The sequence below is a fragment of the Canis aureus genome, chromosome 6 (genome assembly GCF_053574225.1).
Source record: "Canis aureus isolate CA01 chromosome 6, VMU_Caureus_v.1.0, whole genome shotgun sequence".
In the NCBI taxonomy this organism is placed as follows: Eukaryota; Metazoa; Chordata; class Mammalia; order Carnivora; family Canidae; genus Canis; species Canis aureus.
The window spans coordinates 3386859-3641991 of record NC_135616.1 but is presented as its reverse complement, the minus strand read 5'-3'; the positions used below and the strand labels follow the sequence as shown (position 1 = coordinate 3641991).

At 44.0% G+C, this 255133-nt stretch overlaps 5 protein-coding genes, 2 long non-coding RNA genes and 1 pseudogene across 34 annotated transcripts; 6 read left to right on the top strand and 2 right to left on the bottom strand.

Annotated features, from left to right (window-relative positions):
• Nucleotides 1-20471: 20471 nt before the first annotated feature.
• Nucleotides 20472-42397, top strand: LOC144315423 (large ribosomal subunit protein eL8-like; annotated as a pseudogene). Its single transcript, XR_013381098.1, has 2 exons — nt 20472-28676; nt 41195-42397. The product of XR_013381098.1 is annotated as a large ribosomal subunit protein eL8-like (transcript).
• A 781-nt stretch (nt 42398-43178) lies between these two features.
• On the top strand, nt 43179-188693 carry GNAL (G protein subunit alpha L). 12 transcript variants are annotated; one of them, XM_077899927.1, is made up of 15 exons: nt 43643-43759; nt 61586-61778; nt 78685-78908; nt 86642-86888; nt 87126-87198; nt 87904-87958; nt 88107-88226; nt 143339-143436; nt 173877-173931; nt 175074-175147; nt 175684-175742; nt 176073-176193; nt 178653-178783; nt 180799-180866; nt 184669-188693. In XM_077899927.1, the coding sequence occupies exons 4-15, from the start codon at nt 86747-86749 to the stop codon at nt 184813-184815; spliced, it is 1143 nt and encodes a 380-aa protein (XP_077756053.1). In that variant the 5' UTR covers nt 43643-43759; nt 61586-61778; nt 78685-78908; nt 86642-86746; the 3' UTR covers nt 184816-188693. The 12 variants fall into 12 exon arrangements, with proteins under 12 accessions (XP_077756050.1, XP_077756052.1, XP_077756060.1 ...); XM_077899926.1 differs by lacking the exon at nt 61586-61778 and having other exon boundaries at nt 43621-43759; XM_077899934.1 differs by lacking the exons at nt 61586-61778; nt 86642-86888 and having other exon boundaries at nt 43621-43759.
• Nucleotides 43814-44539, top strand: LOC144315422 (uncharacterized). The gene is made up of 2 exons (XR_013381096.1): nt 43814-44152; nt 44226-44539. It is a non-coding gene; the product is annotated as an uncharacterized LOC144315422 (long non-coding RNA).
• On the bottom strand, nt 103608-116747 carry LOC144315089 (uncharacterized). The gene is made up of 3 exons (XR_013380878.1): nt 116533-116747; nt 116211-116258; nt 103608-104412 (listed from the first exon to the last, which is right to left on the bottom strand). It is a non-coding gene; the product is annotated as an uncharacterized LOC144315089 (long non-coding RNA).
• CHMP1B (charged multivesicular body protein 1B) lies at nt 165147-167857 on the top strand. The gene has a single exon (XM_077899909.1). The coding sequence runs from the start codon at nt 165274-165276 to the stop codon at nt 165871-165873; it is 600 nt and encodes a 199-aa protein (XP_077756035.1). The 5' UTR covers nt 165147-165273; the 3' UTR covers nt 165874-167857.
• Nucleotides 186132-209050, bottom strand: MPPE1 (metallophosphoesterase 1). 14 transcript variants are annotated; one of them, XM_077899923.1, is made up of 12 exons: nt 208739-208954; nt 205131-205240; nt 200958-201337; nt 197772-197880; nt 193142-193245; nt 192041-192115; nt 190130-190238; nt 189907-189972; nt 189579-189701; nt 188684-188824; nt 187572-187678; nt 186132-186345 (listed from the first exon to the last, which is right to left on the bottom strand). In XM_077899923.1, exons 3-12 carry the CDS (start codon nt 201221-201223, stop codon nt 186330-186332), a joined length of 1116 nt encoding a protein of 371 aa, XP_077756049.1. In that variant the 5' UTR covers nt 201224-201337; nt 205131-205240; nt 208739-208954; the 3' UTR covers nt 186132-186329. The 14 variants fall into 14 exon arrangements, with proteins under 14 accessions (XP_077756049.1, XP_077756048.1, XP_077756044.1 ...); XM_077899922.1 differs by having other exon boundaries at nt 186132-187678; nt 208739-208953; XM_077899910.1 differs by lacking the exons at nt 186132-186345; nt 187572-187678; nt 188684-188824; ... (3 more) ...; nt 192041-192115; nt 193142-193245 and adding an exon at nt 194635-195855 and having other exon boundaries at nt 208739-208995.
• On the top strand, nt 208691-231391 carry LOC144315421 (uncharacterized). 3 transcript variants are annotated; one of them, XR_013381095.1, is made up of 5 exons: nt 208691-209509; nt 228617-228670; nt 228842-228962; nt 229038-229163; nt 231276-231391. XR_013381095.1 is itself a non-coding variant. In XM_077899938.1 (4 exons), exons 1-4 carry the CDS (start codon nt 209398-209400, stop codon nt 229106-229108), a joined length of 378 nt encoding a protein of 125 aa, XP_077756064.1. In that variant the 5' UTR covers nt 208691-209397; the 3' UTR covers nt 229109-229520. The 3 variants fall into 3 exon arrangements, 1 of the variants encoding a protein (XP_077756064.1); XR_013381094.1 differs by having other exon boundaries at nt 228822-228962; XM_077899938.1 differs by lacking the exon at nt 231276-231391 and having other exon boundaries at nt 228822-228962; nt 229038-229520.
• Nucleotides 209899-210569, top strand: LOC144315420 (large ribosomal subunit protein uL13). The gene has a single exon (XM_077899937.1). It carries the CDS (start codon nt 209932-209934, stop codon nt 210541-210543), a length of 612 nt encoding a protein of 203 aa, XP_077756063.1. The 5' UTR covers nt 209899-209931; the 3' UTR covers nt 210544-210569.
• Nucleotides 231392-255133: the final 23742 nt, after the last annotated feature.

Here is a 255133-nt window from a genome sequence, read left to right as displayed (position 1 = left end):
CTAGACTTTTAAAGCCTTGGATCTCTGTGGCATTCCTAGGAAGGATAGTGTCCCTTAAACAGCTTCTCATAAAAATTGTGAGTGGCAAGGTTTCTTTCATTTTTATGGCTGAGTAATATTCCAATGTGTGTGTGTGTGTGTGTGTGTTTGCCACATCATCGTTGCATTTAAGAAACCAAACAAATGTGGGGGTGGGGGGGTGGAAAAGAGAGAGAGAAACCAAGAAACAGACTCTTAACTATAGAAGACAAACTAATGGTGACTGGAGGGGCTGTGGGTAGGGAGATGGGTGAAACAGGTAATAGGGATTAAGGATTGTGCTCGTTATGATGAGCACCGGGTGAAGTACGGAAATGTGGAATCACTGAATTTGATACCTGAAACTAATATTACACTCTACATTAACGGATTTAAATAAAAATTGGGAGGAAAAAAGGCATCTGTGATTTTTCTATGTATAGAGCACATTTAGCAACCTCAAGCCTTCTCACGCGACCCTCAGAACATGACCATCATTTCTACGACAAAGCAGCACAGACTAGAGATAGGGACATTGCCACCTCTGATCCGCACACATTTGCGGCCGTCCCGCGCCAATGAAACAGACTGTACCCACCCTGCCCCACCCCCATCCCAATGAACAACTGCAGAAGAACAAAATGTACTTTGTTCCAAAGTGTATTTAGGCTTTTTGTCACTTTAGCTGTGAGATCAAAGGCATACCCATAAACCGATTTTTTAGGCCAAATTTCAGATCTCTAGACAAGGAGCGGAGAAAAGTAGTTTGTGAAAATGTTTTGGATGGAAAGCTACAAAGGTGTGGGAAGGGCATCTTAGATGCTCTTGAATAGACTGGGTCCAGAATGACTGGTGCCTCAAACACCACCAGAAGCTCTCAGGAGAGTGAGCGCCCCCGACCGTGCTGCGGGGTGGTCTGGCCAACTTCTCCGCCAGCCGATCCTGAGGAGCCGGCCCCCTCTGCTTATTCATCTTCGCATCCTGGAAGTCAATACCTCCAAATGTTCCCTCAGACCCCCGGCTTTTCTTGCAGCCCTGTAGCAGGGGAACTTAAGCTCGAAGGTTTCAAAGAGAATACAAAGTCACGGGTCAGGAAATCTGCGCCACCGGCCACCGGCCCCCGCCTCACGGACTGTGTGCCGCTCTCTTGCTCTCTTGCACTCACTCCACCTCCTCTCCATCCGACAAAGGGCAAGACGGCTGCGGGTGCGGCCTGGTCCCCTGCCCGCCCGCCCTCTCAGGCATTTCACGTCCTCACCTTCCCGTGTAACCTCACCCTCTCCTTGCGAGCCTCCTTGCCAGCAGCCTCTGGACTTTCTCTCCTGTCGCCCACAGTGAGCCCTCCCCGTGACCCCTGCCAACTGCACCACACCTCATTGTCTCAGCCGCGCTCACATTCGTCCACACTCCTCTTGGCTTTTCCTCAGTTCCCACTACTTCTCAAGCCCCTCGGATCCGCCTGTCCTGCTACAACTCTCCTTCGGGTCAACAATGGCTTGGCACGTCCATAAATCTGCCGCCTGTCGGTCTGGATCTTTTGGACCTTTCTGTGCCTTGGGCACAGTTAACCATTTTGTTCCTTCTTGAAACACACTTCCGCCGGCCTCCCAAGTGACCACTCTGTTTACCTTCTGATTCTCTGACCACTTTTTCTGAATTTCCTTTGAGAGCTCTTCCTTCTCCAAATCTTTAAACAGTGGAGTTAAACCAAGACTCTGTCCTGGACTCCCTTCTCTTGAGTTCTCCCTCAAAGATCTAACGGCTCCAGTGGCTTCACAGAGATTAATAAAGGCCCGATCCCTATCTCCAGGCCAAATCTCTGCTCTAGTTGCAGTCCTCCACATGAGTCACCTACTTCGTATCTCCACGGGAAGGTTTCACATGGCCCCAGCCTCTACAAATCCAAAATGAATGCATGCTAGGTCTCTTCCTCTCACACAAACAGCTCCTCCCTCCCTCTCTACCCTTCATGAAATGACGCCTCCATGATGAATGAAGCCCTTCGTGCTAAAACCTAGAGCTCATCCTTGACCCTTCCCTGTACCTCCCCACTTGCATCTGATGGTGTTGAGCTCTGCCAATCCTGTCTCCTAAATATGTCCCCACCCCACCTACTCTTGTCCATCTCCACTCCCTCCATCCTACCCAAAGCACTTGTAACTTTCACTGTGTGACACTCCCCAAAACATCTTAAGGATGTTCCCCCTCTGTCCTTGCCACCATGCAGCAGATGATAGTGGGAACCCAGCTTCAACTTAAATCCCTGAAGTTGGGATCCTTAGCATGGTGTGGCAGGTTGCAGCAACCGGGCCCCAGCCTCCACGGGGTCTCGCCTCCACCCAGTCCTCCCCTTGGCTGCTGGGCTCCAGATCTGTGCGTGGCTGCATTTCCTATCATCTTGGGCACCAAATTCCTCCCAGTCAGGAGTCTTCTGCCATGAGATCTGCCTGGCCCGAGACACTCCCCTCTCCTCCCCTGCCTCTTCCGTTCTTCCTCCCCTCACGCTTTCCTCTGCCGCCCAGCCCAGCCTGGCCAATTCTGCTCACACTTCAGAATCTCACCTTTAACATCACTCCCACTGGGATGTATTCCCGATTGCCCCCAGCCCCAGAGGGGGTTATATATTTCTAGGTATTTACAGCATTTCTTCATAGCACCACACTGGTAATTAGTTATTTAATTATTGCTAAGTGGATATCTGCTCTCCTAAACTACAGACTCCAGGAAAGCAGAAACCTGTGCCTTCCTAGAACCCACTGCAGTGCTGGTATTAGCAGACACTCAATAAATATTTGTTGAATGAATGAATGAATGAACCCTCAACTCAGATGATCATGTGGATGAGAGTTGAGGAGAGCCTCTCAGGCACCTCTTCAAAGCTCGAGGCCTCATGAGTCCTGGATCCTGCTCTTCTTCATAGATTCTGAGGATGGCAGCCACACATCCCAGTTTGCCCAGAACAGCCCCAGTTTACACCTGTTTTTCAGACATAATTAGTGTGTCTCCTCTTTCACTCTCAAAGGGGTCCTGGTTTGAACTTTAAAACCACAGTCACCAGTACTCCAACCACCTTGATACAGGCACAGCATGACAATGCTGCCAAAATGCCTCTTGTCCTCAACCCCAGGGAGGTCATTAGTTAACATCACCAGGTGTCCACACTGACACATGAGTGGATGGAGCCTGGAGTGTAGGGAGCTGGACCCCAGCGTGAGACCAGAGCCAATATGTGGATTCTTCCCCTTTCTCATTGCTAAGGGGACATCACAGGGCTTGGCTGTCATGGCCTGTCAGAGGCACAGTCCCATGGATTGGGGACGTCAATCGTGATTAATAACAGCAAGAAGCCCACTGCTATGGACTCCTCTGCCTCACTCCTCTTTATCCCTGCCCCCTCCTTCCTTCTGCCTCCAGCTTTGATTTCTAGAGAACGCAGGCTAAAACCAGGACTTACTTCCATGGGACCCCAAAGGGAAGAACTGACTATAAAGAGTGGAAGAGAGCAAGTATGAGAAGGCGCACTTGGGTCAGTAAAAGACCTGCCTAGCACCAAGTACGAGCTCATCCCTCTTCAGAGGTAATGAGTTCTCTGTCACCAGAAGTGCTGAGGCTGAGGCTATATATACTCTCAGCAGAGCACCGTGAAGAGGGTTCTAACACCAGACAGGCCTGGGCAGACTTCTACTTGTCTTCGGACCTGAGGTTCCCACAGCTCTACATGGGGGAAAAGTAATCTCACATGCTACTGTGGTTAGAGAAAATAACTGGCATGTGGACAAACAGCTATTGGGTTTACCAACCTTGTCCAGAGAGCCGTTTTTCCACAAAAATTTTGGCTTACCGTGTGCCCAAATGAAGGTCTAGTGGCGAAAAGATCAAGGCTTCATAAAGACAAAACACACACACACACAAAAATAATAATGACAAAACACAGATAGCTCCCCCAAACATCCCTAGTTGTCATAAACACACACCATCCATCTAAAAAATACTTTCTCGAAGACCCCACTGGCTGTGGGGTTGTTTTTTTTTTTTTTTTTTTCAAATTAACAATTCTACAGTGGTCCATTTTATTTTTAATTTTAATTTTCTGAAAGCTCTGGACGTTCAAAGATAAAGGTCACATCAGCCTCCCGTACTAATGAGACGGAGTTTGGGGGTTGTTTTTGAACATGGGGAACTGCCCTCTCTCAGGGAAGCCTTGCAAAGCCCCATGGGCCCAGAGCATCAAAGCCTTGTGGCCTCAGTGCAGTGACCGTGACTGTGACTGGGGAGCGGCCCCTGGCCCGCGAGCGCCCGCCCAGGCAACACACACAACCACCTGGTAAGTCTACAAAGAGAGACGCCACGGTTGGGGGACCCCGGGGCCACCCAGTGTAGAAGCTGCATGCTGCAAGGGTGGGGCAGTGGCCCCATGGTTGCAGCCGTGGTTCAGGTGAGGCCCTACTCCCACCACGACTGGAGGCAGGGCCCGCACATTTCTGCCAAGGGGACCAAGAAGTGAGGCCAGGGCCCAGGATCCTCGGCTTGCCAGCACCAGTGTCCCTGGGGGCCTGGGGGGCTGGACTGAGAAGGCCAGGTGGAGCCCCGCTCAAGCAAGCTACAGTGACTTGACAGGGAAAAAGAAGGGGTGGGGGGCAGATGCATGCCCTGATGCCCTTGGTGGGCACATGGGCACCCAGACCCTGGATAGAAGGCTCACAATGACCCTTTCTGAGCCCCCTGAAGTGGCCTGAGACCATCTGACTCACTGGGCCCCAGTTATGATTAGCTCCCAAAGGAGGGAAGAGAAGTGTGTGGGTGGGAACCAGCAGAGGTGCCAGTGGGAGCAGCTGAGGAAGATGCATTGGCACTACCCTCCCACCCCACGTCCGCCCCAGGGGCTTGGGGCATGTGCTTCCCTCTTATTTTTATTCATGTATACATTTGCCATTCACAGGGAATGTGTCCTACATCCATCCAGAAAGCCCCCGCTTCGACACCCCTGTGAAGCATATAATTCTTGCTTGGGGGGGACACAGGAGGGTGGGTATCAGCCCAAGCACTCACTGAAACAATTTTGTGAATCAGCTCTTCCATTTCTTCTGTGGACTGCATGTTGAAATTGTACCCAATATGGCCTAAAATTAAACTTTTTTGCAGAATTAAACTTCTGCTCGCTCATTGCCCTCCTCACCTCTGTCACTAGATTGCTTTTCCAGGCCAGTTCTCACAGATGAATGATGCCCTGCATTTGGAGCATTCACATGAGCAACAAGCAGGGAACAGCAGGTGGAACCCAGCCTTATGCCTCTGCTCTCCAGCTACGGGGCCCCTCTTCGCCCACGCCTCCTGACCCAATTCTCAGTGACATCTCTATACCTCTCACCTTTGCACCTTTTCTCTATCCTGGAAAGAATGACACCTCTTATGGCAAAGGATGGAGCTACCAATGTCAGTAAATGTTCAGAAAGCCAAGTGGAAGCCACCTGATGTTGGGGACAGTGCTGGCCTCAAAGGACGGCAGTCCAAATTTGGAGCTGAGAGGGAGCCTTACGTAGCCCCTACCTCATTCCGTATTCACAGGTACGAGAGCAGAGGGTGTCTAGGGGACTTGCTCCCTTAGAGGATACATAAAAATACTTGCCCAAGGATGCACGGCTGCTTAGTGGCAGCAATGGAACTAGAATCCAAATCAAAGCTGGCCTCATGTCACATGCTCCCAATTTTTACATAGCATGTAAGAGCCAATTCACAGTGCCCCGCGGAAGCTTGTTACTCCAGACGCCGTCCTCTCCAGTCGGTGTCTCCCAAACGATAGTCGACCACATTCAATCACCTATGAGTGAATGCTCGCCTGGCACTTCCCGTGTACCCGGCACTTTGGAGAAGGGGGTCAAAGGAAGGGCAGGCTGTTCCGGTGCTCAGCAGCTTACAATCTAGTTGGAGAAACAAGACATTTGTCCGATAGGCTTTACTGAGTGACCACGTGCCAGGCACCGCCGCAGGCACCACTAGACCGAGCGAAAACTAAGCCTCACTGCGCTTCCCACCCAATGGGGGAGACATGGCAAAAGCAGACAAATAAGATGAGTCAAAGTGGAAATGATGAAGGGTGATGTGGCTGGCGGTGTCTGTACCACTCTCAAAGACGGAGGAGAGCGGGCGGGCCACCATCTCTCCTCTGAGGTGTGATATGTGAGCTGATGAGTCTCGTAACCACAAGGGGCACGGCCCTAGAGAATGGGCTTCCCAGGCAGAGGGACAAGGAGGCTCAGGTTGGCTGTGCCCCATGCACAGGCCAAAGGCCAAGGGCCAAAGGAGCAGGTAACCCAGGAGAAGAAGAGTCTGAGTTGAGCTCAAAGAGTCAGGCACAAACCAGACCATGCAGAGCTCTTAAGCCCAGGTGAGGGATTTGGATTTTGTGTAGGGGAAGGGCATCATCTGACCCTATTCTCACAGAGCTGACCTAATAGACATCAGCATACGTGCTGTGACAAATGCTCATGCCGCGTCCAGGGAAGGGACTGCATGGAGGTGACAGAGATTGGGGGTGAGGGAGCTGACATTCCTGCCAAAGGGAGCAGAGCCAGGAGTGTCAGAAGTAAAGCGCGTGCCTGTGTGACTTCTGAGATGTACCACGCACGTTTATGACTGGTCTCGGTGGGGACGGGCAGCCTTTGAAGATCCCGAGTCGATTTTGTGGACAGGACCTAAATACCCAGGCGGAATATTTACTTTCACTTTTTGTTAGAAAGGTGGTAGCCCCCGGGAGAGGCCGCTCCTTTGGGAAGAGGAGGAACCGCCTTCCAACATGTGAGGAGAGCAAGTGCAAAGGCACTCACGGGCAGGGGGGCCGGAGGGCCCAGGTGAGTCTGGGGAGGGAGGCCGTGCCCGGAGCTCACAGCCAGGCTTCCACGGAGGCATCCGCCTGGGAGGAAGCGGTGGGCGAGCGTGGAGGGGCCCGAGGCCGCCGCCCAGGAGGGATGCAGGATGCAGGCGGCGGGCTCGGGAGGCTGCGCACCAGTCAAGGACGGCTGAGCCGGCGGCTGGCAGGGAAGGGGCCGGGGCGCCCTAAACCACCTCAATATCACACTACTCTGGGCAGGTGGGTCCCGCACACACCTAGTACTCTCTGCATAGCCACTTGGGACTCTTTTTAAAGCGACACGTTGCTTGCACGGTCTCCTTTGCTGTTCACAACAACCCTGTGGGGTAGACAGACCCTGTTCTCACTGCCACTGCGGGTTCGCAGCCACAGGAGGCCCCCCAGGCCGCAGGGCCCCCGACACCGAACCACCGGCCGCTGGGCAGCGGTCGGTGAGACGAACTGAAGGACACTCTGAAGCTGGGAGGGAAAGATGCCTCTAAAAAACTGCTGGTGTTGCCACAGGGTTTCATACACCAAAACATGGATGGCGGCAGGGACCCTGGACTGCCTCCAGCCCCCTTCCCCGGCCTCCTCCCTGACAACAGCCCTGACTTCCTTGTTCTTCCAAACCCTGGAAATCTAGAGCAACTGAGAGGCGTGAACAAAAGGTAGTTTCTTAGATCTGCAGAGCCCCCTCTAAGGCCTGGACTCCCCCACCACCACCCCTGGAAGGACCTGGAACCTCACCCCAGCTCCTGCCACCTCCTCAAATGGGCCATGGGAAACCTGAGCCTCCTAACACCTGTGGAGACTCTCAGACAAGTCTCTACTTTGTAGGTGCTCATGCTCTCTGTCCTCGGTAGTCGCCACTCCCCAGGGTCACTGCCACACGCCCCCCACATCCCACCAACCTAAGTCATGAAACTTAACATTTTCTCCAAGTTTCCCCCAAAGAACCAACTTGCACAAAAGCATTGGTGAGCAATATGGATTCTACAAATTATTCAGCCACAAACATGAAATATGAGTATCTGTCCCAATCCTGACACTCCACCTGACAGCCCAGTAAGCCCGGCCTTTGTTCTAGGTCCCTTCCCATCCCCTCAGCACCCAACCTGGTAGGCTCCAGAGTCTGCCCTCTGCATTCCTAATGCAGAACCTTCTTGCCTTCCTATTCCCTCAGCCCAGGGCCATGCACACAAAACTCCACCGCGGTCCATGCAAGATACACCAGGGTTGCTTCCACACAAGGCAATTGTGGTCTTACATTACAAATAAGGCCTTTTTTTTTTTTTTTTACTTTTTTTATTGTTATTGTCTTATTTTTACTTCTGGATATACACAGAAATACAGGGTTTATTTTTGCTCAAAAAGCAAGGACCCCATTGGGTCCGTGCCTAAAGGAGGACACTCGAAAGCTAGCGGTCAGGTCATCACTTAGCAAGTAATAATTAACTGTTGCTTCTCCTAACCAGGAGGAACTAAGCCCTTCCAACTCCAAACCCACGGCATCTGCTGAAGAGACCAGGTAGTCGGGGTTTCGTAAATTTTTCTATTGTTTCTCCTGACAAGAAGGCAAGCTAAGGAGGTTTCAAAAAGTCAGGAAAGACAGTAGTCTTGAAGGGACTTCAGAGAAAACATTCAGAGAGAAGAAGACCTAGAAGAGGCGTAAACAGGAAATTAAGAAAGAGCAAGATAAAGGGATGTCAAAACTGCTGGAGTTGCTTCGTATCTCCTCAGAGCCTTGAAGAGTCAAGATTGTTCATCATTGCAGAGCTCAATAGAGGTTTGTTCTTCAGAAACAAGAACATGCCAGGTCTGACCTGAGGGGGGCAGCAGGTGCAAAGTGGAGGGGACGGAGGGTGAGGCCTTGCCTGGACTTCCCTCACAGGAAACGTCCCTGAGTGAGAGGATGGAACCAGCACACGGGTGGCGTTTGCCTGGGATGGGCACTAACACCCATTAACTGGCACAAGCACTGAGCTAGAATACAATATATATCCACCAAATGCCCTTCTGGGCCTAAGCCAAATCATGACCTATAAAATTATTTCAAGCTTCTTCCTAGGGAGAAGTGAATCCCCAAGTCATATTGTGAATCTTTTCTCTTCTATAAAGTTTTGAATAACCTTTTAGTGCTCCCACCCTAGCACCTCCCCGCCAAAACCCCTCAAAATCTCGCTAAGGATAAGAAAAAAGGAACTTCTTGTTTCCATTCATATGAGCTTTCCTTTCCTCCATAGGGGTTTCTTCCTTTTATACCCCTCTCTGCCCTTGTCTCCACCAACCGGCTTTTCTCTCTGACAAATGTGAATAAAGCAAAACTGATCCAAGAAAATAAATGAAGAGGATCTTAATGTCTCCAGGTGCCAGGGAGCAAGGAGGTCGTGTGTGGCACCACCACCTGGCTGGTTCATGGATCCTTTCTGAACCAAGCATGCCAGGTCTGGATGTCCACAGTAAAGGACAGCTTTCCTCCCCTCAATCTCAGCACAGTCTATCTTTTTTTTTTTCACCCTCAGCCCATATGAAAAAGCTGAGATCTTCTAAAGGACTTTAATAACATGAGTGAATGTGGAAAATCAACAAAGAAAAGTCAAAGCTTGCAAAGCTTAGGTTTCCTACCCTGTAGGGGTAATAGCTAGTTATTGCTTTTTGCTTGGACTCTCCACCAAAAAGTTCAGTTTTTAACATCTTTAATGACTTGCCCTGGGTTTACCCTCCCTTCTTCCTGCAAACACTCTAGCAGCAAAAGTCACAAGTTCAGATAAACGCAGAGCCAGGCAAGGGGCATTAAAGGAGTCCAACCTGGCCTCATCAGCAGCTACCATGGCAGTCATCACCCAGCAAAGCCCTCTTTTTGCCCTGGGTGCATACGTGCCCAAGACTGCCTGGTCTTCTAGATTTTTCAAGGGAAGACAGAAACACAAATTTTTATGTAGATTGCCCCAATGTTTAAATGTCTTTAACCAATTCAAACTTTCATAAAATATTATGTGAACCAACCAAATCATCTCTGCTGGTCAGAGTGGACGGATGAGGCACCAGCTTATAATCTGTGGCTAAAAACCTGAAGCTCCTCACATTGCCTGTGGTTTAGGTTGTTCAAGTACCCACACACTTCCGCACCACACCCTTCGGGGGATAGTGACCTTCCTACAGTAAGAATTGTGGGAGTCCATTTGCACAGAAATATGCAGTTGAAATATGGAAATATTCTGTCTCTCTTTTAAGAAACATTGCAGGATTTTCCTGAAATTGGCTATGGATCTGATTATTATTCAGACTAATGTTTTAAGTAACGTCTTCCTTAGAAAGTTGAGAATTTCCCCCTTTGTTTTTTAGAATGGGGAGCACAATAGGGAAAGGGGTAAATTTGCTTTATTTCTAACTTAGAGCTCCCAAAATATAGGTACTTTATGACAACAAAATTCATCTAATATGATGACTGTAAGATGAAGGATGAAAGTTAAGATTTTTTTAAACTGTCCTTTTCAGTTCAGTTCAAGGAATATTGACTCTGCTCTTACTAGCACAGGCCCCAGGAGTCTGTGTCCCAGGACTGCCTCCATCCCAGGGAAGCTCACAGAGTCACAACCTCTGACTTATCCAACCATCACCCGACCTCATGTCAGACTGGTGCTGTGGGATCCTTTAGAGTTCCTTACCAAGATGAACTGTCAATTTTTTGCTTCTAGAAAATAACTTTTTAAAATAGTCACTCAAAATGGGGAAGTTGACTGAGGTTTCTGGATTGCGCATCTCTCTTTGGAAGTGGTGTGTGGTGTATTCACCTCAGCGAGACCCCAGCAATGAGTGAGGAGATCAAAAACCAGAGAGATGTGTGACTTCTTGGCCTGTCACATTCTAGATCTTGTTGGGTGCCTAGACCCAAGCATGTCTTTACACTCCAGTTCCCCCAGATGAGAAGCTTCGGAGGGCCCCCAATCATCCCCAGGGCTCCCTCCCCTACGTGGGCTACTCTGTGCCTTGCGCAGAATCATGATGTGGTAACTTTATGAAGGCAGCGAAAATAGGGAGTGATATCTTGACTGAACATAAATGCGAGCCTTATAAAGTGGACAAAACATTAAAAACACTTAGACAAGTTCATTCATTCACACAAACATTTTAGAGCATACCCTTTATATATCAGTTTAAATTGTTAAATATATGATCTTTATCCATGTAACCAATAACGTTTGCTTTTATGAAAGCACTTTCCCGTGCGTAATCTCATTTGATCCCCACAAAACCCTCTAAGGTAGAAGAGACTGATGCAATCACCCTCATCCTACCAGTCGGGAAATAGGTGAAATGCCTAAGCCTCAGTTACCCAACTGTGAAAATAGAGAACTGAATTAGAGCCCTGAGTCTCTGACTTGAGAGCTCAGGCCTTCCCCACCTCACTGGTTAGTCTTTGGACACAAAAATGACACCAAACCTGTTCTTAAACATTTACAAGAAAATACATTGACCCCAGTTGCAAAGGACGTTCTGTCGCATGGTTTGTTGCATCTCAACAAACACTTTGGGATCTGAGAGAACAAAATCAGCACCTGAAGGAACTCATGGGAAGATACACAAGGGCCCACAAGCACTGATGCCTAAAACCTTGAGCACCTCTGCCTCCCTCGGCAAACATCAAAGCATCTATAATCTATAGTAATGGTAACATAGCATCCTCATTCCTGAGGGGGCGGGGGAGCTTGTGAAGAGGTGTCAGCTTCATTCATTCCATAGCTAGGAATGTACCACTTTGCCCAACTCCCATTTGGGGACCTGCTCCTTTCCCATTTATAGTCCTTGTGCCTTTGGAGTGGCTGAGCCTTCCCCCCACTCCCTTTTTTGTGGAGGATGTGTGCCCTCACTCCCCACCACACCCCCATGTTATGGTGATTATTAACGGCCTTAATCACCACTACTAAATTGCTAATAGAAATGTTGTATTGGTAAATTATGTAAATCATGCCTCAGTCTTGGTTGTGCAAAGAAAAAAAGCTCACGCTGTTGTGACATTCTTTAATCTCACCAGAGGAAGGAAGGAACAGAGGCAGAATCTGGAGTTGGTCCCTCAGGGGAAAGGACCGATACTGTATGAGGATACTTTCAGTGTGCATGAGAGGGGTATTCGTGGGCAAAGCAAGCTTTGGTGGGAACATTTTGGGCATCAGATCTGCCAGTGTGTTCTATCAGTAACGAGACAAGCACTGTGGGAGCACAAGGCTATCTCTCTGAACTGTTCCTGATAGAGGAAGCCCCGGGCTGAGAGAGCAGAGAGCCCCTCCATCCAACAGCGTTCATGCAACCAGGAGCTCTGTAGTGGTTGTGGCCTCACGCTCCACAGACCCTTCCACCAACAAAAAGTATCAGGTCACCACACCAAAGAGAGAAGGATGAAGTCAAAATGGATCTGCTACCTATGATTTCAGGGAGGCAAAATTAGATCACAGGTTGGTAGAATTGAAAGGGAGCCCAAGGACCATCTATTTCAACTTTACAGAAGTTTTATTATACAGAAAACGAGGTCCAGAGTTTCAGGCGTGTTGGAGTGAATTGGGCAAGTAACTACTCCAATACCATAAACTTAATGTTGAAATTGGGGTGTAGCCTGTCACAGTGTAAAGAATTTAAAATACCATATTCCTCATATTTCTCATTGCCGCCCTTTTGTAGATTGTGCTTTTTAAAGAGATTTATTCATGAGAGACGGAGAGAGAGAGAGAGAGAGAGAGAGGCAGAGACATAGGCAGAAGGCTCCATGCAAGAAACCTGATGTGGGACTTGATCCTGGGACTCCGGGATCACGCCCTGAGCCAAAGGCAGATGCTCAGCTGAGCCATACAGGCGTCCCTTGTAGATTGTTTTAATTAACTGTATGCCATTCTGTGCATGGATCATGTCCCTACAATCTTGGGAGGCCCTGGCCTGACCTCAAGGTCTAAGCTTCCTGCTTATCAACCTTGTAGGCCTAGGAACTCAATTTTAAGGTTAGCCAGGGCTAACTTCCTGTCTTATCTGTGTGTTTGTTATATACCTCTAAGTACCTGAAGTTAAACTTCAGGTCCTGGTATGTCTTATTATTACCCCCAGGTCTCAAGGGTCCTGCAGCCCTGTCCAGAACCCTTTCCACTACATCAGAGTGACCTTCAGAAGCAGCTTATATGATCTAGAAATAAACCTCCCAATGTTAAAAAAACAAAACAAAACAAAAAAAAAACTAGATAGAACCTATATAACCCCCTCATCTCTATGAGGCAAGCGAGTGCCAGAGAAGTTAAGTTCTTGGTCCAAAGTCATCCAGCTTGTTAATCATGAAACTCAGTCTGGGTCATGTGTCCTGAATCACAGACTAGAGCACTTCCTCATGGATCCCACTTTTCCCCTCTTCCAAATTCTGTTACTGTGCATTGTGTCTCTAAAATGCTATAAAGCAAATTTCTGTAACCAAAATGCTACTTTTCCATTCACCTCTTTGATGGACGTGGCAAATCAACCCTGTTAGCAGATTATTTTGTTGGATTCAGTATGATAGAAATTAGCTGATGCATTGAAGTAATACTCAAAAGAACTCAAAATTATGTTGATTTTTTATTATCATAAAATGTGAATGTTTTATGGAATAAGGATATTCTCCCCACCACACTTTAAAAGATTAACTCATTCAACTAATATTAGTGCACCAGACACAACTCAAAGCCCCAAAGATATGAGTGGTCCAAACGCTGTTAAAAATCACTGCCTTACTGAGGGGGGCACTAGACAGAATGAGCACTGGGTGCTATTCTATCTGTTGGCAAATTGAACACCAATAAAAAATAAATTTATAAAAAAAATCACTGCCTTCATGCAACCACATGCTCTTAAGTTCTAATAAGAATCATATATTATTTATGTGCTTTCAAGGCACTGTGAGAAGCATAAAATTCATAGTCTTTGCATTTTAAAAGAGGGGGAGGGTAGATGAGGCACACAATCACAGAAACAGTTATCAATACATGATACATGATGGAGTGACAAAATAAGTCTCAAAATAAATCCTGAAAAAAATTCAGAGGAGAAGATATCAGAGAGCAAATTTTGGAATCAACAGGCTTGTCAAGGGAAGAGAGAAAGAGGGGTTCTATATGGAAAAGACACAGCCAGAAGACATGATCCTGAATAGCTAGCTTGTTCAGAAGATGGGGAAGATGCCACCCACCTGGGCCAGAGTGGGAAGAAACACCTGAACTCCTTGAAAGCCTGACTGAAATGCTGCAGATTCAGACTGTAAAAATCAAAGCTACCAAAAATTATAAGCACACACAGTGGAGCCCTCCTCTAGGCAGAGCGCATATGTTGTAAGTAGGAGAAATCAGAGTCCACACGTTCATTCATCAGACATGTATCATGCACACTGTGTGCTGAGTGTTGGGTGCTGGATGAGAAACCCGATATGATGGCCACCACCTCTGGAGAGACAGGCCCTGAGCACATTCTGCAGTGTTCGAGAAGGCCAGTGAATGAATTAACAGGATGCGGAGACAGAGTCTCACAGGTAGGCACTGCCAGCCAGGGAGGAAAGAGGAAAACCTATAAGGAAGCGGAAGTTTTGTTGGACCCAGATGGTGAGGAGCCCCAGATGGAGGTAGGAAAGTTTCCAGGATGAGGTGGCAGCAGACTGTGAGGTCCGAGGCAGGAGCAATGGAGTGGCTCAGTCAGTGGATGACAACCCCAGACCACAGGGCAACATACCAACATACCACGGCTGGGGACAGGGCCCCATAAACCTAAGAGCATTACAGAGATTTGTTAAGGAAAGCCAGGACTGCTTTTTGTTTTTTTGTTTTGTTTTTTTAAGTTTAAATGTTGTTGTTGTTGTTGTTTTTTAAGTTTTAAAATTGCTTTGTGTGGAGTAGATTGGAGTCAGAAAACAACCAAGGAAGGCAGTAGCTATACCCCTGTTGAGAAATGCTGAGGGCCTGGTGATGTCTGTGGGAATTGGGGAATAGTGGGTTTGAATTCCACCTTCCCACCCTTTGCTCCTTTGTCCTTTCGGCCAGCCTCCTAGGAAATAGAGGCCAATGCTATGGTCCAACACACTCAACAGATGCTGCAGTCCAAGCCAAGAATCTCTCTAGGACCAGCTTATCTGCCCATCTGCACCACTGGCAAGTGGTGCTCTAGTCACAGAGGGCCAGCCTGACCATGAGAAGTGAGAGAAGAGGGGCAACTTGTCCTCCAAGGCCTTCACCCCACCCTTGCCCTGCTCACTGCCCTACTAGGACAAACTTCCTCCCAAGACTGGGACTGCGGCGGGAGCACTCTGGCTCCCCAGAGTCCTGCTCTTTCTCAGGGCCTTGCGACACCAAACTGTAGCCCAAAGACTGTAAAGCACACGGAGGGAAGTCAACACTCCACCGTGTGGGTGACAGTCCCTCTGCCTACGCCGAGCTGGTGGCCCACAGCCTCTGCAAGGCACAGCCTGCTGTGGAACCTGCTTGTTCCAACTGCCATGGGGTTCCAACTGCTGCCCCACCCATCAACCGCTTCCAAGCAACTGCCACTCACTCAGAACCACTTCTGGGTCCTTGCCCCCCACCCTGGACTAGCCCCTCATCTCCTCCACTGTCTTTGCTTTGCTTCTTCGCCTGCCCCATGCTACCCCCAGAACGAGCTCAGTTCCTGAGAGTCCCAGTGGTGCCAATCACTGGTGATCGTCTCCTTCAGAGCTTCAAGCCTTTTGAAGACACACTGAAATACTTTGTCAAAGACTCAGGATCACACAAAAACTATTTGTTAAAAAAGAATCTAGGGCTTGGGGATCCCTGGGTGGCTTAGCGGTTTAGTGCCTGCCTTCGGCCCAGGGTGTGATCCTGGAGTCCCGGGATCGAGTCCCATATCGGGCTCCCTGCATGGAGCCTGCTTCTCCCTCTGCCTGTATCTCTGCCTGTCTGTCTGTCTGTCTGTCTCTCTCTCTCTCTCTATCTCTCTCTGTGTGTCTCTCATGAATAAAATCTAAAAAATAAAAAAATAATAATCTAGTGCTGTAGAGCATTGTTCTGGCTGGGTCGACTACCCATGTGTCTGAAATCTAGTCCTGGGTCAGCCATTCCCTTCTGTCTCAATGCCAAGGTTGTGACATCCAGACTTAGTTTCCAGAAACCTATCATTTCAAATTTTGCAGTCAGAACTGGGGCTGCTATGCAGCCAGCCTCTGCCCTGGAGGCCCACCTTTTCCTCCAGCCAGGCTCACCTCAGGCCTATCTCTGTGTCATTCATCCTGCATCCTCACCCAGTACTATGTTCTCTTCCCAACACAACCAAATATCTTGAAAATTTTCCTCAGTTTGTTCTCCCTTTCCTTGCACTCCTCCTGACCACTCTTTGATCCACTGCATTCTGGCTTCCCTTACCCTGCGGCCAAGAGCGTCTTCTGTCAAGGCACCAGTGAGCTACTCATTTTCAAAAACTATGGATACATTTTGTCCTCATCCTGAGACATCCCTAGGGCCACTTCTGTCAAGTACTCTGTTTTAAAACTCTGAGCTCTTGGTATTACCAAGCTCAAGAATACATACTTGGGCTAAAAAGATGAATTGAGGCCCCTTTAAGGAGTTCTGAGTCTGGTGGAAAATGCAGACTATTTTGGGGAATACAGAATGGGAGCACCAGGCCCAACCTAGAAAGGTCTGGGAGGCTTTTCCAAAGACTAAGGAGGAAGTCCCCAAATAGAGAAAATGGGAGAGGCAGGAATGAGGGCTTTCATTGCCAGTGGTCTGTCTCCTAGGCTCCCAAGTCAAAAATCACAGCTGGGCCTCCAACCGGTCCTGAAAACAACCTGAGAAGCCCTCATCATTCTCTGGTTTTACCCGTGGTCCTCTCTGAACATCCATTATGTTCTTTTCTCTCAGCAGACTGGTCTCCTCCGCATATGGGTGCCTTGGCTGCCCTGAGGCAGCATGTTACATATCAAAACAGAGAATGACCAACTCTCTTGATGCTAATTCTTGACTTTGTCATTGGTTCATCCAAAGTTAAGGCTCCATCCCACCCAATTAGGCATGCAGAGGGAAGGAGTCGCATTGTAAAGATGTGCCAGTCAGAGCCCCCCGGGGGGATGGGGCACCCTGGCCCATAAGCAAGGGCAGACAGGGAGCCAAGCCCACCCATCAGAGGTGGATGATAGACTGGGGCTACCACTGAGCAGGTTTTGAATGAGTCTTCTTGCTAACCTGATAAACTATCTCTTAAGGAATAGAATTAAGCTCCCATATGTGGCACCCCCTCTCGCTCTTGAGTCTTCTTTGCCACCAGTCATCCTGGGAACCACTATTCTAGGAGTGAGCAGAATATCTGTTTGATTCCTGGGGCCCAGTTCTTCCCAAACTCCTCCTGGGAGTCTGACTTGATTCCTGGGACTGTGTAGTCACTCAGGCAGTAGGGCTGTGGTGCTCAGGACTGGGAACTTTTCCAGTGTCTTTCCAACCCTACTTCTCTACATAGCCGCCACTATGAACAGTGATTCTAGTATGGATCAGAGCTATCCTGGCGTCCGCAGAGAGCACTGCCATGAATCTTCCTCTACCATGCCCACATTGGCTGGGGACTCTGCTCTCAACAGCTGCCAAAATTCTGCCAAAGCATGCCATACCCTGTGGATCCACCATGATGCAGACTGCCCAGGCTCACCCTGGAGTCACCTGAGCCAACCTTTGCAGGAGGATGTGTTTCCTATATCCCTAGGGAGCGAGTCTCTGCCTTTCTCCTTCTCCCCTCTGGGCCAACGTGGTCCCTTCCTTAAACCAAAGCCTACCTGAACTACTGTAACTCCCCTGCCCCCAGCAAACACACACACACGCACACACACACACACACACACACACACAGGTGCTTTGGGTAAACCTGTAATCTCCAAACATGCCTACATGTCCACATGTTGTAATTGGTATCAATCTTCACCCAACACATTAATGTCATTACCTATAGGGGTACATGGAAGTGGGGACTAGGGATAAAGCAGGAAAAATAAAATAAGATAGAAACCTTACACAGACCAGTAATGATAATGGGCCAAGAACCAAAGAGTATGAATAAATCAGTCACATCCTCTGGGTGCTACCTTGGATGAAGTGCTCTGTTGCTCTGACTACATCCTCAGCACACAAACCCATCCCAAGCTTCTACTTTTGCAGCCTTCTTCAGATGATGACCTTTGGGCTACTGGAATGGCTTCAACTAGATGTGCTGATTGCTGGAAGTAACTGGGAGTTTGTGGTCCTTTGAGCAGCCTGTGGCCAGTGGTTGATCACAGAGGTGCAGGGAAAGCCCTCCCAACCATGCCTTGAGGCAGGATCAAAACTGCAGTGTAACGTAGGCTTCAGGGCCTCCCTTGAGATTGGTCACTTAAAATCCCAGCTGGCTTGGGTCCTTCCTATGTTACTTCCCCTACTCTCTAACTAGCTTCTCCTGGGAGAGCTGCCTTAACAAATCACTTATATCCAAATCTCTGTCTTCCCCTGGGGAACATCACCTAAGACAATTCTCAGCATGAAAAAAAATGAAAAATTAATTGCTATCACATGAATGCCAAGATTAACAGGTATTTTCCTATAACCCAGCCAAATTTCCACTTGGAGACCTCATTTCATCCAGATTGAGTGAATTCCTTAGTCAATTACTGGTTTGTTCCAGTGGTGTACTGGTAAACCAGGATGTTCAAGGAAAAGAAAAAGAAAAAGTACTGATTTCTAGCATTTGCTATTTTCCATGCTACAAATACTCCCACCAAGGCCAATCTCAAACTCCCAATATGATGTCACTGAATGGAGGCTGACACAAAGTGCTCTCATAAGCCAGGAGACCCAGCCTCATGCCACCTTCCAATCCCTGATCCCACTCCTAGGATTTTGTCCATGTTACAGTGAACAAATGTGACACTGTGACTTCTGGTGCAGTGACTACCTACTCCCAAGTCCCATCAGAGACTTTTCTCATGGATGGCTGCCTCTTCCCTCAGACCTGCTGATTCTGCAACTTCCCTGACATACAAGGCTGTCTGTGGCCCTGTTTTTAACCTGCAGCATGACCTCATAATTCTCTCCCTCTGAGTTTTACTGGAGTCCCAGAGTTGTAGCCAGGAAGGAGGATGCTTCTCCTTACTCTTCTGTCTCTCCTTCTCTAGGTGTGAATAATCTAGCCTGAAGATGGGAAGTGAGACAGGGTGGGAACAAGGGGACCCCACTTTCTTTCCAAATACTTCTCAAAGCTTTGCCCCATCTCTTCTTTCTTTAGGACACTGTGAATAAAACAACTTTAGTTCATTCACTAAGCTAGACAGGGGATACAAGGAATTAGGAAAACTGGCCTCCTCCTCCCATGGAGCGTACATTCAGTTCCTCTTCCTTCCACCTAGCCATTCAGTCATGTTAGATTCTGGGAATGCTGCCTTGGCAGAGGAAAAGGCAGTTGCAAAAAGGCCCTGGAGCAGGAATGAATTTGGTGTTTGAGGAACAGAGAGAAAGCCAGAGACAGTGGTGCATGTTATGGGGAAGTAGTAGAAGACTCGGAGAAGTAGGCAGAAACCAGATCATGCAGAGCACATAAGTCAGGGCAAGGAGGTAGGAGTCTTATTCCCAATGCAAAGGGAAACCACTGAAGGCTTATAAGAAATAAAATGACATAATTGGATTTACTTTTTTAAAAGATTTACTGCAGCCACTTTGTAGTGGAAGCCAGGAAATCATTTAGATTAGGCTCCAGCAGAAAACCAACTAAAAGAAGGCAATCATTTGACTCAGGGTACAACCAGTAAGGACATAAATATTTGAGTATTCGAGGTACAGATGAAGGTAGAAGTGACAGGACTTGATCACAGACTGATGTGGAGCCTGAAGTAGCAGAACAGAGGAGGCCTCCTAAGTTTCTGTCTTAAGCAATGGATGATCTGTGGTCCCCTTATCTGAGCTGGGGAAGATGGAAAAAGGAATCCATGTGGTGGAAGGAGGATGAGTTCCATTTTGCACATGTTAAAATAAGATGACTATTAGACATGCAAATGGAACTTTCAATTAGCTTCCTAACTATTGGAACCTGGAACTCAGGAAGAGGTGTGAGCTAGAGGCAGAAATCTGGGGTCACCAACATGGAGGAAGGATTCAAACCATAGGATAGATTTTAACCATGACCTGGAGAGAAAGGACTGAGCTTGAGCATTCACACCCTTAGAAACTAAGTAAAAGTGGGAAAAGCAAAGCACAGTGAGATGGAGCAACTAGAGAACACTCAGGAGAGAGTAATCACAAAAGATGAAAAAGACCAGTTCTAAGAGCTGTATCAAATGTAGCTGAGCTCAGTGTTGACACAGAAGTGCCCGATGGCTGTGGCCGCAGGCAAGTCCCTGCTGACTTTGACCAGAGCTGGTTTCAGTGGACTGTGGGCACAGGTGTCAGAAAGAGTGCAAAGAATGAATTGGACCTGAATTCCTACTGGGAATGCTTGACTAGAAAACAAGAAGTGTGTAGTGCAGTGAGAAGGGATGACTCCCAGGAGAGAGATGCAGAGGGACCATCTTCAATAGAAGCAGAGACCTCTCCCAAGAAGAAGATAGAAAACAGAGGTATTGATGAAAATGGGTTTCTATCTTTGGCCATGAGAAGATGAGACTTCTGTTCATTTTCTGCTATCTTATTGGTGAGATGAAGCAAGATCCCACACTTAGCCATTCTTACACAAAGGACTATTAAGGACTATCTTAACAGTAGAAGAGAACTTCTCCACTCTGTACTTGCCCACCACCATTAGTGCCTAATTCAAGACCTCATGCAGAGCAGTCAACAGTAAATATTTATTGAAGACACTGCCTCTGTGTTAATCCAGAGAATATATGTATTTGTAGGAGGGCCTAAGATCACTGTTTCATAAATCTGAATATCATTTACACATGATTATCCTACTATTTCTAGATGAACCAAGCTGGCCCTGTAGCCATGATTTTGGCATCAAGATAAAAGCTATCATCAATTGAGTTTTCCACATCACAAATTTCGGTATCCAAAAAGAGTAGGCCAGGTCTGACTGATTTTGCCAGATGAGAAAGCTGTTTTTAGAAATGGAGCCACAGGAAGACTTCCTTTAAAAAAAAAAAAAGATTTTATTCATTTATTCATGAGACACAGAGAGAGAGAGAGAGAGTTAGAGACACAGGCAGAGGGAGAAGCAGGCTCCATGAAAGAAGCCCGACATGGGACTCGATCCTGGGACTCCAGGATCAGGCCCTGGGCCAAAGGCAGGAGCCAAACCGCTGAGCCACCCAGGGATCCCCAAAGACTTCCTTTAATATCAAAGCATTATATATGTGTATTTTGTGATCCCAAGGTGCACAGAGAATTTGACACTTGTTCATTTTTATCTACATTTTGAATTTGACCAAGAGTGCTCAACTTCTGCTGCGTCCCTAAATCCCACTAGACTGAAATAAAACTAAAAAAGATAATAGGAGTGAAGGGAAAATTTTGGAAGCCAGAACAGATGGATCAATTGTAGTTGATGTAGCAGCTCGAAGAAAGCTATATCATAAGGAAACAGTAGGCAAATCATAAAAAGCACTCTATTTGTGCCAGTAGACTCCCAAAGGCTCAGGAACATAATAGACCTGAACATAATCTAGAAAAGAGGGTAACCTTAGTGCTAAAAAGTTTTTAAAAGGTAGTTAACCCTCTACATCCCCTTCTGCACTCTCCAGAGCTGAACAACTGCCCCTCACCCATCCTGACAGAGGCCCCGAGCCTTGCTCTTTGCAGAGGATAAATCAGGATGTCTGAACTGGGCCCAGCTGAAGAAGGGATTGTGGAACTGAAAATAGGGAGATTAACCAAAAGTTGACAAACCAAATGATGAGATTCCCCACTCAGCTATCACAATACTAGGAGCCATGCTCAAGCTTAGACGCTCTAGGACAAAACATGAAAGAAACTACTGAAGAATCTTAATTATCCAGAAGAAAAGACCTAGAGATACTTAATTAGGAATCTCCCTCCCCCACCAAGAAACATTCCAGCCACATGCCCCTACAGGGAAGACTGTACAGTTGAACAGTAATGCACAGAGGTCCCAGTACACTTTTAAGTTCAAAGGATGACTGGACAACCTGAAGGAAAAATGTATAGAGTGAAAGACACTAAAACATATGAAAAGAAACTTGGAAAAAATAAATTCAAGAATAAGAAAATTCAAAATATTCTCATTAGTATGCTCATAGAGGCAAGAAAAGATATGTCTTCAATAAGCAAGGGTGGATGGCTTCATGTTTTATATACATATCTAAAGGACAACCAAAGAAAAAACTGTTAGAAAGTAAGAGTTTGACAGTAGACTTTAAAAATCAATCAACATCAAGGATGCTTAGATGGTTTAGTAGATTAAGCATCTGCCTTTGGCTCAGGTCATGATCTCAAGGTCCTATAATGAAGCCCTCAGGCTCCCTGCTCAGCAGGGAATCTGTTTCTCTCCCTTTCCCTCTAGCCTTCCCCGCCAAATCATGCTTTCTCTCTCTCTCTCTCAAAAAAAAAAATCTTATTTAAAAAATCAATAAACTTTATTAGTTTGACTTGACATCATTAGTCATTAGGGAAATGCAAACCAAAACCACAATGAAATACCACTTTGCACACACTAGGATGGTTATAATCAAAAAGACAAAATAACAAGTGTAGGTGAGAATGTGGAGAAATTGGGACTTTTATATATTACTGGTAAGAATGCAAAATGGTACAGCCACTGCAGTTCCTCAAAACTTTAAACATGGAGTCACCATATGACCCAGCAATTTCCAAGAGAAATAAAAACATATGTCTGCACAAAATGTGTACAGAAATATTCATAGCAGTTTTCACAAAGTAATCCATGTGTCCATAACTGATGAATGGATAAATAAAATGATATGCGACAAAAGAAATGAGGTGCTGATAGATGGATGAACCTTGAAAACATTATGTTAAGTAAAAGAAACTGACATAAAAGGCCATGTATTATATAATTCTGTTCATATGAAATGTCCAGAATAGGCAAATCCATGAAGACAAAAAGATTATTAGTGATTGCCAGAAGCTGGGAGGAGAGAGAAGCAGGGAGTGCTTTCTAATGGACACAGGGTTTCTTTTGGGGATGATGAAAATGTTTAGGAATTAGAAAGAGGTGATGGTTTTACAATTTTGTGAATATACTAGGAAAAGAACACTGAACTGTACAAATTAAAAGGGTAAATCTTATGACATGTGAGTTATATCTCAATATATGTATTGTGGGGTTTTTTTTTAAATGAATGGATTATAAAGTTAAGAAAAATCACAGAAAAAATCAAACAAAAGGACAAAGAATTGGAAAATAAAAGAGGAAAAATAAAATCATAAAGTCCAACATCTGAATGATCAGATTTCATAGAAAGACCAAAGAAAAGAAAGGAATAAAAAAATCAAGTAAATAAATTTTCTCGGGATCCCTGGGTGGCGCAGCGGTTTAGCGCCTGCCTTTGGCCCAGGGCGCGATCCTGGAGACCCGGGATCGTATCCCACCCACGTCAGGCTCCCGGTGCATGGAGCCTGCTTCTCCCTCTGCCTATGTCTCTGCCTCTCTCTCTCTCTCTGTGTGACTGTCATAAATAAATAAATAAATAAATAAATAAATAAATAAATAAATGCCCATAAATTCCAGAACAGCAATGAAATTTTTTAAAGTGACTCTGAAAACTAAAAATCAATTGCATGCCTTAAACATTCTGAGACAAATATTTTGAATGCAAAATTCTATATTCAGCCAAACTAGCAATGAAGCATGGTGAGGGAGGCATTTTTCAGATAGGCAAGTTCTCAGCAAGTTTACTTCCAATATACCTTTCTAAAAAAAAAAAAAAAAAGTACATAGCAGCTGTTTTCTACAAAATAGAGGGAATAAAAGCAAGAAAGAGAAATTCATAGCAGCCAGAAAGTAGGGAATCCCACGTAAAGGAGAGGTGATAACATACAATTCAGCAATCATTCTCCTTGGTATTTTTACCCAAAGGAGTTGAAAATGTATTAACCTGCACACAAATGTTTATAGCAGCTATATTTATAATGGCCAAAATTTGGAAGCAAATAGGTGAATGGATAAATAAACTGTGACACCTCCAGACAAGGGAATATTATTCAGTACTAAAAAGAATGAGCTAACAGGTCATGAAAAGACATGGAGGAAACTTAAATGTGTTCACTACTAAGTGAAGAAGCCAATCTGAAAAGACTACACATTGTTATGATTCCATCTATATGGCATTTTGACAAAGACAAAACTACAGTCAGTAAAAGGACCATGGTTGCCAGCAATTAAGGGAAAGAAGAAATCAATAGGCAAGCACAGAGAATGTTTAGGACAGTGAAACTATTCTATATGATATTTAATGATGGGTACATGTGTTATATATCTGTCAAAGTCCACAGAAAGTACACCACCAAAAATGAGCCATAATGTAAACTATGAAATTTAGGTGATGATAATGTGTCAAAGTAGGTGCACCAGTTGAAACAAATGCATCACTCTAGCTAAGATGTCAGTAACGGGAGGCTATGCATGCATGCAGCAGGGGACACATGAGAAATCTGTGTACTATCTGCTCAATTTTGCTTTGAACTCAAAACTGCTCTAAAAAATAGTCTTAAGAAGTTAAAAGTTAATTCATTTCAACCAGTAATACTGCTTCTAACAACATTTCTTATGAAAAAAATCAGAATGATTAAGAAAAATAATGTATTTATAAATGGTGAAATGTTAACAATTTGATTTTTGTTTGTAAACATAATAAAATAGGGGAAGAGGGAGTCCAAAAGAAAATAAGTGAAAACAATCTCTAGGTTGAGGAATTTCCTAGTGAAGGGAGAGCCCCAGCAATACCTATGTACCAGGCCAAGAGAGAGAGCAACCAGCGCAGGTGGAAGCAGACAACAGAATTGATGATACTAATGTTTGAATGTGTTGAGAGATGATTCCTACAATGGTGGGAGGAGGGGGATGGAGTGTAGAGTTGAATTAGTGATGAGAATATAGAAAACCAGAGTAGAGAGAGGATTACTCACTCTAGAGGAAGTATAACACCATCCAGAAATGGAAGTGATTCTAATACAGTTAAGTTGCCCAACTGTAAAGAGAATTTACTTAGTCATAATGATGTAAACGCTAAATACTGACCCTAAACTTTAATAAAACACAATGGGATTTTTGAGAGCACATGAAGAGTGGTGAAAATATATTTGCACCCCCATGTTTATTGCAACATTATTAACAGTAACCAAGACATGGAAACAGCCTAAGTGTCCATAGGTGGATGTATGGATCAAGAAAATATATACACAATGGAATAGTATTCCACCATTAAAAAAAGCAAATCCTACCATTTGCAACAATATGGGTGGATTTTGAGGGCATTGTGCTAAATGAAATAGGTTAGACAGAGAAAGACAAACACGGTATGACCTCACTTATATGTGGAATCTGAAAAAAAAAAAAAAGAAATGCAACTCATACATTCAGGAGACAGATTGGTGGTTGTCAGAGGTGGGGGTTGGAGGGTGGGCAAAATGGGTGAAGGGTCAAAATGTACAAAAGTCCTCAAGATGTAATGAACAGCATGGTGACTATAGTTAATGATACTGTATTGCATATTTGAAAGTTGATAAGAGAGTAAATCTCAAAAGTTCTCATTACAAGGAAATAATTTTTAACTGTGTGTGATGATAGATATTAACCAGATTTATTGCCACGATCATTTCATAGTACACATACAAATTTCAAATCATTATTTTATACACATAATGAATGTTACATGTCAATTACACCTCAATTTTTTTTTTAAAAAGAGTCAATGCAAAGGATGAAGGGAGCAAGCAAGGGGTATTGATGAGACCTGAAGTCCCAGCTTAATGGGAACCCATCAGTTGGGCCTGAAACGGAACAGTCAAGCAGTAACAGCGAAAACATGTAAATTACAGCAATAAGATAAATATTAAAAAAAAGAGCTAAGAAAGTTGAAATTGGCTGAGATGGGTGGGAAGATTGGCAAAGGAAAGCTGTTTTCCATAAATGAGAGAACAATTTGCCTCTAAAGTATGTGCATGGACTTTGATAAAAATAAAACTAAACAGAGAAGTTTCTGAAAGATGATGTGTCACACACAGATGGCACTGTAGCTGATGAGCAACAAATGCTTCCTGAGTGCTCACTATGTGCCAGGTGTTGCTCTAGATGCAGGAAGCAATCAGACACACACTCCTCCAAAACACATATACATACACGTATTATCCAATATGTTCACACTGTGGATGAGGAGCCAGTTGTTAATTTGGCCTGGTGTTTTATTGGTTGACAACAGAAACATAGTCTGAGATGCAGGATGACTGGCCTGGTTTACGAAAGCTGAGAGATTTGAAAGTTGTGTAGCATTCCAGGTTTCATTAGTTGTAAAAATGCTTTCTGTTTCATTGTTAAATGATTATTTTCATCATACCCAGGATATTCATAGCTTAATGTCATTCATAGCTTAATGTCACATGTGGTTACAGATGAAGACTGGTAATCATCTAACATCATTTTTGAGTACTGTGCTGAAGTCGTGTGTTCATGCACAATTCAACATGATATCCTTGAAAGAGGCAAATGAAACTGCAGGAAAACATCTGATTTTAGATTGTATTGTTATAATGTTTTATCAATCATTAAATATGGTAATTATGGTAATTTATTTTCCTGATTTCCTTCTTAGAGCTCTAGATTTTGGTCATTTTCAGTTTGCTAATTGTTGCTTTCTCAGGAGAGTCTAAATATAAAGAATATAAGCCCATTTCCATGAGTGTCCTTTGATATTAGTGATTTCACTTCTTTATGCCTCACTTTGTGCCTCACTTTATCCATTCATTCCCCAACTGCAGAAGATTGTTGAACCATTTGGAGTACTATTTTAGGAAAAAAAGTTATTTTGTATAGGAAATATTGCTGGCTTTAAAATTAGAAATTAAATTGGCTACATGCAGGTTTTTTTAAGAAGGCTCAAAATTGCTTGTAAGATACAAGTTATTCTGCTCTGCATAATACTCTAATTCCATCCATTGCAAATGGCAAGATTTCATTCCTATGGCTGAGTAATAGTCCATTATATAGTTATACCACATTTTCTTTATCCATTCATCAATCAACGGACATTTGGACTCTTTCCATATTTTTTTAAGATTTATTTAATTTAGAGAGACAGAGTATGAGCAGGAGGCACAGAAGAGAGAGCTAGAGAGAATCTCTAAGCAGACTCCACACTGAACACCAAGCATAATGTGGGGCTGGATCTCACGACCCCAAGATCACAACCTGAGTGGAAACCAAGAGTCAGACACTTAACCAACGGTGCCACCCACGCACCCCTGGGCTCTTTCCATATTTAACTATTGTTGATAATGCTGCTATAAACACTGAGGAGCTTATATGTAGAATTTAAGAAAAAAAAAAACAGATGAATGTAGGGGAAGAGGAAGACAGAGAGAGAGGCAGAGTACCTTAAGAGACTCTTCACTGTAGAGAACAAACTGAGGGTTCCTGCAAGGGAGGTGGGGGATGGGGTGGGCCAAATGGGTAATGGATGTTACTGTGATAAACACTGGGTGTTACATGTAAGTGATGAATCACAAAATTTTACTCCTAAGACCAATATTACACTATATGTTAACTAACTAGAATTTAAATAAAACCTTGAAAACAACTAGAAAGATACATGCCATTGAACATGTGGATTTAAGAGAACATAGAGTAAAAGCTGCCCCGATTTCTCTTCTACCTTCATCAGGTTGGGGACAGTCCTCATGACATCAGTTTGACTGTGGCTGTGAGCAGCAGGCTAGTCTCTGCTCAGAGACCAACAACCAGAACGATATGCCATTCCAGCTCCCCACCAGAAACCCACTCCAACAGCCCAAGAAGGTCCCACACCAGCCCTCCCAGCATGCCTTGCAAGGAGATCCCCCAAATAGTGTAGCTGGTCAAATATCCTCTAAATCAGTGCCTTCCAATTGTCTTGTTCACGCAATGAGAAAATATTTTAATTCAAAACTTCAACATGCACGTGTTATCAGTCATACTAATAATATCATGATTATTATGAGACATAAAACAGATATTAAAAGAATCTAGATATAAAAGTTTTTCTACTGGAATTCTAGTGAAACACTGTGCACACCCCATGAGTGTATTACCCCACTGTAGTCATACCTCATGTTATTGTCCTTCATTTTATTGTGCTTTACGAATATTGGGTTTTTTTACATATTGAAGATTTGCAGCAACCCTGTATCAAGTAAGTCTATCTGCACTGGTTTTCCAACAGCATTGGCTGACTTCATGTCTCTGTGTCATATTTTGGTAATTCTGTCAATATTTCAAACTTTTTCATTATTATTATATTTGTTATGGTGATGTGTGATCAGTGATTATCACTCACTAAAAGTTCAGGTAATTAACATTTTTTCAAAATAAAGTATTTTTAAATTAAGGTATGTACAGTATTCTTTTAAACATAATGCCAATGCACACTTAATAAACTACGATATAGTGTAAATGTAACTTTTATATGCACCGGCAAACCAAAACATTTCTTTAACTCAAATTTTTGCTGTATTTACTTTGTTGTGGTGGTCTGAAAAAGAATCTGCAGTATCTCTGAGGTCGACCTGTGCCTGAATCTCCCAGCTACCTGGAATCTGCTTAGGAGAAGCAAATACATCCCTCCTAGGCCTGAGGGCTCTTTTCTGCACCGATGGAGGTACCAAATAAGCAAATAAATGCCCAGACCAAGTTTGGATCAAACTAGATATCAACAACCCGCATAAATCGCAAGAAAGATATCAAATAGAATGATGAAGCTATATGTATTCATGGAGGGGGTGGGGGGGGCGAGGGATGGAAAAGAGCATAAAGAAGAAAAAAATCAGCCAGCCATATCTCAACTAAGAGACAACATTGCTTACACTTCAGAATGCCGTTTTTCAGTGACTTTCTACACATTGAGATGTTTCTTTTCAAAATATGCTATTGTAGAAGTTCCTTTTTTCATTTATGAGGAATATTTTGTATGTCCTTGTCACCATTTTTCATTATCATAATGTTGCATAATTAATTTCTGTTCATGATTTTTACACATTCTATTATGGAAATTCCAAACATATACAAAGCAAACAAAAGGGTATAATGAACCCAAATGTATTCATCACCCAGCTTCAATGATTTCTAAACATTCTGCTACTCTTGTATCATCTGGAACTCCACCCACTTCCCACACTCCACCAGATTTTAGTTTTTTTATGTAAAATTTACATGCAATGTGCTCCCACATCTTAGTTGTGTGATTTTGATAAATGGATAGCCCACACCCTGATCATATTGAGGCTTCTTTAAGCTTCCCTGAAAATTCACTCAATGCTATCTACCAGAGAACCAGTCGCAATTTTTTTCAACCTCAATTAGTTCTGTTCCAGAACTTCAAGTAAGCAGAGTATGTAGTCTTTTGTGTTGGTTTTTTTCACTTAGCAAAATGTCAATGAGATTAATCTATGTTGTAAAATTCATTAGTAGTTTCTTTCTATTCAGGAGTAATATCATCCCATGGCATAAAAATGCCCCTCAAGTCATTGTTCTGACAATGGGTATTTGTGTTGTTTCCAGTTTGGGGCAGTTGTCAATAGGGCAGCTATGTTTTTTTCTACAAGTCTTTCTGTGGTCACATATTTAAATTTCTTTTGGATAAATATCTAGGAATGGAATTCCTGGCTTAAAGGATAAGTAAATGTATAAGTTTATAAAATAAAGCTGCAAAATTGTTTTTCTAAAATAATGGGACCATTGTATTTTCCCACTAGAAAAGCAGTAGTGTTCTGGTTTCCCTACATCTTCACCAACACTTGGGTTGAGTATGTTTTCAATTTTAGTTGATGTAATAGGTCACATTTGCATTTTGCTGATGACTAAAGATGTTGATCACTTTTTCATTTGCTTATTGGCGAATCATATCTTCCTTCATAGAATGTTCTAGTATTTCACACATTTTTGAGTTGTCTTATTTTTGTTGATTTGTGGAAGCTCATTGTTAATATATGCATTAAAAATACCTTCAGTCTACTCATGTTAATATCATCTCTTGGTAAACAGTTTTTAATTTTATGAAGTCCAATTTTTTTAAGATTTTATTTATTAAATCATGAAAGAGACACAGAGACAGAGACACAGGCAGAGGGAGGAGCAGGCTCCCTGTAGGGAGCCTGATGTGGGACTCCATGCCAGGACCCAGGGATCATGACCTGAGCCAAAGGCAGACACTCCACTGAGCCACCCAGGTGCCCTCAGTTTTTCTTTTATGATTAATTTCTCTGTGTCCTAACAAGAAATCTGTCTATCCCCATGTCAGAAAGATACCACTTATGTTTTCTTTTAAAACCTTTATAATTTCAGATTTTATAGTTAAGTCTATGTTCAATATTCATTACTTTTGCGTGTATGATGTGAGGTCGGGGACAAGGCCCATTTTATTCTAATGTGAACATCCAGTTCTGCTACAATTTGTTGAAAAACCTTCCTCTCATTAAATTACTTTGGCATCTTTGTTGAAGCCCAATAGACCATGTTGGTGTGGGTCTATTTCTTCTCTGAGCATCCTATTTCACTGATATATTTGTCTGTCCTTCTGTCCCACACTATCTTGATTACTGTCCTTTTACAATGAGTTTTGAAGAAAAGTAGTGTTAAGTCCTCCATGGTCCTCTCTACCAAGATTCCTTTTTTTTTTAAAATTTTTTAAACTTGTATTTATTTATGATAGTCACAGAGAGAGAGAGAGAGACAGAGACATAAGCAGAGGGAGAAGCAGGCTCCATGCACCGGGAGCCCAATGTGGGATTCGATCCCGGGTCTCCAGGATCGCGCCCTGGGCCAAAGGCAGGCGCCAAACTGCTGCGCCACCCAGGGATCCCTCTACCAAGATTCCTATGGATATTCTAGGTCATTAGCACCTCCACATCAATTTTATAATCAGCTTATCAACATCTATGAAAATGGCTCCTGGATTATAATTGATATTACATTGAACCTATAGATTAATTTGAGGGAAAGAACAATACTGAGTCATGTTATACTTCTCCTTCATTCTCAGGCCTTTAATTTCTCTCAGCAATGTTGTGTAGCTCTCAGTGTAGCAGCTTTTCACATCATTTATCAAATTTATTCCTATTTTGTAATTTGGGGTTCAACTATAGATGGAATTTTAAAATTTCATGTTTCAATTGTGGTGGTAGCAGTGTTTCTGTTAGTATATAGTAACATAATTTATTTTTGTATGCTGACCTGTTATCCTGAGACCTGGCTAAACCCAAATATTAGCTCTAGAATGCTTTTAAGATTATTCCTTAGTATTTTCTATATTAACAGCTATGTCCTTTTAAAAATCCAGAGAATATGTTAAATCAATCTTGTACCATGGGGATAAATCCCACTTGATGGTGACATATAATTATTTTTATACATTGCTGGATAATATTTTTAAAACTTTTTTGAATCTATATTCATGAGCAATATTGGCCTAAGATGTCCTGGTTTTATATTGTATTGGTCAAGTCTTTGTATTGAGGTTGTGCTGGCTTTAAACAAGTCAGAGTTTTAAAACTTTTTCTTCCTCTTTATTCTGAGTTTATTTAATACTGTAATTTATCTTCTTTAAAAGTTTTCTAGAATTTACCAGTAAAGTAATCAATACCTGGAGTTTTCTTTGTGGGGACACGTTCAGTAACAATTTCCATTTATTTGCTACATACACTACTATTTCTTCTTGTATTAGTTTTTGTTAAATTGTATTTTCCAAAGAATTTGTCCATTCCACCTAAACTGTCTAATGTGTTGATATAAATTTGTCCATAATACTCCTATTTATCATTTCGACATATATAGTTGCTGTAACAGTTGCTGTCTTGTATACCTAGTATTGATAATTTGCATTTTCTTTACTTCTTACTAGGAATTTATTAATTTTATTAAACTTTTCTAAGAACCATGGATCATTAAGAAGTTGGTTGCTTAATGACACATCAGATTAAGGGCTACTTACCAAGATCTATAAAGAACTTATTAAACTCAACACCAAAGAAACAAACAATCCAATCATGAAATGGGCAAAAGACATGAACAGAAATCTCACAGAGGAAGACATAGACATGGCCAACAAGCACATGAGAAAATGCTCTGCATCACTTGCCATCAGGGAAATACAAATCCAAACCACAATGAGATACCACCTCACACCAGTGAGAATGGGGAAAATTAACAAGGCAGGAAACCACAAATGTCGGAGAGGATGAGGAGAAAAGGGAACCCTCTTGCACTGTTGGTGGGAATGTGAACTGGTGCAGCCACTCTGGAAAACTGTGTGGAGGTTCCTCAAAGAGTTAAAAATAGACCTGCCCTACGACCCAGCAATTGCACTGCTGGGGATTTACCCCAAAGATACAGATGCAAAGAAATGCCGGGACACCTGCACCCCGATGTTTCTAGCAGCAATGTCCACAATAGCCAAACTGTGGAAGGAGCCTCGGTGTCCATCGAAAGATGAATGGATAAAGAAGATGTGGTTTATGTATACAATGGAATATTCCTCAGCCATTAGAAATGACAAATACCCACCATGTGCTTCGACGTGGATGGAACTGGAGGGTATTATGCTGAGTGAAATAAGTCAATTGGAGAAGGACAAACATTATATGGTCTCATTCATTTGGGGAATATAAATAATAGTGAAAGGGAATAGAAGGGAAGGGAGAAGAAATGGGTAGGAAATATCAGAAAGGGAGACAGAACATGAAGACTCCTAACTCTGAGAAACGAACTAGGGGTGGTGGAAGAGGAGGAGGGTGGGGGGTGGGGATGAATGGGTGACAGGCACTGAGGGGGGCACTTGACGGGATGAGCACTGGGTGTTATTCTGTATGTTGGCAAGTTGAACACCAATAAAAAATAAATTTATTATTTAAAAAAAAGAAGTTGGTTGCTTAATTTCCAAATATGCGGGAATTTTCTCTATATTGTCCTGCTGACTTAATTCCATCATGGTCAGAAAGCATGCTTTATAAGACTTCTTAGTGTTTTATGATTCGCCGATGTTTTTCTGGCCCAGTTTTGATGTATGTCAGTGAATATTTCACTTGAACTTGGGAGGAGCATTTTGCAAATGTTGGATATAATGTTTATATTTGTTATGTCTTCCTGATGTATCGATCCTTTCATCATAATGAAGTAGTGCTCTTTACTTTCAGTAAATCTCCTTATCATGTTGCCTGATATTAATGTAGCCATTCCAGGTTTCTTGTGATTAGTATTTCGATACATAGTAAGTTAAACAGTACTTTTTCAGAAATTCATGCCCTCCTAAGGCCCCAGAATGTGGCCTTATTTGGAAAGAAAGTCTTTGCCGAACATAATTAAGGTAAGGAGAGATAGGAGATCATAACTAGATTAGAATGGGGCCTAAATCCAATGAGATTGTGTTTATAAGAGCCAGAAAAGGACACGCAGAGACACAGGAAAGAAGGCATGGAGGCAGAGAATGCAGTGATGCTGCCATAGTCAATAGGCACCAGAGCCACCAGCACTGGAGGAGACCACGAAGAACTTTCCTCTACAACCTGCAGAGAGAACGTGGCCCTGCCAACATCTTCATCTTGACTTCTGACCTTCAGGACTGTAAAAGAATGAGTATCTGTTTTAGACTTCTTAGCTTGGGGTAATCTATTATGGCAGCACTAGGAAACAAACACACCGACACATATCTTTTTCCTTCTTTTTTCTATCAGCCTATTTGTGTCTGTATTTAAAGTGTGTTCCTTATATACAGCAGAAAGTTGGGTCTTTTCTTTTTTAGACATTCTCTGTCTTTTAATAAAAGACATTTTTTAGACATTCTCTGTCTTTTATTAAAAGGTTTAGTCCACTTACATTTAATTATTAAAATAGTTGGATTTAAGTTAGCCATTTTGCTATATGGTTTATTTGTTTGCTTCCCTCTGTTCTTTCTTTGGGCTTAATTGAATACTTTCTGGTATTTCAGTTTTTTCCCCCAATTAGTTTTTTAGGTATTCTACTTTTCACTATTTTTTAGTGGTTTCTCTAGGGCTACATTGTACAAAATGGTAGCCACTAGCCACATGTGATCATTTACATTTATTTTTATAAACTATTGAAGTATCATTGACATAAAATATTACATTAGTTTCAAGTATACAACATAGTGATTCAATAATTTTATACATTACTCAGTGCTCACTATGGTAAGTGCAGTCATCATCTGTCACCATACAATGTTATTACAATATTATTGACTATATTCCCCATGCTCTATCTTTTATCCCCATGACTTAATTCATTTTATGACTGAAGGTTTGTACCTCTTAATCTCCTTCACCTAATTTGCACATTTCCTCATCCACCTTCCCTCTGGCAACCACCTGTTCTCTGTATTTAAGAGTCTGGGATTTTCAATTAAAATTAAAATTTAGTTCTCAATTGACAATACCCACATTTCAAGTGTTCAGTGTGACTACATGTAAGCCACTACATGTAAGTAGTGGCTATTTTTTTATAGCTTTTCTCTGTGGTGCTGTGATGCACATTTTTATTTTTATTTATTTTTTTAATAATAAATTTATTTTTTATTGGTGTTCAACTTGCCAACATACAGAATGACACCCCCCAGTGCTCATCCCGTCAAGTGCCCCCCTCAGTGCCTGCCACCCAGTCACCCCAACCCCCCGCCCTCCTCCCCTTCCACCACCCCTAGTTTGTTTCCCAGAGTTAGGAGTCTTCATGTTCTGTCTCCCTTTCTGATATTTCCTACCCATTTCTTCTCCCTTCCCTTCTATTCCCTTTCACTATTATTTATACTCCCCGAATGAATGAGACCATATAATGTTTGTCCTTCTCCAATTGACTTATTTCACTCAGCATAATACCCTCCAGTTCCATCCACGTCGAAGCACATGGTGGGTATTTGTCATTTCTAATGGCTGAGGAATATTCCATTGTATACATAAACCACATCTTCTTTATCCATTCATCTTTCGATGGACACCGAGGCTCCTTCCACAGTTTGGCTATTGTGGACATTGCTGCTAGAAACATCGGGGTGCAGGTGTCCCAGCATTTCATTGCATCTGAATCTTTGGGGTAAATCCCCAGCAGTGCAATTGCTGGGTCGTAGGGCAGGTCTATTTTTAACTCTCTGAGGAACCTCCACACAGTTTTCCAGAGTGGCTGCACCAGTTCACATTCCCACCAACAGTGTAAGAGGGTCCCTTTTCTCCGCATCCTCTCCAACATTTGTGGTTTCCTGCCTTGTTAATTTTCCCCATTCTCACTGGTGTGAGGTGGTATCTCATTGTGGTTTTGATTTGTATTTCCCTGATGGCAAGTGATGCAGAGCATTTTCTCATGTGCATGTTGGCCATGTCTATGTCTTCCTCTGTGAGATTTCTCTCATGTCTTTTGCCCATTTCATGATTGGATTGTTTCTTTGGTGTTGAGTTTAATAAGTTCTTTATAGATCTTGGAAACTAGCCCTTTATCTGATACGTCATTTGCAAATATCTTCTCCCATTCTGTAGGTGTCTTTTAGTTTTGTTGACTGTATCCTTTGCTGTGCAGAAGCTTCTTATCTTGATGAAGTCCCAATAGTTCATTTTTGCTTTTGTTTCTTTTGCCTTCGTGGATGTATCTTGCAAGAAGTTACTGTGGCCGAGTTCAAAAAGGGTGTTGCCTGTGTTCTCCTCTAGGATTTTGATGGAATCTTGTCTCACATTTAGATCTTTCATCCATTTTGAGTTTATCTTTGTGTCTGGTCTAAGGGAATGGTCTAGTTTCATTCTTCTGCATGTGGATGTCCAATTTTCCCAGCACCATTTATTGAAGAGACTGTCTTTCTTCCAGTGGATAGTCTTTCCTCCTTTGTCGAATATTAGTTGACCATAAAGTTGAGGGTTAGTGGCTACTTTAGAGAACAATACAGATATATAACATGTTCATCAGGGCAGAAAATTCTATTAGTAATTTATCACAATCTACTTATGGTTAATATTGTACTATTTTCCACAAAACACTGGAACTTTGTGAGAGTATAGTCCCTTTGCCCACCACACCCTTTGTAACATTTCCATAGATGATATCTGCACACTCTATAAACCCACAATACACTGTTCATATTTTTCCTTAAATAGGCATATATTTTTAAAAGAAATCTTAAAAAGAAAAATACATGTAGTCTTCATACTCACCGGCATATTTGCTATTTATGCTGATCTTTGTATTTCCTCTGGATCTAAGTTACCATCTGGTGTCATATCCCTTTAGCCTGAAGACTTCCATTTAGCATTTTTCATAGTACAGGTCAGCTGATGCCCATCTTCTTATATTTTAATTTTACTTTTTTTCACTTTTATTCTTGAAGTATAGCTTTGCAAGATATATAATTCTGGATTGGTGATGTTTTTCTGTATTTCAGCACCTCCACTATGCTGTTCTGCTGCCTTTCAGCATCCAATGTTCCTGATGAAAAGTCAGCATTTTTCACATCCTGCTTCCCTATACATAATGTCTCTCTTTCTTTGTCTACTTCTACAATTCTCTCTTTGTATTTGAAGTTCAGCACTTTCATCATATGTGCTTATGTGTGTTCATCTTTATATTAATCTTGCTTGTGGTTCACTGGGTTCTTTGGATTTGTAAGTTAACATTGTCTCATCAAATATCAGAAGTTTGGAGCCATTACTTCTTTGATTATTGTTTCTATGCCAATTTTTTTCTCATCTATTTCTAGGACTCTAATTGCACTTTGTTTAGACCACATAATATTGATCAACAGGCCTCAGAGAATCTGTTAATTTTTCTTCAGTTTTTTCCTTTCTGTTCTTCACATTGGATCATTTCTATTGATCTATTTTTAATTTCACCAACTTGTTCTTTTTCTATCTTCAACCCGCTGGTAAGCACATACAGTGATTTTTTTTAATTTCAGTTATACTTCTGAGTTTTAATATTTCCATTTGCTTCTCTTTTACTGTTTCAAATTCTCTGTTTAGATTATCCATGGGTTTGGGCAGCCCTAGTGGCGCAGAGGTTTAGCGCTGCCTGCAGCCCAGGGTGTGATCCTGGAGACCCGGGATCGAGTCCCACGTCCGGCTTCCTGCATGGAGCCTGTTTCTCCCTCTGCCTGTGTCTCTGCCTCTCTCTCGCTCTTTCTGAATGAATAAATAAATAATGAATGAATAAATGAATAAATCTTAAAAATAAAAGATTATCCATGGGTTCATTCCTTATGTATCTACCTTCTTTTAACTCTAAACATATTTGTGATCACTACTTTAAAGCCCTTGTCTGCTAATTGCTACATCTGGTTTATCTAGGCATCAATTAATATTACTTTATTTTCTGTTATATCACTCTAATGAATGCTTTTGTTGTTGTTGTTGTTGTTGTTGTTGTTCTATAAACCACTTAAGGTAGCTGAACTCAAAATCTGTCTTAAAGAAAGAAACCATGAAATCTTTGTTCTGTCCCTTTATATTTTTTAGGTGTTTTGGTCAGGCCCCCAATCTCCTGCATTGTTGTTAGTTGGTTTTTGTTGTTGTTGTTGTTGTTGTTGTTGTTAGTTGTTAGCCAAAGATTTGAGTGGATTTTACAGACAGATTTGTGTGGCTCACATTTCTAAAGTTCTCTCCCTTCTAGGATTCCACTAGTAATTTTTTGGCTGTTTCCCCAGCTCCAAATTCTATTCTCTGATATCTCAGGCCAATAAGTAGGCCCAGCTTCATGGACATATTACCTGCAAAGTTATACATGACTTCATGCCTGTTTTAATATTCTGTTATCATTGTCTTGAAATTCCTAAATTTTCAACAATGGACACTGGACTTTTATTTTGCACTGGTCCTCACAAATTGTGTAGCTGGTCTTGCCGGTAATATTGTGGCTTTCTGCTGCCCACTGATTGCAAATTGGAGAGTGTCCTCAAGCAAAAAGCCTTAAAGTCACAAATCTTACCCACAGCTTGTATTTTTCCAGGGTAGACTTGCTCTTGTTACTCTCCAGTACATTAAAACAGGAGATACAAATATATTGTTTAATTGATTAGTCCAACTGAGCTACCCTACTCAACCATGATTTTGAACTAGGGGCAATTTTGCATAGGGGCATATTTAGCATATCTGGAGACATTTTGTTGTTGTTGTCATTATTGAGGAAGACTGCCACTGGGTAGAGGCCAAGGATGCTGCTAAACATCCTATAATACACAGGACACCTCCCCACCACAACAAATTATCTAGCCACAAAAGTCAATAGTGCCAAGGTTGAGAAATCCTGCATTATATAAAATTAGCCCTCTTTCATTTTTAATGGATACATTAAAATTCTTGAGAATGTATCATTGTTTAATCAATTCTCTTTAACTACACATCATACTATTCAAATATAGTTTCAACTGGAGAGAAAGAAGCTAAATTGGTCTTAACTCATTTCTACAAGTTTTACTTAAGTTTCCAATTAAACAATATGAAAATTTGTAAAAATGTGCAATAATAAAATGCCACTTTCATCAACTGACCAGGATTTCCATGCAAAACCTTTCACTATATCCAATTCTGATTGCTCTTAGGAAGTTCAAAGGAAAATGGATTTAGACTGAAATAATACTATTGACATCAGTTAAGATTAAATACAAAATTATACCTTAAATTAACATGCTATAAGTTTACATTTACTTTAGAGTCCCCTCATGATTTCTGTTTTCCAGTTCATAATCATTCTTTGACTTTATAAATTGCTTGCTTACATGACCCAATTTTCATGAATTAAAAATCATACTGGTTAAAGAGAAAACACTAAATTTAACTAAAGTGATATATAAATATTAAATATTTTATTCTAATTTATCCTATGCAAAGAAGACATAATTTTGTATAATTTGTAATTGAAAGTGTTGAAAGAAATTGAAATATGGGCAATATGAGCACAACAAACCTTCCTTGGATTCTTTTAATAGGATTTTAAGAATTATTTTCACTTTATAATATTGGGTACTAATAAAAACATTGTCTTCTATCTCTTTTAAGTAAACTCTTTTAAGTAACTTTTAAGTAAAGGTGAGTGAATTCTCATCTAGATACATAGTAATTTACATACTTTAAAAAATCTATAATAGGGGCACCTGGGTGGCTTAGTCAGTTAAGCATCCAACTTTTGATTTAAGCTCAGGTCATGCTCTCAGGGTTGTGAGACTGCACCCCAGTCAGTCTCCATGTTCTGCCTGGAGTGTTCTTGAGAGATTCTCTCTCTCTCTTTCTCTCTCTCTCCCTTTCCCTTTCCATCTTCCTCTCCCTCCCCCTCTACCCCTCACCCCAGTTGTTCTAGCAGTCTCACTCTCAATTAATTAAAAATAAAATTAATACTATATTAATACTATTAGTTAATTAAAAAATAAAATCTATACTATATTTGTTTCTATATTCACCAGGCTTTAATATATAAAATGTCATCCATTTCTTGAAGTTTAATAAGTTATAACAGGAAAGGAATTGGTATATATTCTTCCCAGTTCAAATATCCCTAACTCTGAAAGGTCTTCCCTGTATCACACACAAACTTCTTCCCCTACCAATTTTTTTTTTATTGAAGTGTAATTAACATACAGTGTCATACTAGTTTCAGGTGTACAATATAATGACTTAACAATTCTATATTTTACTCAGTGCTTATCATGATAAGTGTACTCTTTAATTTTCTTTTTTTTTCTTTTTTTTTTCCTTTTTTTTTTCTCCCCTCCCCTCCCCTCCCCGCCCCCCCCCCCCGCTCCACTCTTTATTTTTCATCACCTATTTCACCTATCCCTTCATACCCATCTCTCTTCTAGCAAACACCAGTTCTCTGTATTTAAGAGTCTGGTTTTTTGCCTGTGTCTCTTCTTTGTTCATTTGTTTTGTTTCTTAAATTCCACATGAGTGAAATTGCATGGTATTTGTCTTTCTCTGATTTATTTCACTTAGCATAATACCCTCTAGGTCCATCCTTGTTGTTGTAATATTTCATTGTGTATATGTGTGTGTGTGTGTATATATAATACTATATATTAACAATATAATTGTATTACATAGTATTAATACTATTGTAATATATATACATATTGTGTGTATAAATTATAATATACATATATGTATTTTATATATATATATATATGTATATATATATATATATATATATATTACAGCTTCCTTATCCATCTATCAATGAACACTTGGGTTGCTTCCATATCTCAGCCATTGTAACTAATGCTAACTATAAACTTAGAGGTGTGTGTATCCCTTTGAATCAGTGTTTCCCTTTTCTTTGCCTCCCTCCCCAAATTAAGTTGGGCCTTCTTAGAGAACCCTGTTCCTTCTCTTCACAGCATTTGCATAATTTGAAATACATAATAAATTTATTAATTTGTGTACATATGACTTTTTAAAAGATATTATTTATTCATTTGTGAGAGATATAGAGAAAGAGAGAGAGAGAGGCAGAGACACAGGCAGAGGGAAAAGCAGGCTCCGTGCAGGGAGTCCACTGTAGGACCTGATTCCAGAACCCCAGGATCACGCCCTGAGCCAAAGGCAGACGCTCAACCACTGAGCCACCCAGGCATCTTTGTATTTGATTGAACATATTTCTACTTCACTAGTATATGAATACCACAAAGACTCCTGTCTTTTGCTTCAATGGATACCAACCAGAATGCTTAGCATTTTGTTGGTGCTTGATAAATACTAAATAAGTGAATGGATAAATGGAGGATGGGCAGGCGAATGAATACTGAAAATCACAGTGATGCTTAATAGCTTTTTCTGTTTTCTCAAGTTAGATTTCCTATAGTCCTCCTTCATTCTACTCCTCAAAAACCTACAAGTGCAGCTAATTTTGGCAAACTTGGGGGATAATGTTAGGTTCAAAACATTACATGGTATTTGTTATTAACAGGGCCCTAAAATAAATGTAATCTAGATCTCCAATTTCCTTCTTAAAATGTAATCAGAAGCCTGGGTGTCTCAGTTAAGTGTCTACCTTCGGCTCATGTCCTGATCCCAGAGTCCTGGGATTGAGCCCCCTCAGGCTCCCTGCTCAGTGTCTGCTTCTCCCCCTGCCTGTCCCCTCCTGATCTTTCTCTCTCTCTCTCTCTCAAATATGTTTTTAAAAATATAATCAAAATGTATCTTTCTCCTCCAGACATCCCAGATGCCAAAAGGAAAGAAGGGGAAGGGGAAGAAGGTGGCCCCAGCTCCTGCTGTTGTGAAGCAGCAAGGGGCCAAGAAGGTGATCAGTCCCGTTTGAGAAAAGGCCCAAGAATTTTGGCATCAGACAGGACATCCAGCCCAAAAGGGACCTCATCTGCTTTGTGAAATGGCCCTGCGGTGGCAAAGGGCTATTCTCTATAAATGTCTAAAAATGCCTCCCACGGTTAACTAGTTCACCAGGGCTACCAAAAAGCTAGTCACCTGCTTAAGCAGGCTCACAAGTACAGACCAGAGAGGAAGCGAGAGAAGAAGCAGAGATTGATTTGGGCTGAGAAGAAAGCTGCTGGCAAAGGGAATGTCCCCACTAAGAGGCCGCCTGTCCTTCAAGCTGGGGTTAATACTGCCACCATCTCTGTGGAAAACAGGAAGGCTCAGATGGTAGTGGGTCCACATGATGTGGATCCCACTGTCTTCCGGCCTGCCCTGGGGGTTCTCTACTGCATTAACAGGGGGAAGGCCAGGCTCTCCGGGCCTGCTCCACAGGAAGACCTGCACCACTGCTGCCTCCACACAAGAAGACAAAGAAGCTCTGACTGAGCTGATGGCAGCCATCAGGACCAATTACAATGACAGATATGATGAGATCCACCATCACTGGGGAGGCAATGTCCCGGGTCTGGCTCACATTGCCAAGTTGGAAAAGGTAAAGGCTAAACAACTGGCCGGGAAACTGGGCTGAGTGGATGCTGTTGAATTTTCTGTACATAAAAGAAATGTTATCTTTCAAAATAGATTTTAAAAATAATAAAATAAAAATGTAATCAAATGTAATATAAAAACCAAGTGCCAACTGGTACAGTGTACCCTTATTACGTGCGGTGTCGCGTTAAACAGACCAATGTGATGCTATTAGTCAGATTTATATTAGATATATTAAACAGTTGTAATATTTCATGTCATTGTGCTAGAAATTAAGGAACGTGTTTATAACACAGTTCCTAAAAGCTATCAAAGATGATGCATGTTAAGTGGGAAATCATGGAGATGGTGGAGATCTCTGGTGGGTCTGTATCCATAGGAGGCCTGGAGAAATATGCCTCTGCTCCTCTCTGCCCTATACTGTGGATTAAAAAACAGGATACAGAGTGCAATTTCATATATTTGTTTTAGCAAATAAAAAAGTGTATGACAATTACATGTTCTTCTTTGCAATGTTTAATAATTGTAATTGTTAAAAATGATGTCATGGACCCCCCGGAGATTTTGTCAAGATCAAAGCCATAATAGAATTAAGGATCGAAAGCGTGCAGACATGTCCAGTGTGTAAGTGAAAAGGGAGAGGCAAGGTGCGGTGCTCTCTGCAGGTAATAGATCCGGCAATTCAAGATCTGAAAGCTACCCTCCCTACCCCTTTATTAGGTTTCCCGTTCATATTTACCACTATCCCAGATCGAAGCCACGGTGGTTTTTATAAGTGCTGCAATGGCAGCTCTGGGTGGTGACGGCAGCAGAACTTCCACTGCGGCACTGCCCGCAGCTGCGAGTGGGCTCGGGCAGCCGTATTTACGGTATGGAAGACCCGGTCGCGAGGCGGTGCCCACCGCCTTGGAGGCTGGGCCACGCGGCGATCTTTACCATAACTGGCGTGGACCCTGCGGTGCTATCACAGGGGAACCACCGAGGGGCGGTATTTACGGTAACAGGGGATGGACCTCGCGGCGGTATTTACGGTAACGGGGCCGGGCTCGCGGAGACGGTATTTACGGTACCGGGACCGGCCCCAGCGGCGGTATTTACGGTAACGGGGCCGGGCTCGCGGAGACGGTATTTACGGTAACGGGGCCGGGCTCGCGGAGACTGTATTTACGGTAACGGGGGCCGGGCTCGCAGAGACGGTATTTACGGTACCGGGGACCGGCCCCAGCGGCGGTATTTACGGTAACAGGGTCGGGCTCGCGGAGACGGTATTTACGGTAACGGTGGGCCGGGCTCGCGGAGGCCGTCGGCGCGGCCGGCTCGCCGCGTTATCAGGTGATCTGCAGCCCAGGCGGCCACCGCCCCCTGCACCCGGCGGAAAATGCAAAATGGCCCTCCGGGGCAGTGAGGGGCCGTGGACCCCCGCCCAGGCCCGCCGCGCCCCCAGCCCGCAACGTGCGAGCGGCAGCGCCGCGCGGGGTCCGGGTGTAGCCGCCTCCCGCCCCTCGGCCTGGGCCCCGGCCTGAGCCCCGCGTCCCCATGGGTCTGTGCTACAGCCTGCGGCCGCTGCTCTTCGGCGACCCGGAGGACGGGGCCCGCGCCGCCGCGGAAGCGCCCGCGGAGGACGCGCGGCCCCGCCAGACCCCGGCCCCGGCCCCGGCCCCCGCCCCCGCCCCCGCCCGGAGCCCGGCGGCGCAGACCCGGGCCGCCCCGAAGAAGGAGCGGCGACGGCGTCCGGAGCAGCAGCGGGCGGAGGAGCGCGAGGCGGAGCGCGAGGCCAGGAAGGTCAGCAGGAGCATCGACCGCATGCTTCGCGAGCACAGGCGCGACCTGCAGCAGACGCACCGGCTCCTGCTGCTGGGTAGGTGCGGGGCGCCCGGGCGCGGGCCCTGGGGGGCGGGGGGGGGGCGGGCAGGCCGGGGCCGGGGCTGCGGCGGTTGCTCCACCGACGGCACGGACTTGCGCGACGTGGCCGAGAACGCATTCCCGGGTCATCTTGCCGCTTTGCGCGCCTGGCGACGTTGGCCAGTTGCCCACTTATTGGTAATGAATGAGCTGCTCTGGGAACGTCGGCCCCCAACTGATTTGCGTCCCCAGGCCGCGATCCGCAGGGACGGCCAACGCGAACACCTCGTCTCCCGCAGCTGTAGTCGTTCCGCGCTTTGTTTTAGGCACCGAGGGCAGGAGACGGTTCGACCTTTCCGCGCGACCTCAGAGCTCGGGTTCCCATCACCGAATTAGGGCCGAGCTGGCGGTGGGTGTGGCTTGTTCCCTTTAGAGCAGTAACTTCAGGGCTGAAGGGGCGGCGGTTCCACTCCATTCAGTAGCTCCAACCCTGCTGTTCCCAGAGCGTTTGCTTCTCGTGCAGAAGCAGAAGCAGAAGCAGAAGCAGAAGCAGAAGCAGGAGAGCGCGGCGGCTCCCGAGAGCTGTGCGTGGTGCTGGCTGCCTGCGGGAAGGTGGGCACCGAATCACCAGCGACCGCTCGGTTTGCGAGGATTTCCTCTGGGCTTTCGCGGTAGCAAGCAGAGCAGTGCGTCTCCGAGTTAACACCCCACCCAGAAAGCATTTTCTATGCACTCTACTGTAGAATTAAAAAAAGCAAAAAAAAATAAAAAAGTAAAAAGAAATAAAAATTAAAAAGATCATGAGTTCCTGACGCTGCTTGTTGCCTTTTAAATTTTAAGGCAAACAACAACAAACATTTAATAAGTGGGCTTTGACCCAAATTTTGTGAGATATAAGGAAAATTAACAGTTTACCTCCGTGCTCTGTTATGCATAGGAAAAGAACCCATTCCATGACCTGAGTAAGATACCTGGTTATAAATGAAGGGAGCTTGTATATAACATTTAGAGAACCAATTAAGTCTTCAGTTGGAAAGGGAAAGGGGAGTTGGGGGGGGGGGGAAGCAAAGAAGAAAAAGATTAATAAGCAAGCAGGTCGCCCAAAAAGGGAAGAGGACGAGACGAGAAGCAGAGTTGTCATCTACAGTGCCAATTTCTACAGTACGACAGAGCAGTGTTTTCGGAGGTGTGAAAATACAGAAGTACAATCTTACGATTTCATACCTCAAACTATTACTTATATATAGGGTAAAACAGTTCTTCAAAAATGCAGGTGCTCGGAGTATGCTCCTACCCACTTATTTTTCTGGAAAGAAATTAATTTGAAATTACTCAAGCCAAAATTTTTAAGTACATCAGACAAAAATAACTTGAAGAGGGAAGGATTGTGGTCTCAAGAAATGAAAGACGAATAAAATGAATAAGGGTCTAGAGTTGTGGCAACATGGTGCTGTTTTAATGTGATAGTGTTGAACAGAATTAAAAAAAAAAAAAAAAAAAAGAGGGATCTCTGGGTAGCTCAGCGGTTTAGCACCTGCCTTTGGCCCAGGGCGTGATCCTGGAGTCCCGGGATTGAGTCCCACATTGGGCTCCTGGCATGGAGCCTGCTTCTCCCTCCTCTGTGTCTCTGCCTCTCTCTCTCTCTCTCTCTCTCTCTCTCTATCATGAATAAGTAAATAAATCTTTAAAAAATGAATATGTGAAGGGGCACCTGGGTGGCTCAGTTGGTTGAGCATCTGCCTTCAGTTCAGGCCATGGTCTCAGGGTCCTGGGATGGAGTCTCAAATGGGCTCCCTGCTGGGTAGGGAGCCTGCTTGTCCCTCTCCCTCTGCCCTTCCTGCCTGCTCATGCTTGCTCTCTCACAAATAAATAAACTCTTAAAAAAAAAAAGAATATGTGAAGCAGAACATGTTTGACATATATAAAAATTAATAAGCTTGTGGTTTTTAAAAAGGAACTGGGAGATAATATCTAAAGAAGGGAATGGTGTGCTCCAAAGAGCAGACTCCTGGTGACACGTTAAATGACTGCCCTCTTTAAAGACATGATCTCATAGCCTAATATAGCTTGTATATCAACATCATATTGGAAATGACATTGACTCACTCTTTAGGGGAAAAGTATATGGTATCTTTCGCCCGATGACATCAACATTAAAACACATACTGTTGTGTCAGGTTGACATTGTTTATCGGATTTTGTATAGATTTGAATTAAACTGAGAAAGGTTCTTGGTTTTGTTAGGATTTAGAATGGATTTAGCTGGAAATCTTTGAATTTACTGACCATTCATGTCTTCAAATGTTTGCTTCGGCTGCCATTATGTTGAGTAGGCATTTGTCTTGCTCACTGACCCCATTCACTTATTTATTCTGGAATGTACATTGGAGAACTCACAGGCTCAAGAAGGATGCATGCACTTTACGGCCGTTCCGTACTCCGTGTCCACTTGTCCAAGGCTGTCCCATCTTCCATGACAGTATCTTCTCTAGGAGACACACCCAGAGTCCTCCTGTGGGAATAAGTGTGTAATTCCCTTATCTCCATATTGAATTCTATTTGCATCTCTTGTTTGGCACTTTGTTACAGTCCACACGGCTTCATGGGTGCTTTGATGCATGCCAGCACCCCCATGGGTCCATCCCGATGACCTGAACTTTGTTTCCTGTGCTGGACTTAGTGCTATTGGTGCTAGAAGCAAAAGAGTCTGGTGGGAGCCACTGTGGCCGTGGCTTAATGGCCAGAATGATGTGGTTCTGTTTTAACTTTCAGATGGAGCATTCTTTCTAGCTCAGGGTGGCTGGATTTTAAAGGGGTGCAGAGGTGGGGTGGAGATAAGACTGAAGCCCCAGTTAAAAGGCTGCAGATCCTGGAGGCATCCAGAAGTCCGAGCTAGAGCAGTGTAGTAGGAATGGGGAGGGAATGGTGTCAGAGAAGTGGTCAGATGACAGGTCTGTAGGGTGGGTCATGGGGAGGAACTCCCAGAGAACTCTCTCCTCCAGAGCATGAGCTGTATAATAGTAGGCTTGACCTGCCCTCGCAGAGTGCCACAGACTGAGCGGATGAAACAACAGCCATTGATTTGCTCACGGTTCTGGAGGCTGGAAGTACAAGCGTGAGGCCCAGCAGGATTGGTTTCCCTGAGACCTCTTCTCCTGGCTTGCAGACAGCCACCTTCTTCCAGGTCCTCACATGGCCTTTCCTCTGTACACCTGTGCCCAGGGGAGGAGGGACACATCAGGTTAGGATCCCCCATTATAACCCCACTTAACCTGAAGAGCCCCCCTGAGGGCCCTGTCTCCAAATACAGCCACTTTGGGAGTTAGGGCTTCAGCTTATGAATGGGGGACAGGGGAGCACAATTTAGGTTGAGGTTTCAGAGAGAGAGCTATTATCTAAAGGAACAGTTGTGTCCTAGCTTCAGCTCATTGCTGCCTTGCAAGTATGCAAGCCCAGTGTTGCCCTTCTGAATTTCCAGAACAAGATGGAAATGCCCATTTTTGGGGTCAAGAGCCAGCCTTCAGCGCAGGTCATGATCCTGCTCATCCTAGGATAGAGTCCCAGCCGGCTTCCTGCTCAGCGGGACTCTCACACTCACTCTCAAATAAATAAAGGAAATCTTTACTAAAAAAAAAAGGAAATGCCGATTTTCATCTGACACCAACTTATTTTTAAAGCATTGGCTCAAATTACTAAAACACACTCTCTGTGCCCAATGCAGTCCACAGGCCACCGGTGTTATTTCTAATCTCTATCCCCAGTGACACAGACCTCTCTGGGCTCCAGGGGCAGCCTGTAGAAGCACAGTTGACAAAACTGGGTGTAGGATCAAAATATTTCATCTCACAGCAGGCAAAGCTACATTCACCATTCTTTGAGTGAATTTGTCTACCACTGAGCTCACGGGGTTATAATATAGCAGATGTCCTTGACTTCCACGACTTCTATGGACTGTGATCTGAATTCCCTGAATGTGAATTCACCACATTCCTACTGGGGAAGCACCGTCATCTACCACCTATTCATTTGATACTATTATTTTCCCAGATTATTATTCAATTTTAAAATTTTCAATTGTGGGTTGGAATAAAGTAAAAAATGTTTTTTATTTTATTCAACTATTTGTAAATAATTTTACACTTGGGTTAGTGGATGTGAACAGGGCTAAGGGAAGTCCTTCCCACCCTGCACTTGCCTCCCTGCCTCATCTCTCTTCTCATTCCACTATGCCTCAAGCCCTGGTGGTCTGGCCCTTTCTATTTTCCTCCTATCCTCAAGGACCTGTGCTGCTCTGTCCTCGTGTCCCACTGGTGGTTTAGTTTGGGTACTTTATCCTTTTCCTCTCCTGTCCCATGTCCCTCTCTGCTTTATTTCCTAGCTGTGTCCTGTCCTTTGCAGCTCACTCTGCGCTCTTTGCCAGCTCCTCCTTCCTAGCAGGTCATGGCTAAGCTTCAAGGAGGCTCTTGCCTGGGTGGTGCAGACTAAACCTGGGGTGGTAGGTCGGGCCAGTGGTTATGCGCTTAGGTCACTGTAGCTCACAAAAACTCCACTGCATCGTTGCCCTACTTCATCCCAACCTTCCCTGAGAAGGGAGGAGAGCGGGAATCCCACAGCACGTGCACCAGCACTGCATTAGTGAGCAGCAGCTCCATCCTGTTGGGGTGAAGGGCTTTCTTACTATCCTAGGAAGGTTTAAGGAGACTAATCTCTAGGGGCCATGGGTGATCCTAGTGTGGTGGGATTCCCCCCCCTACTAGGGTCAGGACGTGGACAGTAACATCAGTGCAAGTGTTGACTGGAAAAATAAAGTGTTGGTTGACTAGAAAAACAAAAAACAAAAACTCTTTCCTGTTGTATTTTTGTGTGATTGATACTTCCCTGCCAGGAATACATCTTTCAAGACGGAAGCAATCTCTTTGGGACATTTGCTGTTTTTCTTTTGCATTTGGCTGTTAGTATAAACCAGAATGACCTCAGTCTGTGTCTGTAGATGCTGCAAGAGGAAGTGCTTGGTGCACTGACAAAACATGGAATGTTCTTCCCTGTGGGGTTTTCATCGCTTGTTATTTTTTCAAATAAATGTCTTTTTTCTTCTTCTTCTTAATTCGTGGTAATGTATACAGTGGCCAAGACAGCAGTTTTTGAGTTGTGCGGTTCGCTCCATCTGTGTGGACAAGTGGGTCACATCCTCATCAACTCGCTACCTTCATTTTGCCCCCGCCTCCTATAGCACCGTGGCTCTTAAAGTCAGTGGGAGTCCCAGATACTCTGGCCGTGGCTTCACATTCCTGAAGTCACAAAAGTGTCATGCTTCCTTACAGCCTTGGAAGGGGAGGCTGTCCCACTGTGGCATTTTAGTCACAAGTTCTGTGTCATTTTATTGTATTATCTATTACCTACAGTCTTACAGGCCTGATGCTGCCATTGTTTATGCGAAGCTGCATTTCATCCCCAGAATTCAAGCTGCTCTTTGACCCATCAAAACACTGGAAGGTCAGAACACTCGGTCAAAGCTGTTTCCTTTGACTTGGGTCTTAGTTAGTTCTGGCCGTGATAATACCACAGACGGAGTGGCTCAAGCCACAGAAATTGATTTTCTCACACTTTACAGAGACTGGAAAGGCCAGGATGGAGGTCCAGCAGGATTCATTGTCTGTTGAAGGCTGTTGCTGGCTTGCAGATGGCCAGCTTCTCATGTGTCCTCTCATAGCAGGAGGTCTGCCTTCCTCTTCTTATCAGGACACCAACCCTATTGGATTAGGGCTCCACCCTTATGGACTCATTTAACCTTAATTACCTCCTACAGACCCTATCTCCAAATAGTCACACTGGGGATCATGGCTTCAACATCCAACTTTTGATGGGACACGGTTTGGTCCATAACAACTTGCAAACCCACTCGTGTTCATATGGATGATTAGTACTGGCCCTGAAAATGACTCAAACTGAATGTCATCTACCGTGGCTAAGTGTGTCGGTAGAACATATAACTGTTTTTATGAGTCCTCTCACAACGTGAGGATATACTTATGATCCACTAGAAGATGCGTACTGGTGAAGAACAAAGCATTGGAATCAGACAGACTTTGTTTGAAATTCCAGGATACCCATTTACCAACTCTGCAACCTTAGATTGGGGCTTCAGTCTCCTTATCAATAGTAATCCTGAGGCCACATGCTTACTAAGAAGATTAAGTGAAATTAATTGAAAAAGTTATATGTAAACTTACTTGATGTAGAGCATAGCACATGGTGAACACTCCATAAATTGGCACAGTCTGAACTCTATATGCAGCTGAACCATTTCTCTCTGTGACACCCATACTCTAAATTGTAAACTAAATGGTAACGTGATATCACCCAACCTAAAAAAGTTAATCCCATTCCAGGCTCACGCAGTTACCCTCGGATGGAGCCAGGATTCAAACCCAGGCAGTCTGGCTTTGCTGCACCAACCTGGCAAATGGCCAGCTGGAAACAGTTGCAGTGGTCCAGTCAAGAGACGTGAAGAGGTGAATGCAGGCCGATGTAGTAATGACAAAGAAGAAAGGCAGAATGGAGTCCACTGGATCTGGTGACTGAGAAAATGGTGCAAAGTAGGGGGAAAAGGAGTCTCAATGAACTCTTAGTTTTCTCTCTTGGGCAAGAAGGCAATAACATCCCCACAATGAGGGATTTAGAAGAAGAAGGGCAGGTGGAGTAAAAGAACAAGGAGTTCCATTTTGGCTGTGTTGAAGGTGAGCCACCCATGAGAAGCCTGTGGGCATCGTCAGGGAAACAGATGGGCACTTACTGAGGGTCTGGAAACCACAGCGCATACTGAGCTGGAGATAGACACGCAGGACTAACCCGCTGGCAACAGGCCCTGGAGGAGGGGACAGGCCACCCCAGGAGAATGTGCTCAGTAAGAAGAGGGCCCAGGACAGAAGAACACAGAGCCCCCATCTCTCAGAAGAGTGCTGCAGAAGGAAAGGTGTAAAGAACAACAAAGACCGCTGGGAGAAGCCAAGAAAGAAGGAGTTTTGCAAAGAGGGAAAGAGCCAGGAGTTTCAGCTGGGAGTTCCAGGATAAGGACGGTGTTTGCCAGTTTGTGCAAAGGTGGCACCAGAGGCTGAAGAGCACCGGACATGGGAATCGTGAAGCTGTCACAGAACCCATTCTGGGGAGGCCAGAAGAGAGGAGACCACACCTTTCAGAGTGGCTCTTAAAGAAACAGTTGGGAAGGATCCAAATGAAACAGCAGAAAGTATACAGGTGGTTGATTCCTGCAGGTGAAGAGAAAGAGGACAAGAGAGGAATTACCAGATCTTTCCACTCACAAGGGTTCCTGAGAGTGCACTGGCTGGCTTGGCACTGGCCATGAGTCTGCCGTCCAGCGTCCAGGTGTGTGGGCCAGCCTCCCTACCCTCTACCTCCATAACTGTCCTCTGACACAGTGTCCTCTGACACACTGTCAGACATGGGTGCAATTTATAGTGAATCTTCACTAGCAAGCAGATGGTTCAATTGAGTTGATACTAAGAGATCAAGCAAATTCTCTAGCGAGTTCAGTCTATGAAAAGTTTCCAAGCAGGGACGCACGGGTAGCTCAGTGGTTGAGCGTCTGCCTTTGGCTCAGGTCGTGATCCTGGGTCCCGGGATCGAGTTCTGAATCCAGCTTCCCACAGGGAGCCTGCTTCTCCCTCTGCCTGTGTCTCTGCCTCTCTCTCTCTCTCTCTCTCTCTCTGTCTATCATGAAAAAATAAATAAAATCCTTTTTAAAAAGAAAAGTTTCCAAGCATAAGCATCTTCAAAAGTAAGACCAAACTATTAGGACCTAAAATCCACTCTTGACCTTGAAAGATAACAGGAAGATTGTCAAAACCCCACGACATAAAGCAATTAGAATAAACAAAGAACCCTGAATGATTGTTCTTTACCCCACAGCAGCCAGAATACTTTACTGCATGTCTCAATTTATTAATACTTAGTTACTTTGTTTAATTGGTTTCAAACCGAGACAAACTCTTTAACTGAAAAAGAATCAGATTGTCAGTTAAAGCAGTGACTCTAATTGTGTTTGGGATCTGGTGAAAACTGCCCCCTAGTGTTTTAAAATCCCCTTACTGAGGATGAGCAGGTAAAGCGCAGAGGAATTTTAAGGCAGTTAAATGACTCTGTATGATAGTGTAATGGTGGCTGCACATCCTTATCCATTTGTCCAAGCCCATGGACTGTACAACACCAGGGGTAAGCCCTAATACGAACTATGGACTTTGGGGAGTAAAGACGCATCATTGTTGGCTCATCAGCTGTAACATGTGTGGCTGCGTTGGTAACAGAGTGCGGAATGCTGGTAGTGGGGGTGCTGCGGGGTAGGTAGTGGGTACATGGGAAATCTCTGTGCTCTCCAGTCAACTTTGCTGTCAATCTAAAACTGTTCTAAAAAATTAAATCTTTTTTTTAATTCCCATAATAGAAAAAGAGAGAGATTCTTACCCCTGAATTAGGATCCCAAGAGGAGGAGCTCAGGTCCAAATCAGGAAAGATAGTGTCCTGTTATTGAAAACTGTGGTTTATGAATTAGAAAGGACCACTTGAAGATATTTCCCTCTGCAGTACTAGGGGGTAACTTTTTCCCTACTAAGAAGGATGTTGGACTCACATTGCAGTCCAGCCCCTCCCAGGGCCAGGGAGCGGCTTGTATGCCCTCTACCTCCAGGCCGCTCTGCATCTGCTCTGTAGGGCTGCCTGGTCTCTGTGTCTTGCTCAGAAGCAGCCGTAGCATCATGACACTGCTGCTGTCAAAGGTGCCACACCTGATACCACCAAAGCGAGACAGGATGTTGCCCTCCTCCCCCCATCAACCCTGCCCCCAGAAGGGCAAGTGACAGTGCAAGCATCCCACCAGCTCCTCTTTTTTTTTTTTTTCTAAGATTTATTTATTTATTTATTTATTTATTCAGAGAGAGAGAGGCAGAGACACAGGCAGAGGGAGAAGTAGGCTCCATGCAGGGAGCCCGACACGGGACTCAATCCTGGGTCTCCGGGGTCACACCCCGGGCTGCAGGCCGCGCTAAACCGCTGCGCCACCGGGGCTGCCCCTCTATAATTCTAGCAGAAGAGACCTAGAGAAGACCTGCGTCCCTATAACTTGGATTGGCATTCACTCAGTGTATTTTTTTTCTACAGCTTAAAAGCGAGTTTTCTCTCCCAGGAAATGAAATATGACCTAAAAGTCTCCCAGGAAAAACTCAGGAAGAGGATATTTGGCATAAGAGGAAAACAAAAGCAATTCTACCCCTACCCTGAGCTACAAGGGAAAAGGCTGCTTTATTCATTGAATCACATCTACTTCTCACCAACCATAAATGTTTCTTTGAGAGCCTACTATGTGGCAGGTGTTTCTCTGGGTAATACGGAGACTCCAAGGGGTAGAAGGAGACCGTCTCAGCCTAGGAGAAATTCACAGTGTGGTCAAAGAAAAGGACATAAGTCTACAAAAGAAACAGCAGTGTGAGTGTGCGTGTGCGTGTGCTATGTGGTGAATGGCCACAGCAAGGGTTCATAATACCATAATTAGGGTTCACACAGAAGTCTAGCAAGATGATGGGCATCCCCCTTCCTTAGGATGTGTTATTAGTGAGAGCACAAGGAAGGTAGGAACTTAATTGCTTAGAGGGTGTCATGTGTTTGCACATAAATGCGTAATGCTACTCTAGATCCTGGATGCAGACCACCTGCAGAAGCATCCTGCAACCTGCTTGGAGTTCACACTTGGCAACTCGGTTTCCCTGTTCGTCATAGAGCCACAGAAAGAGCCCAGAAGTACTCACAGTACAGCCCCCAGGATGTAGCAGAGACCTGGGGTGCTTACCAGACAGGACTGATGGTTTGAGAACATAAAGAAAGTTTACGTGGCAGGATATAGCAGTGTGGGATGGGAAGAAGATTGTTCCTTTTATGTCCAACCATCAAGTGCTTCATAAGTCAATACTAGAAGCTGCATTTTATGAATTATGCCATCATGGGAGACTGTAAAGAGGCATGAAGAAAACAAAAGTTTATCTTTTTTTAAAAGAAGTATATTCATCATGAAACTTAGGAGCTGTCAGTTGACCGCCAAAAACTGTCCACATTAAAACAATGGACACTGTTTATTTCTCACAGTTATAAGGGCAGCATCAGATTTTTTTTTTTAAGTTTTGATTAAAGTGGTTTTAAAACATGGAGGTGAGGGGAATAGCTTACCCAGGATCCAGGCATCAGCAATTCTTACCTCACAGCAGTGGGTGAGGAATTTTTGATGGTATAATTCTAATGAATTGTTGTTTTATAGTTTGAAAGAACATCATTGTAAAAATAAATGGCAAGCCACAGTATGGAACCTTTAACTTAATTTCAGAGAAGCGACTGTGTTTTGCAGAAGCTTCTAGGAGCATCAGGAGAGTACAGTTTTGCATCTCCACACATGCTCCAGCTGGAAGGCCAGGCCCTGAATTTCTGATTCTTCTTTCCCCACAAGTGCCTTCTCAGTAAGAAGCATCAGGTCAAGTCAGGATCATCAGATGAACTTAGACCCAGATTGCATTTCTTCTTTAGAGGAAAGACCATTAAGCAGAGGTAGGCCAGCTACCAGGATCTGTAGACACAAAAGTCACCACTTGGAATGAGCAGAGCAAGACCCAGAAAGTGAATGAGGGCCCACGAGATGGAGCAGGACAGAATGGGAAGGTGGGTGCTGATGCCCAGGAGTGCTGGGTCCTCACCTTACCTGAGCCCCCAGGGGCTGGTCAGCCTCAGAGGCCAATGTAGACAGACCAGAAGCCCACAGCTCCCCAAGAAGGAAACCTAGAACAAGACCAAAGCCAGCTTCTCAAAAAAGGGGTATGAGTTGCAAATCAATCAGCTGTTTGAGGGCAGAGCAAATGGTCTGCTCAAAAGACTGTCAGCTCTGTGTCCTGGGCTATTCGTTGCTAATTCAGTCACGGTTCGTGGCACCTCCTACATGCCCAGTTCTGTTACATACAAGGTCATCCTCGGCGTCTCGTAGCCTCGTGGGGAGACCAGGGTCTTAAGCACCCATGTGACACAGCACAACCCAGCACCCACAGATCACGGAGGACAGAGGGACAAGGCAGCACAAGGAGCTTCCAGGGGGACATCACCCAAGTCCGACTTCCAGACAGCTTTCTCCCTAAAGAGCAAAAACCCACTTGTGAAATATAGTTCTGTTTATAATGTTAAGAGTCGTTTGTTTTTTTACCCCCATTTAGAGCAGTTTGTTGGAATACGGAATATTAAGGTTCCTCCTAGAACAAATGAAAAACAAAAAACAGCACTTTTTCCCTAGTGGCCTTAAAGTCTGCATCCGCTGCAAATTCCAAAGTCCAGTTCAGATAGGCTATAATTGACTTATGTGACCTTCCTGTAACATGAGGGAATGTCCTTCTTTTTACGGTTATTAGGAGTTTCTGTTGTACGAAGAAATTCAAAGTGTTAAATAGAGCCAATCAGTCGCGGTGAGGGGAAGAGAGCCATCTACTGATAATTACTTTCCTTCCTGGGCCATAAGGGACAGTTACATAATTCTTTATCTATGAAATTCTTTTAAGTGGCACTTTATTTTAGAATGATTTTTTAATGTAGCAGCATGCTGAACATCAACTCTTTCTAAGTGCTGCATAGAACAAAAAAGCAGGCAGAGGCAGTTGGTCTGATACCCTCTGCTGTGCCTAATGGAGGGAGAGTGCTTATTTAATATTCAGATCCACTTCCCACTTCTGACCTAATGGCATTTTCTCAGAAGAAACCTCTCCCGTGTGGGCTTAGGTACGATAATCAGCTCGTAACAGGATGCAGTGGGACAGATCAGTGACCGAGCACGGATACAGACGCGGGATCTCTGTGGTCACCTGTGGATGGGGGGGGGGGGGGGGTGATCTGGTGTCAGCGAGCCACCAAGGTGGACACGGAGAGGCGTGCTTCCCCGAACACTGCCGCCCCCTAAGCTTTTTGTTTGTTTTTTTTTCTTCAAAGATTTTATTTATTTATTCATGAGAGACACACAGAATGAGAGAGAGACAGAGACACAGGCAGAGGGAGAAGCAGGCTCTGTGCAGGGAGCCCGATGATGTGGGACTCGATCCCGGGTCTCCAGGATCAGGCCCTGGGCTGAAGGCGGCGCTAAACCGCTGAGCCACCCTGGCTGCCCCCCCCCCCTCAAGTTTTGTTTCTGCCTCACCCTCTCCCTTGACTTAAACTTCCAAAGTGCAGGTGTCCTGATTTAAATCAAGTATAGCTGAACGTTCACTTAGGAAAATAGAAGGTGGATTTCAAAAATCCTGTTATGCAAGCCAACAAAAAAAAAAAAAAAAAGAAAAAAAACAGCATAGCTGTTCTTCAAGAGAACCTGAACACTGGGGACTGCAGTGGGTCACAGGCTGGGTCACACAGTGTATCTGTAGTTACTTTTTTTTTTTTTTTTTTTTGGACTATTACAGGTTTTCACCATACAAAGCAATTTAATGTGCCAAAGAGAACCAATGGGACACCAAGGGGGACGACACACCGGAGTTCCAGCAGAACTCCCAGTAGGGGCCCAGGAATACTGTGGGTCGGGGTATCAGGGCAAAGGGAGGGGGTGGCCGGTGACCGAGTGGTGACGCCAGTTTCCCCCGCATGAATCCACCCCTGTCCTGCTGACCCACAGATGCCGAGGGCTGGCTCCATGCCTGGCCACCCACCAGCGCCCTCCTCAGTCCCTGGAACCAGCCTGGTGGCCTGTGGTGGGGTCTTCAGGCTCCCCTCTTGCGTTTCTGTCTCTTCTTTCTGGAGATCAGTCTTTTTTTTTTTTTTTTTTAAGATTTTATTTATTTATTCATGAGACACAGGCAGAGGGAGAAGCAGGCTCCATGCAGGGAGCCCGATGTGGGACTGGATCCCGGGTCTCCAGGATCATGCCCTGGGCTGAAGGCAGGAGCCCAACTGCTGAGCCAGCCAGGGATCCCCAGAGATCAGTCTTTCCTCTGAGTTTCTCCCTACAGCATCTGGCTCTTACGTGGGGCCTTTCGGTCATTCCAACCAAGTTATTAAATGAGGTAAAGATTTAAGCCCATTACCAAAAACAAGATTTTATTAGTAGAGACTTGTAGTTCAGTTGGGGGCCAAAAGATGGTGCAAGGACGTTTGTCACTTGTGCTGTAGAGTTTCCAACCCAAAAGTTGGAAATGCCCGGCTTCCCGCCCCGGGCCCTATCCTGGCCCCAGCTCCCCTGGAGGCAAGGCCCCCTCGGGATCCCAGCTGGGGGCGGACAAACTTGCCCACGACACCTCTTAGAGACCCCATTCCCTGCAATGTTCACGGAGTGACGTGTCCCCCACACCTCCCTGCGGCCCCCTCCCCGGCGGGGGTGACAGAGAGAGGGAAAGGCCTCCCCGCCAGGTTGCTAGGGGGACCCTCTCTGAGGGTCCCGGCCTCCTGCGACACACTGTGAGACACCCGTCTGTGGCAGCCCTTCCCGCCAACCCCAAGCCTCCACAGGCCACCTGTAGCTGGCACGCTGGGGAGAGAAAGACCACCCAGATGGGAGCAAGCAGGGCCTATTCGTTCAGAGCTGGTGGTAGTGGGAGCCTTAGGCACCATCCCTTCATCTGGCTCGAGGGCAGGCGGAGGACCCAGAAAGCTCCTTGGTGGGAAAAAAGGAAAGGCCTCAGGTATAACCCCAGCGGAGGCTGCTGGTGAAGGCAAGCTACAGGTGGGCTGACTAGAAATTGGGCATCCTGTCTGAGAGAGCACATATTACTATTCTCCAGGTGGTCCAGAGTTGGAGGTGTTGCAGGTGGGGGGCAAAAATTAAGGAAGCTCTCAGTTATTCATCGAGTCCTGGCCATTTGGGGCCAGCTGCTACAGGGTTATTGTTTGCCTTCTTGGACAGGGTGCTTGAGATCATCCTGGCTTCACCTCCCCGGCTGGTTACTGCCGAGAGTGGGTTGGTCTCCTGGGCTGGGTGCTGCAGGCTGTGGGTCAGAGTTTGATCTTTGCATACGGCAGCGCTGTTGTCCTTTTGTATTTTCTGTCTTCTGGACGTTTCCATAGAGAGAGCAGCTGTGTGAGCTAGCGGAGAGCCCCTGCTGTGTAGACCTGTCTGGAAATCTGGCCCTCCTTCCCCTGGAAGGTTACTTAGCACCTCTGAGTTTCCTTTCCTTAAGTGTAAGATGAAGACAGGAGTACTTTCCAGAAGGATCATTTTGAAAATTGAGGTGAAGCACCAGGACACAGAGCAGAGTGTGGTGACTATACCTTCCTGCCCCCATTCCCATCATCCTTCCATTCACGCTGTGGTATAAGTGCAAGGTCTGATATGTTGCCCTTCCTAGGAACATCTACACCTTACCAGGGGCAAAGCCCAAGTTTGATCTAAAGGAACAGCCCAGAATCATGGGATTTTCTGAGGGCACTTCAAGTGCCAGCAGCTAAACAGAATCACAAGTAGTGATGCTAGGATTTTAGCTTCTCCCGCCCTCCCACTTCTCTTTCCAGAGATCTGCGCATGAGGCTTCTCTACTGTACTCCATCATTGCTGCCAGTTAAAGGACAACTAAGGAGTACAGGGGTTGCTGAACGAGCGCGGGGTTGTGCTTTTAAATAACTTGGTCAGAAAGCTTTCATTGAGTGTTTCATTGGTATTTGTTTGGTACAAACAAATCCCAGGCCAATTTGGTTGGCCTGAAGGAGATAAAAGACAGGACCAGGTAACTACTATATGGAGAACAGCATCTCAGGAAAGGGAGAGGCAAGTGCAAAGGTCCTGAGGGTTGGTGAGCCTAGTGTGTTCAAGGAATAAGCCTGGCCAGTGAGCATATAAGGCACTAAAAAGCCAGTGGAGGCTTGGGGTAGGATGGTAGCAATGGAGTGATGAGCAGCGGTGAGTTTCTAGCTAGATTTTGAAGGCAGATTAACAGTTTGCCAATGAATTGGATGTGGGTGGGAGAGAAGGGGTGGGTGGACTCCAGGAGGAGCGTTATGGCTGGGGGAGGGGTGGGGCTACAAGTCATTGAGTGTCTCCCACAGGTACTTTAAATTCTCAAAACGGGTGCCTGGGTGGCCCAGTCAGTTAGTTAACCATCTGCCTTCAGGTCCAGTCATGATCTGAGAGTCCTGGGACCCAGCCCCACATCCAGCCCCATATGGAGCTCCCAGCTCAGCAGGAAGTCTGCCTCTCCCTCTGCCCCTCCCACTCCTCGTGCTCTCTCTCTCTCACCCTCTCTCTCTCTCTCTCTCTCAAACAAATAAATAATTTTTTTTAAATTTTCAAAACAGAACACTGTGACCAAATATGCCAGGAGAGGAGCCATAGACCCCACAGAAACACATGAGTGTGGTTGTGTTCCAATAAAAGTTTATTTATAAACACTTAAATTTGAATTTCATAGAATTTTTAAGTGTCATGAAATATTATTTTTCTTTTGATTTTTCTGCAACCATTTAAACTCTTTTTAGTTCATGAATCATGTACAAACAAGTGGCAAATTGAAGTTTGCTGAGCCCTGATCTAGAGCCTAAAATCTCACCCTTGGTTGGTGGTACAATTTGTAAAATTGTACAATTACTTCAAAGAATTCGTGGGTAATTTTTTGTGAAGTAAAAAATATACCTATCCTAAGGTTCAATAATACCACTCCTAGGAATTTACCCAAGAAAAATGAAAGCATGTGTTTACTTAAAGTTTTGTACAGAATGTTTATATCAACTTTATTCAAGATGTCAAAAATGGAGGTGTCTCAGGGACTCAGTTGGTTCAGCGTCTGACTCTCCATCTCAGCTCAGGTCTTGATCTCAGGGTTGTGAATTCGAGCCCTACATTGGGGTCCACACTGGGCATTGAACCTACTTAAAAAAGGAAAAGAAAAAAAAAAGCCAAAAACAGAAAACAACCCAAATCTTCACCAAAAGAATGAATAAACAAATCATGTACATTCCTGCAATGAAATATTCAACAAAAGACAGGCTATTAATAGAAAGCATAACAATACAGATGATTTTTTAAATATCATGTATGTATACAGAAGAGTGTGTACTGAAGTAGAATATCTACCTATGGCTATTTGTATGTAATCCAATAACAGGTAAAACCAACCTATGATGCTAGAAATCAGAATAGTGGTTTGGAGGGGGGCATGAGGCACCCTTCTGGGGTCATGGAAATATTCTGTATTTTGTTTACAGTGGTAATTATAGAGGCACAAACATGTGTCGAAACTTATCAAACTAGACACTTAAGATCTATGTGTTTCACTGTAAAATGTACTTCTTTAAAACATGAAGAAGCCCTGGGCAGCCCCAGCGATTTGGCGCCACCTTCAGCCCCGGGGTATGATCCTGGAGACCTGGGATCTAGTCCCATGTCAGGCTCCCTGCATGGAGCCTACTTCTCCCTCTGCCTGTGTCTCTCTGTGTGTGTGTGTGTGTGTCTGTCATGAATAAAGAAATAAAATCTTTAAAAAACAAAACAAAACATGAAGCCCTTAAAAGTAGTACCTGGTATGTACATAGTAAAAGGTCAATAAATGTCTGCTATTTTAAAAAGGGTTTTGTTTTTTTTAAGGACAGATATGTTAAAATTCAATAAGGATGAATCTAATTATATAATGAGACCATAAGATATGGCTTACTGCATCCTAAACGTAATATGTTTACCACAGAAAGATCCTCACCATGTGTTGGAATGTGTTCTAATGATCCAAGATTAAACCCCAAACTCTGAAGTGGGAGGGGGCAAGGGTGGTATAGCTACTCTGTCGGTCACATAGTCAGGATTGGAAGAGGAGTTTGGGGTTCAGGCCAGCTGCCTACATGGACACTCCCCAAGCTCCTACACAATGCCAGACATCACGGGGCTGCAGACCACTAATTATTGGCCACCCTATTCCCTTTGTAGCTCTGTTGTCTTCTCTCTATGCCAGGACCCCAAACTGAAGTCATAGACCCCAAACTGAAAGGCGGAAAGCCTGATGAGAAGCCATTCATTGGGCCAACTGTGTAGAGAGATTGCACAAGTCCTGTTTTAATCCAGACTCTTTCTGTCGCCAGTGACAGAATGCCAGCTCCTGGGAGTCAGGGGCAGAGGGGAGCACGTCAACGGGAAGTCCCTGTGTCCCCAGCCAGCGTCATGCATGCCCCCTATCTTCCAGGCCTCCTTCTGTCATGTTCTGGCTGCTGTTTCACCACCAGGGACCCCACCATCACAGAGCCTCAAGAACCCCACAGAGGGGATCCCTGGGTGGCTCAGTGGTTTAGCGCCGCCTTCAGTCCAGGGTGTGATTCTGGAGACCCGGAATCAAGTCCCACGTCGGGCTCCCTGCATAGGGCCTGCTTCTCCCTCTGCCTGTGTCTCTGCCTCTCTCTCTCTGTGTGTGTCTCTCATGAGTAAATAAATAAAATCATAAAAAAAAAACGCAGAAAGAGATCTGACAGTTTTGGGCAGAACAGCACAAATGAGAGTTTAAAACTGTTTCTTAAAAAAAAATAATAAAAAAATTAAAAAATTAAATAAAAAAATAAAGCTATTTCTAACTGGCATTTGGTTTTGTCCCAAACCTCAGGGTTGCTTTCTTTTAACAAACCAAAGTACCATTAGCGTACAATATACCGATTGCAGGTGTACAACAGAGTGATTCCACGTTTACACATGCGCATCATGAAATGACCACCACGCTGAGTCTAGTTACCACCTGTCACTGGACCAAGTTGCTTTTTAAGATTGATTCCCTTAATATTTTCTAGAATCACTTCTGACCTTAATTTCACCATTAATCTTTGATCAGACACTTACCGAATTCTCCACATTTTTATTTCCTTACAGTGGTGAAATGAACAGAAACACAGATATTTGCTGCATCACTATAAGGAGAGAAAAGTGTTCCCGGATTCCTGTTTTAGTGAGTTTTATGTTACCAATCAGTATTGCAAGCTAAAAACACGCACTTTGAAGGCAAATTGTTTCCTTGGGAGCCTACTGATGAAGGACCGCTTCCTCTCTGGGGAGAAATCGTAAGGTATCACTTAAAGTTCTGAGGGTTTAAACACACTGGTGTTGTGGACCACTTAGCAGATAAAGTCTCATCGAGAAACATCAGAGCTATTGGGAGGGAAAGATCTCTGGTATCACATTTTTGTTTTGTTTTTTTTTTAAGATTTTATTTATTTATTCATAGAGACACAGAGAGAGAGAGAGAGAGAGAGAGAGGGAGGGAGAGAGAAAGAGGCAGAGACGCAGGCAGAGAGAGAAGCAGGCTCCATGCAGGGAGCCCGATGTGGGACTCGATCCCGGGTCTCCAGGATCACACCCCGGGATGCAGGCGGCACTAAAACGCTGCACCACCGGGGCTGCCCTGGTATCACATTTTTGATTTGTGATTTGGTCTTTGTATTTCTATGATTTGGTGTTTGGCGGCAGACCAGATATTTAAGCCATTTCTCTAAAATACTGGGAATGACATTCAGAATGTGATGTTTGTGGGATAGAAGCTTGATACATCTATTGGCATCATCTCACACACAGAAATGGAACATCTTTTCCTGAGAGGTTAAAAAGAAAACAATCTTCCCTGCCTAAAGTCAAGTTGTTTTAAGGCTCTTCATAACCCAACGGCATTGTTTACTGCTCCCCACCCCTGCTTTTTATTTTTGTTTTTGTTTTTGTTTTTGAAATACCGCCAGTAACTGACACTTCAGGTGTACTTTACAACTGACTTGCTCTGTCCCTCTGTCCCTCTCTTTTGTACTTCTCCACACTGGCAGTTCCCACTCCTAGAAAACTAGTCCTTTGTTTTTCCCAATCATGAACTCCATCTTATTCTTCACATCTGAGCTCAATTATCACTTCCTTTTCAGAGAGGCCTTCCTTGCTCCCCATTTTAGTCTTTCCCAGGATAACTGTCTCTTTTTTTCACAGAACTTACTGCATTTCACAATTATATTTTCAATTATATATTTGCTTAGTGTTTGACACCAGTGAGCTCCTAGGACCAGGGACACCGTCCTTCACATCTCCTACTGAGTCTCTAGTGTCCTTCATGATGACTGCAGGAATGTTTTTCAATAAATAAATGAATGTCAGAATAAGATCAGAATGGTAGGGATCCCTGGGTGGCTCAGCGGTTTAGCACCTGCCTTTGGCCCAGGGCGCAATCCTGGAGTGCTGGGATCGAGTCCCGCGTCGGGCTCCCTGCATGGAGCCTGCTTCTCCTTCCTCCTGTGTCTCTGCCTCTCTCTCTCTCTCTCTCTCTCTCTCTCTCTCTCTATGTCTATCATAAATAAATGAATAAATCTTTAAAAAAAAAAAAAAAGAGCAGAATGGTAGTAAGCAAGGAGGATCCTCAGCACTAAGTGTAAATGCTGGTGGGTGACCATCCCTTCCCCTGGGTCAGGTGGTTGTGATGGGCATGATGCTGTAAGATCACAAGTGCAAAGTTAAGATGGCAAACTTTTTTTTAAGTTACTTTGCTTTAGTATCTTCTTTTAAAAAAAGATTTTATTTATTTATTCATGAGAGACAGAGAGAGAGAGGCAGAGACACAGGCAGAGGGAGAAGCAGGCTCCCCGTGAGGAGCCAGATGCAGTACTCGATTCTGCATCCTGGGATCACACCCTCAGCCAAAGGCAGATGCTCAACTGCTGAGCCACCCAGGCGTCCCTGTTTTAGTCATTTCTTGAGGCATAACGGACCTATAATATATTCGTTTCAGGTGTACGACATAGTGATTCAACATTTGTATATATTGCAGACTGATCAGCACAATGAATTTAGTTAACATCTGTCATCACACATAGTTACAAAATAATTTTGTTATTGGAATGAGGACTTTTAAGATCTACTCTCTTAGCAACTTTCAAATACACTATGCAATATTGTTAACTATAGTCACCATGCTATATAGTATCCCCAGGACTGGCCGACTTTATAACTGCAGGTTTGTGTCTTTGGGCGCCCCTCCCCTGTTTCTCATGAACCACTCCCCCTTTCATCCACAGTGTGAACTCACCCCACTAGACCTCTCTGTGCCCTCTGGTTGCTGTCTCCTCAGCTTTACTCTGCCTTTGCCCCTAGAATCCCTTCCCTACACCCGTCAATGGCTAGATCCTCCCCATATTTCAAAGGCCATCTCATGCGTTACCTCCTCTTTGAAACCTGTCCTGATCCCTTCTGTTGGAGATCTCTGTTCATTTTATATGTACTTCCCTTATAATATCTTTTACCTTATATTGCAGATATTTACAAGTTTAGCTTAAATCTGTAATCAGAGTGTACATCCTATGGGAGCCATGTCCATTCTGTTTCATTTCTGCGGCCTCCATACAATCTGGAAAAATCTAACACCAAATCAATCAGAAAATAACCATCGACAAAACAGAAATAAGAACATGGACATCCCACTCTGTGTTTTCATTTCCATCCAGAAAGAGTATCATCTGTTCTTCTTCTTATTTTTTTTTATTTATGATAGTCACAGAGAGAGAGAGAGAGAGAGGCAGAGACATAGGCAGAGGGAGAAGCAGGCTCCATGCACCGGGAGCCCGATGTTGGATTCGATCCCGGGTCTCCAGGATCGTGCCCTGGGCCAAAGGCAGGCACCAAACCACTGCGCCACCCAGGGATCCCTGTTCTTCTTTTTTTAGTTGAAATATAATTCCCATACCATGAAATCCATTGCTTTTAAAATTGTACAAGTCGGTGGTTTCTCGTGTATTCACGAGGTTATGGAATCATCACCACTATCTAGTTCCAAAACATGTTCACCCTCCCCACAAAAGAAATCCCCTACCCATTTTCCACCCCCTGCAGTCCTTGCCAACCACTAGTCTATTTTTCTCTCTTTTTGGAGTGGTCTATTCTGGGCATGTCACATCAATAATTGTACAATATGTGGTCCTTGGTGTTTAGCTTCTTTCGCTTAGCGTGATCTCATCCATGTGTAATGTGTATCTGTATTTCATTTCTTTTCATGACCTAATAATAGTCCACTGCATGGATATGCCACATTATTGGTCCATCCATTCAGTGATGGACATATACATTATTTCTACTTTTTAGCTGTTATGAAGAATGCTGGTGTGAACATTCAAATACAAGTTATTGTCTGTATGTATGTTTTCACTTCTCTTAGGTATATATCTAGGAGTGGATTGCTGGGTCATATGGTAACTCCATCTGACTTCTTGACAAACTGTAAAACAGTTTTCCAAAGCAGCTGAATCATTTTACATTTCCACCAGCAATAATAGTAGGTTCCAGATTTTCCACATCCTCACTACCACTTGTTATTGTCTGTCTTTCTGATTTTGCCATCCTAGTGGGTGTGAAATTGCTTGCACTGTGCTTTTGATTATTATTTTCCTAATAACCAATACTGTTTAGCATCTTTTCATGATGCTGATTGACAATTTGTGTCCTTTTTTTTAAAGATTTTATTTATTTATTTATTTATTTATTTATTTATTTATTTATTTATTTATTTATGGAGAGAAAGAGAGCATGCACAAGCAGTGGGAGAACAGAGGGAGAAGGACAAGTAGATTCCAGGCTGAGTGTGGAGCCTGCTGCTGGCTCAATCCCATGACCCTGTGACCAGGACCTAAGCCAAAATCAAGAGTCAGGCATTCAACCAACTCAGCCACCCAGGTGCCTCCAAAATTTGTGTCTTCTGTAGAGAAATGTCTGAATTCAAATCCTTTGTTCATTTTTAATTAGGTTATTTGTCTTCTTACTGTTGTAGTAGTTTCTTAAATATTCTAGACTCGAGAATCTTTTATTCTTAACCACATGCAACTCTCCACTTTATTATTTTTTTAAGATTTATTTATTTATCTTAGGTGGGGAGGGACAGAGGGAGAGAATCTTAAGCAGACTTGCGGTGAGCATGGAGTCTGCTGCGGGGCTCAATCCCACAGCCCTGAGATCATGATCTGAGTTGAAACCAAGAGTCCAACACTCAACCGACTGAGCCACCCAAACACCTCATGACTGCACTTAATGTGCTAGCCCATGGGATATCTGCTCAGTAGTAGCCAATTTTAGCCTCTATTGTTATAATTTTAATTGCGTCGTACGTCTTCAAGTTTCTAAATATGGACCTTTACCAACATTTACAAATTTAGGGGTTATATATTGAATTTTCAAAACAAATTAAGATGTCAGTATACTTTGGATCACTGTTTTATCAATGTCAGTGTTAAGTCAGCAGAACCCAATAACTGATGATGAACACAATAATTTATTTTTTTGAGGTAGATTTTAATTAACACTTGTTTCCCAGATATTATGTATGAATGATGTTATTTGGTATTAATTTATAAAAGGAAGAAAAAGCTTTAAAATTGTAACCATTTATGTATCATGGTAGAGCTACATTAAAAATAAGGAATGTTGAAAGCAAATTAGTACTTAAATATTTTCAGTAAGATTTCCCATTGTTACTGAATAATGAAGTTGTTACATTATGGAGAACAAAATTCTAAGACACAGTACAGTTTCTTTTTTTTTTAATTTATTTTTTATTGGTGTTCAATTTACTAACATACAGAATAACCCCCAGTGCCCGTCACCCATTCACTCCCACCCCCCGCCCTCCTCCCCTTCTACCACCCCTAGTTCGTTTCCCAGAGTTAGGAGTCTTTACGTTCTGTCTCCCTTTCTGATATTTCCCACACATTTCTTCTCCCTTCCCTTATATTCCCTTTCACTATTATTTATATTCCCCAAATGAATGAGAACAACACAGTACAGTTTCTATTTTAAAAAAATGTATATTGGAACTTCTCATTCTATTCTGTATCTTTTTTTAATTTATTTTTTATTGGTGTTCAATTTGCCATCATATAGAATAACACCCAGTGCTCATCCGTCAGGTGCCCACCTCAGTGCCCATCACCCAGTCATCCCCACCCCTCCCCGCCCACCTCTCCTTCCAGAGTTAGGAGTTCATTTCCCAGAGTTAGGAGTCTCTCATGTTCTGTCTCCCTTTCTGATATTTCCCACTCATTTTTTCTCCCTTCCCCTTTATTCCCTTTCACTATTTTTTATATTCCCCACATGAATGTATAACAGCTAACAGCAAGAACATAAGCAGAAATTCAGGGACATTCAAGAAGACAGGAAGATGGCAATATTAGGAAGAGATGGGGAAGAAGGGATGCATAAAGGAGATGCTATGTATTTTTTAAATAGGCGTTTTCTGAGCTTTGATTAACAGAAATAGCAAGCAGAGGGGAAAGGAGAAATGAAACTGTGCACCGTCCTGCGGGGAAGGAACAGCAGGTGGTGCCTGGCGTCCCGCTGGCGCTTGAAGCTGTGACAGGCGCTGGGGCTGTGCGCTCGCGGTGGGGTTATTCCCAGACGCGGCCGCCAGGTGACGCTGTGGAACAGGAAAGCGCCGAGGGCCTTCGAGCCGGCGCTTCTCGCAGTCGGCCACCTGGGCACCCGTGACCCTCTGAGCTGGCGCTCGGTGCCCGAGGTGGCTGCCGCCAACCTCGCATTCTGTTAGTGTACTAAGCACTTACAATGGCACTGAGAGATTCTCTCCATTACCTTGTGTCAAAGGGAGGTTAAAGCGATCTGTCTGGTGCATGCATAGGAGATGGGCTCTTACGGGGCCCCCATGGGTGAGGCCTCCGTGCCTCTTACCCGACACCCAGCAGCGTGCTGGATGGGAGCTGCAGTTAAGCCAGTAGCAGGTCCCACCCCTCATTTGTATGTTCTCTTTTTTCATCCTCCGGGAATATTTTTTCTGTGCTAAAGAAATTCAAGCCCAAGACTTGTGTTCACAAGTGGTTCTTACATTCCTGGTCAGATCATGCACCCATCCATTCTGTAAAAGAGCTCCCATCATCTCTATCCCAGAGAAAGCACACCGCGGGCTAACTGCCACCTGACTTCAGTTTTGTCCTACCTCTAATAAGTGCTCCACATATTAAAATTATTTTGAGGGATCCCTGGGTGGCGCAGCGGTTTAGCACCTGCCTTTGGCCCAGAGCGCGATCCTGGAGACCCGGGATCGAATCCCACATTGGGCTCCTGGTGCATGGAGCCTGCTTCTCCCTCTGCCTATGTCTCTGCCTCTCTCTCTCTCTCTCTCTCTCTCTCTGTGTGTGTGTGTGTGACTATCATAAATAAATAAAAATTTAAAAAAAATAATCTAAAAAATTTAAAAATAAATAAATAAATAAAATAAAATTATTTTGAGACCAAACTTTCCCTGTTGCGGCCCTGCTTCCAACAGCTCTGTGACTTCTGCTGTCCTCAGGGTAAAGAATAGAATCCTTAACAGAACCCAGAGCTAGTCAGTGTGTGAGTCCCTTCCTCCTTGTGACACCTGGCATGTCATTGGCACTCAATAAATACTTGGGGAGATCAGTGATAAAATCCACACAAGCAGAATCCAAATATCAGGCAGGTGAGAAGGTAAAGAGCTGACGGAGAATTAGCAGTGAAGAAGTGCTGACTGGTGTATTGAAGTCGTACTGTGCAACGTTGTGGGCAAGTCTGCACGAGTGCTGACTTGCAGAACATCAAGACTGCAAGACTTTTCAAGACTTTCATGTTCCCAACTCACCAGGAAAGATTAAGGGGTGGGAGTGAAGGTGGGGTGTCTCCTGTTCTGGGACAGGTGCAGCTGTCTTCCCCGAGGCTCAGTGGTTCCTTGGTGGAGGTGAGGGGGAAGCAAGAGCAGTAACCTTTTCTTTATGCAAAAGGACCAAATCACACAGACTGGATTGGGTTGAAACCATCATCACTGGAGCTCTGAGGGCTGAAAGCAAGGTGACGTGGCCCAAAGGAATTGCTCTCAGGCTCCAACCAGCTCGGGGGACCTGATGGTGCCTTGATTATTTACATACGTAGTAAACATATGATCAACTAGATTCAAAGGAATCAAACTTTGGTTCATATACTTTTTATAGTATATACTATATACTTTATGTACTTTTCTATACTCAGCTTTTAAAGGAAAACGAGAGGTGGTGACAAAACAATGACGACACTCCTCATGTGCAGTGAATCGGGGATCAGTAAGGATTCACTTTCCTCCTCTATTGTAGGAATTGTGCCTGGAGTTGAGTGTGGGTTTTTGTAAGTATAGGGCTGTATTTTATATTTCTGTTCCAATATACCAAATCAAAAACCAGCAGCAGCCAGGAAGGTCACATTCCTCGTCTCACTATACTTCACCACTCATCCTGTAGCACTAATTCTCAGTTTGGGATTGGTGGAAGGATGGATAACCAGAGGTCCCTGGAAGATCTGGATCTGGGAACTAGAGCGTGGGGACTCTGGCTGAAACCTGAGGCCCTGAGTGTCAAGAGCTTTCTCCCACACTGACCGTGACTGCGTATTTTATTACTTTAAACAATATTGTCAATTATTTTACATAGGACTCGCTAGCCTCCTCTGTCTACTTCTGCATATGTTTGAAAATTTCCACAATAAAACCTTTTTTAAAAAAAAGTCTCCTGCATGCAAGCATTTCATTATCATACAAAAGAAAACAACAGTGGAGAATGTAGACTTTTGATCATTTCTTCTGGTTTCTACAAGATCCTATAAAATCAAGGAAAGGTAAGTTACTTTAGAAATACTTTATTTGGTTAAGCAGGAATGCCAAGTAATGTTTCAGAAATATATCCAATGGAGGTTGAAATATTTCCTATTATTCTTAATTAGAGGGAGGAATTCATATGCAGTAAATAAAAATTCATATGCAGTAATAAACTCCTTTTCCTTTATGGGTTATAGACTTTAAAAAGATGATAATAATGTTCATGGAAAATCTATGTCCATAAATATATTGCTTCAGATTTCTAATATCATAGGACCACCATTTAGGATATAGTGAACAGAAATGACTGTGAAACATGAATAAAACTGAAAGAGCTGAGTGTCAGGAGTTTAATGTCCACATTGGTGCGGACAAGTACAACACCCAACAAAACTAGACACAGTGGGGTAGAGATCGCCACAGGCATCCTGGGGACTGTGGGGAAGTCATGGGCTAGCCTAGGATCCTAACCACCTCGTGGCACTGACTTTGGGTTCCCAGAGGAACACCACCTGTCCCTGGGGGAGGCTGCCCTGGAGTCCTTCTTTCATTCACTCAGTAAACAGCATGGATCTGACAAGCCTTGTAGGAAACAGCATTTGGAGGGGCTTATTCTGGAGAGACCAGGCATTCATAGAATCACAGCAATGAGGGGGGGCATTAAAAACCCTGTGGGATTTCCCTGAGATGAGTCACCATGGGACCAGGGTCACCTTGGGGCAGGAGACACTGGCAGGGGCCCAGGCTTGGGAGAGGATTTGCATAGATGCAGAGATGCTGTTGGCAACCTTTTGACACAAAGAGAGAGGTGAACTAGCGGGGAGGGGAGAGGCTGGCCAATGTGAGGGTTGGCAGCCAGGAAGAGTATTAGCCAGAGATGCCGCTAAGGGAGGAGGGCTAAGTGAAGAGGGGGCTACCGGGGACAGATAATTTCATAATTTCAGGTGTCCATTGGTCTCCTTAATTTGAAAGAATACAAAATAGGGCCACCAGGGAGGCTCAGCGGTTGGGCATTTGCCTTGGGCTCAGGGCATGATCCCAGGGTCCAGGGATCAAGTCCCACTTCGGGCTCCCTGCAGGGAGCCTGCTTCTCCCTCTGTCTGTGTTTCTGCCTCTCTGTGTGTGTGTGTCTCTCATGAATAAATAAATAACATCTTTTAAAAAAAGAAAAGACAAAATAATTGTAAAAAGGGCAGGGAATGCAGAAGGACAGAAGCAAAAGCAAAGGCCTCCCCTTCCCCTGTGCCACCAGTCCCTGGGGGCCCTCAAGCCCTCTGCGCGGTGGAGAGTCTGTGACAGAAATAACTTTAGACAACAGGCTAGCGCATCAGCGTTGTTCTGCAGCCACTGGGGACCTGACATAGCATGTCCCTGCGCCTCAAGATCTATTACGTTTTCTTTCCACGGGTGGGGTTAGATTGCTTTATTAAAGATACTTGTCTGCGGTTTTCTTTCTTTTTACTGTGGAGGCCTTGATTTTATTTTTAACTAATTTGAAAGTTAAATAATAAAGGCAATCTCCTGAATGAGGATTTGAAGAAACACCATGCACCCTTGACGATGCCCTTGTAGAGCATCTGTCCTAAAAGATTTGCACCAGGATTCTACAACCTGTATTTGCAAAAGGCCCTTAGGGACGGGCATGTTTCTGTAAGGAGATTTTGCTGTGTTGTTTGGAAGCTGCTGGTGATCACATCCTCCTTCAGCACATGAAGAGCATCCTTCGTAGTTTTCCCACATCAGCCGCAGGGTGGACATTCCCCAGATGTACTAAAGAGACAGACATGACAACTAAGTGCTGTGTAACAGAGGGTCAGCTCCTGAAAGAGGGATAGCGGGGATGGCTCTAAGGGACATCACTCCTTCTACTGGTAGACTCTGAATATAGACTGTAGATTAGCTGATAGGACTGCAGCAAAGTGGGGCGCCTGGGGGGCTCGGGCTGGAGCATCTGCCTTCAATTCACAGCATGACCCTGGGGTCCTAGGATCGAGTCGGGTTCCCTGCAGGGAGCCTGCTTCTCCCTCTGCCTATGTCTCTGCCTCTCTCTGTCTCTCATGAATAAATAAATAAAATCTTAAAAAAAAAAAAAAGACTGCAGTGATGTTTATAGTTCTATGAGAGAATCATGTTCTTAGGAAATATGCATTGACAACAACATGTTGGCATCTTACTCTCAGATAGTTCTGGAAAAAGTGTGTGCCTATGAAGTATGAAAACACAGAGCGTAAGATAAAACAAATGCAGCAACATGCTAACAATGAAGGCCCTGGGTGAAGGGTGTGCAGAAAAATTTGATACCACTCTTAGAGTTTTTTTAAGAATTAAATGTTGAAAAACATACACATAGCCAAATATTTATGTGGTGACATCGGAATTAGTTTGTACGTATCTTAATCATCCTTGTGGAAGAACAGCTTGCTTCTTTGCGATAATGACCTGCAAATGCCTCATGTATGTATAGTCTTCTAGTCAATTCGAAGGACCTCGAGCAAGTTTTCATTCCCCCTCTCCTTGACTGCCCAAGTTCTTGCAAGTTTTTCTGAATCTTTCTCCCTTCCACTCTTCCTTGTAATGTGTCTTGCTTTCACCACCCTGGCTGGGCCTCCAGTTCTGTGCAGACTGAACCCCTCCCTAATCTTTCCAGCATAAGGTCATGCTTCCTTCTGAAAGCACGGCCACGTCAGGTCACAGCCCACTCAGAACCTGACGGTGTGCCAAGGCGGCTAAAAACAGTTGTACAGATTTTCAACCCTACGGTGGCACCTGACAAACATAGCAGTGGTCTCTGAAATCTGGGTGGCTCTGCTCCTAAACCATACCTGGCATGGGGACACACCAGCCCAGAGGAGGGACCCTGTTTGGGTCAGGATCCTGGCAGAAAACAAATATCCCATTCAAACCAGGTTACTTAAGGGGGCTTGCTGAAGGTATTATTCATAAAAGTTTGCAGAGGGCTCAGGCAACCAAAAAGGGATGGTGCCGCAGCCCAGAGCTGGCAACAGCAGGGAACCATCGCCAGCCCAGGCCTAAGGGGCAGGAGCCCACAGCAGTTGTTGGAGCCAAGCAAAGGGCCTCTGGCCAGGAACTGCGGCTCCCAGTGAGTTAGGAAGCCACAGCCAGACCATAGCCTGGCAGGGAGAGGGCTGCGGGAAGCACTCTGACCCCCACCCCCCACCCATCTGTCCCCTCTGCACCCCCCGGGAGCTGGGAGCCCAGACCAGACAGTCTGCAGAGGCCAGCCTCCTGGTCTGCAGAACCAGGAGAAGGCCCAGCATGGGATACCTTTGTGCGGCACATAGGGTAGTGGACTTAGGGGCTAATGGGCCTGCTGGTGCCTCAGCACTGCAAGGAGACAGGCCTGACTTATGTTTCTTACTTGAATACTTGAAACTTCCCACAGACGGAGCCTTCCACAGTTGTCTCTCCCAGCTCCCTGGCTGCAAACTTCCAGGTCACTGCTCCCCAACCTGAACACAGCCTATACCCCCACAAACCTTGGCTGGTGGTCTCTCTTTTCCCCCCAGGGGCTTCCTTCTGACAGGCTTTGGGCCCTTCCTGAGCACAGCACAGACCAAGGTACCCTCCAGCTCGTGGCCTCCGTGGCTTCACCGCCTGTAACCCGGATTGTCACCTCTGTTATGGGCAGTTATGAATCCCTGGGGGGGGGGGGGGCAGATTCCAGTCTTCCAGAGGGGAGGATGGTGTCTGGAAGGTCTCTCCTCCCATGGGCAGAGCCCAGGTGGACAATGCCCCCAGCCTGTCTGCCTCCTAGCCTCAGGGCCCTTTCCCTTGGACCAGTAACCCAGTAGGGAATCAGAGACAGCCCCTTCCAGGCCACGTGGCAAAATTGTGTTGTGAGCCCCACATGGAACAGCTGAGGACCAGTTTGATGGCAGCAGGACAGCAAGGGATTTTGGGGGACTCAAGATCTGCAAGGCTAAAGGAACTCTAATAGTCACAGACGCTGATGGGGTCAGATGCTCTTATCTGTCCAACATTCACACCACGTTATTATTGTACCCCATGCACTAGATGCACCAGCAAAGGACATGAACAGAAACATTACAGATGTGTAGGTTGTTGACTGAACAAGGGCACATAGCCTGAAGAGAAGTCTGTGCAAACCTAGATGCCCTAGGGACACTTGATTCTTTTTCTTTTTTTGAAGATTTTATTTATTTATTCATAACAGAGAGAGAGAGACAGAGACACAGGCACAGGCAGAAGGAGAAGCAGGCTCTACACAGGGAGCCCAATGCGGGACTTGATCCCAGGTCTCCAGGATCACGCCCTGGGCAAAAGGCAGGCGCTAAACTGCTGAGCCACCCAGAGATCCCCAGGACACTTGATTCTTAATGCATTTTTGAGCCTTTCATGGAGCATAGAATCCCTGTGCTGTTGCTTTAACTTTTTATTTGGAAGTAATTTCAAACTTAGGAAAATTTCAGGTGTAAGAAGAGTACAAAGAACTCTCAGAGGGGTGCCTGGGTGACTCAGTTGGCCACATGGTCAACTCTTGGTTTTGGCTCAGGTCATGGGTCATGGAATCCAGCCCCACATCAGCTCTGTGCTCAGTGCAGAGTCTGCTTGAAAATTCTCTCCCTCTGCCCCTCCCCCCAACTCATGCACATGTGTGTGCTCTCTCTCTCTTTCTCTCAAATAAATCTCCAAAAAAAGACCTCTCAGCTACCTGTCGCCCAGATTCCCCTGTTGCCAGCATTGGCCACATATGCTTTATCATTTGCATTCTTTCTATGAATCTTTGCTATAGATACAGAGATAGGAATTTTTCTGACTCCTCGGAGCCTCAGTTGTCAACATCGCGGGCCCCCACTCCTTGGAGACTTCTGTGCCCGCACCCCAAGAACGGTGTGCACTTGTCTTGCACCATCGCGGTGCAGACAGCAACTTCAGTGGGTTTCACACTGACACCATGTCAACGTGAAACTCACTGAACAGTATCTCTCATTGGCCATCTGAGTTCCCGGTTCATCGGTTGAGCCGATTGTCCCGTGTAGCCTTCCCCTCCGCCCGGCAGCCGGCTTCCAGCTCTCTTTCGTTGCCCTTGACCTGGAACATCTCCACTCTCCTTCTTTGCCTTTTATGATGTTGCCATTTTTGAAGAATTAATCCCTCCTCCCTTTTGCTAAATTTCAGGGTTGCCTGATGTCTCCTCCTGACGTAGGTTCCAGGCTATGCCTCCCGGGCCCGAATGCTACCTAGACGATGGGTGGCCTTTGCAGGGTCCACATCTGGAAGCACAGGACGTCCTCGCCTCCTCCTTTGATGGTGTTACTTTTAATTACCCCGATTGTCGTCTTGTTTCTCCACTGAGGAGTTACTGTGTTTTACTCTGCACCTGGTTAGCAGTCTGTGGGGGGCCACGCAGAAATTCTGTTCCTAGTGAAAATGTTCCTTGCGGCTGACTCAGTTGGTGGAGAACGCAATTCTCTATCTTGGGGGTCATGAGTTCAAGCCCCGTATTGGGTGTAGAGATGACTTTAAAAATAAAATCTCTGTTAAAAAAAATTGTTCCCCCAGATTGACCCTCCATTGCTGGGTCTTGCCTGACCCAGACTTCGCTATGCTGGTGGCAAATGCTGATTCACCCTCTCCAGGACTCTGTTCACATTCCCTAGGGAATTAGAGACATTGCTGGCTAGCAAGAACCCTCCCTTCTCCCCCATTTATTTATCTATTTGTTACTGGCACAGACACTTAATATTCCTACATTTCGCAGGGGTCTAGAATTCATTTCTGTACCTCGACATCTGGGTGCTCACACCATCCGAGATTTGACTAAATGAGAGCCCCTTCAATCTGGCTCTTGTGTTCCAATGACACACCCCCCAGCAGTCTGTAAGCACTTTCTTACTTTTCGGCATAACAGTGTTCCAGGTTTACCTTGCAGATACCCTGTCCCCCCAGACTGATATCACTCATTTCCCTGAGGAGCCCTGGTTCCTTGCGGTGATAAGCAAGACAAGTCAGACGTAGGCAGGAGATGTGCTCATGGCTACTGGAGCGTCTTAACTCCTTGGCATTTTCAGCAGACGAAACAAAGAAATATATGTATGTACATCTGACCCTTGAACAACACAAATTCATACTGCATGAATCCACCTTTATGTGGATTTTTTTCAATACAGTACTGTAAATATATTTTCCTTGTGATTTTCTTTTTTTTGTTATTTTCTTCATAACATTCTTTTCTCTGGCTTACTTTATTATTAGAAGACAATATATGATACATGTATATGATACATATAACATACAAAATATGTATTTAATCAATTGTTTATGTTAACTGTAAGTCTTCTAGTCAACAGTAGGCTAATAGCAGTTCAGTTTTTTGGATTTGGGTTTTTCAACATTTTATTTATTTATTTGAAAGAGAGTTTGAGAGCAGGAGCGGCAGAGAGAGGGGCAGAGGGAGAAAAAGGGAGAAGCAGACTCCCTGTTGAGCTGGGAACTTGACGCAGGGCTCCATCCCAGGACCCTGAGATGAGGGCCTAAGCCAAAGGCAGACGCTTAACCACCTCAGCCACCCAAGCACCCCTATAGTTAAGTTTTTGAGGAGTTAAAAGTTGTACATGGATTTTTAGCTGAGTAGGGGGCAACACCCCAACCTTGCAGTGTTCAAGGCTAACTATATATACATATATATGTATACAGCATACAAATGTACGCACATATGTACCCATGACTATGAACATATACTATGTTTTGGAAATCATGATTTCACAGAGGCCACTACAATCCTAGTTTATCCTCACAGGCTTTCCCTTGCCTTCCTTCATTCTGTATTTGTACGTCATTCTTCCTTTCTGAAAATCCTGGCTGTCAATAACAACATCAACATATTTTTGCATTTGCTCAATCCTTCAATATATCTAACATGGTTTAGGATTTATCTGTAAAAGGGGTTTATCCCTTTTGAATGTCAGTCTTTCATTTATTTACAGTTTAAATCTGTCAAATTGTTCCTACTTAATGACAAATGTAAACAAAACACGTAAGGGCAAATACAGACCGATATCAGGCTCTGTCTCCCTTTTTCTTTGTCAGCAGCCCTGCAAGCTTTAGGAAGAGCCATCCCAACTTTTCTGTGAAAGCTACATAGTTCCCACCCGTGGTAAAATGTGTTTATGTTCCCTTCCATTTCATATACAATCTGACTGTTGTCACAGGAATACTGTTGCTTTAAACTCTGTAACTAAGCCAAATTCTAAAAGAAACCAGTTGCTAAGGCAACTGGGCAAAGAGTTAATTAATTCATCACTCATTATATGCAGATTAATCTGCCTAACCGAGTTAGAAGGTGGGCTTGTTTGATTTTTCCTTTCGTAATTAGTGGAAGAAGAATGATGTGATTTTTTTCAATTTGTAAGGACCGGAGAGTTCCTTCTGGAAAAGGCACAGGCTCTGTGATCAGACGGCTGCTTCACCGCTCTCGGGACCCTGTGGGGCCTTCAGACGAACAGCCTTATTGGCACAATGTGGACGATAATGTGCACCTTGTAGGCTGCAATGATGATCAGATGAGATGCTAGAAATAAAGCACTTTTCAGTATCTTTTTAAAATTAAGATGAAAAGGGACTATCAAAGGTTAGCATGCAGTTCCCCAGGAAAGGAAATGATATTCTTTCTTCACTTTTATAATTGACCACACACACCCCCTAGGTGTCCCACCCACTGTAGTAATGCCTGTAGAATTCAGAGAACTTTACCGCATTTACTTGATTGCATGTCTACCCCTCTCTACTAGACTGGTAAATTGATTGAGGTGGGGGATAATGTCTGATTAATCCTTATGATCTCAAGGCTATGTGTGTATAGGCATTCAAAAAAAAATAAAAATAAAATAAAATAAACCTAATGGTGAATGAATAAATGCACTGGTCCCCATAGAAAGCATCCTTCCAGCCTCCATCAGTCCTTCCCACTCTACATTGCCACCTGCCGGTAAGAAACTATAGTTGCAGCAAATGTTTCTAAACAACGACTTGAAGTTTCTTGAACTATAATCAGAAAAGTGGAAACAAATATCCTGAAACCACAATAAAGATTTGCACCATTGTCATGATGAAGATTCTACATGTGGATTTTTTCCTGTTTTTCTTGTGTAAAATACGCAGAACATAAAATTTACCAGATTAACTATTTTTTTAGATTAACTATTTTTAAGGGTATAGTTGGGTGGCATTAACTGCATTCCCATTGTTGTGCAGCCACTGCCTCCGTCCACCCGCAAAACTTTTTCATCCTGCCAAACAGAAAGCCTGTGCCCATTAAACACCTAATCCCCATTCCCCCGCCCCCAGCCCCAGGCAACACCATTCTACTTTCCGTCTCTCTGAATCTGACCACTCTAGATCCCTCACAAAGTGGGATCCTACGTGTCCTTTTGTGCCTGGCTTTTTTCACCTAGCATGTCTTTAAGGTTTATCCATGTTGCAGCATCTTTTAGAATGTCCTTCTATTTTATTTTTTTAGAGAGGGAGTGCATGTGAGCAGAGGGAGGGTGGGAGGTGTGGAGGGAGAGGGAGAGAGTCCTCAAGCAGGTTCCTCACTCAGAATGGAGCACCCCCCCCCCACCGGGCTCTATCTCCCGACCTGGAGATCATGACCCTAGCCAAAATCAAGGGTCCGACGCTTAACCAACTGAGCCACCCAGATGCTCCAAAATGTCCCTCCTTTTTAAAGCAGAATACTATCTTATCATACACATAGACCACATTGTGTTTATCCATTCATCCATTACCTGTGGGGTTTTTTTTCCCTATTTGCAATATGTCTCATTGCCTTTATGTTCCCACCTAGCAGCTAGTACTTTGCTCAGCTGAGTGTAGGTAGACCCCTCAGCAAATCAGTGCCGACTGCTCTATGCCTCATTGTTCATGTGTCCGACTAGTAGAAAAAAATCAAGAGTTCCTCGAGGACAACATGCTGCTTCATGTAGAGAAGTTACATGGATATGTATTTGTTAATTGATGTTGAATGATAACATTACTGCGTTTATTGAGAGCTTGCTATTTGCCAGGCACTGTGGTAAGATGAATTGACTCATATCATTTTCATCATAACTCTATGCCACTGTCCTCACTCATTTATAGAGAAAGGAACAGAACCACACAGCAGAAGAGGGATGTGAGCCCAGCCATTCTTGCTCCGCAGCCCCTGCTCTTAACCATTAAGCTATACACAGGCACCAGAGAGCTTTTACCTTAAGAAAAGTTGCCATACCAAGAATCTGTATTTTCCTGTGGTTTATTGAGATCCCCCCACCTCAGAGATGTAACGTGTGCTGTGTCCCTCTGCCTTCTGTACAGTACCTCTTCCCTCTCCTTTGCTTTCATTACACAGATTTTCCTCACCTGAAGGGTGTTCTTTCTCCCTACCTGGCCCGACCCCCCTTTCAAGACACGCCTGGGGTCCCTCCTGTTTGGTGAAGCTTTTGTGGATCCTGTGGACCCTCCCATCCCCCCAGGGGCTCTACGACACCTTCCAGCCCTGAGTTCCTGCGTATCGTCACTTGTCCTCTGAAGGATGAGAGTGTGCTAGTCTTATGTCCCCACCTGCTCCAGAAGGTAAAAAATTGGCCTCAGCGTCTTCTTATCCTGTTTATGGTACATCTCTGCGGATGAGGTAGGAAGAGATAAACATGAGCTCAATGCCACGAATCTACGTTGTATAGATACAAAACTGGATTCTCTTAGCTGTCTTGCCTTACAGCACGGTTTACTGGATTTGCTTAAATTATGAGAACAGTTGTGAGGTAGGTAGGCATTGCTCAAGTCCAACCCTACATCAGTGTGTTAAAACAAGGATTCATGGCACCCTGGCTCCTGAAGCTCTCACATCGCACAGGGGCGCTTCACTGACCCGGAGAGAACATGGGTAAGCATTTAAACAGCACATGGCATTGTTTGTCTCTTTTTGCTCCAAATCAGGGCAAGAGGGTGATACACTTTGTTTTAAAAAATAGGTTTGAAGAGAACTCTTTCTTAATCATTAGACAGTGATTCTTATAACCCCAGAGATTGCATGAGATTGAATCTTAAAAAAGAAAAAAAACTTGGTGAATATAGTTATTGAGGAATAGAAAACTCTTGGTACCTAGAACTAAGTGCTAAAACTAATTTAATCATTTTTAAAAATGCCTTAAGATTTAAGCTTTATTCAGGAAACCGATTCCTAACTACAGAGAACAAACTGATGGTTGAGGGGGGGACGGGAGGAGAGGGGGGTGGGTGACACAGGTGCGAGTACTAAGGGGGGCACTTGTCATGAATACCGCAGTGTATGGAAGAGTTGAATCCCTGGATTGTGCACCTGAAACTAATGTAACACTGTATGATAGCTAACTGGAATTAAAAATAAAAACGCTTAAAAAATTCAAGTTTTATTCGCATATGGTAGATTTGTTTGCAAGTTCTACATTTCATATCTGATGTTTGTGAATTAGTAAAGAAAGAAATATCTTTGAAACTGCTTAAACTATCCTTGCAACTTTACAACAGTATCAAAATCTCTGAATTAGACAACAGGGGCCTGAAAATCTGCTGTAGTCCCAGATTTTGTCAGGCTAGTTAAGCTTGAGGATAGGGATTACACAGCTAGGGACGCTGATCTTCACTGTTTGAAGGCTACTTTTTTTTTTCAAGATTTATTTATGTATTTATTCATGAGAGGCAGAGGGGGGGGGGCGAGGCAGAGACACAGGCAGAGGGAGAAGCAGGCTCCATGCAGGGAACCCGATGTGGGACTCGATCCCTGGTCTCCAGGATCAGGCCCTCCCTGGGCTGAAGGCTGCGCTAAACCGCTGAGCCACCCGGGCTGCCCAAGGCTACTTTTCTCTCCTCTTCTGATCCTTGAGCTCGTTATTTGATTTCTGTTTAGGAAACGTATATTAAGTGCAACTTTGATACATCTGTTTCCTCTTGCAGTATGCTGACAGTCCACAGACTGCCCTTCTGAGGTCGGCTCATCACCTGACCCCGTTTGGTGGCTTTCACAGACATTTTGAGCTGCAAAACTGTACTAGTTTCATCCTGTGTGCAGATTTCACATTGTGCTTTGTGGGATTTTTGTTGTTGTTTCATTTTAGCTTATTTAGTAGCCTCTCAACTCATGGTTTTATATTGTACTTAAACTCCTGTCTGTGACACTGAGCTGTGTATTCCAATGAGGATATTTCAGTCCTGGGTTTTTGGCTGCAGGGTAGTCAAAGACGATTAACATACCTTTCCTAGTGATTCACTGCTATTTTGGTTAAAGTTGTGGATGGCCCTTCCAAAACCTACTTAATATTACTTTGGCAGTAGGAATAAGGAAAGGAAAAAAATCATTTCAATGAATTCTAGAGTATTTGATTACAGACTATTATGGACAGAAAGGGTAAATGGAATATGTTTCCCTGATTTTCTATTTAAAAAATGTAGAACTTTTTATCACAGTTTTTTTTTTTTTTTTTTTTTTTTTTTTTTTTATGATAGTCACAGAGAGAAAGAGGGGCAGAGACACAGGCAGAGGGAGAAGCAGGCTCCATGCACCGGGAGCCCTACGTGGGATTCGATCCCGGGTCTCCAGGATCGCGCCCTGGGCCAAAGGCAGGCGCCAAACCGCTGCGCCACCCAGGGATCCCTATCACAGTATTTTTAAAGTATATGATAATCAGGTCATGGGGTGAGCTGTGCTCTGCTGCTAAAGGGAAATAATCTACACAGTTTATTTCCACCAAGACGCTTAAGAAATAAAAGCAAGAAAACACCAGCAAGTTGTCTAAAGTGACACAGAGCGCCATGAGGGCTCCGTGCACACCGTCCATTCAGCCTGTGGCCACGCTGCCACCCTCGGGTTGGCAAAATCGGCTGCAGCTTGTAGTTTCTTGGAGAACTGCCCCTGCATTGAATAAGTAACTGTTCACCTTTCCTAAACTATTTTGTTCTTTTCTTCTAAAACTTTTGATCTATCGGTCCTAAAAATCTTAGTGCTGTTTTAAGCTTTTGTAACCTTGAAAGTATAAAATGCCACAAGACCAGTTAATACATTTTTTAAAAGAATTTACTTATTTGAGAGAGCTAGAGAGAGCACAAACAGGGGGAAGGGCAGAGGCAGAGGACGAAGCAGGCTCCCCACTGAGCAGGAAGCCCCAATGTGAGGTTCAATCCCAGGACCCTGAGCCAAAGGCAGACGCTTAACCAACTGAGCCACCCAGTCGCCCCCCAATTAATACATTTTAAAATAATGATCTAGACCTGTCATAAACTGAAAGTTTCCTTGAATTTTTCACCCAGCTGTTAATTCAGCTTCTGTGGAGAGTCCCCTGGTAGTGAGAAACAAACGCTGTTCTCACTGCTGTCATGGACTTGAGTCCAACTAACCAGGGAACAGGTGGAGTTTTTTTCCCCAACATGTGCCAACTTCAATCAGAGGGTCTGAAAGAAAACCAAATTTTAAAATCATTATTCAAAATTTACAAAACTAAGTGTAAAAGAAATTTAAATGAATTTCCAAACGCACTAACACTTGAGACACCCCATCTATCTTAAATATCAACAAGAGTGAGGAAGACGCCACTGTGTTTGACCTTCGTCCTTCTGCCCCCAACTCTAGGCCTTCCCAATTTCCCCCGTGGGCCCAGGGCCTTCCTCTGCTGCTAGGCAGTCACAGGCCGTGTGTGGACCTGCGCCCTCCGCATGCGGGCAGCAGCGGGGCGCCCCTGCATGCGCTTCCCACATCCCATATCCCGCTTCCCGCATCCCGCTACCCGCTTCCGCATCCCATATCCCGCAACCCGCCTCCAGCATCCCGCCTCCCGCCTCCCACTTCCCGCATCCCGCCTCCAGGATCCCGCCTCTCGCTTTCCACCTCCCGCATCCCACCTCCCGCAGCATCCCGCCTCCCACTTCCCACCTCCCGCATCTCGCTTCCCGCTTGCTGCATCCCGCCTCCTGCATCCTGCTTCCCGCATCCCCCTTCCCGCATCCCCCTTCCCGCATCGCGCCTCCCACCTCCTGCTTCCCGCTTCCCGCATCCTGCTTTCCGCTTTGCCTCCCGCCTCCCGGCCTCCCGGGGAGGGCGATGCTGCCGCACAGCCGTTGCCTGGCAACAGAGGCTGGCAGTGCCAGCAGCTCCAGGATGCTCCCCGCGCCCCCCCAAACCCCCTACCCCCACCCCCCACTGCAGGTGAGCCGGCTGGGATTCTGGATTCGGATTCCATGGTTTAAAACACCAATGAGGCTTAGTTTCCCAGACCACAGTAGGACAAGGCCAGATGATTGGATTAAGGGGGGGAAAAACGAGTGTCTTGATCTCCTACCTGGTAACAGACTAGGTAAAACTGGCTTTGCGTTTCTTGTATATAAAAAAAAAAAAAAAGTTGCATCACTGTATACAAGACATTACTTTTCTATTTTAGAATGTTTAGCAGTGTGTTGTGGAATTAGTGTGGCTATGACAGCCAGGATACAAGGGTTTGTATCCCAGGTTCACCTTACTCGCCCCTCTAAGCTTCTGTGAAGTAATGGTGGCAATGGTTCCTTTTAGGGCTATTGCAAACACTACACAAATTATTCCGTGTGACAGACTAGCACAGAGCCAACAGTCAGTGAACAGCTAGTAGAAGCTACTTCACACTGAACATATTATTATTATTATCCTGATACATTAACCTCTTGAGTGTATTATTCATCATATATGATCATCCAACTTTCATTTGAATTCCAAACATAAAAATTTATCTTTAACCCTGTTTAATGATAAACTCAGGTATATTAAAATTTTTAAGAGTTTATTTGAGCAAAACTTGATTCGAATCAGACAGCATCCCATCTAACTGAGAGAAAGGAGCTGCAAGGACCTGCAGAAAATGAAAGACTTTGAGGACCGGTAGGGAGCAGAAACAAAGAAACTATACTAGGATAAAAAGCAGGCTGGTTATTTCAAGGTTACTTTCCATAGGGGAGGACAGGGGTGTGCGAGGCCGATTCCCTAACTAGTGATGATCAGACGATTCCAGATTGACAGATTAAAGATTTCATTTCTAGGGATGTCAAAAGTGTAATTGATTCTCAGCTTGGTGACAAGCAACATTAAGGGCCCTCCTAATGCCTGGATCTGAATAAGTGGAAACTTTTTGCTGTATTTTTAAGGTAACGGAATTGTTAGGCTGCCTTAAAAGTGTGGGCTAACTTAATCCCCCCTTTATAAATTTTCATGGGATTTGTTTTGAAACTTTTTCTTCCAAAAGTCTCTGGCATCATAAAAAAATCTTGGCATTAAGAAAATTAACAAATCTTTATGAACATCCCACTATACTATGCAATTTTAAATATCTTTTTTGCCTCCTGCCTGCCCCATCAGCCACAGTACATGCCAGATTGATATTACCACGTGTGAACATTTGTGTTAACTCAAAAATGTGAGGCCTGGCAACGGTGATAGATAGTCCCCTTCCACAAAACTAGAACTTTTAACCTAGCTCAGAGTATAGCATGGCACTGTATGTTTGCTTCTACCTGAGTCAAGAAGAATGATTTATTGCTCTTGGTTTTTTTAAATGTATGAATATTTTCAGTATAGTACTAAATTGGTCAAAGTACTTCTTGAACTTAAAACCCAATGACAAATTCCCTTCATGAGACCACCTACTTCAAGCAGGAGTTATCTTTGGCTTTCAGGAATTCATTCATCCATTCGACAAAGATTCCCAGGGCAGCTTCTCCAGGCCACTGCTGGACAAGATACAGGTGCAGCAGGTGTAAAAGCCAGACTCAGGCCCTGCCCCCACGGAGGCCACAGTGTAGCTAACTTTGGAAAAAGCTGTAAATACAATCCAAGGAGCTGGTGAGACAATAGAGCATGGGGATGGGGGCCTAACACTGAATGTGGAGCAGGTAGTGAAGCTAGAAGGATATTTAGGAGGTGGCCAAGTGAAGAAGATATTCCAAGGATTACAGAGAGAAGCAGCCTGTGAACCCAGGGGGATGAGCTAGGGTGTTCCGGAAGTAGAGCTGGCAGGAGAATCAGGGCAGTGCTGGCAAGGGGAGAGACTTGAGAGCTGAGGTCACAGAATTTACACCAACACAATCTTGAAGTACCACGTAAGTGGTGGGAATGGACATGGCAGATCCATATTGTCACTGTGGCAACACCAAACACTAGAATAAGTGAGCAGGAGGCCATTGCTGAAATCCACGTTAGATTAGTGGCCTAAGACCACGGTAATGGAAGACAGGGTGGAAGGGACAGGACAGATATTTGATATTTAGGAAAGAGACTCCATGGGACACAGAACAGTTGGGTTTGCAAGAAAGGAAAGGAATCAGGAATGAGTCCCACGTTCTAGTTTAGATAATCAGGGGCCATATCACTGAAAAAAGAGAGGAACAAACTGGAGGTGTGAGGGTGGGTGTTGGGGGTGAGCTCAGCCCTTGGCAGATAGAACTGAGGATCCCCAGGAAACATGGAAGTGGAGGTATCCTTGGGGATGGCCGTGGGCAGGAGGGTGAACTGGGCTGGAGATGTGATGTGGCATAGTCAGATCTGCACCCGCAGACTATGGAGGATAGGGTCAGCCCCACCAGGGGAGAAAGGGTGGGTGGGCCCCAGGCACCTCCACCAGCCTGAGGGGGAGTAGGACATCACAACCACCAGGTGATGGAAGCCAAAGAACAAGATTGTCTCAAAAGAGAGTCAGTGCCAGCTCCATGGAGAGGTCCAAAAAAGTAAAGACCAAAGTTCATGGATGAAATTTAGTACCTGGAAGGCCCCTGATCATCCTCATGAGAATGTTTTCAGTGTAGCGAGGTGGGCCAAAGCCAGGCTCCGGGGAGCTGAGGTGTGAACAGGAGGGAAGGAAGGACAGGCCAGCGTCAAGTTCCCTTTTAAGCCCTTGGCTGCCTGAGGCAGGAGGGAATGTAATGGCGCTAACAAGGAACCTGAAGTGCAAGGAGGTGCTGTTGGATTTGAATGAGACCTGCCGACGGAGAGGCCCGCCGCGCCCCGGGCGCCCCGCTGACTGCCTGCAGAGGCAACCGGGCAGAGGAGCCTGGGGAGCCCGCCAGGTGGTGTCTGCTCTGTCAAGATCAGGCCTTGCTCACGGAGAGAGGACGGTGGGCTTGGAGGACTCTGGGCCGCTGGAAGACAGCCGCACAGGGGCACGCGAAGGATTCGGTGTGAGGGCCCCGCGCCCCGGAGCGCGGACACCGCCCCGGACTCGTGCCTGCCGCGTGGCCTCCTTTGCCGTCCTTCCCGCAAGTCCAGGGATGCGCGTGCAAGGCTGCGGGCCGACGGACGTCTCCGCGGACTGGCTGCAGCAGTAACGGAGGGAACTAACTGGCAGCCCGCACGGGGAAGGAGAACCAGACCCATCTCCGCCCTCTTGGGTTCGAGGCCACAGTGTCTCCTAGGAAAGTAGTAGGGCTGTTCAGAGAACTGCGAGGGAGGAACGGGGGCTGGAGATAAAGACAAGAGGCTAAGGGAGGCGGCGGCGTGGGTGCGCTGGAAGAGTCTAGAAGATGAACGGAACAAAGGCGGTGTGACTGGTGAGCCTCTTGCAGATCCTCCTCCCTGATAGAATATGCATGATCCTGCGCGAGTCCTCGCCTGCCTGGGAGCAGGAGGCGTCGGAGCCATCCCTCGGCGGGGAGCGCACGCCCAGACCCAGTCTCCCAGGCGCGGGGCGCGAGCGAGCACGCGGCGGCGGTGCGGACCCCGCGCGGGTGAGCCTCCCGCGGGCCGGGCTCGCAGAGGTCAGCTCCCGACCCCTCCAGCACCCCCGGCGCTAGCGCCCCAGAGAGACCCTGCGAGCAGGCCAGCCCCTCTTTCCTGCCGAGCCGAGGCCCGGGGGCGCCCGGAACCGGGAGGGGGCGCGCGTCCGACGGCGGAGGCCTTGCGGGGCGCGAGCGGGCCGGCAGGTGCCCACAGGAGCCCTGAGGGGACCCGCGGCGCGGTCGGTCCGGCCCGGGGCGGCCGCTCAGCACGCGGAGGGGCTGGGGCTGCGGCTCGGGCTCCGCGGGGCTCCGGCAGGGCGCTCCCCCGCAGGCGGGGGCGGGCGGAGCGGGGCTGCGCGCGGGGACGCGGGGCGAGCGCGGGCGCAGCGCAGCGCAGTGGAGCGCGGTACGCTCGGCCCCGTCTCCCTCCGCGCGGTGCTGCGCGCGGGCAGAACACTCTAAGCTGTGTCTTTAAGAAGCATTTATTTGGCTCCGCGCGTTTCCTCGCAGCCTGTTTAGTTGGGAGTTTGCGGTGGGCAGAGGGAGGGTGAGGGAACGCCGGTTCCGATCGATCAAGCCCCGAGAGACCAGAGCATCTCTTTCAGCAGCGGGGAGGAGAAGCCGTCGCTCGACCCACGCGTACCCACGCCTCCCTATTGCTTTTTGGGCGAATACCTAACTCTGCCTGACGTCCCTCCAAGCGGCCAGGCATGGGGTGTTTGGGCAACAGCAAGACTGCAGAAGACCAGGGCGTCGATGAAAAAGAACGGCGCGAGGCCAACAAGAAGATCGAGAAGCAGTTGCAGAAGGAGCGGCTGGCGTACAAGGCGACCCACCGGCTGCTGCTACTGGGTAAGGCCGGAGGGCGCGCGGCGACTCCCGGCCCGGCGGAGCGCACGGCCCCCAGCGCACGGCCCCGCGTGGAGCAGCAGCGAGCGCGGGGAGCGCGGGGAGCGCGGGGGCCGGGCCGGGCCGGCAGGGCCCGCTGCTCCACGCGCGATGGGGTGGCGTAGTTGCTGCCCGGGTTGGCACGAGATGTGGCGATGGCGTTGGGCCACAGCCCACAGCATCGTTTTCATTTGTTTGCAGGGGCTGGTGAGTCTGGGAAGAGCACTATCGTCAAACAGATGAGGATCCTGCACGTCAATGGATTTAATCCCGAGTAAGGAATGATCGGTCTCGCTTTTGCTTCCAAACTGCATGCAAACTTTTCCACTTTCCTCAGCATTCCCCAAAGTGCTTTCTCTAAACAGTTAATTTGATCATGGATGGGGGTGGGGTTGGGGGTGGGGGTGGGTGGGTGGATAGAAGCCTGTTGTCGAATTTGGTACACTGAGGCAAATCCTTCTTTTGGTAGAGTCTAGGTGAAAAAGTAAAATAATTTGCTTGACAAAATATGATTCATTAGATATTCTTGAGGTATTGATCTCTTTATTATTGGTACTGCGCTTAGCACACTTAACCAACGTGTCATTTTATACTCTTCTCTATATCCTTGGTCTGCCTCTCTTTCTATTCGTAACTATCAACATATGAATAATTCAAATAGATTATATTTACAAATGTAGCTGTATAGTTCTTGTATGCAATACTCATAACACCTTTACCATGCCTTGTGTAACCTGTGTAGCTGTCTAAACTATAGATTGTAATGTGTGCAAGTTTGCTTAGTGTACAAATTAGAAAAAAAAAGGCATCTTTTCTTTTCCGAGTTAAAAACTTTGCAGCTGTTGTCATGGGGGTTGGTGTGGACCTCTAGTAAAACCAATCTAGCCCCATGCTGCAGCTGGAAGCTTAAATCTCACTCAGCTGATTCAAGTCAGTTCTAAAGGCAAATTAAACTAATAACAATTCTGTTTTCATATAGGGAAAAGAAACAGAAAATTCTGGACATCCGGAAAAATGTTAAAGATGCTATTGTGGTAAGGATTTTTTTTAATGTCTGTTTAGTAGAAAGGTTAAATACTCTGCTCCCTAAAAATATATAAGACAGAAACTATATATTTCAGTTGTCATACATGAAGCCTAAATATTATATTTATTCATATATTTTTTTTCATTCCATTTTAGACAATTGTTTCAGCGATGAGTACTATCATACCTCCAGTTCCGCTGGCCAACCCAGAAAACCAATTTCGATCAGACTATATCAAGAGTATAGCTCCTATCACCGACTTTGAATATTCCCAGGTAAGTAAATCCTTCTTGAAATATTTTAAATGGTGGAAGAGAGAACCATTCTTAATGAGATTGCTTGAGAATCAATGTTAATATTACTTTATTCTTGATTTTCTTCAAAATCTAGCTCTCTGAAGAAATGCTTTCTTTCATACCAAAATACTAACGATGGTTAAAAATGTTAAAGACAATAGGATTGTAAGAAATACTTTTATGAATGCATTGGTGAGGATGGTAATCAGGAAAATAGCCTACGTTTAACAAATATTGATAGTACTTTTTCCTATATGTATTTCTAAATTAACAATTACGTAGTTTCCCAGATAACAAAAGAATAGAAATTACATGAGCAGAGAGAAATATTTATGGTGATTGCTTCCGTGGGAATAGTAGAACAGAATTCAGTTCACTCTTAAGATGCATAGCATATCCTGTAGCTCAACAAGAAGAAAATGCATGCTGTAAATCACATGGATCACTTCTGAGTGTTTATCTATGGTGGGGAAAAAATGTAGTTTGCTTCACATCTGCAGGATTTTCAGTCACTTTCCTATTCCCTTGGATGGCAGTATTGCTTATGTGAAAGGGCGAAATGAATAGTAATTTTCTCTTGTCTGATGTATACGCGCGCACACACACACACACACACACATATCTTTAAAATATTGTTATCTGGTCATTTGATTAAGCATGACTCAAAGGAAATTATATTTGTTAGATTGCTCAGGAAATCATTTTTTCTTATGGTTGCGCCGAAAGAGCATAGTGTGTGTGTGTACACAGCAGTAACAGAATTTCAGAGGTTTCATTGCCTGGCACAGTGCTCTTGAGACATTTTTCTTTCTCACAGTCCTCTCTTCCAAAGGAAGGTGATGCAGAAAGCAGGTGGTGCCCTGCTCTAATGGAAGTCTGAGCGAGGGTGTATCTGCTCGCCCCTACCTTGTCTCTTCAGCAGAGCAACCTTGTCCTATAGGCTTTGTAGCAGGATGGCAAATAAGCATTATCCCTTTTTAAAGTTCCTCTCAGGTTTTTGTTTCTGATAAGCATTCCAGTGTAGCCAGTGAGAGCTCTAGAATTTCTAAAAGGAAGGAGTTAGAGGTGGCACACTGGCTAGAAAAGGGGACTAGGGTATTTGGCACAGCAGGCACACTTTTTTGCTATACTGTGTATTTAACTGGATGGCTTGGGGTGGGTAATGGAGATGACGGGGCAAGGATTTAGGGGGTAGGGCTAAAGCAGTGATTCAGCCAGCTAGAGCTATGGGGTGTCCCGCAGTACTCTGTGACATCGTATGTACCAAAGAAGTCATCCCAAACTACAGGATCCTAGCTCAAATCGGATGATTCCCATTCAACTCCAGATGGACCCATTTATAGACACATACTTGGATTCTCAAATTGTCCTGTCATATTTGCTTGAAAGTAATCATAAAACATCTCATATATGGTTCTGACTTCAGGAAAAAAAGTTATTCTTACCATGTAATGAGAAATTAGAATTGGGGATCCCTGGGTGGCGCAGCGGTTTAGCGCCTGCCTTTGGCCCAGGGCGCGATCCTGGAGACCCGGGATCGAATCCCACGTCGGGCTCCTGGTGCATGGAGCCTGCTTCTCCCTCTGCCTGTGTCTCTGCGCCTCTCTCTCTCTCTCTCTGTGTGTAACTATCATAAATAAATAAAAATTAAAAAAAAAAATTTAGAATTGAGATGTGTTAGTCACATATCTTCTTTCTTCACGTGATAGACTCACAGTTAGTGATGTAATGGGATGTCATACTCAACCCCAAGTACAGAAGCAGTTAGCAACTCCCAGGTAGATTACTAAGGGATCCAAAGCCCCTAACTTGCAGAAGTGTTTGTTGAGCTAAATCATGAATATTGTTAATAAAAAAAATAGAAAAAAAAAATAGAGAAACCGTCTCCTTTGAACACACACATTTTTACATGGATATGTTAAGATTACTCAAAAACGATGATCGGAAACCATAATTCATTATCAATAAAATAAAAGAGAATTGGAACCCAGCAGACACAAATTTCAGAGATAATACCTTTTTTTCTTTTTAATACATTTTAAGCCTAACATTCTGTTGTCTTATGTGCCTGTGCTGTGTCCAATGTGATTATGTTTATAATAGAGTCTACACTTCCATAAATAAGGAAATTAATACCTAAGTTATAACTTTCTGAAAAATGTTATTTTTATTTTTATGTGCACACAGTTTTTAGTAATATTTATTCTATCATGCCCTGAAATATTCATCACCTACATCACTAAATCGAATGGTTCTTGGATTTACATCTTTATGACCTCACTGAAAAAGATATTAAGACAAATCTCTCAGTTATTTATTAATAACACTTGGTACTTTGGGGACAAATTAACTTTTATTTAAAGAAAATGTATATTATTGTAGAAGTCATAGAAATAGAACTAAATCAAATATCTTAATAGTAAAGATAACAACATTTTTTAAGATTTTCTTTATTTATTAATGAGAGACACAGAGAGAGAGGCAGAGACACAGGCAGAGGAAGAAGCAGGCTCCCTGCAGGGAGCCCGATATGGGACTCAATTCCAGGGCCCTGGATCACACCTAGAGCCAAAGGCTGAGGCTCAACCACTGAGCCACCCTGGTGCCCCCTTTTCTTTATAAACTTAACACAAATTTACTAAATCTAGGACTTTACGAGATTGAATCCTTGAGAAAGTCTTTTAGTGTCACAATCCAATTCCTTAAGACTTAAGTTCATTTTCTTGTACCTATAAAATAATTTTATAATAAAACTAATTTCAGAGTTCTTTAAAAAGGAAAAATTAGAGGAATATATGTTTAAAAATTGCAGGAGACTGCCCATTATAATGAAAAGTCTAACCTTACCTTGAAGTATCTTAAGGATTAATTCTAAAAATATTACTGGTTTACCTTGTTTTGTTTTGTCTTGTGGGGTTTTTTTGTTTGTTTTTTTTTTTTTTGCTATTCATATTGCCTTTCATTTGAATTTCAATTGAATTATAGGAAACCTAAGTTTTAACAGAAAGGCAGAGGTGTATAATGAATACTGTCTATCCAGCTAACAGAAGCTATAGGGAGTTAGAGAAAGCGTTCAGGGGCCAGACCATGTTGGCCTCATAGGCCAGGTCTGCTCTAATCTGGGGGGCCTTGGAGAGCTCTGAGCAGTGCAATAACATGATATGCTTGTGTTTTATCAAGGTAACTCCGGGTGTAGGTGGAGAATGGGTGTTAGGAAGGCAAGGGTGCAGTGGGGCAAGGGTCTGGGAACTATTGTAGCAATCCAGATGCTAAATAATCGGACAGCTTGGTGGGGGGTGGTATGATTCATTGATAGATGCTCAGTTATTCTTTTCTCGTGTGTACATCTAAAACTTGTCTTTCTATGGACTGGGGTCATCCAGGAACTCCTTCACTAGTTGGCACCATGCCTTTGCATCCAGCTTATCTACACATGAGATGATAGGTAATGATCATGACAGATCCCCTTCTACCTCCCAAAAAAACTCATAGCACAATACCAAATGAAGATCAATTAATTAAATTGAATTATTCACTTGTTTATATGGTTTTTTTCTTCTTAAAATGTGGGTATTTTATTAACTCTTTTGAAATGGTGGTTTACTAGGTTTTTTTAAAGAGAAGATGATAAATGTGAAAGCATTATGATCTGTTGATTGGTGCTCTATCATTACCACCTACTATTTCCTGAGTTGACCTTTTATCAGAACTTCGGGTCAGCGTAAACCCAGAGAGCAAGAATTACACTGTCCTCTCCACCCGGGCAAAAGTACAGTAGGCTTTGGATAAGGAATAGGTTGGTTCCCCATAGTGCACAGGGGTAAGATTCTGGGAGCCTGACTGCCACTGTGGGTCTTAGATCTGCCACTCTCCAAAGACATGACCCTAAGCAAGTGGCCTGCCACCCAGTGAGAACGGCGGTGGGAGCAGGGCTTCCTGGAGTGGCTCTTGGGAGGATTTCTGTGCATGTCCACAGAAGGGCTGGGATCCGTCCAATGCTGAGGCACTCTCAGCTGCTCCTGCCTGTGTGCTTGTCCTGTGTCCTCTGGAGAATGCACGCAGAATTCTAGAACTCACATTATCCAGGTTGGTGGTCTGGTGTTTTTAACCATCTGAACTCTCTCATCCCCAACCCCCACCACTGCCACCATCCCAAATGTTTTTGAAACCCAATTATATATATCAAGTAGGAGCAAATTTTCCCACTAGAACCCAGGCTGCAGTCTTTGGGTCCCAGTATTTTCCCCCGAACCTCATCAGAGCCCTCTGGGCTCCCCAGGACTGTCGGAAAATGACAGGCCAGTTGTGTTAGCTCCCAGGGAACAGGCTTTTTCTCTCTGGGTGTCTCCATGTCCTTTCCCCTCACAACTCACACTCCATGACTGGGTACCCTGAAAACAATTCCTGAGTGGTGTTAGAATATAACAGAATCTTTTGTCCACTTCACTAGGGAACTGTGGTGTAACAAGTCAGGGGACTGGCCAACTGGGACATCACACTGCATTACACAAGGAGAAGGGTTCCCCTCTGTACAGTAAACCAGAGCTTTCACTCAAGATGGCATTTAAATCCACCTCCCAAGCATCCACTCGGTTCTTTGCCTTTCGAAGGAGTGAGGATTAGTGTGCGTTTTATTTTTTTTTTAAGATTTTATTTATTTATTCATGAGAGACACACAGAGAGAGGCAGAGACACAGGCAGAGGGAGAAGCAGACTCCATGTAGGGAGCCCGATGTGGGACTTGATCCCGGACCCCGGGATCACGCCCTGAGCCAAAGGCAGATACTCAACCCCTGAGCCACCCAGGTGCCCCTTAGTGTCCATTTTAAAAGACAGAAAGGAAATATTAGCAAGTGTAAAATGTGGGAACTGTTACTGTATTCCACAGTAATCTGAAACCCTTAGGGATTTGTATATGTGGCATCGAAGAGAAAAGTCATCTTGGATAATTTCAGATGTCATTAATATTTGGGGATTGGGCAGCCCTGTTGGTGCAGCGGTTTAGCACCGCCTGCAGCCCAGAGTGTGATCCTGGAGACCCGGGATCGAGTCCCATGTTGAGCTCCCTGCGTGGAGCCTGCTTCTCCCTCTACCTGTGTCTCTGCCTCTCTCTCTCTCTCTCTCTTTCTCTGAATGAAAAAAAAAAATCTTAAAAAAAATATATGGGGATTACTACGTAGGGGCACTTTGGGGCCATGCTCTGAGTAGATCGTCTCAGATCTCAGCAACCCCTGGCACCATTCTGAACCACCCAGAGTGGGAGCTGACTGCCTTGCACCAGAGCCCAAGGGGAGACCAGCCTCCTGGGGCTCAGGCAGCCTCTGCATGTTCAAGGGCCAAGGAAGGACCTGGAAGGAGTGTCCACCTGGGGCAGGAAGTGCTCCAGAGTTGCCTGCCTGGGACCTCTGAGTCTGTGGACTGGACAGGGTCCCTGTCTCCAGGGAATATACGGAAGCCAGGCCACCTGGGCTCAAATTTTGACATTCCTGCCACTGCGTGACCTTGAGCAAATCACTTCAGTGCTTTCTGCCTTTTCTCAACTGTTAAATGGAGGGAGTGACCGCAGTACCTACTGGGTGAGGTTGTTATGAGGATTGAAGCAGTGATGGCACCCGGGAGGTGCACCTTCAGAATTAGCACTGCTGCTGTGTGAAAGGGCAGGGGCTCTGCAGTTGACTTGGTGCCGGCATGCCTGGCCAGCATCCCAAGCCCTGGTGGTCAGATGAACACCCAGCCACCTGCACACTGTCCACTCTTCTCTGGGTCCAGGGGAGGCGACAGCCGAGCCCCCCGCTATTCCCCCACCAGCCAGCCCCACACTGCAGCCCTGCCTTGAGCTAGCACCTATACGCCATGGCTCTGTCCATGCCAAGAGCTGATGCCCAGCACCTCAACATACCTGGGAGGAGGTGTCCCTGATTAGCCCCAGACAACCATCAGGCCTCACACTGGCTCTGACAGCTCAGGAACGCTGGCCGGCAGCCTCCTTCCAGCACAGATGTCCGGGTGGGAGGTCTCCCGCGCAGTCTCCCACCTGGCCTCTGTCCCCTGAGCCCCCCGCCGGGGGGTCTCAGCGCTTTTCCTCCTCCTTCACCTCACTTCCAGTCCGATCTTCTTGAAGTAACATCCATCTTCCTCCTTTCCCACCAGCTCTGCCCGGCTCTGTCCTCCCCCTTACGTTTTGGGCCTTCCCCAGCAACAGTTCTCCAAGGCCGCCTGAAACTGCCCTAAATTTGCCAGGTCCCTGTCAGATTTTTTTCACCGTTCCCTCTGGGGCTACAGTTTCTCCCCAGTTTTGCCACAAGTTCCAGCAAGTTTCTGGCTCATTCTTGTAACCTGGTGCTCACCCCAACACAGGCTTTCTAATAATAGAAAGATGAGCTGTATCCTGAAACACCCCCTCCCTCTGCAAGGGGAGTTAACACTGAAATACATCACATTTCAAGGGCAGGTGTCTCCTCGGGAAAGTTAATCAGCATTTGACTTTTTCTAAATAAAATATTTCAAATGTCCTAGGGTGTTCTCTAGTTTAAAAAAAAAAATTCTAGGAAAATGATTATGTTTTTATTCTTTTATTTAAGATTATTTATTTATTTTTTCATGAGAGACACAGAGAGGCAGAGACGCAGACAGAGGGAGAAGCAGGCTCCCTGCAGGGAGCCCGATGTGGGACTCGATCCCAGGACCCTGGGGTCACGCCCTGAGCCCCGGCAGATGCTCAACTGCTGAGCCCCCCAGGTGTCCTGGAAAATCTTTTTTTTTTTTTTTTTTAATAAACAGTCACGGTTCCTTTTTTCATGTGCACAGCTGGGTTTTTTCCTTTTCTGAAGTTTCCTGGAAGTGGTCAGTGCCTGTGTCTTAGGGCAAGGCCGCCTTCTTGAATCTATAGGGCATTGTCAAAGTCATATTTTAAGAATAGCGGTGTTGAAAATAGACTGTTGGTGAGGCCATACAGACCACCCAGTCTGAGGTCTCCAACTGAGGAAACAGCAACAGAAGGGAAGAACTTGCCAGGGCGGCGGGCAGTTTGGTGATTTCCCGCTGGGCGTGGAGCGCCCTGTAGTTGGCAAAGTTGGAGCATGATTCCCTGGCTGTTGCCTCCCAGTGAGGGGCTTTTGTACCAAAGTAGTCTAAAGGGCAGTCTTCACTGGGGTAACACTGATGATCCCCAAGACTTCCTGCCAAAACGGAGTGTGAAGATGCTGCTGAGGGCGGGGGGGAGGGGGGTGCCAGAGGTTATCTTAGCTCCTCTGGCTTCTTCAATATTTAGTCAACAAACTTAAGTGTCTGTGGATCCCAAGAGGAATGAGGAGCACATTTCCTCAAAGAGTTTATCATCTAGAGGGAATACAGATCTGTAAACAAAGTTGATGGTATTGCATAATGCTACAATAGAGGTGTTTATGGGGAGCAATGGGGAGGAGGCCCACCCGACCAGCTTCAGGCTGAGCTGAGGCCAGAGGATTTGGGCCTCCTCCTCAAGGCTGTGGAGAATCATCCAGGGATTCTAGTCAGGGAATGAAAAAATGCAAGTTGTCTTTCTCCCAAATTCATTAAGAGGCCACTCCTGTACATCTGCTCTTGGCATGGCATTCTGAGGGTTCATCTGTCATTAGGCAAAGGACATTTCCTCCACCAGAAACCTGCTTCCAAGCCTCACATTTTTTATGCCAAAATATAAGGGGGGATGGAACCCTCATACTGTATTCTGCACATTTGGTATGCTAATGAAAGGAATTGCTGTTATTTTAATAAAATATTTCAGTTAGATCCATCAAATAGACCAGCGCTTCAATGAGGATGCTTTTTTAAAATTCCGTTTTTTGGAAACATTATCATAACGGTATTCCTAACAAATAATAACTTTGGATTTTTAAAAGATTTTATTTATTCACTCATGAGAGACACAGAGGGAGAGGCAGAGACACAGGCAGAGGGAGAAGCAGGCTCCCTGCGGGGAGCCCGATACAGGACTTGATCCCAGGACCCCGGGATCATGACCTGAGCCAATGGCAGATGCTCAACCGCGGAGCCACCCAGGTGTCCCAATAACTTTTGATTTTGAAACAATTTTAAACTCACTGCCAAAATGCAAAAGTAGTACAAAGAACTCCCAGACACTCATCACATAGATTCTTCATTAGCTAGTTGGCCATATTTGCTGCCTCGTCCTATCTATACTAACACACATTTTCATTAACCATTTCAGAGTTGATTGCAGACAGAGTGCTTCTTTACCTCTAAATACTCTACAGGGTATTTCCAATGAACAAGGATGTGCACTTTTATAACCATAGGACCGTTATCAAAATTAAGAGAATTGACATTGATATGATCCTGTTTTGTAACCTACAGATATTACTCAAATTTCACCAATTTTCTCAGTAATAATATAGTGAAATTATAGTAATAATAATAATAATAATAATAATAATAGTGATAACTCTGGTCAATAATTCAATCCAGGATCAAGCACTACCTTTAATTTCCATTTTTCCTTTACTGTATACCCATTCCTCGACCCTCCTTTCTATCATGACATTGACCAGACATTAATTTTGTGGAGTGCCCTCACTGTGGCTCACCTGATGTGTTGTAACCAGATGCCATTAGTGCTTTGGCAGCAAAAGCACAGGAGTGAGTTGTGTCCTTCCTAGTGCATCATGGGCGTTAACAGTGAGTCTCTTGGTGAAGGTGGAGGCTGCTGCCCTTTTCCCCTTTGCAATTCCTAAGTATGTTCTAGCAATGTTTTTGAGATTGTATAAATATCTTGTTCTTATCAAAACTTCCACACTCTAATTTTAGCAGACCAATAAAGTTTATCTGCAATAAATATTTAAGATGGTAAGCTGTTATGAACTTTTTTTACTATTTCTAAATACTACAATGAAAACCAAATAGGATGTAGATCATGATGCTGCCTTTCACATGATGAAAAGTGCATCATTCTTTGCTCTTAATCATAAAAGCGTGTAGAGGGACCTCTGGTCTACACCAACACACCAAGAAATCCAGGCTGGAGCCACAAGACAACTCTTCCCTCAAGTGCTTTTCCTTACAGAAGATGCATTTTAAGGGCTGCAAAGTAAGGCAACGTGTTGTTGTTTTTTTTAATTCCTGATACATTTTAAAGGTTACCAAGTGAGGCACCTTACCTTTTTAATTCCTTGAGTAAGATGTCATTGAAACTTCAGATCCTTTGAAAGTGTGAGATTTTTGTTGTCAAGGTTCACCTCAAATCTTGATATATTGGGAATTTGTCACCTGGCTTACCAAAGCAAAAGTTCACTTCAAAGGACACTTGTTCTTTTCAGGAGGATATGATGTTAAAAATACTTTAGCATTAAAGCGTGTTGTCCTTATCATTGCTAACTTTATGTAATTGTGAGAGAAAACATCTTGAACTTTACAGCTCTCTCTCAGAAAATGGTGGAAGGAGCGGACAAATAGGCTATTCTTTTGTGACATTAAGACTTGAATGAGTTGACAAATGTGGTTTGTGAGAAAGGTACACTGAGGTTTTAAGAAGCAGAATTATGAATTTACTCCTGAAAAGATTCCTTTAAAATACTGGCTTTTAAATTTTTTTAGTTTTGTATGAGGACATCATCCAGAATGTGTGGGGGTTTTTCCACATCTCCTAAAATAACCCTGTACCTTTTTTCTGCCTTTATTATAGCATTTAGATTAAATTAAATTGCCTTTATGCATAACATTTTCACTACACAAAGCAGTTTCATTTTTCAAGTTGTATTTGTGGACTTTTGGAATAGGAAATATTTGTATACGGCACAAAATCCAGAAGATATAAAAGAGTGAAAAGTCTCTCGCTCCTGCCCCCAGATACCCAGTCTCACACCCAGAGACAACCCGTATGGCATCAAATTGACTCAGGGCCCTCAGGAACCAATCCTTTTGACGTTTTTTTTATCTCCTAGTGAGTAGTCAGTTGTAAAACACAATTGCAGTTCATCTTATCAGTATGGAGAAAATATCTAGCCTGAATTGCCAAGGAAATGTTTTTGAAATAAAATTTAACAGTAAAGATTTAACATTAAATTGTAAGGAAACTGTCTTGGTGCTTAGACAAAATGCCAGAGTACTTGATTATGAAAATATAGGAAGATTTTATGAGGCATCCATCAAATATCTATGTTTTAAAGTGTAGAAGCTATGGCCTTCATGCCTCTACGGGGAACCTTACAGTGTACAGTTAACCCTAGCGGAACACCTGGAGGGCATTTGACCTTCAAGTTCTGCGTGACTTACAACCTGTCAGAGCATTTGGCAGGTCTTTGGGGCTCTTTCTCTGACCCTTTAGAGTCGCACCACATGCCCTTTCTCATGTGAGTTTCCCATTCATTCTCTACCCATCCTATAGTATTCCTTCTTAGCTTTAGGACACTCTGTCTCTCCTACACTTTCCAACCCTGGAAATTCTGCACAAGGAAAAACTCCTGGTTCCTTCCCATGTGACAAGTTGACCTCCATTTGCACATTATATGATGTCCCTTCTTCCCTCCAGTTCTTGGTTTACCACCTGCAAAACCTGCCTGCCATCTTTTTCTTCCTCTACTTGAACAACCAAGATTCCCCCAAACACAGTTGGGTGCTGTCTATTTGTCCTTCTCTAAATACTGATTTGCCAAAGGTCCGTCTTGAGCTCTTGGTAAGCACTCAGCTAACGCTGAGTGATTAAAATAAGTAAAGAAAGGAGTTATTTGATCCCTTTAAGTTCCTCCAATTAACAAGACTTAACCTCACTCAGAAAGCAAATCGTGTGTCATGATTTCAAATGTTTACCTATCCTTTTTACTTAAAGCTCTTGTGATCACGTTGTGTTTTGCCAATAAATATGCATTTACTAGGAAGAGGAAGCATCTCTTCCTTGCTCTCCATGGCATTTGCCCCAGAGGTGTGCTCAGAAATGTGTGCTAAAGTCATCCAAAGGTAATTGCCATGGGCTCAGCACTGTACTTAGGACCGTGCATTACAGATGGTTACACAAAGACTTCTAGGCTCAGGACATGATGGCTTAGCAAAGAAACAAGATGTATGTACAGCCATCTAGAAATATGTGCTATAGAATTAATGAACAACACAGGGTAGTGTACTGTAATGCTACCTCACATGGGATAGACTAGAGAATTGTGTAGTCACTCAGAGGAGAAGATTCCTAAGGACAACAGGGCTCAGACCCAGGGCTTCGTGGTCACACCGATGCAGTGGGGCTCCTGGGAAAGTAGTGCTTTCATCAGCAGAGCAGTGAGAGCAAAGGACCATAATAGGAAGAATCAGCTGAACGGAAGTTGAGGTGGGTGTTGAAGGAGATGGAGAGTTAGGGAGGCGGGATGTAGGGTGCCAATCCAATTAGAACACTTTTTATTCATTGTATTTAAAAAAATGACATACTACGGCTTTGGAACACGGCTACTGGGCGACTGAACAAGAGAACACAGGCTGGAGAAGATAATGGTGATCTGAGGACTCACGTGAACGTGCCTGGTCAGGAAGCACATCCCCATCATAAAATCAAGATCCATTTGCCAGAGTAGCTGCTCCACTGTCCTTGGGGACTCTAGGAGCCGTGAACTTGACTGAACCCCAGGTGTACCCATGGTCTACAGACTTGGGTCCATGGTGTTCAGAAAAAGAGACCATCATCCTCTAGCTTAAATAGTGAAGTCACAGTTGTGGTGGTCCACTTATTACACATGCACATAATTATTCAGTGTTTAAAAAGTGTTAGTAGTAAAAACCATGTTTGGGCTAGTTGTATTTTTTTCATTCTAGAAAGCACATAAATACAGGAAAAGAAAAGATAAATAAAAATAATTCCATTGGAACTTGCTCATCCCACATTGAGGTGAAACGAACCTTACCAAAATCTTGTTTATCCGATGTATTTATCCACATACACTTGTAAAACACTCACACGCATACACATACATGGAGGCTGAATACTGCACAAAGTATTATGTAAGTTATGAACATTGTTTTAAACATATTACACTTAGTTCAATGATTATGCCTCAGCAATATCTAAAAAGAATGAAAGATGTTATCATAGCAAAAACTACTTTTACGTTTATTTCTGGAAAAGGAAAACAGGCACTTTCTCTTTATTTTTCTTCCCCTACTACCATCTATCCATCAGATAAGAGAGCAATGTTTGGTTTCAAAAATGAGTTTTACCACCCATGATTCTTGATTGGATCCTAGAACCATCTGCAATTTTGGTCAAATGAGTATTTGTAGAAAAACAAAAATTGCTACTTGTGTTTTTGTTTTTATCAAAAATAATGTCAGCAATTTTATGGAGTCATTATCAGGTTTCATTTATTTTTATCTACAACAGTGTATTCATTACACTAAACCATACCTTTGGTGAGAATATGGTTGATTTCAGAAATTGTTCGGAGAGCCCTCAAGCTTTCTTTTCTTACCCAATCTCCTAAATTTTGACATTATCTAAATGTACTATTGCTTTGCGTTTTAAATGATGACATATCATTTCAAAGTACTAGGTTTTGCATTTCTTTAGGTTTTTTTAAATAGTTCTTAAACCATTATATTTTTGTTTGTTTTTGCTAAACTGTATAATCACCTACCCAAGAAACAAAAAGGCACCAACTGGCATCTGCTTGAAAGAATTAAATCAATAAAGATTATCATCAGTGTTTCCTATTTTTTTTAATGTTTCCTATTTTTACTGTTAAAAAGTTATTAATTAGTACATCCCATCATCACGTGAATTTCTCGAATTTACTAGAAGATATTATCTTACAAATGAACCATTGTCAGTTTTCTTACAGATGAACCATTGTCAGTTTTATCCGAATAGACATTCGGTTCAATTCTTCAAGAATGATTACCTGATATGTGGCAGGAACCGTGTTAAGCATTGGAAATACCAGGGTGAATTTTTGTGTACCCAGAAGGAGTAACAGGGTGCACAGGGCTTAAATAAATAAGCAGGACACATTGAGATGTGTTGTCCATGCAGAGCAAGGTGGGATTAGCCTGTGAGGGAGCATTTGGTGGCACTATCCCAGGGAAGGTGAGGCTCAGAACAGACTTTGAAGAATGAATGAGTTTGGCGGGTCGACCAGGGATGCAGGGCAGTGCAGCCAGAGCAGCACCATGTACAAATTATGATACATCCAAGGAGCCCTTCTCACAACTGGAATTCAGAAAGAGAGTCTGACTCTGCAGACATATCTAAGCCTGGTGAGACATGCTTAGAGTCATGGCTCTCTTGAAGCTAATTTTTAGGTAGACTTTTATACTTACTCCAATGTATGAATGCTATGGTAGAAACAAATTAAAAACAGCTATACAGGTAGTAGAAAAGAATTACAGAAAATTTAGAAAATGTATGAATTTCAATAAAAGGATGGCTTTAAATGGTCAAAGTTGATTTCATTGAGGATAAAATTGAAACTACTTTGTCTCTAAGCTAAATTATTATTCATCCTTTTCTTGTGGTTTTCATGACCTAGAAATTTGGGAGAGTAAATTCTGAAGAGTGTCTGCTTCAAGTAGTTGTCTGTTCTGCCCACTACTCTTGTCCCAGTTGATCACAGGTCATATGCAGTTGATGTCTTCACCACATTTTGACCACGCCTCCTTCCCTACTCTGTTGTGGTGGCTTCTCCTTGATTCGTAGCATTTCAGTTGCAAGTGAACTTAAGTGTGTCCAGTCTAGACTTAAGTGTAGACTTACTTTATAGATGAGCAAGATGTGACAGCAGAACCTTAGGAGACTTATCTAGGGTCATCCAGATGTCTTGACCCAGAAGTCAAGACAGGACTAGAACACAGTCTCCTAATTCCTCATTCAGTTCCCTTCTCATATTTTTCATTCTCATCTCATCATTTTCATTCTCATCCTCTCATTCAGCTCTCTTCTCATGATTTTCATTAAATGAAAGATGTGCATTTATACAGAAAACTTTTATTCTCTATTAGGTTGAATAATAAGAAATTACCAGTGGGACTACATCAAACTAAAAAGGTTTTACTTAGCAAAGGAAACCATCAACAAAATAAAACATTTCAACAAAATGAAAAGGCAACTGACTGCAGGGAAGAAGATATTTGCAACTGATACAACTGATAAGGGGTTAATATCCTGAATATATAAAGAATTCACACAACTCAACAAACAAAAAAAATTAATTAAAAAATGGACAGAGATTTTGAATAGACATTTCTCCAAAGACATACAGATAGCCAAAACCACAAGAAAAGATGCTAGATATGACTCATCATCAGGGAAATACAAATCAAAACCCCAAGGACGGGGATCCCTGGGTGGCGCAGCGGTTTGGCACCTGCCTTTGGCCCAGGGTGCGATCCTGGAGACCTGGGATCAAATCCCACATCGGACTCCCGGTGCATGGAACCTGCTTCTCCCTCTACCTATGTCTCTGCCTCTCTCTCTCTCTCTCTCTCTCTCTCTCTCTCTGTGACTATCATAAATAAAAAACAAAACAAAACAAAAAAAAACCCAAGGATGTATCACCTCACACCTGTCAGAATGGCTATTATCAAAAAGACAAGGAATAACAAATGTTGGCAAGGATATAGATTAAATGGAACTCTCATGTGCTATTGACGGGAATACAAATTGGTACAGCCCCTGTGGAAAACAGTGTAGAGGGTCCTCAAAAAGTTAAAAGTTGATATTTCTCTCTCTCTCTCTCTCTCTCTCTATATATATATATATATATAATATCTATATCTATGTATTATTATATCTATAATAATTATAATTATATATATATTATATAGAGATATATTATATCTATATAATATATCTAGATATATTATATCTATATCTATATATTATCTCTCTATATATTATATATATTATATATTTCTATATAATATATATATCTATATAATCTCTATATCTCTCTAAATATATATCTATATATATCTATATATCTATATATCTATATATATCTCTATATTATTTATTTATTTATTTATTTATTTATTTATTTAGCAGTTCCACTTCTGGGTATTTATCCAAAGAAAACAAAACACTAATTCAAAAAAATATATGCATTGCCATGTTTTTGCAGTATCATTTACAATAGCGAAGCTATGGGAGCAACTCAAGCATGCATCAGTAGGTAAATGGATATGCAGTGGAATATTACTCAGCCATGAAAAAGCGTGAGATCTTGCCACTTGTGACAACATGGAGGGACCCAGAGGGTACTATGTTAACTGAAATAAATCATACAGGGAAAAGATAAATACCACCTGATTTCACTTATATGTGGAATCTAAAAGACAAAACAAACAAAACAGCAATAGAGTCCTAGATACAGAGGACATTCTGGTGGTTGCCAGAGTATAGAGGAGGGAGCTAGGGGGATGGAGGAAATAGGGTAAGGGGATCAAAAGGTACAAATGTCCAGTTATAAAATAAATAAGACATAGATTAAATAAAAAGAGAAATTGCTCAGATGTGGCCATTTTTTACCTACAATACACAGTTTCGTGTGGCTTAACCTTATGGATTGGGTACCACCTGCCACCTTCGGTCCCTTATGCCCCTGTTCCTGGGAGACAGCCTTGCATTCACACAGCAGGTCCTGGATGGGGACCACCATCGCTGGCCAGGCTGCAGCAGGGCAGGGCTCTTTCCTTCTTGTTCCAGAAGTCTCCCTCTCCCCTGCCTTTCTGCTTCACTCTGGTCAGAACCGTCTACGTGCCCCTCCTTATCACCTGTTTCCTCTGAGGTGCTTCTCCTCACATCCTTGGCCTCTTCACACGTCTGGGCAGAAGCCTTCCAAGGAGCCATCTCCTGTGAGAGTTTCACCGCCTGCGAGGTGACAGGTGGCAAATCCTGTTCTCCGGCCCCTCACAGCCCCTTGCCTGCATGTCCCACTTCCACATCCTGAGCTGTTTAATCCGTGCTGCTTCAGTGCTTGTTGGGTCGAAGTTACACAGTCTGAGTGGCCAAGGACATGAGGTGTTTGCTTGTTTCCGGTCATAACGAGAACTTCAAGCAGTCCTTTTAAAGCACTGTGTGTGTGGTGACCTGGAAGAGGCTCCGTGTGTGTTGGAGGTGGGAGGTAAGAAGGTTGGTGCTCTGGGCAGCCAGTCTCTGAATTAGTTCCCTTAGTTGGCATCCTTTCTTCAGACTCTTTTTTGAAAAGAAAGGAAGCAAAATAGTGCCAGAAATTTAATAATAATAGCTTTACATATGTAGTCATATTAAAACAGTTGTATCTGAGTCATTTTAGTGACTAGAAGAGAGCTTGCTTAACATTATAGACATGCTTGCCTCATCTCTGCCATCTACTATATAACCTTGGGTAAGATATCTCTATGCTCAGTTTTCTCATCTGCAAAATGGGGATAAAATCATAATAATGCTTATCTCCTGATGGAAATTAAATACACTAATGCATCTCAGTGCTTGGCACTGTTCCTGGCACCCTGTAAATATCCAATAAATGTTAGCTACTATCTAAGTGCCTTTCTTTTTTAAAAGACCTTATTTATTTATTCACGAGTGACAGAAAGAGAGAGGCAGAGACACAGGCAGAGGGAGAAGCAGGCTCCTTGCTGGGAGCCCAATGTGAGACTTGATCCCAGGACCCCAGGATCACGACCTGAGCTACCCCGGCATCCCTCTAAATGTCTTTCTTGTGACACTATTAAATGTATATTTACTGCCTTTTTAGGTTTTGCCAAGTGCTGTAGCTCTAGAAACTTTACTTATGGACTTTGCTGTCAGATACATGTGTGCCAGAAACATGCAGAGGACTGTTGCTCACGGGAGAGCAACAGTGGGAGGACTCCCCCACTCCCCAGAGAGGCAGTGCAGTGCTTGGGATCCTCACAGAATTCCTGAGACCATCAGGGCCCTTGGGAGCTGGGAGCTGGGGAGCTGCCACTGACGTGGGATGGCACCTGTGCCTCCTGGCTGTCAGATGCCCGTGCTGTGCAGGCTGCCCAGTACTTGGGGGGCATGGCGCTGGGGCAAGCCTGGCTCTGAATAAAACTCTGGTGTTTGCAAGGGACCCTCTCTCTTCTGTAGCTTTTCAAGACTTGGGGTTGCTTGGGAAGAGTTAAAAATACTATCTTCTGCAGAAAATGTTTTCACCTGGCATAAATTATATAATTTAGATAAAATATAAAGAAAAATCAAATTGGAATTTTAAAATGCATAAGACTATCAAAAACATTTTTTTCATCTGGGTTTTGGGTTTGTTTTTTTGTTTGTTTTTTTGGTGATGTCGGTAAATGGAGTCGATAGCAATGAAAATAGTGGGTGACATTCACACAATTCTTCATGCCAAGTGCTGCCTGGGCAAGGGGGAGGTATTCCCAGCAGCGTTCTGGGGTGGGCACTGTTGCCCTCATTTCGCACATGAGGAAGCACGAGCACCGAGAAGCAGCTGACGCGCCCAGGGTCCTGGAGCTGGCAAGCATGTGGCTCAGGATGGGAGCCCAGGGGGTCGGACTCCAGAACCTGCTATGTCGCCTTCCTGGGCTCAGGGACCAGTGGTCCATACCACACTCTGAGCAAGCCTGATTTCAGCAGCAGGGTGTGACTTGGGCAGGTCACTCACCATCATCATTTTGATCTTTGTTTTTAGGGTTCAGGTCAGTGGAAATTGCTGATTCATTTGTATGTCTCAGATAAGAAATAGTCAGTCTATGAGTGCAGTTCTATATCTGGCTATATGATCGTCAACCTGAGGGTGAGTGGGGTTGGCCTGGCTGGGGCCAGCTTTCAGCTCCTCATCCGAGAGATGATAGCTCTTCCCACAGCAGAGGCCTGGCTGCCATCTCTCAAAAGAGCCCGGAGTGTAGGCAGAGAGTTCCTGCTGAACCTGCCCTCAACTGTGACTTCTTTCCGATTCCCAACCACTAAAGGCAAACCTAATACCTTGAAGGAATTGCCCTGGATCATTGCCCAACTCTGAGGGAGGGACGAATAACCAACTGCTGGCACTCACTGCACATGAGGGTGAAGAGGGGACCAGGCTGGTTTTGTTCCAAGTCCCTGTGCTTGTCTATACTCATACAAGCTCTCATTTATGAAAATATCTTTTAGCCATTGGTTTGGGTATTATCGAATTCTTAGCTCTGCAACACATACCATTCTAAGGTTTTACGTGGATTATCTCATTTCACAGACACACAAATGCATGTACACACACACACACACACACATACACACCCCTATGAAGTGGCTCCCATTACAAACCCCATGAAGTGGATGAAGAGGTGGATTAACTAGCCCACACTCTATGCCATAATACCAAAGGGTCTAGCTACAAGTGAAATAACTAAGCCTTTATCAGATTAAAAATTAAGAAGGGGCAGACAAAAGTACTATGAACAACAAGGAAAAAGACAGAAATGAGTGGAACACATGCACAAGAACTCAAAAAGCAATCCTCTGAGGCATTCTATGTGGGGACCACACATTCTGTGTGGGTGTCACTTGTCCACATCACAAATACAGTGATTGATGCTCATAATTTATATCCTATGTCTTTAAGAAGCAAGAAGTGACATACCAGATTTTCAAGAAGGCAAGGATGTATGGACTGTTTCAGAAAGATTCCTAATCAAAAGTCATTGATATGGGAAAATTTTTGCTGAAAAAGTTAAACCCAAGAAGTGTCTAGAAATCTTTGATTTAGATTGATAGACTCTCTAGATTCTTGCTAACTGTTGATTTACCTAGGACTTAACTGTGATAGTTAATGCCTAGAGAGAAGAGTCTGGAGGGAAGTGACTTATAGTCTGTCCATCCATTGTCATGGTCCAGTGATGCCTAAAAATAAGCAGCTTCAGTTTCTAGAATTGCTCTTTTTTCAGTAGGATATTGCACATTTTTCAATACAATTCTGCAGGATTCACATTTTTGCTGATACTTGACTCATTAGCCACTTTTCTTGTTCTTAATTTCAGCTACCCATGTTGCTCTTTTGGTTTCTCCAGCTACTCTTGTTTTGATTATACAAAATGTTATTTTTAGATGATAACAACCCTATTTCAATTAGCACATTAGAAAAAGAGAATTCCGTATTCTTGAGAAAAGAAGTTTTTATGTAAAAAGCATGTTAATGAAGACAGGGTTCAAATCTTGTAAGGGTTCACATACATCTTTCTGATTTGTGTAACAATGAGAGATAACTTCTAAATAAGATTTTAACACTTAAAAATACTACAATCTTCATTCTTTGGCTTTTTTGAAAACTTTAAAGTAATTTTTTTGAAAATTTACTTTCTGTTCATCATGAAGATTTGTTACTGGGTCAAGTGCTGTAGGTTTGCTTTGTCATTTGTCAAATTTCTTTCACTGTTATACTAATAGTCATTTGTGCATAAGAGGAGGGCACTCCAGGAATGAAACCTCAAAACTAAATAAATCATAAAAGCCTAAAGATTGTGTCAAAATAAAAAGCCATTCACTTTTCCTCAACATTAGGAATCAGAAGGCCAAATGCATTTTTTACACTCTCCTTTCCTTTGGTCCTCTTGTGAAAACTCAGTTTATGATGGGCATTAAGTTCAGAGAACGCTGGAGTAACGTCACAGATCAGGAGCAAGGATCCCAGGGCAAAGGTGCTCAAATTCACAGCCCGACTAGAAAGGACAGCTCCTCCTTCTGGGACCAGTATTCTTACTGTTCATCTGTCAGATGACACAGAATCAGTGAGAATTTCTCATTTTAAGGTACAGTGAACCATACAGCTTAAAATCACATTAAATTCCCTGCTACCCCAACCGACCTGCTTCAGGAGCTCTGTTCATACTGTGCCTTCTGTGCCTGTGAAGTCCTGATACTATTTCATTTCTCTGTACCATGTGTTCAGAATACAGCAAACTTTGTCACAAGAGGGAAGGAACGTAAATAAAGAGATATATTAATCCAAGCAATGTGTTCATTTAAACGCTACAGTTGGATTGCAAAAAATATGCTCATGAAAAGCGTCTTCAAATCTCTTTTTTTAAGATTTTATTTATTTATTCATGAAAGACACACACACAGAGAGAGAGAGGCAGAGACACAGGCAGAGGGAGAAGCAGGCTTCATGCCGGGAGCCTGATGTAAGATTCGATCCTGGGACTCCAGGATCAGCCCTGAGCTGAAGGCAGGCACTAAAACGCTGAGCCATCCAGGGATCCCCAGCATCTTCAAATCTTAATAAGGATGACGAGATAAGAGAAGAACCTATTGTTCTGGCTGTAATATAATTAGCACTTGGAATTTTTTTTACTGAATGCCTTTCTTCATGCTCTTCTTTGCAAGTTGTCTAATCAAAATCCAGTAGGCAAGCTAGATGGGCAGCTACCTATGTGGTGAAGGCTGCTAAGCATTTCAGCCTTCCCCAAAGGGCAGACACTCACCCAGTACTCACCACCCGCTTAGGGCTACAGACATGTGTGCTCACATAATCCTCACAACACCCAAGCTGCGGAGACTCATGGTGTCTCATCTTCTACATGAAGGGACTGCAATGCAGAGATGAAGGCCACACAACTAGTCAGTGGTGGGTTCAGGTCCAGAGTCTGGCTCTGAGGTCTACCCTTTACATGCCCTCACACCGCTGCCTCTGAGTGCCAGAGTCTACACCTGCCTACCAGCTTGTCTGGCACCTAAGATTCCCATTACTGCCTTGCTTCCCACAGGTAGCTGACTGTGTTGCCTCCAAACACATGCTATTCGGGGAGGGACCCTCACAATCACCCATGACGTAACACAGTGAGTAGTGACCAGTGAGGCAGGGGGAAGAGCAGCTGTCTGATTACCTGCCATCAGAGTTGAAAAGTATTATATGGTTTTTTGACCCATACTTGGAACAGATGAACATAGATCAATATCAAAGAAGAGTTAAATTCTCTAGAATATCTGAATCCTCTGTGGTTGTATAGACAAGGTTCCTTTTGTGTCCAAATTAAATCCCATTTAGTTTTCTTAGTTTCAGTTATTTCTTCAAAAATGCTGCTAACTGCAGACCAAGTGAACATCCCCTATATCATTATGCAAGTCTTTGGAGCCTGGAGTCACATCTGCAGAGGCAGGATGATGTGACAGGGACTGTAGGAAGAGACTTAGCTTCTCTTCCCCTCAGAACTAGAGATGAAACCTTGGGAAATATCACTCAATAGCTGGGGGTTTTGTTGCATCATCTATAAAAATGGATGCTGAGCAAGATGATCTCTGAAAGGACGATTCAGCTCAGAGAACCAGTGGAATTTTAACAAAGGTCCCGTTTAAGTAATGCAATGGGTACACAGGTGAAAATTCATATAGGAGGTCAAAATCCCTTTTCTCAAGAACCTATTTTTAGGTTCCCATCATGGATCAGGAGATACATTGACTGTGACTATTGAAAGAACTAGAAATAGGGTATAGATGTCATGGAGGGACCCACTCTTCCTAGCCCTGTAACCGTGGCATTGGTGAAGTGGAGACAGACATGCTGTGGGTTGGAGAATGGGTCTCACGGTGTTGCCAAGTGTAGCAAGAAATTACAAGCAATGGTTAGGATGGAAGCAAACTTCTTGTTTCCCAAATCCATCCCTTTCTAATAGTTTGCCATGACATCCAAAATTTCCATTATTAAAAAAAAAAAAAACAACAAAAAACAAAAAACAAAAAAAAAAAAACAAAATTTCCATTATTAGGTCTCTTCCCATAGGTTTACAAGTGTGTGGTATCCATATGATGACTCATTATTGCCCTTGACATATATACAGTGAGATTGATTGGTGGACGTTGGATGGAATAAGTCACTTGATGAAGTGCCTAGAGATCAGTGAGCAAACTGTCTTGCAGGGAATGACCTGCTGGCAGGAGCCTGTGTAGCAGGGGCTCAACTTCCTATAGCAGCCTGAAAAGGGGAAATTACCTGGAATAATAGGGCATTCTTTCAGGCTAGTCTGTCAATAATCAGATCTAATAGCCACTCAGTTTATTTTTGGAGCAAAAATCCAAGTAGATGAAAATGGAAGCATACGAATGACTGGATCATTCATTCCGTCAAGTAGAATTTCCTGAACACCCCTAAGTGAAGTCTAGGGACAGCCCCTGGCCCAAAGGACAGTTCATCAACCAAACTTTTGCTGAAAGTCAGCCATTTTCACTTGAATGCTTTTACAGTTTTATTCACTTCCTGCATCCCATTGGAAACATTTAATTGTACAGTCACCAACAGAAATCAAAGCGGAAAGTATCAACCAGAGATTCTTTTTCCACTCACTTGAAGAATCCTGCAGCTTACTGCACCAGTTGAGAGAAGTCTTTAATAATGTTGTTGTTGGAATACATGCACCACTAGAGCATGGATCGTTGGCTCATTTAGTGCCTTTTTATAGCATTTGGTTGCATAGTCTTATTCTTTCTTAGGGTCTCAGGTGGTTTGTGTTACATTTCTTGGTTGTAGCATAAAAAATATCTCTGAAAAGTTTCTATTTTTAGTTTTTTACACTTGTTTGCATGTGCTGTTACACACAGTTAATCTACAGGGACTTGAAACCATCTCTGAAGTTGAGGGATTTCTGCTTAGTCACATTCCTGCTCTCTGTCCAGGGGTTTAGCCTGGTGACCTGCTTTTATCTATTTGAGTCCTAACACATAAGGCCTTCCTTCAGAGCACATATCTAAAATGTTTTATTATGCCCCTTAAACCTAAAAAAGGATATGTTTTTGTCAAATTTTATATGTGCTAACTCTGGCTCTTCAAGTATTTTAAAGCCTTTAAAAAAATAAATAAATACAGAGTGCCTCGGTGGCTCAGTTGGTTAAGCATCTGACTTCAGCTCAGGTCATGATCCCAGGGTCCTGGGATCAAGTCCTGCATCAGGCTTCCTGCTCGGCAGAGAGCCTGTTTCTCCCTCTCCCTCTACCCTTTCCCCTGCTTGTGCTCTCTTGCTCGCTCTCTCTATCTCTCTATCAAATAAATAAATAAAATCTTTAAAAATAAAAAATAAAATAATAAAATAAATAGTTACAGTTACGTTGCAGTAAACTCTTTAGCTCCTTAAAGTAAAAATATTTTAGCTCTATAGAAGATAGGTCCTGTATCCAAACAGTTTTTCAAAATTATTCCAGTCAACCCCAGTGAGGTGTGATACAATAGAATGAGCTAAAAATTAAAAAGATGTAAGTCAGATTTTGGCCAGACACAGCCTCGTAGCCAACTTGCCTTTGAATTTTTCCATCTGTGCAATGGGGACAATAATACCTAATTCATGGAGTTAATCTAAATGAATTAGATAGATCCCGTGCATGAAAAAGCTTGGTGAATTAAATAAAGGGGGGGGGGGGCAGGCAGCCCGGGTGGCCCAGCGGTTTAGCACTGCCTTCAGCCCAGGGTGTGATCCTGGAGACCAGGGATCGAGTCCCACGTCGGGCTCCCTGCATGAAGCGTGCTTCTCCCTCTGCCTGTGTCTCTGCCTCTCTCTCTCCTCTCTGTGTATTCTCATGAATAAATAAATAAAATCTTAAAAAAATACCATAAGTATAAATTATTACTCTTATTACCATTGGCCAAGTTCAAATGCTAGAACCAGAAAGGAGCTTGAATTATAATAAAACTGAGCAGGAAACACAGGGACTTTGAGTACACATTCCTGACAGCTCCACACCCAACCAGAAGCCTAAGTTTTCTCCGAGGGGTGAATGACTGATAAGGGACTGCTAACCAGTCTCCCTACCTATGTTGTCTTTGCATCTGAACCGACTCAGAACGTGTGGCTATAGGATTGATATTCTAACAGTTATATTTTACATATCAACCAGTGAATGACTGAAACTTATGAGTGATTTTTAGGGCTATTTCAAAGTAAGACTTTGGGATAGGAGGGCCATTTGGCTATGACACGTGTCACACCATTAATGGCCACAGTTGATTTTGCTGATCAGCCTGGGCAGGTGGTGTCCCCTTCCTCCCTCACTGCTCCACATGCATCCCTCCTCATCAAAGAGGATGACCTTCCCCGATAGAGGAGGACTGTTCTTTGGTCAAGAATATACAAGTAGATGGGACGCCTGGGTGGCTCAAGCGGTTGAGCATCTGCCTTTAGCTCAGGGCGTGATCCTGGAGTCCTGTGATTGAGTCCTGAGTCGGGCTCCCTGCATGGAGCCTTCTTCTCTCTCTGCCTCTCTCTCTCTCTCTCTCTCTCTCTCTCTCTCTGCCTCTCATGAATAAATAAATAAAATCTTAAAAAAAAAGAATATACAAGTAGCTGTGCTCCTCTGCCAGAACCTCCAAACAAGCGCTCAAATTAAGGCTTTCAGAGTAAGGAAAATGCATTTTCTTTTTCCTTATCGACAGGTACTCTTACGTGCATCTCTTCAACATGCCGAATCTGTGGTCCCTATAAATAAAGCGTTCCCCAACTTATCCATAAAAAATTGGACTTAAAAACACCTAACCCTTGAACGACAGCAGTGAACACATCCAGATTCCTTTGTGTCACCCAAGCCAGAGAGCCCAGCCTGGGGCTGAGAGAGCCTAGTGTCCACCTCTTAAAGATGCAGAATTTCTGAAGTTGCCACGTATCTTATAATAGATAGGCACAGTTAATGTTATAGCATTCTCCTCCCATACACCCCCAGGCCCCCAAAAGTCTATTACTAAAACAGTAGAACACTAAGAATGAAGAAAATACTACTTTTTGTGAAAAATTAAACATCAGATTGCTTCGAAAAAAAAGAAGAGAGCAGTTGTAAACATTCCCATGGCTAATTGCATAATTCTTTTAAAAACATCATTTTACATAATGAACAGATTACTGAGTTCTTTGAAGATAAATCTTGTCTTTTGTGAGGATGCTAAATTACTTTGTGATTTATATATCGTTTATCATTTATACATATGCTTTACATGTGTTATACTTGTAATGAAAAGGGCTGAAAAAAATGAAAAAAAAGAAAAGAAAAGGGCTGAAAAGCTGTATTTGTTAAGCAACATGGATAGGAAATTATGAATTGCACAAAATAGAATCATTAAGCTACTTTGTCTTTGTTTATTCTGCCATTTTTAAGGAAATGCTACTGCTGGAGGGCAGGAATTTCAATGGATTTCAAAAATCATATTTGTTTTAATAAATAAGTGTTGTCATTAGGAATATGTAACAGGAAACGTGTTCAAGAATATTCATAGTGGTACTGTTTTTAAGAACAAAAGACTGGAAATAACCCAAATGCCCACTAGCAGGACAACGAATGCATAATATGTGGAATAGCCACGCAATGGAGTACATGGCAGTGAGATCAAATGAATGACACCTACACCATCACAGATGGATGGATCTCAGTATCTTAAAGTTGAATGAAAAACTGCAGTGTTGAAAGGTTCTATATAATACAATACCGTTCTGGAAAGTTCAGAAACAAGCAAAACTAAATATCGTATTGTTTCAGTATACATATATTTGGGCTAACATTTTTTAAAAGAGGAGAGAATGGTCATCACACTCTTAAGAGTAGTGGAGAGGAAGCAGAGAAAGGGCATATGGAAGAGCACCTGGGTAAATGTCAGTTATTGATCCTGTCTAGTGTGAGGGATGGGAAGGGGCTTGTGGTGTTCATTTTATTATTTAAAAAAAATAAATAATAAGATAAAACAAAAGGAGATCATGTGAGGATAAGTGATAATGTGTCATTAACCAGTAGCTATTCATCTGCAGTCCACATTAAAAAGAAATTCAAAGTTTGTTTTATTGACATTTTTTGCGTTTCGTATCCTCTCTTAAAAGAAAATTTTACATAGATGATATTGAAGGGGCTATGTGAGCATACTGCACAATAAAGAGAATCATAAATCTCAGGAATTTTGTTTGAGGTTTGTATTTACTGTGATAGATGACAGGGCTTTAAGATACGGAGGGTATTACATGCATGAGAACAGACTCTGATTATGCAGAAGATGTAGTAGAAAATCAATCAGTATTTGTAAAAGTACTTTTTAAAGATTTTTATTTATATATTCATGAGAGACACGGAGAGAGAGAGGCAGAGACATAGGTAGAGGGAGAAACAGGCTCCCCGCGGGTACCCTAATGCGGGCTCGATCCAAGGACCCTGGGATCACAACTGGAGCCAAAGGCAGACACTCAACTGCTGAGCCACCCAGGGGTCCCTGTAAAAGTAATTAACTATCGTTCTAGTAAATAACTATTGTAAATTTCATATCACCTTCTAGCAGTCATTCTTGGACTTTATCAGACTCTAAGTCCAGAGATGAATGCCTCTCCCATTTCTTTTTCACGCTGAATATAATCCAAATTATTTTAAAAGTAATTTAAACTTTCAACATTCAACAGAAATGGGTGTGGAGAGAAGGCTGTTCCCTGGAGCTAGGCTGCCTGAGTTCAGAGCCCAGCTCTGCTCTTCCAAGGGGCAGCATCTCACTCAGTATGCCTCAGTCTGTTCCTCTTGAAAATGGACATGATAGTGCCTACTTCACAGAGTTGCAGTGTGGATTAAATGAGTTAATACACGTGAAAGATTACGCTCAGTATTTGCACGTTCTAAGTACGCCATATTAGCTATACAGAAGATAAACTTTTAAGTCAAACTTTTGTTATGTGTTTGCAAAACCATAATATTCTACTGATCTCAGAGTAACTCCATCAATACACATAACTGGGGCCACCCCTTTTTTAATGAATGCATTCTCTAGACCAACACTGACCAAATACAGAACATAGAAATCTCACGTGAGCCATCAATGCAAACCACATAATTTTACATTTTCTAGTAGCCATGTTTTTAAAATGTAAAAAGAAACAAGTGAAATTTAATAATGTATTTTACTTAAAATATATACAAAATATTACTTTGATGTGCAATTTCTAGAAATTGTTAATGAAATGTGGGCAAAGAGAATAAGGACTTCTTAACTAGCCTCAGCCTTGGAGTTACTGACTGACATAGGGCCAGGTGAGAAGCACCATTTGATTTTTTTGTTTGTTTGTTTCGTTTTGTTTTTTTAAAGATTTTATTTATTTATTCATGAGAGACACACACACACAGAGAGAGAGGCAGAGACACAGGCAGAGGGAGAAGCAGGCTCCATGCAGGGAGCCCGATGTGGGACTTGATCCTGGGTCTCCAGGATCATGCCCTGGGCCGAAGGTGGCACTAAACCGCTAAGCCACCGGGGCTGCCCGAGAAGCACCAATTGTAGCTGTTTGTTGTGCTTCTCTGAGCCCCACTGTACCCGCAGAGCATGGAGGGTGTTGTGAAGGGTAGCCCATGTTGGGTGGTGTTCACTTAGGAGTAGGCACCTGGGCCTGGTAGCCATACTTCCTTCTCAAGGGGCCAGGCACACTCATTTTTGCCCTCCAAGTGCTGACAAGGACCTCTTACTCTTGTAGAACTTTCTCTGCAACACTTTTCTTTCTTCAGGTGAGTGGGTGAGGTGTCCAGCCAAATGGGCATGACAGCTGCTGCTGTCACCCAGCTGCTGCTTCTCAGTTCTTATGCCATTCCCATGGCCCAGCGTTGGGACTGAATCCAACCACATGGCCCTTTCCCACGTTCATGGGTGGTGTTGCCAACAGCCGTGTTCTCGTGAGACCCTACCTCACCACACAGTAGTTATTGAAAGCTGCAATAAGCCTAATGCTGTGTTTTTCAATATATTCTTCTCAATGCCTTTGCTCAAAAACAGCCACATGATTGTGTATTGCTAGAGCAGAGACAGACTGAGTAATTTTGTTCTTTTCATTTTCTTTGATGCATGCACTTTTTTAGAGCATTTAGTAATTCACTGAAAACATACAGATTAGCATTTTACATCTGAGCCAAGAAACTGGGTTCTGGTCTCTGTGTGTTTAAAAGGACTATATTATGAATCTGAAGGGGATATACGGGGGAGTGGGGAAGTCTTTTACAGCCTCAGTGGAATTGGGAGAGGAAGAAAAGCAAGTACCTGATTTCTGAACCTTAAAGGAACTTACTGTGCATGTTCTGTTGAATTCTGAGGAAGCTGCGCAGGCCTGGGTGTCCTGTACATGAAGGAGTCAGAAAAGTGGGAGGAAATAACATGATTCATGGTGTACAAAGAAGTCAAGTTTAGAAAAGGGGGATAAACAAGAGGCATTACTCAGTCACTACTATTTAAAACTGAGAACCAGAAGACAGCACAATAATGTTTGAGGAGAGAAAGTTCCAGATATTGTAGCATTTTTAGTTCCTCCAAAGTCAAGAATTACTGTGATTCATGCTCTTTGTCAAGCCCCACACTCAGGTCCCGTCTCTATCAGCCATTTGAAATCTTACCCCTGCTTCACGCCAGTGAAGTCTGCTGGACAGTTTTTCTAAGACGTGCCCCAGTGGAATTCGGACCTTAAGTCTAGAAAGCTGAAAGGTGAAAGAGTCCATGAAAACGGACACAAAGCTTGGGCAGGTAGGTGCACCTGCTTTCTGCCCACCGGTGGTGCCAGCCTTCTGGGAAACTCTGGAAACACAGGGTGGCTGCCCACACAGCAGGTGGAGTAGGGCTGCTCTGCGGTGAGCTGGAGGGCCTGGGCCCGACACACAAGTGGAACAAATGGCAAATATACATCACAAAGGTCTCCCGGTGTGAGGGAGCGGGATGCTGGAGCACTCTGGAATTGCCAGCACTGGTAGCCCAGAAGGGAGCACTTCTCCCCGGGCTCTGAGCGAGGACCCACCCACCCCCTGCAGGCCATGACCCTCCAAAACCCTTCGTCCAGGAAAGCACCCCATCTAGCCTGTCTAAGGGTTTTGTTTTTTTCTCCCTTTAGCATACAATTCATCAGCTTAAGTAAAATAGGCAGTGCGGGTGAATTTAAAAGTGAACTGCATTGTTTGGGTTTTGTTTTTTCGCAGTTTAGGAATTGGGTCCGAGTGGGTGTATGTGAGGCCCGAAGGGGTCCTTCTGAGCAGAGCCCTGGTTTTGTTCCCAGCCTCCAGCAAAGTCTCAAATGTGGCCTTGGCTCTCAATGGGTTACAGCGCCAGCTCAGCTCTGTGTCAAGCTGTTATTGAAGATCTTTAAAGATTTCCACCCACCTTCCTCCCACTCCCCTGGCAAGTGAAAGACGTTTGAATTCCTCTCTCAAGGGAGAAAATTATTAAAGTGAAAGAAAATGACTTGTTCCCTGTTCTAAAAAGGAGAGAGAAGCAAAGTGGGTCCTGCCCTCCCTTATTATTCCTTACCTGTGAAGGATGTTCTTAGAAACAGGGTGAAGAATTCTGGCCCTCAGCAATCAGAGAAGGGGAAGCTTAGTCCTTCTGGCTCGTGTGTGCTTTTCTAGCTTATAATTCAGGATCCTAAAGCCTAGGACCCATTCTGCTACAGAGTACGTGCTCCCCTGGAGGGGATACCTGTGATGGCAAGATTGTGTCCCCGCAGGGCAGCTCACACCCAGACCCCAGATGGCTGAAATATAGAGAAGGATTTGTAAAGGGAGTAGAAACTCAGCTTGCTCTTCCCATCCCTTTGAGCACTAGAACTTCCACCAAAAAGAAATCCATTTGGAGGAAAGGGGTTCTGAATGAGAAATCGTGTTTTCGTAATGATTCTTTCCATGTGACTAAGGAAGTGTAGTGGACAGATGTTCACAAATTTCCACTTAAATCGTTTTATATTTTAAGAACATCATTTCTTAATTCCTCTGTTAATTCAACCCGCTTTACTACATCCCCAAGCTAACAAAACGATACATCCTATGTTCATTGTGCACCAGCAGAGGTCAAGAAATTGAGTTAGAGGCTTGGAGGGTTATGAAAAAGATTTTTTTTAATAATCTCTGTTCTAGGGCTTATGGTCTAATAAGGAAGATAAGACCAGCATTCACAAGAAGCTAAAGACCAAGAGACCATAGCGTTTAACTAGGTCCTAGTTTAAATCAGCTCTACTTCCCATGACCAAATAAAAAGGACCATAGACGCTGACAGTGGCAAAAGTCTATTCTGTACAAACTTCAGAACAGTGCATTTCTATGTCTAAGATGTATACATGTTAGAACTAAAGTCTCTGCTAATTAACATCACTTTTTTGGCAACAGCTCTTGTGCCTGAAAGCAACGATATGATATTCAGGAAGATGGGCTGAAGCTGTTCTCAACATTTACCGCACCATCTAATTTTATCATTAGTGACTTTTTGCAACATTGACATAAGATATGGATATAGAACATTTCAGACTTTGGCACCATTTGACAGCCATCATTTAACTCATCAGTGTTCATCCTGGTTGGATGATTCCCTGTATTTGAGGTCTAGCCACCTGGGTGAATTTTACTTCCCTCATGAAGTTTCCACGTGTCTTTAGTGGATCGTGGGCAGCCTGCACTAGATTGGCTTGAGAACAAGGAAAGACACAGAGTGGATTTCAGTGCCTGGTCTCTGACACTGCCAGTTTCCCACTTCCTTCTGCAAATTTCCCTTCTTTATTTCTTTCTGTCCCCATTAAATTAATCCTCAATCAAAACCACGGCCATTCCCACAATCAGGCCTTTGAGACCTTAGGGAGCCCTACCAACCTCTCAGCCACGAGGCCAGGGCCTTAGTCCCAATCATACTGCACTCCAGAATCCTCTGGGGAGCTCTGAACACGCGATTCCTAAGCCTGCCCTCCGAGATTGTGGTTCAGGAATTCTTGGGGAAAGGTTTGAGGAATCTATTTTAAAAGCTCACCCCCCAAAAAAATTTAAAAAATAAATAAATAAATAAATAAAAGCTCACCCCCTTTTAAAAGGGGGGTTTTTGCTGCCCCCTCAGGCTGTAGTGATGGCAGAGCAGGATGTGGCTCTCCAGGGTTTAGTCAGGCCCGGCTGTGCTGGAGAATGTTCCAAAGAGGGGCGCCTGGGGGGCTCAGGGGTTGAGCAACTGCCTCTGGCTTAGGGCGTGACCCCGGGGTCCCAGGATCGAGTCCTACATCGGCCATGGAGCCTGCTTCTCCCTCTGCCTGTGTCTCTGCCTCTCTCTGTGTCTCTCATGAAGAAATAAATAAAATCTTAAAAACAACAACACCAAAAAGGCAGTCCTTGCTTTCTCTGTGGGGACTGTTCATGGCCATAGTAAGAACTGCACTTCCCTATTACCCCTTCTCTATTTACGATTCAGAATAAATCTTGGTTCGTTCAAAGTCATCAAGGGTATTTTTGCTCAGAAACAGAACATCGATGTTAAATGTAAAGGATGGTTTAAAGGAGGACTTGAAGCCACAAGCCCTCCACCATCCCCGGGTCTCCAGCTGGGCTCCAGTTCCATGTCAAGGCCCTGGGCCTTCTGGAACTCTCGGCTGCAGGCCTAGGGACTTGGCCGTGGCTTTGGAATGCCCAGGAGTCAGTCAGGACCAACCCCAGGCGAAGCTGGAGTCTGTGACCCAATGGCCAGAAATGTTCTTTCACCGGGTGTTCAAGCCTGGAAGCTGTGAGTTGACAGAGAAGCTTTAAATGATGGTCGAAATTCTGGCAGCAGCAAGTGTCTCTAGGCGTGGAGCCTCTGAGTGGTAGGTTCCCACCGTGTTGGTGGTGCTTCCAGATGGTTTGCTGACCCACGTTGGGCCCGCCTGGGGGACTCCGGGTAGCGCCAGGTGAGCGCTCCTGTGAAGCAGATTGGTGGGAAGATTCTAGACAGATTCCCCACAGATCACATAACACAGTTTTGCTCTTATGGATTGAAAACATAAACAAAGACATCCGTTTTTGAGTGCATTTTTATTTTTTTTACTAAAGTACGCCATGTATCTCCTTCATCCCACTTACATTTTATCTCCACTTTTATCTTGGCATTTACCATCATAATTTGGAAACAAGCTTACACTGACACAGAGTTTCACATGCTATTTGTGCAAATCATGCTCGTCTGACTTTGAGTAATGAAAAGCTTAGACCCAGGAGCGGTAAAAAGTCCTGTTTGTGAAATGCTAGTGTAACAAGATGCAGTCTTGCATCTTGGTGACCCAGTGACCTTGCTGTATTTCAGAAAGAAAGTCTCAAAGTAAATACTTTCTTTGAAGTACCTCACAAATCTGATTAGTTGTGATATTTAGCAGGAGTTGGAGAAGGAAAGGCTCATTTGCAATATATATATTTATAAAAAATCAGGGGATCCCTGGGTGGCACAGCGGTTTGGCGCCTGCCTTTGGCCCAGGGCGCGATCCTGGAGACCTGGGATCGAATCCCACGTCGGGCTCCCGGTGCATGGAGCCTGCTTCTCCCTCTGCCTATGTCTCTGCCTCTCTCTCTCTCTCTCTCTCTCTCTCTGTGTGACTATCATAAATAAATAAAGAAAAAAAATATTTTAAAAAAATCAGAACAGTATGTTATACACCTGAAACCAGTATAATATTATATGTCAATTAAATGTCAAATAAATACGTAAGAAGGAACGCCTCAGGTCATTGGTATTGAAAAGAAGAAGAAAATTCTAGAAACCCAAGTTTAAGGCTTCAGTTTTCCAAGCCTCTCCAGTGGCCCAGGAATGGTGCTTTTATGTTAAAAGTAGTGAGAGGCCAGATGTATTCAAAGTAAATAAAGTCGAGGACTGGTTTCTGATAGTCTGAATATAAGTTACACAAGCCACTCCTCTGACAAGGAGCTAAGTGCTGGGTCTTGGGTGGGTGGGGGTATGATTTGTCTCCCTGGGACCTTGAGGCACCATTGCTGGGACAGGAGAATTCTCCAGGGCGTCCGCTAGTGCATCACGATTCCCCAACTTCCAACACTCTGACATCACTGCGTCCCTTGGGAGATGTTGTTTGTGATAGTGTGGCATTCACACTCGAGAGAGACCTCATTGTTCATGCAGATGCACCAAGAGTTTATTACATTGATTTTAACTTGGCAAGTCTTACCATTATGGTGGTGCTCAGGGGACACGATAGGTGTAGAAATGAATGTTAACACGTTCGGGTTTTGTGTCTAAGACCCCTTTGGCATTTAACAAAATGTTAAATTTTGTAGTTTACAGCCTGTTGATTTTTCTATCAAAATTATTTCAATGCTTAGTAGAAGAAATAATACTATGACTCAGAATGTGCAGAGCAAAATATCCTGATTTGGGGAGGCTGATGATCCCTCACAGAGCTGTCCCTTTGGTGGCTCTCCGAAGGAAAGCTCTGTGTTGAGAAGCTGGCATGGATTCGTTAGCCATTGCCAGCATCCTAATGAAGGTGTCCAAGAAAGTGATGCTGACACTCTAAAGAGATCTCCTGGCCACAGTTATTTTTAAATTCCCTGTCCATTTGTATCTATGTTGCCAGCCACAGTAGCAGGAACAGCTTGGTGTTTTTCTGTAGCCACAGCTCCCTTGTTGCGAGATAGAGACACCCAGGCTTGAGAGGTGATCAGAGAAGCCATTGGGGACTCGTACTTGCCTTCTAAACAGAGGATTGATTACCAAGAGATCGTGCTTGTTTGTTTGAAGTAAATGAAGTGGTTTCTCTCCTGGGTGTTTTTCTTGGTAAAACATTTCAGAAGTTTTAAAAATGAAAAAAAAAAAAACCCAACACATATAACCAACTCCACACTATCTAAATAAGATGCTATGCCTGTATGGCAGCCACACACACACACACACACACACACACACACAATCACCGTACTGTGTGTGTGATACATTTGGGTAAAACATTATTAGCAGAGAAAACTTTAGCTTCTGGGTGCAGTCACCTGGACTCCTGAGCCCCACCAGCGGCACGTATGTAAAGAGCTTTCTGCTCTGTTGGGTTTAGTGATAAGGACCTGGAGGAGGATGTTACAAAGGACTTTGGGCTCGAGCAGCTTTCCTGTGTCCATCTCTGCAGTAATCCAGGTGTGCAGGGACCTCCCCACGGCCTCCACAGCAGCACCACCAGCCTCACCCTGGACTCCCAGCTATCGAGTTCTCCCACCCACCAAGTTCAGCCAGTCTGTTCACAGGCTCCTGACTATTACCACCTTCAATGTTCATGCCCTGCTGTTTCTTTGGAGGTTAAGCCTACCTTCTTCAGAGACCTTTCCGATCTGATCTCTCCCTTTTCCAAATTCCTGCCAATTTCACTTTCTGTGGCTTCCCCAGTTGGCACCATAACTTCAGTCATTATATTATTTTCAGTACTTTATTGCCCTTTATTATTTTCTAATTAGTTGGTATATCTGAGCATGGTCTCCCAACTAAAGAGTTAACCTCTTGAGACCAGGAGTGGTGGCTTATACTTGTGGTCCATCTCCCCAGCACTTCACCATGTGCCGAGCACATAACCTGCAAAATTTCAAACTCTCTCCATCACTCTGGTCTCCCCAATCCCTAACACAGTACCTAGCACACAGTTGGAACTCAGCGTTTGTTGAATGACTGATTGATTGTTGTCACTTAGGGAGTACCTGGGCAGTGAAGACAAGTTTTGAGGGAAAAGGTAATCCTAGTTTCAAAATGTTTGACAAGCTACCATCTCTGTGACATGATGATGAAAATTCTATGTGAGACTCTTTATATTCTATTTGTGGGAAAGAGGACATTATAAAATTCTTAAATAAAATTAGATATCTTTGTGTAGTATGGACTTGTTTTAGTATTAAAATATGTCATTTCCAACAGATATTCATGTGGGTTTGAGAAATAATATACCTTTAAACAATATAGGTAGCCTTACACCGTATACAAAAGTTAAATGGATCAGTGACTAAACATGAGAGCTAAAACTATAAAGGGACTTAGAAGAAAAGGGATAAATCTTCATGACTTCGGGTTAGGCAATGATTTCTTAGTTATGACATCAAATGCTGGAGCAACAAAATAAATAAATTGGATTTCATCAAAACTTAAAATTTTTGTGCATACAAGGGCATTATCAATAAAGTGAAAAAAATAACCCATGGAATAGGAAAAATATTTGCAAATCAATATATCTGATAAAGGTCTAATATCCAGAACATATAAAGAACTCTTACAACTCAATAACAAAAAAGATAAGGAAAAGACTTAAATAGACATTTCTCTAGACAAAATGCACATGACCAATAAGCATATTACAAGATGCTCAACATTGTTGGATGTTAGAGTAACACACATCAAAACCACAATGAGATACCACTTCCCACCTACTGGGAGTGCTATTATTTAAAAAAAAAAAAAAAAAGCAACACTGAGGAGGAGCGCCTGGGTGGCTCAGTCGGTTAAGTGTCTAACTTTTGATTTCATCTCAGGTCATGATCTTGGGGTAGTAAGCTTGAGCTCCACATCGGGTTCTGTGCTGGGTGCAGAGCCTGCTTAAGGTTCTCTCTCTCCTTCTCCTGACCCCCCAAAAATAAAATAAAAAGTTAAAAACAACACTGATAATAAGTATTGGTGAGGATGCAGAGAAATTGGAACGCTCATGTTCTACCAATGGGAAAGGAAGATGTTGCAACCACTGTGGAAAACAGTTTGGAGGTTTCTCAAAAGGTTAAACAGAGCTACCACATGACCCAGAGGTTCCAAATCATCGAGGGCAGGGAATCGAACAGGCATTGTAAACTAATGTTGATAGCGTTCTTCACAATAGCCAAAAGGTGGGACAAACGGAATGTCCATCAACAGATGCAGAGATAAACAAAACAGGGTCTGTATCCAGGGTAACATCAGCCACAAAGAAATGAGGTGCTGATTCATGCTACAGCACAGAGAAGCCTGGGAAACATTATACTGCATGAAAGAACCCAGACCTGATGGCCACCCGCTGTAGGATTCCAGTTAGGTGAAATCTCCAGAACACGCAAATCCCTAGAGACAGTAAGCAGCTCAGTGGTTGCCTGGTACTGGGGGGAGGGGAGAAAGAATGGAGATTGCGTAATGGGCACAGATTTTCATTTGAACTGATGAAAGTTCTAGAACTTATTTAAACAGAGATGGTGGGTATACAACATTGTGAATATACTAATACCACTGAATTGCACGCCTTAAAATGGTTCAGTTTATATTATGCAAATTTCAATTAAATTTTTTAAGAATCTTAAGATGTACATGAACAGGCACCTAACGGTGTTTGTGTCCATCATCAGGAAAAATTCACTTTCTTAAATTTCTGTTTAGTGAAAGACAGATTAAAATAATTTAAAATATTGCAGTTTTTCCAGGCATCGTTCATGCTAAACTAGAGATTTAAGGATAGTGACTAAAGGGAGGATGCCACAAAAGGCTTTATACTTTATATACATTCTATTATGGGAAAAGCTGAGCTGAGACCTTTTTTAGACAGATACTTCCTTGAACCTCAAGCGTGGTGTTATTTAGGTCTCTGTCTATACGTCTGGGCCATCTGGCTGTGTCAAGAGCTGGTGACAACAGGACTCTGCTGCTGCCAGCCAGGCCTCTGGTCTCCTATACACTTTGGTTGCTTGGCTGGGATGACCAGGCCTGTGCTGAAGGTCTGGATTTCACCTGGGTTCTCTGGATGTCCTCAGACTCCAATAAGGAGAACAGCCCTCTCTAAGGAGAAGGGGCTTCCCATGGGGGAGGGGTGAGCCCATTTCATCAGCTCCAGGTGACTGGACTCCATTTCGTTCATGAAGGAATGGAGGCCGGCAATGAGGTTTATAAAAGATGCAGTCTACTATGAGACACTAGAACATTCCCTCCCCTCGCCCCCCAGGAGACTGTTACTGCATTAGAGGAAAGTGATCATTCCCATTCTATCCTGCTACTTGCGGGCAGACGTGCCTTAGATTCAGAGACAAACATCATTAAGCAGAAAGCTGGTGAAAGGTAACCCTGACACCAACCATGTGCTGACTAATGTGGTGAGAGTACATATCTGTTGTAGGATTTTTTTATTTTTAATACAAGAAGGACTATGAAGGAAAATAAAATCCCTTCATAGCCCCATTCCCCAGAGATAAACATTATAAACCTTTGGTGACGTCCGTCCAGTATCTTATGGACAAGCATACCTATTTTTTTTATTAAATTCGGATGTTAGCATGTTACTGATTTAAAACCTGCTTTTTAAACTGACTAGAAATATTTTTCATTTAATAAATATGCCTTTACAACTTGATTTTTAATGACTACAGAGTATTCATCATATTAGTATCTCATTACTTATATAGCAAACTCCCTATTGTAGATAATTAATTTTTTGCTATTATAAATTATGTGCAATTTATCATATATGTAAAATACTGTGTGTAACTTTTTACCACTCTTGATTTTTTTTATTTAGGATAAATTCCTAATAAAACTGCTTAAAGATACAACATCTTTAATACTTTCTTTAAAGATTTCATTTATTTATTCATGAGAGACACAGAGAGAGAGAGACAGAGACACAAGCAGAGGGAAAAGCAGACTCCCTGCGGGGAGCCCAATGCAGGACTCAATCCCAGGACCCCGGGATCATGATCTGAGCCAAAGGCAGATGCTCAGCCACTGAGCCAGCCAAGTGCCCCAATCTTTAATGCTTTTGATTTATATTGTTAATATTTACTGCTTTGGGGGACTAATCTAATTTTAATTTCTTTGTAGTCAGAACAAAAAATGCTGTGTTTATGGTATACCAGGTTCCACCCCTTGAATTACTTGATTATTTAGTATTCCTTTTTTATAATTCTTTGGGGACAGTGTTGTCAAAGAAATAAGCTTCTGGTTGAGTTTAGAAATGAATCGAACAGAATCTGCTATGCATTTTTTGCAAACAGGCCCACCCACACAGAGAAAACAGAGGTTCCAATGGTTTGGACCAGCCATGAACTAATGCCATTACAGGGAGTTGGAGAGAGAAGAGTTAGCGCACTAATTACACAATGCTGGTGTAGACATTGTAACCTCAATGGGTAAATTAGATTTTCTACAAGAAACGTATTCTAGCAAATACTTTCCCACGGCAGATATATAACGAGCATGTCCAGTCTTTGGCAGCAGACATGTACAACACACTTGTGATACTCCTGCCCTTGGGTTAGCATTACGTGAGAGATACTGTGGAACCTTTGCGTTCTTAGGGGTTGATGACAGGAGACTTCTCATTTTGCAACTATAGGGAAGTTCAGCTTCGTGATGGCAAAACACAGAACCAGATGGATTGGACCTCAACGGGAGCTTCCCTTACATAGCTAATTCTCTTTATTCTTAGTGCCTTTAAAATAGTTAGTATTTAAGTCTTCCCCAGTCTTCTGCTGTCTTTACAAGAAAAGGCAAACACTGATCGAGTTCCCTCAGATGTATGAATCGTGTTTGTATTTACAACATGCATACAAATAATGATTTGCTGACATCTGTCACATTCAGAATTATATCTTTTGACTATAACGTTGATATATTTGTTGTTAGACATCTTCATGGAATTAACTAACAGTGTTTATATCATAAAATGGAACGTTTAGAATCACATATGGGTGCCAAATCATTAGTTCAAAGCACTTCAGCAGCTTCACAGATTTTAAATGAATATACCCTCTCTAACAACATCTTTAGAAATTACACCTCGAACTAATGAGCCCTGAGCTCCCAAGCCTGTTTCCCCAGGCACAGAGACAACCAGTACCTCTGAGACTGTGCTTTTGGGAGAGTTCTCTCTCTGGCACAGGAGTGCTCTGAGTGCTTTGCTGTCTTCTTAGGACAGGTGTTACAGCATCCTTTTCAAATGTCTTGTGACATCTTTTAATTGCCCTGTCTTAAACACAAATGTCCCAAAATTTCCACAGTGAGGCTGTTTCACTGGTCTCCTACAGTAACACAGTGACATAATCAGGTCACCCTCTAGCTCAGGCCAGCTGTGGCCTTCTGTTTGTCACAACTGACCCACCCTAAGCACAACTTTTGCTTGTGGCTTTTTTTTTTTTTTTAAGATTTTATTTATTTATGACAGAGAGAGAGAGAGAGAGGGAGAGGCAGAGGGAGAAGCAGGCTCCATAGAGGAAGCCTGACATGGGACTCGATCCCAGGACTCCAGGATTACGCCCCGGGCTGAAGGCCGGGCGCTAAACCGCTGGGCCACCCGGGGCTGCCCTGCTTGTGGCTTTTTTAAGAACTGGCTTGAAAGTTTTAGTAGCAACGTCTGAAAATGACATGATTTACAAAATGTCCTACTGTCTCCATGCTGCCAGGTGTGTGAACCCCTTTCTTCCAGTCCCCAAGTCTTTCTCGTTACCTCTCGTCCTCTCCCCATCCTCCCCTCCTCTTCACTTCGTGCTTTCTGTCCCCGATATGTGTCTGTTTCCTTGGTCCCCTTCCTTTCCTTTTCTGCCCTCTCTCTCTCCTGTTCACAGGCCATGAAACCAAAGTGCCATTACTGCATTATTATTATTATTGTTGGTTTTATTTTGTAAGTTGAATCTAATATCCCATGTTCTGATTTTCCCCCTGTGGACCAACAACCTTAAAAATGACAACTATAGGAGCACCCGGGTGGCTCAGTTGGTTAAGTGTGTGACTCTTTGATTTGGGCTCCGGTAATGAGATCAAGCCCCACGTCCGGCTGTGTGTTCAGCTGGGAGTCTGCTTGAGATTCTCTCTCTCCCTCTCCTTTGCCCTTCCCCCTGCTCACTCTCTCTAAGTAAATAAATAAAATCTTTTTAAAAAACGACAACTACATATTTATATATACCCTATCTCCATATATTTATTTCAAACTCAAACATACAATATAGACAGATAATAGGTAGATGGCTAGATAGATGGATGGTTGGACAGATGAATAAATGGATGGATGGAAGGATGGATGTATAAAATGGCAAACAGCAAGGGTCTTACCAACCCTTGTGGTGAGGCCCAGTATTTAGGAATTATGTGAGGGTTGTGTGACCAGCTGTATGGAGTTGTATAAATGGAGGGAATAACTATACACATTGGTTGTTTGTTATCCATGAACATTGCTGGTCATAATTAGGAATTTTACAAGTATGGAATAAAGGGCTCTTGCTGGACGTTCTAGGGAGGTGTGTAAGTGGCAGGGGGCAATTCACTGCCATGCAGAAACAACATTTAGTAAGAAGAGACGTAAATCCTGGCAGAAGCCAAAGGAAGGAGAAAGGCAACTGCCTCAATAGAGTGTCCCTCAAGCCACAGGCCTGGGTAGAACTTGACCTTGACAAATTACAAGGCCAGGGCCAGGGAGGGGGGGGGGGGGGGCTAGGGGAGGGGGCTGGGGGAGGGGCTAGAACCCTCAGGGCAAACAGTGGACTGTACTAACAACAACCTGACATCACAGCTGGGCCGGGAAAGGGCTGGGCAGCCTTGGACTTGCTGGGTGTGCTGCGGTGAGGCAGGGCTGCTGGGTGGGAGGCTCAGCTCTCTATCCTCATAGAAAAGGAAGCTCTTTGGCGTGCAGTGCGTCACTACGCTATCAGTTACATGAATTCTCTGTAATGTATTCAGGACATACAGGCCTGTAAACGTCAAATTACAAAACCCACTTGTAGACACAAACCAGGTTCCCATCAATTCAGAGTTACTCACAAGGAGTGATGCCAGGCTGGTCCTTAGAACAGGTGCAGCAGTGATCGGTGTGATGCTTAGCCATCTTATATAGTGTTTATTTTTTTTTATTTTTTCAAAGCTTTCTCAAATATGAACTTGGTTACCTATTTCCCTGAAAGTTGAGGGACATTTTTCTTGTGGTGGGAAGAAAGGTGGATTTAGGATAAAAATTATTTCAAAAATATTTCTTCTTCCTATAATCTGTCAGATGCCTTAATTTATTCCATTTGCCAAGAAAAATCTCATTTTCTTGATAGAGTCAAGGTAGGAAAAAAAACCTGATAAAATGAAAACCATCTTTCTTTTGTACTTCCTCCTAAAATCCTGTTGCTGCTCACTCATTTTATCTTTTGGCCCTAAAAGGTCCATTGAGGAGTAAGAACTAGAACCATTCTGTTTGTGGGATTCCTTGGAAATTGTTTTCAGTTCTTATTGGAATAACTCAGCCGATTGGAAGGAAGCCATCTTTCTACCTCCCTGTTATGCATAGTTTTTCACTTCTACCTTGATAATCCAGTTGAATTTCCCCTTTGCTAGCAGCCTTGCCCCCACGTGTACGTCTTGGTTTTCATTTTTTCTGTACATTTAGTTTCTTCTCCTGGCTCTCCTCTTCCTCCAGGCCTCTAATCCTCCAAATCTAGGGGATTTCTGAGGTCCTGTCCTTGTCATCCTTCCCTGCTTTCTCACTCCTCTCCCCCTTGGCAAGTCACCTTATCTTGCTGTAGATAGTGGCTTATCACTGTGATCAACATCCCTGTCATGCCTGGATTCACATTCGTCAAGCAGAGCTCTGGAGTTCTCTTGATCCAAACCCCCAGTGACTTCCCAGCCATTCACAGATTCCAAAAATAGCCATGGAGTTCTGCACAACTCCAGGTGCTGTGGAGACAGCAGAGACAGGAGAGGGGACCCTCATGGAGCTGACACTCTGGTGGGGCAGACAAAACCACAGCCACTGAGTAGGCGAGCACACAGGACGCTGCGGGGCAGAGCAGCTGTTTTATACCGTGTTGTTAGGACCCCATGGTGTTGGGGCAGAGGCCTGAGGAGGCAGCGTGCCGGGCCTCCCCCAGGGGCAGCCGGGCCTGCGTGTCTGGAGAAGAGGGTCAGGGACGTGAGGTCAGAAAGGGAGTCAGACAATGTGGGGACTTCGGATTTTTCTCTGAGGTGGGAAGCACTGAGTTGGTTTGATTTGGTTTGGTTTTCTTCATAAACGCTTCTTTTATTGTGGTAAAATCTACAAAACATAGAATTTACCATGTTAGCCATTTTTAAGGGTACGGTTTCTGTTGCATTAAGTACATTCACACTGTTGTCCGACCATCGCTGCCATCCATACCAGAGCTTTGTCATCTTCCCAAACTGAAGTTCTGTCCCCATTACACAGTGACTCCTCATTCCCCTCACCCCACCTGCTGGCAGCCATTATTCTACTTTCTTCTCCATGAATTTCACTACCCCAGGGGCTTTGCAGAAGTGGACTCGTACACCATTTGTCCTTCTGTGTCTGGCTTGTTTCACCGAGCATAATTCCCCCAGGGTTCAGCCATGTTGTGACATACTGCAGGATTTCCTTCTGTTTTAAGCCTGAATAATTCCATTGTATGCCTGTACCACATTTTGTTCATCCATCTGTGGACACTGAGTTGTTAGCATAGGATTGTTTTGAACCCAGTTGAAATGTGATCTGACTTATGTTCTCAAATAATCCATGGCTCCAGAGTTGAATAGATTGTGGTAAGAAAGGGTGAAAACAGGGGCGCCTGGGTGGCTCAGTCAGTTGAGCATCTGCCTTCAGCTCAGGTCATGATTCCAGGGTCCAGGGATGGAGTCCCACCTTGGGCTCCCTGCTCTGCAGGGGGCCTGCTTCTCCTTCTCCCTCTCCCTCTGCCGCTTGTGCTCTCTCTGTCAAATAAGTAAAATCTTTAAAAAAGAGAGAGAGAGAGAAAGAAAAAGAAAGGGTGAAAACAGACCAGTTGGGATTCTGTGGCAATATCTCCCAGTCCTGGATGACACCTTCCACTAAGAATGCAGCAGTGCAGGTCTAAGACGTGATAGGAATCTGGGTGTATTATGAGGGTACAGCCAAGGAGATGAGGTGGGGGGGTCAAGAATGACGCCAGGGGTTCTGGACTGAGCAAGTGGATTGTGGCATTGCCATTGATTGAGGAAGACTTCAAGTAGAGCACATTGTAGGGGGAAATTAGGCCTCCCCATCTGGGCTTCCTGAGTTGCAGTTGCCTGGCAGAATTCAAGTGTTGATATCAGGCAGGCGGTGGATGTGCGAGTGTAGAACTCAGAGGAGAGGTCCCAGCTGGAGACGTCAGTGTGAGACTCACTAGTACATTCATGGTATTGAAGCCACAAGATGGAAGAAATTGCCAAGTAAGTGAGCTTAGACAGAGAAGAAGACCCAAGAAGATCCATGAGCCTGTCCAGTGCTAGGAAGCTGGGAAGGGAGAAGGAACCGGGCAAAGAACACCAAGCAAGAGTGATCACGGGATAGGAGGGAAGTCAGGAGAAAGGGAGGCGTCTTGGAGGCCCGGAGTGCAGAGGCAGTGGTCAGCTGTGTTAGGTGCTGCTTCTGATAGGCCAGGGAAGACGAGACCAAGAACCCACCACTGAATCCAATAGCAGGGAGGTCATGAGCTTAATCATCACCAGCACAAGAAATCCCCCTTTCATGCCCACCGGGCGCTTTTTTTCTTTTCTTTTTTTTTTTAACTTTGTTTGTTCTTGCTCTCACAAATCTTACCCATCCCAGGCTCTCCAGGTATCTGCTGAGTTCATGAATGAACTCTATTATTTGAGTGAGTCCATGTGTGGAGGGTGTGGGAGGAATAATCCCTCCCCCTGCCCCAGACACCTCTTCTTCCAGACACTCACTTGGTCACTATAAGCTCCAAAGGAAAAGGACCGACCCTGCCTCTTCCATGCTGCCTCCCATTTCCACACAGCATGGCCCCATGTGAGCTCAGGAGATGACTGCATGACCCTGGAGCACAAGTGCAGATGGGTGGGTCTGGCCCGGCAGGAGGAGCTGGGCCCTTGGTCATCTTCGAGGCTTCCTACTGTTTTGCAGTTGTCAGGAATTCAAGAATGCCAGGTCTGTCTGTGTTCAAATTTAAACCTGAACTACATTCAAAAGCTGGACAAGGGATCCCTGGGTGGCGCAGTGGTTTGGCGCCTGCCTTTGGCCCACGATCCTGGAGACTCGGGATCGAATCCCACGTTGGGCTCCCGGTGCATGGAGCCTGCTTCTCCCTCTCCCTCTGCCTGTGTCTCTGCCTCTCTCTCTGTGTGTGTGACTGTCATAAATAAATAAAAAATTAAAAAAAAGCTGGACAAAAAAAATAAAAATAAAAAATAAAAATAAAAAAATAAAAGCTGGACAAGATCGACCATTTTGTAATATCTGCCACACTGTCTGCGTCCATGAGGACACATAAGTGAGTTTTTAGTCAGGTTATGAGATGCTGAGAAGAATTAAACAAACATGTGGAATCAGAAATCCAACTAGTAACTCTTGGTATACTAGTAAATGGTATCAGACGTTTCCCTCCAGAAAGAAAGGAGGCCCATTCCTAGGTATGTGCCCAGGAGAATTAACACAGCTCCACACAAAAACTCGTATACGGATATTTGTGGCAGCATTACTCACAAGAGCCAAAGAGTGCAAACAAACCAAATGTCTGCCAAATAATGAGTGGATACACAACACATGATCCAGCACACAGTGGAATATTATTTGGCAATGAAAAAGAAAGGAGCACCGAGTCACGTTATGACACGAATGCACCTGAAAACATCATGCCGAGTGAAAAAAGCCAGACACAAAAGGTTACATCTTATATGATTCCACTTATATGAAGTGTCCAGGATAGGCAAATCCAAGGAGACAGAAATAGATTGGTGGTTGCCAGAGGCTGAGAGGGAGGCGGCTAGGGGGTGACTGCTGAGAGTAGGGGACGTCTTTGGAGGGGTCACGTTCCAAAAGTGATTGTGGAGATGGCTGCACAACTCGGTGAATATACTTGGAAAACCATTGAAAATCATTGAATTGTACAACTTTAAAGGGATGAATTGTATGGTATAGGCTTCGTAATGCAATGAAACTGCTGCTTACAAAATAAAGAGGGAAAATACAAAACTTAAAATCAGAGAGTCCCCAAACTGGAAGAACTCGGAAAGATGGTCTTGCACATGTGCACGAGTATAGAATTGGAGGCTGTTGGGGGTTTGGGACCGTTTTCTTTCCCTTTTATATCAGTCGTTTGTTGTCCAATTTGCAGCCGCTGCAAAATCGCAAAGGGCCTAGTGAGCGGGTTGCCTTGGAAATCCTTTCTTTTGTGTCTACACAGAGATTTGAATCACCTCATGCCTCTGATGTAGTGCGAGGTGGCGAATGTTCTGGAGGCTGTTTGCTAAGAAGGCTCTTGGGCGTTTGGTGCCGCAGAGCTGTGGGGCCCCACGTTTCATGGAGCAAAACTGTGTGATTTTGTTCTTTCCCACCAAGGACGGCGTCAGCTAGTGCCAGGGTCCTGGCTCCTGGCTGCACCCTGTTGCCGCTGCAGAGGACAGCGGGTGGCCCCGGGAGGTCGTTGCACCCTCTCCCTGCACAGACGCCCAGTTCACGACACCCAGCCACGCAGGCCAGTTTTCCATGTCGGAGCACATGTTCTTCTAGAATTATTCTGCCCCCTTTCCTTCCCTCCCTTCTAGTAATCTGCCACAGATCTACTCAGCCAGCCTCACTCCCTCCCCAGCTGTTAGGTGCATGAATCTAGACAAGCCACGTTGCGGGGGGACTTTCCTGAAGGTTCTGAAGCCCTAGGGCAAGTCCAGGAATCAGACGCACTTGGTGGGAAGTTAAGGGCTGCCCACATTGTTGGTTCCCTGCACAGCCACACGATAGGTTACCTGCCTTTTGCTGATCATCGGAGCTCATCCCTCTCCTGACTCTCCGAAATCATGTGCCCTCTCTTTTCCACACCCAACATCAAGTGAGCTGTAGATGTCTCTAGAACTCAGTTTCAGAGCCTACCCGTGACTTCTGTTTCTTCACCATGTGTTTCTCTATTGGCTATTGAAATCCTGCAGGGTTTGCCACATTTTTACCAAAATTCCAGCACCACTTTCTGGGTACCTTCCTGTGCCCAAAGCCAAAGGACTCTCCTGGACGCTCAACGCTCGCAGCACTTCACCCTGTCGGTCATCACACCCTTGACTTCCTGACTGTCCTGAGTCAGGACTCGCCCCCCGCATGTCGCCCCATCCCACTTCTGGTTTGGCCAGCCACTCTTTCTTTGTCTCCTTCCTGCCCTCACCCCTCACACATGTACCTCCTCACCCCCCTGCCTCCACCTGTTCTCCAGATACTGATCTGTCCTGGCCAGCCCCTGCCCAGAAGACTGTCATGTCCCTGTGGTGCAGAGGAAGAAACTGAGTCTCGTCACTATGATTTGAACCCAGGCACTCAAATATAAAAATCTGTGCTCAAGCTATAAATATTTTCTGATCCCTCATCAGACACCTTTGGTATGTTTTACACTAAAATTTTCCCAAGGAAATGTGTATCTAATTCTATAATTGTTGCCAGTAGGAATATAGCAAGTGCACTTTTAAAGATATTTCCTTCAAATCTAAGTTCTTCTCAAAAAGGAGGGTTCCTCACTTCATTTTGCCTCTCAGCACATGAAACAGAAAGGATTCCGACTGACTAAGAAGACCAAGAATAATACCTTAAAGTGTTATGTAATTCATGCCTGATGTTCCAAGAAGAACTTTTGTCAGAAAACTTGATAGAGAATTGTCTGGAAGCAAGGACTAAAGTCGTGATTCTTTGAGTCTCTTATCCCTAATGAAAATACCTAATTATTTTATTTCTGCTCCCACACAAATAAGTTTCTCTGGTGAGTCTCCTAGGTATTCTCCAAATGCACAATTTTCTCAGAGAATTAAGATTTTACAGAGAGATTCTTAGGCATAAGAGTGGGAGTATTGTGAAGGGAAAAGCAAAAGCTAAAAAATTAAGAAAGAGATTATGGAAGAAAAATACTTGAGGAAAATCATGTTCTCATCACTATAAGGTCGATTTATTTAATTCTCTGTTATGGTTCATGGACCTGAGTAACTAAAACTATACTGACCACAGTTGTTTTATGACATTATAATTTGGAAAAAAAAAAAAAGATAGGAGCACTAGACAAATCTTAGTATAGCTTTTTATTTGGAAAAAAAAAAGTGTTGAGACACCTGGGTGCCTCAGCGGTTGAGCACCTGCCTTCAGCTCAGGGCGTGATCCTAGAGACCTGGGATCGAGTCCCACGTCGGGCTCCCTGCATGGAGTCTGCTTCTCCCTCTGCCTGTGTCTCTGCCTCTCTCTCTCTGTGCCTCTAATGAATAATTTTTTTAAAAAAATCTTTTTAAGTGTTTAAAAGCAGCAGAAGCCATGAAAGCTGGCCACAGAGGGCAGTGAGTCCCCTTGGCTCAGTGCTCTGTACTTGAAACCACAGAATTCTGATTCTGCCCCAGGCCTTGTGGGTCATGCTGTAGGAAGAGAGAGAGGGAGAGGCCAGAGCAATGTGGCAGTTTCTGTCCACAGCCACACTTTAAAGTTTCTAGAACTAACAGGTGAAAGTAACAAGGTTGCAGGATACAAGATTAAGTACAGACATCAACTGTATTCCTATGTACTAGCAATGACAAAAATCCAAAAACGAAATTTTAAAGACCTGTACGTTTACAATAATACCCAAGAAATCTACAGAGTAAAAAAATTAACAAATGATATGAAAGATATATACACAGTAAACTACAAAATGTTATTGAGAGCATTTAAATGAGACGTAGATAAACACACCATGTTCATGGATTAGAACACTCATTATTGTTAGAATGACACCTCTCCCTTCAGTGAGCTATAGATTCAATGCAGTCTCAATCAAAATACCAACAGGCTTTTTTTATAGGAATTGACAAGCTAATTCTAAAATGTATGTGGAAATGCAGAAAAACCCAAAACAGCCAAAATGACATCGAAAAAGAAAAGCCAAGTTGGAGGACTTAACCCTAATTTTAAGACTTACTAAATTTAAGACTTACTACAAGGCCACAGAAATCAAATTGTGTGTTGTTGACAGAAGAGTAGACCTAAAAAAAAAAAAAAGAAGAAGAAGAAGAAGAGTAGACCTATAGATCAGTGGAACACAACTCAACAAAGGTACCAAGGTAATTTGGTAATTTGGTGGGGTAGGGTAGTCTTTGCAGTAAATAGGCTGGAGAAGCTGGTTATCCATATGGAAAAAAGTGAAACATGACCCTTTCCTCACACCATACTCAAAAAGGAACTTAAATGAATCATAGACCTAAATGTAAAAGCCATAACTGTAAGACTTTCAGAAGAAAACTTGGGGGAATTTTTTTTTTACTTTGGGATAAGCCAAGATTTCTTAGAACACAAAAAAGGCATAAATGTCAAAAAGATGAAATGCTAAAAAGATAAAATTGATTAATTGGACATCAGCAAAATTTAAAACTTTGCATAATTATCACTCAGGGGGTACCTGTGTGGCTGAATGGGTTAAGCATCTGCCTTCAGCACAGGTCCCAATCTCAGGATCCTGGGACCCGAGTGGCCTGGGGCTGGCTCTCTGTTCAGCGGGGTGTCTGCTTCTCTCTCTTTTTCCCTGCCCCTCCCCCGACTCGTGCTTGCTCTCTCACTCTCTCTGTGTCTCTCTCAAATCAATAAATAAAATCTTTTTTTTAAAAAAAAAAAAAAAAAGGATGCTCACGAAAATTAAAATGCAAGCTGCAGTTTGAGAGAAAATATTTGCAAAACCTGTAACTGACAAAGGACTTAAATCCAGATAATTTTTTTAAATGTCTTATTCTCATAAAAGAAATAATAGTAACAAGACATACAACCCAATTTTTTAAAAATGGGCAAAATATTTGAGCAGACTTAAAAAGAAGATATGCAAGTAGCCAACAATCACATCGAAAGATGTTCAAAATCATTGGTCATTAGGTAAATGCAAACTGAAATGATAATTAGATGCCACTACACATCTACCAGAGTAATTCAAATTAAAATAACTGATAAACAAAGTATTGAAGAAGATGTGGTGCAACAAGAACCCCTAGACAGTGATCTCTTGACAATGTAAAAGGGAATAGCCACTTTGGAAAACAGTGCAGCAGGTTTTTTTAAAGTTAAACCATATAGGGCATCCCCAGTGGTCCAGTGGTTTAGCGCTGCCTTCCACCCGGAGTGTGATCCTGGGGTCCCTGCATGGATCCTGCTTCTCCCTCTGCCTATGTCTCTGCCTCTGTCTCTCTCTCTCTCTCTCTCTCTCTCTCTCTCTCTCTCTTTCTCTGTGTGTCTGTCATGAATAAATAAATAAAATCTTAAAAAAAAAAAGTCAAACCATATAATCCAGCAATTCCTCTCCTGGGTGGAATCAACCCAGTCTCGTACACAGATATTCCCAACAGCAGTTTTCATGACAGTTAAGAACTGGAAGTAACCCAAATGTCCATCAACTGGTGAATGAATAAACAAAACATGGTATATTCATAAACAGAGTAGAACTCAGCAATTTTTAAAGAACAGACTGCTAATATACATAACGAAATGGATGAATCTCAAAAATTCACGCTATTTCAAAAAAGACACGCAAAAGACAAGGTGATTTCATTTATATGAAATTTCTGGAAAAGGCAAAACTGTAAGGACAGAAGTTAGATAACTGTGTCTGAGACCAGGATGGGGGCCGGGCGTGGCTTCAAAGAAGGGTAAGGAGATGCTGGAGGTATTCTAAAACTCAGATGTGTTGGCGGTGGCACGACTGTATGAATAAATGGGTGAATTTTATGGTATATATAGTATACCTCAAAAGCTGTTAAAAATGATTCTTAGAGGGACGCCTGGGGGCTCAACAGTTGAATGTCTGCCTTTAGCTCAGAGCATGATCTTGGTCTGGGTATCGAGTCCCACAATGGGTTCTCTGCCTGTGTCTCTGCCTCTCTCTGTGTCTCTCATGAATAAATAAACTGTAAAAAAAAAAAAGATTCTAAGAATAGTCCAAGTGGGCTGTCCTAAAGGAGAAAAAATAGACGAGTGTGGGGTATATTGTAAATTTGCCTTTGTCTTCCCTGGCCTCCCAGGCTCAGGAAGCAGCCAGCCATTCAGCAGAGGAGGAGGCAGGTAGCGGCCTCAGAGCATGCTCTGGAAGCCAGGTTTGACCACGTCCTAGCCAGGAGAGCTTGAGCAACTATAAAGTATCTTTAATCATACTCGTCATCAGTCAAGTGGGAATTGAATCGCCTACAAGGCAGGGTTGTCTCAGATGAGACCTTGTACATAAGGCCCTTAAGACACTGCCTGGAACACACAAGGCACCCAGTAAATGCTAGGTGTGACCTCTTCTTATATGTGGTTACTTGAGATTGTAGACTGGGGTGGTCATAGGGAAGACATGGGCGAGGTTGGCAGCTAATGATTTTAATGTTTGGAGTTTTTTTTTTTTTGATTTTATTTATTTATGAGAGACACACACAGACACGAGTTTTGTTTTGTTTTGTTTTTGATATAGTTTCTGAAAGTTGTTTCTAAATAGAATTTTAGACATTCTGTATGAAATCAGATTCAAGGATGGACAGAGATTAGGAATCACAAGATGGCATGACAATTTCCACACAGACTCAATATCCACCAGATATTTGAAAAAACAAATGACAAAAACCTATTCGATTCATTCTGTTACCCGAGGGATAAAATTGAGTGTGTGTATTTTAAATGTTCAGACCTAGACTTGAGCTTTAGAAAATGCCATGTAAATAAATGCCTTCTGACCTGAAACTATCTGTTTCTAAGGTGCATTTGATTGTGGTGGTGGACGTTATCCACGACGTTCCCATAAAGAGTTCCGTCAGTGGGGCATCTGGATGGCTCAGTGGTTGAGCATCTGCCTTTGGCTCAGGGTGTGATCCCAGGGTCCTGGGATCGAGTCCCACCATTGGGCTCCCTGTGTAGAGCCTGCTTCTCCCTCTGCCTGTGTCTCTGCCTGTCTCTCTGTGTGTCTCTCATGAGTAAATAAATAAAATCTTTAACAAAAAAAAGTTCTATCAAACATTTATTTATGCTTCAGTTTATTCCAAAAAGGATTTATTGCTGCTCACAAAGTTATAATACAAAGTAATAAAATAACTGAAAATACAGGAGAACGAGATTAGGAACAGAAGGTAAGTTATATGGAACCAGAAGTAAAATTAGCATCCAGAGTGTAGGCCATGCCCTACACACACAGGAGAACTGACTCCAAAACGGGACCTGTCAGCTTGCCTGCAGTCAACTCAGTGATGTGAATAAAAACAGTAGAAGAGCCACAGGGCTCCAAAGATTAAAAAATAACAATAAAATATAAAAAGCAGTTGCTTAAGAAATGCAAAAAAAAAAAAAAGTATTCCTGATACTAAAATTTTAGGTATTTTCCATAAGCCACCTTAGGAGGAATATCGGGTAATGAGCATGAGGAAGAATGTTTTTACACTCAACCTAGTGAGAATTTCCACCTGCACCACGTGTGAAAGCAGTTCTTCCCAAGACCTGCGTGTATATCAAGAGCGTTGGCTCCAAACCACTGCCCAACATTCCCTTCAGGAGACAAGAAATACGCTTTTCGTTCTTATTTCAAAAGTGAAAAGGGGCACCTGGGTGGATCAGTGGGTTAAGCGTCTGCCTTCAGCTCAGGTCTTGACCTCAGGGTTCTGGATTGAGCCCCACATCAGGCTCCCTGCTCAGCGGGGAGCCTGCTTCTCCTTCTCCCTTGCTCTTCCCTCCTCCTCAAGCTCTCTCTTGCTCTCCCTTTCAAATTAATAAATAAAGCCTTTCAAAAAATGAAAAATATAACTGAAAAGTTGTATCAGCAGGGATATTGTATTCTTAACATTTCCTATTGTATGATTTCCATTGTAGAGCAGTTTTGAGGAATTTAAAAGAAAAAGAAAAAACTTATGCATCTGAGAATCCCAGGTTAGCTTTGTACTTCATGTGGAAAGGGAGATGTAGATGGCAGAGGAAATGTAACACGAAAGGAGGAGTTAGATAGTTGCATTCATTTATTATTTTAATTTAAATTTTGATTGAATCAGAATGATCCTACAAATATGTTAAAGCCTTGCCTTTTTAAAAGTAAGTTTAAATTTGATATTATAATTTTTACTTTCTACAACATAACTCAAACTCTCTTTTTATTATTATTTTTTAATTTGAGTTAATACACAATGTGTAATAACTGTACAGCTCAGTTACTTGGTAAATTTATAGGTTATGCTATGCCAAAACTCTTTATTTTTTTCTCTCTTTTTTAGATTTTATTTATTTATATGACAGAGAGAGAGAGAGAGGGAGTGTGTGCCCAGGTGCACAGGTAGGCAAAGTGCCAGGCAGGCTTGGGGAAGGGAGAAGCAGATTCCCCGTGGGGCAGGATGGGAGTCTGACTGGGGCAGGGAGCCCAAATCTGGCCAATCCCAGGACCCCAGGGTCATCATCTGTCTGAGCCAAAGGCACTGAGCCACCCCAGTGCTCCCTATGTCAAAGCCCTTTAAATAAGAGTAACAAATGAAATGTTTACGTATTTCATTTGCTAAATACATTAAGATCAGAGGGCAATTCTTGTTCAGTAATACAGAAAAAAACTAAGAAATGTCATTTTCTTTTCATACTGTCAATTTCTACATATCTCACTTTTCAAAAGCAAGTTACATTTCTCTGTAAATCACCCTTTTTTTTCAGGCACACACACACACACACACACTACACTGAAATTAGTTTTATTTAATATTATTCATCTTAGTTGCTAATGGAGGCATACCAAAATTACTCCTCATCTTTATCTCCCAGTTGGTTTACCAAATGCCTGAGAATTCTAGGCTGGTCTGGACAACTGGTTAAGTACAGCTGCAGAGGCTGCATTGACTAACTGAATAGTTGATGATTTTACAGAATCATTTCTTTATTTGTTGTTATTTTTCTTGTTGAGATGGTGGTATGGGGGCTGTGATTTTTAAGAGCCTTTATCTTTTAGAAATAACGATGAAATAAAATGATATAAGAGATTTGCCACAAAATAATAAATGTGGGGAAAGGCATGAGTTATTAAAAAAAAAGAGAGAGGCGGAGAGAGAGAATTGGCTGTGTGTTGATAAACGTGGAGCTGAGTAATGAGTGGCCTGGGGAATTCTCTCTACTTTTGTAAGTTTGAAATTTTCCCTAATAAAAGGCAGAAGCACCAGCAGTGGCAGCTCTGAAGTTTTCCATGAGGTGTTTAGAACCCCTTAAAAAGTAAACATGGGGAGTCCTGGGGACCTAACTAGGTCCCACCATCTTTGTTCACCAGCCACAAAGCCGAAGCAGAGATTGTTGCTGCTTGTGTGCTCCTTTGGTGTTGGCCAAAGCATCTGCTTTAAAAACACAGCGCCCACGATTCCTGTTTTACTATGGCTATCAACACAGACCCCGGAATCATGCATCTTGGCTCTTGATGCAAGCAAGCCCTCCTCTCTAATTCTGTCTCAGAGGCTTCAGCTCACACTGCTGAAGGAAAAAAATGACTCTGACACCTGATAAAGACAGGAAGGAACTTTATGCAAGAAACTACTACACTGAGGGTTTGCAGGAAGGGAGAGAGATGGGGCTCGACTCCAAATATCACCGTGACACAGAGGTTATCACTGTCTTTCAAGACCATCTTGACAGTAGAAAATAGTATTTCTTATTTGGGGTGTGTGTGTGTGTGTGTGTGTGTGTCTTCATATGGCTCTTAAGAGAAAAAAAATTTTAAGGAAGCCTATAAAAACTCTCATACTGGAGTGACAAGAGCAGCAATGGGAGATTCCAGAAGGAACCATAAATCTAAAGAAAAAAAAAGGAACCATAAATCTAGCAGGACAAAAACTGGGAGGTTCAGCTACTCTCCCTCATATCGAGAGTTTCCTTCACTGTCAGCTGTGGTAATTTGGATTTGTTGGTGACAATGGGTGACTTGGGCAGCCATACCGACATGGTGCAGGACATGGTGGGCCTTTAAGGATTATCCGTGATGCTAGGATGTTGGAACCTCATGAAGCTACACTCTGGGCGCCTTGCTCCCACTGTCCCTTCTAAGGCTTTGTGCCTAATTGTGTACTCATGATTTTATTTTTCTTTTTTCAAAGAGGGCCCCACAGTACTCAGATCCACCCTTGTATGGAATTGTGAAGCTTCAAGAAAAGAACCAGCCCTTTATTTTTTTTTCTCCAAAAAATTGATGCTGATTCTTAGGGAGCATGGCAGCCATGGTGAACATGAGGTGTTGGAAGCCCCAGACCCTTTGGTGCAGATCAGAGATGGGAATGGGTATTTCCTGAGGCTGCTGTCAGGCAGATGATTGATGTGGGAAGGGATAGAAATACTCTAATGAACAGGTTTCTGAAAATTTACATAACTTCTTTTATATTTAGCAACTGATGTGTTGTCATTTGCTTCCATAGCACTGTTAATTTAATTTGGGTAATTTTGGAAATACGAATTCATAAAGGCAGCTCTTACTTTGAGAGAAGGCAAGGGCTTGGTTTGGAGGGTGCTGCCTGCCATAATGGATGAAATTGAGCTCTGCACCGGCATGGGTTTGAGGGAACCAAAAATCACTGTTCACATGTCACTTGTAGTTTTAAAAAATGTCAAAAAAAAAAAAGTGAATTAGTATTCCCCAAAGAGGGAAATTTTAAAGGTTTCCTTTTTTTAAAAAAGATTTTATTTATTTATTCATGGACGACAGAGAGAGAGAGAGAGAGAGAGAGAGGCAGAGACACAAGCAGACTCCATGCAGGGAGCCCAGCATGGGACTTCATCCTGGGCCTCCAGGATCACACCCCGGGCCGAAGGTGGCACTAAACTGCTGAGCCACCGGGGCTGCCCTAAAAATTTCTTTCTGATGTACCTAATGCTTCTGGGCCAAATTGAACCCATCTGCTCAATCATGGCTATTCATAATCATGGCTCACAGAAACTTTAAAAGACAATAGCTAAAACAGAACTTACCATTGTAATATGCATGCTTTTCATTGCTGAAGGGGCAGTACCACTAGGCAGGTGATTGCATACTAAGAGCTTTAAAATTATTGTTAAGGGCGCCTGAGTGGCTCAGTGGTTTAGCGCCTGCCTTTAGCCCAGGGCGTGATCCTGGAGTCCCAGGATCAAGTCCCACATCAGGCTCCCTGCATGGAGCCTGTTTCTCCCTCTGTCTGTGTCTCTGTCTCTGTCTCTGTCTCTCTCTCTCTGTGTCTCTCATGAATAAATAAAATCTCAAAAAACAAAATTATTGTTAATATAGCAGTTGTATATATAGTTGATGAATGCCACAAAATTATCTTTGACTTGTAATTTTCATTTGGGAGAACTTTCTGGAATGACAAGAGTGTTTGACAAATTGAATTCAGCGATGATAACACAGGTGCATCCATTTTTCATTCTGCTGATCTCAAGTCCTGTGCGTTTTACTGTGAAGTCGACTCCTACAGGGAAAACAACTCATGTGCTACCTGCAAATTTTTTTTTGGCAATTTCTTTATACTTTTAACTTTTTAAAAGATTATATAACATGTGCTTTCTTATTTCTAACTCTTTTCAAATTTTAGGAGTTCTTCGACCATGTGAAGAAGCTCTGGGATGATGAAGGCGTGAAGGCGTGCTTTGAGAGGTCCAACGAGTACCAGCTGATTGACTGCGCACAATAGTAAGTCAGCTTCTGAGCGAGGCCTGACCTCTCTGAAGCTACCCTTGCACCCACAGTTATGCTGCCTTCCCAGGGTCACTGAAGTCACTTGAATGCAAGGAACAAAGCTTTGACATCTTACTACAGAAACCAACTTTTAAAATGTCACGTGTTTCATAGACAAAAAATTAAAAATCCAATAGGATTCAGTGTTTTGAAGAACCAGAAGCGGGTCTGTTCATTTTAGCATGATCATTGTTTCCTGTTCCATTTTTTTTTTTGCTTTCCATAAAATTATAGGCATATCCATAAATTAGAATGTTTTTAGATATTCATTATTATATTTTGACTTTGGAGCAAGGCCCCCATATTAAATTTTAAATATTATCAACATCAGCAATTGAACCCAATCTCTTACTTAAAGTAATAAGTTATCATCCTATAATGTTAGAAGTAGACCAGAACCTTAAAAGTAGATAGTAATTAATATAATAAGTAAAGCTTTGATGAAAAAAATGTAATGAAGAGAAATATGAAATAAGGAAAGGACTCTGGTGCCTTGGCTGGCTCATGATTTTTCCCTGAATTGCTCATTTTCCTATTTTCTTTTGCTGTTTTCAATTCATTCTATAACTCTCAGATAAAGTGGGCCCAAGAAAAACGTTAATCAAGAACTTCAAGATATGCTTGCTATTTTGATGATAAAAACTATATTTAAGGTTTTTTTATAGATCTCTTGAGGCAGCAAGAAGTGAGTACTTTTTCATTTTAAGTCTATAAACTGTAAAAATTCATACCTGCAGAAGAGATTCCATAAGCATTCCCATGTCTGGGAATTCCCAATATTTGGAACCCGCTGGTGGAGCTACACTGAGAATACTGATTTCAAGGAGAGGGTAGCATGGCCACCCAGTCCTTTCTCATCCAGAGGAGTTCAGGCACCTATGTCTTGTGACAGCCACTGAGAGAAACCAAGGGCAAGGGCCTGAGGAGGGGGTGCTGGATGTGTCCCCAGCAGTGACAGGAAGCCAGCTGGGTAATGGAAGAGTGGCCATAAACAGAAGAGAGAGGTCAATGGGGCCAGGCCCTCCTGAGCACCAAAGGTCCTGCCAGGACCCTTAGATTTTCTTCCAAATGCAGTGAATGACTGTCAGCTCAATGAGTAAAATTATCAGGGTCACCTGGCTGCCATGTGGAGAATTAAAAGAAGGGAACCAGGGCCCTAGCGGGATGGCCCAGGTCAGATGGCAGCCATGGAGGTGAGCCCTGGGACCCAAAGGGGCAGAATTAGGCAGTGAATTGGAATACCAGAGGTAGAAGAAAGTAGGGATCAAGTAGGACAACAGAGAAGGTCACAGTGCCATTCATTGAGAGGGAGGACCCTGGGAGATATTGTGTAGGGGAGGACAGGGGACAATATCAAACTCCGATTTGGAGAAGTTAAGTTTGAAACACCTACAGGGATACCCAAGGGAAGAGATGAAGCAGACGGCTGGTTGTAGGAGTTCAGAATTGAGACTGGCAGGATATACAGAGGAGAGGGTCCTGGAAAAAGAAGTTCAGAAGTTCAAGCCTCAGAGGTTGGTTTCAGGAGGAGGAGAAACCTAAAACTGCATCTGAGAAGTAGGTGGAGAGGGGGTCCGTCAGAACAGGGGAGAGGATCTCAGGGTTGAGATGAGGGAGGATTGATGATATTAAGAAGATTCACTTAACCTCCTTAGGATGATGAGCAAAACCTGGCTCATCCTCCCCCCGGTCCATGAGCATTTGGTCCGCAAGCGTCTGGTCTGCAGCAGGTATGTCTAGCAAGCGGTTTTGGTGTGACCAGGCTAGTGTAACAGAGACAGCACCCACCTGCTGCATACACCCTGAAATGAGCACCAAAAGCATTAATGGCCCTCCACCATATATGCGAAAGAAACTATTTACTACTTAAAAATTTTCATAAACTAGAAAAGTATTTAAAATTTCTCATTTCCTGCCATGCTTAACCATTCCTTCAAGGCTTACCTGAAATCAATATTCCCTTTTTAAATTAGCATGCCCTGTAATTTACATTTGTGAATCTATTACGGTCATTACTCTCGTGTCTCGTGTCGTTTGGTACGCATACTTGCTTCCACAAGAGCCAGGCAGGTTTAGATTTGGATGTGGAGTGGGGCGAGCTTCCCAGGGGAACTCAGATGCACCTTGGGAAGGTCTCAGGAGGCGCACCATTTCCCAAAGGGCCTTCATCTTTCTTTCTGGCTCTCACTAGCTCTTTCTCGAACATGTCATCTCAGTTATTTCAATGTCCCAGTGGTGCTGTAGAGATTGAAAGAATATCCTAAGTTAATGCTAGCAATGGAAATTTCAAGCACAGCTCATAATAATATTAAATTCACTTACATTGGGACGCCTGGGTGGCTCAGTGGTTAAGTGTCTGCCTTCGGCTCAGGACATGACCCCAGGGTCCTGGGATTGAGTCTCGCATCATGTTCCCCCGCAGAGAGCCTGCTTCTCCCTTTGCCTATGTCTCTGCCCCTCTCTCTGTGTCTTTCATGAATAAATAAATTTTTTAAAAATTTAAAAAATAAAGATGTCAATGTAAGTGAATTTATTATTTTTTATTTTAAAATATTTTATTTATTTATTCATGAGAGACACAGGCAGAGGGAGAAGCAGGCTCCCTGCAGGGAGCCCGATGCAGGACTCGATCCCCGGACTCCAGGATCAGGCCTGGGCTGAGGGCAGATGCTAAACCTCTGAGCCACCCAGGGATCCCCACATTGACATCTTTAAATGTTGATGTGAATACGTGCTTTATTGTCCTTTCCCAGTATTTCTTGAGCAGGGACGTCATGAGGGAGCGTCACAGTGCTACTCAGTGTCGAATTAGGAATTTCTCCTTCTTAAGAAGAATCTAGCACCACTCTTAATTTAACATGGAATATGCAAATATAAATGTTTGAAAAAGAAGTGGTATGAGCCTTGGCAACAGGCAGTTAGGATTCAGATCGCGGCTCTGCCACCAACAGTCATGTGAGAGTCTGGGCAAACTCATGAGGACAGTTATGGGTCCCATTCTCATACGGTTCTCAGAGGATTAAATAAGCATATCTCCAAAGTCCTCAGAATAGTGCCTGTGACCCCTAGATAAACTCATGCTGTTAAGTCACCAGTGTGGAAGCTGAGGTCCAGAGAGGTAAACTAAGGCATGTAAGATCATAGTTTCCCACAAAAATAGACGGCACAGAGCCAAGATCTGGCATTCCTTTGGTTCCATCCTCTCAGACAGCCATGGGCACAAGCTGCCTCATGTGTGAGGTCAAGACTCCCTCCCAGACTTGGAAGGAATGAGACACCAGAGCTTCAGTTATACTTTCTTAACTCTGGGCCCAGCAGAATCACAGAAAGCAGTTTCCCGCCTAGACCTCACTGTCTAGGTCAATCCTAGCTTCTACAGCATTGCTTTCTTTATCCATTTTAATACATGTGGGAATCGAGTTGGATCAATAATCTTAGTCTCTTAATAACTGTTGTTTTTCCTCTAAACTCAGATTTTGAGATGGAGTCGAGGGATCTAAAAAACAAAGACTATTTCAGTAACAGTTGTTAGACTAACACAGGGCTACCAAGGTGTATGTTGCCAAATTAGATGTTAAAGAAATAGAAGCTGCCTCCATCAGCCATCACCATCCCTCCAATAAAAGAAATGACATTTCAGCATCAAACCAATGAAGGGACATGATCTCAGAGGAAAGCCCTAAGACAATGATACTCAGGCCATCTTGTCCAACACACTTGATTTTTAATTCCTCAGGAAATATGTCTTATTCCTTCTTAAATGTTCAGGTGAATGTTCTTTCATGAAGTCGGTGCTCCGTAGGTGCTGTTTGAAATAAATGCTAATTCTAGCAAAACAGGAGCCTGGTATTCACTATGGTACTGATAAAAGTCCCTTTAAAAGTGCACACCACCCCAGATTCAGGCTCTGTGGCCTCCTCCTTCCCCCTTGTAGGTCCCCAGTGCTCTGACACATTTTCTTTTTTCCTTCCATCAAAATTGCTCTGAGAAAAGACCTGACTTACATCTTGGTGTGAATTTAAGTTACTATGTTACCTTGCTCCATGGTTTCGCATTTTGAACCTTAGTGCTTATTATGAAGGGAATAATTCTAAGCTCCATTAAAGTAATTTCTTCCATGGCAGAAATCAGGGGAATATTTTGGGGAAGAGGTGCTTCTCAGTGATGCTGAAATTCTGTTAAAGCAGAACTGCTGATGAAGAGCCTGGGAACATCTGGCAGTTCCTTAAAAGCTTACAGAGGTACCTGGGAGTTCCACTCCTGGATATTTACTCAAGAGAATTAAAAACATACATCCACACAAAATCTCGTACATGAATGTTCATGGCAGCATTATTTACAAGAGCCAAAGAGTGCAAACAACCCAAATGTCCATCAAAGGATGAGTGGATACACAAAACGGGATCCAACACAAATGGAATATTATTTGGAATAAAAAGGAATGAAGCGCTGATTCATGCTACCACATAAATGTACCTTAAAAACATTATAATAAGTGAAAGAAGCCAGACACAAAAGGCCACCTATCATATGATCCAGTTTTTATGAAACGTCCAGGATCGGCAAATCCACAGAAATGGAAAATAGATTACTAATTGCCAGGGGCCTGGGGGCAGGGGAAATGGAGAGTGACTGCTAATGGGTGTAGGATTTCTTTAGGGGATAATGGGAATATTCTGGAACAGGATAGTACAGACTATACTAAAAACCACAGGGTTGGTGAATTTTATGTTTTGTGAAATATGTTATGTGAATTATATCTCAATCTAAAAAAAAAAGATTATGGAGGAGGGAGGGATTCAGGGCAGGAAAAACAATGGGAACACTCGTCAAGATTGGCCAGGGGGGCAGTCTCCTCACTGAGCCGGGGGTCCTCTTGTCAACCACAGGTGAAAGTCTATACATGCATTTACAAGGCCTGCTTTTGCTTTTCATAAGGCCTCCATCAATCACAAATACATGCCACTCTAGTTCTGCAAACATGTACAAACAAATGGAAGCCCCCAAATTATAAAGCACCCATGGTATAAAAATGAAAAACAAGCTGTGGTGACCTTTATTATGATATTTGGCATGTGAGGAGTGGAAACTTGCTCAGGCTACTTCAAGAAAAGGGGAATTTGTTCTGAGTCTCTCTAGAAAACCACTGTTGAGGCAAAGGCACTGTGAGGACCAGCTCTTCTGTTCCCGCCCTCTGGGCATTTCAATTTTGCTTTCCTTGCTCTTCTCATCCCTGCTCTTCTCATCCCTGGATCCTGAAGGCAGGCCCACGCTGAAATCTGCAGGCCTGATCCCAGAGGAAACAGATCAGTTTTGCTAAAGGCCGGCAGCCTGCATGTGGCCACGGCCTTACCTGCTGTCCCTGGGGCCCGCGGGCTCAGCCAAGTGTCACCACCACAGCAGAGGGTGCGGCGAGGTGGGCCAGCCAGGACCGACCACCCTGGCCAAGGGCTGTAACTGAGCGTTAAGTATTGTACTTTGAGTAAAAAGGAGTGCCTGTGCAAATAACCAGCGATTATATTTTATCCAGAATTGCCCAGTTCCCACTGTGAAAATTAAAAGACAGTCTCTACCACATAATCCCCCAAAATGCATTTCCTCTAAGTCCTAATAATAAGTGATTATGTAGCCATGGAAACAGCTATTTTGGGAGAAAGAAAATCAGAGAAAATTGGATCTTTAGAACAGATTTATAAAATCAGACTTTGCTTAATGTAACTTGAAACCCTACTGCTCACAGAGTAGGTTCTTAGGCTTTGTACAGTTGTTTACAGGATAAGCACTTCTAGGAGTGCTTCGGTTTGAATAATTGGCTTTAGAATGCTCTCAAAGAGAGGGAATGTGCCAGAAGAAAGAAAAGAGTCTCGAGAAAGGTACAGTGTTTTTTCTGCTGTGTCCCTGTCTGCCTTTGACCATCTGTCAGGAGTCTCGATGACCACATTGCTATCATTTACTCTCCAGCACTATTAGGTTCTCATGGCTCCCAAGTCCTTGAATCTAAGCTTTCGGGACAATTGGGAAATTATTAGCAAAAATGAAGTCTCAACTTCAAAGTTGTTTTCTTTCCAGGTCATTTTAAAATCAAAGAAACTGTATTTTAAAACATGAATGTTACTATATACCATTGAATTCATTAAGTATATAATCAACCACCTGGGTGCACGTAAATGAAGATCTCATTTTGATCTTCATTTCTAGCCAAATTTATTGTCAGATTACTTTTCTTGGTCTGAAGAATCAAAAATGTTCCGTTTATGGGCAGTACTGTCCAGTTTGTTTAGGTATGAAGAATAAACTTAGTGGCAGGGTAAAGTAGGTAGGCCACATATCTCAGAATAAGCCCGTCAGCCCCTGGTTATATCCATTTCTTCCACACCCATTTGGAAACCCTGCCCCGAGATGGAATTTTTAAGAGGGCTGGCTTAACACAGATGCTTCCGTGTCTACGCTCACCTACGACCATACAGCACTTCTGACCCCAGATGTGTCAGGTGTTTTCCCACACCAAGCAACTATCACACCAGCTGGGTGTCCTCCAATTTAACTCAATTCTGGGGGTCTACCTGGAGACCATGTCCGATGCCACAGGCTAAGGGTTCAATCCCACAAGATTGCCTCCACTTCAGAAGCCAGTCTCAAGCAATAGGTCTGCAGGTTTTCTTTTTTTTTTTTTTTTTAAGATTTATTTATTTATTCATTCAGAGAGAGCGAGAGAGAGGCAGAGACACAGGCAGAGGGAGAAGCAGGCTCCACGCAGGAAGCCCGATGCGGGACTTGATCCCGGGTCTCCAGGATCACACCCCGGGCTGCAGGCGGCGCCAAACCGCTGCGCCACCGGGGCTGCCCAGTCTGCAGGTTTTCTACAGCTTCTGTCCCACTGTTGACAACTCACAGAACTCAGGGACACTTACATTTACTGGCTTATTAAAGGAAATGATAAAGGATACCGAGAAGCAGCCACATGAAGAGATGTGGGCAAGGTCGGGGAAGGTCTCGAGCACAGGAGCTTCTGTCCCCGTGGAGTTGAGCTGTGTCATCCTCCTGGTGGTGCATGTGTTCACCAACCTGGAAGCTCTCCAAAGAGCTTGTGGAGGCTTCATCAGTAGGCATGATCTGTCCTTAACTCCAGCCCCACTCCCTTTTCTGGAGGATGGGGTGGAGTGGAGCTGAAAGTTCTAAGCTTCTAATCATGATCTGGTCTTTGCAGTGACCAGGCCCATCCAGGAGCCCACCCAGAGTCACCTCATTAAAATAAGAGACACTCCTATCACACAGGAAGGTACAAGGGATTTATTTAAGAGCTTGGTGTAAGGAATGGCAGTCAAAGACAAAATATTAGAACAAAAGATGCCCCTAGTGCTCTTCCCACCTAGGAATTTACAAGGGTTTCAGAAGCTCTGTGCCAGGAATCAGGATCAGAGACCAATAGGCATTTTCCCCCCTGTATCTCACATGTGTAAGCAAAATTTTTAAATCTTTCAGAAAACGACTCCCTTGAGTGGAGGATCCTGGTGGGTTCTCATACATCACCTCAGTGAATCCTCAGGCTTCCTACAAAGAGAGGATGCTGAGATGAGGCTGCAAGTCCTGTCCCTTCCAGCACGTACACTACTTTCTGCTGTTTCCCATTCCCTAGATATAGTTAGATTCATTCTGAAGGCTGTGAAAATCAAGCCTCTGAATTATAATAATAAATAATAATAATTTTTTTGCTGCCTTAGAGCTGTAGTTCCCCAATTATTTCTTAGAATCCTTGTCAAACAGTGTCCTGTGTGGGGCCCCAGTAGTGAGGAGGGGTCAGCAGCAGTGAGGAGCCCTGCGTGTCACCGTTAGCCTGGCCCATGCTCCTTACGGAGGCTCAGTTGGTGCCAAGGAGTGCACCATGGGGCCCATTTTAGAGACCAAGTCCAGTTTCCAAAGTTGTAGTAGCAGGCCCAAATTCAGTTTGCACTAAATACCAAACCATAGTCCTATTTTACTAGAATAAATACATCAAACCGAAGTAGCATTTTATTAGAGATTTATTTTAGATGGTCACACGGATCACATTTACTTATAAGATCTGTGTGGCCATTTTCATAAAAATAGAATTGAAACTCAGTGCTCACAGATGACATTGAGCCTTTCAATGGGGCTCAACATCTGGTTCCTTCCTGCTGGGGGAAAGTGTTTGGGAATACTCTGGTTTATGTATATCAGTAACAGCAAAGAGTAGCAAAAACAGGGTTGTTGTTTTTGTTTTAATTCGCTTTGTAATCACAAGAAACATTTTAAGATAAATTATGCGGAATGTGAAAAGGACAAGAGTAAGAAATTTTCTTCCAAGTTGGACTCCTAACCAACCTCCTCACGTTACTAAACATACACACAAAGTCTGATAGACACTTAAAGTTTTTCACTTTTTAACTTTTATTTATTTTTTTTTAAGATTTTATTTATTTATTCATGAGAGACACAGAGAGACGCAGAGACACAGGCAGAGGGAGAAGCAGGCTCCATGCAGGGAGCCCGATGTGGGACTCAATCCCGGACTCCAGGATCACACCCTGAGCCAATGGCAGGCGCTAAACCTCTGAGCCACCCAGGAATCCCCAGATTTTTAACTTTCAAATGCACAAAGATAGTCTCTGTGCCACATTTTCACCAGTGGTGACGTGGCAGTTCCTCTGTGATGAGAGCCTGGGCTCACCCCCAGGACAGGCCTCAATGCAGCAGGCTATACTGCTTGCTGGTCAGGTGTTGTGCCATCTGGACAGGAGCCAGCACACTCTTACAGCCTTCCTTCCAAACAGCAGCACAACTGCAAGAAGTTGAAAATCTGTGCATAACAGCTTGATAGGAGTTTGGGGTACACAGGTATTCACATGTGTCAAAACAGCAAATGTACAGTCAAGATTTGTTTCTTTGGACTTAAATTTTACTTCAACAAAAAATATCGTGAACAAATATTGATGTCTAGACAAAGATCTGTGTGCTGAAGTATTTAGGAGGAAGTGAACTGGTATCTCCATTTCTTTGAAATGCATCAAAAATAAGGTAGCTAGAGAGATATGTGACCTTTTTTAAAGTATGGTAAAATGGTAATGGCAAAATCTAGATGGGTATTCAAGTATCCACCAAAAAATTATTTCAGGTTGTGTGTCTGAAATGTTTCATAGTAATATGTAGGGAGGGGAATATACATGTGTACAGATGCGATCAAAAGTCTACAGAAAAATAAGTTACATAGCAGCACAAGGTAACACATCAGTGGTTCTCCACAAATGATAATATGCCGCATAAGACATTTGCCTGTAGGAGGGTTTTTATTACAATTCTCTGAAGTGCTTGCTGAATTCTTCTAAAAATTTCCAAGGACCCCAAGGACCTCAGATTGAAAACCACTAAATACTTGTAAAAACAAAGGATACGGCTTCAGAAAGACTTACAGGTGTGTCTCGTATTTCTAAGCTTCCAAGTGTAGCTGCAAAATAGTTCATAGTTGTAAAAATTTACCAGGTGGGGCACTCTTCTGTGCACATTACACAAGTTAACAAATTAATCCTCACACTAACCCAAAGAGGAGGAAACAAAATCACCTAAGATTACAAGGACTACACCGTGCCATATTACTACTTGATTTATGCAGGATTTCATACCTTAAACCTAAAGGTATGAAAGACTATTTTAGGTTAGAAGTTCAACAAACATTATATGAGCTTCAAATGTGTGCCAGGCACTGCCAGATGCTAAATTGTAAAGATGATAAGGCATGGCCTTACACTTATAAATACATGGATTTTCACAAGGGCACCCATTTTCTCAGATTCTGAAGTCACTCTCATCTACCTTCCATTTCTGTCCAATTCATATCGTGAGCATAGTTCGCAGGTGAAAGCCAGGATAGGGGCGCCTGGGTGGCTCAGTGGTTGAGCAGTTGAGCATCTGCCTTCAGCTCAAGTCATGGTCCCGGGGTCCTGGGATCAGGACCCACATCAGGCTCCTTACAGGGAGCCTGCTTCTCCCTCTGCCTGTGTCTCTGCCTCTCTCTGTGTCTCTCATGAATAAATAAAGAAAATCTTTAAAAAATAAATAAATAAATGAAAGCCAGGATAGGTTTTTTTTTTTTTATAGAGGTCCTCACGGTTCAAGAAAGTGAAAAAACTCACAAAAAAGGGGCAAATATTTACATATCATGTATCTTATAAGGGGCTTGGATCCAGATTATATAAATAACTCCTACAGCTCAATAATAAAAGGTTAAATAACTTCAATATTAATGCTTTTATCAATTTTAGAATGAACAGAGGATCAGAATAGATGACATTTCCCCAATAAGGTATGAATTTACATATTTAAATGGCCAATAAACTCATGAGAAGATGCTCAACAGCATTAGTCACTGGGAAACACAAATCAAAACCATAATGAGATACCACTTCACAACCACTAGGATGGCTATAATCAAAAAGTCAAGGGCACTTGGGTAACTCAGGCTTCAGCTCAGGTCATGATCCCAGGGTCCTGAGCTGAAGCCTCATGTCGGGCTCCCTGCTCAATGGGAAATCTGCTTCTCCGTCTCCCTCTACCTGCCACTTCCCCTGCTTGTTCTTTCTCTCTTTGTCAAATAAATAAATAAATAAATAAATAAATAAATAAATAAGAAAAGTAAAATAAGAACAAATGTTGGCAAGCATGTGGAGAAACTGGAACCCTCATATATTGTTGGTGGGAATGTAGAATGGTACAGCTGCTTCAGAAAACAGTCTGGCAGTTCCACAAAAAGTTAATCACAGAATTACCATGTGACCCAGCAATTCCACTCCCAGGTATACATTCACGAGAATTGAAAACATACATCCACACCAAAACTTCAAGACAAATATTAACAGTAGCAGTATTCCTAAGAGTTGAAAAGTGGAAACAACCCAATGCCCCTCAGTTGCTGAATGGATACCCAAAATGTAGTCTGTCTATACAATGGACTATTATCTAGCTATAAAAAAGGAAAGAAGCACTGATATAAGCTACAACATGGAAGAATCCTGAAAACATGATGCTGAGTCAAAGAAGGCAGACACAGAAGGCCACATATTGTGTGATTCCATTTCTATGGAATGCCCAGCACAGATGTACAGAGGCAGAAAGTAGATTGGGTTGCACTGGGCTGAGGGAGCGTGAGGGGGCAGATGAGGGGCAACTGCCTAATGGGTACAAGGTTTCCTTCCAGAGTGATGAAAATGTCCTGACAGTGATTATGGAGACGGCTGTGCAGCTCTGAATAAGCAAACCACCATTGGATGGTGCCCTTCAGATGCACTTTAAATTGAGACCCCCTGTTGTAACTAGCTTGTTGGATCTTGGACACCTCAGTAAAATTAATTTGGAGACTGCTGATCATTGGGATTTCCTAATTTTAGGGCAGGGGGAGAGATGCTATTCCAAAGGGGTGAACAATTGCTCAATAGAAGTTCCTATTCCTTACCCTATACATTGCATTCTGGCTCACCTGTGTGCACAATCTGAGTGCAGGGACTGTAGTTGTGCTGTGGAAGGTATTCAGTAAAAGACACATAACATTTCACATTTTGCACGTTCTTCCTTTCTAAAGAGAGAAAAGAGAAGAAAGGAAATGCAAAAGTGAAAACACTGATTTAAACTATGATTCCTGGGTTCCCTGGGAATCATAGTTTCAGTGGTTGGTTCACGAGTCATTGTTGGCTGCTTGCATGGAATTACTGCTTACCGCTGCATCCAAAACCATGCCTGCCTCATAGTAGGTGTTCAAAAAATAGTTGTTAAATGGGATGGGCTTTTATAACTTTTGTTTCTCTGTGTTCTCTACCATTCATCATCTACCATTCTCATGTACACAGAATTTTGCTGTAAAGTTGTAAAACTTAATTAGGGTTATTACTCATTCAACAAATATTGAATGAGTTGTCACAACGTCAGGCCCTGCCTGGAGAGGAGGAACTCAAAATGCCATGGAAATAGCTTCTTATAAATTTACCTGCTAACTTCCATGATGATTATTTTTTAGAGATATTGAGACATATTTCCCACATGGGAATCATAGTTTATTTTTTATTTTTATTTTTTAAAGATTTTATTTATTTATTCATGAGAGACACAGAGACAGACAGAGAGAGACAGAGAGAGACACAGACACAGGCAGAGGGAGACACAGGTTCCATGCAGGGAACCCGACGCGGGACTCGATCCCGGGTCTCCAGGATTATGCCCTGGGCTGAAGGCGGCGCTAAACCGCTGGGCCACCCGGGCTGCCCTAAGTTACTTATCTTTCTTACACCAGACCACACTGATCACATAATTAGAATCTGTGAGATGAATGAAAACCCACCTTTCAAATACAAGTTTATTCTGTTATTATTTTTAGATTAAGGAAATCTAAGTACAATTAGAATTTCCATTTGCTCACTAGCCCTTTTATTCATATGACCACAGTGAAGTGCATGATATGCCTTGCTTCTCAATTTATTTTATATTATTGTGAATCTGGAATTAATATTTTGCATTAAGATGAATGTTATGCATTATTTCTATGAGGAAGGAATGAAAGAATCTTCGTACCAGCTATCTGAGGCAGGTGGTAACTGCTAAGAAAGAAATCGCTTTGCTATAGTCTGCGAAGATCCACACAGTGACATACGTTCTAAAATCTATGAGACTTAATAAGTCGTTTTTGCAAAAAAGAAAATTTTGTATTACCCTCAACTGGACATGTTTAATGAGATCTCAGATCTCTTTTAAGATAAGAAACTCAGCGTGAAGTAAATGGAGATTGGAAGGTCTGTTTCTTTTTCTGGTTCTTCCTCTGACACGTGGTGTGATCTGAACAAATCTGTATAATTGGTCTGTGAAAATAGAGAGCCCTGGGGGCACCCCTCCTCAGAAGGCTCTCCTCATCCAGAAGTCCCTACAACTTCTTTCTCCACCCTTGGTCCACCACATGCTTCCACAATTCAAATCGAAAGGTCGACTTCCTCGTACAGACCTAGGGTCTGTAAAGATCAAGTGACACTGTCATGGGCCAGTGGCAGAAAGGAAACGCCAGGATGCTTCTAGTGAGCAGGAACCATGTTGAATGCAGTTTGTGGTGGTTTCCTTATTCTATTTCATGTAAGGACATCAAAGAATTCACAAAGTTTCACGCTGCAGTTTAAGTAGAAATTCATTTATCTTTGAGTTCTCCTTTAACCCCTACGCTACTCAAAAAAATACATATTCCTTTTTTCTGCAATATGCTAAGATTCACTATTAAGTATTGTTTTGCAGATGTTAATCTTGTCTGGGACTTTTACTATATTTAGGACATGGTTAATCATGTTCTGAGGCAGCCTAGTGATGAATTTATCAAGAAAGCTCAGCCTCGATGCCCCAGTTGTGCAGAACCTTCCATGAGAAGAAACACTGGGGGAACTAAATACCTCTGCTTTATGGAACATTATACAAACATCACATTTGTGCACTATTTATCTATCATCCCAGAGCTGTGAACTCAGTAAATATTTGTGGAATACGGGCATGAACGGGAAGATTCTAGCCTCCTCCATCAAAGATGATAGAACAAGAATACATATCCACTATATTTTAGTTGAGGTATCTTGCACCTGATGAGTTAGTTCAAAACCATTTTAAAGTTAACATTTTAAAAGTATATATATTGATCTTTGGCCTCCTTTAAGCCACCAGTGTTCACTGTCTCAAAGAAAACTGAATCTTACCGTAATACATTATAAAAGTGACAAGAAATATTCTGCTTTGTTACAGGCTTTTTACATTCTAAATAGAAGCGTTAAAACAAATTATTTGGGGGCACCTAGGTGGCTCAGTCAGTTAGGTGTCTGACTCTTGGTTTCAGCTCAGGTCATGATCTCAGGGTCCTGGGATCAAGCCCCTTGTAGGGCTTCACACTCAGCGCTGAGTCTGCTTGAGAGTCTCTCCCTCTCCCTCGGCCTTTCCCCACCCCTCGCTCCTGCATGCACTTTCATTCTCTTTCTCTCTCTCTAAAATGAATGGATAAATCTTTAAATAAATAAATATTTTTTAGTGAGTCTCACTGAATTAAGTTGTATTTGGTTTCTAACATGGTTTTGCTTCTTAACTAAAGATACCACCTTAAACTAACAAATTTTTATGTTCAGGCTCAAAAGCTTAATTGCAGCTCTTCCTTGACCAAGAGTGATTACCATGCTTAGACTTGCATGAACACTAATGGTCAATGACTCCTTCCCTTCTATACATAGTAGGGATTAAACCAGAATTGAAAGGACTTTTTAATGGTTCTCAGAATATGCAGTCGTTAGAACTAGTACACTCTATTCTGTGGTCATGATTGAAATCACTTGACTTAAGCTTAATTTAACTGTGAGATGATGTGACTTATAAGCTGCGTCTCATGGCAGGTCAGATGCAGCATTGATTAGGGATATGAGAGCATCAGCAGCTCACACGTGTTCCCAGGAGCAGCAGTAGGACACCCCCACCCCCATTACCACCTCCCAGGACTCTACCCACACTAGCCCCGAGGAAGCTTCCAGGTTCTGACCATCTGATTTCATTATACACACAAGGTACACCAACAGGAGGACAAGAAAAGGTTTTCATATGCAGCGAAATTTACTGTCTCGTGTGCACATTAACAATTTTTTAAACTCGCAAATTGTAAGCTTAATGTTCCAGTTTTTAAAAAAAAAAAGTGATGTGAGTGGCACCTGGGTGGCCCAGCAATTGAGTGTCTGCCTTCGGCTCAGGGCGTGACCCCGGGGTCCTGAGATCAAGGCCCACATCAGGCTCCCTGCAGGAGTCTGCTTCTCCCTCTGCCTATGTCTTTGCCTCTGTGTGTGTGTGTGTGTCTCTCATGAATAAATAAATGAAATCTTTAACAACAACAAAAAAAGGGTGATGTGAGAACAAGCCAGCTCCCCGGTTCCACAGAGTAGCCCTGCCCCACATGCAGCCTGGACAAGCCCATGTGCAGTCCTACTCATCTGCCCCAGATCTGTAGCCGTGAAATCGCTCTCTGCGTCTGCAGGATGCCCTACCAATGTCCGTTAGACAGCCAGACAGCGTGAGATACTGCCAATGTTTCTATGCAGGGAAATAAGCTTATTTGATGTGTTTGTTTTCCTTCTGTAGTTTACTTTCTGCTCATATTTTTCTCTCCCTCTGAGGCAGGAACCCCATCAAAGGAGTAGGTTTTCTTTCTATAGAACATTCTGTAAATGGAGGCATCTCATAGAAATATACACAGTCCGTCTTCTCTTTTTCACCTAATCTACTCCATATGTTCCCTGTGAGATCTGCAAACATCCATCACAAACTGCTGGGAAGAGGGCAATTTAGATAATACACATTTTCTCATAGTAAGTTTTATAGTAAATCTGTTCATATTGTTTCAGGGTTTCTTCAAATGAAATTATGCAGTGTATACCATTTGGTCTGGGGTCTTTTTAGCTCAAATTAAGTTTTTAAGATTTATTCATGTGTTGAGTATGGTTACAGCTATTTATTTTCATTACTACATAGTATCCAATTGTAAAAATACACCACAATTTATTTTTTCGTTCTGTTCATGGACGGTTGGGTTGCTTCCAGGTTTTGGCTGTGACAAATAATGATGCTCAAACATTTTGTTCTGTAACCCGATATACACGTGCAAGAGTTTCTCTAGGGTGGATAATAGACATGGAACTGGTGCTCAAAGGGGATGCATATTTTAACTTTACTAGATAATGCTAATTTTTTCTCAAAGAAATTGTGTCTACTGACCCTCCCACTAGTAGTAGTGTATGAGAGCCTTTATTGCCTCACATCTTTGCCAAAACACACTGTTTCGGGACTTTGCCTTAATTATTCTGAGGGACTTGTTTTGATTTAATGATTTTAAACAGTCCTTCCCAGTGCCAAGGCCTGCTGAAGGCATTATTACCCAATGTTAGATCATAGTTTCATATGATGCATTTCCAGGTTTATAAATGAAGAAACGATGCCCAGCAAGGAGCTAGCTTGGCCTTGGTCACACAAGTAATCACACAGCTTTGCCCAGGACAGAAAAGAAGAGCCCGGTACCCTACATTCGTCAAGACCACACTGTACCCACTCCCTCTGTTTTCACGCTGCTTCCTGTACTAACAGGAAAGTCCAAATTGTCTCAAACTAAGACTGAGCTAAAGCGAGTCTAGAGTTATGCTTTAGCAAACCCCAAGCGGGAAAAGTAATATTTCGAGACTTCTTAAAAAAAAAAAAAATGATTGCCATTGACTTTTTTCTAAATCCAGAACTTTCTTTGTTACAAGGAGGACTAGGAAGGAATATGGAGCCCCCAGTTCTGTGAACATCTAAGACAAAGTGATCATTTCTTTACTCAGCACCAAAAGAAACCCTGGACTGTCCTTAAGGGCCAGGAGTATCTAGATTTAATTTTCAGCTTGTTATCAGATTGGTAAATTATTCAGTACAGAAAAGGAACAGGGAAATCCCTATGTTAGTGGAGTTGTAGATGCCGAATTAGACCGTCAGGACATCGGGAATTCATATACTCCCTACACCACCATGAGAACTAGGAACCCAGACATTACCAGCCTGCACACATAGCAATGTGGAAGCCTAATCAAATGCAACTTTACTGTTTCTAACTCTTTCTTGTTCTCATTTTTATTTTTTTAAAGATTTTATTTATCCATTCATGAGAGACAGACAGAGAGAGAGAGACACAGGCAGAGAGAGAAGCAGGCTCCATGCAGGGAGCCCAACATGGGACTCGATCCTGGGTCTCCAGGATCATGCCTTGGGCTGAAGGCAGGCACTAAACTGCTGAGCCACCCAGGCTGCCCTCTCCTTCTCATTTTTAAAACCTTAACATCATGTTAACATAATGTGAGGTACGATGACTTTGCAATTTCCCATGGTTTGAGCACTCTTGAGTTTTGTTCTGAAATAAACCGTTGATAGAAACGTTGATAGAAACAATTATATATGTGATATATCCAGTAATATATATGTATGTATGTGATGTAGTCCTTGAAATGGTCACCAAGTGAATATATCTCCAATGTCATTTCCTTTGGATGCATTCATACATTCAGCAGAAATTTATTAAATATCTGTGTGTCTGAGTTTGATCAGGACCAGGTGTAAGGTCAAGAACCGAATTGTCACCATGGAAAGATCTAAAAGAACAGACTGCTACTGAGCAAATCACAAATATATAACATAGATACAAATTGTGGTGAGTAAGGAGGAGCTCTGAAAGAGAATTCAAGGCATAACATTTCAAAAATACTGGAAAACTACCTGTGAGAAGCCAGTAATAATTTAACACACATAATAAAACTGTGTTTCATATATATTTAGTTCCCTCTTTTATTTTGAAAGGTCTTCAGATTTAGCAAATGATCCTTCTCCAGTGAAATCAAGCCATATATCCTGCTTAAATATCTCAAGTTTAAACATTTGTATTGGTTCAGAGGAAGAAAGACTAGGCCATACTAAGCCAAATTAAAACATATTTTCCTTCCTGATTTTATGATAAAAATAACTGGCTTGACTAGAAATGTCTGTACTCTAATCCAAATTTTCTTACAGTCCCTATGAAGAAAGTTTCTACTTTGGCTATGGGTGTTATAAGGCAGTGTCATAACTATAGAATTTCTGACTGGCCCCTTGATTGTAAACTGTACATAGAGGGTACCGTACTTACAATATTTTACCTACAACTTTTCAACTTTATAATGGTGTGGAAACAATACAGATTCAGTAGAAATCATACTTGAAATTTGAAATTTGGATCTTATCCCAGATTAGCAATGTTCAGTAAGTTCCTCTCCAGAAATGCTGGGCAGCAGCAGTGACATAGCTCCCAGGCAGCTATGGGATCACAAGGATAGTACACATACAACCATTTTGTACTTCTATTGTGTTTGTCACTTTCCATACAGTCAAATACATGAGATGTAAATGCTTGAGACAATCAATGCTTGATCATAAAACAGGCTTTGTGTGAGATGATTTGGCCCAACTGTAGACTAAAGAAGTGTTCTGAGCATGTTTAAGGTGGACTAGCTCAGCTATGGTGGTAATAGGTTAGATGTATTCAGTGCACTTTCAGTAGGATATTTCCAACTTAACAATGGGTTTTTTGGGATCCCTGGGTGGTGCAGTGGTTTAGCACCTGCCTTTGGCCCAGGGCGCGATCTTGGAGACCCGGGATCGAATCCCACGTCGGGCTCCCAGTGCATGGAGCCTGCTTCTCCCTCTGCCTATGTCTCTGCCTCTCTCTCTCTCTCTCTCTCTCTCTCTATCAAAAATAAATAAAAAAATAAAAAAAACAATGGGTTTTTTGAGATATCAAGAAATCAAGAAAGGCCTGTATTCTTTCTTTGCACCATGAATTAAGTCCAGAAGATTCTCCTGTGCAGTCAGAATTTCCACAGGACCAAAGTTTCCCTTGGTGATCTTTCATACACTCAAGATAATCTCTCCTTCGCTAGATACATGAAAAAGAAAACATGCTAGTCAGAAACAGAGCCTGGAGGTTTTCACCCTTGATGGAATGTAAAGAATGGAAAAACTTACCAATAGAATGTAGATGCAGTGAAGGGAGTTGTCCAGGATTATTCCTAAGAATGTGGCTTGAATAACTGGATGAACAGAGGTGACATTTAATAAGTAGGATGATCAGCTTTGGGGGTTAGGACTGGGAATTCAGTCAGTTGGAGGAGGTGCCAAACCGTCTGGCACCCCAGATTCTCCAGTATCAGGAGACAGGGATACAGGAGCTTGGAAGTAAAATTTGCTCTAGAAATGTAAAAGCGAGAATGTGAGCTGTGGATCATCTGAACACAATGGGGATGGCTGGGGTATTGATAGAGGAGAGAAGAGGATGGGGCCTGAGGACTGCTACTACCGAGCTCCTGGGGGTGGGTGGGTGGAGGAGTACCGGCCAACGGCAAGGTTGGCCTCTTCTGTGTTCCAGGCTGTCCCAATAATCTGAAAATCTGGCTTCTGCAACTCCACCCCATGCTCTAGACTATTTGCCCAGCCCAGAGAGGAGACTTGCCATCAGTTAATGACTATAGTGTCAAGGCATGTTAATTGCTTTTAGCACCTTACTTAGGTCACACTAACCTTACAGTCAATGCAAGTCCTCAGTCTGCTCAAAAGAACAGCTAAGTCACCTTCTTTTAAGCCAAAGATTATCAGTCTTTTATTCTTCTTAACTGATTGGACTCCACCCTGCTCTTCTACTGGTCTCGCTGTATCCATAGAATCTTATTTCTAACGCTTAGCAGATGTGTGGTCTTGGGCCAGTTGCTTAGCTCTCTGTGCTTCTGTTTCCTGACCTGTAAATTGGAGGTGTTAGTAGTATTACTGCATAGGGTTTGTGCAGATGAGATGAGCTAATTCATGTAAAGTGCCTGGAACAATGCCTGGCACATCAGCACTTAATAAACGTTAGTTGTCATCATCCTCTTCATCTATCAAAGTTTCTCGTGATTATATTCCAAACTCTCACCTAATTAGAGTTTGTCATGAGGCAAACTATGGAATATGTCGAGGAACCCAAAAGAAAGGGAGGGTGGATTGGGGCCCGGGGGGGGGGGGGAAGAGAAGGAGTTGTGGGCCCTCTATCCTCACTTCAAACAGGTTTTTTTCCTTTTATTTGCTTTTTTATCATCTCTAGAAGTGTTTCATGTGAAGAAAGAGTTCTACTACTTTAGAAAAAAATAATAACAACTTTGGGGAACGCCTGGGTGGCTCAGTGGTTGGGCGTCTGCCTTCGGCTCAGGGCATGATCTTGGAGTCCCAGGATCCAGTCCCACATCAGGTTCCCTTCATGAAGCCTGCTTCTCCTCCCTCTGCCTGTATCCCTGCCTCTCTCCATGTCTCTCATGAATAAACAAATAAAATCTTAAAAAAAAAGTAACCTTGGCTAAGCTGCTAAATAGGATAATGTTCTAGCTCCTCTCAATCACAGTTCAAGTCAGCAAAGCCTTCTTGGACTCAGTGCCTACTATGTGCAGAGAGATGGCTGGGTTCCTCAGGGGGAAAGGAATAAGACTGTTTTCTGCTTCCACAGTTCATAATCCAGTATGGTGCTCTGAGCCCACAGAACATGAATCAGGAGGTGTTCCCTGTGTGGTAGAGCAGAGGTACAGAGTACAGGGTCAGCACAGAGGAGGGGGCTCCTGGGAGGCTTCATGGAGAGGGTGGCTTCTGAGAAGGGGTAGGATATCAAGAGGCAGAGATGCATGGGGTGTGTAAGCCCAGGCAGCAGGGACAGTATACACAGAGGGAGGAGCACTGAGTGTACCTCATTCTCCACTAGATCCTAGACACCCAAGCTTCAGTCCAGTTTGACGGGCACATAGGGCAAGGACAGAAAAGAAGATGGGGACCCAGTATGCCTCCTAGAGAAGTTCAGTGTTTATGCCTGGGTTTAGGAGCAAATGAGTGATATAATCAAAGCAGTGTTTTAGGAAGATGCATGTGACACCAGCACGCCTTTTACTTTGTGGCTCAAGACTGTAAGTTACTGGGATCCCTGGGTGGTGCAGCGGTTTGGCGCCTGCCTTTGGCCCAGGGTGCGATCCTGGAGACCCGGGATCGAATCCCACGTCGGGCTCTCAGTGCATGGAGCCTGCTTATGTCTCTGCCTCTCTCTCTCTCTATCTCTATCTCTCTCTCTCTCTCTGTGACTATCATAAATAAATAAAAATTTAAAAAAAAAGACTGTAAGTTACTGATACAGGTAACTGAAAGGGATGGCAAGATGCCAGGTTAAAATTCTCTCTAAACAGAATTAACTCTCAGTATCATTCTCAACCTAGCTCATTAGGGCAGGTTGGGCCCTCTGATATTTTGTTATTGTCTGTATCCAGGGAATCTTTCTAAAACAGGAAAACCGTAGCACATACGGCTGCCATTTGAAAGCCTGAGTTTTCTAAGGGTATGATACCTGGTGACAGTCTTGATGTGTGCCAGTGGATGTGAGTCCCAATACTTCACCATTCTCTGCCTGCATAATTTAAAATGACAATGTAGCCTGTCAAACTTGCATGTGAGTGAAGTTCCTTGGATATTTATAAAACATCAAGTAGATAGAATTGTGTCAGCAAAAGATGGGTCCCAGGATTTTTGGATGGTAGTTGCTGGCGACACACTATAGGCTGAGCTTAAAGCTACGGCACGAATACGGCGGTGCACGGTTGTGAGGGTCTTTTCACCATTGCAGCCAAAGGGTATCGCAATACTCCAAGCAAGTCAACGATGCACCTCTCGTTTTGTGCATGAATTGATGATCCACGGCTCCAGGTCCCGCTGAGAAAGCGGCGCCCACGCATACCGAGCAAGCAGCGGTCTGCAGACCCAGCTGACGGTTTGCTGGCCGAAGGCCTGCCACTTCGGGAGTCCGCAGGTTTTCTTACGTGTAGTTGTAGACGCAGCCTGCCTGCTTCGATAGCCACGTTCCCAAGCGTGCGTGGACACCCGTCCTCGTGAGTTTTCTGATGCTTAAATACTTGCACAACTGGGCGCAGAGAGCGAGCGCCGCAACCTGCACCAGCAGCGCCCAGCGAAACCCCGCCCGCGTCTGCGTGGTCCGGCCCCCTGGGTCCCGCAGCGCCCCGCCCCGGCGCCGGGCTCTGACGTCACCCCCTGCGCCGCGCGCGGCAGAAACAGGAAGTGGGACCAAAACAAAGGAGCGGCGGCCGGGAGCGGACCTGCCTCTTTCTCTCTCTTTCGAGCTCGTTTTGGCCCTGGCCCCCGACCCCAAGGAGGCGCCCGACTATGTCCAACATGGAGAAACACCTGTTCAACCTAAAGTTCGCCGCCAAAGAACTCAGCAGGAGTGCCAAAAAATGCGACAAGGAAGAAAAGGCCGAAAAGGCCAAGATTAAAAAGGCCATTCAGAAGGGCAACATGGAAGTGGCGAGGATACACGCCGAAAACGCCATTCGCCAGAAGAACCAGGCGGTGAATTTCCTGAGGATGAGTGCGCGGGTCGATGCGGTGGCTGCCAGAGTGCAGACGGCGGTGACGATGGGCAAGGTGACCAAGTCGATGGCCGGTGTGGTTAAGTCGATGGACGCAACGTTGAAGACCATGAATCTGGAGAAGATCTCTGCTTTGATGGACAAATTTGAGCACCAGTTTGAAACGCTGGACGTCCAGACGCAGCAGATGGAAGACACGATGAGCAGCACGACTACGCTGACCACCCCCCAGAACCAAGTGGATATGCTGCTCCAGGAAATGGCAGACGAGGCTGGCCTAGACCTCAACATGGAGCTGCCGCAGGGCCAGACCGGCTCCGTGGGCACCAGCGTGGCCTCCGCCGAGCAGGATGAACTGTCCCAGAGACTGGCCCGCCTGCGGGATCAGGTGTGACAGCCGAACCCCGCCCTGAGGTTTCCTGGCCGTGGCCGCCTTCCGAAATGTTCTGTATATTAGTGAGATCCTCTACTGTAGGGACTCAACATGCCAGAATGCTGAAATGCTCTTTACTTAAGATGCTTCTATCTTTGGGTTTACAGTGCTCTCCAGATACACTAAGAAATTCCAGGCTTCCTCCATCTTAACTGGATTTTAAAGTTCCGTATAGCTTGTGATGTGTATTTTTATAGCTGCTTCTTAGGTATTTGGTGTGTATGAATCTTTCTCAAAAGTCTGGTCAAAACTCTCGTTCCGTATATTCAGTTTTCTGTCTGAATTCTCAAAATCGAACTTTTTAAAATTTAGCGTAATTGGTAATATCTAGAATTGACAGGTGGTGCATAAAAATTGAAGAAAGGAGAATGATTACTTAGATTGGTTACAGGGCTATCAACACCTCATTCGACTTAATGGACAGTCTATTTCTGTGTATTGTTTTTTTTCTTTGCCATCACATCCAGACTACTGTTCTATTGATCTGCTCTCGTAACTTACACTAAAATTATGGTAGGACATTCTGCATAATGTTGTCTTACTATTTGTTCCCCCAGATTTTTCTGTGTGGTAGTTATCCTTTTATAACTGGAGAAAATGCCACATAATTTATTATAAGGAAAAATTGTTCACTCATTTATATTTTCTTTTACTAAAGAGCTTTTCAAAAGACACGGTTTAACATGACAGTTTCATATGAACATCTTGAACACATTTCTAGTTCTTTTCCTATTTCAACACTTTGATTAAACGTGTCATAAAGTATGTTAATTAGCATGGCAGTCATGATTACTCTAACATTGCCAAAGAACTGTTGATTAGTTTTGAGAAAACCATGGGGTGGTGTGTTTGTAGATTTTGTTTAGATGTTAATAACCAAAAATAGGTATAAAATTAGAACTGCTTTTCAAGTTCTAATTATTTGCATTTATTATTTTCTTTTAAAGCAACAACTTGTTGAAAAACCTTAGAAATGTAAATTGGAATATTTTATTTAGCCATGCAAATAACTTAAATCTAAATGCAGCCATCTGGAAGTCTGAGAAGGAAAGATGCAGAATGGGACAGCAGGCTTGACCCTCTAAGGCTAGAGCCCATCTTTGCTGCATTTCTTCTTTCTGGGACAGAAGTGTGTATTCTCTGTCTGCAAAGTAAAGCCTGTAGCCACCACTTTCTCATAGCCTCCAAACATGGAGAGCAGCAATTTGCTTTTGCCTTGGCAAGTATATTAATCGAAGTCAAATACTTAAGGATGTTTGAAATTCCCCCCTTCCTCCCCTGGTAGATTTCCCCATAAAAGAATTCAGTGTTTCAGAAGATACTTCTAGGGATTCTTCGAAGCCCTTTGAAAGATTCATGACCAAATAGTCACCATTACGTTTTCCAGTATGAATGAGTGTGTTAAAGGAAAAAAAAAAAAAAAAAGAACAGGTATATGCAGATGAGGACTGACCCTCATATTTAAGTGTCTTTATATCTGACTGGATATTGTTCCAAAGTCTTCCTTAAGGGACACCTGTCGGTTGTCTGTCCTGCATCTTCTTTCTAACTAAGACTTTACCCTTTTGGTGTCTCTTCTCATCCATATGGTTGCACAGAAGCAGCTATGTGAGTATAGCATGAGTCGTACCCCTCTTTAGACTGGAAAAAATAATTACAACTTAAAGTAAAGCTCAGTGTCAAATCCTTTGGTAAATTAAAGACCCTTTTATAGTGCAAATATTCCCAACAAAATTAATATATTTTGTGAGATTAAACAATGCTTGTATATGCTTGAACTTTCTTAAAATATGTTCATTTCAAACTATATGAATGTACATTTTTATGAACCATAAATATTTTCAAAAGCATACCAGGCCCATGAATTATTTCCTCACTTTTGCAGTTGATGAAATGCTAAAATGTAAGCCACAGAAGTTTGTCAAATAAATCATTTTAAACTGCATGTTACTGCATGTGAGTGTGCATCCTGTTTAAAAAACCAAGTACAAAGAAAGAATTCAGAGGTAGATTTGGTTCAAAAAGCATGGTATTTTTCTAGACTCTCCCTTACCACCTTAATTTGTTTTGTTGACATGGAATTTCCATGTATACTTCTAGAAACCCTAGCTATTACTTCTTTAATAATTTCTTCATGGCAACAAGGTTCTTCCTCATCTTGAAACTTAAGTGAGCTAATGATAGGTATGACTTACAAAAGGCTCAACACATCAAGGATGCAGTTAATCTTTCAGACAGCCACTAATACAGTTTTTATGCTTATTTCTCCTTTCTTACTTCCTGCCTTCAAAATGCACAGATTGTGTGTGTGTGTGTGTGTGTGTTTTGTTTTTAAGATTTTATTTATTCATGAGAGACACAGGCAGAGGGAGAAGCCACCTGGGTGCCCCCAAGTGCACAGTTTCCAACATGGACTTAGAATATACTTTTATGAACTATTTAGTTTATTTCAGTTTAATGATATATATGCACTTGGAGAACTCTTAATAAACCTGTTTCTCCTGGAAGTGTGTATGTGTGACTTTCAGACGGAGGCATGCTATGAATCTTACACACTACGTGCCTACCCTGTGTCCTTGATTTGGAAAAGAGCCGCCTAAAATAAGCACCAGTCTAATAACCTTATTAACTGAACATGGTCTCAGGTTAGCCAAATAAACGTCACATCATAAAGCAGAAGTAAGGGACCTCTGTTCTGGATGCTTCCTCTCATACGCACATCATGCACACCATTCTCTAGGAGGCATTTCTGTAGCCAAAATCCAAAGTTCAAGGTCTTTGATACTAATGGCAAAAAGCCACAAGCCAGGGGACATTGAATAAACTGATGAACAGGGAATCCCTGAGGGGCTCGGTGGTTTAGCACCTGCCTTTGGCCCAGGGTGTCATCCTAGGGTCCCAGGATCAAGTCCCACATCGGGCTCCCTGCATGGAGCCTGCTTCTCCCTCTGCCTGTGTCTCTGCCTCTCTCTCTCTCCTCTGCGTCTTTCATGAATAAATAAGTGAAATCTTAAAAAATAATAATAATTAATAAATAAACTGATGAACAGGCACTTGTAATTTCTTTTTCTTTTAATCAACTGAATGGCATTAGCAAAAATACCTGCCTGGTTTACCTAGATTTGTTTTTCTACAAGATAAGACACCGTCTGTCTTGGTCACAATTACTGGGCCTGGTGTGGAATGCAGCTCAGTTGGCACCTGGTAGTAGTTCCTAGCATGAATGCATGGCTCACTCGGGGCTCTCACCCGTGATCACTTCCAGGAGCTCTCTAATGACAACGAATATAGTGTGTAAAGGGGGTGCAGCGGGCACTCGGCCAGAGCCCTCGTGTGTCTCCTCAGAAGCATGTCCCCAAATTCCAGTGTTTGTTCCTGCTCTTCACAGTTTATATATCATCCCTCCCTCTCAAATAGTAGCAGGACAGACAGTTCAGCAGCATTTATTTAGAATGACTGCATATAATAAAAGATTGAGACCAAAGTATATCAGATGTTGGTTATTTGGGGCTTCTTTCTAGAGAAAAAAAAAAAAAAAAACGCCACTTCTGCCTTAAACAGTCTTCAGTACAGTTAGGTAGGTAAAGCATACACATAAAGAGAAAAATGGACATGAGTGTATACAAATGTTAAGTCAGGGCACCCAGGTGGCTCAGTGGCTGAGCATCTGCCTTTGGCTCAGGTCATGATCCCGGGGTCCTGGGATCGAGTCCTGCATCAGGCTACCTGCAGGGAGCCTGCTTCTCCCTCCGCCTGTGTCTCTGCCTCTCTCTCTGTGTCTCTCAGGAATAAATAAATAGAATCTTAAAAAATGTTAAGTCATCAAGATGAACACTTAAGATCAGTGTGCTTGACGCACATTATGTGTTTTACACCTTGACTTTGAAAAAAGCAGTAAGTCATAGTATAAGGCTGTAGTCTGTGCTAATCAAATCATGAACATGAAGTACGCAGAGAATGTAATCACAATGTTGGTAGTGGTTAGAACTGCCTCTGGGTAGAGTTGAATCTGGAACTAGCAAGAAAAGGAAGCGGGAATTACCCAAAGGTCTGAGAGGCCCAAAGCCTTACAGGGATTTGAAAGGAGTGGAGGGTTCATTCGATGTCCATGTCAAGACGTCAAAAGGAGTGAAGAGACTGGACAGACTGGGAGGGGCTCAAAGGCCAGGCTGACTGAACATGTGGACTTTACGCTGAGGAAAGGAGCAGGAGTGTGAGTCATCAAAAACTGTATCGGGCAGCCCAGGTGGCTCAGCGGTTTAGCACTGCCTTCAGCCCAGGGTGTGATCCTGGAGACCCAGGATCGAGTCCCACATCAGGCTCCCTGCATGGAGCCTGCTTCTCCCTCTGCCTGTGTCTGCCCCTCTCTGTCTCTCTCTGTGTGTCTTCCATGAATAAATAAATAAAATCTTAAAAAAAAAAAAAAAAACTATTGTCCCAGTGAAGTGAGAGAGCCTGGAGCAGTATGGCAGTAAAAAAAGAGAGGAAAAAGCGTTCCACAGACTGTGATGTGCACAGGGGTCACTGAATCCCCGGGGCTACTGCGCATCAGAACCACCTGGGATATGGCTCAGCTGCAAATCCTCATCCCCAAGGTCTGCAGGTGCTGCTGCGGCTGCTGCTGCTGGTCTGAGGACCACCTTCTAAGTAGCATGGATCTCAACCTGCTGCACATGGGAACCACCTGGTACCTTGTCACTGTGTAGGTAATCTTGTTCTCCTCCACAGCGTTTTTATATCACATACGTTAGCATCACGAAGTAAATTTCTGTAACTGAGAGAAATTTCTTACCAACCTTTGGCAGAGTTCCAACTTGCTACATTTTTCACAAAGAAAATAATTATGAATACACTCATTAAATTTAGTTGGTGCTTTTTCTCAGATCTCATTGTTTAAAGGTATTTAACAATAGTTTTCATCTTTTCGTGATCCCTCATCCCTCTTCATGATCAACTCCGCATTCATAAGAACTCTGTGACTTCTGAGTTATTTTACTGGGGTAGCAAACAGCAGGTGAGAAACAGACAATGAGCTGCTATTTGGTGCCAGTATTAAGCAAGAGGGGGAATATACATGACAAGAATGAAAATGTTTCTGCAAACATGAATATCCTCAGCTTTAGCAGGAAATAATGTGAAAAAAATCAAAGCAAATTGCTTTTTAATTATTTCGTGCATATCACCATGGTGAGTTTTTATAATCGTAGTTTGGTATTGTCTTGCAACTCTATATCTAGTGTGAATGAATGGCTCTTAAATCTGGTTAATTTTTGCACTTAAGAGGCAGTGGCATATTTAAGAAGACAATTTTACTAACCCTTTAGAATGTAGTCATACAAAATTCCACGTATGATTTAGAAGACCCTTTTAAAACTCATTTCTCTATAGATACTATCTTAGGAGCTCCAATTTGAAGTGTTTCTACAACATGCTGGAAAATATATTGATTGAACCAGACTAAGGTTGGCAGAAATCTACCACTACAGATTTCTCTTTCATTCCTTTATGCCTTCGAGGGTCTTTCAAAGAACTGGGGGACACATTCACATTCAGGGGGGGAATTTTCACATTTTCTTTTCATTGCACAAATTTGAAATGCATGAACTGACAATACCATTCAGCATCAGTAACAATGCAGAAGATACTCTTGGAAATGTTCATTGACGCTTTTCGGGTCTCAGATGATTAAGTATCAGAGCTGGAAGGAACTTTGAATTCCATCGTGGAGATTAGGGATGGGAACGAGCTTGACATCTTTGCCTTTGTCACTGGCATCTCCGAACCACTTATTTTTAATGGGGCTCAGTAAGGTACTCCCACTGCTTCCTTTGGAAGGCAGTCTTTAATCACACTTATCAAGAACTTTTGATGTATTTTTTAACATTTCATCGTTTCTACTTATACTAGTCATTACCATCTGAATAAATTCACCCACCTACCTCTACTTTATTTGCATCCTGCTTGAAATTAGTTGCTTCCTAAACTCTAACTATAGCCATAGGCTCCATATTTAGGTTCATTTCCTAGCCCCTTTAATCAGAGATGATTGGTTTCTGTAACACATGTTTAGTATTATATGTCTCCTGCCAAGAGGACAGACCATCTCTGAATCAAATTATTATAGCTTACACAGTGTGAGGGCAGCAGCCCATCTGCCCCCACCCCACCCTCAGACCCACCCAGTTGTCTGGGTGAGAGACCAATGCCCCCTTTCCAGGAGCTGAAGACTCTCCATCACAGAGTCTTTCTGCCCCTTGCCTGCTAGATGATTGGGAATTCAGTGTGTACTTCAGGACTCTCCACTCCACCAAATTTGAGCAGCAAGGACTGAGCCACACAACACTGTGGCTCTCAAACCAGGCCTCAAGCCAGCCAGGCCCCTCCTGGAACCTCCCATGTTTCCCTGGCTGCCCCTCCTGTGGCACTTGCAGGGCTGTACTCTGTCCAAGCCTCTCCCCCTTGGGAACTAGCTGTGACCCAGCCAGTTCTCCCACCTTCCGGTTAGGCACATAGCAGCACCTCCCAGGGCCCGCAGTGCCCACTCCAGAGAGGCCCCGGGCAGATCACAGTCCCTTTGGCTTCTCTGAAGCCTTGCCACCTGGCCATCGTTCTGTTGTCCTTCTCCAGGAGCAGGTGGCTCTCTCACCCACTGCTACCACAGTTGCCATCCAGGGGTAGGACTGGCCCTATCTTCTAGCCGAAACGAGTTCATCCCTGATGCTACCCTCCTGCCACTTCCTGTCTCTGAAAGGAAATCCCTTCCACCAGCGGACCCATTCTTGCCCCTTCCTACATTCCACCTGTGGCCTACCTGTGGCAAGGGCGCCTCTAAGGCAGGTCTTGTTTGTGGAGCTGCTGGCCCTTGTCCACGAGGGTGCACGGATGAGGGGCTGCCAATATGTCACCCCAGCACCAGGCCACCATCCTGGACCACTGAGGACTACTTTTACCTCTCCAGTAGGAAGGAGATAACAATGGCCAAGGGCATTAAGTGCTCTTCATGTACCTTCGGCCTCTGTCTTGTCCATGCTAAGAAGCATCTCATGGGCCTGCCATGCAGGCTGGTGGAGGGAGTTTGTAGGGATGGGGTGGTGACAGCCGTCCTGCACTGTGCAAAATGCCCACAAGCACGAGAGCACTAGAGGAAGGCCCATCATGGCTTTACTTCGGTAAAGGAACCCCCACCACAGCAGAGCTGGACAGGCAAGAAAGTCGCCGAGTCCCTTCAGGCTGGGGCACATTGTCTCCCCCAGCCAGGAGGCCGGGGCCCACTCCAACCCGTCCCCCTCCTCTGTGCCCTTCCCTCTGAAGCCTCGCTGCCCCCCCTCTTGCCAGAAGGAGTCCTCGCTCACCGGGTAACCAGGCCCCGTGTCCCCTGTGTCTTGAAAACCTCCCAGTGTCACTAGGGGCCGGGCCTCTCAGACCTCTGCCGGCTGCGGGAGGAGGGGGCGGACATTCGTTCCTCCAACAAGATCCGGGGCCCGGGCCTGTGCCACGTGCTGGGGGGCGGGGGGCGAGGAACCGGGCCCGGGGCCACGTGGCCTTCCGCGCGCGCAGGCGGCTGATACCACGTGCTCCCGCTGATACCACCTGCTGATACCACGTGGCGGCAGGTGCACAGCCAGGTGAGGCCCGCCGGCCCGCGCACGCACACTGGCAGCGCGCAGGTGTCCTGAGGGGCCTGGCCCGGAGGACCACCTCTGGCCTCCCACGCCGTGTTTACATTGCAACGTGGCCTGCTCCTGGCTCCACCCCGAAGGAGGGGGACGGAAGGCCGAGGCTGGGGGGCGGGGGTGCTGCGGGGGGTGCGTGGGGGGGGGGGGATAGAAAATGCAGCTTTAGCCTAAGGCAGAACTTGCCCCAGCTTCCCTGCCCTGCTCGGGCGACTGTCCCACCCCCGTGCCCACAGCCCAGGAGAGAGCCGTCAGAGAGCACCCCTGAGCATTTGCTGGCTCTCTTTTCAGCTTCCTGGAGAGAATCGACAGTGTCAGTTTGGTGGACTACACACCCACAGACCAGGTATGTGAAGCTAGAGAGAGCCCCAGCCACCTGCTGGAATTTGGCGAGATTCGAGGAATTGCCGGTTTTATTCAATGATATTTTTAATGGGGGGGGGGGATCCATAAATAGCTACTTCTTGCAAATTGTTTCCACTGTCCCTGCAGGGGCATGTGGCATGTTTACCATACCCTGTGATTTGCTCCCTGACGTGGCTCGCTAAAATGTGCTAGATTTCTGAACTGCCAACACCAAAATAATCTTATCTGTGGAATAGGAATATGCAATTCCCATTCCTCTTGGAGGCGTCCACAGAAAACCCCACCTTTGCTTCTCCAGCTTCGTGCATTCTGCGCATTCTGCTTTGGGCACTGGTGTGGGTCCCACATCACGGACACACTCTCCAAGTGTGACCTGTGGGCTGAGCTGGATATAAGCGCCCCCACTGCGCATTTGTAAGTAGCAGAGAGGGACCTCCTTTGCCCCTGGAACCTTGGCCATCAGGCATCTGCAGAGACTCGGATCACCCTGAACTGCTCGGCTTAGAAGCCCCCCAGACACCTCTAGAGCTAGTGAACTCCTTGGAAGCTAGGGGCTCCGTTCTCAACTGCCTTTCCAAGACTCCCCCAGTGTGTGTGTCCCTGGAGGGCCTTGGCTATGGGCCCCTCCTGGCAGCTCTCTCTTCTTTGCGTCCCCTGGAAGCCTAAGGTCCTCTCTCCCCTGCAATCCATCTCTCTATGAGACTGGCCCCAAGAGCTTGAAATTACCCAACAGCAATTGACCCTTTAACTTCTCACCCAAACGGTCTGCACCCAGAGCAGGCGGCTCTCCAGGGTCTCGTGTCAGGTACACCTGTGATAGGAAGCACTCGGACATGTGCAGATGTGATTTAAAAAAAAAAAAAAAAAGAAAGAAAAGAAAAATCCTAAAGAAAATATAAGCACAGGTATTAAGTCTCTAAGACCAAACCAGTACGTTAATTGTGACTTTCTGCTTGGGGGGAGGAGGTGGAGGGCAGAGTATTTGTCTGACTTTTTAACTATTATCGTCTCTCTTACAATTTAGAAAAAATGGTTATTTGAAAAACTGGGTTATTGTGGTTGCATTCAGGGCTCTCCTTCTGAAGGACAACAATGATGCCACTTGGTTTGTCTTATTCTCAGGACCTTCTCAGATGCAGAGTACTGACATCAGGGATTTTTGAGACCCGATTCCAAGTGGACAAAGTAAACTTTCAGTAAGTTGTTGAGAGCAGGCCTGCAGAGACAGGGCAGGATGCCCCCCTGGCTGGCTGCTGGGACCCTAATGGGATTGGGGATCCAGCCGTCCACCTGTGGGTCCTGGGGTTTCTGTCATCCCAAATGTACCTCACTGCCCTTGTGAATAAGCCCATACAGATTCTGTAGCCCTAAAGGGCATGCAGTGAGTTTAGGGCAGGGAGGAAGGTGGGAGCCAAAGCCACCTGAGAAGGTGAGAAATATCCAGCGGCATTTGGGTAGGTACAGAGCAGCCGCTCAAGCAGGTGCATGGTCCACGCAGGCTGCCCAAGATGTGGGCCCCAGGCCAACCTGGTGACTGCAGGGTGAGGACTGTGACCCCAAGGAACAACTGGGTGTGGATTCCTGGGCCAGGCAGTGGTGCAGAACCTCAGAGCGGGTGGAGCTGTCTGCCCAGGCTGTGCAGGGAGCAGTGCTGCAGGCCGGGAGCCAGAGCAGAGGAGGGAAGCACAGGGGGTCTCGCCTCAAATGACTGTGTCCTCTTGCTCCTCCACAGCATGTTTGATGTCGGAGGCCAGAGGGATGAAAGAAGAAAATGGATCCAGTGCTTTAACGGTGATTCCTATGCTTTCTCGAGAACAGAGATGAATTCTCACGCTCATTCCCGCTACTGTGCTGAAGTAGCTTTAGATGAGATCGTCTATTCTATGCCTTAAATGTGAATCTGAATCTCATCATGGACTGAACCATCCCAAATTTACATTTATCATTGGCTTGTATGGGTACATGAGTGAAAGGACCAGTTATACGCACAGTGCTTCCTTCAGTCATTCTCATAATCACGGGAGGAAAATGAGTAGCAGTTGCGTGTGGACGTTATCATACCCGCACAGTGGCTGCCTGTCTAACGGAGGCGCTTCCCTTTGTCTCTCTTCTCCCACACAGACGTCACAGCTATCATTTATGTCGCAGCCTGCAGCAGCTACAACATGGTGATTCGGGAAGATAACAACACCAACAGGCTCAGAGAGTCCCTGGACCTTTTCGAAAGCATCTGGAACAACAGGTTACAAAACTAATTCACTTGCACCTCTGGATTGCAAATTTTTTTTCATTAAAAATACCACTCAACTCACTTTCATTTTTATTCTCCAGATAAATTCATTCTTTCTGTACTGATAAATCCAGAACCATTAGCAGGATCTCTTTTGGTCATCTCCTGTATAGACACACTTAATATGGGGAGTATTCTTTGATGAAGCTTTGATAGTGCTTTGTCAAGAAAATTTAAATATCTGTTTTAAGAGCTCAAGATTATATCTAGGATTCAAATTTATTTTTTACTTTTATCTTTTTTAGGATTTTTTTTCTTTATTTGAGAGAGAGAATGAGCAGGGGGGGAGGGGGCAGAGAGAGAGGGAGACCCCCTCACTGAGCAGGGAGCCCAACACATGACTTGATCCCAGGACCCCAGGATCATGACCTGAGCCGAAGGCAGATGCTTAACTGACTGAGCCACCCAAGTGCCCCTTGTTTGGTTTTTAAAATTTACAAAGTACCATCCACAAATAACTAGATGATCTCTAGAAGATCCCTTACAGGTCAGAAAACACAGCATAATCATGTTTGAAATAGCTACTATTGCAAAAGGGGTGATTATTTTAGAAAGAAAGATCCAGGAGAAGCACACTTACAGTACACACATATGTAGTTAAAAATCAAAGTGTTTTCTGAACTGTTTAATAAGAAATATCACCAAGGAGGACAGGAAACATAAGCTGACCTTGCAAAACATTTGGATTATCAGAAAAGTATTTCGCTATCGAGTAAGTAACAACTGTTCTCAGTGGCACATAGTACTAAGACAATTAATGAGAAAGAAAGAGAAAATATTGGTTATAGGAGGAATACTTTAGAGTCATTAAAATTTTTTATATATTTAAATATACACATAAATCTATATATATAAATTTATATATGTATGTAAACACAAGCACAGTTACATGAGAAAATGACCACAATATTGTTAAATGAAAAAGCAGATTTAAAAACACCATGACCTGGTTTTATAAATATGTCTGAGGATAGGAAAAAACCTGGATGTAAAAACATAACAGTTCTAATAGTTGCCTCTGGGTGTGATTACATTTGATTTTTTCCTACATTTAAATTTTCTATGATTAAAAATTCATTTTTACCAGGATTCTATATATTTTTAAATATTTTATTTATTTATTCGAGCACAACACAGAGAGGGAGGCAGAGAGAGAAGCAGGCTCCCTGTAGGGAGCTCAATGTGAGACTCAATCTCAGGACCCCAGGATCACGCCCTGAGCCGAAGGCAGACACTCAACCACTGAGCCACCCAGGCATCCTAGATTCTATATTTTTTAAAGCTATGTCCATTTGAAGGAAGAACGGATTATATTTCTACTTGATAATAAGATTCCTGTGCACTAATCATCAGCTTGATTCATTTGAAATAGTAGAATTTACAAAGGCTTTGCCAATGTACCTCCTGAGTTCATCTTTTTTTTTTTTTTTTTTTTTTTAATTTATGAGAGAGAGAGAGGCAGAGACAGGCAGAGGGAGAAGCAGGCTCCATGCCGGGAGCCCGTCACGGGACTTGATCCCGGGACTCCAGGATCATGCCCTGGGCCAAAGGCAGGCGCCAAACCGCTGAGCCACGCAGGGATCCCAACCTCCTGAGTTCATCTTAAGCCAATTCTTAGTGTCTGTTTAGTAAAACGGAGAGAGAAGCTTCCCATCCTTCACTTTCCCTGTACTTGAGCACCTTAGTGTCCAATGCAGTGGTCTTGATCCATGTCTCATTTACATCCCGCTCCAACTCCAGAGAACCTCACCCTGTTCAGATTCAGCACAGGAAAAACCAAACCAGCTACAGATGACATTCTGTATGATTAGCTGATGACTCATGTGTTTTGTTGTTGTTATTATTAGCACTCTAACTTCTAGATTTCCCAGCCTTCGTTATTAAACTGCACTGCAAAAATCCAGGTGATTTATTACATAAATAAATCTTAGTTTTGGTACCAGTAAAATTGCATTCCCAGCAAAGATAAATTAGAAAATACTGAACAATAGGGACACCTGGGTGGCTCAGCAGTTTAGCACCGCCTTCGGCCCAGGTTGTGGTCCTGGAAACCCGGGATTGAGTACCACATCGGGTTCCCTGCGTGGAGCCTGCTTCTTCCTCTGCCTGTGCCTCTGCCTCTCTCTCTCTCCCTCTCTCTCTCTCTCTCTCTCTCCCCCTCTCTGTGTCTCTCATGAATAAATAAACAGAAAAATCTTTTTAAAAATTAAAAAATTAAAATTAAAAAAAGTTTACTTATGTCTTGCTTGCAACTGGAGTGGGTATCCAGGAGATTGGTATATCAAATAATTCTAAATCTTATGCACTTTAGGAAGATGTCAATGTTGTGGTTTTCACCAGGTAACTCCTATGTTACAGGTACTTTCACGTAGCGGCAAATGTGAAGATTGTATGTTTATTTCTCCTTTCAGGTGGTTACGGACCATTTCTATCATCTTGTTCTTGAACAAACAGGATATGCTGGCAGAAAAAGTCTTGGCAGGGAAATCAAAAATTGAAGATTATTTCCCAGAGTATGCAAATTATACTGTTCCTGAAGATGGTAAGATTTCAGAACTAGTTTTTCCTGATAAAGGAAAAGAATTGATTTTGTATTATAATAGGCCTGTTACTGTAGTTCAAACAGTTCTGATGATTTTAGGGAATTCAATTAATTTGAATCAACCCTCTGGTCTACTGCCCCACCTTAGAATATGGGAGTATTAAAATGTCCTACTTAGGATTCCATTTGTAGAAATGCCAAGGTTTGACTTTCCATTCAAACTGTGCAGTAGGTGACAGGGCACTTTTGGGTGTGAGTAGGTCACTTGCTGAATTAAGTTGTGTCTCTTGGTGCTTTGGTTGGGTCTATTGTGAACTGGGCACTGTGTCAGCCCTTTACATCGACCTTGAACCTCACCATAACCCTAACAATAACTACCTTTCTGTTATTTGCGTGTTTTCCTGTGGAAAGTGAGCCGAGAGAGGTAGTCACTTGTTTGAGATCACTCAGGTAGTGCTTGCCAGGACAAGGCAGCCTCTGAACCCCTTGGGCCCACACTTTCAGCCACCATGCCTACCTCTTGTCCCTAGCGATGACTTGGGCTACCATCAGGGTGGCCAAGCATCTCCAAGGTTCAGGGAGCATGGAGGAGGGGTGCTCTCTGTGCTAAATCCTGGAAGGCCCCGCCCCAGGCAGACCTCATTTCCAACTGTTGCTCTTCAGTTCTCAGCACATGCTGGGCCACCTTATAGGAGGGATTTATTTGTAACAAAATGATACTACTTCTTAAATTTTGAACCTCCAATTAGATAAAGTAGAAAGAAAGGGAATTTCCTTAGAAACTCAGGAAAACTCAGATAAGAAGTGAAGAAAATTCATAGTGATCCTTGTGCTAACCTCAGCCAGCCTGGTGGCCTGCCCCCAGCCTAAGAGAAGTCAGCAATGCTCAACTTGCCTTGCCCTCTCTTCCCTGGACTGTGGCCTCCAGCGAGCTGGACCTTCTTTGTTTTCCTGCCAGCTAGGCCCCCGTGCCCCATACCCTGGACAGTCAACACTCAAGTGTCCACTGTGACATGTTCGTCCTTCTTTCTTTCTCCATCTGGGTCCTGGCACTTGTTCCCCTCTTCTCAGCTCTGGATCTGGCCAAGATAGCGCCCTGCCTGGACTCCCTTACTCTCCTCCCTCAATGTTCCAAAACATTCTCTGAATTTCTGCCAAAATCTTTCTGAAATACAACCACAACCCTAGGTATGATTCCTACCAACAGGGACTTAATCCCACCAAAAGCTGAGTCCATACCTGCCTGACCAGGAAATACTACAAGTTAGGTTCCCCCACCATAACCCTCCATCGATCCTGTGCTCTTCCCACACACACCCTCTGTGGATCCTGTGCTTCTCTCCCCCATGGCTCCTCCTTCCCCATGCACTGAGCCCACCCAGGCACCTGCCTGGGCCAAGCATGGCAGGTCTCCAGGTCAAGCCTCATTCATCACCTGTAGCAATCCCCATCACCTGCTAAGCCATGAGTAATGATATAATCAGAGTAGTTGCAACAGAGGAGGAAGAGAGTAATAAGAGCATGCAGTGAAGCCTAGATTTTAAGAAAGTAGATTTCAGGGATCACAGAAAATATTGAAGGACCTCATGAACTTAGAATCTGCATGGGACAATCAGGTCACTGCAGTTGATTTCATGTAAGGACTCCAAATGTCCAAGTCAGTGGTAGGAACATGAAGGGGAGGTCCTCCTAGAACAAGGCTAAGTAGAGAGAAGGCAGACCAGATGAGCACAACCAGTGTCAAAACAGCCTCTTGGAACTTCTCCCTCACCAGAGCTCTGAAGGGGATGGCAACTGTGAGCTTGGTCAGTTCCGGGGCATGCTTTCATTTTATTTGAGTGGGAGTCATCCTCCACCACCAGAAACAAAAGCAAAACTTTTATTAGAGCTAAATGAGAGAAATAAAGTGCTGTGGGTGTACGGCATCCCAACTTTGTCATTGCTCTTATATTTTCCATAGAGTTGTATGTTTGTTGCACATTATTTAAACTAAATTCTACTTGAACTTTTTATAGCAACACCAGATGCAGGAGAAGATCCCAAAGTTACCCGAGCTAAATTCTTTATCCGAGACCTATTTTTGGTAAGCAATTTCATTCTTTGTTTCTCTACCACCTTAGAGTTATATTGTTCTTTGCAATTTACATATTACTTAACTTTTCGAGATCTCATTTAATCTCCCCCAAATTATGAGAGATGAGGGAAGGTGTTGTTGCTTCCTCTCACCGCTGAGCATGCTGAGGTTCAGAGAGTTTAGGCTTCTCGCCTCAGGTCACACAGCTTCCAAGCTGGGAGCACAACACTCTTCCCACTGGGCACAGGGCCCCTGGGAATGGCACTGAGATGAGCCAGACTGTATTCACTTGTTGCATTTTCCAAGAGACTTTGAACAGACTCTCCCTTTATTCACCACTAGGAGGCTAATTCAGACTTTAGACAAATTCAGATCTCTCTTTACTTTTTATTTCGAGATGATTTCAAACTTACATAGAGTGAAAGACCTATACAATTAACTCCCAGATACTCTTCACCCAAATTGGCCAGTTGGTAAAATTTTGCCAAATTTTCTTTATCTATCCATCCATCCATCCGTCCATTTTCTCTTGAATAACCATCCTTTTAGAGAATATTCTCTTAAAAACTGTGAGTTTTTACTAGCTTGAAACTAGTAGATGCCACAACACCACAACACCCAAGGGCATTTTCCCAGGAATGCCCAAACAGCACGGGACCCGTGGACTGCGGGCTTCTGGAGAGGTGACAGTCAGCCCCATCGCAGTGGGGATGGTCCACAGTGTGCCAGGCATTTCCATGGGGATCAGGTGCCAGCCTGACTCCGCTGGGGAATCTCTTTCTCTACCTTCTTCCTACCACGGCCCCTGTTGGTTGCCGCCTGAATCCTATACTGAGTGAGGAAGTTAAAGTGGGACGAAAATCAAGTGCCGGAGTGAGTTCTGAGGAGCAGTGCTTCCCCGGAGTTTACCCAGTAGCAGGGGGAAGGGCTCTGCAGTGAGGAAGTCCGGGAAATGCTGTGAAACTGAGGCAGGTTTCTCTGTTGTCCGACTGTCTAGAACCTGTCTAGATTAGCCTGTGATAACGGGCTCCTTTTTTGAGGAGCATCTTGCAAAACCATAAAAATAGAAAAACACATAAAAAGTGTTCCAGAAAAATGCTGTTCTAATGACAACTGAAAGTTAATTAAGTGTGCACATTAGGTATTTAAAGATCAGAAACGGGGATCCCTGGGTGGCGCAGCGGTTTGGCGCCTGCCTTTGCCCCAGGGCATGATCCTGGAGACCCGGGATCGAATCCCACATCGAGCTCCCGGTGCATGGAGCCTGCTTCTCCCTCTGCCTGTGTCTCTGCGCCTCTCTCTCTCTCTGTGACTATCATAAATAAATAAAAATTAAAAAAAATAAAGATCAGAAATGGAGCCGCCCCTCCCAAAATGAGTGGCCCTGCCACCACCATTTGGGTGCTGGGAGAGACCTTTTACACTCTGACGGTGGACGAAATCTGGTTTATATTCAGTTTGCAAGTCAGGGGTTACTGCCTTACATTCTTCATGGTGGAATTTGCCCAGGTCAGTGTGTCGTCTGAGGAGTTCTGAGCTGGAACCCCACACCCCAGACTTAGAAGGCAGCAGGGTGGGTTCTTGATCAGTAACTGATATTGGTCAATGGTTATTGATCAGTATTGAATCTGGACAGGAGCAGATTTGGGCAGCACAATATCTTTACTGACAGAGGGCCCCGAGATGGGGTGGGGATTAAAGGCTGTAAATGGAGAGGGGGGGATGTGGGGGCGCCTGGCCGGAAGTGGAGGGGGGCTTGGGCCGAGGGGGGTAGGGGTAATGGGAAGAGCCGTCGAGTAAGGAAGGGCCACATACTGTGAGCTGTCTCCTTGACTGTCCTCAAACGAGAAGGACGCTGAGCACCAGGCCCGCCGAGTCAGGGTCACTTCCTCCCACGTCGGAGAGCCCCAGCTCATTCCCAGAGCGGGAGGAACCCAGGATGGAGGCAGCCAGGGGCCAGCAGGAGGGGGCCAGGCCGTCAGCAGGCCAGGGGCCTCCGGGGCAGCGTCACCAGAGCTTTCACAGCAGCAGGTTTAAGCAGCAGAGCAGGAGGTGGGCCTGTGTCTTGATGCCCTGGCATCTGACCGAAGCCTGTATGTTTTCACTGGGCTTCTCATCCCGGTATTTTATGAGCACCCCCTCCATTTTCTTTTACCTTGAACATCATCTCAGAGAGAGCCTCAGAGACGGGCAGCGGCCCCGCGAGCTAGTCTGAAACGGGCGTTTCCCTCGACAAGCTTATTTCTGTCATTTAAAATGAAAATGTTTAGAAATGGTAGAAAATGTCTCGTGTGCTTAAAGACAAGCAAACTGCAACAACCTTTGTAATGACTCTGCCTTACGTTCTTTTGCTCCAGGCAGGGACACACTGGCCAGATGGTTCCAGAAGAAAGCCTAATTCTTACCCATGATGCCCTTCCTCCCTGTGTGCCAGTTATTCCACTCAGTGCTTAGGGCTACAGATACCCGACCTGCCCGTTCCCGTGGCCATGAGTCTTTTAAAACTTGTAATTGCTCAGGAGAAGCTGAACTATTGCCAAAACTGAGTCTGTCCTGCCGGGAGGAGTTTCCTAACCTGATGAACATCTTTAGACAGAGAGGCAGGGGTCTGTCTCGGTTTCTCTCCAACAGCTGGTTCCCAAGATGCTTTGCAGGAAAAGGGGTTGGGTGAAGGGGACAAGGAGGACATCCAGGGACCCCTGTGGGCATCTGTGAAGAAAGCTCCACGTGACCTCTGCATCTGCAGTCGGGGGCAGCCATAACAAAGCGCCACAGGCTGGGGTGGAGGCTGACAGTTCTGGAGGCTAGAAGGGGAGGTCAAGGTGTCAGCAGGGTTGGCTTCTCCTGAGGCCTCTCTCTTTGGCTTGTCAGTGTTCACCTTCTCCTTCTGCCTTCATGCTGTGTCTCCACGTGCCCTTCCCTCTGTGTGTGTCCCAATCTCCTCCTGGCCTGTGAGGACACCCAGGTTACTGGATTCAGGGCCGCCCACATGACCACGTTTTCACTTAATTCTTTCAAAAGAGATCCCACCCCCAAATAGTCACATTCAGAGGCGCTGGGGGTTAGGACTTCAACATATGAAGTTGAAGTGGGGAGGACACAGTCTGGCCCATGACAGCCTCTCTCCACATTGCCCTCCTTAGCTTCCCGGTGCACATGAGCATGTCACTCCAACATGGCCTTAGGAATCATGACCAATCATGCTTTTTCTCCTCTGGGAGAAAAGCCACAAACCTCCCGGTGCTAACCAGAGGACATCTCCAGAGAACACTCATGTTCTGTGTGGAGAAGGAGGCAGTATGGCTGATGTGCGATCCACATAGAACGACTAGTCATATGTGGATACTTAAATTTAATATTCAAATTAAAAGTCCATCTCCATTGCATCAGCTAGTGATAGTGGCTCCCCTATTGGCAGGGTGAATATAGAACATTTCCATTATTGCAGAAAGTTCCATTTGATAGCAGTGGTTTAGGACTGACATTCATTTCTGGAAAATTCTACCCTCATTTCTCTCAGTGGCTATGCATGTCCTATCTCAGCTGAACTCTAAGCTGCTGTGGGCAGAGGTAAGTGTGAGACTGACTTTCCAGCAGTGCTCAGTATTTAAACAGCCCCGACAGCTAAGTGTTCCTGTGTCAAACGAACCACAACCCCAGATCCTCCTCCTTGATCAAAGTGTTGCCTAAATTCTTCTCCAAGGATGAGTGGGGTGGCAGCAGCGTTCCCACCCTGTGGTGGCCAGAACCCCACAGCACAAACAGCTTTTTTTTTTTCTTTCTTTTCTTTTTTTTTTTTTTTTTTTTGCAGAGGATCAGCACAGCGACAGGGGATGGCAAACATTACTGCTATCCACACTTCACCTGCGCCGTGGACACCGAGAACATTCGCAGGGTGTTCAACGACTGCCGTGACATCATCCAGAGGATGCACCTCAAACAGTACGAACTCTTGTGAGGCAGCCCTGGAGGAGGTGGGCGCGCCTTCTCACACCTCTCTCCGCCTGCCTCTCCTCCCTTGGCCACCCTGCCAGGTGGAACATTTATTTCAGGACCATCTGTCAGCCCCAAGCCATGGTAGGGAGCTCCCAGTTTCATCCGGCTGCCACCTGTCCTGTTTTCTGTTGGCTCCTGTGTGACCACCAAGCCGCTGGCTACCTCTGTTCCCCTCAGGTTTGGTTTGTAGCTTTTGTTTTCACTGAGCACAATCTTCTGCAGCCCCACGCCCACCAATTTGTGTCACTGCAAACCACCACACTCTCTCACATGGGTGGTACCTCAGTGGTCTCTCTGGGTGGGGGCCCCTTTTCTTCATCCATTCAGTGCTTTAGTAATCCAGCAGGAACTTGATAAATGGGGGAGAAATGGCACATTTTTCTGAATTACCAAGCATGATCATAGAGGCAGGGGTACAGGGGGTAAGCCACATGCTTGGCGCTGCTAGCTTTATGAAGCTGCGGGCGGACAAGTGGCCGCCCCTTCTGAGCTGCATTGGCCCAAGAGCTGGGATAGACCTCAAGTCACAGAGTGGAGAGAAACCCTTTCTCAGTCCTATTTGAGTCGCTGCCAACCTCACACATCAAATTAGACCTACTTTGAGCCTTTTACATTTAGGCAGAAACCTACCACATGCACCTCTGCAAAGTGTGTCCTGTCTAAAAATGATCCTTTAGACTTTGACTATGCTTGGACAAGAGTCTCCTTCCATATATTGTTGTTTTTTTGCTGGTTTATTATAACTGTACAGACCACAAGATGTAATATTATTTTATATAACTACTTAAAAAAATTCTTGTAGATCTTTGTGCCTTGATTATGGCTATATCTGTAAAAGTAATGTGTTTATTGTGCTGAACAGCTAAATGTCAACATTACCTGCTGCTTGCTCTAAAAAAGAGAATGGTATCTGTAGAATTTAGGATATTTTATCAGGTTAGTACTTTTGAAAATATCCTTGATTAAATACACACACACACACACACACGTATATATATAAATTATACACATTAATCATTAACATCTTACAAATAATTTGTACCCACATCACAAGCTTCTTTCAGAAACCAAGGATTTTTTTCCTCTTGACAATATGTCTTTTGATTATTTTGCAATCTAAAGACTTTCACAAGCCCTCTGAGGGGAAACAGGTCAACCATCCCCTTAGTCAGAGCTTTTGGATCACTCACTTGACCGCAGTTTCCATTGTAAACAAACAGCAAGAAGACAGACGGGTGTCGGTGTTTGGCCCAAGAGAATCAAAGGACGGCATCTCCATTTGCCTTTTGAAGAAGAAATATTACAAAACCTTTATTTGAAATGCAAAGTCAAAATACACTGCTGTTTTTCCCATGTGAAAGATTTCCAAGTGCAGCCTGAAAAGTTATAGTATGGTACGACATCTAGAAAATGAGAATCACTACAGCAGCGATGCTTCATATTCTATACACAGCCACGGCTTCGAGGGTAGTTTTCTTAGGTCCAGGACAATCTGCAAAGATGTCCAAAGTTATAGTTCAACAATAGGAATCCAGAAGTGACAGCCTGGCTGATGCTACTTCATTTCCTTTTAGTCTTTACTATTTTAAAGTTTACTCTATAAGGCAGCATTTTATAATCCTTCATAAATGCATCCAGATTTAAATATGACTTTTCCAAGAAAGAAAGGATGACAGCTTTATAGATGATTGGTGTGATAAACACATGATTTATGTCAGAATCACTAAATTCCTGTGCCTCTCATCCCTGCTGCATAAAGCTCTGATTTGAAATGAGACATATAAAGTAGAAATTATTTTTCTTTCCATCACACTTTCAACATACAACATGAAGAACGGCAGAGCTACACCCCCACACGTGCACAAAAGTGCAGTTGTGTGCTGTTCTGTACGTTATCACTCAGCGGTTCCCCCGCAGCTAAGCTTCCTATTCAGAGACAGGGCTAGACCCATAGAAAATACACAGAAAGAACATATTTTATCTGGCTTAGAATCATCAAAACATATGTATTTTTAAATGTCAAAGGCCACTTCCCAGTCTTTTTTTCAAGTTTCTTTGATCATGGACAGGCATTAAATTCAGATTTAACAGCCTGGTCTGCTAGAGAAAATTACACTTCTCTAAAACTCTGATTCCATTAGCACAGAAGTACAAAAGTCTGCGAGAACAATCCATTCCTGCTTGTGGCATCTGTACTTTTATTATTTTAAGTGTACAGCTTTATAATAGATAGGGGTTTGAGGACCACTTTGTAGGGGGATAGAAGCAAAGCCAGTGTTTTTGCACACACAATCCCAAGTGTGTTCCCAGGCGTCCAGCTCCATCTGGGGGAAGGCAGGACAGTCTAGTGCATGCAAGTGATGACTTTAATAGCTTTTACATATTGTACAGACATGATCTTTGATTATACATATATTTGATAAAATGAGAAAAAAGACTTGTTGTAGAGTACATGTCCCATTTTTATAGCATGAGAACAGTACAATCAACTATTTATTCTGCAGGAACTCGCAGCAGTGATATATAGTTTCTGTGACGTGTGTAAAGCCAGCCTCTGGTGACCTCATCTCACAGGAGTACTGCCCCAAGTTCAGTTTCTTTGGCTTTCTTATTTATTACATCACACAAAAGTCTCCTGCTGTTTATGTTGTCTTAAATTTTCTGAGCAGATTCCAACCAAAAAGAAAAGGTGAGACTAGAAGCCCAGAGTGAACTAACATGAGGACCACCAGGAACCCGGCTGCAACACAGTACGTGACCAGAACAGTGTCCTCATAGGGCAGGTAGCACTTGTCCAGGGCATACTCTGTGGGCGTCATACTGCCCTGAAAAGGAAATGAGAACATTAATGCTGCAGTGAGAGTCTTCCCATGGCGCCACACAACAGTCTTAGACATGACAGAGGAAGAAAGGCAGCCTTCTTGGTTGACTCGGATAAGGCCAGGAAGTGGCTCTTCTCCTGAGACTAAGGGGCACAGCCTTCGTCCCCCACAGGTCACCACCCACCAACCACAAGCACTGGCTGGAGACATGAAGTGAAGGCTCCCAGCGTGCTGAGTGGATCTGACCTCTCCATTGAAACTAGCACAGCAGGTGTGCTAAAATGCAGTGGGCACACATGACAGATGCAAGAGGCATGGAGATTTACATCAGTGGTCACTGAGAAACAAGGAGCACAAGGCCATTTCTCATGCCATCTGATGCTAAAATAAGGAACCCGTTATGCAGAAATGCATGTGCCAGAGGCACCTCAGTGGGCTTGTTTTGTAGCTGTTTTTGCTATGTTGGAATGACACTGAGGAATAGTTTCATTTACTTTGAAAACGTGAGGGTTTCTCCAACTTTTCATGAAGTAAAAATACCTTACATAAAACCATTACAAAATGGTTTTTAAAAAAACATCAGGTGGCCACTAACTGAAACATCTCCAGGCAACTCGCAAGAGCCGCGGCATTTTCCTGCCAGAGCAAATGGGCCTATTTGGAAATAAGACAAGATATTCGAGTACAGCTAAGACATGACCCTGTGTCCTTAGAAAATTAAAAACCTAGAGCCTACTATCTGAGGGCAGTGGCATCCATGGAGATGAAGCACTCCGTAAGTCACCCCACCCTGGCCCCTTCCAGGGGTAATGCCACGTTCATCTGTCCCCAAAGAGGTGTTCAGACAGGGGTCAGTGTATCCAACTAAGTGTGCGTGCAGAGCAGGGGAAGTTTGTATTTACACCTTCTGTACATTTTTTACAGGTTGCAGCAATTAAATAGTTGATTACTGTGTTGATTTCAATACTTCTATGAAAGCTTTCAGATGAAAATAAACGTTCACATTACCATGATGAAACTGGGGTTGTTTCTGTTCCTCCAGCTGAAAGACGGCACGCTGATCTCGGGGACTCCCGCCCCGTGGAGCACCTCGCAGGCACTGTGTGTGTGGCCACTCAGGATGAGGCGGGGCCGGAGCCACCAGAGCAGCTACCACACCGAGGGGAGGAAGCAACAGGGGGTCAGTGCTTGGACAGAGCCCCATCGGGGCCCAGAGCCAGGCCACTCACTTATTCCATTAAGTAAAATAGAAAATCCCTACTTGGTAGGGGGCTTTATCTTTTCCTTACGATCCTTTGGTTTGTTTAGACCCTATTATCAAAAGTAAGTTCAGGCTTTTAGGGGGAATCTATCCTTCTTATCTCAGATTTTAGATTTTTAGAAATATTTGTATAAATTTATAAATATATTTATATTTTATTATATTGTATATCATAATTATACAAATATGTATTTATAGAATATAAACATTCTATAAACCTATATAAATAAGCACATCTTAATTAAGTCCCTCAAAATTAACTTTTTTTTTTTGGGTGGGCAGCAAAGTTTACTGAGCAATAGTAAAATCAATAATACAAACTCCTGGGTATTGAGTGATAGTAAAGTGATAGTACAAAGCTCCTGAAGAGGGAGAGGACCTGAGAGGGTTGCCCCCAAAATTACCTCTTAGGTTCCATTCACATTTTCAAATACATTTAAGTTAGTGAAAAAACTCTGAATAAAGAGGAGCTGAGGAGATCATTAACTCGGTATTAGGAAACAGAATTACAGCTGGGAGGGGGAGGATCAAAGGATGGCATGGGAATCTGAAATGTTGCCCAAGTCTGCCCTCCACCCTCAGGAGGCTGTGACAGCCATCTGTCTGCCTGTCCCTGCGCAGGCCTCCCGCCCTACTGCAAACCTTCTGTGAGGCCTCCTGGGAAAGCACATCGTATCTCTCCTTAAAGGGGATGCCTCGCTCTTCCAGAGGTGCAGCGTCCTCCCCGGAACAGTTGGCATCGCTGCTCCGGTAAAGCGGGAAATGCTGAGGGGGCAGGGGGAGGGTGGTTAGAGAGGCCCAGGTGTGAGCAGGGTCCCTGGAGCTGCACCCACCTGCTTACCCGGAGGGGGCCCGCTCACCTGGAGGGCCTCACTCACCTGGAGGCCCCCTGCTCACCTGGAGGGCCCTGCTCACCTGGAGGCCCCCACTCACCTGGAGGGCCCCACTCACCTGGAGGGGCCTGGCTCACCTGGAGGAGCACCGGGGCTGACCCTGGCAGCGGCTGCAGGCCTCTGCACAGGCTGGAGCCAGGTTCCTGCCGGCAAGAGATGAGTTAAGCCAGCAAAGCCAGCACTCCCCGGGCAGTAGGAAAGGAAGGGGGAGCTGACAGATGGACACAACACAAAGTGCAGGGGCCGTCCCCACAGAAGATACCAGAATGGGAGCACCTGTACATTCAGATGCCCTCCTACCTCTCGGGAGCAGTTCAGTTTGTGAGAAATCTCGATGAGTTCCCTTTCCGCCTCAGAGCAGAGGTGGCAGCCGTCGCCTTCCAGGGCCACACTGTTGACCAGCACGAAACTGAGGCAGAGGGAGCAACAGAGTGAGGGCCACTGGCTTCCCGTGGGTCTTCTGACCCTGCTGCCTGAGCCAGAAGCCGGGCACCCACCGTGTGAGGAAACATGCCCCAGAACGGCTTTAAACCTCAGCTCGACTCATCTGTCTTAGGTAGGAGTTGATACAAAGAAAGCACAATAACAGCATCATAGGGGGAGAGGGTCTAAGACGCAGTCAAAGGATTTTTAACCTCGAATTTGTGAGAAATCCCAGATTACAGAAGCTCTGAGGTCACAGCACCATTGAGCCCAGTATCTCACCATGTGTCTTCTGTGCCTCATCTGGAAAGATGGGGGTAGCGCAGTACAGCCATGCCACTGACCCGCGAGGGCTGAATGGGAGACTACGACCACGCCTGCCACTAGGAAGTACTCAGGATGTATGACATACTGTGATCATCATATAGTGAACCTCGGGCAACAGTCACTAACATTCGCACACGCAGCAGACACGGCAGGGCGGGGGTGGGGGGGAGTTGCTGGGCAGAGCTAACTGGTGCACATGATCCCAAATCAGGATGATGATAGTCACTGGTGGTGGCCCTTTATAATCGCTTTACCTTAATTATATTCTTACAGACTCCCATTTCAAATATGCTTGGATTTCCTACACACCTGTCAACTGGGCATGAAGAGGGCACCTATCAGTAAAGACTGCTTGAAATGTAAAGAATTTTAGCGATAAGGAGCTGACTAACCAACTGATCTGAAATATGATCGGTGTGTTTCAAGTTTCTTAAACTCTACGCCTAGGGAAAAAGAAGACATAAAACTATATCAAGTCTTCATATGATGCAGGGAAGGAAGCTACCAGAGACTCAGTCCTACAGGCAAAGAGAGGAAAAGAGTGAGCATTTGTGGAGAAGCCCTGACCTGGTCTCTGGCAGTGTCATAGGTCATCTCTGTGACAGATCCGGTGACTTGCCACAGCCAAAGCCATGAGTCCTGGACATCCACAGGGGCCCTGGTCTAAAGAGGAAGAGCCTTCCTCTCCCACCTTTTCTCTCTGCACTAGGTCTGCAACTAAAAAAACGTGTATGGTCTTGTCCACCACACTGCAAATGCACACACAGACCAGAGAGGGTCCGGAGACAGCATGAAAATGGCCATGCAGCAGGGGAACTGGTATACGTGGTCAGACGAAAGGGTTGGGATGCTTTGGGCTACAAATCAAGGCTGATGGGAGTGGGGATGGCGCACAGCTACAGAGCATGGTGAACATACCTGCCCCCAAATCCTGGGACACATACCCACAAGAGCAAGTTAGGTACATTTTGAACAAATAAAAATTCACTCCCTTACAAAGTGGGCTGATGAAACCTCTATCACCCAGAGACACTGCAGACAGGCCAGGCAAAGTCATCAACTGGCTGGTCCACTTGCAGGTTGTTAAGGAACACCAGGCTGGTGACCCTGACAGTGGCCATCAGGGAGGATGAGGCCTGCATGCCTTCATCAGAAACTGTACAAGCCACACAGAGCGTGGCTCTGACCCAGGACAATAGCTTCCTTAGAAAATGAAGTTCAGGGACACCTGTATGGCTCAGCGATTGAGCGTCTGCCTTTGGCGCAAGGGTGTGATCCCGGGTCAGTGGATCGAGTCCCACATTGGGCTCCCTGCAAGGAGCCTGCTTCTCCCTCTGCCTGTGTCTCTGCCTCTGTGTGTCTCTCACGAATAAATAAATAAAATCTTAAAAAAAGAAAAAAAGAAAGAAAATGAAGTTGAGGACGGAAGGGGCTTCATAAGAATTCACAAATAATACTCACTTAATTCCTTTCCAAGAAAACAGCCTTTCAGGGTTGAAAACTTTCTCAAATCGTTTTATTTTGTATGTGCTCATCCTGTATTCGGTTGTAAAAAGAAACATTTTTCAGAGCAAGTCATTTTAGGACCTCTTAGGAGTTAGCATAAACACAGGAAATACCTCAGGACTGGAGTCCCGGACTAGCTCTGTGAGGTGAGAGCTCCAGCTGCCCGGGCTATCAGGGGAAATCTCAGTTCTACCAGAGTGACTATAAGGACTCAGCACCCCTTAGACCCTCAGTTTCCTCACTGGCACAATGGTTAAAATAGGACCGTCGGAAAGATTAAATGAGTTGAAATATGGAAGTAAGGTGCTTAGTCCCACTGTATAGCAGCATCATCTACAATAACCAAACTATGGAAAGAGCCCATCAACTGATAAACGGATCAAAAAGATGTGATGTGTGTATGCATGGAATATTACTCAGAATGAAATCTTGCCATTTGCAATGACATGGATAGAGCTAGGGGGTATTATGCTGAGCAAAATAAGTCAGAGAAAGACAAATACTATATGATGTCACCCCTCTGTGGAATTTAGGAAACAAAACAGATGAATATAGGGGAAGGGGGGAAAGAGAGAGAAAGAGGAAAGCAAACCATAAGAGACTCTTAACTATAGAGAACAAACTGAGGGTTGATGGTGGGGGGGGTGTCGTGGAACGGGCTAGATGGGGGATGGGCATTAAGGAGGGAAAAAAAAACAATGAAGTGCTTAAAACAGGCTGGCATCTCATCAGTACTATGTAAAAACTATTTACAAAAAGCTAAATGGTCTTGTTTTCTGCGTCCCCGAGAAAATAATTGGTTATTAAATGAAGTTTCAAGTTAGAATCACCCAAGAGCACATACAAGTCATTTATTCAACAGGGATTTGTTAAGGGTGTACAATGTGCCAAAACAAAAGTCTTTGCCCTTGTGGACCTTATGTTCCAGGGCTTATATCGCTCAAGGACAACAGATATCCCACACACAGCACAAATAAGGCTTTCACCTGAATGGTGGCAGGTTTCAAGTCATAGTTAGCGAGCGCTCTCAGGGTGCAACTTCACTGAACTACTTACTGATAATGGAAGCCAATGTCATGGTTGCCAGCAACCACCTTTAGCTGCACGTGCTGAGGGTGTCTGAATATTTTCTGAAACCGCCTCACATCATCTGCCCAGCCCTGTGGGAAAAATGAGTCGCTGCTGAGATCCAGAGAACCCTCTCTTCCCTGTGGCTAAAAAAACATGCTCCCTACTCAGATAATGAGAAGTTCACTTCCCCGTCCAAATCAGGTGCTCACAGAGTTAATGTAGAACTTAGAATTTCCAATTCTGTGTCATACTTCTTTTACCAAGACTTAATATTTTAATTATTTAATTTGATGTCAACTTTTAATTAAATTATATTCCCCCATATTAAAACATTAGATGGCAGTCCCCAAAATATTTGATTCATGTACCCATTTTAAGATTCCCTGAGAAGATCCCCAGAAGCCCGAGCATGGACCCCCCTGGGGTCTGATAAGCACTTCAGATTTGGACACATTATAAGAAGAGGCTCTTAGGAATGTCAAGTAAATTCGTGTCTCCTAACCAAGACAGGGATGAGCATATCCCTAATCTTAGCATTTCCCTGTGGCTACAATAAGAATGAGAATGGATAGGATGTGGGCAAAAGAAAGATAAAATCCAATCAATATTTCAACATTATTTTGACATATGCTTTAACTATTAAAGTTTGAGGATTATGTTTCTATCATTCTGGCTCTTATTAAGTCTAAAAACATCAACTGGACAAACATGAGGGAAGACAATACTTAGTTGGATAATAATCAACTTTATCCTAAAAGTTTTAAATAGGCCCAAGCTAGAGAAATATGCTGGAGAGTCCTTCAATACATTTACAAACTTCACTTTAACAAATAGTATTTAAAGTTAGGATAAGATAAAATCAGAATAACATAAAATTAGAAAAACAGAAACGGGCACCTGGGTGGCTTAGTTGGTTAAGCGTCTGCTTTTGGCTCAGGTCAAGATCTCAGGGTCCTGGGATCGAGCCCCCACTATCTGTGTTGGGAATTCCTGCTCAGTGGGGAGTCTACTTCTCCCTCTCCCTCTGCCTCTCCTCCCGTTTGTGACTTCTCTATCTCAAATAAATAAAGTCTTTTAAAAAAGAAAGAAAAACATAAAATGCTGCCCTTAATTTGCAAAAGTAACATATACCTCCAGCATCATTTTATAACTAGCTAATTATTACATATAGAATTTCCACTTATCTCATATTTAATTATGGACTAGATTATAACAAACATAAAAACCCCATAAACAGGGGGTTTCTAACCAGATCTGGACCAAGACTTTCTTTGGTTTTTTTTTTTTTTAATTTATTTTTTATTGGTGTTCAATTTACTAACATACAGAATAACCCCCAGTGCCCTCACCCATTCACTCCCACCCCCCGCCCTCCTCCCCTTCAACCACCCCTAGTTCGTTTCCCAGAGTTAGCAGTCTTTACGTTCTGTCTCCCTTTCTGATATTTCCCACACATTTCTTCTCCCTTCCCTTATATTCCCTTTCACTATTATTTATATTCCCCAAATGAATGAGAACATACAATGTTTGTCCTTCTCCGACTGACTTACTTCACTCAGCATAATACCCTCCAGTTCCATCCACGTTGAAGCACATGGTGGGTATTTGTCATTTCTAATAGCTGAGTAATATTCCATTGTATACATAGACCACATCTTCTTTATCCATTCATCTTTCGTTGGACACCGAGGCTCCTTCCACAGTTTGGCTATCGTGGCCATTGCTGCTATAAACATCGGGGTGCAGGTGTCCCGGCGTTTCATTGCATTTGTATCTTTGGGGTAAATCCCCAACAGTGCAATTGCTGGGTCGTAGGGCAGGTATATTTTTAACTGTTTGAGGAACCTCCACACAGTTTTCCAGAGTGGCTGCACCAGTTCACATTCCCACCAACAGTGTATGAGGGTTCCCTTTTCTCCGCATCTTCTCCAACATTTGTTGTTTCCTGCCTTGTTAATTTTCCCCATTCTCGCTGGTGTGAGGTGGTATCTCATTGTGGTTTTGATTTGTATTTCCCTGATGGCAAGTGATGCAGAGCATTTTCTCATATGCATGTTGGCCATGTCTATGTCTTCCTCTGTGAGATTTCTGTTCATGTCTTTTGCCCATTTCATGATTGGATTGTTTGTTTCTTTGGTGTTGAGTTTAATAAGTTCTTTATAGATCTTGGAAACTAGCCCTTTATCTGATATGTCATTTGCAAATATCTTCTCCCATTCTGTAGGTTGTCTTTGAGTTTTGTTGACTGTATCCTTTGCTGTGCAAAAGCTTCTTATCTTGATGAAGTCCCAATAGTTCATTTTTGCTTTTGTTTCTTTTGCCTTCGTGGATGTATCTTGCAAGAAGTTACTATGGCCGAGTTCAAAAAGGGTGTTGCCTGTGTTCTTCTCTAGGATTTTGATGGAATCTTGTCTCACATTTAGATCTTTCATCCATTTTGAGTTTATCTTTGTGTATGGTGAAAGAGAGTGGTCTAGTTTCATTCTTCTGCATGTGGATGTCCAATTTTCCCAGCACCATTTATTGAAGAGACTGTCTTTCTTCCGGTGGATAGTCTTTCCTCCTTTATCGAATATTAGTTGCCCATAAAGTTCAGGGTCCACTTCTGGATTCTCTATTCTGTTCCACTGATCTATGTGTCTGTTTTTGTGCCAGTACCACACTGCCAAGACTTTCTTTGTAAAGCTTTTTGGATTATCCTGGGAAATGACAATGGCTTTTTAAAAAAATATCCCACCCCAGTACAAACTGGTACAGCCACTCTGGAAAACAGTATTTTTAACAGTTCAGTTAAAAATAGAGCTACCCTATGATCCAGCATTTGCACTACTACGTATTTATCCAAAGGATACAAACATAGAGATTTGAAGGGACACATGCACCCCAATGTTTATAGGAGCAATGTCCACAATAGCCAAACTATGGAAAGAGCCCAGATGTCCATCGACAGATGAATGGATAAAAATGTGATACACACACACACACACACACACACACACTGGAATATTACTCGGCCACCAAAAGGAATGAAATCTTCCTATTTGCAATGACATGGATGGGACTAGAGGGTATGTATTATGCTAAGTGAAATAAGTCAGTCAAAGAAAGAAAAATACCCTTTGATTTCACTTATCTGTAGAATTTAAGAAACAAAACAGATGAACATAGGAGAAGAGAAGAAAAAATAAAATAAGACAAAAACAGAGAGGGAGATAAACCATAAGAGACTCTTAACTATAGGAAACAAACTGAGGGTCACTGGAAGGGAGGTGAGTGGGGGGGATAGGGTAACAGGGTGATGGGCATTAAGCAGGGCACGTGATGGAATGAGCCCTGGGTGTTATATGCAATTGATGAATTACTAAATTCTACCTCTGAAACTAATAATACACTATATGTTAATTAAATTGAATTTAAATTTTAAAAATTATCCTATACCACAAAATCCCTCCTAAAAACCATTCATGACCAAATATTTTTAACTAAACAGCAAAACAGGTTTTTTTTCCATTAATTCCAGGAATGTAATAAGCAAAATATTTTGACAGCTAAGGTGAGAATAGCCTATCTCTTTGGTTATGGAAAAGCTTATGTCACCTCAACACCCAAACAGAGGCTCCTAAAGGCACAGGAACCTCATTCCAGGCCCCCTCATGGCTCCTTCTGCACCTCTCCCTCAGAAGAAAAAAATAAGCGGAGTGGCGCCTGGGTTGGTTAAGTGTCCAACCCTTGATTTCAGCTCAGGTCATGATCTCAGGGTAGTGAGATTGAGCCCCACATTGGGCTCTGCACTCAGCACAGAGTCTGCTTGAGTTTCTCTCTCCCTCTGCTCCTCCTCCAACTCTCTCTCAAATAAATAAAAAAAATCTTTAAAAAAAGGAAAGTAGCAAGTAACTCTTATAGCACAATACTCATAATTTCATGGTTAAATAAACAAGTATAAAATCAAAGAATATTTCATTATATATTCTGTAATTCTGGTGCCAAGTGAAATTATACGCACCTTGCCTCTTTTCCTTTCCTTTTTTCCCTTTCCCGAGAGGCTCGTGAGAATGTGCATTCCTACAAAATGAGTTCTGACTAATCTACTTCCTACATAAACAAATACAGTTGACAGTTGACCAAGAGTTGGAACTGCATAGGTCAACTTATACATGGCCCTTTTTCATAAAGACAGCACAGTACCGTCAAGGTCCTTATGATTTTCTTAGCAGCATTTCTTCTCTCTAGCTGATTTTATTGTAAGAATACAGAATAGATTATACATAACATACAAAATAGGTGTTAACTGTGTTATCAGCAAGGCTTTCAGTCCATAGTGGGCTATTAGTAGTTATGTTTGGGGAGAATCCAGAGTTATACCCAGATTTTTAACTGCACAAGGTCAGCATCCCTAACCCGTATTGTGCAAGAGGTAACTGTCTATAATTAGCTTGCCTATCTCAAGACTGGCATGAGATACAGATCCTAATAATCTTCCAGGTAAACTATATATTTTTAACATTGGTGCTCAGCAAAACTTCCCACCCTCATGGATACCGCTTCATGGATTTTCTGGACTGCCTGCCCTGGACCCCCAAAGCAGGACGAGGGTGCCTGTGTCACAGGGTCCTACCTGGGAGGAGCTCCACTTCCCTTCATCAAAGATGTCCCCTAGAATGAAGACGACTTCTGGCTGCAACAACCACAGAGCTGTCTGGAAAGCTCTCTCCATTTGCCACTCCCTTGAGGTCAACAGGAAGAAGTACAGCATTAGTCTATTTCCTACGTAGAGCCTACATCCGATCCGTCTTCTGGGTCATTTAAAAACTGAACTGAATGGTCCCATTCTCCTTCCACGGCCCCATGCCTGCATTCTTCTCCATGCCTACAAGGCTCAGAGTCCTATAGGAGTAAATATGGGGAACAATGGCCCGGGGGAGGGGAGGGCTGCCCCGCCCACACATCCCCTCAGTGGCACAGATCAGACCTGACACTGCACCCAGGAAGCCATCCCTCAGTCATGATAGCCCCAGACAGAGGTCAGGGAGAGCTCAATGCAGCTCCCAAAGATGCCCGGTGTGGGCTGTGACCACATCAAGGAGATGACCGTGTCTGGCTGAATTTTCACTTCTTCTTGAATGACCTCAACTTCCTGCGTGCCTTTGGGATTGGGGACAATAATGGAAGAGTCAGACTAGTTGATATCAAAACTGTAGATCCTGTGGACTTCAGACATCCAAGTAACCACCCACAGGTAAGACAAGTGAATGAAAAGAGCCTGGGGGGCTCCTGGGGGGCTCAGGCGGTCAAGCATCTGCCTTCGGCTCAAGTTGTAATCCCAGGGTCCTGGGATGAAGCCCCAAATCAGGCTCCCTGCTCCCCCTTTGCCCCTTGCCTCTCCCATCCCCACTCATGCTCTCTCTCTTGCTCACTCTCTCTCAAATAAATAAATCTTAAAAAAAAAAAAACACCTGAGAGCTAGAACCTGACAGGCAATGGCTTAATACCCCAGCTCCACCCATAACCAGTCGTCTGGCCTTGAGAAGGTCGCCTTCTCTCTCCGGTTCCTATTCTTCGTTAGTAAATGGGAATAATAAAACCTACTCTCACAGGGCAGTTATGGAGTTAAATGAGAGAGCATTTGTAAAATGCCCGGCACAGCACCAACACACAGGAGATGCTCAAACATGTCAGTGATTTCTGGAACCACCCTCCCCTCTCCCAGACAGCTATGACTTGTAGCATTTTCCTAAGGACCCCAATTCTTCCCTCCCTTTTAAGGCATCCTCTGGGCTGTTTCTCCCCTACCAAAGAGAATTGTGACATCCCACAGCATATAAATAGGGGAAGACATAAATTTGGGGTCAGTGAAGACCATGCAGGCCCCATGTAAACTGCTGCACGGTGCACATCTTCACTCAAGACACCTTCCAAAATTCATTTCTCAGTTTTTCTTGATTGAATATTATTCATCCTGGAGGAGAAAGCATCTAGAAACAGCAGTAGCAAGAAGGCTGGGAAGAAAGCCCAAATGGTAAGGACCAAGGAAGGCCAAAGGAAATCTCACCCTGGCCCTTCTTTATCTCATGCCTCATGTGATTTAAAACTTTGAGTAGGGCACCTGGGTGGCTCAGCGGTTGAGTGTCTGCCTTCAGCTCAGGGTGTGATCCCGAGATCCAGGATCCGGGATCGAGTCCCATATGGGGCTCCCCACAGGGAGGGAGCCTGCTCCTCCCTCTGCCTATGTCTCTGCCTCTCTCTCTGTGTATCTCATGAATAAATAAATAAAATCTTAAAAAATAAAACCCTCTGAGTAAAGGATGGCAGCCCCCCCATCTTTCCTTCTTTTGTCTTGCCTTCTTCCCTCACCCCTGGAAATCTTACACATCTTACCCTCCCACTCAACATAAGGTTCATCCAAATCCAGAGTACTCCATTGATATTCCTGCTTGCAAGGCTAAAGATCTATTTAGACAGGCACCATGCGGTCATGATGAGGAAAAGAAGTCAGGGTATAGGGTGACCAGGGGCAAGAAGAAGGCTCTGCTGCCTACCCTGGTGGGTGAAGGCCCCATCAGTCACCATGTGGTGGGCATTATTCACAATAGCCAGAAGGTGGAAGTAGCCATCGAACGAGGAACAGAGAAACAAAATACGGTCTAAGTATACAATGCAGTATCATCCAGCCTTACAAAGGAAGGAAACTCCAGGACACCTGGGTGGTTCAGCGGTGAGCATCTGCCTTGGCCCAGGGCATGATCCCATTCTGAGGATCAAGTCCCACATCAGGCTCCCCGCAGGGAGCCTCTTTATCCCTCTGCCTGTGTCTCTGCCTCTCTCTGTGTGTCTCTCATGAATAAATAAATAAAATCTTAAAAAAAAAAAAAAAAGAGAGGAAATTCTGAACCGTGTCGCAACACAGATGGACACAAGGACGTGATGCTCAGTGAAATAAGCCAGACACAAAAGGACAAATCCTGCATGACTCCACTTACATGAGGGACCTTCGGGGAGTCAAATCCATAGATACAGAAAGCAGAATGGTGGGTGCAGGGGCAGGAAGAAGGAACAGTGGGGAGTTGGTCTTTAACGAGGACCAAGTTTCAGTTTGGGAATCTGAAAAAGTCCTAGCTAGAGGTGGCTGGTGGTGACGGTAGCACAACAGTGTGAACGTACTTGATGGGACTGAAATATAGACTTAAAATTGCTTAAGATTAACTTTGATGTTATGTGTGTTTTACCACAATTAGAGTTTCTAAAAAGCCATCTGACAGAAAAGCCAGTGGACAACTTAGCAGGTCCAAGTTGAAGAGACGGCCCTGGTCATCTCCCCAGGGTGACAGCCACTGATCGGCTCTGCTCCTGCCACCCAGAGCAGCCAAAAACCTGCCCGAAACTCCACACCAGTGACTGTGAGAGGGGACCCCCCCCCGCCCCGGTCTGCTTCCTCCCCTGCCTGGGGCAAAGGGGAACCTCAGCCGACCACACCCAGGTGCCAGACCTTGCTGTGGGCATTTCCTTCGCGCAGCCTGTGAAGTCTCTGGTGTCAACCAATTACAGACAAGGAGGCAGAGACAGGTTTGGAGGGGCCCTCGTTAGCCTGTCTATAGTCCTAAGACTCAATCCCAGACCTGCCTCCCAAATCCTGGGTCCTTACAAATAACAGATGCTCTGTAAACAGTACATTCAAGGAAAAGTCAAATGCCCCACGTGTCTCTCTTTGAGAGGAAAGTAACCAATGACTACCCTGACCTACAGGGAGAAGGATCTACCTTCTTGCCAGAAGAATTTCAGCAAGATTCCTGATTATAGCTCCTACCTTCGTAATTTGTCTAGCCAATGGCCTCGTACTTCCCCAAGCAAGTGAGTGTCAGCCAAAAACATGGCTTTCAGAGTCTTCTGTCCACTGCCATGGGCTGCAGTTTTCACCTCAGGCCAATCACACTGAAAGATCACTAAGTAATAGATTAAAAATTCACAAAACAGAAGCACGGCAAAGACGACAGCGGTGAGTTTCAACAGCAGGAAACTTCTCTTTAACAGACAAAGATGCTGCCTTCCAAACCCCAGCCTGACCAGAGCCATGTCTCAGGCCTGGGAGTCACCAGCATCCAAGAGTGAAATGCATCAAGGATTCACCACGACAGACCATGGAATCCTGGGTAAGGCACAGCAGGTGTCCAGGGCTTAGCCATGTACCTACGGGGGAAGAGAAAGGACTGGTTTGCGTTTCTTGGTAATGCCACGAACACTACTAGCTCCTTCCATTAAGAACAACTAAGTTACAGAATCCTACCTATGTTCCCGAATAAATGAAGTGTCCGGTACTCGTACAAGGATAATTCACTGGATTATGCTACAAGAATAATCTTCGCAATTACATGATGAAGTTTTACTAACATCTTGGAAATCATTAAACAAGAATCTATCCAGGGGATGTTAAGATAGGAGACATAATGGAACAGTCAATAAATATTAAGTGTAACTTGACTCCCAAAAGGATTTGCGACCCCTCCTGGACTTTACAAATCAATAGGCCAGAAGGCCCCTATCCTGTTGCCTCTGCTGTGAATTTATCACTTTTCCACATCGCTTTTCCACAAAGGAAGTGAATATTCATGGACAATGTACTTCAGGGATGCGAGCGATACATTTCACTCTGCGCTCAGAGGCCAGGGTCTCACAGAGCGACCCATCTGTCAACACGGCATTTGCAGCGTATGTTTTCACAAATACGGATTTTCACCCACAAACTAGCCTTAAAATTCTGGATGGTCTTCTGTTAGGAGACATTTATGTGCAGTGGTTTCTCTATGGAACACTTTAAAATGTTTATGGATTCTCCTGAACCATAAATGAAGTCTGTATCCTATTTAAAAAATAAAAAAGCATCCACTTTTGACACATCTGAAGAGAAAGGCTGGTACAGGGATGACCTGAAATGAGGCTTTAAGAAGTGACATGCTACTAAAGTTCCTCACCTTACACTCAAGATGAGGATCTATTTTTTTAAGGTTTTATTTATTTATTTGAGAGAAGGGGAGAGAGAGAAAGAGAGAGAGGACAAGCAGGGAGGAGGGGCAGAGGAAGAGGGAGAAACAGGCTCCCCACTGAGCAGGGAGCCTGATGTGGGACTCCATCCAGAACCCCAGGATCATGACCTGAGCCGAAGGCAGAGGCTCAACCACTGAGCCACCCAGGAATCCCTCAAGATAAAGATCTTAAAGGGTAGTGACCTGATGGCTGCAGAGAACTCAGATACAGGAGAAGCTCCAGAAGTCTCGCGGTGGAGGCTTGGGGGCCACTGACCACTGATCCCACTGAGCCAATAAATACAGAAAATCCCTTTCTGAGGGGGTGATTTTCTGAGATGAATCCAGGAACCTTCACATGGTGGATAAACAAGGAGTCCAGAACATTCTTACTCTTATAGGGTCTAAGATCATCTCTGCAAAATTCAATTTCCAGAACTGTTCACATTTGCACATCAGCCCAAATCCCATAAAAGTCCCTGCTTCCTGCATGGTGGCATTCTATTTAACAACCAACCATTAAGATACGGAACATTTTGTAAATCTTACCTAAAGAAAAATAAATGGGGACAAACATGCATTTTGAGCCATTATCGAAAGTTTAACACGTAGCCTCAGAACTGAAAGTGCCTTCACTGGGCGAGGGGCTCCATGGTTGAGCATCTGCCTTTGCTCAGGGTGTGACCCCGGGGTCCCGGGATCGAGTCCCACACTGGACTCCCCACAGGGAGCCTGCTTCTCCCTCTGCCTGTCTTCTGCCTCTCTCTCTGTGTCTCTCAGGAAGAAGGAAGGAAGGAAGGAAGGAAGGAAGGAAGGAAGGAAGGAAGGAAGGAAGGAAGGAAGGAAGGAAGGAAGGAAGGAAGGAAAAAGGAAAAAGGAAAAAGGAAAAAGGAAAAAGGAAAAAGGAAAAAGGAAAAAGGAAAAAGGAAAAAGGAAAAAGGAAAAAGGAAAAAGGAAAGGAAAGGAAGCCTTCGGAAATGATGGATACTTTTCATGCTCCTCCAAACAGAGCTCTGGAAACTGTTTGCTGTACTAAGTCCTCACTCCTGTCTGTGTCTCTTCAGAAAAGAAGACATGAGAAGATTGGAAGGGCAGGACTAGCTCTGCACCCAAGGGTTCACCTTCTCTCTGCTCCCAAATGGCCTCATTTAGGTAAGTACTTGATTGAAGAGGGAACAGGATGCCAATGCCAGGCTTAAATGCGTCCTTTCATACTGAGGTCAAAGGCGGCGAAGCGTGCAATCTGCGACCTGCTGCTCCGCCTGGAATCCTGCTCTGAGCATCCACACTGTCTTTATCAGGCAGTCCGGGGGCAGCCCTGGTGGCACAGCCTGCAGCCTGGGGTGTGATCCTGGAGACCTGGGATCAAGTCCCATGTCAGGCTCCCTGCATGGAGCCTGCCTCTCCCTCTGCCTGTGTCTCTGCCTCTCTCTCTCTCTCTCTCTCTCTCTCTGCCTCTGAATAAATTAAAAAATTTAAAAAATATATCAGGCGGTCCGACCACCACTGACTGATGGCCATACCCTGTCCTGGCACTTAGAACCACCTGCCAACTTGTTCATCTAAGGATGAGCCACACATGCCACATAACTAGAATCACCATAAACCTTCTCTTCCAACAGGAGACACCTGTGAGGGGCAATGTGCCACTGAGGATAATAAGAACGGGGCCATGGTGCAAATCAGGCCAGCCCAGGCCACTCAGGGCGTGTGGGTGCCTGACTCCACCCATGAGGCTACTCTCAGTCTGATGCAGTCGAGGAGAACGTAAGGAGGCTCCTGCTGTCATCCACGTATCAGCAATCAAACTCCAGAATGAGGTAAAAATGCTGCTAGTAGGGATCCCTGGGTGGCGCAGCGGTTGGGCGCCTGCCTTTGGCCCAGGGCGCGATTCTGGAGACCCAGGATCGAGTCCCACATCGGGCTCCCGGTGCATGGAGCCTGCTTCTCCCTCTGCCTGTGTCTCTGCCTCTCTCTCTCTCTGTCTCTCTGTGACTATCATAAATAAATAAAAAATTAAAAAAAAAAATGCTGCTAGTAGCCACTCACCAGTGAGACTAGGCATGGAGCCTCTATCTGGGGGCTGCTCATAGGAGACAGAGAGAGAGCCTCTAAGGAATCATGAATGTATTTCTTACTACTACCATCTACCTTCCCTTGGTTCGAGTCAGTCAAATGTATCAGAAGCAACCATTCCATCTTACTATCTCACTTTCTTTCAGAAGGCCTCAGAGTCTTCTGAAATCCTCATGACAGCAGCTGAAACTTCCTAAAACCTTCGTGTTTCCTCAGCCGTTGGAGGGTGAGCTGAGAGGAAGGAGCCCAGCCTTCAGGTTCTCCTACCTTGCACACCGTTGCTCTTTAAAGGCTCCAAGTTCCCCGAAATGAAAACCGGTACGACAGCTTTATAGCTGCTCCTCTACACCCACTTGCCTTCATCCAAGAAGCCGGTTTCGGTGGTGACCAAGGGCCCCAGCTTCCCTTGACTGACAGGAGCAGGACAGGACACAGAGACGAGGCCCAGGTTTGCACTCAGGGGCGGCACTGGCTCTGCCGACCCAGCTCCCACATCCTGTTACACATCTTCTCATGAAAACCCTAGCACCATGTGAATCCGCTCTCCAGTAAAATGTGATCCTTTTTAAGAACAAGAGCTCCTCCTCAGAGTGGAAACCATTTTTTGACAACTTCTGACACCAAATCCTTAACCAAATTCCCTTTTGCTCAAATCTTGGAAAACTTCTTTCTCTATCCAAACTCATTGTATTACTCATCAAATCAGTATCTCCCAGTGTTGTCTCCCACATTGCGGCCAAAGTACATCCCCTTTGACCTCCTGACGTGAACAGAGTACTCTGTAGGGCTGATGGGGGTCGGAGCCGGGATCTGTCCTCCCCCTAGAAATGGCACAACGAGGCAGCACACCGGGCGCACACCAGGTAATGAGATGCCCCTCCTACCTTACTGCTGCTTCCAGATGGGATACTGTGACCTCCTCCTTGTGCTCACGCCAATTCGCACTTAAGCCGACCTCAGGGACAGCACTGCTTCATTTCCTGACACGGCCAACCTGTGAAACAAGCATGCTGAGCACTAAGGGATTGGGAAGGACAGACACTTCCACCACAGGGGCACACACAGCTACCCTTCTTAGCAGGCAGAGGAAAACCAAAAAGCTCCAAGGGGGAACCAGCAGCCACTTGTTCCTCTTGCACTATCTTTTCCAAGGTTCTGAATACCCACCAGCAAAAAACAGCAATGCTGAACTGGTAAAAATCCCACCCACAGCTCTGTTATGTGACCTTGGGCAAGCCACCTACCCTTTCCAAGCCTCATAATGGGGGGGGGGGGGGTCACAGTACCTACCTCCACTGATGTCATGAGATTGATAGAAATAATGTTCACTGATGTCATGAGATTGATAGAAATAATGTTCACAAATGTGCCCTTTTTTTAAACAGTAAATCTTTCCATGAGGCAGGCATGTCAGGATTAGATTAGAGAGTAAGCCTTCCAATCTGGTGAATTCTCACAGGCTCAAAGAAGTGGAACTTGATTCAGATAGCCATAATCAGCTGAGGGAGAAGGAAACCCAGCAGAGAATAAGGGGAGAGATCAGAGACAATCTGGAAGCTGTGGCCATCTTTCTCCACTCATTTACCGAGTTGGACTTTCTAATACTTGACATGCAAAGTCCCTATGCCTTTTCTTCACTAAATGTAAACCTGACCTTGTAGTTCAATCATAGTAAGTCAATGACTTAAAATCTCCACAGCCATACACACCTGCTCAAGAAAGACATGTGGAAAAAATGTGTTTATCCATCTTATTTCATAAGATGTAAAACTAGGCCATGAGTGGCTTCAATAAAGACAATATGCTCATGTGAAGAATTCCATCCACATTACATGCTTCCCTTTACATTAGCAGATTTGGGTTCAAAAAGCAAAATTACTAAAATGTTACTGTTTTCTCCCCCCTCCAAGGTGAATTTGTCAATTTTATTAAACTCTTGTTTCCACCTTATATACATGGATCTACATGTGTATCCTGGTCATGATATAAAATGTATTTCCTACTGCAGTGGTTTGTAGCTCCCTAAGTCAGGGACCTCGCCTTGTCCATCCACACAGCCCCCCTCTGCTGGTGCTCAGATTGGTGCCTGTGAATAGTAAATGCTCAAGAAGCATCTGTGGAGTCAATGGCCTACACTTAATCTTATTGTCCCCAAACATTTTAGAATTACAAACATAGATTATCACTCTTTTGGTCTTTAGACACTTCACAGTCTCCAGGACATCGAGAAGATGTCCTGTTCCCCTTGGTCAGAGTGCCAGGCAGGGATTTAAAGATGGCCAAACAGGTGCACAGAACACATTTTCTTACCAGCCCCTGTGTGGAACCCTTACAAAGGAAAAGCTTGGGTGGCCCTCTGATGAGAGGAAAGTACTGACAGTCTTTCCTGAGACGTTTTGGAGAAACAGCCTTCTTTCTAAAAGGGGAGTACATGAAAATGCCTGGTAGCTCCTGGGTTCTCTCCTAAGCCCTGGGGCTGGCATGATCCGGGCAACTGGGGAAGTCTATATCTCAGTTGTGCTCTTTCCTAGTATGTGATCTTAGGCAAGTCGCTCGGAAAAGAAAAAAAAAAAAAAAAAGAGGGGAAGGGAGAGAAACAAGATGGTTATTATAAAAAGCAAAACAAAAAATAACAAGCACTGATGAGGATGTGGATAAGTTGGAATGCTTGTGTACTGTTAGTAATTCTGGAAATGGATAGTGGTGATGGCTGAAGAATAATGTGAATGTACTTAACATCACTGAACTGTAACCTTAAAATGGTCAAAATGTTAAATTTCATGTTATGCAGTTTTTGCCATGATTTTCTTAAAAAAGGAAGAAGCACACAATCACACAACACACACAGGACCCTAGCAAGCTAATGATGTCCTCTAGCAAGAGCTTCCTTTTGGATCTAAATATACCACCTGTATATATAAAAAGAAGTTTTGGGAGCCTGGGTTTAGAGAAACATCACTGAGTCACCTCACCTTTTTAAGGACACTACTGGTAGATGAGACTGGGAGGAAGGCTCTAAATTGGCTTGTGTTCCCCAAATCAGATCGCCTTTATAAAGCAAAATGTGTGTGCTGTTGCTGAAGAATGTTTCCTTTGGCTATTAAAGTGATTAACGCATCAGTTCCTAGAGGGCACAGCAGCCGCTGCCCTGTGACACGTAGAGAAGGAAACTGATGGGTGTTTCGAGCATAGAAAACAAACAGCTAAAGAAAAACGATCGCCATGTTATTGTTCAAGAATAGCCCTCTTGGGAGGCCTGGGTGGCTGAGCAGTTAAGCATCTGCCTTTGGCTCAGGCTGTGATCCTGGAGACCTGGGATCGAGTCCCACGTCGGGCTCCCTGCATGGAGCCTGCTTCTCCCTCTCTGGGTCTCTCATAAATGAATAAATAACATCTTAAAAAAAAAAAAAAAAAGAATAGCCCTCTTAAATCATAGCATAAAATATCAACATAATACATGCACTGGCACATTGATCCGTATCGCCTAGTATGTAAAAATAGCAGCTACACTCCAAAACTGGGAACAAGACATTTTATCCATTTACTGATTTGTTACTTCAAAGCCATCATTAAAATATCTAAACTCCCTCCACCCCAAAACAGCATTAAAAAATGTCTAATATGCACTGACCTGTGGTTTTTTCTTACTTGTCCATTACCTTAAATATACCAACACAGTGTCATCAACGGCTATTCAAATGTCACATGTTCCACCCTAAATGGTATTTTTGAGTAAGACAGAATTTTTTTTTTTTTTTTTTTTTTTTTTGGGTCAATGTACATCAGTGAACTAGAAAGTGAGAGGCCCCTGGGCAGCCCCGGTGGCGCAGCGGTTTAGCGCCTCCTGCAGCAGCCCAGGGCGTGATCCTGGAGACCCGGGATCGAGTCCCACATCAGGCTCCCTGCGTGGGGCCTGCTTCTCCCTCTGCCTGTGTCTCTATGAATAAGTAAATAAAATCTTAAAAAAAAAAAAAAAAAGGAAAGTGAGAGGCCCCTACGATTTAATAATACGTGGGCCTTAACTAATCGTGATTCTCCAGCAAGTAAATGGCTAATCCCCAGAATACCGCTTCTCCAGTAAGCTAACTTGCAATGCTTAGAAAGCAAGGAGGTCCCAGTTTGCAGGAACGAGAGACGGCAATTAACCCGGAGGCCTGATTCTTAGAGCTCGGTCGTGAGGGTACACGGGGAATCGAGCTTGCAGCGGGCGGCGGGCGGGGCGGGGCGGAGCGCTCAGCCTCCCGGGGAGCCCGGCCCGGTCCCTCCCTTCACCTGCGCTCCCGCCGCCGAGCGTCCCCGCGCTTCCGCCTCCGCGCACTGGGCCCAGCGGGCCACCGTCAGCCCCGCGAGTGCGCGCGGGCCCGCGAGGAGGCCACGCCCCCGGCCCGCCCCCAGGTGCGCCCCCGCCCGCGCCCGCGCCCGCGCCCGGCCGGGAACCCCCGGGGGCTCCACTAGCGGCCCCAAACAGCAGGTGCAAAGAAGCAAACCCTACCCTTGGCCGCCTCTTCCTCAACGACTCGGTCCGTGTCGTCCTCAGTGTCTCCTAGGCTCTATTCCCCGCTCGAGTCCTCGGGCCCCGCGGGGCCCCCCGGAGCGACGTCTGCTGCCGCCGCGCAGCCGTGGGCCCCCGGAGCGCGGGCCGGTGCGGGTCGGGGCGGCCTGGCGCTGGCTCGGGGCTCGGGGCTCGGGGCTCGGAGCCGTCTCCGCGGGCCCCGGCGGCGGGCAGCCGAGTGGCCGGGCCTCCGCGCGCCGCCGACAGGTGGCGCCGTGCCCACTCGCTGCCTCCCTCGCCGGCGGGCGCTCCGGGTGGGCCCCACGCGGGAGCCTTCGAGGGCTGTGTGATGAGCTAACGTGTAGCGCGGCATGCTCTACTTTCCAGAGGGCTTTCCCATCCATTATTTCAGACAAGCCTCCAGACAAGCTCATAAAGCAAGAATCAGAATCACGACCCTACGTTACAAGAAGTAAACGAAAGCTCGAAGCGATGGCACACGAAGTCCTCCAACCAAGCAATATAGTCATTAGTAATAGTAATTATAGTCAGTAGCATATATTCGCAGATCTGTGGGTGTAGTTAATATACAGAGATACAATAGAAATCATATAGAAAGCGACCAGCACAATGCCTGGCATCGGATAAGCAAGCAGTAAATGGCAACATTATTACTAATTAAGAACGTTGTAATTATTTTCGAATATGTCTGGATGAACGATTTTACCATCACGAAAACTGGGACAACATGCACACCAATACGATGCAGTGGTAAGTACGCAGCATCGTCTCTATTCTTGCTAACTAGAAAGGAAAAAAAAAAATTTTGAATCCAAGATAGCCTGTAATTAACTCCAAGCTTAAGGAAATATAGAGACCCATGAACAAGATAAATTCCATCACCAGGAAGCAACCAGCTGGATCCAGAATGGGGAGATCTACAGACCACATGACCTAACTTCTTTATTTAACAAATAATATCAAAATAAATAAATAAATAAATAAATAAATAAAAACAAATAACATCAGAAAAAAATAAAAAAAAAGAGGAGGAGAGGGAGATTTGTTACAAAACCGGCTTGAGAGACACATTAGCCAAATGCTAGTTCGTGGGCTTTTGTGTGGGTCATAATCAGGACAAACTAGCTTTTAAAAATATATATTTAAAGATTGGGCCCAGGCGGCTGCCGAAGATGGCGGAGGGGCAGGTCCTGGTGCTCGATGGCCGAGGCCATCTCCTGGGCCGCCTGGCGGCCATTGTGGCCAAACAGGTGCTTCTGGGCCGGAAGGTTGTAGTCGTGCGCTGTGAAGGCATCAACATTTCTGGCAATTTCTACAGAAACAAGTTGAAGTACCTGGCCTTCCTCCGCAAGCGGATGAACACCAACCCATCCCGTGGCCCCTATCACTTCCGAGCACCCAGCCGTATCTTTTGGCGGACAGTTAGAGGCATGCTGCCCCACAAGACCAAGCGAGGCCAGGCTGCCCTGGACCGCCTCAAGGTGTTTGATGGGATCCCACCACCCTATGACAAGAAAAAGCGAATGGTGGTTCCAGCTGCCCTCAAGGTGGTACGCCTGAAGCCTACACGAAAGTTTGCTTACCTGGGGCGCCTGGCTCACGAAGTTGGCTGGAAGTACCAGGCAGTAACAGCCACCCTGGAGGAGAAGAGGAAGGAAAAGGCCAAGATCCATTATCGGAAGAAGAAACAGCTTATGAGGCTACGGAAACAGGCCGAAAAGAATGTGGAGAAGAAAATTGACAAATACACAGAGGTCCTCAAGACCCATGGACTCCTGGTCTGAGCCCAATAAAATTGACTTATTCATCATACTTGGCCTGGCCTGCCCTTCCTCCATCGCCGCCCTAGGATATGGGGGACTCCCAGGGGCTGCTGCCCTCATGCCTCAGGCAACCTGGGGCTTACAGTACTGGGAACACAAGGCTTTAGTCACTACTGTTAAGAAAGGTCTTCTAAAAAGTTAAAAAAAAAAAAAAATTCTTAAGAGTTCTGAGGCATAAGTGCCTGTGACTCATTCCTGAGAGTTATTAGTGCCATTTCACTGTAAGCAAGAAAGACCTGGAAAATGGAGGGGAGCCCTTCGTTGAGAATGGGGTGTATTTAAACTTGTCATGCACAGTCAGGCGCTATACTCTGTAGCTGTTAGGGTGTGAGGATGCTGGGGGCCAAGCCTGGTGTACAGAGGTAGTTCCAGATCCGTAGATGGGGAACAGCCAAGGGGTCACAGGCTCTACCCTTGTGCTATCCCTGTAATTCTGTGATCCAAACCTAATAAATTATTTTTAAAGAAAAAAAAATAAATAAAAAAAATAAAGATTGGGAAGCTTGGGAATAGAATGGATGTTAGGTGCCCCTAAAGAATTGTTGGTGATTTTGGTATAATAATACTATTGTGTTTTGTTTTTTTTTTAATATTAGAGAAATGAAAGTATTGACAGCCAAATTGTATGATTTCTGGAATTTGCTTTAATATTCCAGGAAATAAGAAAACAGGGAAGTAGGAGAAAAAATAATATTGGTAAAATGTTGATTATGTTGAAGCAAGGAAATAGGTGTATAGCATAGCAATTGGAAGAAACAATGCCCCCCCCCCCCCACCACCACCCCTCAAGACATCCACAGCCCAATCTCTGGACCTGTGATTGCCACCTTATATGGCAAATGGGACTTTGCAGGTGTGATTAAGGTTAAGGACTTGAGATGGGAGTTTCTCCTGGGTTATCCCACTGAATCCAATCTAATCACTGGTCCTTACATGTGGAGAACCTTTCCCCGCTGTATGACGGGGGTAGATAACACAGGGATGGGTCAGTCCATTCAAGCAGCTATAACAAAACATTACCCATTGGGTGGCTTAGAAACAACACAAATGTATTTCTCAAACTTGTGGAGGCTGGAAGTACAAGATCAAGGTACCAGCATGGTTGCTGAGAGGGTAAATGAGAGCCACCTTCCTAGCTCATCACCGCATCTTCTCCCGGTGTCTTTGCACGGTGGAAGGGGTGAGGGAGCCCCAAGAAGTCTCGGGGCTTATAAGAACACTGATCCCATTTGTGAAGGCTCCACTTGACACCTCCCAAAAGCCTCATCTTCAAGCACCATCACATCAGTCATTAGGATGTCAACATAAAAATTTTGAAGGGACATGAGCATTCTGTCCAGAGCAGAGGGTCAGAGAGCTGTAGCCTGACAAGGACTCTACCTGCTGTTAATGATGTTGAAGATGGAGAAAGGGGACACAAGCAAGGAATGTGGGCATGTGGCTCCTAGAAGCTGGAAAAGACAAGGAACCACCTTGATTTTAGTGCAGTGAGATTACTGACCTATAGAACAATAACAAATTTGTGTTGGCTTAAGTCACTAAGTTGATGGTGATATGTTGCAGCAGCAATACAAAATCCACACAACCATTCATTGTATTTCTCTCCACTTTTGTGTATAGTTAAAACTTGTTGTCATGTTAAGTCCGTAAAACACCTAAGAAATACATTTTAGAAGTACTTCATTTATACCTGAAGCATAACAGAGTCTAACCCGGATCCCTTGGTGGCTCAGCTGTTTGGTACGTGCCTTTGGCCCAGGGCGCGATCCTGGAGTCCCGGGATTGAGTCCCACGTGGGGCTCCCGGCATGGAGCCTGCTTCTCCCTCTGCCTGTGTCTCTGCCTCCCTCTCTCTATGTCTATCATAAATCAATCAATCAATCTATCTATCTATCTATCTTTTAAAAAATTAAAAAAATAACAGAATCTAACCTAACAAAATTATGATGCATTTTAACTTGAAAAAGAACTATGTATGATGTCCTCTTAAAACGTCTCATTAAGAGTATAATTAATAAGTGAAGGGATGGGAAAACATTTATCATGCAAATGGAAGTGACAAGAAAGCCGAGATAGCAATACTTATTTTGGACAAAAAAGACTTTAAACTTTTTTTTAATTTTTATTTATTTATGATAGTCACAGAGAGAGAGAGAGAGGCAGAGACACAGGCAAAGGGAGAAGCAGGCTCCATGCACCGGGAGCCCGACGTGGGATTCGATCCCGGGTCTCCAGGATCGCGCCCTGGGCCAAAGGCAGGCGCCAAACCGCTGCGCCACCCAGGGATCCCCAAAATAGACTTTAAAACAAAGATTGTAGGGGCGCCTGGGTGGCTCAGCTCTTGAGTGTTTGCCTTTGGCTCAAGGCGTGATCCCAGATTCCCCAGATCCAGTCCGGCATCGGGCTTCTTGCATAGAGCCTGCTTTTCCTCCTTCTGCCTGTGTCTCTGCCTCTCTCTGAATGAAATCGAAAAGAAAAGAAAAGAAAAGAAAAGAAAAGAAAAGAAAAGAGAAAAGAGAAAAAGAAAGAAGGAAGGAAGGAAGGAAGGAAGGAAGGGAGAAGAAAGAAAAGAGAAGAGAAGAGAGAAGAAAAGAAAAGAAAAAAGAAAGGAAAAGAAAAGAAAAGAAAAAAAGAAAAGAAAAGAAAATCTTTAAAAAATAAAGACTGTGGACGCCGGGGTAGCTCAGTGGTTGAGCATATGCCTTTGGCTTAGGTCATGATCCCGGGGTTCTGGGATCAAGTCCCACATGGGGCTCCCTACTCAGTGGGGAGTCTGCTCCTCCCTCTCCGTCGGTCGACTCCTCCCCCCTGCTCGTGCTCTCTCTCTCTCATGCTCTCTCTCAAATAAATAAAACCTTTTTTACAAAATTTTAAAGGCTTAAAAAATAAAACAGACTGTAACAGGAGACAAAAACACTATATAATCATAAAGGAATAATGCAACAAGAAGATAGAACAATTGTAAATATTTATGCACCCAATATGGAAGCACCCAAATACATAAAGCAGCTAATAACAAACATGAAGGAAGTAATTGGTAGTAATACAATGAGAGCAGGAGACTTTAACACCAAGGAAACCAAACAATATATGGAGACAAATGAAAATGAAAACACAATGGTCCAAAATCTTTGGGATGCAGCAAAAACTATTTTAAGGGGGAAATTTATACTACAGACCTATCTCAAGAATTAAGAAAAATCTCAAAGAAACAACCTAACCTTATACCTAACAGGACTAGAAAAAGAAGAAAAGTAAAAATGAAACCAGTGGAAGGAAATAATAAAGTTTAGAGCAAAAATAAATCAAATAGAAACCAAAAACAGCAGTAGAACAGATCAATGAAACCAGGAGCTGGTTCTTTGGAAAGATCAACAAAACTGATAAACCTTTAGCCAGACTCATCAAAAAAAAAAAAAAAAAAAGACTCAAATAAACAAAATTAGGAATGAATAACAACCAACACCCCAGAAATACAAAGGATTTTAAGAGTATATTATGATAAATTATATGCCAACAAATTGGACAACCTAGAAGAAATGGATAAACTCCCAGGAACATAATAACCTCCCAAAACTGAGTCAGGAAGACATAAGAATTTTAAACAGATCAGTTAACAGCAATGAACCTGAATCAGTAATCACAAAACTCCCAACATATAAAAGTCCAGGACCAGACGGCCTCAGAGACAAAGTTTAGCACTCATTTGCATTTTAACCATAATTGCCCCATAGAAAAACATTTAGCTGCATCCTATTCATGAACACACTGGAGTGAAGTGAAATATGTGAAGCAGAATACTCCAGAGTATCCAGATGTTTGCGTTTTTTACTTCATTCACTCAGGAGATATGCACTGAGACTTTGGTCCTAAGCTAAGTCTTCAAAGATCATTCTAGGGATTGTGCCGTGAGATAGGAATGAAGCTGGGGAAAGAGAGAGTAGGAATCCTGACATTCAGGAAAAGGACTTTTGTGAGGACAATGTATTAACTTTCTATGCTGGGTAGCAAATTACCACAAACTTTGTAATTTATGACATTCTGCTCCCAGTCCTCTTCTAGCTCATGGTTGTTGGCAGAAATCAGTTCCATGGGATTGTAGACTGAGCCCTCAGCTCCCAGGGGTCCCGCTCGTGCCCCGCCATGCAAGGCCTTCCCCACAACATGGCAGTCACTTCCTCAATGCCAACCAGAGAACATCTGCTGCTGTTGGTTCAAATCTAAATCTCATTAAGAGTATAATTAATAAGTGAAGAGATGGGAAAACATTTATCCTGACTTCTTCTGTTCCTTCTCTAGACCTTAAGATCTAGATAAATCAGATCCACCTAAAATCATCTCTGTTTTGATAAACTTAATGTCAACTTATTAGAGACCCTATACACCTTTACAGGGGATCCCTGGGTGGCTCAGCAGTTTAGCACCTGCCTTTGGCCCAGGGCGTGATCCTGGAGTCCCGGGATCGAGTCCCACATGAGGCTCCCTGCAAGAAGCCTGCTTCTCCCTCTGCCTGTGTCTCTGCCTCTGTGTGTGTGTGTGTGTCTCTCATGAATAAATAAATAAAATCTTAAAAAAAAAAAAAACTAAATACCTTTACAATATTCTTTCACTTTTGCCAAATACCATACCCTACTCACAGGAGTGATATCCCGCCATATTCATAGGTCCCATCTTCACTCCAAGGGAGCACTCGACAAGGTGTATACACTGGGAGACGTACATGTTAGGGACAATGCAGTATTCTATCTACCACATGTGGTATGCCACCCTCATTTCAGGAGAAGAGCCAAAGTCCAGGGGTCCCAGGGTCTCTGACAGAGTGGGCTCCTGACTCAGCTGTACAGTGTACTGGACTCTATAGACAATCACCAGAAAAGCTAACAAGACATCAAACCGAGCTGTGAAGGCGGGCAGGGGTGAGAGTGGGGCGGGAGGGTGGAGCGGGGGTGTAATTATGCAAACGGAAAAAAAAAGACAAATCAAATACAAAAGCAGAATGAGAGCTCACTAACAATCTTACAAATCAGAGAATTGTTTTAATGTAAATTACTATCCTCAATTTATCTGGTTTATAAATCTTAATTTGACACACTGAGTTCTTTCTTAAGATGGTGAAAGAACCTAAAGGAGCCATTTCCTACCTCAGTTATGCATTTGCAATTTAGATTTACTTCTTTAACCATTGCAATTTAATTTTCTTAAGGTAAACATCCTCTCTATTGAGAAGATGGAAACATTTTCCCTTCCTCTATTGTAGGTTCTTTCATTGGTCTAATTAAATTGATAAGAACAAATTAATAGATAGAATCAAACAAATTTCAGGGTGCCTGGCTGGCTCATTTGGTGGCACATGCAACTCTTGATCTTAGGGTCATGAGTTCTGGCCCCACATTGGGTATGAAGCCTACTTTAAAAAAAAAATTCATACTGTTAAATAACAAAAATTTAACTGAGTAAATTTTAAAAATCTAATTGGCTTTATTAATCAATTTGTGAATCAGTATCCCATCTAGCAAGAAGGGAGCTACAGAAAGGGAAAGTTTTGAAAGCAGGACAAGAAGGTCATAAACAGAAAAAAAAATTATTTCAAGTGAGGTCACCTTCATTTGGGGACAAAAGGGTCTTACTAGGTGGAGTTTCTCATCTTCCTTTGGGGGATGGAGAGGGCCTATGTGACAGGCGATCTTATTGGTGCTACCAGAAAATTTCTGACTGCTCAGTTAAGACTACCTTTCTGGGGGAGGCTGAAACCAGGATAGATTAGGTATTTATTTTTATTTTTATTTTTGTAAAGATTTTATTTATTTATTTGACAGAGAGAGAGAGAGCACAAACAGGGGGAGTAGGAGAGGGAGAGGGAGAAGCAGGCTCCCCACTGAGCAGGGAACCCGATGTGGGGCTCGATCCCAGGACCCCAGGATGATGACCTGAGCCAAGGCAGATGCTCAACTACCCAGGTGCCCCATTAGGTTAGGTATTAAGCCCTGGTTTGTGACATGGTCTAGCACAAGTGACTCCATTTGAGGCTTGTGGTTTTCTTTTTAACAGTATGTACAAGAGCCCCATAAAAATATAAGATCTGAAGGGCAGCCTGGTTACTGAGGCTTATATAGCACCCTGAGCTAAAGAAAGGAGTAGGGTTCTGGAGTTGCAAAGGGAAGGAAAGCCATTCATGGGAAAGCAAGAGAAGATGTTTAGGGAAAAAAGGTCACCTTGTGATACAGAAAAGTTTCTTAGGTAAAAAGGTAAATCTATAATAACTCTTGGATCCAGGCCACCTTCCCAAGGTAAGTTTAGGCAACTGGGGAAGCAGAAAAGTGCTTTTCCTGAATCTGATAGGTTTCAATTGCCTTTAACTCCAAAAAAGACATCTTGGGGTCACAGAATCTACTCCCCTTCAGTGTCCTGTTTTAGATTTTGATGTCTAAGGTAAAAAAAAAAAAAAAAAAAAAAAAGCTAATGTATCCATTTGCCTTCCCTCCAAGTAGTGCCTGCAGTGTGATCTCAATAAATTGCAAAGATTGTTCTTTTTCATTCTTAAAAAGGCAACTTTTTACATGTCCACCTACAGCAAGAGGCTAAATAATTGGTAGAGTTTAATATCATTGCAGTTTACAGACTACCTTCCTATTTCATGTATCCAGTGTAATCCCAACTAAATTAAAATCTTCGTGAGGAGAAAGGCTACACTTCATACCTATTCATATCCAGAATAGCTTCTAATAGAATACACAATACAGAATTGATTCCTAATAAAAAAGTATATAGCAGTGCCCTAATACACATTCAAGACCCCCAGGGAATGCCTGAAATGGCAGATAGTCCTGCGCCCTATATGTACTGTTTTTTCCTCTATGTACATACATATAACAAAGTTTAATTTCTAAATTTAGGCATGGTAAGAGATTAATAGCAATAACTAATGATAAAACAGGACATTTATAATGATAAACTAATAAAAGTTAGTATATAAAAGTATATATATTTTTTAGTAATAAAAGTTATATGAATGTCTCTCTCTCAAAATATCTAGTTGTACTATACTCATCTTTCTCCTAGTGAGGTGATAAATGCTTATGTGATGAGATGAAGGAAGGTGAGTCACTACAGTTAGTGTTGTGATGTAGCATGAGGCTTCTACTGACCTTCTGATCTGATCATACATCAGGAGAATTGTTAGCTTCCCAACCGTGGTTGACTATTGACCACAAGTAATGGAAACTATGGAAAGCAAAGCTTAGATAAGGGGAAACTACCGTATATTGGATAAATTGAAAACATTTAATAAGACATGTTAAGTTATTGTCAGAAATTCTAGTTTAGGGAACTTTACTTTTTTTTTTTAAGATTTATTTATTTACTCATGAGAGACACAGACTGAGACAGATAGAGGCAGAGACACAGGCAGAGGGAGAAGCAGGCTCCTTGCAGGGAGCCCGATGCAGGACTCGATCCCAGATCCCAGGATCACACCCTGAGCCGAAGGCAGATGCCCAACCGCTGAGCCACCCAGGTGTCTCTTTATTTACTTTTAAGGATAATTGCTTTTAAAAGCTTGATTAGGGCTTTCCTGAGAAGGTTACTTTGATTTTTTTTTTCTGCATTGATTTATTTCAAGTCAGAGTCCTGAGTGCAAATTATTTAGACTGATTCATTAAAATTTTCCTCTCTTCTTTAATATGGATCAGGGGCCATTTATCTATTAGGTGCTATAAACTGAGTAAATAGATAGCAAAACCGAAACTTCTGGACAATGCTTGGGACAAAGCTAGCTGACGAGGTATCCCCACACACCCCAAAATGTAAAGGCAGTGAGGCTGACCACAGATAGCAGCTAAACGTGGTGCTATCAGCATATGTGCAGATAGAAACAGGGAAGCGCTGGGGAAACAGCCTGAGTTTCCCCAGGAAAGAAGGAGAGAACATCAGCAGAAAACAGGAAGGTCATCCAGCCAATAGCAGCAAGTGCCAGGAGCCTGTTGATAGACCAGGGCTACAACCCTTTCTCCCCCCACAGATAAAGATGAGACCCTGCACAGAGGAGAAGAAACTCCCAGGATAGAATAAGAATTTTGCAGGACCTGGGCAAGAGAAATGTGGGGAAAAGAAAGAACATATAAGAGTGGGAAAGGAGAAATTTCAGAAGGCAAACTTGCATAGTTTAGCACACTCATAAAAAATAAAAGGCAGGGCGGCTTAGGGGGCTCTCTCAAGTAACATCTGACTTCTGCTCAGGTCATGATCCCGGGGTCCTAGGATTGAGCCCTGCATCAGGCTCCCAGCTCAATGGGGAGTATGCTTCTCCCTCTGCCTTGCTTGTGTTCTCTCACTCGCTCTCTCTTGCTCCCTCAAATAAATAGATAAAATATTTTTAAAAAAAAGAAAAAGCATTGCTAAGTGAACTTGCAAAACTGCTCCTGAACTCCACTCCCTTTGGATGCTCAGAAGTAAATGCATGTAAGAGTGAGCATTAGAAAAGAATTGTGACTGTGAGGCCTGGGTGGCTCAGTCGGTTAAACATCTGCTTTCAGCTCAGGTCATGATCCCAGAGTCCTGGGATCCTCCCCGAGTTGTCAAGGCTCTCTGCTCAGTGGGGAGCCTGCTTTTCCCTCTGCCCCTTCCTTGATGATGCTCTCTCTCTCTCAAATAAACAAATAAAAACTTTAAAAAAAGAAAAGAAAAGAATTGTGATTGAAAGCTATCAAAGTTACTGTCCAAAAAAAAAAAAAAAAATAGAACAAGTAGAGTAACATTTCTACAGGCAACGAAAGTGTGGAGGAATGTTATGCTACAAAGTCATGCCTGCCAAACTGCCAAGCTGGAACCCATTATTTCAAAACAAGCTAGAGACATCAAGAGAATGAGGGAAGACAAAATCAGAATAAGGGAAACTCAAAAATGGAGTGACAACTCAGGAAAGAATTAGAAATAAGAGAAGAAAATGTGAGAAATAGAAACTGAATTGAAATGACTGTGAGAGAAAATAAACAACCAATAACACCTTAAAATCAATGAGAAATGAAGAGAACATGAGAATATCATACAGATAATAGGAGTCCCTGGAGATGGAAAGTAATAGGAGAGAACAATTCTAAAACCTGTACTTCAAGAAAACTCTTCTGAAATAAAAAAAAAGAAATGCACATATTTGAAACATATTGAAAGCACACCCTACATTCCTCAGAATATCAATTTGGAATGCTGAGCATTAAGCCATATTCCAGTAAAATAATGAGACTTTAAAGAAAAATGTAAAGAACATATATTCAGGCATCTAGGCAAAGAGAACACAAAGTGATTTATGAGGAAGTGAGATTGAGATTGTAGGGGCCCAGGGCAGGCTGCCACAAGATGGGCCACTTTGGCATGAAGATTGTTTTGAGTTAAAAAAAAAAAAAAAAAATACAGGGCAGCCCGGGTGGCTCAGCGGTTTAGCGCCGTCTTCAGCCCAGGACATGATCCTGGAGACCCGGGATCGAGTCCCATGTCGGGCTCCCTGCATGGAGCCTGCTTCTCCCTCTGCCTGTGTCTCTGCCTCTCTCTCTCTCTCTCTCATGAATAAATAAATAAAATCTTAAAAAAAAAAAATCCAAAAACTCAATTAATTAATTAATTTTTAAGAAGGAGGCACCCAGTGGGTGGCTCGGTCAGTGAAGCGTCTGCCTTCAGCTCAGGTCATGATCCCGGGATCCTGATGGAGCCCCTTGTCAGGCTCTGCTCAGCAGGGAGCCTGCCTCTCCCTCTCCCTCTGCCCTGCCCCCTGTGTGTGCTCCCTTGCTCTCTCTGTCAAATAAATAAATACAATCTTTAAAAAAAAAATCAAAACCCCAACTCAAAAAACAAAAATCCAAACTCAGTAGATGCAGGAAAAGCTCTTTGTCTACCCTACAGCTGCCTAAAAAGAGTTCAGATAGAGGACCCAGCTGGGAAGGGAGCTATCACCCTGGCTCACCACATGATACTCTGTGCGGTGGACAGGCAGGAACCTAGTGAGGTCTGCTTGACCCAAGTCCTCTATGCCCCATGGCTTCTGAGTAGCCAGTGAACAGTTGTTTACCAGACATTCACTCTTTTTCATTTTTCCTGATTGTATTCCTTCTCTTCGAAGCCCCAGACCACTACCCACTTCCCCTTAGTTCAGGATACACGTACACCTCATTCCCTCCGACTGTCTTTGGAATTTCCATGTCTGTGGATTCCGTGTAAGGATGCTGTTAAATCTGATTCTCTCCTGTTAATCTGTCTCATGTCAATTTGGTTTTTAGTCCAGCTAGAAAGATCTTGATGGGGACAGGAATCTTGCTCCCAGACAAGATTATCATCAGACTCAGACAGTAGGCTTTATGCCCAAAGAAAACAGTACACATACTTAGGATTTCATGAGGAAAGAAAATGTGATGGGACGATTTTATATGCAACAGAAGTGAATTTCAAGGGTAAGGGTGGTAGACAACTGTTAACATATTAACATACGGAATTCAGAGAATTGAGTTCCCATGATTTCTTCCAGAAAACAAGCTTCAGACAGTCAAAACGACCAGGAAGAGACATTGATATAAAGACCAGTGGTGAACATCATAGATGCAGATTCTTTTGAACTCAGACCAAGTTCGCCTTAAAAGAGAGCATGTGGTATGTAATAGCTAGACACCCTGACAAAATAGGTGTAGTACAACTTATTTTCATTTTTAAAAATTTTTTAAAGATTTTATTTATTTATTCATGAGAGACACAGAGAGAGAGAGAGGCAGAGAGAGAAGCATGCTCCCTGCGGGGAGCCCAACACAGGACTCGATCCCAGGACCCTGGGGTCATACCCTGAGCCAAAGGCAGACATTCAACCTCTGAGCCCCTCAGGTGCCCCTTTTTCTTGTTTTTAATGGGAGAAGGATGGAGAGCACAATGAGAGAACAGTAAGCATGTTGGTAGCAGCATTCTTTGTTGTGTGCACCTCTTCCCAAACCCACCAGCAGTGGCATCACACGGGTAACATGTCTTGAAATCAGCCATGCCGGGGGCGCGTACACTGTTGTCAGGCAGCAAGAAGATTCTGTGCCCTTCAAGGTCTCTCCGGCTGGACTAAGACTCAAATTGACCTGAAACATGTCAACAGAAGAAAATCAAACTTAATGTCGTACATTTGGGGAATCCACACAGACATGGAAATTCCAAAGACAGTGGGCAGAATGAGGTATATATGTCATCCCGACCGAAGAAGCAGGTGGTGGGGCCTGGGACTTCGGAGGGAAGGAGTGCAATCCACAGGCCCATCGGGGGAAGCACAGATGTTCAGTAGTTAGAGGTTTGCCCCACCACACAGACCGGCCACTATAAAATGTTTCTCTGGTAATTATTCTTATTCTCAGAAAGCCCCCCCCCCACCACCCAGCTTAGATTTTTCTATGTAGTTAAGGGAGGGACAGGGATGCCCGGGTGGCTCAGCGGTTGAGCATCTGCCTTCGGCCCATGGTGTGATCCCAGGGTCCCACAATCGAGTCCCACATCGGGCTCCCTGCATGGAGCCTGCTTCTCCCTCTGCCTGTGTCTCTGCTCCTCTCTGTGTGTCTCTCATGAATAAATAAATAAATTTTTTTAAAAAGTGAGGAGCAAAGTTTCCCTTGAGCTCACAGGGTCTCCATTGCCTTCAGCTCAAGGTAGCCCACATGCCAAAGGGTACATTTTAAGTGGACCTGTACCCACTTTGGCATAATGATTATCTTGATCTGAAGGCACTGAGGAACAACAAACACAGCAAGACCTCTCTGCACCACCAGCCCCCAACTATTTGACTAAAAGCAGAAAATACCTTTTGCTTCCATTTGTAATGGAAATTTCTATTTGTCAAGATGTCCCCCTGTCCTGTATTGGAAAGAGAACTAAGGAGACAAGTCTCATAGCACCTGAGACTGCCTAACAAACCTTACTAAATAACCCTTGTTTACCATATATTTCCTAGTGGCCTTTCCACGATTTACCAAATCCCCAGTTTCCTTTGTCTGGCTTCTTCTCTGCAATCATCATCCTTTTTTAAAATGGTATATAAATCCGAAACCTAACTCCTTCTCTGAGTTTTTTCTTCTTTTCCAAGAAGGCTCTGTGTGCATGCAAAATAAACCTTTTCTTCTGTTAATCTGTCTCTATGGCTTTAATTCACAGGCCCCAGTCACCGAACCTCAGAGAGTAGAGGAAAATATGTGGCATTTTTACTCCATTAGAGTTTTGACTCTCACAAAAGGACAGGTGTGCCCCTCAATCATTTTGGAGGTTGTAGCTGAGAACTCAGGATGTTCGACAAACCTGGAAAAAGTAAAAATTCATACCAAGTCAGCTTCTCCAACTTCTGATCAAATAATCTAAATATAGATTAGCAGGAGGAAACACTTGGAAGAACCAGTTCTTTGGGTATTACTTTTGAGTGACTCTTGGTTTGAGAACTCATTGGTGACTGATCCTTGATCTCCCAGGGACAGTCATTGCTTTCCTTCCTGTCTCATCTTGTGTCAGATGCAGGACCTGCATCTGCAGGCAGCCAACCTTCAGGGTGGGGAGCCCCAAGAAATTGTCGTTGACCAGACAGAGATGGGGGTTGCACCCCACTGATGCTGACACCCTACTGACTGTTGCCAGCCCTCAGGAAGTTCACTTAAGTCTTTCTTTTGGCTTCTTTGGGAGTGGCTCTAGAGCATGGACACTGCATCTTTTGCACCCTCTCAGGAAATGCCTCTTGCGTCCCTGTTAAGCTATACAAAGGCTTATTGATTTGGGTTTTGAGTCACATTTGTAGTAGGTATACCTTTGGAAAGAAAAAGAGTGAGAGGTTTAATACTGCCAGGAGAATTCACTGCTTTTCTTACTAAACCTGATAATGATACATTTGAAAGGATTTTTTAAAAAGAGCTCTATGGTCAGAAGTTGCCCAACTGGAAGCCAGCATTTAGGGCCTGAGAGGAGCTGTTTTTAAGGCCCCTCACCTATAAGTAATTGGGCTAAAATGGAACTATGTACTCAGAGGGAAAGAAACCCTTTCCTAGCACAAACTCAAGCCTTTGTGCAATGACATAAAAAAACATCCCAAAGGCACATACCTAAATCCACGATTTAGGAATCCTTAGATTTTCATCTTAGTTGAAAATCTTCCTGAAATAAACAAATTCTTTTTTTTTAAGATTTTTTTTTTATTTACTCATGAGAGACACAGAGAGAGGCAGAGACTCAGGCAGAGGGAGAAGCAGGCTCCACGCAGGGAGCCTGATGTAGGACTCTATCTCAGAACCCCGGGTCATGCCCTGAGCCGAAGGCAGGCGCTCAACCACTGAGCTACCCAGGCGCCCCAAGAAACAAATTCAAGACAATGTTGTTGGACTGGTGAGTCAGCTCCTTGATATTATCATTGAGGTGACCAAATTGTTTGAGGTCAAAAGTAAAAACAACTGTCCCTATCTTACTAATTGAATCTTTACAAAGACAGAAACTGAGACCCTAGAAGTAACTCAAAGCCCACCCATCCTTCTTACCCATTCCCACGTGTCCCTTGTTCATCTGGCAAGCCTGGCAGATGCTGTAAACAGCAGGATGTAGCACTTAAGGGGAAAAAAGGAAATTTAAAAATATTAATTGCCCCAAGCGTCTGATAATAGGAACTGTCCTTTCTTTGAAATGCAAACTTCCAAGGAGGTGGAACTTCCCCAACTGAAGGGCATCTTCTCAAACTTTGTGAAAATGAACTGGAGATTTTATCCATTCATAGGAGTTTTTCAAATCCTCGGACCCCCTGTTGGTGTTTCCAAAAGGTCTCTTGCCCAAAATTCAATCCGTACCTCTATAACATTACATATCAGAGCGAAGGAAAATCTTAAAAGTCTTCTCCACAAATATTTGTAAAACTGAGTAGGTAGCCTAAACCTGTTCCATCTGCCAGAAACACAATTTGAATCCAACTGCTTCATATAAATTTGTGGGGTTTGAATTCCATGTTTGCCTGACACAGGGCTAAAATTTTAGGATGAAAGCTTTAAGATTCTTGTTTGTGTCTGGCTGCATGTTTGTATATTGGTATTTTAGGATATGTATACGTGGTGTTTAATTCCTCCAGATAGTATTGCCAGAATTAATCCAGAAAATCCCATGTAAGAGATCCATTTGGGGGTCCCTGAGTGGCTCAGTTGCTTAAGTGTCCAACTTTAGATTTTGGCTCAGGTCATGATCTCAGGGTTGTGGGATTGAGCCCTATGTCAGGCTCTGTGTTCATCACAGAATCTGCTTGTCCCTCTCCCTCTGCTCCTTCCCCCACTCTCCCTCTCCCTCTCCCTCTGTCTCTCTCTATATATATATCTGAAAAATAAAATCTTTAAAATCTGCCTCTTGGGGGATCCCTGGGTGGCTCAGCGGTTGAGCGCCTGCCTTCGGCCCAGGGTGTGATCCTGGAGACCCGGGATCAAGTCCCACATCGGGCTCCCTGTGTGGAACCTGCTTCTCCTTCTGCCTGTGTCTCTGCCCCTCTCTCTATCTCTCTCTCTCTCCCTCCATGTCTCGAATGAATGAATGAACAAATGAATGAATAAATAAATAAATCTTTTTTAAAAATCTACCTCTTTATGAAAAAATAGGATCTATTCTAATTGGTTTAGAAAAACACAAGCACATATATAAAATGATTACTTCTAAAACTTTCAGGAAAATAAGAACTCATCTAAGCAGCTTTCAAATTCACATGAGCTGAAATAATCTTTGGTAAATAAAACTAATTTATTTTTTTTAATTTATTTATTTATGATAGTCACAGAGAGAGAGGCAGAGACACAGGCAGAGGGAGAAGCAGGCTCCATGCACCGGGAGCCCGATGTGGGACTCGATCCCGGGTCTCTAGGATTGCGCCCTGGGCCAAAGGCAGGCGCCAAACCGCTGCGCCACCCAGGGATCCCAAATAAAACTAATTTAATATTGCTGGTTTAGGGAATCCCTGCCGGTGGCTTAGCGGTTTGGTACCTGCCTTTGGCCCAGAGCGCGATCCTGGAGTCCCGGAATCGAGTCCCACATCAGGCTCCCGGCATGGAGCCTGCTTCTCCCTCTGCCTGTGTCTCTGCCTCTCTCTCTCTCTCTAGGTCTATCATAAATAAATAAAATCTTTTAAAAAATAATAAAAATTAAAAAAATAATAATATTTCTGGTTTAATAAAAAAAGATATATCTTCAAAGTTGCCAGCATTTAGGATAATGCAGACATGCCATTTTTATTCTACGTGGGTTTACCACTCAAATAAGCTTCTGTTATTTCTACTAGATATTGAAGACTGTTGAATTAATTAAACAAGGAAGCCATCACATTCAAGTGGCTCTAATGCTCTTGGCAGCCTACCCAAGCAAATCAAAACCAAAGCCTATAAATACCTCAAGGTGGTGAAACTGAAACCCAAGGGCAACCAAACACAAACAGCCACCTAGGCTTTAAGCTGTAGACAATAATTTTCTCACTTGGCTTCCACACCTCCCCTGAGTGGTTCCCTAAGCTCCTGTCCATAGAGCACTTCTAACCACTTCCGGTTTGGCACTAACCTGTCTGAATAGACTTTTGCTCAAACACTCTTTTCTTTTTTTATTGAGGTATGGTTTTATTGAGGTATATAGTTCTCTCTCATAAATGAATACATCTTAAAAAAAATAAAAATTATAAAATGGTGTTCTTTGAGCTGGGCTCAGCCTATCCGCAGAGATGGTTTTGGCTAGAATGCCTGGGGGCACTCACCTGGGCCGTCCCACTTGTGGCAGCCCCCACAGACAATTTCCCTTTCAGAGCCAGTGTTGTGGCTAGACCAGTTTTTGTTACCATGAGCACAAGACTCACCTCACTAACAACCATTAGAGAACTTTGAGAAAACAAGTTTTATTACTCATAAGTCATGGAAAATACACACAGCAGGGTGTGTACATGGGGCCACACAGCAGGCTTGGAGTGGGGGGAAAGAAAGAGAGAGGGAGGGACAGAGGGAGAAAGGGAGAAACTGGAGTTCTTCCTTTAATGAATTTGGGGTACTTCATCCTAAAAAATAAAAAGGGAATTCCAAAACTTTAGCAGAGAAGCTGATAAGCTCATGAAACTGTTAACTCAAGGTCAAGCAAAACAAGAATTAAGTACATGGGGATGCCTGGGTGGCTCAGCAGTTCGGCGTCTGCCTTCGGTTCAGGGCATGATCCCGGGTGCAGGGATCAAGTCCCACATGGGGCTCCCCACAGGGATCCTACTTCTCCCTCTGCCTGTGTCTCTGCCTCAATCTGCGTCTCTCATGAATAAATAAATAAAATATTTTTTTTAAAAAAAGAAGAATTACATGGAACTGAATGAACTATAAAAAAATTATTATGATTTTTTTCATGGCTTTGACCAGGATATGACTGATTCTTTAAGGTTTTATTTTCCAGATTCAGGGAAATTTTTTTCTTTTAAGCTATCCATAACTTATAGCAACTTGGTAAGTTATGCTTCTTTTAAACAGAAACAAAACATTTATTTTTCTCCTTACCTGACACCTCCAGAATTAACTCTTATGAAATATTCTTATTTTATGGCAAGGTAGTTATTTGCAGAAGTTCAGTGAATCTGTCTCCCAACAGGACACAACTGGAAAGACTGATTATATTACAAAGTCTTTGACTGGAATGTCCTATTTGAGGATGGTGTGCATAGAATCAAATATTCCAGACAGTCAAGGAACTAAGGTTGACTTTATGGAACCAATGTCTATAAAGATCCTTAGAAAAATCAGCCTGGAATCTGGTTTATGTGGTTCCTAATCTTATGAGTGAGTAAGGAAGGTCCCTTCCTGGCAGACCCAGGAAACTCAGGATTTGGGGGGACCTCAAGAAAGAGATTTACCCAAATCTATAGGTGTTGCAGGAAAAGTCTGTCGGTGAGTTCTTGACTTGGCATCTTAGCCTCCAGATCCTTTTAAAAGTCTAATTTGAGATTCCTTATAACACTTCCAACAAGGGGCACCTGGGTGGCTCAGCCGGTTGAATGTCTGACTCTTGATTTCAGCTCAGGTCATGATCTCAGGGTTATGAGATCAAGGGCCCCTTCACCATCCAACTCTGTGCTCAGCATGGAGTCTGCTTGAGATGTTCTCCCCCCTTCTTTCTGCCCCTCCCCCCAGCTCATGCTCTTTATTTTTTTTTTTAATTTTTTTTATTTATTTATGATAGTCACACAGAGAGAGAGAGAGAGGCAGAGACATAGGCAGAGGGAGAAGCAGGCTCCATGCACCGGGAGCCCGACGTGGGACTCGATCCCGGGTCTCCAGGATCGCGCCCTGGGCCAAAGGCAGGCGCCAAACCGCTGCTCCACCCAGGGATCCCTCATGCTCTTTAAATAAATAAACAAACAAATAAATAAAATCTTTTTAAAAAAATTCTAGTAAAACAAACTTTAAAAGATCTATAAGGTCACTTACTACTCTTACTGCATTTACATGAATAATCAAGCTACATTTAATGAGATTAGTCTTATTTTGCAACCACAGTAGTCTTGCTTTATCTTTGACAGAAATGGGCATGATTGTCCTGAGAAAGTTTGTGTTTCAGTGGGAAACTATAACCCACCCTTGTGAGTGTTCATTGTCTTTAAGTTATTTTTTTATTCCTTTGTAAACTGGATGCTGCTATATTATGCATTTTCTCAGTGATCAGTGCTTCCATTTTTTCCTCTCACCCTCCTGACTTGGTGCCTCTGAGAAGTGAAACCTGACAACCCAGATCCTAACTGGGCCTATGTAAAGAAGCCCTGCAATCTGAAGCTGAATGTTTCACTGCTCCACTAGAGAAATAACCATGCTGTGACACTGAATCTGTACCATCACCAAAGATGTTCAAACTGCAAACCAGGAAAGTCAGACTGCCCCTGCCCTGCCGGCCTTTACTCCACCAGCTAAAGATGCTTCAAGCCTACCATCTAGAAACCTTCTCAACTGACATCCCTCTGAATTCAGAATGCATGTGTATGTCTGCTCTAATCATTACTTCTTGTTTTTCTTTTGTTTCCATAGACACGACCCTCATCAAATGCCTGATTGCTCACACTCTCTACAAGCCTGACTTAGGTGGGTGCCCTACTGCCATCTGTACCACCCGTCCTGAAATGAGACACGACTGTTTAACTGGACTGACCTCTTCCCCAGACTGAGAGACTGATTCAACGAGATATGGGGCGATATCCTTAGATTTGTTCTTTTCTCCTTATTCTTGTTTCAGTCTGTATTCTTTTTGTGCAGATCTCTTGCCTTACTGACCTAAACCTCTCTCCACAACTACCAATGCAACTTTCAATGTGTGAGACTTCGTGTAAAGTTTCAGATAGAGAAAAGAAAGGAGATCAGCATACGTCACCTCAAAGTAGGTCACTATTTTAGGCAGATGGGGGGGAAGAAAGCTCCTCCTATGTTTATTCTTTCTTTTTTTTTACTTCAGATCAAGAAATTCTTATGCCACAGAGGCAGGAAAGTCATCAGTCTCACTGCAGTCCTCACTCTACCATCTAAAGATGCTTCAAACCCAACACCTAGAAACCTCAACTGACAGCCCTCTGAACTGGTGGTATATGATCTACTTACTAGAACCATTATTTTTTTGGTTTTATATTGTTTCCTTAGAAATGACTGTCATTAAATGCCTGATTGCTCATACCCTGTACAAGCCTAACTTAGGTGGACTTCAATTTTTCAAGGAAATTTCCCTCTCCTGTGCGCAGGACAAGAGAACTACAGAGACAATCTCCTCACCTGGGATGACTTGAAACTGCATAAAAACCTTATAAAACAATCTCTATTTACCATAATTTTCTATTCACTTTCCAACAATTTACTAATTCCCCTTTTCCTTTGCCTAGTTTCTTCTCCTCAATTCATCATCCTTTTTAAAATGGCAGATAAAATCCTCAGACCAACTGCACCTCCTGGGTTTCTCTTCTTTTCTGAGAAGTCTCTGTACACATGCAAAATAAACTTTTTCTCTTGTTAATCCATCTTTTGTGACTTTAATTCACATGCCCCGGTCACCAAACATAAGAGAGCAGAGGAAGTTTTTTCTTCTCCTAAATTTGTAAGAGCTTTGGATTTGGATCAGGGCTTTGGATTTTAAGTTATCAAGGATATACCAACGCACCACTGGATATACATGTAACATTAAAAAGGTGAAATTAAAAGTCCTAGAATACTCAATTAGAAGTATTAATTTATGAGGTATTTTTTGTCATATGTGTGCACACATGTGCCTGTGTGCATTTGTGTGTCTTTGTTTATTTCCTAACTCTGTCCCTGAAAAAGCCCAGCCAAGATTACTAGAGTGATGTCTACAGGATTTAAAGGCAACATGGAAAGGCTCAGGTCAAAACTCAAGATGTTTGAACCTTAATAAAGATACTAATTACAGGGATGCCTGGGTGGCTCCGTGGTGGAGTATCTGCCTTCAGCTCAGGGCGTGATCCCGGGGTCCCTGGATTGAGTCCCACATCGGGCTTCCGGCTTCCGGCAGGGAGCCTGCTTCTCCCTCTGCCTGTGTCTCTGTCTCTCTCTGTGTCTCTCATGAATAAATAAATAAAATATTTTTAAAAAATGAAATGAATAGAATACAAAATAATACAAAATATTATTCAAGATTAAATCATGTCAAAAGCAAAATCATTCCTTTTGAAATCCTTTCAACTGCTTCACAGCAAAAACAGAAATAAATATAGTTTTTAATATGGATGTGGGTGAATTTTAATGCTTAATATGTGCAGTGGAGCTTTTAATTTGAAATGAGCCTGGAGCTTACAAAGTTCTTAAAATGACCTGAAACAGGTGCCATGTGACAACTTTGAACTGGATATAACTGGGTGCATGGCTATGACTCTAGGTAACCTTCTGTAAGGTGTGGTAGTTAGACATTCCAACTGTGGGACGAACTTCCTGGATTTAAGTCCCAACTCTACCACTCATTAATTGTGTGGTCTTCACAAATTCTGCATCTATGAAGTGAGAGTGATAACAATAAGTACTTCACAATATTCCCGTGAGGATTACACACTTTACTAGACATAAAATGTTAGAATAGTACCTGGCACATGGTAAGTGCTCGGTTGGCATTAGCTGAGATGACCATAAACTGGTGTGGGTGTCTCACGCTGTGCGAATAATGGCATGGAGGCCAACCTTGTCTGCGTGTGCCTCTACTCTCCAGAGCTAGAGAGCAAACTTCTGTGGTGGGGCAAGGGGTAGGGGAAGGTCGGGAGCAGGCCAACTGTAGACGACCATTCCTGTGACCCTGGCCCCTCCCCACCCATCACCCCACTCAGCTTCTAGCAAATGCTAAGCACAAGCATCTTCCCAGTGCTCCTGTTAGTACCCACACACAAGCAAACACGCCAATGGACATATCCCTTAGAGCAGCCATCAGCCTTTACTCTATACTCTTAACTCATCCCAACATTCCATTCTGAGGTTGAGAATTTAAGCAAAATAGAGCACAATACGTGTAATTAGAGTTATAAGTGCTAAACGTATTCACCAGACAATAAAGTTCCCACATACTTTTCCCATCCTGTAATGTAGAAACATGATCCCCATTTTGTTTTTACTTGAATTTGAATATTTTATGACTATTTTTCATTGCCTTCTTAGTAGTCTTGTGAATTTTAATACCTGACAAATACGTACTTTTTTCTGCCAGGAGCTCCTACATGATTTAAATTTCTTTTTTGAAGAGGAAGGAGAAGGAGGAGGAGGAGGAGGAAGAGAAGGAGAAGAAGAAGGTATTTATTAAATGGGTTACCTTTTTATGGCAACTGATAAAGGATCACCACTTATGATAATGATGTAAGATCTCCATGTATTTATTTATTTTTAAAGTAGGCTCCATGCCTAACGTGGGGCTTAAACTCACAACTTCGAAATCAAAAGTCGCATGCTTTATTGACTGAGCCAGTCAAATGTCCCTTAAATTCCTTTTTTTTACCTAGGATTTTCTAGCTGCATGACTATCCCAGCCATAGAACTGCTGTTAGGACTTCCCCTAGGACTCTAGAAAAATGTCTATCGAATCATGAAACCCAAAGTCATATTCCCTCAGTATCCTGGATCCAAGAACCACTGGCATGGCATCGTAATCACTTTCGCATGCTCACCTCATTGGAAGGATTTCAAAGGCTTGGAGCAAACCAACGGCCTTTTGTTAATAAGTACTTTATTGGTCACCGGGACCCACTGTACTCATTACACAGATATATTCTCCTTTTCTTCTTGGAATGATCTTCCTCTTCTGTGTGATGTCCATTCTAAAATGAAGACCCCATAAATATTATCTCTGGTAAGTCGGTCTAAATTTTTCAGTACAGGGATGCCCGGGTGGCTCAGTAGCTGAGCGTCTGCCTCCGGCTCAGGGCCTGACCCCAGGTCCCTGGATCAAGTCCCACATCGAGCCCCCCACAGGGAGCCTGCTTCTCCCTCTGCCTGTGTCTCTGCCTCTCTCTCTGTGTCTCGTGAATGAATAAATAAATAAGTTTGTCAGTACAGTGTCTAAAAAAATATTTCCTCATCAAAACTAAAAATGTAAAAATAAAATAAACAAAACTAATCCATACAAGATCTGTAGTATGCAAGTTATAGAGTGGTTTAAGGGGCAGAAACCCTGAGCTGGAGTTCCAATTAACTATGTGACTGTGGACATTTCACTGACTTTGCTCAGATCCTCAGTTTCTCCTTCTTTAAAATGAGGGGGGTGGGGGCGGGGCACCTGAGGGTCTCAGATGGTTAAGCACCCAACTTTTGGTTTCAGCTCAGGTCATGATCTTGGGGTCTTGAGATTGAGCCCCACTTCAAGCTCCATGCTTAGTGCACAGTCTGCTTGATATTCTCTCCTCCTTCTACCCTTCTCCTGCTTGCAGGCTCTCTCTCTCTCCTTCTCTTTCAATCTCTCTATCTCTCAAATAAGTAAATAAAACCTTTTAAAAAATAAAGTAAAATGAGGGTTAAACTCAAATAAATAAGGGGATGTGCCATGAGACCACTAAGCCCCTGGCAGCTCCTTCATAATCCCCTCTTCAAGCATTTGCTCTTAGTTCCTCTGGCTTGTAGATGTCCTTCTGCACAATTTCTCCACGGGGGGTTTCCACTTAAATCTTGGGTTTTGGGATGCCTGGGTGGCTCATCGGTTGAATGTCTCTCTTCAGCCCAGGGCCTGTTCCTGGAGTCCCGGGATCAAGTCCCACATCAGGCTCCCTGCATGGAGCCTGCTTCTCCCTCTGCCTATGTTTCTGCCTCTCTTTCTGTGTCTCTCATAAATAAATAAATATATAAAATCTTTAAACAATAAATAAACAAATAAATAAATAAATAAATCTTGGGTTTTATAAGAAAGAGACCTCAGATTGCATCATGACACCTAAATGAGCCTTTGAGACCTTGTTAATCATTGTCAATCCCTGTGGCAATCTAGATTAATTAAAATGATTTAATTAATTTATAGGCCATGTCAAAGTCCAGTTACTGTTCATACATAGGCCTAGCCAGTTTCAGAAGAAAAAAAATGCGCTTTGACTACAGTAAATGAATCAGAAGAAAAAGTTATTACTAATTCCAGTATTTGAATTACCTTTTTATTTTTTTTTTTTTTAAGATTTTATTTACCCATTCATGAGAGACACGGAGAGAGAAGCAGAAACAGGAGAAGCAGGCTCCATGCAGGGAGCCCAATGTGGGACTCAATCCCAGGACTCCAGGATCACACCCTGAGCTGAAGGCAGATGCTCAACCGCTGAGCCACCCAGGCGTCCCTATTTTTGAATTTTAGCTTCTCGTTCTGTTCACTATTCCTGTCATTTTCCTCTGCCTTTTCTCCCTGTAATGATAGCCTCCTTCTGGGTATAGTCTGCTCCCCGATACCATCACCAGGAAAAAGAACAGTCCACAGTAGTGTGTTAAATCCTTTATTCACTGCTGTGTCCCCAGCACCTAGCATGATGCCTTAATTGGGCCTTAGATAACTGAAATTGGATATTTCATGCAAAGAAAAAAAAAGAAAGAAAGAAAGAAAGAAAAAGAAGTTAACAACTTATGCAGATTTAGTGATGTCCTTTCTCTACCCATGCAACACCAGCTAGGTGGTCCAGGTACTCCAGCCACTGGCAGCTGCCCTCTTTCTAAAATTCTATGCATCCGCTCTGCAAACACAGCTCAAGGGTCATTTTAATGTTTCCTGCATGTGAATCTTAGCTTCCTGAGAAGAATGCATTCTCCTTAAGGGCAAAAACCATTTTTCATCAACCTCACTCTGGATTAATCTGAAAGAGAATGATTAAACACCCAAAGTTTTGTAGTTACAGGAGACTTGCTAAAAAGATTTTTCACTTAGTACGTATCTTCACGCAGAGATCAGTAACAGACTTTCAATAATAAGTGTATATAACGGAAATATGATTTCAAGATGAGAAGAAAATGTAAGATTTCTGACTTTAAAAAGAGCTTGTTCATTATTTTTAAATGCATAGAGGTAGATATAAATCACTATGGCATTTATATTCCCTTGGATACATTTAAAAGACAGATGTAACAGTTTCATTTAAATGTGTTGATATTTATATTAGACTAGCAAGTAAATCCTTTGCAACTATTTAAACCTGTGAAGAAAATATTCACTTACTGTGGGTGAAAGGGTACACATTTTTTCAAAATTCCTGGGATCCCTGGGTGGCGCAGCAGTTTGGCGCCTGCCTTTGGCCCAGGGTGCGATCCTGGAGACCCAGGATCGATTCCCACGTCGGGCTCCCGGTGCATGGAGCCTGCTTCTCCCTCTGCCTGTGTCTCTGCCTCTCTTTCTCTCTCTGTGACTATCATAAATTAAAAAAAAAAATTAAAAAAAAAATTCCTTTAAGGTTATACAATTAAAAAGCTGAAAGTTACTGATCTAGATGAGAAGAAATATCTTCCCCACTCAAAATGAGAAGGTTGAGCCCTTGAACTTTTAACATAGACATGTTCTAGTTTTATTCACACAAATACAGCTTATATAAACTATACAATTATTAGGGAACAATGACATATTTGGGAATACTGCATTCCCAGACTTAGTTGAGCCAGACATGGAAAGATATTTACATACAACAAATAAAATAAAAATGTGAGGGCGCCTGGGTGGCTCAGTCCGGTAAGTGTCTGCCTTGGGCTCAGGTCATGATCTCAGGGTCCTGGGATGGAGTCCCACATTGGGATCCCTGCTCAGTGGGGGTCTGCTTCTCCCCCTCCATCTGCCTCCCCCCAGTTCCTGCTCTCTCTCAGTCTCTCAATTAGGTAAGTAAAATCTTTTTTAATTTAAAATAAATCAAAATGTACCACGCAAACTACGAAAACACATAAGACAACTTCACTACACAAAAAGTTATCTGCTCTGTTTCCCTCCCACAATCAGTCAGCAGGCAGTTATTAAGTGCCTTTTATTTGCCAATAATGTTTGAGGTACCTGGCTGGCTCAGTAGGTAGAGAAGGTTCACGATACTGTTGATCTCTCATGAGTTTGAGGCCCGTGTTGGGCATAGAGATTACTTAAAAAAAATAATGTGTTATCTTAGGGATGACTGGGTGGCTCCACGGTTGGGCAGCTGCCTTTGGCTCGGGGCATGATCCCAGGGTCCCGGGATCGAGTCCTACATCAGGCTCCCTGCACGAAGCCTGCTTCTCCCTCTGCCTGTGTCTCTGCCTCTCTCTGTATGTCTCTCATGAATAAATAAATAAAATCTTAAAACAATAATAATAATAATGTGTTAGCTTGTATGAATGAATACAATCATTTCTCTTTTCCTGAGTTATTACTGAATTAGTGAGCACTGAGCCATTGTTCCTCAAAGAAATGCTAGGTCAGGTTCCTGCAGGCCACTGGTCACAAATTGTTTGATGTGTGTTTCTGTTTTAAGACACCTTCTTTAATACATACTAGTGATTCATTATCCTTGAAATCACAGCCTACAACTCATGCTGAACAAAGCTTATCTAACACAGGCACTTTCTCCACAAGGCACATCACAGCCTTCTTGCTAAGCTTAGGGACACTGGGCCACACTTCAGCATTACATTTGGTGGCATTATAAACAAAATAGTCAACACAAAGCACCAAAATCCAAAATGCATGGCACTAAATAGAATGTAAAAGGATACTTGTTTACAGCATGAGAGCTTGAGACAAGGCTGCAGAGAGGGTCTTGCTGGACCTCAACTGGAAACAGGCATGTTAGGAAACTCACCTTTTTTGTCACTCTCATGCTTCTGTGAATAATGTTGGGGTTTACAGATAAACTTTAGGAAGTACGCAAATTCACAAACACAATCCATAGATAATGAAGATTGATTATAAATACACGTTCAAGAAATGTTAACTCTAGCTCTAAAGAAAGACAAAAACAAACAATTTAAGTATTAAGGTAGGTAGACTTTGGTTCAGATAGAGAGGAAGCAGGGTACTATCTAGAGCAACCTAAGACCAAGATTGAAATAGTATCTGTATCAGTTTCCTATTACTACTGCAACAAATTCTCAACATATACAGTGGCTTAAAAAGCAGATTTATTATTTTACAGTTCTGTAGGTTATGAGCCCTACCTGAGTCTCACTGGGCTAAAATCAAGATGTCAGCAAGACTCTGAAGGCTCTAGGGAGGAATCCCTCTCCTTGCCTTTTCAGCATCAAGAGGCCATCCGTATTCTTTGGCTCACGGTCACTTCTTCCATCTTTTTTTTTTTTTTAAGATTTTATTTATTTATTCATGAGAGGCACAGAGAGAGAGAGAGAGGCAGAGACACAGGCAGAGGGAGAAGCAGGCTCCATGCAGGGAGCACGACGTGGGACCCGATCTCGGGTCTCCAGGATCACACTCTGGGCTACAGGTGGCGCTAAACCACTGCGCCACCAGGGCTGCCCATTTCTTCCATCTTTAAAGCCAGCAATGATGGATCAAATTCTTTTCCCATGACACTACTGACTTCCTCTTCCACCTCCCTGTCTGCTTTTAAGGATTGCATATGATTATATTGGACCTACATGGATGATCCAGAACAATTTCCCTTTTTCAAGGTCAACTAATTGACAGTTGAGGAACTTCATTCCTCCTGACACCAAATACAGTGTCTTTCCCAACACTACTTCTCCAACTTTCTAGTAACAACTGGGTGTCTTATAACTCAATTCAATTCTGACAGTAACTACCCATAGTTATTGTCAAATTCCACAGGTTTAAGTGTTGGTCCCACAAGACTGTCCTCATTTCATACACCAATTCCATCGGGTCCCCAGGATAGCTTCACTTCTCTTTGACTTGGAAAGTCTCAGGTTCCCACACACACCCCCACCAACATTCAACTATTACTACAATGACTCAAAGAGCTGAGGAAAGTGCTGTACTTGCTATTTTAAAGGATACAAATACACGCAGATGAAGAAGTACGTAGGGCAAGGACCAGAAGTGCCCCAAGTGCAGGAGCCTCCAACCCTCCCAGCACATGGGTGTATCTGCCAACTCAGAATCTCTTCAAATCCCGCCATTTAGGTGTTTTATGGAAGTTTCATTATGTAAGCATGATTGTGGCCATTGGCAATGAACTCAGTCTCCAGCTCTTCCCCCCTCCCCAGAGGTTGGGGTGGGTGAAGCTGAAAATTCCAAGATTCTAATCAACTCTTGACCTTTCTGGCAACCGGCCCCTATTCTGATGCTATCTAGGATAGCAAGAGTCATGTCACTGGGACATCTCATCACTCTAGAAATTCTAAGGGCTTTAGAAGCTCTGTTTCAGGAACTAGGGGCAAAGACCAAAAATCTTTCTGCTCTTACCACAGCAACTTTAATTCCCCTTTGCCACATAAGGTAACATATTCACAGGTTCTAGGGACGAGAATGTGAACATCTTAGGCAGAGGAGGGGGCGTTATTCCACTGATCACAGCAGCTATTGCAGTTTGCGAGCACTGTGGTACTTTAGGAAACTCAGTGTGCTAGCATTTTGGTGCATGGACCGAGGGTTAGCAAAAGATTACAGTCCAAGTACTGTATTAGGTGATGGAGAGAAAATAGAAAGCGAGGAGTCTGCAGGGCATTGACAAAGCAGAAATAATACTTATGTAACAAATATGAAGCTTATGATAGTTCTGTTAGATCATGCCCTACAATTAATACAATTAATACATCAGTTCTCTGATGACCTAGTAAATGCATTATGAGAATGTCAGCAATCTACCTACATTAGTTTTGAATAAACACTTAAGAATCTAAACCTAGGGACCCAAATTTCTTCTGCTGACAAACTACCTTCTTGTTACCATGGAGAAATTCTGAAGCACCTCATTTGTATTCCTTACCTTCCCCCTCCCTCCCCTCATCTCACACCACTTCCAACACTGGCTAATGTGGATGTGAGACACCCTTCCTGCCGCCCGCCCCCCAGCTTCATCCTATCGCATGATATCAATGACCAACCTACCAGTGACCTGTGGGCAAGACTGATAAGCCACAGAATAGTCTCCACATCCCTAAGAGATTCACAATCAACAGTCTTTCTCTAGGTGTCTGCCGAGAATATCTTTATAGGTTTCTAAGTCATCAACTCCTCTTAACTGCTGCCAACACCCAGAGCAGCACCTTTAATGTAAAACAATTGCATAATGATAAGTTAGTTTCACAGCTGGTCAATAATTGCCCAAATCCCTCTAGATGGCAAATGTACCCAGGCACCTTTGTTTCAGATATCCTCATTTATTCCAAAAATAAAGATTGTGGCAGTTTAAGAAGTATGATTCAGAGGGGGAAAAGAAGATTGAAAAAAAGATTTATCATGTAACTATGATATATGATTTAGAGAAATGAGAATATTTCTTGAAATCTGAGACATCGTCAACTGTGAGATGCACCTTAGGCTCTGGGGATCTCGTGCAGGGTCTCTCGTGAGATTTGCAGTTTAGCTATCAGACGGGACTGCCATCGTCTGGGGCTAGAGAATCCACCTCCAGGCTCACTCACATGTTTGTTGGAAGCTTTCAGTTCCTCCCTGGCTGTTGGCCAACTTGCCAAATACGCCAGTTCCTTGCTAAGTGGCCAAACTGTCAACAACCTGAGCGTCTGCCCTGGAGCAAGGAGAGTCCAAGATGGGGAAAGGAAGCCACAGCCTGTAATAGGCCGATCACAGAAGCAATGCACACTGGCTTCTCCCATGTTCTATTGGTCCACAGACTACCTCTGGTACAACATGGACGAGAATTCTACAAAGGCACGAATCAAGAGGCTGGTTACCATAGCACATATTACCAAAAGGAACCTGAAACTAATCTGCTTCTTCAGGCAACATTTATTGAGCACTTACTACATACCTTGCCCCATACTAAATACTAGTAACTCATTTAAAAGAATTAAATGAGAACAATCCTCTGAGATGAACCCTATTATTATCTCTCTCTCTTTCTCTCTCCCCCTCTCTCTCTCTTTACAGGTGTGGAAACTAAAGCTTAGAAAGGGTAAGTAACCTATCCAAGGTCACCAGCTAATCAGAATGAGGGCTGGGACTTCTGATCTTTTCACTAAAATGCTACCCAGCCTTTGCTTCAGTATGTATTGACTATGTCAACAATGAAATCCCATTATCAAATTAGATAATTTGAGAGTCTCCAAAATTCCTTACATTTTCTTGACTATTCCCATCACCAGTCCATAAGAAAGTACTCCATTGTTTTGTGACACTTTTAAAGCTTTAGCTTATTTAATTTGTTATGTTAATTATTTACAGTTTTAAAAATTGAGTGTGATGGAGGTTGGCTCTGGTGCTATCTATACCTTCACAAATGAAATGAGCAAAACTGCCTGCCAAAACCCTTGACTCGCACAATAGTAGGTATCATTCTGAAAGATGGGAGAGAAGAATAAAGTGCAGACTTTCGAGAAAATCTGAACAATATTCTCTGAAGACATAATAGTCTCAGAAGATAGTATTTAAAATAATTTTCATAACTTTACAAAAGAAATATAAGACAAAAGAGACTGCTTTTTATTCTAACATAGAGATGTTCGAATACCAATTATCTCAAACACCTGTCAAGAGTAGACATGCTTACACTCCCCCAAGATTCGGTAACAATAAAAAGAAAAAGTAATACAAGTTTTAGACTGCTCTGTGAGCACAAAGTAAGTACAAATAAATCCTACTTATGACCCCAAGACTCATCATCTCCAATGACTCATTCTATCCCATCTTATAAAGAACCAGAGCTTATGGAATTAGTTCACTGGGTTTCCAATTCATATTAGACAAACCAATTTTCTTAAATCTCTGTAAGTAAAACCTACTAGAATCATCAATGTGGAAAAATAGTCGTTACATTCAGAGGAAAATAAGGCCTTAAGGTATCACAGCTGGATCAGCTGGATGGAGTGTGAAATAGCAACCAGTTGTAACCAAGCAAAGAAAGCAGTGGACCAGGTATTCACAAGGAATCAACTCATTGTTAAATCCTTCCTAGAGGAGCCCTGAGCTAATGAAGTCTGGCTGGGACCCAAGAGTGGGAGCAAGGAAGACCAGGCTAAGAAGGCCAGGAGTCCAGACCATCACAGAGTAGGGGTTCTCCCAGGACAGGGTTGGGAGGCAGAGAGGAGTGCAGGTGTAGAGCAAAGGGGAGGGATGAGGTGGTAGGAATCCAGCAGATGGTAGAGAGTTCAGGGACTCAGCATTTCTGCAGACTAGATGGTGGTCAAAGAAGCAATTGATACTCACAAATCATGAGGGCCAAGTTTTGAACCTCCAAGCCCAAGTCTTTGATTGCACTCTTTCTTGTCTCTTTAGTGAGCAGAGGCCCCAACAGACTGGCTAGTGACAGGGTATTCTGAGTGCAGTGCCCACGAAGCACACAAACACTGAGCATTGGGCCAGTTTCCTCAGTGCACAGCACAGAATTCCGCAGGAGTTTGAAGCTATTTCATTTGCGGTTCTTGTTCTGAATGCATACTAGATTCTCAATAAACCATTTTTGTTTAGTAGAGAGGGAGAGAGAGGGAGAGAAAAAAGGAGGAAGAAGATGAATATGGGTGGAAGGGTCAAAGGAAGGAAAGAGGTAAAGAAAAGAGATAAAGAAAAATGAAAAAGAAAGGAAGGAAGGAAAGGAAGAGATGGAGGGACATCAGTTTGGGGGAACATACATACGCATGGGCTCAAACACGCGCACACACACACACACACACACACACACCACTGCGATTGCCCTAAGAAAATTAGCTATATTCTGGCTGTACCTATTACCTTACCTTTCTTTAAAGCATCCTTTGTGGGGGGCACGTGGTTGGCTAGTGGTTGAGTGTCTGTCTACCTTTGGCTCGGGTCCAAAGGTTGACCGGGGCCTGGGATTGAGTCCCCCATCAGGCTCCCTGCGAGAAGGAGCATGCTCTTCCCTCTGCCTGTGTCTCTGCCTCTCTCTGTGTGTCTCTCATGAATAAATAAATAAAATCTTAAAAAAAAAAAAAAAAAAAGAACATCCTTTGGGGTAAGAGCAAATAATGGCTTGGATAACTCTACATATTTTAGTTTACATTTATTTTTATCTCTAGGGTAAATTATATTCTAGTTTTCTCTGAAACATAATACTAAAGACAGAGGGTCACAAGGCAAATACTTGCCAGTTGGAAATACTCGAAGTAGCCAGGCTGTGAACTGGCCTCAGGAGGGAATACAGGAACTATGGCTGTCCCCAGCAGGTGGCGCAAGCGGCCCTCTGCTGTGATGAGACACCTCCTGGTGATTCATCTATTGTTAAAGTAGGTTTATTCTTCATATGATGATTTTCAAACAGCAGATTATCCCAAACCAGGGGAGGAGCTGGGTTGGGAAAGAAATCAGTCAGCAGGATCCCAAGAGACACTAAGTAGGGAAGACAAAATCTGGAGCCTTTTAATTTTACTTCTCTTGTTAAACTGCTTAAAACCATGCAATGACCTCACAAATACTTTTGTTCCATTCATATCATTTTAGGCTCTGAATAGTTAAGAATTCTTTCAGGACAGAGTTTTACATTAAGGGCCAAAGGACAACAAAGTACTAAGAATTATGATACCTGAAAATATTTGTATTATGATGAAGAGCTTATAAAGGAGATGGTTTTCCCATAACAAATTAAAGGTAAGTCAATTCCCAAGGAAACTTTGGGAAAGGGGACGTTGATTAGAGATTGTTGAGATCAGCCAATGTTTCCGCTGCTTCACTAGTTTCTTACAAATAAATACAGTGTTTTTGCTCACATTTGGAGCTCAGGGCTACGCATTTTTTGTGAGCAAGCAAACAGAACTGAAAACATTTGCATCCCTGGGGACAAGGTAACCCTCTTTGGGAAGGCAGGAAACATAGTATGTTATCCTTGGAATCACCTTCAAAAATCTGGGACCGAAAAACAGAATTTCATTAATTAAGGCTTCTTAAATATCTGCCCTCACATGTTTCCAAAGAAACAAGGGTTTGGAATGTTCAGGTCAGTGACTAATTTCCAGTGAATAGCTGTCCTGCCAGCACCTACTGCCTTCATTCCCTCACATCCACTGATATTTTAACTCCCCACAGTCGGCTTCCCTGTTCATCTGCCACTAGGACTTTAGTTTTTAAAGATATTTATCATTTATTTATTTATTTTAAAGATTTTATTTATTCATGAGAGATACACAGAGAGAGAGAGAGAGAGAGAGAGGCAGAGACACAGGCAGAGGGAGAAGCAGGCTCCCTGCAGGGAGCCCGATGTGGGATTCAATCCCGGGACTCCAGGATCACGCCCTGGGCTGAAGGCACATGCTAAACCCAGGGATCCACTAAAGATATTTAAAATATAAAAGTAATGTATGTGAGCCACAAGAGTTTGAAAACACTGAAAGACAATAAAAGAGGAATTTCCCATGACTGAGTAGATACTGGCAACACATGCTTCTAACAGGAGCTTGTGTCCAGATTATACGAAGAACTCCTACAAATCAATTTTAAAAAACAATAAAGGGAAAAATGAGCAACAGATGTGAACAGACATTTTACCGAAGAGGATACTCAAATGGACAGTTTCAATTTTGCTAGTAACCACCCGTAAATTAAAACCATGGATATGTGTGAGGGTTTTAAAACAAGTCCACAGATTCTTTGCTACCTCTCCCTTCAAAACACTGGGACTAGACTCTCTTGAGGGCAGTGTAGGAGTAAACACTGATTTCCAACAGAGAGAATAAAGCAGATGGAAGTGTGTGGCTTCCCCCTTACCCCCTCATGAATCATTCAGAGGGGGCAACTGGCTTCATGTCAGGGGGCTGGTTGCTCAAAGAGCCCTAGGGAGGCCAAAGTGCTGAGGAACTGGGGCCTCTAGCCTGACTAAAGGCCCTTAGCCTGCCCTCTAAGTCACTCCCAAAGAAACAGTGACCCATGGAAACAGGAGGTGATGAACTTTTTAAGCCACCAAATTTGAGGGTAATATGTCATGTAGATGTATACAATAGGATACCACCACACATACACCAGAATCACTAAAATTTTAAAGTTTGATGTATGGAAAATTGGTTACAATGTCCAGAAAGAGAATTCCCATTGCACTTCTGCTGGTGGGTGTGTCACTGGTACAACCATTCTGGAAAACCATGTGAATGATCTACTAAAGTTGACTAGATAACACACCCTATCACACAAGTCCACTTCTAGGACACACATACGTACATGAGGCATCAAAACTCACGTGCAAGAATATTCACAAAAGGGCACCTGGGTGGCTCAGCGGCTGTCTGCCTTTGGCCCAGGGCATGGTCCAGGGGTCCTGGGATCGAGTCCCGCATCCTGCTCCCTGCATGGAGCCTGCTTCTCCCTCTGCCTGTGTCTCTGCCTGTGTGTGTGTGTGTGTGTGTCTCATGAATAAATAAATAAATTTTTTTTTTAAAAAAAGAATATTCACAACAGCATCATAAAATAGCACAACCTGAAAGTCTACCAGCAGTGTTTGGAGACCATGGTGGCGTGTGCCTCGATGGAGTGCTCCTAAATAGCAGCGACAACTCATGAACTACAGCTGTGCCGAGTAGGACCCGGAGTGTCACACTAGGCGTGAAGGAGCCAGACGGAGAAGAATGAATCCTGAGCAGACTCTGTGGGCAGCACCCACAGGAATTCGGGAAAGAGATGGTTGCTTCGTTGAGAAAGAGGAGGCCTAAGGATGACTCGGTAAGTGTACCCTCCTCAAGAGAGAAAAATCCGTTTATGACAATTCTTTTATGAAAATTCTGCTTTCCCTATTATCTCGAAAATGAGAATGCCTTCGCTCAGGGTCAGGCACAAGAAGCGCAGCGCCTGGGCTGTGGAGGGACAGTCCCCTGCGCAGCCACAGGATCCTGCGGCCAGCACCCCCCTCCTCCCCTCTCCTCCCCCTCCTCCCCCTCCTCCCCCTCCTCCCCCTCCTCCTCTTCCTCGGCTCAGGCCTCAGGCTAGCCTCGGGAGGCACTCAGCGCTCGCTTGCGTGCTCGCCAGAGTCTTCCCACTTCACCTGTCAGCCAGGCTATTTTTAAAATCCCTCCTGGAGATCCCCAACTAAAAGTGTCTCTGGACCGGTCCTGCCGCCTCCGCCTCCGTGCTGCAGTCTGGCCTGGCCAGCGGGAGGACCGTCCCCAGACTTCGAGGGAGGACCGTCCCCAGGCACCAGAGGCAGGACCGTCCCCAGGCACCAGAGGGAGGACTGTCCCCAGGCACCAGAGGCAGGACCGTCCCCAGGCCCCGGAGGGAGGACCGTCCCCAGGCACCAGAGGCAGGACCGTCCCCAGGCACCAGAGGGAGGACTGTCCCCAGGCACCAGAGGCAGGACCGTCCCCAGGCACCAGAGGGAGGACCGTCCCCAGGCACCAGAGGGAGGACCGTCCCCAGGCACCAGAGGCAGGACCGTCCCCAGGCACCAGAGGGAGGACCGTCCCCAGGCACCAGAGGCAGGACCGTCCCCAGGCACCCTGGAAGAGGACTGCCCCTAGGCCCCGGAGGGAGGACTGTCCCCAGGCACCAGAGGGAGGACCGTCCCCAGGCCCCGGAGGCAGGACCATCCCCAGGCACCCTGGAAGAGGACTGCCCCTAGGCCCCGGAGGGAGGACTGTCCCCAGGCACCAGAGGCAGGACCATCCCCAGGCACCAGAGGGAGGACCGTCCCCAGGCCCCAGAGGGAGGACCGTCCCCAGGCACCAGAGGGAGGACCGTCCCCAGGCACCAGAGGCAGGACCGTCCCCAGGCACCAGAGGGAGGACCGTCCCCAGGCCCCGGAGGCAGGACCATCCCCAGGCACCCTGTAAGAGGACTGTTCCCGAACCCCGGGGATCCGCCCCCAGAACCCTCCCCCCAGGGTTGGTATCCACCCCTCCACCCCTCCCCTGCTCTCTCCCTCCTAGGCCTGCGGGCGCTGCCTTCCTTCCGTGTTCACCTCAAGGAAAGGTCCCCCCTCGGCCTCCCTGCTGCACCCTTGCCCAGGACTGCCAATGGCCCTCTGCCCTCCTTTGTGCCGGGATCCGCCTGGAGGCTTCCTCTTGGTAGCCCAGGGCCCATTAAGACTTGCGTCTCAGGTTCCCCACCCCACCCTCTGGCTCCTGGGCTCCCCTTCCCCCAACCTGTCACGCAGGGGGTAGGGGTGCGCGCTTTAGTGTGGCCGCTGGCTTGAACCTGGGGTCTGGACCCTTCTCCCTGGCTACTGAACCGGGGCAGCCTAGGCCAGGGGGAAGGCAGACAGGGTTAGGGGCCTTTTTTGGCTCACGTACAGAACCTTCCAGCACCTCTCCCTTCCTCCCCCCACCCAGCCATCATACAGACGTCAGAAAGTCTGATTGAAAACTCATTGGTTCGGGTAGTTCAGTGGGTTAAGCCTCTGCCTTCCACTCAGATTATGATCTCAGGGTCCTGGCTGGTGGAGCTCCCTGCTCAGTGGGAAGACTGCTCCTCCCTCTCCCTCTGCCCCTCCTCCCTGCTCATACTCTCATGCTTTCTCTCAAATACATAAAATACTAAAGAAAAAAAAAACCCCAAAACTCATAAAAACAGACTCTTAACTATAGAGAACATACTGATGGTTGTCAGAGGAGAGATGGGGGAGGGGGTGTAAATGTGTGAAATTGGTGAAGGTGATTAAGAGGACACTTAGGATGAGCACTGAGCAATATATAGAATTATTGAATCGCTATATTGTACATCTGCAACTAATATAATACTGTATGTTAACTATACTGGAATTAAAATGTTTTATTTTTTTTCAGGTGAAATTAAAATGTTTTAAAGATAGACAAAAAGCATTGATAAGAAACTACTAACAATGCTTTTTCTCTAGGAAGGAGAACTGGGGTGGGAGGGAGGTTCATTTCCTACATATCCCTTTTGATCTTTGGAATTTTATTCATCTGCAAAATTGTTTATATTATTAAAATAAAACCTTACTTTTTAAATGCAGCTGGTTGCAAAGGTATGTTCAGTTGGTGAAAATTCAGTGTGTTCTATGTTTAAGAGAGATGTATTTTTTTGAATATATATACATATACCTCAATAAAAAGGTTTTAAAAAACAAATAAAATCTGTAGGCAAAGAGCAGAGCACAGACCACCATGTCCCTCAGGCCTGTGTGTACTTGGGAAGCTATCTAGATGTGTTTGGACGCAGACCAGCTCCTGGCCCCCTCTGCCCCTCCTCTTTGTTGTCTGCCTTCTCTCAATCTTGAAGTCCTCCTGTGTGCACATTCTCAGTACATTCCTACTTTCTAATCTCTCCGCAAAGCCAGCGAAGGCTGGAATGTTAACATTTATATATATTTTTTTAATGTATTTATTTATTCATGAAAGACACAGAGAGAGACAAAGACACAGGCAGAGGGAGAAGCAGGCTCCCTGCAGGGAGCCAGATTCAGGACTGGACCCCAGGACCCCGGGATCACACCCTGAGCAAGGCAGACACTCAACCGCTGAGACACCCAGGCATCATCCCTAACATTTATATTTCAATGGAAAATCATTCGTAGCAATTCAGGGACTCAAAATGTAACTGTGTCCCAGATTCCTGCCTTGTAGTCAGAAGGCATTGTTCTCTGTTAAAAACGTTCCACGCTATAGCACTTCAATTAGAGAGAGCATATGTTGGGAGTCATAGCATCCTTAAATCAGGTTTCAAAAGCAAATATGCTTTACTCAATATAGAGAATTTGCTGGTAATAGAATGTCATTCCCACAAAGGCAGGGATCCTGGGACTTAGAACAGGGTACTGCACATAGTAGGAACTCACATGCTTGTTGGATTAATATTTGTAAGTGAACTGAGCCCAAAGTAACTGAAAGAGCCTGTCCCCTCTCTTTTCTCTGCTTCTGCCACTCCCAGGCACAGACACTAAGGTAACAAAATGCAGTCAAAAATCGAAGTGTGGGGATGCCTGGGTGGCTCAGCGGTTGACTGCCTTCGGCTCAGGGCATGATCCAAGGGTCCTGGGATCAAGTCTCGCATGGGGCTCCCCACAAGGAGCCTGCTTCTCCCTCTACCTGTGTCTCTGCCTCTGTGTGTGTGTGTGTCTCTGCCTCTCTGTGTGTGTGTTTCTCAGGAATAAATAAATAAATAAAACCTTTAAAAAAGAGCAGCCCCGGGTGGCTCGGTGATTTGGCGCTGCCTTCGGCCCAGGGCATAATCCTGGAGACCCGGGATCGAATCCCACGTCGGGCTCCCTGCATGGAGCCTGCTTCTCCCTCTGCCTGTGTCTCTGCCTCTCTCTCTCTCTCTCTCTGTGTCTCATGAATAAATAAATAAAATCTTAAAAAAAAAAAAAAAAACCTTTAAAAAAATCAAAGTGTAGTTTGGTATATAAATATGAGTCGTTCATTTGTAAACAGTTTAATATCAATGCCTGATAGTCACGAAGCATCTTATTGGTTTTGATGTTGGGAGAGATATTAAAGCATATTTACATCTCAGTCTTCTATCTCTAACCCCCTGGGCTCTGGCTCCAAATAGAGTATGGTGATTGTCTAACAAATCCAGAACAATGGCCAAGGAGATGGAGCAGGATTTTAAAAGAGCAAGCAGTCCACAAAAGGGCTCCAGGATCTAAATAGGTACTTGTGTAACAGAAAGGTTAGATGGTGTGATTTAATCAAGTGGTGGGGGGAAATAACTTCTAGTATGATGCATTAAAGTTGGCAAGAGAAGCAAGAGGAGCAATGCCTGGGTGATTCAGTCGGTTGAGTGTCAGGCTCTTGATCTCAGTTCAGGTCTTGATCTCAGGGTCGTGATTTCAAGCCCTGTTTTGAGCTCCACACTTAGCATTAAGCCTCTTCTTAAAAGAAAAAAAAGTTGGCGAGAGGATATGGATATGTCAGATGAGAGAAGTGGGTGGCTCAGGGAAGGACACATTGAAAATACTATTTTACATCAGACTGCTTTAAATAAAAAGAGAACTCAGTAAAGATGGTGGTAAAATTAGAAACAAAATGTGAACTCATGACATTTACTAAAGTGGCCTAAATCAGTGTCATTTCCCCAGGGCTCCACAGCTGCTTTCACTCAGAGCAGCTGACTCTGTTGTGAGAGAAGGAAAATAAAACCCCACCCAACACAACTTCCTTGCTCTCAAAGATACAGGGGATTTCAAGACAACCAAGGAGCCGGTTTAAATAAGGGGCTCCCGTGGGCTACACTGTGACAATTTGAGCATTAAAAAGAAAATGATCAGGTCGCCTGGGTGGCTCAGTGGTTGTCTGCCTTTGGCTCAGGGTGTGATCCAGGTTCCAGGGATGGAGTCCCACATCCAGCTCCCGGGAGCTCGCTTCTCCCTTAATCTGTGTCTCTGCCTCCCTTTGTCTGTCATGAATAAATAAAAATCTTAAAAAAAAATTAAAGAAAATGATCATTCTGTAAAAAACCAAGAGCCCACTGCGACCTCAAAAGAAGCAAAGAGTATGTGGTGTGCTTCAGGAAAGCTGTACGTACAGTTCTAATACCAGGTTCAGAAAATGGTATGTATTGATAACCCCTAATTATATACCAGGTTTGTATTTTGTTTGACTGCTAATATCAGGCAGTGTGAATCAAGGCATGGAGAGTCGATCTGCAGGTGCAGGACTGACTCTGGGCTCCTCTGATGGGGGTGAGGGGACAGGGGACCAGGGAGAAGGTGGTAGGGACCAGGCAGGGGTTAACTGTAATCAGAGGAAAAAACATTCAGAGTAAAAAAAAATCCATAAAGGCAAAGAAGCGAGTTACCAGGTGGCACGGGGGTCCTTGGGAGTGAGGGTAGCAGCCCGACTCGCTGGGCCTCTGCTCTGGTCCTGAGACCCCACACCTACTCTCCTGCCTGGGATATGGGATCCCATCCCTTAGCTGAGAAGCATATTTTTAACTGGGATAAAAAAGGAAATCAAGCCCATATTATATGGGACTTGTTTAAGTGGTGTTTATACACTTGCAGTAGTAAGTTTGGGAATCATGACACTATTTTACATGTACTTAGACTGCGGTTAGGATGTTTTATCGGGTTAGGGAACCTGATTTATAGGGTTCTGAAGTCTGATTTATTAGATGGACAAGCACACTTAAGTACGCAGGGTGATTTTGTCCCTGAGAAATATAAAAACTCTCAGTTGAAATGGTTGAACAAATTAGATATTATATTAATAATTATAACTTGAACTAAGATAATTCAGTCAAGTTTGGAAATACTGTTGTTTAGGGGAATTTATTTATTTATATCAAAGATTTTATTTATTTATTTATTCATGAGATACACAGATAGGCAGAGACACAGGCAGAGGGAGAAGCAGGCTCCATGCAGGGAGCCAGATGCGGAACTCGATCCCGGGACCCTGGGATCACCCCCTGAGCCGAAGGCAGCCATTCAACCACTGAGCCCCCCAGGTGCCCCTAGGGGAATTTAATCTGTCAAATTTATATACAAATTGAGCATTGATTAAAAAACAAGGAAAAGTTGTCTTTTGACTTTGTAACATTATTAGGTGAATAGCTGAGCAAGACTTATCCACAGACGGTAAAGTTTGAAGAACATTTAGTCTTCAATTTTACAATTTTAGTTCATTAAGTATTGATAAAAAACACATTCTTCTTTTCTTTTTGAAGAATAATGCTACCTCCCCATCAAACAACTCACCTGACAGCTCTACCACAGTTTAGAAAAGGAGAAGACATGCAGTTGCCCATGCCACAGAGAAGGACGAGTCTCTTTTCTCCTAACAATCACGTGATTTTTTCCTCAGATTAATACAATTTTTGGAATATTTATATAACAATGGTGTTTTCCAGTGGGCTATCTTTATTTTATTTTTTCCCTGAAAGGGCATTTTGTGAAAGATAGAGAAAGCCAGAGAGAGAGGAAGGGAGGGAGAGGGGAGAGAGAAAGAAAGAGAGAAAGAAAGAGAGAAAGAGAGATTCCTATTTGGTACTTCTCAGCCTGGGAAGTTTTAGGTATTCTTACCAAGGATTTGTTTCTCTGCTCTTCCAGGAGCCACGATGAGGAGCCACCCTGTTGAAACCTCCTGCCCCCAACTCTTCCCCTCTTGGTTAAGACTCATGCGTGGGAGGGGGTGCCGCTGGGAGGGGGGGGATGCCTTTTATTATGGTTTCCAGACTTCTAGATTCCACACCAGCAATGTCTCAAAAAAATTTTTTTTGGTGACCTGCATAGATCAGTCAGTCATTTATGTGGCCACGTGAGAAGGAAAAGCAGAAATAAAACCCTGCCATTTCCTATCACAACATTTTATAACAGAAACGACATTTTAAAACCCAAATGCAGAAAGGACTTGACTTGGGCCAAAGACAATTTTTTCACACGAAATACACTTAGTTGAATGGAAATCTCACGGGGCTGTCCCTGTCACTCTTCTGTGGCTATAACTGTCACCAGGGGTGGATGGGGCCCACCTGGGAATCACAGCCCAGAGAATAGGCTGAGCCGGCTGGGCCCCCCTCCCCCCCACACCACCTCCCACACACCTCTCCCCCCACCCCCCACGCCTCCCCCCACATCCCCTCCCCCCACATCTCCCTCCCCCGCCCCCACCACCTCCTGCACTCCTCCCCCCACACCCTCCCCCACACCCCTCCCCCACACCCCTCCCCCACACCCCTCCCCCCACATGCCTCCCCACACACACACCTCCCCCACACATACCTCCCACACACACATCCTCTCCCCCTCGTACATCTCCCTCCCCCAGCACCTCCCGCACCCCTCCCCCCGCACCTCTCCCCCCTCCCCCCCCACATCCCCTCCCTCCCATCACGCATGGGCAAGGACCGGCTGGGGGGCTTGTGGGTCTGATTCTGAGCTCCAAGGCCTTTACTTCCTCTTACTGGACACTTGAAAGTGTCGGTGCTTCCTGATTCATGAGTTATTGTCAGCGTTATTTGAGCCTCCAAAGCTGTCACCTGGGCCGGTGGTGCCCCTCCTTCTGGGGCGGGGGGGGGGGGGGGGGGGGGGGGGACCCTGCGGGACTGTCGCAGGCCTCAGAACCCAGAAGCTCCTCCTAGGGCCAACGTGCTTTCCTGGGAGGAAATTTAGGATTGTTTTGCTGTTTCTACCGTCTTCCGTAAAAGAATAACCAACCATCTTTCCCAAAGAAGGTGGAAAAAGAAAAAAACACCATATATGAAAACACCTCAGACCACAAGTATTGTCCATGTGTGTTACCCATCTCATGCAGAGATGAAGGATTTTAAACGCTTTCCAAAAAGCTCCTAATACGTTTGATTACTAAAAGAAGTTATATTAGAGTTTTAGAGGCTCCTGAAAAGCTACCTAATACATGTAATTACTAAATGGACGTTATATTAGAGTTTTCTATAAGCTAAGAAAAATTAAAAAATTATTTTTAAAGTCCAGTATGCTTCCCTTTCCTTCAAAGACTTCCAATCTGTATATTAATGTTGTATATGACCTCTTCCAATCAGAATATCCATGCCACGATTGGGCAAACATCTGAGACCTAGTCATTGACTCAACAAATGTTTTTAAAGTACCAACCCTGTGCCAACCATAGCTTTGGCTTTGGAGATGCAATAATGAAAACTCATCCTTTTCCACCAAGGGGCTCAGGAATTTTAATACGGAGAATCAGGCATGTTGACCAATACATGGGAGGCGTTCCCAGGGCTTTCTCAATGACCTGGGCAGGTACAGTGGAGCATAAGGGAGGTGGGCCTCAACAGTTCTCCCTGAGAAATGGCCAGGAGGGACAGCAACCCTGCATCAGGGTGGGAAGGAGCCAGAGAGAAGGCAGGTCTGCCCAGCGGGCCGGTTGATGAGGGTCTGGGTGCTCTCCTGCAGGTAGGGGAGGCGGTGCTGGTTATTAAGCTATTGCCTCCCGGCTCAGCACCACCCTTCTCTGCTCTGCACTTAGATGCCAAAGCGAAGGCTCTGCGACTACATTTCCCTTTGCCAGCTGGCTCCCCAGTAGGATCTACCAGTGGGAGTGCGGAGAGGAAACTGGGAGGCTGGAGGAGGCAAAGGGCACCTGGTCACCTGCTATTCTTGTCACCATCACACTGGCAAACTCCCAGCTCTCTTCCAGACCCCACACCAGGCCATCCTGCAGAGGGGCAGCACCACTAAGCAGCAGCCCTGCCTCAAGGCTCCTTGTCCAAGCCTCTGTCCTGCCTGCTTAGCAGCCTTCTGAGGAGGCCCAGCTCCCAGCCCCAGGGCACTCCTCCCAACTGGCAGGTTCCAGCCCATCCCAGCCTCTGCCTTGTTTCCCTAACTAGCCCTAAGGTTGGGAGCTGCTTCCTGCCCCTACTATCTTTGCTGACTAAACAGTTTTGTTTTTGCCTTTTTACCTGTTTAGCCAATTTCTTGCATTCAGTTCTTCCTACTGAAATGCCTAGGGTTGCGTCTGTTGTTCTGAGAACCATGATCATATTGGGTGTGAGGGGTCCAGGAAAACAGACTTTTAAAGACCAGAATTGGGATTGATACAGATGTGTTTGGCTTGGAATGCAGTGCCAAGCTTTTTCCTGATGAAAATGGGACACTAGTAAGCCACAGCACGTGGTGGTGTCGCTATTAGTGAAATTATGGCCAGTGGTTCATTGTGAGGAGTGTCTACTGATGTGCCTTGAAGGACCAGGGGCCACTGCACTTGAATGTTCAGCAGCAACAAACATTATTGGGATGGCGAGGTGCTTGCTACTTCTCTCTGCACTGGAGAGCTTTCAAAAAGAAGATGACCATGTTTCTAGCTGATTTTGAACAAGGAATCCAGGATCTGAGAGCATGGCTAGAGGAGCGGGAGACTAGGAGCCATAGATTAGGAGTCTATTGCAAACTAAATTCACTAACCTTTCCTGGTTTGAATATGTTTGAGAAAGTCCATCCTGAAATACTGAATGCTTTTGAATATTTTTATTACTTTATTATAATACAGCGACTTAAAGCTAGCAAACGAATACGTGTCTGGACTTGGGATACCTGCTATTAATACGCAGCCAAACAAATGCTCTCCCAGTGCTCAGTCGTTTATCTCAGAGATTTTGATTCCTAGAATTGGAAGAGATCATCAGCCCGGCTTACAACACTCCTGCCTCATTCACCTCTACCCAAAGCATCCAGTGACGCACTCTCTGGCTTTCTGCAGCCCATCCCAATTTTTAATAGCTCTAACTGGGAGAATTTCCAGATCTTGAGCAATGTTTGCCTCACTGTAACTTTCTACTATTAATCCTAGTTTTGTCCCAAGGAATCACATTACACTAATTCTAGCTCAGGGGTGGATCCAGAATTAGTGGAGCTAATCTTGTTCAATTTAGGGGCTGAGGGGAGCTCTCTTTCAGGAAAAAAGACTAACAACTATGCACATGATATTAGGTTGAAGGCTTCAGAGAAGCCAGTACAAGAAGCCCAGGAGCTTCTGTCCCAAAGGAGCCATAGCAAATACACTTCTGTTCCAATCTCTTTTCTTGAGGATTCTTCACGTCACCTTATTCTCCACCATGTTGAAAAGTTTTTCCTTCCCCAAGATGAGCATCCTGAATTTACCCAGTTGGTTCCTTGGACATATTTGGGTTTGTCATAACCCTTCTAAAGAACGGCGTGTAAACAGTACTTGCCTTTGGAGAAGGAAAGAGGGAGGCAGGTGCCCCCGACGAAAGGAGAGCTGTTAGTACCTGCGTTCATGAAGTTTTTGTGTCCTGTACATGCCTGGCTGCACACTGAAATGCCTTTAATAATGAATTTCAGCAGAAAACTTTTTAGAGCATGCCAAAAACTGCACAAGATTCTCCTGGATGACCTACTCAGCCAGAGTATAATTGGATGCTAACGTGCAAGGCTCTAAACATCAGGGAAGCCTCACACTCCCGCATGCTGTCCCTCCAGCCGCTAGGTGACCCTAGGCTCTCACTCCACCTTTGCAGTTACTCTTTGAGACCTAAATAGAGGAGTTTCTATTGGTTTCAGTTAAACTTTCCTTTGCCAAGCTGTCCACGAAATTCCTTGAAGCCTTTTTCTATCATCTGCTGTGAATTGCCTCTCTTAGGTTTGCCATTGTTCATTCAGTTCTAAAATCATTAAGTGCAGGATCCCTGGGTGGCGCAGTGGTTTGGCGCCTGCCTTTGGCCCAGGGCGCGATCCTGGAGACCCGGGATCGAATCCCACGTCGGGCTCCCGGGGCATAGAGCCTGCTTCTCTCTCTCTCTGTGTGTGTGTGTGACTATCATAAATAAATAATTTATTAAAAAATTAAAATAAAAAAAATAAAATCATTAAGTGCCTACTGGATTCAAAGACAAAAAAAGCCAAACATTTTCGTAATGTGACTAGGTCTACTGCCAGCACAGAGAGACTTGAGCTGCCAGGACCTGGTTCCGTGGGGAGGGAAAGCAGGCAAGGCTAAGAGTGGGAAAGTACTGAATGCTGAGTCCGAGTGGAGAGAAGTGTCTTCAAGGCCCCTCAGACCAGGTGGTCTTGGCAGCGTCCTGAGAAAGGCCTCATCGGAGGCACCTCCCCCACAAAAAGAGGCCAGAGAATGGAGGTGCTTGGGCCAGGCTTGCAGACGTACCTGGGAGCATGGCTGGAGGTGGGAAAGCTTACCTCTGAGTCCCTCCGTGCTCCATGGACTCTGCAGTGCCCTGGAGGAGCACCAGGTCTAGCACATGGGGCACAGAGCCCACCCCTCGAGAGACCTGCCAGGTACGCCTTTGTAATTGCCTCTGGTCTGGTCTGAAAAATCACAATAGAAGTTTGGCCCAGAGCCAGACTCCTCAGACTAAAGTTAAAATAAAACATGATGTCTCAGCCTCAGCATTATTAACATTTTGGGCTGGAAAATTCTTTGTTGGGGGGCGGCGGGTGCTGTCTTGTGCATCATGGGCAGTATCCTTGGCCCCTATCTGCTAGATCCTGGTAGCACTCCCCACATTGTGACAACCAAACCTGTTCCCAGACTTTGCCAGATGTCCCCTGAAGGCCCAAATCACACTGTTGAGAACACCGAGAAGGAGGAACGTAAGTCCTCTTGAGACACAAGTAGCTCAGAATCTTACTTGTGTAAATCTCCTTCTGC

Excerpts from the sequence above, each read along its gene's own strand:
- GNAL (XM_077899924.1), top strand. The coding sequence starts at position 43,438 with ATGGGTCTGTGCTACAGCCTGCGGCCGCTGCTCTTCGGCGACCCGGAG. Across the intron at positions 43,760-87,125 it reads GCACCGGCTCCTGCTGCTGG|GGGCTGGTGAGTCTGGGAAG; the intron begins GTAGGTGCGGGG and ends ATTTGTTTGCAG. Across the intron at positions 180,867-184,668 it reads TTATCCGAGACCTATTTTTG|AGGATCAGCACAGCGACAGG; the intron begins GTAAGCAATTTC and ends TTTTTTTTGCAG.
- CHMP1B (XM_077899909.1), top strand. The coding sequence starts at position 165,274 with ATGTCCAACATGGAGAAACACCTGTTCAACCTAAAGTTCGCCGCCAAA.
- MPPE1 (XM_077899910.1), bottom strand. The coding sequence starts at position 201,223 with ATGGCTCTGGTCAGGCTGGGGTTTGGAAGGCAGCATCTTTGTCTGTTA. Across the intron at positions 197,881-200,957 it reads TGGCTAGACAAATTACGAAG|GGAGTGGCAAATGGAGAGAG; the intron begins GTAGGAGCTATA and ends GTTGACCTCAAG. Across the intron at positions 195,856-197,771 it reads GGAAGTGGAGCTCCTCCCAG|GATAATCCAAAAAGCTTTAC; the intron begins GTAGGACCCTGT and ends GTCATTTCCCAG.
- LOC144315421 (XM_077899938.1), top strand. The coding sequence starts at position 209,398 with ATGGCAACATTATTACTAATTAAGAACGTTGTAATTATTTTCGAATAT. Across the intron at positions 209,510-228,616 it reads CACACCAATACGATGCAGTG|ACACGACCCTCATCAAATGC; the intron begins GTAAGTACGCAG and ends TTGTTTCCATAG. Across the intron at positions 228,963-229,037 it reads TCAGCATACGTCACCTCAAA|ATCAAGAAATTCTTATGCCA; the intron begins GTAGGTCACTAT and ends TTTTTACTTCAG.
- LOC144315420 (XM_077899937.1), top strand. The coding sequence starts at position 209,932 with ATGGCGGAGGGGCAGGTCCTGGTGCTCGATGGCCGAGGCCATCTCCTG.